The sequence below is a fragment of the Mesoplodon densirostris genome, chromosome 1 (assembly GCF_025265405.1).
Source record: "Mesoplodon densirostris isolate mMesDen1 chromosome 1, mMesDen1 primary haplotype, whole genome shotgun sequence".
Taxonomy (NCBI): domain Eukaryota; kingdom Metazoa; phylum Chordata; class Mammalia; order Artiodactyla; family Ziphiidae; genus Mesoplodon; species Mesoplodon densirostris.
In genome coordinates this window covers 215,951,428-216,194,106 of record NC_082661.1, presented here as the reverse complement: position 1 = coordinate 216,194,106, position 242,679 = coordinate 215,951,428, and the positions used below count along the sequence as shown (strand labels likewise).

Sequence of the window (242,679 nt, the reverse complement as noted above, 5' to 3'; positions counted from 1 at the left end):
TTTAATTATTTTTTTATGTTTATCTTTTGTTTTTTTAAAACTTTTTTTTAATTTTTAATTTTTAATTGAAGTATAGTTGATTTATAAGTGCATTAGTTTCTGGTGTACAGCAAAGTGATTCAGTTATACATGTGTGTGTGTATTTATATATATATTCTTTTTCAGATTATTTTCCCTTATAGGTTATTACAAAATGTGGAGTACAGTTTTCTGTGTTATGCAGTAGGTCCTTGTTGGTTATCTATTTATATGTAGCTTTATATGTGTGTATATATATATATATATATATATATATATATATATATATATATATATATAAAATGAAATTTACAGCAACATGGATGGACCTAAAGATTATCATACTAAGTAAAGTAAGCCAGACAGAGAAAGACAAATATCATATGATATCACTTATGTGTGGAATCTAAAAAAAAATGATATGATACAAAAGAACTTATATATGAAACAGATCCACAGATGTAGAAAACAAACTTATGGTTACCAAAGCGGAAAAATAGGGGGAGGGGTAAATTAGGAGTTTGGGATTAACGTATACACACTACTATCAAAAGCATTTTTTAAACATCAAGGCACAGGTTCTGAGTAAACATCTCCCTCACAGATTCCTTGCCCTTCGGGACTGGATGTAGCTGAAAAAGAGCCAAATTGAGCCCTGTAAAGCACTAGGTCCAGTATAGGAAGCATTCTCTCCCAGTTCTAAGTGTGGGGTGTTTCTGCAGCATTCATTGACCTGGGAGAATTACAATGATGATCCAAGATTGGGAGTTTGATTGATGATGGATCAAAAGATTAAGAGAGTATATAACAAAGTAACACAGACTGCCATAACGAAGTACCACAGACTGGGTGGCTTGCACAACAGAAGTTTATTTTCTTACAACTCTGAAGGCTAGAAGTCCAGTTTCAAGGTGTTGGCAGTGTTGGTTTCTTCTGAAGATCATGAGGGAAGGATCTACTCTAAGCCTCTCACTTTGGCTTATAGATGGCTGTCTTCTCCCCAACTTTACATAGTCTTCCGTCTGTACTTGTCTGTGTACAAGTTTCTTTTTTTAAGAAGGACGCATCCTATTGGATTAGGGCCCACTTAATGACCATACTTTAACTTAATTACGTTTAGATAGGTTTAAAGAGCCTATCTCCAAGTGTAGTCACATTCTGAGATACTGGGGGTTAGAATTTCAACATATGAATTTGGTGTGGGGGGAGGGGGATGGAGACACAATGTATCTTGTAACAGGCACAAGAGAGTGGAAGGACTCTCTATTTGGACCTGAAATCTTCTTCTAGAATGATAGCAGGAGTTGGGGCTGAAAACCAGTCCTCTGATTTTTCTTCTTTCTGACCCTAAATATGGTCATTCTCCAAAGTTCAGTCCTTGGTCCTCTGCTTGTCTCACTCTGCTCTTTCCCAGAGTGGTCTGATTATGGTGGTGACTAATTTGCCAAATCTTACTCAACTATAGACTTAAAAGAAGTTAATCTTCCTGTTTATAAATTATAACTCAGTAAACATAACAATTTTTAAAAAGTGACTATAAACATTTAATTATTGATATGGAAGAAAAATTTGAAAACCACCTTCCCTCCTAGAATGCGTAGGAAAAAAACAAAGAGATGAAATCAATAAGATTTAAAGAAGTGATAAATACAAGAGTCAGAAGACTGAGAAACAACCTTTGATTAATTAATATAATCAAAGAAAATGACCAGAATAAATAATGAAATATATAATAGAAAATGTTCAGGAGTTTTCATTAGTCTGCAAGTGAAAGAGTGCATTGGGTTCAAGACAGTAGCAATTAAAAGAGACTATCTACTAAAAATATCCTAAAGAATTCTTTTTTAATTTCAAGAATTAAAAACGATGTCTTACAAGCATTTTTTTTTCACCATAAAACCCCCTACAGCCTACAAAGGGACAAAAAAAATCAGTCAAAAACTTGTTCGTTAAACTAAATGCCTGAAGGTAATTATGCAGTATCTACAAAGGTTTGAGGGAAAAGATTGGGACTCAGTAATTTTCTAGATCTCATATATATTATTAATTTATGCAAGAAAAAAATTTCAAATTTTATTTCTTGGGAATACATCTTCCTTAAAATGCTCCTAAAGACATAAATCCAGCTGACAGGTTAAAAAAAATGAAGGTTTCAAGAATGGACAGTTCATGGTGTAAAAGTATTCTGTTGAGACTAAAGACAGTTAGGACTTAATAATTATAAATATGGTGTACTAGTCCACTTTTTGTTGCATAACCACTACAAAATTTTAGTTGCATAAAACAATAAGCTTGATTGGCTAATGTGGCTCAACTTCAGGCTACAATAACTGTCTGCAAGTAGTACATACTCAGTAAATACTTGTTGAGTGAGTTAAAGATATTAATAACTAGACCAAATGTCTAAGCATACAGATAACCAGAAATAAATTTTAAAATAAGCTGAGTATCTTCAAAATGATACATGCCATGGAAGAACAACATGAACCAGAGTTTACAAATCTCAGGAAAGAGGTGACATACCTCAAGAAAGGAAGAGAAGTAAAAGAAAAAAAAATATTAGAAAGGTAGATTAAACTGGTTGTAACACATAGATAAACAAACATAACAGATAATGCCTTAAGAGGAATAGAGGGTGAAAAGGATTAAAAAAACTAAAACTAAAAATATACAGGCCAATATATTTCAAGAGAAAATAATAAATATTGAAGATAAATGAAGAAGATCCAACATAATTATAATTGAAGTCACTACAGAAGGAAACCAAAGCAAAGATGTGGACGAAATAACTCAAAACTATAATTCAAAAAACATTTCCTGAAAATTACAAGGATTTGAAACTATGTATTGAAAGAGTACATCATTTACCTAAGAATATCAACCCAGATGGCCAACACCAAGACATATTCTAGTAAAATTTAGACTTTAAAGAAAAATTTTAAATATTCCTTGAACATTTAGACAGAAGCAAGCAAGTGACCTATAAGGGAGAGAAAATTATATTATAGACACACTTTTAACAGCAAGTCTTCATGCCAGAAGAAAATGGAGTATTGTATTTAGGATGCTCATGGAAATAAAATGTGACCCAAGAATTTTATATTCAGCAAAAATGCCTTTCAAATATAAAGACACAGGTAAGCTATCAACGTCATGCCAGAACTCTGTGGATATTGTTCTCTTGAGCACTCCTGAAGAATCTGTTAGAAAATGAGCTTCATAAAACCAAAATGTCAATAGAGACAATGAAGTGAGGACAGATATCAAGCACTAACTACATAGTTATTTATAGAACAAAGACAATATGAAGTTTCAAAGGCAAAGAGTATAGTATTTAATGGCTGTATGATCTGTCAATGCATACCTCTTAAAATGGGGAGAGAATGGTAGGAACATATGAAAAAAATACTTTTTTAGCTTTTTAGTAATTGTATTGCAGTAAGTGTATTAGTATTAGACTGTTATGTGTATATTATTGGGTAAAGCAAATGAATAACTCTATCATTTCCTGTTTCTTTGAGAACCAGAACCCTCAAGTAGAAGAAAGGAGCTAAATGTGTTAGAGGTTAGAGTGCAAATCCTAGAGTGCAGAGTGGTCCTTTATTTGAACTGAAAATATCTGTAGGAACTTATGAGGTTTGATACACACTATATATATATAAATGCATTGTATGTGGGTTTCCTATTTGTGTTCACTGGAAAGGCCTAGGAACTGATTAGGCTAATACATATCCCTACCTCCAAGACTGTGGTCTTGAAATATCATTTACCACTAAAGGAAACCAGGACTTTTTGGAAAAGGGACAGATTCCAGTCTGGGACAGGAAATGTACAGAATGAGCCTGGAATGTCTTCATATACCAAAAAGCAAGGAAATTATCAAAGACCACTAACATCATGTCGAAAAGATTCAAGAGTCAACTTGAAGAGTCTCCTACTACAGGCCAAAGATGGTGCAATTTGAACTTCAATAAGATATAAAAATTGCAATAATTTGAAAGCCATTAAATATGTTTAAATCTATGAGTTTTTTCTGATATTAAAAAAATACTGGTTATCTTTAGAGAATGAAAGGAGACAATTATCATGAAAACTAAAAAGTATGGGAAAAGAATCATGCTTTTATCCTGCCTTTTCTCTATAAAGGTCTCTACTAAGTAATCAAATAATGATTGAAGGAAAGTGTCTCTTTATAAAAGTATTCAAACTAGTAAATGAGAAAGAAATGATAAAATTGAATCACTGCGTAAACCTGGCCGAAGTTTCCAACCTACAAAATCATAAGATGTAATAAAATGGCTAACCACTAAATTTGGGGGTGGGTTTGTTATGCAGTAATAGATAACTGGAACATATCCAAGCATTTTCCTACATTTTTGTCTCAAATGTACTGATTCTCTCAGTTAGAACTAAAAGGTTCCTTATTTTCCCTTCTTAAAATACCAAGATTCAGAAACTGTCTAGAAATCATAGGCTCATTTCTTATTCACCTCAAGTTTGGAGTAACTGAGTCCAAAAGTCAACATTTGATAGATTTTATTTACGTGTTGTCACGTTTTCTCTCTGCCTTCTTTGCCAGAAGAATTATTTCCCACAGTAGTATATAATTCTTCTTTCTCAGTAATGTAAATGAGATTAAAGGCACCTCTTCCTTAGAAATATATACTTAGTCATAGAAAGGCATTATCATTTCTAATTTGTATTAAAATGCTTTTTATGATTCAACATGGTAGTTAAGATAAAGTTCCTAGAATACAGACCATAAAATAAAATTTTGTCAGCAGGACTATTCAAATGTGGTGACTAAGATGTTGGAAATAAATTATCACTTCACGGGTCCCTATGGGAATAGAATTTACCTTTTATATTGTTTTGTCTTTTTTTTGTTTTTGTTTACTTTACTCGTACTGTGTGGCACGCAGGATCTTAGTTCCCAACCAGGGATAGAACCTGCGCCCCCTGCAGTGGAAGCGCAGAGTCTTAACCGCTGGACCACCAGGGAAGTCCCAGAATTCGCCTTTTAAATTAAAATAAATATTTTTGTAGGGCTGCTGTGATGGTTAATTTTATGTGTCAGTTTGACTGGGCTAAAGGTGCTCAGATAACTGGTAAAACATTATTTCTGGGTGTGTCTGCGAGGGTCTTTCTGGAAGAAATTAGCATTTGAATTGGTAGACTGAGTAATGAAGATTGCCCTCAGCAATCATCCAATCCATTGAAGGTCTGCACCGAACAAAATGGTGGAAGAAAGGCCAATTCACTATCTGCTTGAACTAGGACATCTATCCTTTCTTTCTTCCGCATCTGTTCTCAGGCCTTCAGACCTGGGTCTTGGACTGGAACCACACCACCGGCTTTCCTGGACTTCCAGCTTGCAGAGGGACTTCTCAGCCTCCAAAATCGAGTGAGTCAATCTCTCATAGTAAATCTCTTCCTGTATACTTATATGTATATCCTATCGTTTCTGTTTCTCCATAGAACTCTGACTAATACAGCTGCCAAAATCCTGTTAATTACTTGTTAGTTTTGAAATGGGCTCAGTGAAAATGTTTGCTACAGTCTTCAAATTTCTTCATTAAATAGGAGGAAAGGCTTTGTCAGAATTTTTTTTTCTTTTTTCTTTATATTTACCAAAATAAAACTATGAAGCAATTTGAGGAAGGAGCAACCCTTCCAAATTTGAATTGAATTGAATAAGAAACCAAACAAAATAATAAACAGCAACAGAGATTAAAAAGGGGAGTTGCAAACCTGACATCTTAAAAACATAAACCATACCTGGTTGGTAATGGAAACTTGTGTAAATTAACCTCCCACATGCAAATATGAAACGGAAAAGACAAGATGCCAAGTCATAAAACTAAATATGTTTTTCTTCCTTGGTAACAGGAAAATAAGACAAATATTGCCACTTTGTAAGCAAATACTTCTTTTCCTAGATTAATCATTCTTAATTTGGGGAGGTGAAGGGGACGATAATGAACCTCTTTTGAGAATCTGAGTTTTAAAGAAACTATGGAATGCCTTCCAGAAAGCTACATAGGCACATGATGGATTGTACATAATTTCAGGAGGTTCATGGACACCCTAGTACTCTGTGGTCTTCACATTAGGAAATTCTGTCAAAGAGGTCCTCAATCCTAATAACTCTGGAGGAATCCATGGTGATACCATCCCTGTACCATCCCTGTATGTGCCTTTTAGAACATAAAACCTCTAGTAACTGCCATTACCAATTTAGGGGATTAAAAATATTGAGCATTTTTCACCTTTTTGATAATTACCTGCTATATTTTATTAACTATCATCATTGTTTTTCTGGAAAAAGGTAGGATTTAAATTCTAAATAAAGTACATAATGCTTGCTTTTCAGTAACTTCCCATTAAGGAGCAAAGTTCATGTTGTAACTTTTCCTTACTTGATTATTTTCATCCTAATTTCTTCCTCTTCTTTTTTCTATTTATTCATGTCTTACACTGTCAGGGTACTCTCAACTGGAAACTGAGTTCACACACACATACACACAAGACCTTACTTTTTCTGCCAGTGTCCTTGCAATTCAATTTCTTCACAATACTCTGTAATAACTGTTTTGTTGTTGTCCATACCCACAATGTCAGGATGGTGCTTGATACTTTGAATCATTCAACTCACACATCCAAGTCCAAATTTTACCATATTTGTACTTGCAGCATCTCATTTTTGTTGTAGTGATTCTTACCTTGAAATTATCCTTTTATATCTGCCACGCTGCAGATGTCATGTCTCACAATGTATTTAAGTCATACCAGATCATTGTAATCCATCCTGTACATATATTTTTTTTCTTCTTGAATTGGTCTTTACAAAGAGATTCCCCCAAAAAAGTTCTTTCCTTCAGCCATTTCAAATTCAATAAACATTAAACATAATTCAAAATTCTTCTTACTGCCACATCTACTTGGACTTAGTCAAAACATAGTTCTGGGAATAGATTACGTGTTAATGTTTTACATTTTGGGGCAGTGTATGTTGTCTGTGGACTGTTCCTACTTAGGTATTTGATAATATTATAAATGCCTTACATCATACATGTCTGTATTCTTGAAAGTAGAAACTTTACTGAACCAAAAACATGGGCTTCAATAAATAGTCCTGGATGACAGATTTATAGTCAGCTATAATGGGGAAGATGAACTCTTCATAAGAAAGTAATAAAAATTACAAAGTCATTGTGAAATTAAAGACACCTGGGTTCAAATCCCATCTCTTGTTTACTAGCAGTGTGATATTCTCTCAATTTCCTTATCTGTTATATAGAGAAAATAGTACCCACACCAGAGGATTTCTGTGGATTAAATTTGAACTAATCCATGCTTAGGGCAGGAGCTGGCCAATAGTTAATACCAAGTAAATATTTATTATTTTTAGAGTGGAATTCATCTTACCTAATGGCTTAGGCTTCCAGTAAACAAATTATGTGAAAGATAACTTTTAATTAAAATTATCCTTATAAATTCTATAAATTAGTCATAAATTATAGTGTACATAGATTTGTATATACTACATAACTCCCAGTAATTAATTAATCATTATTTTTTTTTCTTTTTTCTTTTTTGTGGTACGTGGGCCTCTCACTGTTGTGGCCTCTCCCGTTGCGGAGCACAGGCTCCAGACGTGCAGGCTCAGCGGTCATGGCTCACGAGCCCAGCCACTCCGCAGCATGTGGTATCCTCCCGGACCAGGGCATGAACCCGTGTCCCCTGCATCGGCAGGCAGACTCTCAACAACTGTGCCACCAGGGAAGCCCCTAATTAATCATTATTGTGTGCCTACTCTGTACCAAAGGACTATGAGAGGTGCTAGGAAATATAAGAATGAACAAGACTGATGTGATTCTTATATTTTTTCAGATAGCTTAAAGTCTGTCAGTGAGATAATTAACCATAAATTGCAAAGTAGTATAGTATATGCTATGATAGTGAAAGTAAAGTATACAGTGCTAGAGGGGCTCTTATGATTTGTTGGAGAAAGCTAGGGAGAAAGTGACAGCTGAGTCCTGAAGGATGAGTACAAATAAACCAGTAAAGGAGATAGAGTGGTGACAAGGAGGGAAAAGGCTGAAGTCCTTTAGAGGTCATATAAAGGAGTATGTACTTAATCCCCAGGGCAGAAGAAAGGATCAAAGGTTTTTAAGCAGTTGCAGTTAAGGAAGTTGACTCTGGTGTTTATAAACACTGAGCTGGAGTGCAGCAAGAATGAAGGCCTATCTTTACAAAAGAATGACAGCTAATAAATGTAGAGGAACGATAAAATTGTTAAACCACTACTTTGCAGGCTTAACATAATAGTGTAGGCAAGAATCATGAATGGGTGATGGCCAAATGAATGGGTGAAAGGTTGGTGAGGAATAGGATAGTCACAAGGGATTCAAGTTTTCATCCCACAGGTGATTTGCTAATTACAAAGGGAAATTTGTATCCTTACAATGCAGAGACCTGGTGAACTTGACATTATGTGCCTCTTGACGTAATGCAATAAGTTGTCATGGGCTGCTGAACTGTGTCTCCCCAAAATTCATACGTTGACATCCTAACCGTTGGTATCTCAGAATGTTACTATATTTGGAGATAGGGACTTTAAAGACGTAATTAAGATAGAATGAAGTCATATGGGTGGACCCTAGACCAAGGAAGTGATGGTTAAGAAATACATAAATGTACTTTTAACAAGTTGATATATAAACACTTTTAATATTGCACTTAGGGTTGAGTTCTGGGATTAAATTATAGGGGGAAAATAGGTATCAAAATGTAATTGGGGGCTTCCCTGGTGGCGCAGTGGTTGAGAGTCCGCCTGCCGATGCAGGGGACACGGGTTCGTGCCCCGATCCCGGAAGATCCCACATGCCGCGGAGCGGCTGGGCCCGCGAGCCATGGCCGCGGAGCCTGTGTGTCCGGAGCCTGTGCTCCGCAACGGGAGAGGCCACAGCAGTGAGAGGCCCGCGTACAGCAAAAAAAAAAAAAAAAAAATGTAATTGGTTAAATGTGAACTTTTAGAGAAAATTCTGGGAAAGGTGTGTTAACAGCATAATCCCAAATCTATTTTTGCCATATTCAGCCTACATAAGTGAAATGATATAAGTGTACTTATTTACTTGATGAAGGATTTCAAAAGTGAAGGGAAAAAAGTCATTATTCCAGCAATGATTTGTCATTACAGGTCTGAACTGCCAGAGGCACCAAGCCACCCAAAATCTATATAGCGTGAGTCACAAACCAAACAGGTCTTACTGTGTCTGAATTCCAGTTCCTAATCATGCAGTTAACTGTGAATGTGACAACATTTTGAGATAAAAGAACTGATTCTGCAAGGGACATTTCATCTCACCCATTTCTGTAACTTAGGAAAGAGAGTCATAGAATATAAAGGTACGTTAAAATAACAAAATAATTCGCAATTAATATGTATTCATATCTAAAGAAGCTCTAAGCAATAAAAAATTTAGAATCATTTTAAATTTATTTTATTTATTTATTTTTGGGTGCGTTGGGTCTTCATTGCTGCGCACGGGCTTTCTCTAGTTGTGGCGAGCAGGGACTACTCTTCGTTGCGGCATGTGGGATTCTCATTGCGGTGGCTTCTCTTGTTTTGGAGCACGGGCTCTAGGCGCACGGGCTTCAATAGTTGTGGCACGCAGGCTCAGTAGTTGCGGCTCGGGGGCTCTAGAGCGCAGGCTCAGTAGTTGTGGCGCACAGGCTTAGTTGCTCCATGGCATGTGGGATCTTCCCCGACCAGGGTTTGAACCCATGTCCCCTCCATTGGCAGGTAGATTCTTAACCGCTGCTCCACCAGGGAAGTCCCTAGGATCATTTTTAAAACAATTTTCTCCTCAAAGCATTTTATATGCCCTATAAGATAAGGAGCAACTGGGCCTATGGATGGATTCTGTTGTGGTGCATGATAGGTGCACAAATATTTGACTGGATTGATTCGCTCAAATGGATATAAGGAAATCTAGTTTCTCATCCCAGCTTGGGCTGCATGAAAGTAGATAAATCACTTAACACTAGAGTAATCAATATGTAAATTGTGTGGTATATTAGAAAGTGATCATTGCTTTTGGAAAGAAAAGGGTAAAGCAAGATTGAGAAGATCAGGAGTAGGGGTGGGTGTTTAGGTGAGTGCATATGCTTGGCATATATGAGCCTTCAGTAAAATACTGTCTACCATTATTATGACTTTGGTTCTTATCTGAAAATGAAAACATTAAGTTGAGTGATTCCTAGTGCTTGAAAAAATATTTGTGTTCCATTTCAGGATTTTGTGGCTAACGGGCTCTGTTGCAGACTTCTAAGTTTTGTAAAGTTATTGTACTTCTATTTGTTGCTTAAGAATTTTTTGTGTTTGTCTTCCTTGTGATTTCTATAAAACAGTATGGCTTTAATAATGTAGGGATTATTTTTAAAATACACTGATTTGTTTAAAACAAACTCAAAATAAAAATTTTAGTGCATTTAAGAAAAAATATGTAACAGTATGAGATAGTAGTTTTTTTGTCAGGCCAGTTTCATTTGAATCTTATCTTTTTGGTCATTGATTCATGATTGTTTTAAGTTTTTCAACAAATACTGGCGCAGAGCCTCATTCTAACAAATTCCTGTTTGAAATTGACATAGTTATCATTATTGTCTTGGAAACAAACATTTGCAGCACATATGTTAGGACCTGTCCCCAAAGTCTGTTGAATGTCATTAAAAGTATGTGTTCTGCATTGCTGTAACTCGTAAGCTAGAATCCATATGTCAGTCCCAGATGAGTTTCTACCTGAATATTAATTTTTTAAAAAATGAAATAAGGAAGAAAAAAAGAGACATCCTTAAATGTTTAAGCCTGCTTAACCATCTATAGTAGAGGCCTTGAGAAAGGGTGATATATAGCAATCTTACTTGTTTCTATAGCAATCTTACTATTCCTTTGCTTGCACAAGTATCTAGAGTCCAGCAAAGGAAAATGTACAATAGTTCAAAGTACTCTAATGTTCTAATAATCTTCCACTCTTCATCCTCTTCTATTTATTTTAGCTGAATTAAATTATACTTTTATGAGTTCCAGAAGCCTTGGTAGAAAATTTTCAATAACTTAAAATATATGTGTACTATTACCCAAATAACAAATTATCCTCCAAACATAGTAGGTTAAAACTACAATCATTTACATTGTTTCTGAGGATCAGGAATCTGGAAGTGACTTAGCTTAATGATTCTGGCTCAGTATTTCTCATGAGAAAGCAATCAGGTTTTTATCTGAGGCTGTAGTCATTTCAAGACACAAGTAGGCCTGGAGGATCCACTTCCAAACTCACTGATGTGGTTATTTGCAGGCTTCAGGCCCTTACTGATGAGCCTGGCCATGGTAGCCAGCATCCCCAAAGCAAGTGATCCAAAAAGAGGGAGATGGAAGTGTCTTTTATAACCTCATATCATTCCTGTCATGCCATCACTTCTGCTGATTTCCATTGGTCCCACAGACTAATCCTAGTACAATGAGGGTATGAGAACCAGGAGGCAGGGATCATTGGGGGTCTTCTTGAATCATCAGCTACATATATATATATGTAGTTTATTAGTTAAATATATATATATTTTAACCAATAGTTAAATCTACCCAGCTGACTGCCAGATTAGAGTCTAATGACTTTATTATACCAAACAGTTTTTTGGTGGAGTGTTTAGGCAAACAATTACTTTCAACCATTTTTACTGAGAGACCAGCTTTGAATTGGCTTTTCCCTTGCAGAAAGATTATAATACAACTTTGACACACTCATCATTAAATTATCAGAAAAAAACTTTAAAAAATAATCCTGAAGATGAGAAATAAAGGGATTTTATAATCTTCTAAAGAAATTATAAAGAAATTAAACAAACAAGAAGCTGAAATTAAAGAAATAGTAATAAAACACATTTGATAGAAAAAAAATTCCAAATCTTTTCTTTGATGAGACCATTAAAACAGAACCTGGCCACGGAAAAATGAAAGAAAGCAAAGGTATACAAGGTTAGACATGAAAAGGAGATATTGCCATAGATCAGGAGTTAGAAAAGTATTGAGACCATTATGTGAGACGTCATGGCTACAAATTTGAAAACCTAGAAAAAATGGATTATTTATGGAGACCAATGGTTCTCAGAATGTAGCCCCTCAGTCAGCAGCATTAGTATCACCAGGGAACTTGCTAGAAGTAAAATTCTCAGACCCACTAAATCAGAAACCCTGGGAGTGGGATTTAGTAATCTGTGTTTTAACAAGCATGCTGAAGTACAGGAAACACTGAAAAGAACAACTGCCATAAAGGTGATTGGAAAGGTGATTTAAACTCTTACATTAAACAAAGCACCTGGATCATATGAATTCACAGCTGTGTTTTATCTAACCTTTAAAGGATGCATCAATATTTTTATGAACAATTTCTTTTTTTAATATTTTAAAAATTTATTTATTTTATTTTTGGCTACGTTGGGTCTTCGTTGCTGCGCGCAGGCTTTCTCTAGTTGTGGCGTACGGGGGCTACTCTTCGTTGTGGTGCACTGGCTTCTCATTGTGGTGGCTTCTCTTGTTGCGGAGCACGGGCTCTAGGCGCGTGGGCGTCAGTGGTTGCAGCACGTGGGCTCAGTAGTTGTGGTGCACAGGCTTAGTTGCTCCGTGGCATGTGGGATCTTCCCAGACCAGGGCTCGAACCCATGTCTGCTGCATTGGCAGGTGGATTCTTAACCACTGCGCCACCAGGGAAGTCCCCTATGAATAATTTCTAAGCATTAAAAATATATTGGGGCAAAAAAAGAATGATGACAGAGGAGAATGTGATTGGGTGGTCACATAAGGATTTTCAGGAGTGCTGATAATGTTCTGTTTCTTGACCTGAGTGGTTAGTAGTTATTTGCTTTTTAATTATTTTTAAACTGAACATATGTATGCATGTATAGATAGGTTGACTGATAGATAATTTATGTTCTCTTCCGTATGTTTATTTATTCAACCCACATTGATTTAGTGCCTCCCATGTGGCAGACACTGTTCCAGGCACTTGGGATACTTCAATAAACAAAACAATGCTCTCTGTCCTCGTGGAGCTTACATTATAGGGGGAAAATATCAAAAAAATAAATACAACAACAAATTATATCATATTAGAAGTCTATATTATATCATATTAGAAGTCTATGGGAAAAAAATAAGGTAGAGGAGTTAAGGGGGACAAGGAGGGCTAGGATGAAGGGCTCATTTTTATTAAAGACAGGAAGGCAAGGTGGTAAAACATGAGAGCATCAGGGAGAGGCAGAGGGAACAGCTAGTAAAAAGCCTTAAATTACAAACATGACTGATATTTTTAAGGAAGAGCAAGGAGACCAGCATAACTGGGAGCAGAGTGGGTGGCAAGGAGAAAAGAAGTTAGAGAGCTAACCGGACCAGTCGTTTAAGTCCTTGTAGGCCATTGTAAAGGTTTTGCTTTTACACAGAGTATAATAGGGAGAAATTGTAGGATTTGGTTATGAGAAGGTATATGATCTGACTTATGTGTTTAGAAGTATCACTCTGCAGCACTGAGAATAAACAGAAGGGTAGAAGGCTGAAGACCATTTAGGAGGCTTCCATTGCCTTACTGACCATTGCAGTAATTTAGGCAAGAGATGTTGGATTGGACCAGGGCTGTAGCAGAGCAGGTGATGAGAAGTAGTTGGATTCCAGATGGATTATAAAAGTATAGCCAACAAAATACCTGGACAGAATGAAAGTGGGGTATGAGAGAAAGAGAGGAATCAAGGATGCCTCATTGTTTTTGATCTGAGCAACTGAAGTATGGAGTTGCCAGCAACTGAAATGAAGAAGGCTGAGGGGTTTTCGGGGAAGACAAATGTATAGCTTGCAATTAAAAAGTTTACAAAACAGAAATTGAGTCCCAGATGTAGAAAACAAACTTCTGGATACCAAGGGGAAATGGGGGGAGGGATAAATTGGGAGATTGGATTTGACATATGCACACTGCTATATGTAAAATAGATAACTAATAAGGACCTACTGTAGAGCATAGGGAACTCTACTCAGTACTCTACAATAGCCTATATGGGAAAAGAATCCAAAAACAAGTGGATATATGTATATGTACAACTGATTCACTTTGCTGTACACCTGAAACTAACACAACACTGTAAATCAACTATACTCCAATAAAAAATTAATTAAAAAATAAAAAGTTGACAGAACAGCATATATAATATTATCTATTTTGTACAATTATAAATGTACATACACACATATTTAGGGAGATGTATGAAGTGACGGGCTCAAAAAAGGCTAATGATAGAAAGGTCCTTAAGTATCATTATGAAATAAAAATGAGAAGGTACAGAATATTAAGTCCAGTAGGTTTATGTGTCAACAAAAGGGTGGGGAAAAACAATTTATATTTGTGTTTGCTTGTATGTGCGTGAAATACCTTTGTTAATTTACTGGCACCATTAGTTACTTCAAGGAAGGGAAACTGGCCTAAAAGGCCAGGACTAAAAGAGGACAGGACTAAAAGGCAGATTGTTTTACTGCATACTGTTGTATATCTGCTCAACACTGAACCATGTGCATGTGTTATCTGCTCAGAACTAATTAATTAATTAATATGTAAAAATCTAATTTCCATTGCTGGTGGAAATGAAAGGATGTATTGTTATATTATTGATAGAAATGTGAAATTATACAGCTTTTTTTTGTAATGCAGTATGACAACATCAATTATAAATAAAACTACATATACATATTTATTTATTTATTTCAACTTGGTAATTCCACTACTGGGATCTATATTACAGAAACAAAATACCAGTAAGTAAGAGCATAGTAAAAGAATGTTCATTGCAGTATTGAAAATAAGATGACTGCTTGTACGCAAGAAATACAAAATGTAGGAAAGTGTCTCTATAACCCTATTTTTTAGCAAAACCACACATTCCCACTCATATATGTATGTGTATATTAGTATTGTATGTACATGTTTATATATATTTGCTTGTGATGACATGAGCATTGGAGACAAAAACGGAAGGCCATGTTAATTTGAGAAGGGGGGCGGTTAGAATAGTGGCTAGCACATAGACTGTAGAGTCCAACTGCCTGGGTTCAAGTGTGTCCCTGCCACTTAACACCTGTGGACCTTGGACAAGTTACTTTATCATTGATTGTCTCAGTTTCCTCGTTCATTACATCTGGACAATAGTGTCTGCCATATGGGATTGTTGATATGTATAAAGCACTCTGAACGGTTCATTATAATGGTAAATGTGTAAAGTGTTAGGTCTGGAATTACTATTCTATAACGTTGATTTTTGCTGCAAGATAAGGGAAGGATGTGGGGAGAACAGCAAAAACAAAAGCAAAACAGTCAGCATTAGGGAAAAAACCTAGTGAATTTATGATTCAGTTAATGCTTTTCTGTAAAATTGCATATGTGTGTATGTATATACACATAAAAAATGGTTGGCATTTTCTCTAATAAACATGATTTATAAAAATAGTGAGAAAAATAAAAGTAATTTTTATACATTAAAGGTAATTAATATATATTAATATATGTTAAATAGCAGTTGTAGAAGGAAAGGAGTGTGCCACAAAAATCAAAATTCTGGAATGTATGGACAAACTGGAAATGCCTTAGATCCTCACTTTCAGTAATTAGGTGGCTGATTGTGAAGAAAAGAATAAGTTAATAACGTAGTAGAGTCATTTGATAATTTAAGGGTGGGCAGAATATATATATTCCCGTTCATTAAAAAATCAGGACTGATCTGAGATTCCTGGTGGGGGTTGGTTGATGGGGTTCTTTTTACTTCTTTTTTGTTTTGTGCAGTGAAATGTGTGCTTATATAAGAATATAGCAAAAGGAAATGGGAACTAAATGAGTAAGAGTGAATTTCCTCAGCTCAGATGCTGTGATAAAGGCTCATGTTACATTGTATTCAACCATATATAAGCTTGTACCTACATATATTAATATACACATACATATATATAGTGGATGTCATGGTTTATCAAAAATGGGTTTATGGAGATATTTACCTGCATTTTGCGTTTCATATTAGAATTACTCCTGGAGTCCTTTCTGTGTCAATAGCTCTAATTCATTATTTTTAGTGATTGCATAATGTTCCATGGTGCATATGTGCCATTATTTCTTTAAAGGAGAGCATTCCACAAAGTGAGGGTTTTAAAAAGGGTTGCTCTTACTCTCTGTCCTTGACCCAGTTGCACCTAGAAGCCCTGGCCAAGAGAACTCCCCATGCTTATTGATTGCTAGATAACAGATCTGATTATTGCTTTGAGATAGCTCTTTTTCAAGTGGGAAAAACGTCAAATATATGGAAATAATAGCTGAAGTCCATAGGAATCATAATTATAAGGATTTTGGAAGTTTCCTGGTTTTGAGAAGTACCTTAAGGAAAAAAAAACCCAACAAGCTACTCGATCTTTGTAAAACACAGGCCTTATCTTGTTTTAAAGTTTGAAACTCTTCAAAGACTTCCATTGCCCTTAGAGATCCAAATTCCTTAAAACAGCTAATTAGGCACTTGAAAGCCTTTTTCGTTTTCTCTAGCCATATCTCTTTTGCACTCAATTCTTAAACTATTCTGAAATGTGAGAAAGTTACCTTGGAAGCTTGATGGTGTCACTCATTTCTGAACTTTTTTATATACTTTTTTTCTTTGAACTACCCTACTTATTAATAGCTTCCCTAATTTCTGTTCATTTTTCAAGTCTCAACTTTGACATCTCCTTCTTTGAAATGCCTTAGCCTGACTCCTCTACCTGTTGAGGTTTCCCTGCTATGTGCTCCTACAATACCTACACTATTTTAATTATTCTTTAAATTATATATTTTTCCTGTACTCTTACCTTCCAGAGGTAGTACATTTTCACTGCCTGTCATGTAAGAGCTGCTCAATAAAAATTTGTTGAATGAATGAATGCATTAAAAAGTAAGACTGCTAAGAAGAATGTAAATAAGATTGGCTTGGAAACCTGATTTGGCCCTAGTATATAGCAGTAAAAAAGCCCCGAGGAGATGAGGAGATGATCTGTCCAAATGGCTGAGAGACATCTTTTTTCTTTTTTCTGCCGTATGTGGGCCTCTCACTGTTGTGGCCTCTCCTGTTGCGGAGCACAGGCTCCGGACGCACAGGCTCAACGGCCATGGCTCACGGGCCCAGCCACTCCGCACCATGTGGGATCTTCCCAGACCGGGGCATGAACCTGTGTCCCCTGCATTGGCAGGCGGACCCTCAACCACTGCGCCACCAGGGAAGCCCCTGAGGGACATCTTGAAGTTAATGGTTGGCAATCCATGCTGAAGAAAATTTTAAATCTTTGATGAAATGATTCAGCAGTATTTTGTAGTTAAGATAACCAATAGCTGCAAAATTTTGTAAGTATGGTCCAAACAGAGGTTAAAGTATTAATGTCACATTAAACTATTAATATAGAGCAAAATTCAATACAATTGGTGTTAAATCAGTTAAATTATAGAAGTACAAGTAACATGAAATAAATTGTAAGGCAGTCTCCATGATAACATGTTTCCAAGAAAAAAGATCAGACTGTATTATATCAAAATATCATAGTATTTTAAAAATAATATTGCTAAATCAATTACATATATAACTGATTTACCACCTTCTCATGGTATGATTAATAATTATTATTTTTAGTAGAAGATACAGGTTCTGTAATATTTCATTACACATTTTATTAAATTGTTAATAACTCATATTTTTGAATTGTTAGTACATTTTCATCCTCTTAAACATTGCATGAATAAAAATTTTCAAAACAACATTATTGATATGCAATTCACATTTCATATAATTTAAGCAATTAAAGTGTACAATTCAGTATTTTTTAGTATATTCACAGGGTTTTGCAGCCATCACCACAATCTACTTTTAGAACATTTTCTTCTGCCCTAAAAGAAACCCTGACCCCATTACTTGTCACTTCCCATCCCCTTCCCTCTTTCCTCCAGCCGTATGCAACAACTAATCCACTTTGTGTCTCTATAAATTTGCCTCTTCAGGACATTTCATATAAATGGAATTACACAATATGTGTCTGGCTTTTTTCACCTAGCAAACTGTTTTTTAAAAGTTTATCCATACTGTAGTATGTATGAATACTTCATTCTTTTTTATTATCAAATAACACTCTATTGCTTGGTTATACCATATTTTATTTATCCATTCATCAGTTGTTGGACTGAATAAACTTTAAAAAGCATGCTTGAGTAAATTACCCTAATTATTAGGTACTGTGAGAGCAGATCCATCTACACTATGGAATTATAACAAAAGCAATTGATTACCAAAATATCCTCTGACCTATGTTGGTTCAAAAGAGTTTGTGTAATAAAAATTGCTAGGAAGAATATTTTTCTCAACAAAATCTAGGATTCTACAGTTTCTGAAATATGCCACTTTATCTCACAGGGTTGATGTGAGGATTAAGTTATGTAATACAATGACCTGTTTGTAATGTTTTAGGTTCAGATTAGGAGCTGAAATGGTCCTATCCTTCAGCTATTTCATAGCGTCCCACTGCTTCTGCTATTAACTGCACCAAATCCACTACCCTGATTCCTCCTTAGTTTTGTGATCCTTCAGTCCAGTCCAAATCTTAGGACTTTCTGTACTCAGCCACAATCTGCCTTCTCCACCCAGCACCGTGGCTCTTTGACCCTGCTAGAGAAGGTTGTATATAGTGCTGATTGGTGCCTCCAGAAGTATTTTATCTTCAGTATTACTAGGGGAATCACTGCCAATAGAAAGTCCTTTTACAATCTTTGGACAGTTTTCTTTTTCTTTCCTGTTTTCTTTGGCAACTGTTTCAAACATACTTCAAATGCTCTAATTCCTCTATGAATCACAATGAATCACATTCAGCAGATGGCCTCACTAGTGAGAAAATTCTACTGATTAAGGAAGAATTTACCTCCTACTTTATCTACATTTAACTCCCCTCTTGTATTTCAGCGTTCTTGATCTGTGCTCTTGATTTCAGTCTCTTCAAGGATCGTGTTTCTTGTCGACAGCTTCATCACCTTCCTATCTATTCACTCCATTAGCTCTTTTAATAGAAGTCTACACAGATTCTTTCTTCTTCTCCTGTTCACTGTTCAAACCATTGAGTTTAGGGATCATTTGTCCAAGGGCCATATGTAAGCCTTCATCTGTTTCCCTTTTCTCATTCTCCTCATTCCTCCCCAAGTTGGGCACAGAAAAGCTACTCTGTGCTTCCTTGACTCTCATCTGGGTATTTTCCCCACTAAACTGTAAGACAAGGATTTCTGGAGACAGCCGTTGTGTCTTGTTATTTTTGAATCCCCAGAGACCTCATTTGTTCTTGGCATATAGTTGCTGAATGGAACGTGGGGTTGGAGAGGGGAAATGGCCAAATCAGAAAGATGCTTAGCCTTCCTTAAATTAAATTTGTATGGTAAAATGTTATTAATATAAATATTTTAGAAATTGTATGCTGTATGGGAAGTTCAAAGAGAATTGTCAATGCCTTCACTGTCCATGATATGTTTCTATTTATCAGAGTTATGGTATAGCTTTGCCTGATATTAGACAACAACAATATAGTATTATTAGTCTAATTTCAGTTATTTAATTTATTTTTATTATTTTATTTATTTATTTATTGGCCACACCACGTGGCATGCATGTGGGATCTTTGTTCCCCAACCAGGGATCGAACCTGTGCCCCCTGCACTGCAAGCACAGAGTCTTAACCACTGGATCACCAGGGAAGTCCCCTAATTTCAGTTATTTAAAAAAATATTGGCCACAACTTTACTTCTTTAATTTGAATCTGGCATTTTCTAGGCAATTGATTTTCAACTGGGGATTCACATCACTTACTGATGAGTTTTGGGAGGTCCCAATCATTATACAGATGAATAGGACCTACTCTAGACTTATAGAATCCTTTTACTTGATATTTTTGATATATTCTTGGTATATTCTGGAACTATATGCTTGGTGTATTCATGGTATCTTATGTCTCAGAATTATTGTATATTCAAAGTTTTTTTCTTTCTTATAAAGATTATGTTCAGCCATTTTCATAAATTAGATGTAATATACACTGTTCTTTGAAAATAGGTTAATCATTATGTTTATAGATATTTTGTCTAAAATATTTTTTCTGGATTGATTTTATTATCTTATTGTACATACCACAGAAACAACCAAATTTCTTTGTCAGTTGCATAATTCTTAAGAACTCTCATCTGATCTTTCACTTTGGAAAATTATTAGTAATAATTTAACCATAGTCATTTAAAATGTGTCATATACAGATAGTTCTTTGTTTTTCTCTAATGCTCCCCTGAAAGTTCTTAAAATCAGCTACAGGCCTTAATACGTCATCAGCAAAGGACTGTCTCAGTGCTCTGTGGAAAAAGATGATGCCAGGTATCATTGGATACAGGCTTCTGGTGGCATTGCTTAAACAACTTTGGCACCATACCAGACTGAGTCAGGATTTCCAGAACTCCAGTCAAGAAGCAGAGGGTATATGAGACTGCTAACCCTAGATCAAGCAGTACAAGAATTGGTTACATAGGATTAAATGGACTAATGAGAGAAGATTGTAATGTTTATATGGAATATTGTTTATGTTTTAATATTCTGTTTTTTGGATATATAAGAAACTGCTTTTTGTTTTCTCCTAAGCTATCTATAACTCATAACAGTTTAGTAGACTCTGCTTTTTTTTTTATTGCAGTATAGTTGCTTTGCAGGGTTGTATTAGTTTCTGCTTTACAGTGAAGTAAATCAGCTGTATGTATACATATATCCCCTCCCTCTTGGACCTCCCTCTCTGCCCCCCATCTCACCCATTTAGGTTGTCACAGAGCACCGAGCTGAGCTCCCTGTGCTATACAACATGTTCCCACTAGCTATCTGTTTTACATATGGTAGTGTATTTATGTCAAACCTAATCTCACAATTCATCACACCCTCCCCTTCCCCTCCACGTCCACACATCCGTTCTCTACATCTGCGTTTCTATTCCTGCCCTGCAAATAGGTTCATCTGTACCATTTTTCTAGATTCCACATATATGTGTTCATATACGATATTTGTTTTTCTCTTTCTGACTTACTTCACTCTGTATCACAGACTCTAAGTCCATCCACATCTCTACAAACGACCCAAATTCATTCCTTTTTATGGCTGCGTATATTCACCACATCTTCTTTATCCATTCATCTGTCGATGGACATTTAGGTTGTTTCCATGTCCTGGCTGTTGTAAATAGTGCTGCAATGAACATTGGGGTACATCAGACTTTTTGAATTATGGTTTTCTCTGGGTATATGCCCAGTAATGGGATTGCTGAGTCATACGGTAGTTCTATTTTTAGTTTTTAAAGGAACCTCCATACTGTCCTCCACAGTGGCTGTATCAATTTACATTCCCACCAACAGTGCAAGAGGGTTCCCTTTTCTCCACACCCTCTCCAGCATTTGTTGTTTGTAGATTTTCTGATGATGGCCATTCTGACTGGTGTGAGGTGATACCTCATTGTAGTTTTGATTTGCATTTCTCTAATAATTAGTGATGTTGACCATCTTTCATGTGCCCCGTGACCATCTGTACGTCCTCTTTGGAGAGATATCTATTTAGGTCTTCTGCCCATTTTTGGATTGGGTTGTTTGTTTTTTTGATATTGAGCTCCATGAGCTGTTTGTGTATTTTGGAGGTTACTCCTTTGTCTGTTGCTTTGTTTGCAAATATTTTCTCCCATTCTGAGGGTTGTCTTTTCATCTTGTCTATGGTTTCCTTTGTTGTGCAAAAGCTTTTAAGTTTCATTAGGTCTCATTTGTTTATTTTTGTCTTCATTACTCTAGGAGGTGGGTCAGAAAAGATCTTGCTGTGGTTTATGTCAGAGTGTTTTTCCTACATTTAGGTTTTTAACCCATTTTGAGTTTATTTTGTGTATGATTTTATTTATTTATTTATTTTATTTTTATTTTTTATTTATTTTTTTTTTTTGCGGTACGCGGGCCTCTCACTGTTGTGGCCTCTCCCGTTGCAGAGCACAGGCTCCGGACGTGCAGGCTCAGTGGCCATGGCTCACGGGCTCAGCCGCTCCGCGGCATATGGGATCCTCCCAGACCAGGGCACGAACCCGTATCCCCTGCATCGGCAGGCGGACTCTCAACCACTGCGCCACCAGGGAGGCCCCTGTGTATGATTTTAGGTAGTGTTCTAATTTCATCCTTTTATATGTAGCTGTCCAGTTTTCCCAGCACCACTTATTGGAGAGGCTGTCTTTTCTCCATTGTATAGTCTTGCCTCCTTTGCCATAGATTAGTTGACCATAGGTGTGTGGTTTATCTCTGAGCTTTCTATCCTGTACCATTGATCTATATTTCTGTTTTTGTGCCAGTACCATACTGTCTTGATTACTGTAACTTTGTAGTATAGTCTGAAGTAAGGAGCCTGATTTCTCCAGCTCCATTTTTCTTTCTCAATATTGCTTTAGCTATTTGGGTCTTTTGTGTTTCCAGACAAACTGTAGAATTTTTGTTTCTAATTCTGTGAAAAATGCCATTGGTAATTTGATAAGGATTGCATTGAACCTGTAGACTGCTTTGGGTAGTATAGTCATTTTCACAATATTGATTCTTCCAATCCAGGAACATGATATATCTCTTTGTCTGTTTGTGTCATCTTTGATTTCTTTCATTAGAGTTTTATAGTTTTCTGAGTACAGGTCTTCTGTCTCCTTTGGTAGGTTGATTCCTAGGTATTTTATTCTTTTTGTTGCAATGGTAAATGGGATTGTTTCCTTAATTTCTCTTTCTGATCTTTCATTGTTAGTGTATAGAAGTGCAAGAGATTTCTGCATTAATTTTGTATCCTGCAACCTTACAATCAAATTCATTGATTAATTCTAGGAGTTTTCTGGTGGCATCTTTAGGGTTTTCTAGGTATAGTGCAATGTCATCTGCAAACAGTGACAGTCTTACTTCTTCTTTTCCAATTTGGATTATTTTTATTTCTTTTTCTTCTCTGATTGCTGTGGCTAGGACTTCCAAATTATCTTGAATAAGAGTGGTGAGAGTGGACATCCTTGTCTTGCTCCTGATCTTAGAGGAAATGCTTTCAGTTTTTCACCATTGAGAATGATGTTTGTTGTGGGTTTGTCATATATTTTTTGACAAAGATAGCTGTTAGTTCTTCTCTAAATGTTTGATAGAATTCACCTGTGAAGCCATTTGTTCCTGCACTGTTTTTTGTTGGAAGATTTTAAATTACAGTTTCAATTTCATTGCTTGTGATTGATCTGTTTATATTTTCTAATTCTTCCTGGTTCAGTATTGGAAAGTTGTACCTTTCCAAGAATTTGTCCATTTCTTCCAGCTTGTCCATTTTATTGGCATATAGTTGCTTGTGATAGTCTCTTATGATCCTTTGTATTTCTGCAGTGTCAGTTGTAATTTCTCCTTTTTCATTTCTAATTTTATTGATTTGAGTCCTCTCCCTTTTTTTCTTGCACAAGACAGATCAATAGGAGAAAAAGAAGCAAATTCTAATCCCTGTGCATGTAGGTCTCAGAGAAGTGGCACCTACGAAGCAGCCAAAGCAGGCAGCTTTTATATTTTTTAGACAAAGAAAGAATAAATCTGTGAGAAACTGACAGGACAAAGAAACTTAGGCTTTGGATGCTTGATTAAGAATCTAAACAGAGTTTGGGCTTGGGGTAGTAAATTAAAGAAGTAACAAGGTTTGTTTATAGAGTGATCTCTACAGAATTCCCTAACTCTGGTGATAAGAGTGTTCTTCTACTTCCAGATGCAGGGAGTGTAACTTTCATATCAGAGATTTATTTCCTGCTTTCAAGGAGTCAGAGAGGAGGGTCAAAGTGTCCCTCTGGCATCAGGTCTTTCTTAGGCAACTTTAACTCAAAATAATGTCATTGAGGCACATTTTGGGGTGTCCTGCCCTGGGCCTCAACACCCTCAAGGTTCAACTCTTGGCTCTTTATACTAATATTTTTCTTTTTCCTTAAGGCATCCCTCTTTTAAAATGCTAAGTCTTTAGGACCTCCAGTGCCCTAAAAGAATTGACATTTGCTACCACCTCTCAACAAATGGTTCAACTGAGTTTACAGAAATAATACCAACAAGAATCATTGAGAGACTATTTCTCAGACCTTGCTTCATCCTACTTAGGAGGTTTATGATCAGCTCTAAGTTTTTCAGGATGAATGACATTCATTTGCCTTGAACAATTGTCATTGCCTTGAAAATATTGAGCTTCATCTGAGTCCTGAGTTACTGGACCCTTCCATCCCACTCTTTTGTGTTCCGAGAAATGGCTGAAATAAAAGACTACCTGCTGTCACATACTCCTAGATAAGACCCATCCCGCCTCCTCCCTCAGTGAATCCTTTATCTATTTTAGCTGTGTAAAACCCCATTTCCTTTTCCTTCAGGTGTTCCTTATTAATGAATGATCTATTATAGTAGCCTGAATAAAACCATCTCCTTAATTGTCAGGTATGTTTTAGCTTTCACACTAGGCTTGATTATATGGGTTTGACATCAAAATTGTGATAGAGATGAAATGTGGCTTTATAGGACAGGACAATTATAACTCAGCCTAAGCAGAAAGGCAGCTCACTAGTTTAAAGAATGCTAATTCACCTTTATTAAGTTTACTGTTATTAAACACTTTTTGGTTTAGGAGATCTGTATCAAACAAGGAGGAGTAGCAGTAAAAATGTAATGTTATAATTCCTAAAATAGAGTAGACCCTGAGCATCCAGAATGCTGCACATCTGCCCTGAGATTTTAAGAAAAGAAATCAAGCACAAAACTTATTAAGGAATAGGGCATTCCATCCAAAAACAACAGAGTACACTTTCTTCTCAAGTGCTCATGGAACATTCTCCAGGATAGGTCATATCTTGGGTCACAAATCAAGCCTTGGTAAATTTAAGAAAATTGAAGTCATATAAAGTATCTTTTCCAACACAATGCTATGAGACTAGATGTCAATTACAGGAAAAAAACTGTAAAAGATACAAGCACATGGAGGCTAAACAATACGCTGCTAAATAACCAAGAGATCACTGAAGAAATCAAAGAGGAAATCAGAAATTACCTAGAAACAAATGACAGTGAAAACACAATGACCCAAAACCTATGGGATGCAGCAAAAGCAGTTCTAAGAGGGAAGTTTATAACAATACTATCCTACTTCAAAAAACAAGAAACATCTCAAATAAACAACCTAACTTTACACCTAAAGCAATTAGAGAAAGAAGAACAAAAAAACCCAAAGTTAGCAGAAGGAAATAAATCATAAAGATCAGATCAGAAATAAATGAAAAAGAAATGAAGGAAATAATAGCAAAGATCAATAAAACTAAAAACTGGTTCTTTTTGAAGATAAACAAAATTGATAAGCCATTAGCCTGACTCATCAAGCAAAAAAGGGAGAAGACTCAAATCAACAGAATTAGAAATTAAAAAAACAGAAGTATTAATTGACACTGCAGAAATACAAAGGATCATGAGAGATTACTACAAGCAACTCTATGCCAATAAAATGGACAACCTGGAAGAAATGGACAAATTCTTAGAAAAGTATAACCTTCCAAGACTGAACTGGGAAGAAATAGAAAATATGAACAGACCAATCACAAGTAATGAAATTGAAACTGTGATTAAAAATCTTCCAGCAAACAAAAGCCCAGGACCAGATGGCTTCACAGGTGAATTCTATCAAATATTTAGAGAAGAGCTAACACCCATCCTTCTCAAACTCTTCCAAAATATAGCAGAGGGAGGAACACTCCCAAACTCATTCTACGAGGCCACCATCACCCTGATGTCAAAACCAGACAAAGATGTCACAAAGAAAAAACTACGGCCAGTATCACTGATGAACATAGCTGCAAAAATCCTCAACAACATACTAGCAAACAGAATCTAACAGCACATTAAAAGGATCATACAACATGATCAAGTAGGATTTATCCCAGGAAAGCAAGGATTCTTCAATATATGCAAATCAATCAATGTGATACACCATATTAACAAATTGAAGGATAGAAACCATATGATCATCTCAATAGATGCAGAAAAAGCTTTTGACAAAATTCAGCACCCATTTATGATAAAAACTCTCCAGAAAATGGGCATAGAGGGAACCTACCTCAACATAATAATGGCCATATATGACAAACCCACAGCCAACATCATTCTCAATGGTGAAAAACTGAAACCATTTCCTGTAAAATCAGGAACAAAACAAGGTTGCGCACTCTCACCACTATTATTCAACGTAGTTTTGGAAGTTTTAGCCACAGCAATCAGAGAAGAAAAAGAAATAAAAGGAATCCTAATTGGAAAAGCAGAAGTAAAACAGTCACTGTTTGCAGGTGACATGATACTATACATAAAGAATCCTAAAGATGCCACCAGAAAACTACTAGAGCTAATCAATGAATTTGGTAAAGTTGCAGGATACATAATTAATGCACAGAAATCTCTTGTACTTCTATACACTAACAATGAAAAATCTGAAAGAGAAACTAAGGAAACACTCCTATTTTCCATTGCAACAAAAAGAATAAAATACCTAGGAATAAACCTACCAAAGGAGACAAAAGACCTGTATGCCGAAAACTATAAGACACTGTTGAAAGAAATTAAAGACTGTACAAATAGATGGAGAGTAACACCATTTTCTTGGATTGGAAGAATCAACATTGTGAAAATGACTATACTACCCAAAGCAATGTACAGATTCAATGCAATCCCTATCAAAGTACCAGGGGCATTTTCCACAGGACTAGAGCCAAAAATTTCACAATTTATATGGAAACACAAAAGACCCCGAATAGCCAAAGCAATCTAGAGAACGAAAAACGGAGCTGGAGGAATCAGGCTCCCTGACTTCAGACTACACTACAAAGCTACAGTAATCAAGACAGTATGGTACTGGCACAAAAACAGGAATATAGATCAATGGAACAGGATAGAAAGCTCAGAGATAAACCCACAAACCTATGGTCACCTAATCTATGACAAAGGAGGCAAGAATATACAATGGAGAAAAGACAGTCTCTTCAATAAGTGGTGCTGGGAAAACTGGACAGCTACAAGTAAAAGGATGAAATTAGAACACTTCTTAACACCATACACAAAAACTCAAAATGGATTAAAGACCTAAATGTAAGGCCAGAAACTATAAAAATCTTAGAGGAAAAGATAAGCAGAACCCTCTGTGACATAAATCACAGCAAGATCTTTTTTAACCCACCTCCTAGAGAAATGGAAATAAAAACAAAAATAAGCAAATGGGACGTAATGAAACTTAATAGCTTTTGCACAACAAAGGAAACCATAAACAAGACTAAAAGACAGCCCTCAGAATGGGAGAAAATATTTGCAAATGAAGCAACTGACAAAGCATTAACCTCCAAAATATACAAGCAGCTCATGCAGCTCAATATCAAAGAAACAAATAAACCAATCCAAAATTGGGTGGAAGACCTAAGTAGACATTTCTCCAAAGAAGATATACAGATTGCCAACAAACAGATGAAAGGATGCTCAACATCACTAATCATTAGAGAAATGCAAATAAAAACTACCATGAGGTATCACCTCACACCGGTCAGAATGGCCATCACCAAAAAAATCTACAAACAATAAATGCTGTAGAGGGTGTGGAGAAAAGGGAACCTTCTTGCACAGTTGGTGGCAATGTAAATTAATACAACGACTATGGAGAACAGTATGGAGGTTCCTTAAAAAACTAAAAATAGAACTACCATACGACCCAGCAATCCCACTACTGGGCATATACCCTGAGAAAACCATAATTCAAAAAGAGACAAGTACTACAGTGTTCACTGCAGCACTATTTACAATAGCCAGGACATGGAAGCAACCTAAGTGTCCATCGATAGATGAATGGATAAAGAAGATGTGTTGCCTATATACAATGGAATATTACTCAGCCATAAAAAGAAGTGAAATTGAGTTATTTGTAGTGAGGTGGATGGACCTAGAGTCAGTCATACAGAGTGAAGTAAGTCAGAAAGAGTAAAACAAATACTGTATGCTAACACATATATATGGAATCTAAAAATAAAAGGTTCTGATGAACCTAGGGGTAGGACAAGAACAAAGATGCAGATGTAGAAAATGGACGTGAAGACACAGGGGGAGGGGGAAGCGTAAGCTGGGACAAAGTGAGAGAGTAGCATTGACATGTATACACTACCAAATGTAAAATAGATAACTAGTGGGAAGCAACCACATAGCACAGGGAGACCAGCTCAGTACTTTGTGACCACCTAGAGGGGTGGAATAGGGAGGGTAGGAAGGAGACGCAAGAGGGAGGGGATATCGGGATATATGTATACCTATAGCTGATTCAGTTTGTTATACAGCAGAAACTAACACAGCATTGTAAAGCAATTATACTCCAATAGAGATGGAACATATATAAACATATATGAACTGGGTGTTAGTATGTCCTAACCAATTCTGAACTATCTTGGTAATTGCCTGCTGTAAGGTCTCATACTAAAATTGTAATTGTAGCCAATTAATTGATTTTCAGACATTTAAATTTAATGCCACTAAAAACCTACTCTGAATTGGAGCATTATGAAGAACTACCCATAGATGGAACACACGTATGGCTAGAACCTCTCAAAATATTTGATCATTCCTGAGAGTTGCCACACAGATCTTCTTGCTTCATCATTGTTATCAGTAAAAGAATTCATACTGCCTGCTTTTATTTGGATTCCAGATCATGTGGCTATGAATAGAAAAACCTTGTATGTTTTTGGACTAGATAGTTGCCAACAGAGGTGAATCAGAGCCAGACTCTGGTGCTGAGGCTGAGGTTCTGTGGACTGTCGCTGTTCACTATCTGCTTCCTGAAAGGTAGACAGCCCTATCCAAGCTCTTTTAGACATTCTCCAAGGACAAGTAAGAAACTGAAGAGCAAAGATAGCTTACCAAACAGTAGGAAACCCAGAAATAGTGTGAGCTTGGTGTTACTCATGCATGTGTCCCAGAGGTGAGATACGAAATACTGAGATCTGGAAGGCAGCAAATGTTTGCAGGTAGTCACTGCTGCCATTGTCTTCTCAAATGAGATTGAGGAAAGATTTGAAAGCCTGAAGGTTGTAGAGCCAGTGAGGAGGTGGCCAGTATTTCAGCTCCACAGGAAGCAAGCTAGATCTTTGAATTTGAGTGAAAGCAGTAGGATTATTTGAGAGACATCTAAAGGTAAGCTAAAAATTTAAATGTACCCGTTCTTGAACAAAGACTGGGGTTAGAGTTTATGAGAAAAACATTACTATAGCTTTAACAGAGTGAAAGGAAATGTATGGTACAACATGAGAAAAAACAAACCATGATGTCAAAAGATGTAAATGAATTAGTACAAGTTCAGTGTGCTAGATGGTGTTTAAAGACTAGGTAGAGGTCCAGTGTCATTGAAGGGTTGAGGCAGAAGGAATCACACAGAAATGAAGCAGTAAGAGAGGACTCTAACACTCTCAGGGACTACAATTTTAACCTATTTCTTTTCTAGTAATAATTCGCCTTTACACTTAAGATAGTAGAATTCACCTTTTATGTTCACCCTTTGAATTTTATGTATTTGGAATGCTTCTGACCAACTTTTGCAGGGAAGACTTAAACCTCAGTTATACTTTTCACTGAATTATACTCTTCAACTTGTGGAAATGGGTGAAGCCCTTAGAAAAGAACAAGTATACTAAAGGTTTTTATTTTTTAATTAATTTATTTGTTTATTTTTTGGCTGAGCTGGGTCTTTGTTGCTGGGCACGGGCTTTCTCTAGTTGCGGCGAGCAGGGGCTACTCTTCGTTGTGGTGCATGGGCTTCTCACTGCCGTGGCATCACTTGTTGCGGAGCACGGGCTCTAGGCGTGGGCTTCAGTAGTTGTGGCACACGGGCTTAGTTGCTCCGTGGCATGTGGGATCTTCCCGGATCAGGGCTCGAACCTGTGTCCCCTGCATTGGCAGGCAGATGGATTCCCGACCACTGCACCACCAGGGAAGCCCCTAATGGTTTTTAAATTGAAATATATTCTCAAGAAACAGGAAGGTTCGCATTGAGATTTCTTTTGTATGCATTGAATGATTTCCCTTAGAACCTTATAGACTGTAGGATACATCTTTTTATATTATACAAGAGATTTTCTTAAGTAACTTGGATTTCAAATATTTCTGTCTATATCTGTTATGTGTGATAATCCCTGTAGAAGGCATTTCAAAACTGCATTGAATAGGCTAAAAATAATTTCAGACTTAGTTTCCATGGTTTAGAAGGATTTTTGTGCTTTGAATTTGCTTAAACTTATAAAACAATTCTTAAACAGTAATTGTGACCATTTAAAAAACCATTTCCCCAAACAGCATAGTGTGTTATGTTATATTTGTCCCTATGTTCAATAACAGTAACTAGTCTGCACTAATCTGAAAGACTGAAATATGGAAATGTTCATTTAAAATATCCAGTTACAAGGCATTTACTGTAATGGAACATTTTTTGTCCACATCTAACCTTTAATTCAGTGTATCTATTAGGATAGAGTTAAGTTTGATAAAGTGCATTTTTATAACATACTTTAGAGATATTTAAAATTAATTAGAAAAGTTAATATCTATATGTCTTTTGTACCTTTTTAGTCTATTCTATTGTAAGCTGTTAAGTTTGATTTAAGTTCGGCACAGGTATAGACTGTGCCTATGTTGTGCAGGGCTGTATCTTTAGTATCTAACACAGGACTCGGCACTTCGGCACCTGAAAAATATTTGGTGAATGAATATTTCCAAAACAGGAAAGAGTAAAAAGATAACATTTTAAATGCCTTTGGAAGGCAAATTTTGTCTTTTTCTCTCTTTTCCTTCCCTCCCTCCCTTCCTTCTTTCTTTTTTTTTTTTTAAGGAATATATAGTAGGTGATCAGAAATACAATTAAATTAGTTTGTGAATGAAATTCCTGTCCACCTAAACACAAATTTTGACTAAATTAGTACATTAATTGATAAAAAGCAGAGAAAATTTAGGCATTCCACTCAATGTTAGTAGAATCAGAAACACTAGTTATTCCAGAACAAATTAGTAGACAGATTTCTAAGACCAGTGCTGAGTTACTTGCTCTGTTTTTGTCTTCCCCCTACCTCTGACATATTCCTACTCCCTATCTGTAAGATAGTCAGTTGAGTTTTTTAATGTCTGAGTTTTTTAATACTCACAGCTTGTTGTATTTAAAATAATGCTAAATTTACTAAAGTCATAAATTTCAAATATAATCATGAATTTCACATTTTTATTTTCCCAAGTATTTCAGACAACTTATCAAGGAAGGCTTTTCAAACCCAACAAATCTTTGTAAACATTTAAATGCTCCTTACAAACCTGATAAGTTTAACTTAGAGGTTAATTTTTGGATTTTCTTTTAATCGTTGAAATAATGTTTATAAACAAATTATTTTACAATTTTCAAATCAAAATCACAAGTCTAATATCAGTCAAATTTATTTATACATTTCAAATTTATCTCATAAATTTAACAGCACTTAAACATTTCATATTAAATCACATGTTTAATTTGTTAGATCATCAGGGATACAGTATTGCATGCCCACCATTGTTGATGCCTGGGATGCATGGTTAGGATTTGGGAACTTTACATAGTTACAGATTCCCAAGGGACCTGGACAATAAGGATGATTTTCTCTTAAGCCCTGGGTAAAAATTATTTTTTACTGTAATATTACTTTCACACCCATGCCATTTTTTGCCAGCTGGTGCATTGTATTAGTAGTCTCCATCACACCTTTTAATTGCCATGTCTATATTCCTGAGATTCTGCACCCCTGTTAGAATTACAGCAGAATATTTTACTATTGATTTGACACAAAAACTATTATGTATTTTATTTTATTTTTTTGTTTCATTGACTGCTTTCTATAGTCATTTATTGACAAAGATCACTCACTACTTCAGATGTATATGCTTATTAATTTCTTGGTACCACCTCTAGACTGCCCTGCTGGGCCTTCCAGAGGCGAAGATCTGGAAGAATTTGTTCAGTGCTTTCTGGAGTTGCACCAGGAAGTTAGTAGGATTGCACAGTTTTGTGTTAGATTTCTAGCAGCATCTTTTTTCAACATTTTGAGACTCTTCCTTCTTGCAAGGTACAGGTTTAGGACTCTCTTGGTTAAATGATCATTTTTATCTTCCATAAAGGTATCCCTTGTAACAGAAGCATTGGTTACCTAACCAGCACTCTTTAAAACAAACAAACAAACAAACAAACAAACAAAACCAACTTCCTAATGCCAGTTCCTAAAAACCATTTAGAGAAGCTAGAGATCTGATTACCCAAAGTTAAGTCATGGTAGACAACATGTCATTGGAAGAGCAGATGGATATTTTTCAGACTATGGAAGACCTTATTTTTAAGAGGTTTCCTTCTCTCTATTTCATTCCATTTGAAGAAGACAGCATTTAAGTGATTACAATCTACTGAATAATTTGGGGCAGTAGAGATTAATGTTGATCCTTGTATTGTTCTGAAGATCAAATTGGATAATTCTTTTGTGAGTGCTTTGTAAATTATAAAGTGGTATAAAAAAAGAAAAGAGTGGTATGACATTTGTAAGGTGTTATCATTTAAAGTCTAACATTTATTGAGCATTTACCATAGGCTAGGCCTCGTCATAAGGGTTTATATAGTTTATAACATTAAATTCTGTGGTTGCCAAGTCTAGTTGCCCCGGAGATCTACATATATACAGGTTTATGAGCTACCCATTTAGAGATTATGAATCAGAAGATGTGGCATCCGATCTGGATATTTACATCTTCCCAACCTCCTGAGGGATTCCAATATACAGTCAGGTTTTAGAACTGATTTTGTTTTCAGAATAACCCTGAGAGGTAATTACTAGTTACTATTTCCATTTTGTTCTTTCACTGTAGAGCACCAGCGAACTATAAAAAAAATTATTTTCCTTTCTCTGGAAATTCCTATCATTGGTAAGTCAGAATAAACTTTTACTAGGAAATGGAATCGAATTCTGTGTCCTCAAAGAGCTTATACTCCAGTGAAATACGAATGTAAATACTAATACTAATAAGGGCCATGAAAGAGGCAAGATTCAGTTAAAGCAGTGATGCAAAGAGCCAATGATCATCTCTGCCTGGAGAGAGTGAAGATGAGGGAAGATTTCATGGTGAGACGTGAGCAGTCCAAGCACGTGCATAGGCAAGGACCTATGAACCAGCATGGCATATTGAAAAAATAGCCTTAGTTTTTAATTTGGTTGTAGGGTAGGGCATTTAATGTAAAGCCTGGACCTTGGAATCTGACAAAGCTAGGTTCAGACTCTGGTTCTGCCACTTAACTAGCTAAGTGATCTTGGGTAAATTCACTTGGTGCTATGGTCTGAATGTTTGTGTCTCCCCTGAAATTTAAAAATTGAAATCCTCACCACCAAAGGTGATGGTTGTTTGTTAGTAGGTGTGTCCTTTGGAGGTGATTAGGTCATGGGGTGGAGCCCTCATGATTGGGATTAGTGCTCTTATAAAAGAGACCCCACAGAGCTCTCTAGCTCCTTCCACCCTCTGCGGATACAACAAGAAGCCTGCAGTCCAGAAGAGAGCCCTCACCTGACCATTCTGGCACCTTGATCTCAGACTCGCAGCCTCCAGACTGTGAGAAATAAGTTTCTGTTGTTTATAAGCCACCCAGTCCGTGGTATTTTGTTATAGCAGCCCAAATGGACTAAGACACTTTGCTTTCTTGAAGCTCAGGTTTCTTAGCTAGGATAAGAAGTCTTCTCTACTTTTCAGAGTATCTGTTAATGGAAGCAGTATAAATTAACATATAGTCATTTATTTTAACTTTAGTATTGTACTACTACTCCTGTTACTGTAAGTCCTCTTCATGGAAAGCATCTGGGTTTATCACCATAGTTAGCTCTTGGAGTGCCATGAAAATAGGGAAAGTGTGTGAACAGATTTGCCTTCTACCAAGACTATTTTGTCAGCAGGAGAAGGATGGATAAGAACACACCAGAGGCAAAGAGACCACCTCCTGGACTTTTTTTTCACACTAGGTGAGACATGATAAGGATGTTAGTAATGATAGTGGGGGTGGAGAGAAAAAGATTCAGAGGTAACTAAGAGATAGCTTAACATACATAATATCATATACAGTTATGTTAAAGACAAAAATAAGCATGAGACAAAATCAGCAAAGGCTATTTATTCATAAATCTACAGCAAGGGAATCCCCTGCCATCACTTCAATTTCAGCAGGCTTTCAATGGTGTCAGAAAGGCGTGAGTTTATCATTTGAAATAAGAATTCTGAGAGTCTCTGATTGGCAAGCATTTATTAAGGTGAGAATTTTGGAAGCAGGGGAGACTTTCTAGTTGGTTTTCAGGTATATTTGGCAGTTGTTGGTTGGCGGTAAGGGGGTGAGCAGTTGGGGTCATTTCAAAATATAGGAAGGATTGATTGTTCAGTGTTAAGACTGGAGGGTCTTCCATGGCTGGTCATTTCCTGGAACAAGTTGGGGTTGATAGGGTGCTTTTTTGCAGTCAAACTGTCATCTCACAGTGGTCCTTATGGGGAGTGGCTGCCATGGGAGGCAGTTCCTCAGTTATTTAACACGAAGATCAGGTAATGTTTGTCTATTTATTTCATTATGGGGAAAAGTCCTCAAAATTTTTTAGTAGATGAAAGAATCCAGTAAACATTATTGGCATCATAGTATCACTGTATGTGCGAACTCAGCGCATATTTTTTAGGGAAGTTTTTTTTAGGATAGCCACCATTTTCATCTACATATAGGTGTGCCTGGGATTTACATATTGTTACGTAGTTAATTCTCCAACTCACCAGTAAGACCAATATCAATCTTAAGTAATTCATCATATATGTTGTGGAGTTTTACCAGAACTCCAAGAGCAAAGATATTTTCAGATTCAAGTTGGTAAGCATGCATGATGCACAAGTTTCTGGACTAATAGCTTGTTAAAAAGAAATGGAAAAGCTCAGGATAATTAAAAAATATGCTTTGAAAAAAAATTGGGACCTCTTTAATCTTACATGTACTTTAAATTCCTTTCATGTACTTTGTCTAGGTAAAGCAAAATTTTCCATAAAAGAAATCTTGGCCAGAAAATATGCCTTGTAAATCACAGTCTTTTAAAAGCTGCTAGAGATAAGGGAAAAAAATAGTAATGTAACTGCCCATCTAATTAATTCTGGGCACTATTTAAAACAATTTTTTGCTTTCTTTGGCAGAAGGTATTCTCTTTTTCACTAATCCTATCTCAACTCATTTCAAGAAGATTCTTTTAGTTGGATAGGCAAGAAAATGTTCTGTCTCCTTTATGTAACTGAGTGTCTTCACTTAAATAAAGTGCCTTAAGGAAGAAGAAATTCCAGAGGACGTAGGAAGAGAGAGACAAGAACAGGGCTAAAGAGACTTGTTTTTAACAGGCATATACATGAGAGCCTTTTAGTCTAAGAATTTCTCTGTGGGGGAGGTCATCCTGGGATTAATGATGAAGGGATCCTGTCACCTTTGAGCAAGAGCGTTTTTTTTTTTTACCTGTGGCTCTGCAACAGAGGCTACTATGCTTCTTCCTCCCCACCTCAAACAGAAGCTTCAAACAGTGGCAGGGAAGCCAAGCAAAGGAGGCCAGAGGAGTGGTGGCTGCTCAAAATTTCGGTAGCGTTTTCAAGATAATTGGCTTAATTACACACCCAAACTAAGTTGTTGTAATTTTAAGGGCACCACAATTAACAATGACATTGTAAAACACTGTAAGTAGTTCCTTGTTCTTTCCTTCCTGTAAAATAGATCTCTGAGGGATTAACCAGGGCCTGAAGTGTTATGGGTGAAGACTTTGTGAAACAAAAGGCACTCTTGATTCAAGGATGGTAAGAGATATTTGGAATCAGGAATGTAGAGGTACTCTGGGTATGATAGGGAAAAACTAAATAAAATATTTTCTAAGATTATTCATTTGTATTTTATATACTGCTGCAGATAAAGGCAGTTTAGTGAGTAGTTAAAAGCAGGGCCTCTGGAGCCAGACTGCTGGGATTTATTGCTCAATTTTGCCCCTGAGTGTGTGGTCTTAAGTACAACAAATAAAAACCACCTATAATCCCACTACTTAAGAAAATACAAAGTATTTACAATAAGGGAGGAAAACAAAGCTTTGCTCCATTAACCACTCTACATTTGATTTGTATCCATTTCAACTTTTTTCCCCAAAGTTATACACACGAGTATATAATAGACATGTGCATAATGCCAATAATATTGGTTTTCAATTTTTTTTTTTTTTTTGCGGTACGCGGGCCTCTCACTGCTGTGGCCTCTCCCGTTGCGGAGCATGGCTCACAGGCCCAGCCGCTCGGCAGCATGTGGGATCCTCCCGGACCGGGGCACGAACCCGCATCCCCTGCATCAACAGGACTCTCAACCACTGCGCTACCAGGGAAGCCCCTCATTGTGTTTTTGATTTGCATGTCTCTGATGATTACTGATGTTGAGCATCTTTTCATATACCTGTTGGCTATCTGTATGTCTTCTTCGGAAAAATGTCGCTTCCGGTCTTCTGCCCATTTTTTAAACGGAGTCGTTTGTTTTGTTGATATTGAGTTTATGCGCTGTTTATATATGTTGGGTATTAACCCCTGGTTTTGATAATAGATGTCAGAAGAACCTCTACTGGAAGACAATGTTCTGGTAATGCTGTTGTGGTGTGCATCCTGCTTACTTATCAGTGCTTTCCAGCACCCTTAAGCATCCAACTAAAGGCGGGGTAGGGTCCAGTAGCAGCCAAACCATGATCTGTGATTTAAAAAAATAAATAAACAAAACATTGTTAGAATCACAATCATCACAGGTCATACCCATCCTGAGGGAAGTAGTCCAGAGATTACCTTCCTCTTTCTACCAAGGAGGAGAGATTTGAGGACCCCAGAAATTACAAGGTTTTAATAATCTGTTTTAGTAATCTGGGGGTTAAGTATTCTTAATTTAATTAGCCTAATCCGATCTTCACACCACAAGGAGATCTTTCTGAGAGGTAAATTAGGTTTTATTTACCTGTTTGAAACCAGAGGCTTCCCATTGTCCTTAGGATAAAAACTAATATCCTCAAGGAGGCCTATAAGGCCTAATCTACATTTTCACTTTCATCTGGATGCCTTCCTCCATTTTGCTTACTCTGTTCTAACCACAGTGGGCTTTTTTCAGGTCCTCCCAAGCTTTAGGCTCTTTCCTCACTCAAAATGCTGCTCCTTTGGTCTGGGCCACCCTTCTCACACTTCACCATGATGGTTGCTCTTTTTATACTTCAGACTTCAGTTTAAATGTCACTTACCAAGAGGCCTTTCAGAAGCATCCATTTTAAATTAGATAGATCCCCGTAGCATTAGGGATTACATAATTATGTATTGCTTTTAAACTGTAAGGTTTCTGTCTTCTACTTGTTTCTCAGAACCCAGCAGATCACCTTGCTTCTAGTATGCACTTGGTACTTTTTTTTTTTTTTTTTTTTTTGCGGTACGCGGGCCTCTCACTGCTGTGGCCTCTCCCATTGCGGAGCACAGGCTCTGGATGCCCAGGCTCAGCGGCCGTGGCTCACGGGCCCAGCCGCTTTGCGGCATGTGGGATCCTCCCGGACTGGGGCATGAACCCGTGTCCCCTGCATCAGCAGGTGGACTCTCAACCACTGCGCCACCAGGGAAGCCCTACTTTTTTTGTTTTTATTTTTAAATAAGTGAATGACTAAATAAAATAACTTTTAAACTAAGACCACAAGGATGACTAAGACATAGTTGGGAAAGGGTGTGTGTAGGAGGTGGGCCTGGGACAGAGTTTTCTTTAAAGAGCTGTTAGAAACTTTCAAGGAGGGAAAGGCCATCTGGAATGAGTGTCACGAATATTGGATTAGACATTTGCTTTACTTTGTTTTGTGAAACAGAAAAATTTTTCTTCTTCTTTTTTTTTTTTGGTAAAGGAACTGTGTTTTTCTGATATATTGCCATATTTAGATATTAAGCCAGGATCATTAGAGGTGTAGAAAAATGAGCTAGATAAAAATCTTAGTGGAATTAGTATTGGGGTGCTCCTGTTACGTGCAGGTGTTGGGTAAGGTGACTCACTCCCAGCCTGTGATGTTCTGGCTCCGAGAAGTAAGAATGAAGAGAGTAGAAATCAGGATGAGTAGGCTGCTGATATGATCTGTTACTTTGTTGAATAAAGGAAAACAAATCACTTTTAAAAGTGTGTTATGTTTTGAACTTCAAATTTTTCTTCTATGCCTTTTTGTTAGTAAAAGTGTTAGCAAATTAAGGATGATAACCTGCAAATAATCATTGACTAATCAAATTTTAAAGGCAAGTATTTTGGCAAGGAAATGTGAAAAAAAGCCTTACAAGCCAATTGTTATTAGAAGGTACCTTTTGCTAAAATATTTCACTGTTCAGCTACTTCCAAATCTGAAAAGTCTATTTTTTATGGAATTAAGTCATCATAAAAGAAAACATAAAATATTTGAAGGCAAGTTAGTCCTGAGTTTAAATCCCAGGTCCATTACCTACTGTGGAAACAAGATAATTTTTTTTAACAGCTTGATTGGAGGTATAATTTACATACCACAAAAATCAATCCATTTTAAGTGCATGATTCAATGATTTTTTTTGAGTAAATTTACAGAGTTATGAAACTATTACCACAACCCAATTTTAGGACATTCCCTTTACCTCCAAAAGTTCCTTTCTGTCCATCTGCAGTCAATCCCCATTCCTCAAACCCAGGCAAGCACTAATTGATTTTTTTAAGTTTCTCTAGATATGCCTTTTCTGGGCATTTAATATAAATAGAATCCTATGATATGTGATCTTTTGTGGCTACCTTCTTTCATGTAGCAAAATATTTTGAGGTTCATATGTTTCAGTAGTTTGTTTCTTTTTATTGCAAAATAGAATTTCAGTATGTAGACATACTACATTTTATCCCTTTACCAGTTGATGATCATCTAAAAATTTTCCAACTTTGGCAATTATGTAATGCTACTATAAACATTCATGGTCAAGTCTTTGTGTGGATATATGTTTCCATTTCTCAGGGGTAGATGCTTGGAACTAGAAATACAAGTTGTAGGGTAAATTTATGTTTAATTTTCAAGAAAGTGCCAAACTGGTTTTTGAAGTGGCTGCAGTTTGAGGGTTCTAGTTTCTCTATATCCTCTCCAACATTCGTCATTGTGTCTTTTTTATAGCCATACTTACGGATGTGAAGTGATTTTAATTTGCATTTTCCTAATAACTAGTTGACTCTTTTCATATGTTTATCAGCCGTTCATATATTTTCTTTGGTGAAATGTCTGTTCAAGTCTTTTGCCTATTTTTATTTTATTTTATTTTTTTGCCCATGCCATGGCATGTGGGATCCCTCGACCAGGGATCTAATCTGTGCCCCCTGCAGTGGAAGCATGGAGTCCTTACCACTGGACCGCCAAGGATCTCCCATTTCACCTATTTTTAAATTGGCTTGTCTTCTTGTCATTGAGTTCTTACAGTTTTGTTGTGGATTCTTTGGAATTTTCTACATATTAGATCATGTTGCCTGTGAATAATTTACTTCTTCCTTTCTTCTAGAGATATTCTTCCTTCCTTCCTTTCTTCTTTCCTCCCTTCCTCTTTCCCTCCCTCTTCCCCTTTCTCCCTCTCTCTCTCTCTCTCTCTCCCCGCCCCCCCGCCCCTCTCTATTTCTTTTCCTTGCTTGATGTTTTAGTCTGTTTGGGCTGCTGTAATAAAAATACCATAAACTGGGTGGCTTACATAACAATTTATTTCTCATAGTTCTGGAGGTTGGAGCCAAGGTTAAGGCACTGGCAGATGAGGAATCTGGTGAGGACCAGTTTCCTGGTTCATAGACAGCCCTCTTCTCTCTGGGTCTTCACAGGGTGGAAGAGCAAGGGTAACTCTCTGGGGTCTCTGTTATTAGGGCACTAATCCCCCGAAAATCCACTTCCCCAAATATCCCCATCTCCAAATGCTATCACATTGGGGATCAGGTTTTAACATATGAATTTTAGGGCAAAACAAACATTTAGTTTGTAGCACCTGATTACCCTGGTTAGAATCTCCAGTACAGTGTTGAAAAGAAGTGGTGAGAGCAGATATCCTTGCCTTGTTCTTAGGGGGAGAGCATTCAGTCTTTTAGTTATTAACTATGCTGTTAGCTGTAGGTTTTTCATGGATTCCTTTTATCAGGTTAAGAAAGTTCCCTTCTATTCCTAGCTTGTTGAGAGTTTCTTTGTTTTTGTTTTAACATGAATGGATTTTTTTCTAAGTCCTTGCATCTTTTTTTTTTTTTTTTGCTGTACGCGGGCCTCTCACTGCTGTGGCCTCTCCCGTTGCGGAGCACAGGCTCCGGACACACAGGCTCCGCGGCCATGGCTCGCGGGCCCAGCCGCTCAGCGGCATGTGGGATCCTCCGGGATCGGGGCACGAACCCGTGTCCCCTGCATCGGCAGGCGGACTCCCAACCACTGCGCCACCAGGGAGGCCCAGTCCTTGCATCTTTTAAGAGGATCATGTGTGTTTTGTTCTTTATTCTATTAATAAGATATCACATTAATTTCTACTTGGATGTTAAACCAACCTTGCATTCTGGGTTTAAATCCCACTTGGTCATGGTGCATTATCCTTCTCGTATTTTCCTGGATTTTGTTTGCTAATATATTGTTGAGGGCTTTCATGTGTATATTCATGAGGGATATTGGTTTGTAGTGTTCTTGTGATATCTTCATCTGGCTTTGGTATCAGCATAATAATGGTTTCGTAGAATGAGCTGGAAAGTGCTTCCTTCTCTGTCTTTGGGAAAAGTTTGGGAAAGATTGGTATTCTTTCTTCTTTAAATGTTGGTATAATTTATCAGTGAAGCCACCTTGAGCTTTATTTTTATGGGAAGACTTCAAATTACTAATTCAATTTCTTTATTTGTTGTAGGTATATTCAGTTTTTCTCTTTTTCTTCAGTCAACTTCAGTAACAGCATTTTTGTTCTTTTTAGAAATTTTTCCATTTCATCTTCGTTGTCCAATTTGTTGGCATAGAGTTGTTCACAGTTTTTCCTTATGATAATTTAAATGTCTATAAACATGTTAGTGATGTCTCCTCTTGCATTTCTGATTTTGGTAATTTGTATTTTCCCTTTTTCTTGGTCAGCTTTTCTTTTTTTCTAATATAAAGATAATACTCATCTTTTATTTTTTTTTTTTTTTTTTCTTTTTGCGGTATGTGGGCCTCTCACTGTTGTGGCCTCTCCCGTTGTGGAGCACAGGCTCCGGACGCGCAGGCCCAGCGGCCATGGCTCACGGGCCCAGCCGCTCCGCGGCATATGGGATCCTCCCAGACCGGGGCACGAACCCGTATCCCCTGCATCGGCAGGCGGACTCTTAACCACTTGCGCCACCAGGGAGGCCCGATAATACTCATCTTTTAGAATGAGCTGTGTTACTTCCTTTTCTATTTTCTGGAAGAATTTGTGAAGGGTTGGTATTCTTTAAATCAGGAGTCCCCAACCCCCGGGGCCATGGACTGGTATCAGTCCTTGGCCTGTTAGGAACTGGGCTGCACAGCAGGAGGTGAGTGGCGGGTGAGCAAACAAAGCTTCATCTGCCGCTCCCCATCACTCGCATTACTGCCTGAACCATCCTTCACATTACCACCTGAACCATCCACCCCCACCCCCACCCCTGCCCAGTCCGTGGAGGACTTGTCTTCCACGAAACTGGTCCCTGGTGCCAAAAAATTTGGGGACCGCTGCTTTAAATGTTTGGAAGAACTTATCACTGAAGCCATCTGAGCATGGGATTTTTTTTTTTTTGTATAAAAATTTTAATTACTAGTTCCATTTCTTTACTTACTAGATCTATTTAGTTTTTCTGTTTCCTTTCTAATATACATATTTACAGCTATTTCCCTCTAAACACTGATTTAACAACATTTCATAAATATGATATATTGTGTTTTCATTTTTATTCAGCTCAAGATATTTTCTTGTTTCCCTTGTGATTTCTTCTTTGATACATGGGTTATTTAGAGGTACGGCTTAAATTTTCTAAATATTTGTAGATATCCCATATTGTTTCCTGTTTTGATATCTAATTTAATCCCCTTATAATCAGAAAACATACTTTGCATGATATTAATCTTTTTAAATTTATTGAGACTTGCTTTATGGTCTGACATATGGTGTATCTGGGAGCATGTTCCATGTACATTTAAGAATTACTCTGCTGTTGTTGTCTGGAGTGTGCTATATATGTCAGTTCAGTCAAGTTGGTTTTTAGTATTATCCAGATCTTCTATATCCATGTTGATTTTCTGTCTAGTTGCTCTAACCCTTATTATTAAGAGTGGAGTATTGAAGCCTCCATTATTACTCTTGAATTATGTATTTCTCCCTTCATTTGTGTTATTTTTGTTTCATATATTTTGGGGCTCAGGTTTTTGGATGTTTATATGTTATATCATCTTAATGAATTGACCCTCTTATCTTAAAATGCCACTCTTTGTCTCTAGTAATACATTTTGTCTTAAAGTCTATTCTGATATTAGTGTACCCACTACAGCTCTCTTATGGTTATTAATTTCATATTATATATATTTGTTCATCTTTTTTACTTTAAACCTGTTTATCTCTTTGAATCTAAAATGTTTCCTTTGTAGACAGCACACAGCTGGATCTCTTTCTCTCTTTTTGTACCGTTAGGATGTTGTTTAACCTTTGTTCATAAAACATAGAAATTATTAATTTCATAGGGTCATTGTGAGGATTAAATTGGACGGTTGGAAGGCTTACTGAAACACTGATTGCTGAACGCCACCTTCAGTGTTTCAGACTGAGTAGTTCTGATGTGGGCCTGAGAATTTGCATTTCTAACAAGTATGCTAGTGATGATTATGCTGCTGGGCTGGTAGCCAAGGTTTGAGAATCACCAAATAAGATAATAATTTAAACATCTAAAGCAGTTCTGGGTACCTAAGTTTTGTGGCTTCTATTCACTTCCTTTATTACCATAGGTCATTTACTCTTTGAATAACCTACTCTGTTGGGATATTTTTGGTGTTGGCTCTAATATATTGATATTTATGTTTTGGGGGTCTATTAAAAATAAAAAATCCCATTTGTAAAGCAATCAGAAACATATCAATTGCAAAAGAGGAAATTTCTGAAAGATCAATTTTTAACTTTTCTGGTATAAGAAGTTCATGTACTTTGAGCTCTGTAATTCTTTTTTTATTTTCCCCAAGGTCTTTCCATTTATTTACTTATTTAAAAATTTTTTTAATTAATTAATTTATTTTTAGCTGTGCTGAGTCTTTGTTGCTGTGCAAGGGCTTTCTCTAGTTGCAGTGAGCGGGGGCTACTCTTCGTTGCTACACGTGGGCTGCTCTTGTGGAGCACGGGCTCTAGGCACGTGGGCTTCATTAGTTGTGGCATGCAGGCTCCGTAGTTGTGGCACTTGGCCTCACTAGTTGTGGCTTGCGGGCTCTAGAGTGCAGGCTCAGTAGTTGTGGTGCATGGGCTTAGTTGCTCCACAGCATGTGGGATCTTTCCTGACCAGGGATCGAACCTGTGTCCCCTGCATTGGCAGATGGATTCTTAACCACTGCGCCACCAGGGAAGTCCTGAGCTCTGTAATTTTTTTTATCAGATCATATCACTAAAATTAACATTATTACAGAAGATAGAACTTAATCAATTAATCATGAAATAGGAAGATATTATTTTTGTTGTGGGGAAGATGATGGTGAATATTACAAAGATTGGTATTAAAATGTATCAATTGTGCTATTATGGAAGACTTGATATTTTTACCTTTGTAACTTCATGAAATATCTTGAAATTAGTACTATTTAATGTTTGATATAACTAATGCACTTCCAAACATCCCCTGAAGAATAAAACATTTGTATAAACCTGCACCTTTTATCACCCAGCAGTGGGGAACTTCCAAACCTTTATGCAAGCAGTTTTTAAAGAAAAAGGTAAATCTCCTTTTAATCCAATGGCTTTGAAAGGTTATAAGTAATTCATTGCTTTAAAAAGTTTTTTTTAAAGAATAAATGAGTATCTTGGATTAAATACATTTTTTTCTGGTTACAAGTTGGTACAGAGGCTTGTCATTTTTCTGTTTTCATTCTAAATATTAATCTGTAGCAATAAGCTGATTCTGCAAGAGGGCATTTTTGCTGTTTGTTTTCTCAAATGTTAAGAATAAATCTAAAGGACAGTATCAATACCTATAATGTATGGTAGTGATGTTTGTAATTTTGAAGTAGAATTTATCCCAAATTGAGGTCATAATAATTTAGTTCTAATGTGTGCACTTGATATATTTGCTTACCAGATTCTTATTGACATTACTGTTATTAGCATCAGTGTAATTTTCAAGAGATTCAAAGGTTAAGCACACAGATTTAGGAGCTAGGATTACTGGCTGCGTCTTTCCTTTACCATTTTCTAATTGTGTGGCTTTGGGCAGTTAACTTCTCTGTGCCTCGTTTTTCTCTTCTGCAAAATAAGGATAAAATAGAACCCACCTTATAGGGTTGTTGTGAGGCTCAAATGAAGTGATGTATGTGTACCAGTTAAAACTGTGTTTACCAGTTTGTAAGTAAGATTCTATAAGTCTTAGCTATTGTCTCTGCTGCTGAAGACAGCAATACTTATAAACATTACCTTGTATTTATGTAGTGCTTTAGACCATTATGGAAAACTTTCATTTTTAATATCTGTAGAAACCCTGTTATAATTGCTACTGATGCTGTTTGCAGCTATGTGTGTGGAATGCATTTTTGTTAAGTTGCTGTGCTTTGCCATGGCTATTTGTATAGTACAATGCTGAAATGCCTATACCAGGGCAATCCTTCTTTTTCCTGAGGTTGCAGAGCAACTCCATTCACTTCTCTCCTCCCCTCTCCATCTTTCTCCTCTCCTTCTCTTTCTTTTTTTTTCAAAGTTTTATTAAACTTTTATTAAGAGTTTTATTAAACACAAATATTACATTAAAAATTCACTGATTCTTTCCATTTTATTTTCTCTTTCATTCATGTATTCTAGAATAGTGTGGAAGGAATATTATATGCTAAGGAGTATATTATATGGGAAAGAAGAGCTTTCCCTTTAAGAAATGCTGTTGTACACTTGATAAGCTGCTGCATAGTCTTCAGAGTGATGTACCTTTTAGGAAATGGAAAAAAGGGGTTTCCTAAATTTACAAAGTCTCATAGAACAAAGTATGGATGATTATTTATCTACCATGGAAATAAGTAAAAAAAGTTTCCAAATAAGTGTCTCATTTAAATATTTTTCAAATCATCAAAATATTAACTCTGCAAGTATATAATTCTTCATGGATTTATAGATTCTTTAAAGGTCATTCACCCACATTTCAAACAATGGGTGGTTAGATACCAAGTTAAGTATGAACTGTAAGATTCAAAAATATCACAGGAAAATAACTACTTTAGTTCCCTCAGCTGAACCTACAGCTAATCTACATTACTTTGACCATTGGAATATTATGTAAGAATTTTAATTTACAGTATTACTTGATGTCCACTAGGGGGGAACCAAACCATGAACAGAAGTATATATGCCTCTATTCCCCCAAGTGGCAAAAAACCCAAGCCATTTCAGACTGCCTACCTGAAATTCACATATTATTCTTCAAAGTTTCCTATTGCTAAAAGGCCAACTTCATATAAGCAAACCTATGGAAACGTTGAGGTATCAATAGCAGGCAAAAAATATTTTAGAGTAGAGGAAAATGTTGGCTAGGGTTTTTGATAACTTGAGAGTTTAGTCAATTCATAGAAAAGCACTAAGCTCTTTTGAAGTTGTTTAACTTTTAATAAATACCGAGTTGTACACTTATAAGTTTTTAAAAACACTTGACTGATTTGACAAGAGGGCAAAGGTGAATTTTGAAATATGACTTCAGATTGTAGTAAGTTAATGTATTTTGGGTCACAAGGAATATTCAGAAGTAAATTTTTACTGGAACCATGTCTAACGTTTATCAGTGAGTAACTAAAATCAACAGAGATTGAAATTTGTTTCTGATTTGTCATTTAAAATACCTTATTTTGAAAATATTATTTTCTAAAATAAACTCAACATGTATTTAGAATTCTATGAATTTCAATGCAAATCTCTATTATACTTGAACTATCTGATTTGTAAAAGATTTTCATGTTATGAAGCAGTACATTCACATACTAATATTTTCGTTCTAACTTTCTTAAAGCATTTCACATTTTGTGAAACTTAATATTCAAGGAAAAACAAAAGGATTTTATTTCATGTAAATATAATTTTAAAATATCATATTGGGATATTTTTCAAAATAAAAAGTAAACACATTCCCCTAAGAATCACTTTGTAGACCTATAGATTCTAAACAATTTTTTTTCATATGGACAGCTTGATTTTATTGCCAAGTTAGCATAAAAAAAGTCACACTTAACATGGAACATGAAAACATGGCTTATTTAAAACAATAACAACAACAAGACAGTTAAACCACAAAGATCTACTCTGTATCACATCCATTTCTCTGAAAAATATAGGAAGGTATTGCAGGAACGAAATGTCCACTAGATGCCACACTTCCTTTGCAGAGTAAAGCAGTACTTTGGCTTCTGGCAAGCTTTATGCAGATGCCATTGTATCTGGTAACAGGACCCTAACTCAATTATCTTTTCCCTTACATTTGCTTTCTGATATCCCTACCCCACTGATATGCCTAAATCATCCAAAATTTGCATAGTATCAGTAGCTTGTAAAGTTCTGTTGAGATCCTTCCGTAGGAGTACAAGGAGCTTATATTTACTGACTTTCAAGGTCAAGTCATTTTGGAGTTTTCTTTTTGTCTATGGCAGCTAAAGATAGTTACATTTGGCTCTTTCATTATTTATTTTTTAAAATTACATGTTCTTTTTCATGTATATTTATTGTTTCTCTTTTTTCGTATATGTTTATTCTGTTTCCCCTCTCAAGAAGAAGCAGGAAACAACCCCAGTTTTCTAAAAATGTAATAAAGAGTTATAATTTAACTTTTTAGAGAACTATACTGAATGAAACAGTAATTGAATTATCTTTAGGGGCACTGTTTATTTGTTTTCAGAGAATATTAAAACTGAAAAAAATAAAGATCTTTCATTAACCTTTGACATTCTTGGTAAGCTGGATTCAATAATGAAATGAATAGAATCCAGTAAGTAAAGAAGTGTAAGGCATTATTTTACAAGCTCCTATGCTATGAGACAAACCTCACAGGACTACTGAGTATTCAGAATATGTATACTCAGATAGAGTCACAATATTTGATGTACCTGTGAATTGTCAATTATGGCATCTTTATGGGAGTATAATCTGAGGTTATCATTTGGAGATATAAAATACATAATGTAGCTAATCATGTGATGGTCTGTCTTACTCCAGATTACTAGTCACCTGAGCATTCTTTCCTAGAACAATTACAACTTTATAGCACCGTTTTCCCTATTCTCAGAATATTTTCAGGATATGATCACTGTATCTGATCACTAAGGAATCTGCGGTGAATTTTTAAAATCACACTTAAGCTGACTTTAGTTGCTGGTGTACCTAGTAGATTTACTAGTTGGTCTGCAATTTTTTTCTTTTCTAAATTAATATGTTTTGAGAATTAGTTTTCAGATAAATCATTTTCAAGATAACCTAGATGAAAGACTCTTGATCACTGACATAAGATTGACTAAGTTTACTGGCCACTTTACTGAAGAAAATAATAAATTCTGTAGGGGAGGAAAAAACCCAACCAAACAGATCACCATACTAAACAACAACAACAAAAGCAACAAACAAATCAAAGAATTTGCTTAGAATTGTCAATCTAGAAAATCTGTATATCTATAATAGGAGGTTAGCAAAATTAATTCCCTGTCATTTCACATTTTTCTCTAGTAATTTTTTTTCATGTGCATAAAAACAGCATCTCTGTTAAAGATTCCATTTACTGGGAAATGTACACTATTCGTGATGACTTCCCAAAGGAAACTAGGAGAAACAGATCAACAAGAACATGGCTTTGTGAGAGAGGCTCAAGTAAATAAACAAAGCAAGATAATGTTTGACACCTCCTAAATCTGCTCTAAGAACAGATTGCTGTTAATTCTAGTTGCTTTATGATTGCCTTTAAGAGTATGTACTGAAAGCCCAAAGGGCTGTTTATAGATGAAGGAAACCCAGAGGCTAAGTCCTCAAAAAGATTTTTTTCCCTCATCTGAATAATGTTATTATGGTAAAGATACTGTAATTTGTACTATAATTTATTTCCATGGAATTCTAAGAGTAAACAGACTCTGCCTTAATGACAAACTTTACCTTCGGCCCTTCCATTTTCAGGGAAATTGTACCTATATCAGAATTCACCTAGAAAAAAACTGACAGACAATAAACATAACTGAGCATTAAGAATAAGGTTTGCATCATTCTAAGCACTGTGGAGAGTAATAAATGAAGTCTTCAGAATTCCTTTTCCAAGTTAGAGCTAAGATAAACTAATGCATGTTGATGAAGATTGTAATATGTTGGTATCTGGATCCTGCTAAAATTTAGATCAAGGATGTAGGGAGGCAGCCTGGTGTGCGTCTTAGGGTGGAGCATTCTCCGCAAACAATCAATAAGATCTTTAGAAATTTAAACTCTAATAGAAGAATAAGTTCATTGTTCAAATCCTCAAACAATAGAGGAATGTTAATGGGTATCTAAACAAAAGGTCTCAACTTGGAATGTTAGTATTAATGCTTTTCTATAGATATGTGTATATTGTAGAAGGAATTTTTTTGTTTTTTTATTGCAGTATAGTTGGTTTACAATATTATATTAGTTTCAGGTGTACAACACAGTGATTTAAAATTCTTATAGGTTATTCTCCATTTCAAGTTATTATAAAATTTTGGCTATATTTCCTATGCTGTACAATATATCCTTGTAGCTTATTTATTTTATACATAGTAGTTTGTACCTCTTGGTAGAAGGAATTTCTTAATAATAATTTGATTAATTATAATTGTTAGAAGAATTATTGACTTTCTACTATATGCACATCCCATTTCAGGCCTTTGAGTATAAAGGGAAGAACTTAGAAACCCACGAAGGCCTTTGTATCTTTCTTGGAGATAAGAAAGGACTAAATCTTGAGTTCTCACGTGCCTTTTTGTGTTAACCTGGGTCAGGGGAGACTTTTCTCTACCTTCTCTCTTTCCTGCCCACACCCTCCCTCATACCCCACCAGTCAGTAGGATCAGTGAAGAGATTTTATATAATATTTGTACAAAAGTGGTGAAAAACAGAAGTTAAGTCTTTAGTAGATCATCCCTTAAGTTTAAGATTTGACTGATCCTTAAGTTTAAGCTACCCTCAAAGAAAAAATTCCTCTTCCTTCTAAGACCGTCACTAAACTCAGGTTTGACTTGGTTGTCTCCTGGAACTAGAACTTGTTTATCTCAAACAATACCTTGTTGTGAGGCAGCATTCTCACCAAATTCTCCAAGAAATATGTAGGTGAACCTAGATACTATGTGAAATACTTTCCTTTTTGGATCATCATTAGTTCTTTGGGGTTCTTTCTCTGTCTCTCTCCATCCCAGGTCTATGCTCAAGTTCTTCTGATTCCTTGCCCACTTCAGGTCCACCCTGGAGGTGAGCACTGAGCAGACTTACCTAATTTCCACAGAAGACTTCTCTGTCCTAGCCATAACAACAGGAGCCACTGGGTATAAAGGGTGGGGCCTGGTAAGAGGATCCTTGGAAGTACACTTGTGTTAAGGTGCTGCCAGCCCTTTTCATCGCCTTATTTCTTATATTATTGTTCTTTAGCCTTCATTAGTAAAGAAAATTAAATTGAAAAAATTTTCATATGACAGTATTATCTTTTGTGTATATTATATGTACTGTCTTTCCATATTTATATAGTTGTAGGGATTTAATGCTGAAAGTAAATTTTATTTAAAAAATTTATTACACATTATAAAGGTAATACATACATGTGAGCAATTTAAACAAGAGATATGTGTTATACAGAAACTGAAACTATTTCTCTTCACTATGATCTCTGTTCAAAGATAACAAATATTAACAATTTAATGCTTTATAGATATATATGTAAATTTTGTTATGTATATTTTACTACAATTTGTAATAATATTATTTATTTTCTAGAACAAGTTATGATTCTGGGCCCTAAATATACTTTTGTTGTTGTATTACTAATTTATTTATTTTTTAATTTTGAAAATTTTCTAAACTGGAGAATAGCCAAGAGAATAGTTCAGTGGACACCCATATTCCCCTTCCCTAGTTTTTTTTTTTGCGGTATGCGGGCCTCTCACCGCTGCGGCCTCTCCCGCTGCGGAGCACAGGCCCCGGACGCGCAGGCTCAGCGGCCATGGCTCACGGGCCCAGCCGCTCCGCGGCATGTGGGATCTTCCCGGACCGGGGCGCGAACCCGTGGCCCCTGCATCGGCAGGCGGGCTCTCAACCACTGCGCTACCAGGGAAGCCCCCCTTCTCTAGTTTTACCATTTAATGATTTTCCTATCGTTCCTGCTCTATTTATTACTGGTCACTCTTCCGTAAAGAAGTGTGTTCCGTCTCCACCTCCACCTCTTCCTCCATTTTGAGTAACATTATGGGCTCAATTTTTTTTCTCTGTTGCATTTGTTATAATGGTTTCTGATGCACATATCGTGTCAAATTTGGCCAGTGGGAGCCTCTTCCAGCTGGCGCTTGTGTCCTTTGGACATAAATCCATTGTTCTTTGAGCGCTTCCTTGCTTTCTGGCACAAAATATTCCAGATTCGCCTCTCTACTTACCCTGCCACAGACTGAAATAAGCTATTTCTATGAGGTGGGAGTAAATATTTTAATTCATTGGGAATGTTTCAGAATCTTAAATTTGTAATACTTCAATATTCTTCTTAAATCATTATTAGGAGGTGACTGTCTTAATTTTGGAAGGCTTGGGGTACAGTCACAGTTGAAATATTTATCTTGGTAGTCTATATAATCTTTTAATTATTAATAATTATAAATTATATTTTTAAGTTTTAAGAGGATATGAAAAAGTAAAAATAAACTTTAAAACAAAATAAATTATAGTTATTTGAACTAAGCCTTTTTTTTTCCTACAACTTTTTCCTCTGATGAGGCAGACATGTCATGTGACAAAAGAATGCAGTCTAATTCCACAACAAGAATATGGTTGTGTAAATGCAACATAGAAGTATTCTGCATGAGAAATAAGTGACTCTGTGAATTTAAAAATGGTCTACTGCATCTAGAGAAATATGATTGTAAGGAAGAATAGGACTGTACCTCCAAAACTTTGGTGGTATTACATTTATAAGGCATCAGACCCGACATGTTCAAAGAGAATAGAAATAGAGAAAAAAAGGGGATTCACTGCTGCGCATTAAATGCTAATATTAAAATAATTGATTACTATGGATTTTATCACTGACTTTTTTGCCAAAGAATTATATCAGTGTGAAAACAAAACCCTGCTAGACCATAAAGTATGTTATAATGCTGTTAAAATAATATGGTGAGATATTGGTACAATGACAGATATATACATTTATGGAATTGAATAGGTAGCTTAAAAGTGTGAAGAATATATGATCTTTATTTTATCTCTTTCTCTCATCACTATTTATTTATTCTGTCTTGATTATTTTTCTGTCCTCTGCACATCTATCTAATCTATGTATTTGTCATGTATCTCCTTTTTGATTTGAGTTAGCCACAACAAAAACATTAAATATATAAAATTAAGAATTACAACCCAACTAGAAAAATATGAATACAAATTTAAGAATGGAGAGGATTCTCCATCCACTATATACAGAGAATAATGGCCCATTTAAATCTGGCTATAAGTTCATGGCAGCCAAAAGAAAAGACAGGTAAAGTCAATTATATATTTCTAGTGTAAGAGATAATTTTTTTTTTTACTTCTTCAGGGAAGACAAAATCTCTCCTAACAAGCTTTATTTTATTATTATTTTTTAAAATTATTTATTTATTTATTTTGGCTTTGCCAGGTCTTAGTTGCATTGCGGCACGTGGGATCTTCGTTGTGGCATGCAGGATCGTTAGTTGCGGCATGAGGGCTTCTTAGTTGCGGCATGCAGACTCAGTTGTAGCACGAAAACTCTTGGTTGTGGCATGCATGTGGGATCTAGTTCCTCGACCAGGGATCGAACTCGGGACCCCTGCATTGCGAACGTGGAGTCTTACCCACTGGACCACCAGGGAAGTCCCTCCAGCAAGCTTTAAAATAAATTTCTCACATGGAGCTCCTTAAAGGGATCATAGAGTATAGTTTGGACAATAATTTCATTATTCCTACAAAACAAGAAATAGTTTTTTAAAAGACTATCTTAGGTAATTTTTCGTTTAAAGCAAATGACACAACAAAAGAACAGAAATGGTACAACTTGATAAAGATAATCCTTTGGAGAATCAGGGCACAAAACATGTTCAGTATTAATCGAGAGGATCAAAATTCTCCAAACTAGTGTTTCCTGTATTTGGTAGGCAGAAATCTAAGATGGCCTTCAAGATTTTCACTCCCTGGTGTACACATTCTGAGTCATCCCTTCCCCTTGTACATGAGTGGAATTTGGGAATATGGTGGGATGGCACTCCTGTGATTATGTTCATTATATGGCAGAAGAGATTTTACAGATATAATTAAGGTCCCTAGTCAATTTAGTTTGAGTTAATCAAAAGAGAGATTACTTGAGGTGAGTCTGACCTAATCAGGTGAGCTCTTAAAAGACGTGGAGAGATTTTCCTTCTGGACTGGAAGAAGCACACTGCCATGTTGTAGAGAGCAGCATATGTTAGGCAACTGTGGGATGCCTCTAGGAACTGAGACTGATTCCACACGACAGCCAGCAAGAAAGCAGAACTGTAATTCTACACTTGCAAGGAACTGAATTCTGCTAATAACCAGTAAGCTTAAGAAAAGAACCCTGAACCTTAGATGAAATTGTAGCCCTGGCCAATGCCTTGTTTTCAGCCTAGTGAAATGTTGAACAGAGAACCATCTGCACCAAGATGGACTTCTAAACCACAGGAATGTTGAGATAATAAATGTGTTATAATAAGATGCTAAATTTGTGGTAATATGTAACATAGAAATAGATAACAAGTACACCATGCTTGGAAAACTCACAGACCACTAAATTTCCCCCAAATATCTGTCCCAACTTCATATTTTGGCACATAAAATAATCCACAGTAACAACTATTATAGATATTGGAAACTGGTGACTTTGGCCTGAATTCAGCTCTGGATTAGCTTGCACTAATAATAAATGTCTTAAAATTCAGTTTTAAACATTTTAAAATTGAGAAATTGTGTATTTCTGTCTTCCCTTTAAAAATGAAGTGGAACTTTGGGCCCCAATTTTTTACTTGGAAATAATCAGATAGACAAGAAGTTAACAATAGTTTCTTACTTTAAAAGGGAGATCTGCTTCCATTCTGCTATATTCTTCTTCATTCTTTGTTTTTTTTTAATTGTACTAAGTTACTTCTCTAATTTCACTCATTTGCATTATTTGTGTAACTCTTGTACCGCAAATAAGATACCATGCAAATACAGTGTAAAAAGAAGATACATCTTATGTACACAATGTGCATAATTTTATACATGTATGGATATATGATGCATGTATATTTATACCCTATTTATTAAAATAATCCAGTATATTTTCTTCTATGAAAAACTACCTTTTCCTTTCCTTTTCCTCCTTCATTTCACAAAGATCTTTCTAATTTGAGAAACAATTATTGTTACCCTCAGTTTAGACCCTCTTTAGACACTCTTAGTCATGACCCTTTTGGGGCCCTTTTAACACACAAGCTAAAACTATATAGAAATGCCACTTAGTGTGCATAATCCCAGTTTTGAATAGCTTTTCATACTTAATCTGTTAACGGAAGTTAAGGAAAGAAAGATGATACGAAGATCATCATTGCATATTTAATCCTTGTCTTAAGGAGTCCCTTGACTTCAGGGGTCTAAGCAAGCTCATCAAGTGGGTTAAGCAGTCCTGGGACAAGTTAATTAACCCTATTGTTTACACAGGGCAGTATAGCCACAGAGAGACTATAATTTCTGTTGTTTAACTTCTGTTACTCTCATGGATGTTTTTAGATAGAGCATATTGATGAGCACAGAAATCCTGATTTCAGGGCAGGAAATGATCTTGCAGTAGATTGCAAAAATGATTACAAGTTCTATCCCTCTATATACCTAGTTTCTTTTACAGTGCAACTTTGTATAGCCTTCCATAGAGAGATGGAATCTACCTTTTCATTAGTTGAATCTGAGCCATGTGACTGACTTTGAACCATGGGAGAGTAGCAAGCAGGGACTTTGCTGATTGGGCCTTGCCTCTCCTGCTGCTCCTGAGAATCCTGTATCCACCACGATGTGAATGATCCTGGCAGGATGGTCACATTTGTGGCTCACTTACCTTGTGGCATCAGTCGATAGCCAGCCAGTCTCCACACATGTGAGTGAAACTTTGAATGCCAACTGACCACAGATACATGTAGGATGGCCAGCTCAACCTGGTTTGCCTGGAACTTTCTGAGTTTTAGTGCTGAAAATCCCATGTTCTAGGAACCTTCTCACTCCCAGGCCAACTGAGATGGTTGGTTACCCTGTATACATGAATTGAACCCAGCCCAGTCTAGCAGAAGAACCATCATCTGAGCTCAACCCACATTTCTCACTCACAAAATCATGCACTAATACATGGTTAGTTTTTGTTTAAGTGTGGAGTTTTGGCATAGTTTGTTATGCAGAAGAAGCTAACGATACAGACTTTTAGAGACCTATCTAGTTCATTTACCTCATTTTTGAGATGAGAGAGTTGAGATTCATAGAGAAAAATGACATGCCCAAGGTCAAATATCTGGTAAGTATTAAGTTTGTCAACAAAAACAAATCAAATCCAATACACTAAGAAATTCCAGGGGATATCCTCCAAGGGATAACATTTGAATAGTAGTATATCAAAAAATCTACAGTTGATGAATATCCAGTTGTGTACATAAATGTGGTGAGGCTGTATAATGCAGCCTTTAAGAGAGAGAGTTTTAAACTCAAGCAGTGTGAGTTCAAATAGGTCTAGATCACTGCGGACCTTAGGCAATTTATTTAGCCTGTCTAATCACCAGTTTCCTCATTTATGTAATGGGCATACTTGTTCCTACCTCATAGATTTGATAATGTGAGAATTTAATATGATAATGTAAGGTACTGTGTATGGTGCCTGGTACATAGTAAGGGCATCATAAATATTTGCTATTGTTGTTACAGGCATGCAGGTCAAAGAGTCATTAAAAACACTCAAGTTTGTGGTGTTTTAATATCAGGTTTTGGGCAATTCTGGTAGTGACCTTGTATTGAGTCTTTTGAATCATTATTCCTAGGGAAAATATAGAGTAAGAAGCAGCGAGTCTAATTTTAGTTATTTTGTGCCTCATTTTTCTTATATTTACAGATGCAATATCAGGAAATGGTAATTCAACTGAAATGGAAATTTAATTTTTAATAACCTCTTTTCTGTTGATAGCCATTTAAAAAGAAAAATCCCCTACATATAGACCTTAGTTAAACATTTTTCCATCATTTTTATTCGCAACTATTAGTCATTTTATTATATGAGAATGTTTCAGATAATTATAAAGGAATAGCTCTGATGGCATTAAATAATAAAATGTTCAACATTAGCAAAACTTGTTTTAAAACTGTTTAAAGAGTGAGAGGTAACTCAGAAACCAAAGGACACTAAAATATTCTGATTGAACCTATCATCATAAAGAATGGCAAGCTGGTACAGTTAAGAAGCGGAAATCCATTCAGGTAACCAAAAAAACAAAAAAGACACCAGCTGTAACCCCCCAGCTGCAGATAGAAGAAAGAAACATTACAGAAGAAGCATCTTAAACTTCTCTGTACTGTAGTTTTTGTGAATGACTATTGTAGTGTCTCTGGTATGGGAGCACATTAAGAAGAAAAGACAAGATCAACACCGTGACCACACCACAAGCCTCAGGAAAGGCATTGTCAGTTTATTGTTGAAGGCACATTGTTTAACATTACACCGAGGAAAATATCCCTTGGTATTTCAGGGGCAAAGTTGCATCTCCAAGGCTTCCTCTGCTTACAGTTGTCTTCTAATAAATTCCATGGTAATCAACCCAACTTTCAATAAAGTGATAATCTCTGTGGGCATCAAATTTAAATAATCAATATGTAGAATCTACACAGAATTCTTTTAATAGAAAGAAATTATGATCTCTGAATTTGACATTAACATGTTTTCATGCTGTGGAATAAGATTGTATTTAAGAAAGCTCTAGATGTAATTTCATTTCAGTAAATAAAATTTTACTAGAAGATAATGTGATTAGGTTTTACTTAAGAGTACAAGTTAAGTTCTTTGTAATACAATTAATATTCTCTAACAATATTGTTACAAAGTAGACGAAAACAAATAAAGAAGCTCATTTAAATTTTTATTTTGAAGGCAATCATAAAAGAACATTACTTTAACCCTGTGTATGCAGAATGAATTATTTGGTGTTTTATAGGTGCTTATGTGTGTTCTTGTACAGAGGAAAGCTCTCTGTTTATCTATAGGACAGGTCTAAGGCACAATAGCATCATTACTAGCTTCTCCAAGTAGCCCCACCAGGGAGTCTTCATCTTTCCCTGGTGAGACCAGAATGAGTTGGTAGTTCAAATTCCATTGCCCATTCAGTCCCTTGAGACTTCAAACGAGGGAGCCAATTATGATGGTGGGTGCTGGGTTATGGACTTGTGTCCACCATTAATCAGACCGAGTCTGCCTCCAGTTCATATTATAAACTCCAGTGAGTGACGCTCAGGTGGCATGGCTTTCAGTCAGGCCTGTATGGACTGAGTTTGAACTGATGAACTGACATTCTGCAAGTGAAAGCTTGTTACTAGTCCCCTGAGTTTATCAAAAGCCACCAATTACTTCCTTGGTGGACTACTTTATGCAACAGCTAGCATTTACTTTTACATAGCCTTTTAAAGAGCAGGGCCTGATATTAGTAAGAGAGGTCAGAAATTTAACATACGTGGCTAAATAATAGCATGTTTTCTTCTGTGAGAGGTATTATTTGATTAGGTAAGTGAAAAGTAGCTGAAATTTTAATTTTCAACTATCTTGCTTTAAAAAACATATTTATTTGACTTAACTAGGTAAAATACGTGTTTAGAAATGACTCTGCACACTTGAAAATATTTACCCAAGACAAGGAAAATTGTAAATTTAGAGACTTAATGATAAAGGATCACATATATGGTAAACATTGTTAGATTATCATAATGCTCATTTGGTGATGCTGAACAAGCAATCATTTATGAACTAGCAGGTTTTACCCAGAGATGCTACATACCATAGAGTAGCATAATTAAATATTGATTCAATAGCTTCCCTTTAAAAAGGAATAGAAATAAGAGGTCTTGTTCTAAACTCCTCCAACAACTTATATGAAAACTTCTTAACTTCAAAATGATTTTTAAATTAGAAAAGAAGAGAGAGACCTGGGCTCACAGTCCAAATTATACTAGAAAATATTTATTGATATAACTTTTAACAGATTATTCTTACAAAGCCTAATCAGTGATCGAAAGGTTGCAGTGGTTTCACTTTTGCCCCTAGAGTACGTATGTGCATTTTATATACTGATGACTCTTTTAATCTTGTAAGAACCACATCCAGCAATGAATCACATTCTTTGAGTGAATAATTCAGTCCTTGACGCCAACCTCTGAGGGGAATATTGTGGTCATGCTGTCTGAACAGTGTGGTAGCTATGGCTACCTATATAATTCTTCGCAATGAAAAAAAAAGTGACAATGACATTAAATTTAATCAGGTTCCCCTTTTCTGCGTTTCCCACTGGGATGAGCCACTAGTGTCTTGCCTTAAATATTCAAAGGCCTTCCTGAGTAGTTTGCATGTGTTCATATACTGGACAATGTCCTGCTAATACAGAACAATAGATCTGTCATGTATTTCTCCTGCAAGTAGATGTGAGTCTAAAGTTACTAAGTATAGGGTTTAAGGGCTGTCTTCCCCTCAGTGACCATCTTTACTTAAGTCTTAACAAACGGCAGTAAGGAAATGCACATAGACACTAAAATGTAATGAACTTGATTATCTGAGTTGGAAACTAAAATGGGTTAAAGAACTGTGTTTGCTAAATAATAATAAAGCTGCCCAGTGTTATTTTTAGTCATAATTCATCTGATATGAGAGACACAGTACAGAATATCATATGGTTGAAAACATTTGAAACACAAAGCTTAACAAATATGTAGGGACAGCAGCCTATATTTATGCCCTGGTACTTCTGCAGAATAGTCAAGTGGCTATCACTTTCTTTTAAATCATAGTTAAGAAGATACAAGATATACTTTAGGTCCATTATGCATTTCTGGAAGCATGTGGTAATAAGCTAACTTTTAATATTCAAAGGATGAAAATAAAGTATGTTCATCATAATCATCTGTGAATGTCTGCAACAGATCTGTGCAATTCATTTAAAATCTCTCTGCTCATAAGTTTGATATTGGAGAAACTGAAGAAAAGGAGATGCAAATTAATTTCTTTCTTTTCTTGGTCTTTTTCAGGTAGTCAAAACCAGCCAAACAAATAAAGAGTAGCCAACAAAACATTATTTCTAGGAAAGAACCGCATTTTGAGAGAGTAATTAAGAACTGTACATGGCACTTTCTACTATCTAAACAGAGTAACCCTCTTCTGGGTTACATTTAATCCCTTAGTATTTCACATTAAAAACTGACTCTGACAATCTCTGGATAGCATTAATTAATATATTTGTGTGGCATACTAGAAATCTAGTAGCAATATTCAAATGGTTTACTATAGCCATAATATAATGAAAGTGAACTTCACAAGTCTTTCAGACCTTGGAAGATGCTTGCATAATTCTACCTGCTAACTTTTTTCTATTATATATAATTAAAATAGAGGTGGAAATGGAGTCTGTGGTAAATACTGAACATTTCTTTTTCTTCTACCTTCTTGTCTCTTTCACTGAGTCTTAGATTCTATTGAAATCTTAGGGTTCTTTGTATCATAGATATGTAGATATGCATGTATAACTCCTATTAACATCAATTTCATTGCATGAAAGTTGTTAGTTCATTGCACAATTGAAAGGACGATTGATCCCTTTATAGCTTTATGTTTTCATTCACTAGGTAGGTGTTTGAAGATAGACAACTTAAAATTGTTTCTAATGTCAAGATCCTAGTCAAAGAAGTGAGCTTATCATAAATCTATAAGAAATTCCTCCTCTAATGACATATCATTGACCTCAGAGTCATGGAAGAGTTCAAGGTCAACCAGTGAGACACTCACAGTGGTCAACTATTTCTGACTGACTGACACTTGTTTTTTAACCTTTGAAAATGTGATTTCATGTTTATCAAACTTTGACATAAAGCATTGTGTGCAATATAGAAATGGGGACCTTATGCTATGGCTTTCTAATATAAATTTGACAGACAATATATTGGCATCCTCTTTAGGACAGATCAGTGTCAAGGGGGCAGGAGGTCAGGAATGAACAGTCTTATTGAATAGGTTTCAGTCAGAGAAGACAGGTTCCACAGGAAAACTGCCTTTCCAAATGGTCCCATTTGTAGACCTAAGACAACTCTCTCTACTCTTCCTATTGTTTGGCAACAGGGAGATAGAACAAATCAGTAACCTATGCACACATGCCAGAGATGACATGAGATCATTGTCCAGGGTACAATGAAAAGGAATCCAGAGAGAGAGAATTTTATATGGGTGCCAGGACTGGTCCTAGAAAAAAGAGAGTAGTAGGAAAAGTTTGTCTTTATGACTTTTTATGCTTCAGACTTAAGTTTTCCTTCCTCATGATTACTCTTCTTGAATATTTCTTGCATTTTGCTAGTAAGGCGTTAGCTGATAAATGCTTAGTGTCTGACCTATTCCAGAATATCTGAAAGTGTCTTAAAAATCTACTGTTTCAGCCTTCTTAAACTACATAGTACATACCTGGCTAGTCACTGTCTCATTTCTCTTTCCTACTAAGTCCTTGTTTTGACAACAGGGAGCAAAGTTTGAAACAATCATGTGTTTCTTTCTTTTTTTTTTTTTTTTTTTGCGGTATGCGGGCCTCTTACTGTTGTGGCCTCCCCCGTTGCGGAGCACAGGCTCCGGACGCGCAGGCTCAGCGGCCATGGCTCACGGGCCCAGCCGCTCCGCGGCATATGGGATCCTCCCAGACCAGGGCACGAACCCGTATCCCCTGCATCGGCAGGCGGACTCTCAACCACTTGCGCCACCAGGGAGGCCCTCATGTGTTTCTTTATCACATTTTTGCCAATGGATTTGTTTGCATGGAACCCTTGAATCTGAAGGAATTGATCAATAAGAAATTGGAATGCTACTTCAGAAACTTACTGGTCTTTAAAAAAACTTACTGGTCTTTGCATTAGATTTGGTGATTCTTTGGCACTTCTTATATTTCAAAGGAGTCACATTAAAAATTATGTCATTTGGAAAAAGCAGCCTTTTGGAAAAGCTCCCCTTAAATAATTCCTTGAGGGAAAACCATTTAAAAGTATAAAGGTATTTTAATATATATAACCTCATTATATAGAGATTTAAACTGTGAATATTTAGACTATAGTCGTTATTTTGTTATTATAAATTATAAATTATATTGTGATTAATGCCTTGTATTGAAATCTCTTGTTGTTTTTATTTTGAAGTAAGTTGCAGACATCATATCTTATTCTTCAGTGTCTTAGTGTGTGTTTCCCAAAAGCAAGGACACTCTCCTATAAAATCTCAATACTATTTTCCCAAGAATTTAACATTAGTATAATAATAGTTTTTAAATACAGTCCATGTTCAGATGTCCTCAGTTGTCACCCAAATGCCCTTTATGTAGATATATATAGCTTTCCTTCATCTCTTTCTGCCTCCCTCTTTACTTACCTCCCTGCTTACTGTCCTCCTCTCCTCCCTTTCAATCCAGGGACCATTCAAGGATTACGCATTGCATATAGTTATCATTAGATTAAAGAAGACTATTTAGTCTCCTATTTAAGTAGTCTCCTTCAATCTAGCATATTCCTACTCACACTAGTAGATGCATCACTCCAGTCACATGGCCATCTTCTCCCTGTGTGTCTTCACATTGTCTTCCCTCTGTGCGTACCTGTATTTACAAGTGTTCTGTCTTATAAGGACACCAGTCATATTGGATTGGGGCCCATCCTACTCAACTGTGACCTCATCTTAACTAATCTGCAATGAGCTTATTTCCAAATAAGATCACATTCTGAAGTTTTGGGGTTAGGGCTTCAACATATCATTTTGGGGGAAACAATTCAACCTGTAACAGTGGCTTTCTCATCTTTTGCTATTAAAGGTATTAACATAATGAAAGTAATTGTGTGTACATTTTTGTGTACATGTATGATAGAGTCTTCAGATAGTCTCAGAAGAGGAATTGTTGGGTCAATTATATATACCTTAAAAATTTTGTAACATTCTGCTGGGGCTTCCCTGGTGGCGTAGTGGTTGAGAGTCCGCCTGCTGATGCAGGGGACACGGGTTCGTGCCCCGGTCGGGGAAGATCCCACATGCCGTGGAGCGGCTGGGCCCGTGAGCCATGGCCGCTGAGCCTGTGCGTCCAGAGCCTGTGCTCCACAACGGGAGAGACCACAACACTGAGAGGCCTGCGTACCGTAAAAAAAAAAAAAAAAATTTGTAACATTCTGCTAACTTGTCTTTACAAAAGGATTCATTCATTAGCCATCTTCCCAACACTACACGAGAGACCCTGTTTCCCCACATCCCTATGTTATCATTTTTTAAAAATTTCCCTTTTGCTGGGATAAAACGTTATCACAATAAAGAGGTAGATAGACTATTTTCCTTTTTAGCCCTAAAGTAGCTTTGATTGTGTCCTAAATCTTTCAAAGCAAATTCTCTTAACTATTCCCCAGAACCTCAGAGGGGCAAAAAAAAACCTAGCTTTTTGGTCTCAGTGACAGATGGACTCATCCCTTCCTGTCTGTCCTTGTATGCTGTCCTGGGTTCAGCAACAATCCTGAACTCTTCATTTCTTCTCTCAACTAAAAAACAAAGAAAAATGAAAAAATCTTCTGCACGTAATGGATACAACTGGGTTTTGAGGGTGGAGGCTGAAACATGCTATTTATACTAATAGTTTCTGGGCTTCAGCTAAGGGGGTTAAAAAGTCCATTGTCCATCCAACATTCCCTAGTAAGATTTTTGTAGACTCTTGCAAAATGTCCATTGTAGTCTAATAATCTATCCTCAGAGCTTGGAGAGGGATACTGTGGCACTTTTTCAAGGGGCAGTGACTCCCATGTGTGATTTATCATCTCTTGTGAGGCTTCCTGGTATTTATACCTGTTCTTGATACCTAGAACTCCAGACTCAGTTGATGGGAGCACAAATAAGGGAAACTTTTTACATCTTAGTCACCCACATCAGTTTGCTCTCCCCCTCTTCTGGGTGAAAGTCTCCTTTAGTTTTAGAGGTAGGACATCCTTTTCCTCACTCTGGGTGGCTCAGCCTTTACAAAGGTTGTAACAGATTTCCAGAGTTCTGCAGAGGGTTGCCCTAGAGAACTCAGCTGAGCATGATCAGCACATGCATATGAAGGCACTGCCTGAAGCCAGAAAAGGAACCAGCCAAAAAGATTAGAGGGAACAGTACCAAAGTTCACATAGTGTCAGGAATAGAGCCTATTCCCATCAACCAGAATAGAAAACCTATAATTCACAGAGTATTGGGTAGGTAGTTTAGTCCTAGATTAACCACACCTTTGGTCTCACCTAACAAATCTTAGAAGCAAGACCAAAAAGGATTAAACAAAACTCAAAAATATTTATAGGAATACAAAAATATCTAGCAACCAACAAGATAATATTTACAGTTTCTAGGATCAATAAAAAATTACCAGGTATGCAAAGAAACAGGAAAATATAATTCAATATGAGGAGAAAAATCAATCAAAACAGACCCAAAATGGCACAGATGTTGTCATTAGCAGATGAGAAAATGAAAATAGTTATTACAATGTATGCCATAAATTTAAAAAGCTAAAGGAAAGACTAAATGTGTTGAGACATAAAATATTTTTAAAAAAATCAAGTTTCTAGAGATGAAAACTACAATGTTTAACGTGAAAAATACAGTAGAGGAAATAATGGTAAACTAAATATTGCAGGACAATATATTAGTTAAGTTGAAGACATATAAATAAAAACTATCCAAAGTGAAACATAAAGAAAAAATTTTTAAAAGAAAAAGAAAAAGGAATAGAGTATCAGTTTGTTATAGAACAGCTTCAAGAAAAATATATATGGATTTAAGTCCCTGAAGGAAAGTTTAGAAAACATATTTGAAGATACAGTGGCTGAAATTTTCCAAATTTGATGAAACCATAAAGCTGTATGTCCAAGAAGCTCAACAATCTCTAATCACAAGAAACGTGAAGAAAATAACACCATAGCACATGATAATCAGGTTGCTCAAAACCAGCGATTTTAAAGAAAAACCAAATTTTCAAGAGAAATCTTGAAAGCAGCCAGGAAAAAAAAAAGACATGTTATGTATAGAGGGACAAGAATAAGAACAACAGCAGATTTCTTTTCAAAAAACAATTCGATTGATGTAGTAAAGCAGCACCTTTAAGGTACTGGAAGAAAAACTAGAATTCTATACCCAGCAAAAATGTCTTTCAAAAATGAAAGTGAGATACTTTTTCAGAGATTTAAAAGCTGAAAGAATTTATTTTCAGTAGATTTGTGTACAAGAAATGCTAAAGGAAATCCTTCATGAAGAAGGAAAGTGATACCTGATAGAAATATCGATCTACACAAAGGAATAAAGGGCCCTGGAAATGCCAATTGCATAGGTAAATATATTAGTTTTTTTCTTATTAAGTTTTTAAAAAGATAATTGACTAAACAAAATTAATAATAATGTATTGTGGAAATTATTCACATGTAAAACTAAAATGTATGACAAAAATAGCTTAAAAGCTGAAAGGGGAGAAATGGAAGTATACTGTTGTAGGGTTCTGATGCTATGTGTGAAGTGGAATAATATTACTTGAAGTTAGACAGTGATAAGTTAAAGATGGATGCTATGAGCCCCTAAGCTATCACTAAAAGAATAAGACTGAGAATTATACCTAAAAAGCTGAAAAAGGAGAAATAAATGGAATCATAGCAAATAATTAATCCAAAGGAAGTTTAAGGAAGAGGAAAAGAGAATCAAGAACAGCTGCTACAAACACAAAACAAGTATCAAGATGGCAGATTGAAACCTAACCCTACCAATAATCACATTAGATGCAATTGGTTTAAGATAATATAGGACATTATAAAGGTGCAGGTATTTGCTGCAAAGATGTTTTCCCCCTTTCTTAAATAACAGAACTCCTGAATTTTAACTTTGTACAAGAGTGCACAACAGAGATGACATTTCCCAGTCACCCTTGAAGACCTTGTAGCTATATGACTAAGTCCTGGCCAAAGTTCCATGAACTCAGATGTTGTGTACCACTTCCAGGATGTGCCCTTAAAAGGAGTGGTCAGTGCACTCTTTGTTTTTTCCCCTTTTCCACAGGCTGGGAGATGGGGAGAGGTGGATCAGCCACCTTGGACTGTCCTATAATTGGATGAAGAAGCAACATGTCAAGGATGGCAGGGCTACCTATCAGACCTCAACTATATACCTCTGAACTGCTTCAAGAAAGAGTAATATATTTCTATTGTATTTAAGCTGCTTTCTTAATTTGGGTTACCCCAAATCATACTTTGAGACAAGGGCTTGGATGCAATTAATTTATTTGGGAAGTCATCCTAGGAAACAAAGGCAAAAGAGAAGAGGCAATAATGGATGCATAATGTGTGGGTAACTGCTGAGGGCACATTCCATTGGGGACCCTCTGAGAAACTCATTTCAAAATCATCCAGCAGTAAGCTAGGATTCTGGGACATTGATTGACGGATTCCCTTACCCATTGGATGAGGGTGTCTTCTTCCTAGGCTGTTTACTCTCTAGAGCTGTCAGTGTTCCAGAAACCACCTTCATGTGCTGCTGCAAATGAAGTAGTCAGCAGAATGGGTGGCATCAACAGTGTCTGAGTAACATAGCATTATTCTCATATGTTTTCTCATGTAAAAGTAGCCCAGCTATCGCACTTAAAATGAGACATTTCTGATAGGAAAGTTATAATTATATACTAATTTGCTTCTGAGATATAGGATTTGACCATTTCAAAAAGTAGTGCAGAATCAAGAATACTGCTTTATGGAATAAGAATAATCATTTGACTATATCTGATTTGATGGTGTCAACTACACTCACAAATTTAGTATGAAAACATTGACTTATGGCCTTTATAATTTTAGTAGTTACCTATTGTTCCAATATTTGATTAAATTTTTAAGGTCTAGTTGACAATTTCTTTCGGTATTTATTATGAATATTCTGGCATCATAGGTTAACTAATTATATCATAAATTCTCAGACTCTTTACTTGTTTGTTCCCTTACAAATTCCCAGACATTGTACCTTAAATATTTTTGCTAGTAAATGGAATATCTGTTTTATGTTGAGGTAATAAGTTATGTGCCCAGTACGCGGCCTTTGGCTTCTCATTTAATGCACAGTAGGTGTAAATTAATATATCACAGCACAGCTTTTCTGAAGGCTATTAACTAGACTGTGCCTACAGCTGGTTTGCAGTGGAGAAAATGCTCTTCTAAAAGAGCCACCACTTTGTGCTTGTGTCCAAATTTTAAAGATTTCTTTCTTGGAGGCACCATATGTTTCACAGCTTCTACTTTGTAGAGCTTTTAGGAGTGGTATTGGAGAAGTTTAAGAGTTTCAGGTAAGACATTGTTTATTTTTACATTGCTAATAATTAGGAAGTTAATTTTTCATTACTAAGGTTTGATAACTATGTATTTTGGGGAGATAATATAATATCTAATAAACATTTTAAAGTCATTTTGGGGAGCACGAAGCGTGCTAAGATGTTTTTAAAATTATATTTTGAAAAAAGAATGTAAGTGGAAATCAAAGAGTATGATTCAAAAATGAATGACTACTTTTTTATTTTTGAAAAACATTTCTTTAATGGCAGCATTTGGATGTATCATCCAAGTTAGTTTTAACACATTTAAGATTCTAGAAATTAGATTACACAATTATTCCCTCCATTACAATAAGGGTGTCAAAATCCAGTACTACTAGATTCCATAACTAATGCCAAAACCAGAAACTCAACAACTATGCAACTAAGTGAACACTTCCAATGGTAAGAATAACATGGAGGAATACATGATCAAAATCATCTGGTGTACTGGCTAACTGTGGATGAAATTGTATTTATATACAGTGTATATGCTTTACAATCATAGAAAAATGCTGCAAGATAAGGTTTTGGGAAAAGACTTACTCCTATATACTGTTCATGGGAGTATTAGTTAGTGTGAACTTATATATGTATATGGTAATTGGGTAATATCTCTCAACAATTAAAATGCATATGCCTTTGGCCTAGCAGTCTTATTGCTAAGAATTCATCCTACTTGAATATACATGCATGATCATTTCAGTAGATTGTAATGTAAGAACTGGAAGGAAATTAAATATATAACACTAGGAAATTGTTAAGTAAATAATAGTACAATTGTGCATGAAATAACATTTAACTGTTACAAAGAATGAAGTTTACTTTTATGTGCTAACATGGAAGATTTACCAATGTATACTTTTAAGGGAGAAAAGATAATGTAGTCAGTATATTATGTTTCTCACATGCATAAAATGAATATGTTTTTGTATTTGCTTTCTTGAGTATGTCCCCAAAATTTCTACAATGCGACCCAAGGAATTAATAATTTTACCTCCAGAGAGTAGGACTTGAGGTTGGAGATATTTATTTTTATTTTACTGCTTTAGGTCTATTTGAATTTATTTAAAAAATCATGTGTCTATGTTTTATAATAAACAATTACAGTAAAAAATAAAATTGAACTATTTAATAGACCCTCAACTTAATGATAGTGAAACTATAAACATATCACATAGGTTCATTATATACTAATGTTTTTCAAATACACTACCTCCAAAGAATGACTTAGGGTAAATTGATACTTGATCATGTTTTGTTCTCTCTGATTTTGCTTCTTTTCATTTGGTTTGATTTGATTATTTACTTAGTTTGGTATTTTAAGAGAGTAATCATTTGTCCTGATCTTTCCTTATAAAATAATACTGTTTTACCAAAGATGTCTTATTTATATAAGCTATAACCAAATTTAGAAGGAATGATTTAGTATTTTTCCACCATATTAAGTTTTTACAAAACATGAAGTGACACAAAAGCTACAGGCAAATTCCATTCTGGCAAATTCTCCATTATGAGTACAAGGAGATGAGGGTGGGAGTGGGGTCAGGGAAGAGTTGCTGAAGGACTTCCTGGCAGCTGCTTTGGTGGGGATCATGGGTTCCTGTCTTTCCTTACTGAGCTTAATCTCTGAGGATGGGGCCTAAATATGATATAGATAAGCTTTCTCAAAAGTTCTCACCAAGAGAAATCCCTGCTTTGTTGCCCAAGCTGCAAGGGTGTTTTGAGAAGCACCTCTAGTTCAGAAGGGGAAGCTTATTTGATTTATGCAATTTTTATTAGAGAAGTATTTAAAAATACATCTATTGTAATTTATAGTTTAGAAAGTGTTGAAAATTCTAAATATGCAAATATCAACCATTTTACCTATTAATCAGACATTCACAATTCTACATTCCAGGGACAATTGTTAGCATTATATTGCTATTTAGTATTTTAGTACATTTTAAAAAACATAGCTGCATTACATGTATCACCTTATAGTCTTTTTTTTTTTTTTTTTTTTGTCACTCCATGTGGCATGCGGGATCTTAGTTCCCTGACCAGGGATCGAACCCTTGCCCCCTGCAGCAGAAGTGCAGATTCTTAACCATTCTTATGAAAGCTGCAAGGGAAGTCCCAGTCATCTTATAGTCTTTTTGTTTAAATTATATGCGTTTCCTCTCATTGTTTAAAACTTTTCCTAAACATAATTTTTCATGGATGCTTAATATTTCATTCTGAACTTACTGTATTTTGCACAATCATTCATCTAAATTTGGATATTTAAGTCAAATCCATTAAAAAATTTTAGTTATTATAAAGAATGCTACTACAAACCTCTTCCTTTAATAATTCTTACTTATAATTCTGAGAATTATTTTGTGTCCTTTCCCTTTTTAAAATTTTTGTGCATATTTTGGAGTAAAGTGACCATCTAAATTTTTTTTTTTAAGTTTCACCCGTACTCAAATAGGCAAACTATCCCTGTCTGATTAATTGAAGAGTGTTCAGCAATTTCAAGGGTAGCTTGAACTACCCTTGAAATGAACTGGTAGCATTTGCAGCTATTTATCTATGTGTATCTCTGAATAGTGAACAAAACATTTAGGAAAATATTGGTGCTTAGGTCAAAATGACTGTAGTTCTTAGGTAGTCATTAATTCATCTTAATTCTTATTAATTAGCTTTATAAGCAAAATAAAAGTACAACCTTGATTTGTTGTTTCACTTCAGATTTCATTTAAAGCAGGAGTTCTATTGCTTAAAAATATGTGAAGGACCATTAAAAAGGGGATTTGACTGTCAAATGACAGCATACAGGGTCAGGAGAGAAGCATAAGTAAGTCCTGTTTGTGTTATTTATCTCGTAAGTCATATCGAAAATGTATTAAAAAGGAATGGAATCATTACTCAATTTATGCGGAAGTATATTATCACCTTTACATATAGGCAGACTGCTTTGCACAGTAGTGTGAGGCAGTAAAAATAACTGTGCAGACAATCTTAAAATCAATATTTAGTATACTGTAATATAAAACTTAGAAATATTGAGAATTATGTTCTATTTGTAAAAACTTACTTAGATAGTTTGAACAATGCTTGTCTTCTTGTGTATAATTTGCAATAAAGAGTGAGTATCCTTTCTATGTGTTGCTCAGTCGTTATACTCATTTTAAAGTTTGGATCAACTTCCAACATTTTATCCTGTGCATTTCAGCATTGGGAAATATCTCTGAGAATTCCTTCTGTGTGAAGCTTTTTGCTGGAGTCACTTTCTCTAGGACATCTTCAGTCTTTTCATTACAGCCATATCCCACTATGTTTGCCTTCACTAAGCTCCTCTTGCTGGAGTCTCTAATGGTGACAGTGTCTACATTCTCGTGATCAATTATTCCTTCTATACCTGCACTTATGTTTGATTCTAATTTCCAGCATTTCCACTTTTCTTTGTTGAACTTTGATCTTTATTGGCCAATTTCCTCTTTTGATTATCTATTTTTGCAAAATGTCCCTTGAGTTTGTCACTGGGAAACAAGAATACAGCACAACTACACACTTTACTGTCTGTGTGTGCACTGAACAACAGATGCTCAATGATCGATCACCAAGCAACAGACTTTGAAAAGAAGTGATGTGATTGCTCACTGATCATGATGCACATCTTTTATTTATGTAGTGATTTGTGGCCTGAAGAGCGAGCAGGGAAGTTTGTAATTTGTGCAGTTACTCAGGTTGCAGATACTGTGGTAACTGAAATTTGAATTGTTGTTGGAGGACAGATACTATTTAACCAATCCATAGTAACTGAAATTCATTTGTATGGGAAGCATGCAAAGTCAGGACTGCCTGTGTTCTCTGCTCAAACTGGAGTATTGCAATTCCTTCTGAGTCTCTGAGACTGGAGTTAAATGAATTAAGAATTATCACAAAACTAAAGAATCTTTAAATATCTTGTTTAATTTGCCTGTGCATATTATTTTCTGATACCATACCAGGATCAAACATTTTTGTTTGTAAGCTATTACAATTCTTATCTTCTGTGTCACTGCTATTATTACTTTGTAAATATCAAGTATCAAGCATGTAACATTCAGAAAAATTGAAACAAATCCCAAGATGTTTTTATACTTTTAATATATACATATTTAGTTAAAAACAGGTATAGTATTGTAAAAAACCTTTTTATTTTAAAATTATTATAGACTCATAAGAATTGTAAGCGATAGTACAGGGAGGTCCTGTGTACCCTTTACTGAGTTTCCCCCAATGGTTACCTCTATGTATCTATAGTACAATATCAAAACCAGAATATGTCATTGGTACAACATATGTATAAAGTTCTGTCATTTTTACCACAGTTTAGATTGATATAACCACCACTGCAAGGTACAGAATTATTCCATCTTCACAATGATCTCTCTCATGTTACGCCCTTTATAATCACATCCAACTCCTCCCCTCTACCCTCCCATACCTAGCCCCTGGCAACCAATATTTTGTAATTTTGTCTTTTCAAAAATGACTAAAAGTTTGTTTCTTTTTGTTGCTGAATAGTACTATGTATGAGTATTATAGTTTTAGTTTTTGTGTGTGTATTAAACACTTATATAATTTGTATCATAGTATTTTTCTGTAACTTTCAGAAAACTCAACATTATGTTTTTGAAATTCATCCATATCATTGCTGATGTATTTTATAAATAGCATATAGATACAGTTTTAAACATTCAATCTGAGGATCTTTTAACTAGTGATTTAAAGCCATTTATACTTATTTCTGTAACTGGAGTATTTTTGTTTATTTATACTATGTTATATTTAATTTTCCATTTACTTTTCTCTTGTTTCTCTTCTTTTGCTTTCTATTGGAATTATTTGATTTATAATTTTCTTCTTTTCATTCTTCTTTTGAAGTAATAATTTTTTTCTGTTCTTCCAATGAATGCCTCACCTATTAAAATATGCATAGTTGTTTAAAAATCTTTTCATTAATACACGTCTTTACATTTCTTAGAAACTTCTAAGATGCATTCCTTGAGTCACCTCTCAAATTTTCATGGGAGTGTTTTATTTCCATCATTGATTTTGCCTGCTCCCCCTCTAGTAGTCATTATTTTCATTGTTTCTATTGATTTACTTTCCATCTTATTTGTTCACTGTTGTTTCCACAGTTCAATTTCCTTCTTAGCAAAATTTATTTATTACAAAACCTTTTGGTGTGGTTTGTGAGTGACAAAAAATCATCTCAGTCTTTGAATATGAATATCTTTACCTCATCCTTTCTCTCTAATTTTTTATTATGAAAATTTCAAACATATAAAAAAATAGAAAAATAGAACCATATACACCCATATGCCTATCATCTAGACTAAAAAATTTGTTAACTGTTTTGCCACTTTTGTACTCTCTACACACACACACACACACACACACACTTTAGCTAAACACCTTACAAATACATTTACAGACCTGCTACTTAACCCCTAACTGCAAAGATTTCAACATGCTTCTCTAAACTAAGAATATCTCCAATATATATAAAATTTCATTACCATTTACTAAAAATTCTCTAATATCAACTAATAGTATATATTCAGATTTTGTCCATGTTTCCAATTTTTAAAAATCTCTTTTTTTAAAACCAGGATCCAACCCAAACTACACACTGCATCTATTTCTTATACCTCTTAAATCTTCTTAATCTAGCATAGAGCCTATCCCTCTCTTATTTTCATGATGTTGATATTTTTTGAAGATACCAGACCAGTTGTTTTGAGAATGTCCCACTTACTGAATTTTTTGATTACTTCTTCATGATGTCATTTAACTTATTCCTCTATTCCTTTTATTTCCTATAACCTGTTCATCCTTGCCTTTGAGTGTTATTTGAGCTGGTTATAGAATTCTAGGCTGATAGTTATTTTTCCTGAGCATTATTTTCTGGCCTCTATTTTAGCTCACTGTAAGTCTATTGACAGTCTAATTTTTATTCCTTTGCAGATGATCTATCTTTTCTTTCTGTTTGCTTTTAATATTTTCTTTCTGTTTTGATATTTTATAGTTGCAGCAAGCAGTGTTTTGAAGTAGATTTATGTTTGTTATTGTGCTTTGGGCTCTTTATGATTTTTAAATCAAATGATTCTTGTCATTCATTAATTACAGAGAATTATCAAACATCATCTTGTTGAATATGTTTCTCTCCTCCTGGAACTCCTATATGTTAGACATTTTATTTCCCATATTTCTTCTATTCTTTTTCATATTTCTTATTCATTTACTTCTCTTACTACATTACCCCTGGGTAGTTTCTTCAGAATTATCTTCCAGTTCTCTGATCTAAACCTGCAGCTCCATGTATTCTGCTATGTATGTAATTCATCCTTTACATTAAAAAAAAATATTTTTTATTTTTTTGTTTTTGGCCATGTCGGGTCTTAGTTGCAGCACATAGGATCTTCATTGAGGCATGTGGGATCTTCCGTTGCAGCAAGTGGGCTCCTCTGTAGTTGTGGCATGTGGGTTTTCTCTCTCTAGTTATGACACACAGACTCCAGGGCACATGGGCTCTGTAGTTGTGGCATACAGTTTCCAGAGAGTGTGGGCTCTGTAGTTTGTGGCACGTGGGCCCTCTAGTTGGGGTGTGCGAGCTCTGTAGTTGTGGCCTGCAGGCTTAGTTGTCCTGTGGCCTGTGGGATCTTAGGGATCGAACCCACATCCCCTGCATTATAAGGCAGATTTGTTACCACTGGACCACCAGGGAAGTCCCCTACATTTTTAATTTCCATATTTAATTCCAAAATTTCCTTTTTCTTTTTTCTGAAGTAGACTCATTTTTTCAATATCTTGATTTTTAAGATAATGTTCTATTCTCTCCTTATAGTTTTTGTTCTTTTTATTATCCCCTCAATAATTTAAAATGTACTTAGTTTATAGTTTCATATTATCTTATTACTTGAAATGGGTTCTAAACCCTCCTGTTTGTTGTATTGCTTATTGTATTCATGTTGGAGTATTTCCTCTTAGGATTTGTACTTTGGAGTTTAGATCAGTTTTATTGATGATTGTGTGTGTATTTGTCCAGGGCCAGAGAATCATGCTGAATGAAAACAACTGTCTTCTAGAATTCTGTAGTGCTAATTCAGAGTAGCTTTGCATTTTCCTCTACCAGTTGTTTAAAATTAAAGAGTTGGGAATAAATTTTTATGCTTTTTGGCTTAAGGATTCCTATGCCCCAAGATAACACAGGCTGAATGGAAAATAAATTTTTATTTTTCTAAGCCTTGAAGAGCCCTTGGAAGTGACAGTGTCCTTTTTTGTCTCTTGAATTTTTGGGTGGAGTCCTTATCTTACACTGAAGAAGCATCCCCTTTGAGAGCTTAATTTCAGGAAAGGTCTTGTTTCTGCCTCCTTACAATGTCTGAGTTCAAGGCAACATCGCTTGTTCCTTCATGGAAAATGAAACCTTAGCCTCTGGTCATGTAACTCACCCACATCTCTCTGACTGATTCCATGTGTCTTGTAAGCTTCCTGTTCTGGCTCCTCTCTTGGTAACTGGTCGTTTCCTTTTCTTTCATTTGACATCAGCTATATATTAAAGTCTTTCCACATATTTGCATTTTAATATTTTAAAATACTTTTAGGGACTTCCCTGGTGGTGCCATGGTTAGGACTCCACGCTCCCAATGCAGGGGACCTGGGTTTGGTCCCTGGTCGGGGAACTAGATCCCACACATATGCCACAATTGAGTTCGCATGCCACAACTAAGGAGCTGGAGAGCCCCAGCTAAAGACCACTCAGTGCTGCAACTAAGGAGCCCACCGGTTGCAGCTAAGTCCTGGCGCAACCAAAAAAACTCCTTTAAAAAATACTTTTATATTATATTTTACTTTTTAAAAAAGTGTTGGTATAGGCCACCATATTTAAAGTCAGCCAAATATTAGTTCTAATTATGTGGGAATATTGATATTGTCAAAAATTTATTTTTCATTGATATGCTTGGCATTTCCAAATAAAAAGTTCAAGGGATGATACAAAACTTTGTTTCATAAATACTACAAAATGGGAAAATATGGGAATATAAAATAAATTGGGAAAACAAGGCCTGTGGAATGTTAAAACTGAGATGCTGAATTCACAAAAATACAGGTCTTGCTATTCTTGCTATTTAATTCCAATAAATTAAAAAGTGATTAAATTATACATTCCAACTGTAAAGAAATCCCATTTCTCCTAATCGAGGGTTAGGCTGGGAAGTGGGAGGTAATGATGGGGAGCAGCATTGTTATAGGCAGCTTATCATAGGTTTGAGTTTCAGTTGTTTCTTCTATTGACAATTAAGGCAATGTTTCGTTTTCAGTGTCAGAGTTGCATATGCAGTGGAAAGGAAATCTTTCCACTTTTCCCTTCCTGTGGAGACATAGGTGCATGAAGAAGGAACAAGACCACAATGCCTGTGAACAACGAAGTTCAGTCTAAATAATAAAGTGGCTTCCCCGAATAGAACAATATTTCGGCCTCTGTCAGTACCTAATAGGATGGGTTTAGAGAGTTAAAAGCTGACTCAGTCTCTTAAGAATCTTGTTGAAAAAATTAGACTTTTTCCCAAGTAGTGTATAGTATGGAAAGATTTACTAGTGAGGAAAGATCTCCAAACTTTAAATTTGAGAGGTAATGTAGATAAAAATTTAACCCATCTATTTTACAGTTAGAAAGACTCAGTTTGAGTCCAAGCTCTGATCCCTATTAGTTCTGTTGCTTATGGCTAAATAACATAAATTTTCTGACTCTCAGTTTGCTTATCAATAAAATGATGATAATACCAAACTCCTGTGCTTCTAGTGAGAATTAAAATGAAGCACTCATAAAATATACTATATAAAGCACTTAGCAACAGTGCCTGCCAGTAATGATCACTAATACACAACAGCTACTATTGTGAAATCAACACAGAGATTTCAGAATCACCTGAGGTGATAAAGGGTCCAGAAGACTGGAAATGTGAGGAGCTTATCTCTTAACTAACTGGCTCAAATTCTGGGACTTCTAAGGCACAACAAATAAAGGAAATAATATTATCCTCATAGCTTGAAAACATTGTGGTGGCAATTTTTCTATAATGTGAACCCCAATTTATAGAACACTAAGCCTTGTTTTCTATACCTTGTTTGAGAAGGAAAAGAGAAATAATATTTTTGTAATTAAGCCTCTGTGAGTGCTCTATGTTAATGTGTTTGCTCTGGTAGAAATACTTTTTATTCTCTATTACCTACTTAGGAAAAAGTTTTCAGGCAACCATAATTCTCCTTTCTTTCCTTTGGTTAAAAATTTCCAAATCCAGATAATTTTTGTAATGATTAGAAAGCATATTCCCTATGAGTGAAAAATTCTATTCCTTTTAATTTGCCTATGATTTTTCTAAGCAAATTTGCATCTTCTGTCCTAGGCTTAGAAAAAACTCATAATTATCTCATTCTTTTGAAAAGGCAGTGGTGACATTGAGTCACCTGAGTTTCATCTCTGGGCAACAGTGACAAATGGTCACTTGCAGTGCAAAGATCAAGTGCTGAGAGTGTGAGGTCAGCTGCTTTACACGACACCTAATGGGGCTGTCATTTCTCAGGGTCCCCAGCCAAAGGCAGTGTGGCGACATGGTATACCCATCACTAAGGTGCCATGTCTGGCATCTAAACAGAGCTCAGTAATTCCAGTGGAGCCAAGTTATTAGAGATCTAATTGCCATTGTCTAATAAATTCTTTTGAGGTCTTTGTGTGTTGGTTCACTTAAATATTCAATGTGTCTAGCTAGAAGCAGTTATTAAAAATGTAATTGTTTTGTGAATTTTTATTTTTCAATTCCAAACACCCTCATGAATTAATAAACAGTGTTCAGATAAAATAAGAATATTCATCAATAATTTAAGATTTTCTTTGTCATGGGGGTGGGGTGTAACCTTACTACTCTGTTGATCAGAAACTCTGGGGAAATAACATATCTTCTGTAATACCCTCCCATCTTGGATATTCTAGATCATGTTTAGCTGGAGAGTTTTTACTTTGAACGGAAATGTTTTTATTCATATCTTATTTCCAATAGAGTCTATTTGAACTCATCGTCATCCTAAGTTTATTTCCAGTTTTACTTTCTGGCTCACTTTTCTAAAGCTAGCTATGAATACACAGTGGACTTTAAAATAACAAGGACATTTTTGTTTAAAGTGAGCAGTGACGGTCTTGTCCCCAACCAGGGCAATAGAACATAACCTTCCCAGGGCACTTAGATGTTTCTCAAAAGATTGATCCATAGTCAACAAATGGGGAAATATAAAAACTTCTCCAAAGGGGGTGAGTGCTTCCTTAAGTGACCTGATTGACAGCTCTAGTCTTGCCCAGTGACACTGTCATTTGAGGGACACTACACTTTTTTTCCCCAGGTTTTCTGAAGTCTCTCTGGTATCATAAGGGGGCAAACCCCTGTGGTACTGCCAGGCCCCTCTCTGTCAGAGGGCTAAGACCTGGACTAATTCATTGCAGTGCAGTTTAATTAAACTGCACCAGAGTTGTTTCCCCGGTAAAATAAGTGTGGGAAGAGAATGTGTGTCAAAAGGGACATGCCCCTTACTGTGTGTGCTTTATTGTTACACCACAGCTAATATATTGTGGGAATTCCCATGGAGTCAATGATAAACTATTATCGAGCTCCATGAAATAGGCATTCTACTCTAGGGCAGGTTACTGTAGCTCACAATTCTATTAATCCTTCTAATTTATTGTATTGTAGCTGTATGTGAGGTCTCATAAATTTATTATACCCCTTTCATCTAAAAAAGACCCCATTCTTGTTTCTCCTCTCAAATAAAACCTCTTATTATTTGTTGTGTCTGTCTGTAAAAATGTAATAATCACTTGTAAGAAAATATAATTACTGGCTGAGAAATGTAAACTGCATTTGACATGTCTTCTACTATAAAATTTTAAAATTCTATTAAATTTTGTTGTATGAGTACAAATACTGGTGCATGAAGACCCATTGGATTTTTATTTCCAGTTTTCTGGCAATAAGTTCACATGAATGACATCTTTAAAATTTTCACTGTTTTCTTCATTTTATTTATGATAGAGGAATTTACTTATAGTACTCTTTCTTCTTTATCATTTACATTGGAGGCCAGTATAAGGACAGAGATAACATCTGCTTTGTTCATTTCTATATCTTCAATGCCAAGTATGATACCTGGCACATATTAGAGGCTCAATAAATATATGTTAAATATAAGAAGGTGAATGCAAATCACAGGAAAGTCTGTTATTTCCTTATGTCAATCCTTATATATTTTACCTGTATATTTATTAATAACAGCTTATTTTTAATCAGCTGCAATTGCATAAATATTTAGTTTACTGCTTAAAGGATAACATCTAAAATATGCAGGAATAGGTTCATTAAGTTATGAAATTTTAGTTGCTGATTTTAAGTTACATTTCCACTTACTTTTAGAAATCTTGATGCCTCAAAACAAGCTATGCTTTGAACATTGAGAATAAGCTACAGATTCTGTGGGCTAGCCCATGTGATAATAAGAAATGTAAACTGAGCAACACTTCATATCCATTGATGATCAGAATCATATCTGTACTGTTTGTAAATGGGCTGAGATGAACTTAGAAATATTTGAATTACAATTAGGCACCCTCATTTTGTTATCCTGAAGTAAAAAGGCAAGTGCTGATTGACACAGAAAGACTGGACATAGAATAACACTCTATCTACTCTAAGTTACTGTCTCAGATCCCAGATGATGGTGAAAATGACCAAAAGTTTTTTTTAGCAACTCTTACTTTAAAGCACTCTGTATGAAGGGAAATGATTAGTTTCAGTACAGGTGGTCAGATATCTCAAAAGGAATGAAGACAGTTGGTACTTGAGCATGAAATAGAGATTTGAGAAACCAAATCAACCTTGGAAATGGATTTGCTATTTTATTTATTTTATTAAAAAACATTTCTGTGTAACACAATTAGGGTAAAAATAATGAGGTTAGCTAATTTTCTGGTGTTGGCTAAGTTTCCCATAGTCTAGTTTTGGATATAAAGACTAATCTTCCCTTTGATATCATTCTTCTATGCATCATAAGAAGAAAAAAATATGTCTTAAAACAGGTACGATAAATGTGCCCAGAACTGACAACATGGGCGGTCCCAGTGACACCGCTTATCTCACCTTGGTCCTGGAGGCCAGGGCAAATGAATAGGTAGTAGTAGTATCTTGTCACCAGACAAATCAAAGTTGTTCAGTGATTACTGGGAGTTATGCGGCATAGTGGAAGGGCAGGATTTTTGGAATTCATCACTCCTGGATTTGAATCCTAGTTCTACCTCTTAAGAACTGCAAATACAAGAAAACTACTTAATTTTTCTGAGCCCTTATAAAAAGATTTTAGTGGGAATTATACTAGATAGTGTATGCCATGTGCTTAGCTTAGTTCCTGTCACATAGTAACTTGTCAATAGTTATAATTACTTACCATTATTATCCTTGCTCCCAAAGAATAAAGCATAATACGGCAAAACCTCCCACAGAGATATTTGAATAAAACAAGTTTCCTACTATTGAATTATTAGTTATCTTTTACACTTGAATTTACACACTATATCTGCAAATATAAACAAATTGCATTGTAGATTGTAAGCGGAGCAATCCTGCTATTAATCTGCTCTGGGGTTTTGGCTATCTTCCTTCTGTCTTCACTTGCTACATTTTCAAAATGGACCAACTCTACTTCTCCACAAAGCAAATGAGAGGTACTTGTTTAAATGACTACTCTGCTCTTAACTTGCATTTATCTATATCTATATCTATATCTATCTATCTATATATATATATTTGGATACTGCAGTAGAGAAAATGTGCTCCACTCATTCACTAACTACGGAATTAATGTCCTCAGAGAGATAAAAGTGAGTGGCTTCTAGAACTTTACAGCCAGGAAGGGATTTTGTACTTCGTTAGTCTTTTATCTTTTGTTTGATTAACATATCCCCTACTTGGCCTAGTTATAATTTGTGCTAAGTACTATATCAAGTGTGGTGCATGGACTATCTCACTGAGTCTTCATAATAAACCTAAGAGAAAGGCACAGATGTTACCTCTGACCTATAGATTAGGACACGGAAGGTTAGAAAGCTTACATAGTTTGCTCCAGATCATACATGTAGCAAAAGGTAGAGCGGGGATTGAAGAGGTAGTAATCGCTCCTGGTCTATGCTCCTGACTGCTTTGCAATATCTGCATCCCTCAACACACCCCCATGCAGGCCCTCTCTATTTTTCTGGACAGTGTCTAGTCAATACCAGCTTTCGGTTAACTCAGTTCAAATGTAAAGCTTAGAGGAGGCTGATCGCCCTTGGGCATAGTAGGGGTGGTTCAACTTCTTTTAGAAACACTGTTCTGATGGTTACTTAATGATGAGATTCCTCACTCTTGAAAGCACATACACATTTATGTTCTTATTTTCATATAAGATACTATAAATAAAATATATAACATGAGTGATTTCTTCCACATTTTGAAGAGCTGCTTTAACTCTTTTTTTTAAAGAACAAAGTAGAGTCTAATAATACCTAAATAAGATAAATAAGTAACACTTCGATGACTTTATAGATTCATTTTTGACATTTAATCTCTTTATAATTTGAAAGCAAAAAGATTGTTTCTATATTGGCAAAACTAATATAGTCTTTATAAAATAGCTAGTGTTTTCAGTTCTGGCAGGAAGAATATGATAAAAATAAAGAACATGAAATTAAAAGTTTTTTTCTAATGCTATGTTTTATTTTGATGATAGAAAAATAAAATTGGTATAAATACTTATTTAAGGATTTTAACATATTATTAATATAATGTAAATTAACATTGGTTGTTTAGGAATATAGGTGAAAAAAATTTATTTCCTCCTGGATTGGGATAAAAGAGCAATTTTGACACTGATTGACACAGCAATTTACATACTGTGTCGCTGAGAAGTGAAGAAAGCATTTTTCCTATTTCACTAAGAATTACGTGAGATTTAGCAGATATATGTGTGGTACTATGTAGTGTAATTCAAGGGTTTTTAAAATTTATTGTATGCAACTGGACTAGGTGCTATTAGAACTATATTAAAAATAGTTTGCCAAAGTAGTTTCAAAATATGATGTTTTTATAACTTTGAAGTGAAAAGAGATTAATAAATGTCAAATTAATATTTTTACTTTAATTTAAAATTTTATTTCTATATAACATTAAGGAATAAAGTTTAATATGGAAGAGCTTTAAATCATATGGAATTGTTAGGAAGGAGAGATCATGCTATGTCACAGTAAAAGAGCACAGCATAGAAAGAACAATAATTCTTAGAAATGAAAGAAACATTCTTTTAGCACTGTTTCCTCATTAGCCAAAATAATTATTTTGCTTTCTGTAGGTAATGAATCAATTTGAAGGCACTCTGCACTTTGCCAAATCAAGGAGACCCACCTCACTTAATATTTGACATTCTGTTATTTTATATCTTAGCCTGCCTTACATTTGAAGTATATTTGATGTATATTAGGCAACGTTTCAGTTGCAGTTTAGATGCCTGCATTCTTAGGTCTTCTCCTGTGACTTATTTTTAAACCTCTGTAAATTCTCTTGCCTTCTTCTGGAACATAACTCAGATAGAGGCCCCAGCAGAAGAGTAACATGATCTTTGACCTGCTTGTGACATACTGTATAACGATTTGGGGAAATGCTGTCCAGGATAATCCATCACCCAGAAATTTGGTATAACCTTGATGACCCTGTTCTGGCAGTGCAAGTGTAATCTCGGTGCAGCTACTGTCTTCAAAAATTTGTATTTATTGCATAAAAACATATACCCTAAAGAGCAATAAAAACACAAAATGTTAGTTTGTCAAGTAAATTAAGGAGTAGAGAATGTGAAAACATTTCTTTGTGTAGAAGTTGCTCAGTAGCTGTTAAAGTCTACAGACACTGGGAACAACTTTTCCAAGCCAATCAACCAGACTCTGTAAGTGAGAGAAAATACTGTACTTCTTTTGGTTGTCAATACAAATGTGACACTCATAAACATCTCTTAATATGCCGTGTAGCCGCAAAACAGTTATATAATTTTCCACTTTGATGTGAAAAGGATATTAAAAACAAATTTAAAAAATGAATCTAGGTTAAATTAAATAAGGAAACAAAAACCAAGCCAAGGAATAGAAGCCTTTGCAATGTGATAAGTCAACAGTGAGAAGAGGTAGCTATATTTATGGCACCTGGGGAAAAGGCAAAAGATTTGTGTGACCTGAAGAGGAAACAGAATATTCCGCTTCTACTACCTTAGCTTAACCCACCTTCAAGTCTCACCTCATGGACTGAGACTGTGCTCTCTTTGGTATATTGGAGTTCAGCTCGACTCTCCTCCAATTAATTGCCCAGCTTGCAGCATAATCCATTTTAGATTCTAAAGAGCTAATCCAATCCAGCTACTTCTCTGCTTTAAAATCAAAGCAAAACAAAAACAAGCAAAACATAAACAAACAAACAAAAAATCTTAAGTGCTTCAGCGTACCACCAGCCCATCGACTGAAGTCCTAGCTCATGGTTTTCCATGATCTTACCACTACAGCCTCAATTTTCACTATTCCTTCATGTTCCAGCCTCATTAAACTTTTAATTCTTCAAAAGTGCCATATTTTCTCTTTCACTTCCAAGCCTTGCCTTATCTTAGTCTGGTCATTTTATCCCACCTCATCTTTCAGATCTCAGCCTCACAGTTTTCTTCCTTAAAAGGCACCACTTCCTATCTTGTAATAACCTATAATGGAATATAATCTGAAACAAAACAAAACAAAACAAAACTGAATCACTATGCTGTACACCTGAAACTAATGCAATATTGTAAGCCAGCTATACTTCAATTAAAAAGAAAAGGCACCACTCCCTAAGATTGGATTGGGTACCTATATTATATTGGGTTGGGTACTTCTTCACTGTCGTGTGCAGGCATTTTTTTTTAAATTGTATTTTACTTATTTATTATCCAGCACGTTCTTATTAGTTATCTATTTTATACATATTAGTGTATACATGTCAATCCCAATCTCCCAATTCATCCCACCCCCTCACCCCCCCGCATTTCCCCCTTGGTGTCCATATGTTTGTTCTCTACATCTGTGTCTCTATTTCAGTGTGCAGGCATTATCGTCTCTGCTTTACAAAAGAGGAAACAGAAACTCTGAGCACCTGACTTGCCCAGTGTTACACACCTACAGAATATCAGAGCCAGACCTTAAATTCAAAACTTCTGGCTTCCACCTAGGCCTCATCCCATTATTCCATATTAGCCTCTCATATGCTTAATTTTATGTGAACAAGTAGGTGCTTAGGTAGTTCTATGTGGTTTCATCCTCTATTCCTTTACATAGTCCCCATTCTTACGTTAACTTTGTGTTTGTGTCTACCTGGGAAATTCTTACTCATTTTTCAAGACCCAGTTGCAGAAAGTGAAGTGTTCTCGGTCCACCCTCCCTCTTCAAGCTCACAGTGTTACTTAGTTCTTAACGCTATTGTGGATCGTAATGATCTCTATTGAAATGTCCTATTATATGTTTACTTCTTCTGTTAGACAGTGAGCTTCTTGAGGGCAAAGATTTATCTCAACCACTTCTATATCCCCTGGTACCCAGCACGGCGCACAATACACAGTAGGTTCAGTATTTTAAGTTGAATCACGGAAGCACATGTTAGTAATACCTGAATGTTCATTTCTTATATTTTCTCTCCATGACAGCATGTAGGTTGTCCAGCTTGTCATCAGGATAAGGGGTGACCTCTGTTTGCTCAAAAAAGGACTCTGCAAGACTCCTCACAGCTTCCACTTCAAAGACCTTGCCCCTGGAGCTGGGTTCTTATACAAGTTCTGTTGCCTTAGAGTTTGATTTCAAATTTTTCTCTTTCTCACAATATGATATTGCGCGCACACACACACACACACACACACACACACACACACATGCACACACGCATTCACATAGCCTCTCCAAACTTTCTCTCAATCTGGGGAAGTGAGAGCTGTAGGACCAGAGGAGGGTAGTAGAGGATGAGGAAGAACGTTTTTTTGTTTTGTTTTTGTTTTCATTTTTTTGTTTTTTTTTTTGCGGGCCTCTCACTGTTATGGCCTCTCCCGTTGAGGAGCACAGGCTCCGGATGTGCAGGCTTAGTGGCCATGGCTCACGGGCCTAGCCTCTCCATGGCATGTGGGATCTTCCCGGACCGGGGCACGAACCCATGTCCCCTGCATCGGCAGGTGGACTCTCAACCACTGCCCCACCAGGGAAGCCCCAGGAAGAACGTTTTAACTTTCTCTAGAGGGTAGAGTAAGTTAACCGGAGTAACCTGGGTTTTGTGGTTGAGTGACATGATGGAAGAACTTTCCTTTCCCCTGTCTGCTCTTCCTAATTTCCCATCTCTGTTTTTTGGAGATTGCCCTCCAGTTGGGAAATGGAGTCAGAGGGAGCTGTACTGAAGGAGAAGCCACTGCAGACACTCTAGTGTCAGCTGAGGTGCATTTTCCCTGTGTGCTGATAGACACACTCTCAAGTTCATGGTTTGCAATGTGTTGTAGCAGCTTTCTTTTCTCACTAAGTGTAAAATCATGTGGTCATTTGTGTGGTGGCATGAAAATTCTAATGGCTTCAAGTCCCAAGATAATCACAAAGCTTCTGCTGAAGTATTCTTTCAAATCTCCCTTTCCTGTCTTTTTCTTTCCCCATTCACCATTGCCAGTGAAGAATAACAAAACAAATCTTTGATCATTCCTTGGGGTTGGTGGAAATAACATGAACAGAATCTTGGTTTAGAAATCTTCCCTCACGGTCTGCCTGCCGATGCAGGGGACGCGGGTTCATGCCCCGGTCCGGGAAGATCCCACATGCCGCGGAGCGGCTGGGCCCGTGAGCCATGGCCACTGAGCCTGCGCATCCGGAGCCTGTGCTCCGCAACAGGAGAGGCCACAGCAGTGAGAGGCCCGCGTACCGCAAAAAAAAAAAAAAAAAGAAAAAAAAAAAAGAAAAAAAGAAATCTTCCTTCACCATTTTTTGGTGATGTAACCTTAGATAAACTGCACAATCATTCTGAAGCAGTTTTCGCACCCATAAAATGGGTGTAATACCATACACCTCACAGTGGTTGAAAGGACTAAAGAAAACAAAGAAAATGACAATGTTGATTCCTGGTAGATCTAGCTCAGCAAGTGTTAGTTTCCTTCTCTTTCCCCCGCTTTACAAGTTCTCCTCTTTCTTCCCAGCTTCTTGATTCAATTGTTAAGGGGTTGTGAATTTTTCAGAATACAGGGAATAAAGGAGACAAGGCAGTTAGGTAATAGCTCCATTACCCGCTAGGAGTGGGAAGCATACACTTATAGAGTGGTGGGGAATATGTTTTAACATGCTATAAACTTCCTCATTAAATCTTAAAACAGGATTGGTTTTTTGTTTGTTTGTTTTTTATAGTTTGTGAAGCTTCATTGTTACAGTTTACTCTGTCCTTTGGAAATCACTAACCCAAAGAAAGGCATCTAAGTCCCTCTTTAGGCCCTAAGTCAGTGGTTCTCAACTTTAGTTGCACATTAGCGTCACCCAGAGCACTTATAACAGTTATTTTTAAGAAACATACAGAAGCTGGGGCCCCAACCTAGATGTATTAAATTAGAATCTCTGGGGAAGAGGCCCTGGCATCAGTATTGGAATAAAATTCTCTAAGTTATTTTAGCAATTGCAAAGTGGTTGCAAACCTTGGCCTAAATCATAATGTCCCTATGATGTTCACACCATGTTTGATTGGGGTCATAAAATATAATAAGAGTTGTGTAAAGTGACTTTTGAAAAAGGATATAAACCAGGAGGAAATTAAATTGACAAAATGTAGAAAAGATAAATATTATTTAAAAACATTACCTATGACTATGACAAAATAGGATTCCCAAGACCCCCCAAATCCTAAAAATGTGATAAACTGAAAAGGGAAAAAGTGAACCACTCTTTTTTTATAAACTCAGATGGAGCAACATTGGGAGGTTGCTAATTGGATTCAATGAAGGGTGAAAATATGCATTTTCTTTTTAAATTAAAGAAATCAATGATAGAATCCACATTTCTGAGAATAAGAAACTAAAAATAATAAAAATATGACATGCTAAGTTCAAGGAAGCAGCTACAGAAGTGTATTTATTGGTCTAAATTGAAATATTAACCCCTTGGAAACTCCTGACATCTATTTAGTCAGAAATGGAAAAGAGCTATCAGATAACAGAGCCTATCCTCCCGGGAGCCTCCTGGATTGTGTCTAGTGCCCAGAGAGAGGATAACATACTCCTCCCAGCCCAAAGGCCATCCTCCTAAGTACTCACTTGGCAGACATCCTGGAAAATGGTAGTGTTGTAAGGGCTAAGTTACTCTTCTCAGAGATCTCTATTGGACATGATAAAGAAAAGAAAAGAAAAAAAAAAAAAACTCAAAGCACAAACTGTATACAATCCAATGTACATTTTAAAGGATGTACTAGTGAGTATTTACATAGTGGGTCAGATTTTCGTTCTGTGAGATTCAAAAGAAGAAAAGAATTCTTTGAGTTGAGAAGCTAGCTTATTGTTTTTAGTGATGGCGTTTAGAGACAAGTGATCCCATAGCCACTACTTTTGAAGATCGTGATTTTATAAGGAATGGAAGTTTCAGGTGTCAGTAACCCATGTTGCACTGGTTTAAGGTGATTGTTGATAGTTATTTCAAAGTCCTTTAACACTGTTATTTGTAGAAAATAAACCTCACATAAACCTTTGTCGAAATCAGAGACCTTTTAAATGCAGCAAGCAAACATCTGTTGTTAATGCATTGACAATAAAAGGCAAAACATAAAGAGAACCCAGCCTTTTTTTGACACTCATCTGACTGATTTATATCTTCAGAGTAAGGTTTGCCAAATAAATATGATTATTAATTTAATAGGTTATTACATTTTCTCAAAGAAGAATTCCAAATTGTCTCAACAAAGCCCCAATAGATCATATACCTTAATCGATTTATTTTGGATTATTTTTTCTTCTTTTTTTCTTTTTTGAATAGAAACCTTATTATGAATACCAATTAGAAAAAAGACATATTTTTCCACAGGCTTATTATTTGCCAAACTGTTACTGTCAGGGAGATTTCAACAACCTTCAGATGGTATACAAAATAAATTATGTGCTTTCCAAGACTAGTTGTTTCTGAAACAAAGTTTATATATTTTTATTTTAGAAAGATGCTGATCCTCAGTTACAAAATTTTATTACTGGAGAGTAAATTTAAAAATCTCTCTATGAGACATTTTATGTGCTCAAAAGTTTTGATAACTTTCTGATATTTTCTTTCCTTCACTTTTGCTCACTATATACCTTGAATTTGATGGCAAATGCTATTATCAGCTCAACAGGGCTTGACTGCTGCTTGTTCTTGGGGGATCTCTTGTTCTCTCTAGCCATAACAGAGCAAGAGGTTATTTGGTGGAGACCCTGCTGTCCTTAAAGGGGAGAAGCATCTGCCTTGAAGAGTGGGTTCTCAGCCTGCCTGCTATGTTAGAATTCAGAAATGTAGTGGCTGTAACATATGATCTGGCTGAGGATGCCTGAACATCACATACAATTAGCATCGGGCCGAGTTTCCTTGTCACAGCTCTGGGTTTTAGTTTGGGTGAAGGTTGTCACTGCATAGCCAGAATCTGGACAATTTAGAACCCCGTGAAGGAAAATACACCAACTTTAGTAGGACATAAATTCTTACTAAAAAGGTGATTCCTTTTATAAGATATATTGTTCTATAGTTCATAAGTTATTACAAAATTACTCCACTTTAATATGTTTATTACCTTTCCATTTGAAAAGTGATTATTTATTTCAAAATGTACTTTAATTAATTTATTCATACTATCCCTCATTTCAGAAAGCATTCCAGGTGGCTTAAAGAAATGCAACAATGAAATAAATAAAATATAAACGTGAGTGGATAAGGAAAAGAAGATGTAGTGCACATAAGATAATAATCTATATATAAATTCAAGGTAACACGTTAGTCAAATCTAAATAAAATTAGAAAATTGTATTACATTTTGCTTATGAAGTAAAACGTAATTTTAAATTTATTTAATTTTATTTAATTTGAGAACTCACCTGAAATAAATCTGTAACCATGAAGTATTTTTTTGAAAATTATTATCCAGGAATCTATATTGTGCCTCCATAGTATCTACAAACTTAATATGTTGAACTATTTTTCATTTACAATATTCTTACTAATTATAAGAAGTAACACTTGTGGAGGTCTAACTCCAAGAAAGATACCGTACATGTATTAGCTCAGTTAATTCTCATAATAGCAGTAGGAAGTAGGTACTATGATTATCTTCATTTTTCAGGATGAGGAAATAGGCATAGGTAGTTTAAGTACTTTGCTCAATGTCATAAAGCCAGTTGTTGGAAGGTAGGCAGGTTTTGAACTCCAGAGCCCATGCTTCACTGCTATGTCACACATTAAATGCGTAGTTTATTCAACCTATAGAAAAACCATTGAGTCATGATTTATCATTTATATCTTCATTTAAATATATCTTCAGATATATCAAATATATCTTCAAAGGTGTTGATTTCAGTTCACTGTTTCATTATGTGACAAACTTCCTGTTGAAAACTGAGAACAATCTGTGACATTCAAAAATACTATTTTCCTGTGTAGTAAACTTGGGAAATAAGGGAAAAAAACACAGAAGTCTTAACTTTTACAAATATTTTGGACCTCTGCAGTTTCAAATGAAAGATATAACATGGTCTACTCAGCTCTCATAAGCCCATGGGAATACAAGTAGGTAAATACAAACAGAAAAAATAGCTACTAGGTGTATATATTCTCATGTTGTCTTTACCCTGCTACTAGGGCTGGTAAGAACCTCCCGGGAGGGTGTGGTGCTGGTAACAGCTCTCAAGAAAAAGCCACCTGAGAAAGGAATACATGGCAGGGATTTGTGTCTGGCACAGTCCTTAGCAGCATGGGATGGTTTGAGGGAATGGCAGAGCCAGCAAACACAGCTAGGCAAGGGCACCAGGGCAGGGCACACTAGGGCAGGCTTACCAGCAGGCAATCTTCCACTGTGAGTCTGAATAAAATGAAGTATGCCTTATGTATTTAATTATCAGGATGTGAGAGGAGTTCAGGGGCAAAGGCACTTAGTAGTAATTCAATTAAAGTGAGGTTGCCCATGAAGTTTGAGGGAAAATGAATATTTCACTTGATTCTAACATTTAATTTGTCTTTCAACTACTACACAAAGACAATCATTTCAGACAATAGAACATTCTGTTTCAGTCTCGGATTAGCCCTTGCCATTGGATTTCTTTCCCCTTAGGGTTAACAAGAATCAGTCATAGCAGTAATTTCCTGTGAAAAAGAAATCCTATCAGGCCTATATCTGCGTCTATGGAGCTGATGGATTGCTTCTTTTTTTATAGAGCCAAATCATTTTTGTAGGAATCAGCTTTCAAGTATATAAATTTCATTTTGGAAATTATTTCTCACAATATTTGCTTTCAGTAATTCTTTTCTTAACATTAATTATCTGAGTAAATCCACCAAGGGACACAAAGTGTTTCTGCAAAATAATACGATAATTTGTATTGAAAGTGTGATTGAATACTGGGAAGAAATAAAAGAGACAAAAGGATCACAAAGGGAATAACTCTGTTATAGCTATTTGAAATATGGGATAAAATATACTTTCTTCTGTTTGATCTAATATATCTAATTCTTCATCCCATTTTCCCTTTCTATCCCTCTATCCTTTCTCAATTTAGACAGTGTCTCCTCTGTTTATTTGTTACAAAGATTTCAGTTGTAATTCACAGTTCAGAATAAATGCTGACAGCTTACAGAAAAAACTCAGTTACTGAGATAAGTTTCAACATCAACAAAAAGCAAGCCTTTTCCTGCTAGTATGTTCTTGATCAAGATTAAGGGTGCAGTCAAGCCTCTTTCTTATAGACCAACAGATTTTTATTGCTGTGGTATTCATATTTTGATCATTTGTATTTTTATCATGCATTTGTAAGTACTAAAGTTCAATCAAACAGACACATGGGGCATGTTAAGATAAATGTAGATATCCTTAACTAGGTTATGAAAAATGGTCTTTGCCTTGTTGAAGGGACATTTAATAATATCTTATATCAAGAATGAAATTTAGGTCAAGTAGCAGTTGGGGTGCTCTTTGAGTTGTTTAGTTTGTTGTGGTAACAAATTTGTAATAGTGAAAACACATTGGCTATCACATTCGATGATAAGATGCATTGATAGCGCACCAAACAAGCTGTGGAAAAAATACTGGAGTTGGAATTCCATGATCTGGGTTTGGATTCAGGTTTGTTACTTACTACTAGTAAGCCGGTTTATCTGTCTTGGCTCCATTTTTCTTGTATGTTTAGTGGGGATGTATTTATACCTTATAGGGGTTTGGGGCGTGTATTAAATATCACAGTGCACATTAAAGACTCATTATGAATTTTACCATGTGGGAGTTGAATCTATGCCTTGGCACCCATATACCCAAAAGAACACTTCCCAAGTTGAATAAGAACACATTGGGATTGCGAGTGAACTCCAGTCTTAAAAGTGAATTATCAAAATGGAAATGCAAAGCTTAAAAATATAACTTTTGGAGATTTGCCTCTAAGCTTAGCTGCAATGAGATAGGTATTAATAGTAATACAGACTGAAAAATTACTGAGAAGTAATAATATCCATGATTAAAATAAATTACTGCCTCTGCTTATGCGAAGGAAGAGAGACAAGGAAAGAGGGTAACTTTGTTCTTTATAAGTCTATAAACAAAAACTGAGGAACATCTGATCTGAACTGAACACTTCTTAGTTTCCTCTTATAGGAAATTATGTTTAAAATTCTTTATAGAGGGAAAACTCTATTCTAAGTTTTACATAGAAAACATGTCAAAAACTCTATAAAACTATCACTTCCTCTTCTTTTAGCACTTATTACATTGTTTTACAATCATTTTCCCATGCCTGACACTTCTATCAGACTATGAATTGTATTCTCCAGAGATATGGTTGAATAAAGAGAGAAAGAAGGAAAGAAGAAAGAAAGAAAGAAAGAAAAGAAAGGAAGGAAGGAGGGAAGGAAAGAAGGAAGGAAAAGTAAGAGAGAGAAAAGAAAGGAAAGAAAGAGGAAGACGCCTCTGTCTCATTAATTTATTAAATATTTTTTGAGTACCTTTTAGGTGTCAGGTTTTGGATGTATAAAGTAACAACAACAATAACAAAATGACCCTGATTTCAGAGAATCTAGTTTGGCAGGACATACTGGTAAATGAAATAAGAGGCAGCTAGTTCAAGTGCTGGCAGATGAAGTTATTTACAGGATGTTTGAGGAGTGGAGCTTAAGGAGGATTTCCTTGGGAGGTAAAATCTGAGATGACTAATAAGTGAGCTAAAATGATGAAGTTGGAGAATTACAGTCCAGACAAGGCAAAAAGCAGTCTAAAAGCACAGAGGCAAGAAACACCATCGTAATGTCTATTTAGGTCAAGCTCTGGAGTCTGAATTTTATTTTTAAAGTTTCAAAGAAGCTACTATAGTAATTTGAGTTGGAGAGTGACATAACTGAATTATGGAAAAATTAGTCTGCCATCAGAGTGAATAACAGATTGATGGAGATGGGAATTGGTGTGGTGAGAGGAAGGGTAAAGAGGGTAGTTAGGGGCTATGCAATGATTAGAATAAGAAGAGTTGAAATAAAGAGATAGTAGTAAAAATCAGAATAGTATACAGATTTGAGAATGATTAAGGAGGTAGAAAATATCGGACCTGATGATTGATAAGCTGTTGAGTGATTTAAGAGTCTAGGATGACTACTAAGTTTTTTGCTTGAACTGGTGTGTCTTGCTGTGAGTAGCCAAGAAAAAAAAAGAAACATAAAGGGATTTTAGGGAAAATATGGTGAGTTAAATTGAAGCATATGGACATATTGAATCAAATGGAGTTTGAGATGCTTGTGGAACATCCAGGAGGTGTATAGCAGGCAGCTGAGTATGAGAGTCTACAGTTGCACCATCTAAAAGCAATACAGTGCAAACCTTGAATATAATTTAAAAATTTCTAGTAGTCACTAGGAATACTTATGGACAGCTTTTGTGTTTTCATTTCTCTGGGATAAATGCCCAGGAGTGCAGTTCCTGGGTCATATTACAAGTGTACATTTGGCTTTTAAGGAAACTGCCAAACTGTTTACCATAGTGGCTGTACCATTTAGCCTTGCCACCCGCAATGTATGAGTTTCAGTGGGCCAGCATTCTTGCTGACACTTGGTATGGTCAGGTTTTTTAAGCCATTCTGATAGGTGCGTAATGATATCTCATTGTAGATTTAATTTACATTTCTTTAATGTCTAATGATGTTGAGCATCTTGTTGTGTACTTATTTATCATTGTACATCCTCTTTGGTATATATGTCTGAACAAATTTTTTGCACTTTTTGTGGGTGGGGTTGTGTTTTATTCTTGAGTTTTGAGGGTTTTGAATAAATTCTGGATACAAATCCTTTGTCAGATATATGACTTGCAAATATTTTCTCCTGGTCTATAGCTTGTCTTTTTATTCTCCTAATATTGTCTTTCACAGAGCCAAAGTTTTACATTTTGATAAAGTCCATTAATTTATTCTTTTATAGATTGTACTTTTGGTGTAATATCTAACAACTCTTTCCCAATGCCAGGTCATGAAGACTTTCTCCTGTGTTTTCTTCTAAAAATTTTGAACTTTTATTTTTTTTTTAATTTTTATTTTATTGAAGTATAGTTGATTTACAATGTTGGGTTAGTTTCTGGTGTACAGTAAAATGATTCAATTATACATATATGTAATAGTTTACATCTGCTAATCCCAAACTCCCAATCCATTCCTCCCCCATCCCCTCCCCCTTGACAACCACAAATCTGTGCTCTGTGTATGTGAGTCTGTTTCTGTTTCATAGATAAGTTCACTTGTGTCATATTTTAGATTCCACATGTAAGTGATACCATATGGTATTTGTCTTTCTGCCTCAGTATGAGAATCTCCAGGTCCATCCATGTTCCTGCAAATGGCATTATTTCATTCTTTTTTATGGCTGGGTAATATTCCATTGTTTATATATACCACATTGAAGTTTTACGTTTTATATTTAGATCTATTTTTTTCTTTTAACTTCTTTATTGGAGTATAATTGCTTTACAATGGTGTGTTAGTTTCTGCTTTATAACAAAGTGAATCAGTTATACATATACATATATCCCCATATCTCTGCCCTCTTGTGTCTCCCTCCCTCCCACCCTCCCTATCCCACCCCTCTAGGTGGTCACAAAGCACTGAGCTGATCTCCCTGTGCTATGCGGCTGCTTCCCACTAGCTATTGGTTTTACATTTGGTAGTGTATATATGTCCATGGCACTCTCACTTCGTCCTAGCTTACCCTTCCCCCTCCCCGTGTCCTCAGGTCCATTCTCTAGTAGGTCTGCGTCTTTATTCCCGTCCTGCCCCTAGGTTCTTCAGAACCATTTTAAAAAAAAATTTAGATTCCATATATATGTGTTAGCATACGGTATTTGTTTTTCTCTTTCTGACTTACTTCATTCTGTATGACAGACTCTAGGTCCATCCACCTCACTATAAATAACTCAATTTTGTTTCTTTTTATGGCTAATATTCCATTGTATATATGTGTCACATCTTCTTTATTCATTCATCTGTCGATGGACACTTAGGTTGCTTCCACGTCCTGGCTATTGTAAATAGAGCTGCAGTGAACATTGTGGTACATGAATCTTTTTGAATTATGGTTTTCTCAGGGTATATGCCCAGTAGTGAGATAACTGGGTCGTATGGTAGTTCTATTTTTAGTTTTTTAAGAACCTCCATACTGTTCTCCATGGTGGCTATAACAACGTACATTCCCACCAACAGTGCAAGAGGGTTCCCTTTTCTCCACACCCTCTCCAGCATCTATTGTTTGTAGAGTTTTTGATGATGGCCCTTCTGACTGGTGTGAGATGATATCTCATTATAGTTTTGATTTGCATTTCTCTAATGATTAATGATGTTGAGCATTCTTTCATGTGTTTGTTGGCAATCTGTATATCTTCTTTGGAGAAATGTCTATTTAGGTCTTCTGCCCATTTTTGGATTAGGTTGTTTGCTTTTCTGCTATTGAGATGCATGAGCTGCTTGTAAATTTTGGAGATTAATCCTTTGTCAGTTGCTTCATTTGCAAATATTTTCTCCCATTCTGAGGATTGTCTTTTCGTCTTTTTTATGGTTTCCTTTGCTGTGCAAAAGCTTTTAAATTTCATTAGGTCCCATTTGCTTATTTTTGTTTTTATTTCCATTTCTCTAGGAAGTGAGTCAAAAAGGATCTTGCTGTGATTTATGTCATAGAGTGTTCTGCCTATGTTTTCCTTTAAGAGTTTGATAGTGTCTGGCCTTACATTTAGGTCTTTAATCCATTTTTAGTTTATTGTGTATGGTGTTAGGGAGTGTTCTAATTTCATTCTTTTACATGTAGTTGTCCAGTTTTCCCAGCACCACTTATTAAAGAGGCTGGCTTTTCTCCATTGTATATTCTTGCATCCTTTATCAAAGATAAGATGACCATATATGCATGGGTTTATCTCTGGGCTTTCTATCCTGTTCCATTGATCTATCTTTCTGTTTTTGTGCCAGTACCATACTGTCTTGATTACTGTAGCTTTGTAGTATAGTCTGAAGTCAGGGAGCCTGATTCCTCCAGCTCCGTTTTTCTTTCTCAAGATTGCTTTGGCTATTTGGGGTCTTTTGTGTTTCCATACAAATTGTAAAATTTTTTTTCTAGTTCTGTGAAAAATGCCATTGGTAATTTGATAGGGATTGCACTGAATCTGTAGATTGCTTTGGGTAGTATAGTCATTTTCACAACGTTGATTCTTCCAATCCAAGAATATGTTTGTATCATCTTTGATTTCTTCCATCAGTGTCTTATAGTTTTCAGCATACACGTCTTTTGCCTCCTTAGGTAGGAGGTTTATTCCTAGGTATTTTATTCTTTTTGTTGCAGTGGTAAATGGGAGTGTTTCCTTAATTTCTCTAACTTTGCATTTCTTTTCCAATATTGTTTTGGCTGTTTGAAGCCCCTTGCATTTCCATATGAATTTGAGGATCAGCATTTCCATTTCTGAAAAAAAAAAGCTGTTGGAATTTTGATAGAGATTGCACTGAATTATAGATCAGTTTGAGGAATACTGCTATCTCAAATATTAAGTTTTCCAATCTATGAACACAGATACCTTCAATATATTTAGGTCCTTTATAAGTACTTTGAATAATACTTTGTAGTTTTCAATGTACAAGACTTGCATTCTCTTGATTAAATTTATTCCTAAGTATTATGTTCTTTTTGATGATACTGTAAATAGAATTGTTTATTAATTTCATTTTTGGATTGTTCATGCCTATTGTATAAAAGTACAACTAATTTTTGTATCCTGCAACTTTGCTCACCTCGTTTTGCACTCTAATAGTCATTATGATCTATAATATATATATGTGCGTATATGTATATATATATATATATATATATATATATGATCATGTCATCTTTGAATAGAGATAGATGCCTTTAATTTCTTTTTATTGCCTAATTGCACTGGCTACCACCTCTAGTACAATGTTGAATAGAAGTGGCAAGAATGGACATCCTTCTATTGTTCCTGATCTTGGGGGGAAAACATCCAGTCTTTCACCATTAGGTAAAATGTTAGCTCTGTGTTTTTTTGTACATGAACTTTATAAGGTTGAGGAGGTTCCCTTCAATTTCTAGTTTGTTCAGTGTTTTTTTGTTTGTTTGTTTGTTTTTTATCATGAAAGGATGTTGGATTTTTTTTTTTTTTCGGTACACGGGCCTCTCACTGTTGTGGCCTCTCCCATTGCGGAGCACAGGCTCCGGACACGCAGGCTCAGCGGCCATGGCTCACGGGCCCAGCCACTCCGCGGCATGTGGGATCTTCCCGGACTGGGGCACGAACCCGTGTCCCCTGCATCGGCAGGCGGACTCTCAACCACTGTGCCATCAGGGAAGCCCAGGATGTTGGATTTTGCAAAATGTTTTTACTGCATATATTGAGCTGATCATCTATGTTTTATCCCTCCTTTTTATTAATGTAGTATATTACATTGATTTTCATGTGCTTAACCTTGCATTCCTGGGCAAGGTTAAGTCTAGGAGTTCATACACAAATCTACTGGGTACTATCTTGAGCTCTTTTCCCTTCTCGATCTCTCCAACACATCTGATTTCTAGAATTTCCCTTTCTTGGTCATCTTGCTAGAACACTGGGTTTTAGTTACATATTTTGCTGCACACTTTCCATGTCTATGCCTTCCCCCATGGCCAAGGGAGAGAATGGGAAGAAAAAATACCAGGGGATTTTCCCCACTCTCGTATTTATCTCCTTTTCACCTCCTTGGATCAAAAATTGAAAGCTTTTCTGGTTCATGCTTAAAGGTCAAGTTACCTTTGAGTATAGAACTATTTGATCTCTTTGTTTTGACTCTGCCGTTCTGACCTTAAAAATATTTGACTTTGCACTTAATCAAAAACAAAGGTATAAATAAACTTGAAATGTAAGTATTTTCTGAAGAAAACTCAAGTAAGCCAAATTAATCCTTTTACCATTTTTTTCAACAGAGAGGTTGTGTTCTCTATTTTACATTTCAACATTATTATACTGAAATAATTTCTCTAGTGTAAATCTTTTTCATGTAAATTTTGCAAGGAAGTTTTCTTCTTTTTAGGTTCTGGTACGGTTTGTTGTTTTTTTTTTTTTTTTTTTTACCATGTTTGTTAAAAATGAACTTGGAGGGACTTCCCTCATGGTCCAGGGGTTAAGAATCCGCCTTCCAGTGTAGGGGACGTGGGTCCGATCCCTGGTTGGGGAACTAAGATCCCACATGCCACGTGACAACTAAGCCTGTGTGCTCTACAGCCCATGTGCCACAACTAGAGAGCCCATGTGCTGCAGTTACTGAGCCTGCGCACTCTAGAGCCCACGAGCCACAGCTAGAGAGCCCCACATGCTGTAACTACTGAGCCAGCACACTCTGGAGCCCATGCGCCACAACTAGAGAGTAGCCCGCACGCCTCAATGAAGAGCCCGTGTGCTGCAATGAAAGATCCCGCATGCCGCAATGAAGATCCCGCATGCCACAACTAATACCTGATGCAGCAAATAAATAATAAATAAAAAAGTAAATATTTTAAAAAATGAACTTGGAACAGAGGACTAGTTAATCTAAGTATTTCCTTATGATTTAAAAAATTTGGTATGCTTTTATACTCTTTACTTAGTTTTACATAGTACAGTACCTTTAAAATTTGTGGTAAAATTTGCCATTTTAACTAGTATTTTAAAGTACTATTTAGGGATATTTAATACATTCATAATGTGAACTATTACTATTGATATCAGTTGTAATAACTTTAATAAACTTTATTCAATAATTTTCTATGAAGTTGAATTTTTAAAGTAAGATCTATAGATCAAATTTTTATTGTGTACAGATTAATTCATTATTAGTCTAATTTTGTGTTTATTATCATTATTGTCTGGAGTATAGGATTTAAAATGTAAAGGTAGCTTGTAGTTTTTTCTTAGCAATTCCCTTTGGAGTTTCCTCAGTTTTTTCTATTTTCAGTATTTGGATTATTACAATGTTATAGTAATTCTTCACTATACTTCTTACTGTTGAATGCAGAGAATATTAAAGTGGTCATGCCGTCAGTGGCGCATATAGCAATTACTGGGGCTAAATCAGTAAGACTAAAATATTTTTGAAGTCAACTTGACATTGGCTAAAACTCTAAAGCAAAATGATGGCTTCAAAGCATTTTGCTTTGGTTTCAGCACTATGTTGGCAGGTGTATTTTGACTCTCGGGGTTTATTTCTTGTGAAAACTCTAGCATTTTTATAACTTTAGAGTCTATCTGCAAATTGCTGTAGCTCTGGAGAATTTATAGTAGTTGGAATAAAGATAGAAAAATTATCAAGTCCTGAGGCTTATTTATTAACTTCTATTATTTGTAGATTATTTGCACACACAATTACTTTTAAACATATATATAAAATAATGGTGTTTATATTTATTTTAATGTAAAAAAATAATTTACAGTGGTGTATGTCTTTATTGCAGTGAACCTTCCTGGAAATTCTGAAGTACAAAGTCTTACGTCACAACCCAAATAGTGTATTTCAAGCATTAATTCCAAGGCTGAAAGAGCAAAATGATCTCTTAATCTTGATATTTAATATTATATATTATTTAGTAATAACAACTGAGCTTCAATATCCACTTATTCATTCAACAAATAATTCTGATCACTTTTTATTTGGTGGGATATCTGTTTTAAATAAGTTGAATAAGAGAGTGAGTGAGATAGCATTCAAGATGCATGTTGTCATAAAGTTCACATTCTAGAGGGAGGAAAACAGATTGCAAAATAAAGCTATAATATAATTTTAGTTAATAAATTGTATAAGAAAAATAAAACATTGTCATTTGATAATAGTGACTGGAGGGGAAATTCATGTTAGGTAAGTTATTTAGCAATGACATTTCTTGACAGAGAGCCTGCTAGGCAGAAAAAAAAGCCATTTCAAAGGCTTTGAGTTGGGCAGGAGTTTGGGAAACCTGAGGAATATGAGAAAGGCCAGCCTGTGTGGCTGGAGCATAGTGAGGAATAGGAGGAGTGGGATGGGCTGAGGTTGGGGATATAAACCCAGCTAGATCATAAAAATTTCAGCAAAACAAAAAAACATTTGCAATTGATTCTAAGTGGGAAGGGAAGCCGTTGGTGAGTTTTCAGGGACTTAACGTTATATTATTTACATTGTAGGAAGTTCACTTGGATTGCTGTATGGAGAATAGATTTTGGAAGCTCTAAAAAAGAAGCAGGAAGAGTGGTTAGAAGCCACTGCAGTACTATAAGCAAAAGATGGCAGTGGCATGGATATGCGTGGTAGCAGCAGACCTGAAGAGAAGTGGACAGACAAAGGGGATATTTTTGAGCTACAGCTGGCCAGACTTGATGCTTGTTTAGGAATTGCATGTGTACGTGATGTAGGAGGAGTAAGCGATAAAGAGTCAAGAATGTCTCCTAGGAATTTTGTTTGAACAAATGGTTGGAAGTTGATGCTCTTTATTAGCTGGGGAAGCAAAGGAGAGAAACAAGTTTAGAAACTCAGAGGGAGAGTTCAGAGCTGGAGATTCAAAATGGAGAGTCAACAGCACACAGATAATAAAGTCATGGGACTGGATGAGATCTCAGCAGAGTCTAGAGGAAGAAGTGAAGGAAGCACAGCAATTGAGCCAGAAATAGAGGCTGAGAAGAAAGTCCATTTTGATGGGAGGAAAACATGGACAATGTTGTAACATGGGATTAAAGAAAATAAAGTGTTACAAGAAGGAAGGAAATTGCTACAAGGTCAAGTCAGTTGAGGACAGAGAAATGACCATTAATTTTACAACATGGACATTATTTTGACCTTGACAAGTACAATTTCAGTGGTTAGAGGGGAGATAAACTTGAGTGGGTTGAGGGTACAAGGTGAGATGATAAAAGAAAGTCAGTAAATCTAGGCATTGCTTGATGTGTTTTGCTGTGAAAGGGTCAGAAAAATGAGGTAATAATTGAAAGGTAACATGAGATAAAAGGAGGATTTTTTCCTAATGGATAATTTGTTTGCTTATGTTTATTGGAATGATCCAGTAGACAGAGAGAATCTAATGATACATGAAGAGTCACAGGACAATTGCAGGCTTGAATTTCTTGAACATGGGAAGAGGAGATGAAATCCAGAAAGTAAGGGGAGGAGTTGACATTTTTAGGCACTGGGAAATTTTTTTTTCCATTGTAATAAGAGGAAGGCAGAGAATGTGAGTGTAGATGCAGATAAGTTAATAAAGTTGGTGGTGGGAAGTTGAAGGAGTTCCCATCTGATTGCTGCTCTTTTCTCAGGGAATAATGAGGTGAGTTCATGAGCTGTAGAGGGGAGGGTGTTTTGAGGGTTTGAAGAGAAAGAAGATCTGAAACTTGTTTCAAATAATGGGAAATGCAGTAGGATTCCTGAGCACTCCCAAGTGCTCTTCTAAGATAAGTGATCATAAATTTAGAGAAAGATCAATCCACAATGTTTGTTGATTTTCTCCAGGAACATTCAGCTTCTGGGGCAGAGGTACAAAGAAGGTGGGGAGTTGAGTTTAACCAGAGTTGGGATATAATTAAATGGGAAAGAGGGAGAGAGGGACAAAAGAGTTAAAAGCAAATTGTAATAATCATCCATGGAATCTAGACTGGGAGAGGTAAGAAATGAGGATGTGAGATGATGGGAATGGAAAACACTTCACTTCTCTCCACTCAATTGAGTAATTGTTGGCACTGGATTTGGGGAAGGGGAAGGAGAGGGAAGTGACGCATGTGAAAACGGTGGGAGCTTGATGTTAAGATCTTTTTGCTGTGGTATATTTATTAGGGATATCAAGATCTAGAGTTATGGCATTGGACATGGATGAATGAGGTTGGCTAGAGAAAAAGATGGGAGAAAAGATGCAAGAACTGAGAAGGCAAGGGATTAAGAAAGCCAGTGCTTTTCATAAAATGCTCCCTGGAGAAGTCATACCTTGGGCAACTCTGTCCAAAACTGAAACAGTCACTGTGGCCACACAACAGAATCATCTCCTCCCCATGATTTTCATCGCTGAACCAGCGCTCAGGCTTTAGCCGTGTCTGGGAGTGGTACTGTTTGAAGCATGTTACACACACAGTAGTACTCAGAGCATGCTACTTCCTTGCCCCTCACTCCCGCTCCAAGACAGCGTTCCCAGTGGCAAGTACACTAGTTGTAGCCCTCAAGACCTAACCCCGAAGGAGAGAATTTTAAAATGTTGTACCCTGAAGGTCATAAGATGTGCTGTATAAAAATATACTGGGTGCCAATCTTCAGCTGTTCTTTAGAGTAATTATTTAAGTTTTTAACTTAACACATCCTCATTTTGAATAAATGCTAGACTCTCCTGTAGCAAGGAGTACTTATTAGAGCAGGCCTTGAATTAGTATTAGAAAAAAGTTTTGTCAAAATGACAGTAAAGGTCAATAAAGTTATCTGACATTTTTGAAAGCTCTTGGTATTCCTTTTTCTGTTTCCCAATATAATGTAGAGAAATAAAACAATATTAGCATCTGGGGAATTAGAGTATTGTGGACTTAATAGCTGTTGTTGGAAATACGTAAATTAGGGTTAGAATGTTCCCTTGTTTACTGGTAAGAGTTAATACATTCTTTTATAGCATTTTTCCCTATAGGAAGCATCTCAGGCACAGAAAGAACTGCACTGTGTATTCATTCACTCAGTAAATGCTTGTCACAGGCCTCCTGTGGGCCAGTCATGAACAAAGCTAAAGTCCCTGCTCCTAGGGCCACACATTCTGGTGAGAGGAGGAGGCCATACACGTGCAAATAAATATGTAATATATTAAAGCTGAGACTTGCTATGGAGGAAAAGGAGGGTAAGGAGAAAAGGGTGTAAGGTGGGAGGGAGGTGCTCTCTTTCCTCCAGGGTGTTCTGGGTAGGCCTCTGGTGAGGTGACATTTGAGGAGAGACACGAAGGAGCCGAGAGAGAGCACAGGCTCTAGATGGGATCTGAGAGGTTAGCGAGTTCGCGTCCAGGTCTCCCAGCTTCTGGCTGGGCTTCTTGCCTCTCTCAAAACGTGTCCTGCTGTCCCACCTAAAACTCTTCACCTTGGCTCCTGGAGCTCTGCCTTGGCTGTCACTGAGTCCTCAGTTCAAACACCGAATGCTGTAGGGAGCCATTCCTGACTACACCAGGAGTAAATGTGAATTCTCCCCACTTTGCCCTTCTTTTGTTCTATTACAATACCTATATACCTATGTTATTACTTTTTGTGTTTAAGTACCTTTCTCCTAATGCTAGGCAGTAAGATCCTTGAGAGTAGGGGTTATGTTCTATCCATCTCTGTGTCCTCAGTAGTCACCATGGGTCCTGATATATTGTAGGTGTTACAATTTTGTGTTGAAAAAATGATATTTAGAGCAATAAAAAATGAGCTCTCAAGTCCTGAAAAGACTCCTAAGGACCCTAAGGCAGAACCTTAAATGCATATTGCTTAGTGGAAGAAACAAGTCTGAAAAGGCTACATATGGTATGATTCCAACTATATGACATGTTAGAAAAGACAAAATTATAGAGACAGTAAAAAGGTCTGTGGTTGCCAGGGGCTCAGGGGGAGGAAGGGATGAGTAAGTGAAGCACAGGGGATTTTAGGGTAGTGAAACTATTCTAGATGGTACTGTAACGATGAATGCATGTCACTATTCATTTGTTAAAACCCCTTGAGCTTACAACTCAACCACACTAAAGCAAGATGTTAATAATAGAGGAAACTGCGGTGGGGGGGAGTTGCTACATGGAGTGTTATGTATTATCTGCTCAATTATGCTCTAAATCTAAAACTGCGCTTTAAAATGTCTTTAAATTATTCAAAAATGAAATTTGGCAGTGAAAGCAAGGAGTGATACAGGGTAGTAGATTGACTACTTTTTAAGGACTGCTTTTTAAAAAAGGAATTATTATTATTTTTAAAAAATATTTATTTATTTATTTGGTCATGCCAGGTCTTAGCTGCGGCAGGCAAGCTCCTTAGTTGCAGCTCCCTGCCTCCTTAGTTGTGGCTCACCAGCTCCTTAGTTGCAGCATGCGGGCTCTTAAGTTGTGGCACGCAAACTCAGTTGCAGCATGCACGTGGGATCTAGTTCCCTGACCAGGGATCAAACCCAGGCCCCCTTCATTGGGAGCGCAGAGTCTTAACCACTGCACCACCAGGGAAATGCCCAAGAAAGGAATTTTTGAACATGTGTCAGTTATAAAGGTATGAAATACTAGATGTCATTCATAAGCAGCTACCATCCTTCCTGACTCCTTTCCTGTCCTATGTACAACGGAAGGAGCCAGACTGACAGAGTATCAGTGTCCTGCATAGAGAACATTCTATTCAGGCAGACATGTGTTTGAATCCCATCTAGCTGTGAGGTCTTGCTGAGCCTCAGTGTCCCCATCTGTATGAAGATCACACTACTGACCTCAGAGGGGTGTGGTGAAGATTAAATGAGACACATTATCTAAAATGCTAGCACAGGGCTTGGCATAAAGTGTATGGCTAAAACTTGCTCATTTTCTTTACTTTCCCTATAAAAATGAAATAAAAGTTGGAATAAGTGATGGGAGAAATTAGGAGTAAGACAAGAGAATGTTCACATGTTGCTATAGCACTGAATTTGAGTTTTAACTTTAAAGCTGAAGACTAGCTCTAATTTCCATTAGGTTCTATTTGGTTCCATTTGAACAGGCACCTACACTGCTTTTCTGACACATTATCTTTTTTTTTCTAAATAACTTCTATATGATGACAGGCGAAGTGACTTTTCTCATGTTGGGTTTTCTCACATAACAGATGATGTCATGTCAGAAGTGAGAAGGTGAGACGGTAGAGTTGTTGAGTTAATGAATATGGGAAAAGCTTGGAAGTGCCTTGATAGGGAATGCGGCATTGATTACAAGGTATATCATACCTTGTAATTATTTGGCTACATGTCTCAGTTTCCATGTATTGGTTACCTTGCATCTGTCTCTCCCATCAAGATGTAGTATAATATTGAGTAGTAGGTGCTCAATAAATATTTATGGAAGTGAGTTTATATATAGATCTTGATGAAGAATCAGTCTTTTTCATAAGAAAAAAAGGAAGCTTATTTATTAGATTATTATATATACATCAAAGGCTGGGCTATAGGATATATTTAACACACACAAGTGCACACACCATATGTGTAAAAACAAAACATTAATTTGGGAACATACTTTTCCATGTTTCTCTCTCTCAGTTTCTTCGTTTGGACAACTCTGCCAAACATCTGTAGGTTTAAAAGCAGTTCAAAGCAGGGTACAAAGAAAAGAAATCCACTTAAAATATCTCAGCTCGACTCTCATCACTCTGTCCAAGGTTCAAATGTGATTTGGACAGCAACACACCAAGCTAAGCTTTGTGTGAGGAAGTAAATGTTAGACTGAAATGGGAAACTGAAGCAGGTCATTCTCCTTTTGTTGAGCTTCTCCTTCTTGTCAAAACCACTGGGCTGCACGTTGTCGTTCTTGTTTGTCACTGATAGCCTATCACAAAGCCCCTTCTGTTAGGATGCCGGACCCGAAACTCCCACTAGCCAGCAGAGCATAAACACCAAGGTGGAGCCACCTTCCCCAAACCTCTCACACACAATAGCTACTGCTGTCACAGCGGCACAATTGAGTGGATCTTATGGTGGTATATTTTTCCCCATCATATGCATGACAGAAAGTCTAATGGACCTTGTTCGTTTCTTGAGTAGCTTTTAAGGCCCTATAAAATGGCCTGTTATCAGTTCCATCAGTGTTCCCAAGATGTCTACCTGGATGTCAGAGAGCCCAGGCAGTAACTGTATTTTCAGTCCTCCAATCAGCGAGAAGATAGTAATTAGCTGAAAAATTAGAGAGGAAAACATCCCAGAAGGAAAAGCTAAAAACCAATGGCATTTTGTGATGAATAAAATCCACAGCCTTTAAAAATGGAAGGATTAAATGGACTACATTCTTTTATATAAGACTTAACTATGTGCCTTATTATGGATCACTGCCCTTAATAATAAAAGTGTTTAAAACTTGATATGATTTTATACTCAATATTGGAATATATTATTCTCTAAGTGCAGTGCTAATTACATCCTGGTATTATCCTGGGATGGAATATAAGAAAATGGAGAAGAGTAAAATAACAATGTCACAAAGACACTGTTTTTAAAATAACCCCTCAGAATTTTAGATATGTTTCTGTCATTTTGTAAGACTTAAATATTGACATAAATGGAAAAGACTTTTTGACAAGCAGAGGAAAAACTATATCTGATGCAGATAATGCAATCCATTTAGTAGGAGTTTCTGTAAGAACCTAACCTATTTTTGTGTGTGTGTGTGTGTGTGGTACGCGGGCCTCTCACCGCTGTGGCCTCTCCCGTTGCGGAGCACAGGCTCCGGACGCACAGGCTCAGCAGCCACAGCTCACGGGCCCAGCCGCTCCGCAGCATGTGGGAGCCTCCTGGACCAGGGCACGAACCCGTGTCCCCTGCATCGGCAGGCGGACTCTCAACCACTGCACCACCAGGGAAGCCTGAATCTAAGCTATTTTTGACTCCTAGTAGTATGTTGGCTCCTAGAAATATTTCCTGGAATTCTTAAAACCTTTTTTCCCCCATGAGATAGATGGTAGATACTATTTAAGGTTTCTTACTAAGTATAAAGGATTAGGACTTTCCTGTCTACATTGTTATTGAACATAATTCTCAGATCACAAGTTCATTTGTACAAGCTAATTTCGAGGGCTGTGGGCAATTAATCTTGGTCAGTCTGTGGTTCTCTGTCATCTTGTGGGGGATGTGTGTTAAGTTGGATGGGGTCACGTAGTCCAAGGTGTTGAGTTGGGGTATAGCTGACCAAGAAATCATCTGTGGGGTTGATGGTATCTTCTCATTCCCCTGTACAGGTTGCTAACCACTTAGATGCCCCTGTTTCTCATCTTAGGCAGGCCTCTGTCAAATTGGGTGACACTCCCCATCACTTTCCACTATGCTTTGCCATGTGCAAATCATTCTGGTGCTTTTAATATGCATGAGAATATGGAAATCTATAAATGTGTCTGTGGCCTACCTTTGTAAACGCTCTGTGCAGCATTTCTTCTCTGGCTCCACAGGGACAGAGGGCAGGGCACTTCTCTCCACCCCCCAAAACCTCTGCTCCCCTATCCTTCTCTTGATGTTTCACCCTCCCATACTGGAAACTTTTTTAAGTCTTGGGAGAAAGGCCTCCCTAATCCCATCATGATTTTGCCTTGGAGGCATCTTGCATTGTCTCAAGGGGTTAGGCTTTAGAAATCAAAGCAATAAGATTGAGGTCTTCCCTGGTGGCGCAGTGGTTGAGAGTCCGCCTGCCGATGCAGGGGACATGGGTTCATGCCCCGGTCCGGGAGGATCCCACATGCCGTGGAGCGGTTGGGCCCATGGGCCGTGGCCGCTGGGCCTGTGCGTCCGGAGCCTGTGCTCTGCTACGGGACGGGGCCACAACGGTGAGAGGCCCGTGTACAGCAGGAAAAAAAAGCAATAAGATTGATAAGTGACTATTTTGCCATCATGGCACAATCTCTCTTCTGGAAGTGTAGAGAAAAGAGAGCTCAGTGAATTGAGAGTAGACCATCTGCCTGGATGAGGGAAAGGAAAAGGGAAAACAAAGTGAGGGTGGCCAACAATCATTTATAGCTTGAAAATGTTATTCTGCCTGAAGTGCCACATTGCTTTTTACTTAGAATAATGCTCATCCATATAATGTATAATCCATATAATGTTCATGGAGCATTTTATCTCTTTTCTCACACAAAATCCAAGAGTTCAGTGGACAAACTTGTATTTCCCTATCAGATTTGATTCTCCTTGATGTCAGGGAGAATTTGAATCATTCTGTCAATTTTGGTGCACACGTGGAATATGCCTCTCTGTTGTGTAGCTAGAGGTTATGCTGAAATACCATTTCTTTTTATTTTTTAAATTGAGGTAACATTGGTTTATAACCTGTAAGTTTCGTGTGCATATCATTATATTTCAACTTCTGTATACACTACAGTATGCTCACCACCTAAAATTTAGTTTCTACCTGACACCATACACTTGACCCCCTTTACCCATTTTGCCCTCCCCTCTGGTAACCGCTAATCTGCTCTCTGTATCTATGTGTTTTTGTTCTGTTTTGTTTGTCTGTTATTATTTATTGATATTCCAAATATGAGTAATATCATATGGTATTTGACTTTCTCCATCTGACTTATTTCACTTAGCATAAGGCCCTCAAGGCCCATCCATGTTGTCACAAAGGCAAGATTTCATCTTTTATATGGCTAAGTAACATTCCATTGTATATATATATATATACACCATATCTTCTTTATCCATTTAGGTTGTTCCCATATTTTGGCTATTGTAAATAATGCTGTGATCAACATAAGGGTACATATATCTTTTTTGAATTAGTTTTCTGTATTATTTAGATAAATACCCAGAAGTGGGTTAGCTGGATCATATGGTAGTTCTATTCTTAATTTTTTGAGGAATCTCCAAACTGTTTCCCATAGTGGCTGCACCAATTTACATTCCCACCAACAGTGTATGAGGATTCCTTTTTGTTCACATCCTCTCCAATATTTGTTATTTCTTGTCTTTTTGAAAATCGCCATTCTAACAGGTGTGAGGTGGCTTTGATTTGCATTTCCATAATAATTAGTGATTTTGGACATTTTTTCATGTGCCTGTTGGCTATCTCTATGTCTTCTTTGGAAAAGTGTCTATTCACACCCTCTTCTCATTTTTTAAGAAAGTTGTTTTTCCTATGGTTGTTGTTTTTGAGTTATATGAGCTCTTTATGTATTTTGGATATTAACCCCCTATCAAATATATGATTTGCAAATATCTTCTACCATTTGATAGATTGTCTTTTCATTTTGTTAATGGTTTCCTTTGCTGTGCAGAGCTTTTTATTTTAATGTAGCCCCATTTGTTTATTTTTGCTTCTGTTTCCCTTGCCTGGGGGACATATCCAGAAAGGTATTGCTAAGATCAATGTCAAGAAGTGTATTACCTATGTTTTCTTCTAAAAGTTTTATGGTTTCAGGTCTTACAGTCAAGTCTTTCCATTTTGAGTTCATTTTTGTGTATGGTGTAAGAAAGTGGTCCAGTTTCATTCTTCTCATGTACCTGTCCAGTTTTCTCAACACCGTTTATTGAAGGGAATATCTTTTGTCCATTGTATTGGGTTGGCCAAATAGTTCGTTCGGGTTTTTGCGTAACATTACGGAAAAACACAAACGAACTATTTGGCCAGCCCAATATGTTCTTGGATCCTTTGTCATGAATTAATTGTCCATGTATGAGTAACATTACGGAAAAACCCGAACGAACTATTTGGCCAACCCAATATGTTCTTGGATCCTTTGTCATGAATTAATTGTCCATGTATGAGTGGGTTTATTTCTGAGCTCTCAACTCTGTTCCATTGATCTATGTGTCTGTTTTTCCACCAATGCCATGCAGTTTTGATTACTATAGCTTTGTAGTATAATTTGAAATCAGGGAGTGTGATAACTCCATCTTCTTTTTTCTCAAGATCGCTTTGGCTATTTGAGGTCTTCTGTAGTTCCATGCAAATTTTAGGACTTTTTCTTTGGTTCTATTTCTGTGAAAAATGTCATTGGAATTTTGATAGGGATTGCATTGAAACTGTAATTGCTTTAGGTAATATGGACATTTTAACAATGTTAATTCTTTCAATCCATGAGCACAGAATATCTTTCAATTTCTTTGTGCCTTCTCTAATTTCTTTTGGAAATGTCTTTTAGTTTTCAGTGTATAGGTCTTTCACTTCCTTGGTTAAATTTATTCCTAAGTATTTAATTCTTTTTGTTGTGATTGTAAATAGGATTGTTTTCTTAGTTTTTCTTTCTGCTTTCATTGTTAGTGTATAGAAATGCAACAAATTTTTGTATATTGATTTTGTACCCTGCAACTTTACTGAATTCATTCATTAGTTCTAATATTTTTTGTGTGTGGAATATGTAGGGTTTTCTATATATAAAATGTCATCTTCAAATTGTGACAGTTTTACTTCCTCCTTTCTAATTTGGATACTTTTTTTTTTGATTAATTGCTCTGGCTAGAACATCTAATACTATGTTGAATAACAGTGGCAAGAGTGGGCATCCTTGTCTTGTTCTTCATCTTAGAGGGATAGCTTTCAGTTTTTCACCATTGACTATGATGTTAGCTGTGGCTTTGTCATACATGGCCTTTAGTATGTTGAGGTATGTTCATTCTATACTTATTTTATTGAGACTTTTTATCATAAATGGATATTGAATCTTGTCAAATGCTTTCTCTGCATCTATTGAAATGATGATATGATTTTTATCCTTCATTTTGTTAATGTGGTATATCATGTTGATTGATTTGTGGATGTCAAACCATCTTTGCAGCCAGGGAATAAAACACCTGATCATGGTGTATGTGCCTTTTAATGTATTGCTGTATTTGATTTGCTAATATTTTATTGATGATTTTTTTAATCTATATTTATCAGAGATATTGGCCCGTAATTTTCTTTTTTTGTGTTGCCCTTGTCTGGTTTTGGTGTCAGGGTAATGTTGGCCTTGTAAAATAAATTAGGACGCATTCCCTCCTCTTCAATTTTTGGAAGAGTTTGAAGGGAATAGGTATTAAATCTTCTTTGAATATTTGGTAGAATTCACCTGTGAAGCTGTCTGGTCCTGGACTTTTGTGTTTTGGGAGGTTTTTGAGTACTGTTTCAATCTCTTTACTAGTGATCAGTCTATTCAGATTTTCTATTTATTATGATTCAGACTTGGAAGGTTGTAAGTTTCTAGGAATTTATCCATTTCTTCTAGGTTGTACAACTTATTGGCATATAGATGTTCATGGTATTCTCTTATAATCCTTTGCATTTCTTTCATATCTGTTATAATTTCTCTTTGGTTTCTGGTTTTATTTATCTGAGCCTTCTCTCTTTTTTTCTTAGTTAGTCTAGTTAAAGTTTTGTCAATTGTGTTTATCTTTTCAAACAACCAGCTCTTAGATTCACTGATCTTTTCTATTGTCTTTTTAGTCTCTATTTCATTTATTTCCTCTCTGATTTTTATTATTTGTTTTTCTTTCTACTGACTTTGAGCTTTGTTCATTCTTCTCTTTCTGGTTCCTTTAGATTTAAGGTTAGATTGTTTAGTTGAGAGTTTTCTTGTTTCTTGTGTAGAACTGTATGCTATAAACTTCCCTCTTAATACCACTTTTGCTGCATCCCATAGGTTTTGGTATGTCACATTTTCATTTTTATTTGTCTTCAGGTGTTTTTTGATTTTTCATTTTTCTTTGTCTATCCAATAGTGGTTTAGTAGCATGTTAATTAGTCTCTACGTATTAGTGATTTTTCAGCTTCTTTCTTGTTGATTTCTAGTTTCATACAATTGTGGTTGGAAAAGATGCTTGATATTTCAGTCTTCTTAAGTTTATTGAGACTTGTTTTGTGTCCCAATATATGGTCTGTCATTGAGAATGCTCTATGTGTGCTTGAGAAGAATGTGTATTCTACTCATTTGGATGGAATGTTCTGTATATATCTATTAAATCTATATGATATAATGTTTCATTTAAGGCAGCTGTTTCCTTGTTGACTTTTGGTCTGAATGATCTATCCATTGATGTAAATGAGGTGTTAAAGGCCCCTACTATTATTGTTTTGCTGTCAACTTCTCCTTTAGGTCTGTTAATAATTGCTTTGTATATTTTGGTGCTACTATATTAGGTGCATATATATTAATAAATGTTAGGTCTTCTTGATGAATGATAATGTCTGTCTTTGTCCCTTTCTACTGTTTTGGCTTGAAGTCTACTTTGTTAATATGAGTATGGCTACACCCACTTTATTTTGGCTGCCATTTGCTTGGGGTATCATCTTCCATCCCATCACTTTGATCCTATGTTTGGCTTTAGAGCTGAGATGAGTCTCCTGGAGGCAGCATATAGTTGGGTCTTCTTTCCATCCAGCTACTCTCTGTTTTTTGATTGGTGGATTCAATCAATTTACACTTAGGGTGATTATTAATAAATGAGGACTTAGTACTGTCTTTTATCTTTTGTTTTCTGGTCACTCTATATCTCCTTTTTTTTCCCTTCTATTTCTGTCTGCTATTTTAGTTTGGTGGTTTTCCATGATATTTTTCTCAGTTTCCTCTTGTTTTATGTTTCATGTCTCTGCTCTAATTTACGTTTTGTGGTTACCATGAGGTTTTTATAAAAGGTCTCAGATAAAATAGTCCTTTTTCCTCTGATAGAATCGTATCTCCATTTGCCTATATGGGTTTTGTACTTTTCCTTTTCCCCTTTTATGTTTTTGTTATCTCAAGTTATCACTTTTTTATGTTGTAAGTTTATTACCCAATTGAGGTAGCTATTGTTATTTTTCTTTCCCTTTAATCTTTATGCTGTAATTAAATGTTTAACAACCTATTCTGATACAGAGTTGCAGTTTTCTGATTCTGTCTATCATCTTACTCAAAGTTTTGTGTATTTTTGCCTTTTCATTTTAAGTAGAAGATCTCCTTTCAAGATTTCTTGTAAAGCGGGTCTAGTGGTGATGAACTCCCTCAGTTTTTGTTTCTCTGGTAAGGCCTTTATTTCTCCTTCATAACTTTGCCAGATAGAGTATTCTTGGCTGACAATTTCTAAATTTTCAATATATCGAGTTTGTCATTCCGCTCTCTCCTGGCCTGTTGAGTTTCTGCTGAGAAATCTGCTTATAGCCTAATGCAGGTTACTTTGTAGGCTGCTGACTTTTTTCCTTGGCTGCCTTTAAAATTCTTTCTTTATCACTGACTTTTGACAGCTTTAACATAATGTGTCTTGGAGGAAGTCTTTTCATGTTGAGGTAATTAGACCTTCTTTTAGCTTTGTGAACATATGTATCCAGTTTCTTCTCCAGGTTTGGAAAGTTTTTGGCTATTATTTCTTTAAATAAACTTTCTGCTCCCTTATCCCTCTCTTCTCCTTCTGGGATAAATATTATCCTTGTGCTGCCTTTCCGAATTCAGTCAGATAGTTCTCCTAGGAATTTTTCATTTTTAAAATACTTAGTTTTCTTTTCTCTTCTACCTGAATCATTTCTAGATTTCTGTCTTTGAGCCTGCTCTATTTTCAATGCTTTCTAATGCATTCTTCATATCATTTATTGACTTCTTTTTCAGAATTTCTGTTTGGTTCTTTTTTAGCTTCAATATCTTTGGTAAAGTATTTACTCTCTTCATTAATTTTATTCCTGAGCTCATTGAACTGCTTTTCTGAGTTTTCTCATAGCTCATTGAGTTTCTCCATGACAGCTATTTTGAATTCTTTATCAGTTAGAACACAATATTCTGTGACTTTAAGTTTGATTTCTGGAAAATTGTCATTTTATTTTTGTGATATCATGTTACCATGGTTTCTCATGATACTTGATGAGTTGTTCTTCTGCTGGCACATTTGAAGTAGTGAACACCTTTCTTATTTAGGTAGAGCTTTTTTAACTTTGATTCTGACAATTAGCAAGTCAGTAGAGGCCTTTCTTTTTCCCAGTAGGTGGCGCTGTATCACAGTTCCCCCCCCCCCCCACCAACACACACACCCTTCCTGAGCTGCCTCTGGCTATATTTGAGAATTGGCATTTCCTACCCACCACTGTCTCTGCTGGAGGTGTTGCAGGTGCCCTTGTTGTTGCTGTTTGTGCCTCCAGGGTAGCATGTGCCTTGCTGCTGCTGATGTTGCCATCTGGGGCACTAGGATGACAGGTGCCTCTGTGACATCTGGGGTGGCCTGGGTCCTGGGCACTGCCACTATGGTGGAGGGTGGTGGAGGGTAGGGTGGGAGCCAGGGTTGGGGCACCTCTGCCATGTCTGGGGTTTGTCACATTTGTGGGCTGCAAGTGAGGGGCAAGGGGCTGGAGTTGTGGGTGCTACTGTGTCTGGAGGGATGAACCCTGCTACCACTGATGCCTGGTTCCCTGTGGCCATGGGTGCTGCTTTGGCAGGGAGGCTGGGGTCACACGCACCACCTTTCCTGCTGCTGGGTTCTTTGGGTCTGAGGGCTCAGCTACCACAGCCAGGGGATGGGATCACAGGCACCACCTCCCCTGTTCCCCCATTTCCACCTCCTCTGTGTGTTCCAGCACCCATCCCCCTTCAGATATACAGACGTGTGGATCTCTCTCGTGTCTTGGTGTTTTAGACAGAGGAAACTTTGTTGAATTATGTATGTTTTGAGAGATTCGATTTTACAAAATCTTGGGATTCGATTTTCTCATTTAAGATTAAGAAATACTCTCTACTTAATCTAAGGAGAAGAGTATTCTTTTGTCTTATTCTGCTTAGAACAAAGTACAGAATATGCCCCAGCTAGTTTCACGTGGTTTGTTGGTTATACCATTTGCCTAAGGAGATCTTATCATTTGCTTAAGAAGAATGGGAGCATGTCCGAATGTTTATATATATTGCATAGTCTCTAAGAGGCAATATGCAAGATGGATAAGCAAGCAGGCTCTCTGGAAAGACAGCTGGTATCAAATCACCAGCTTCACCTTTTACTGTGTGCCCTTCATCAAGTTTTCAACTTCTCAGTGCCTCAGTTTCCTCATCTGTAAATTAAGATCATACTGTAATCCTCCCCACCTCATAGAGGTAGAATGAGATGACATTCAAGACTGAGAGGGCTTCCCTGGTGGCGCAGTGGTTGAGGGTCCGCCTGCCGATACAGGGGACGCGGGTTCGTGCCCCGGTCTGGGAGGATCCCACATGCCGTGGAGCGGCTGGGCCCGTGAGCCATGGCCGTTGAGCCTGCGCGTCCGGAGCCTGTGCTCCACAAGGGGAGAGGCCACAACAGTGAGAGGCCCACATACTGCAAAAAAAAAAAAAAAAAAAAAAAAAGACTGAGATAACACTGGTTAGACACTTACAGCAGGGCCTAGCACTGGTTAATGCCTAATAAATGTTAACAAGTTCTGGGTGGAGTGCAGGCTGTGCTCTGTTCTAAGGTCCAGAGCCAAAACAAACATCATCTCTGCACTGAAGGAGTTTGTTATCTCAGTAGGAAGAACCAGACATGTAAACTTATAATCCCCAAAGGTATTAGAGGCTCTATAATAGCACCTGGGAAAAATAAGGACACAATGATGGGACAAGGGGTCTTGAAAGAACAGTTCAAGTGGTGTGAGCAGATCCATTACCATGACTGATGTATGGTCAACAGAATACTCTGCATATAATTGTAGTGAAAACACCAATAACTACTATTTATCAGGCCCTGTTAATTATCTCAATTAGTCTTTTCAGAAACTTAAGAGGCAAGTACTTAATGAAGCAAAGTAACTTACTCAGGGAAACTTAACTACAAAGGTGGGAGTTCTGGCTCAGAGATCTATATTCCTTAGGATTTGCTTATTATTTAAATGAAACTCATGTAAATATTGATAGTTTTAATCTCTTTCAACAATTTAATTCTTTATGTTTTGCAAGTTTTAAATAAGAGTAAACAAATCTTAAGAAACGTAATGACTTGCCCTAGGAGAAAATGCCCCACGTATTTTTAATAGAGAGGACTGCAATTTAAGACCCTAACTTTTCTTCCCTTTCACATCTGCTTCATTGAATTAACCAAACTGCCATCTTCTCACTCATTTAAAAAAAAACAGATGATACAGAAAAGAAGCCTGCTGTTTTGAACAAAGAGCTTTATAAAGTGAGAAATACTTCAAAACTGATATAGAACTGGTACAGAGGGGTACCTAAGATTGTGTGGCAGTACTGAGCCACCCAATCCAAGCAAGCCAGAGAACCCCCCTCCTCTGTCAGTATTCTTTGTCCCATTTCTGACAACTTCAACTCTCAGTTATTTAAAACTTCTCCCTGTTAATTCCACCTGAGTTTGAAGAGCTTATCAATCTTATCCAAAGAATCTCAATTTATTGAGAAAAGGACAAAGAATCAATTATTCATCACTGTATAATAAATTCTTTATTTTACAAATAACTTCAACTAAATAATTCCATTTGTACAGGAAATACACTTTAAGAAGATGAAATAAAAGAAAAACAAAAAAAGTATCTTCAGCAAGCAATAAAAAAGGCTTTATTTAGCTAATGTGTTTTTAGAGGGAATAAATCTTTCACCAGCCTTTCATAAAAGCCTGTAGTGGAGAGCATACAACGCAAAAGAATCAGTCAAGATTTATAGCTCTTGAGGATGTACTGAAATTTATTAGAAAGTAGATGCCACCTTTAAAAGTGAAGACTAATGCCAATTGGCTTCCCTGTTGTGCCTTCAAATAGAAATATGTAAACACTTTGTATATTTTCCCTTGGTTTTGAGACTGACACAATACATAGGTCAGTAAAGTCAACACATCTAAATTGTTAAAAGATTTTTTTCTGTGTCTTCTGGGAATGGTAAAACAGGATACAGTCTTTTATTCTCATTTCCCTTCATGAAATGTACTCTCTTCTTTTTGGAACACATGATAGTTTCTGTGCATACAGATAGGTCCTAACAATGCTTCTCTGACATTTAAGCATTTCACCTTCTATGCAGTACAGCCTGTTTGTCCTTTTAAACTTGGCTGCTGGGCCAAATGCAGAGGAACCACTGTGTGACTTTTTGCTTATCTTCTGTACCCAAGCCTACAAAGTTAGTGCTTGAGTGTGTCAGGTATCACCTAGGGACTTAAGAACGAGGTTTTTTACAGTTAACCCAATCCCATGGCCTGTACTACACTGCCTTTGATTTGAAGGCAGTTTAGTTAACTACCAAGACTGCCTACTACATTAATCGGAATCAAGTTCACCTGAGATGTGGGCACACAATAATTCCTAGTTTTCTGCATAATGGCTTTAGGCATACTCCATTACATGCTGGAGTAAATTTGCCAGTGGGAAACAGCAATGTTTTTCTTCTTGTGTATGCTGCTTCTGCAGAGCTGGTTTTTTATTTTTAACTTTTTATTTGGAAATAATTTCAACCTTTCCAAAAAGTTGCAAGAATAAGTATAGTTCAAGAGGGGTGGGAGGGAGACTCAAGAGGGAGGAGATATGGGGATATATGTATATGTATAGCTGATTCACTTTATTATAAAGCAGAAACTAACACACCATTGTAAAGCAATTATACTCCAATAAAGATGTTAAAAAAAGAATAAGTATAGTTCAAATAACATCCTAATACTTGTTACAAAGATTCACTTCTTATTGTCATTTTACCTCATTTGATTAATCATTGGCTCAAGTTCTCTCTCACCCTCTTTCTGCATGTGCGTACACATAAATTTTGAACCATTTCAGGATGAGTTATATATATATCATGGTCCTTTACGCCTTAATACTTCTGTGGATATTTCTTAAGAATAGGGATATTCTCTTACATAACCACAGTTCAGATAACAACTTCAGTAAATTTAAGACCGATAGAATGCCTTTATCACACTTACCATCTTATAATCCACTCTAGGGTATGGTATTGCGTCTAGTTGTCACGTCATTGTACTATTTTAAAATCCAGAACATTTCTGTAATCTTGCTTTGTTTTTTTTTTTAATTTTCATTTTATATTGGAGCATAGTTGATTAACAATGTTGTATTAGCTTCAGGTGTACAGCAATGTAATTCAGTTATACGTATACAGGTATCTATTCTTTTTCAAATTCTTTTCCCCTTTGGGTTATTACAGAATATTGAGCCGTGTTCCCTGTGCTATACAGTAGGTCCTTGTTGGTTATCTGTTTTAAATATAGCAGTGTGTACATGTCAATCCCAAACTCCCATCTATCCCTCTCCCTCACCCTTACCCCCTGGTAACCATAAGTTCCTTCTCTGAGTCTGTGAGTCTGTTTCTGTTTTGTAAATAAGTTCATTTGTATCATTTTTTTTTAGATTCCACATATAATGATATCATATAATAGTTGTCTTTCTCTAACTTACTTCACTTAGTATGATAATCTCCAGGTCCATCCATTTTGCTTCAAAAGGCCTTATTTCATTCTTTTCATTATTTAATTATTTGGCCACACCACATGGCATGTGGGATCTTAGTTCCCCAACCAGGGATCGGACCTGTGCCCCAAGCATTGGAAGCATGGAGTCTTAACAACTGGATCGCCAGGGAAGACCCTCATTCTTTTTAATGGCTGAGTAATATTCTATTGTATATATCTACACATCTTCTTTACCCACTCATCTGTTGATGGACATTTAGGTTGCTTCTATGTCTTGGCTACTGTAAACAGCACTGTAATGAACATTGAGGTGCATGTATCCTTCCAAACCATGTTTTTCTCCAGATATATGCCCAGGAGTGGGATTGCTGGATCACATGGTAGCTCTGTTTTTATTTTTTAATGGAATCTCCATACTGTTCTCCATAGTGGCTGTACCAATTTACATTCCCACCAACAGTGTAGGAGGGTTCCATTTTCTCCACACTCTCTGCAGCATTTATTGTTTGTAGATATTTTGATCATGGCCATTTTGACTGATGTGAGGTGATATATCTCATAGTTTTGATTGGCAGTCTTTGTGGTCTTTTAAAATCCAGAACATTTCCATAATCTTGCTTTGTTTTTCTTTTATACTGTTTACATTTTTGAAGACTACAATCTCCCATCTTTTAATTTTTTTATTTTTTTATTTTTTTGCAGTACACGGGCCTCCCACTGTTGTGGCCTCTCCCGTTGCGGAGCACAGGCTCCAGACACGCAGGCTCAGCGGCCATGGCTCACGGGCCCAGCCATTCTGCAGCATGTGGGATCTTCCCGGACCGGGGCACGACCTCGTGTCCCCTGCATCGGCAGGCGGACTCTCAACCACTGTGCCACCAGGGAAGCCCCCATCTTTTATTTTTTAAAGAATGTTACTCATTTGGCATTTATCTAATATTAACTTATGCTTATATTCTCTAAGTCTCTTTGCTCAGAATGCTACATAGATGATATTATGGCCTTCTCAAAGTATCTTATCTGAAGGCATATGATGCCTATATACTCCTCATTGGTGATGTTAATTTTGATCACCCAGTCAATGTATTGTCTAGTTTCTCCACTGTATAATTATCATTTTTCCCTTGGAACTATGGTGAGACCCTTTAAGACTATGCAAATAATGTGCTCTTCATCAAAATTTCTCCCCCAGTATATTCTCCATTGATCATTCTGGTCTGATCCAGTCTTTACTGTGATGATTACATAATACTGATTTTCCATATCTTGCACTCCCTCCTAATTTACCAGTTGGTATTTAACATTTTAATGTAATCTAGAGTACTCCCTGCTTCCCTATTTATTTATTTATCTATTTATTATTGATATGAACCATGATTTCCAATTTTTTGGAATTGCTTATAATTCATTAGTGTATTTAATTATCTTGTGTTCAAATTGTTCTTGATTTGATCAGTGGAAACCTTCAAGCTTCTCCCTAGTCTTTGTAACATATTCCATTATTTATTTATTTTTAGCACTTCCTTACTTCTGGCCTAACAAGATGTTCTAGGCTCATCTTGTGTATTTCCTATGCCAGCTCCGGACTCAGCCATTTTTCAAGGAGCCCTGATTCCTTTTATTGCAAAATGGTATTAGAGACCAAGATCTAGTGTGTGTGTGTGTGTGTGTGTGTATATACTTTTTCATAGTCTTTTCCATTATGGTTTATTACAGAATAGAGGGCTTTGGTTTTTTTTTTTTTTTTTTTGCCTTACACGGGGCTCTCACTGTTGTGGCCTCTCTCGTTGCGGAGCACAGGCTCCGGACGCGCAGGCTCAGCGGCCATGGCTCACGGGCCCAGCCACTCCGCGGCATGTGGGATCTTCCCGGACCAGGGCACAAACCCGTGTCCCCTGCATCGGCAGGCGGACTCTCAACCACTGCACCACCAGGGAAGCCCTAGAGGGCTATTTTTAACAGACTCATAAGATGGAAGATATCCTGAGATTTTACTTAACTGAGCTGTGATATCACTAAATCATTTCAACTTGATTATTCCAAATGTTCAGGAAAGACATAAAGCTTAGATTTAAAGATATTGAAATAGGGACTTCCCTGGTGGTCCAGTGGCTAAGACTGCACTCCCAATGCAGGGGGCCTGGGTTTGATCTCTGGTCAGGGAACTAGATCCCACATGCCACAACTAAGAGTTCAAGTGCTGCAACTAAAGATCCCTCATGCCACAACTGAAGATCCTGCATGCCACAACTAAGTCCTGCTGCAGCCAAATAAATAAATGAATAATAAATAAATAAATATTTTTAAAATATTGAAACAAATAAATGTATAGCTAATTTAGAATGCTTTTTTCTTTTTGATTATTTTGCTTAAAACTTTGTAAAGCAATATAAGAGGAAGAATTCAGCTCTCGCACCCTAGACTTATTTTATTGCTATGGTATAAGCACTACCACGAATCTTGGTTTTCAAGTAGTATTGTGAAATTATTGATTTGGTTTATGGTAATACCCATTAATGGCAGCACACAGAAACATAACCACATTTAGAAGTAAATACATCCTCGTCACCCTCATCATATGCATTGCATGGGTCATAGGAGTGGCATATTAACAAGGCAGGACTCCTGGAGCCCATCCTATAGTGTTGCAAATGCACAGAGGGTGAACAGGGTTCTTTCAGCATTATTTCACCGACTCCTTAGGTCCAAATACACACTGCCTTTTTTTCTGGCCAAATTTCTTAATTTGGTTCTCAAAAATGTCTGCTTCAGGGCTTCCCTGGTGGCGCAGTGGTTGAGAGTCCGCCTGCCGATGAAGGGGACACGGGTTCATGCCCCGGTCTGGGAGGATCCCACATGCCGCGGAGTGGCTGGGCCTGTGAGCCATGGCCGCTGAGCCTGTGCATCCAGAGCCTGTGCTCCACAATGGGAGAGGCCACAGCAGTGAGAGGCCCACGTACAGCAAAAAAAAAAAAAAAAAAAAAAAAAGTCTGCTTCAGTAGTTGATTTTCTTCTCTGTAGAGACATTTCAGTAGTTTCCTCAGGGATATTGGCTTCTTTTCAATTTGAATGTTTTATTAAGGAAAATTATAAGTAAAGGGATTTCAACCTTGAGTAATAAACCAGAGTTTCTATACCTGAATTATGGCAATGCCTTGCATTGTATTAATGCTGCTGACCATTTAAGTAAACTCATACTAATTCATATTACAACAAAATTATAAATGCCACCTTGAATTACTAAAACCACATAGAGATTGATTTTAACATAAAGTGTTATATTATAGACACTATAACATGAATAGGGTAAAAAAGAGCAATGAAAAACTTGCTGTACAATCAATGAAAAGTTGATGACTTAAACTAAAACACCACAGATATACATTCACAAAACCATAATTGAATATTCATACCCATAATTTCCCCCCCAAATACAATTTTTTAGCCTTCTACTATGTGGCCAGTTTTCTTATTTCCATAATAAATAGTTGAATTCCCCAAAGGACTATAAGCAGCTGGAAACAAATATCAGGGCACATAATATAGTATACTATGAAAGGGGTCTAGAAAATGAGGTGACACGTGCTTGGCCTTCTTATTCCTGTTGGGATTGATTTGGGGAACCTTCTCAGATTAGCCCAAGGATCAAGGATAATCTTAACTAAAAACTGTACAGTTGCGTTAAACATTAATGAGAAATACATGTCTAAGAAATAACTCAAAATTGTGTAAGTTTTAGAAGAAACACAATTGAGATATCAAATGTTTTTAATTTGAAAAACTTAGTAAATCCCCTTTAATAACTTTGAGATATGTTTTTTAAAATATTGATATTAGAACTTTTTAGAATTCTTGCTTGCTCACTGTTTTTCATCACCACCCATTTAGTATATGAGAATAAAATCTTTGAGATAGGAGTAGGTTACTTTTGCTCAGTAACAATTTAAATCTGACTTCAATGCTGATATGTCCCCTAAACACATTATGGCTGACTGGACATATTAGACATCTATCATAAATAATGGCAGAAAGTATTTTTCTACAATGACCACAAAAATATGGTCATTCCACTGCCCTCTGTACTACCTGCCACTCCACCATCAAGAGGTGGTGTCTATTTCCTTATCTCCTTAAATCTGGACAGTCTTCATGATGTTTTGACCATTAGAAAATGACGCAGGGCCAGTTCCTGGTGTAGCCCTTAACTGGCCTGGCAGTTCTGCTTTCTGCCTCTTAGAAACCATCCACCATGTAAGAAGTGTGACTATCTTAAGACCACCATGCTGTGGAAGCCCATATCTCATGGAGAGGCCCTGAAGGATAAGAACTTATGTGAAGAGAGAGGGAGGGAGGGAGGGAGAGAGACAGAGAGAGAGGAGAACTAGTTGCTGCAAGTTACCGAAAATGTGAATGAAGAAGGCATCCCGAAAGAGGATAATCCAGCCTCAGCCACCATAGCTTTAGCTGAAGCTACGTGGATCAGAGATGAGCCACCCCACTGAGCCCTTTCCAAATTTCTGACCTATAAAATTGTGAGCATTGTTTTAAGCAACTAATTTTTTAGGTTAGTTTTTTAAGCAGCAATTGGTAACGAAATTATAAATATTGAGCAAATTCAAATTTAATAGGGAGCCTCCAAACTGTAAAGTATGTTTTGCCTCTTCCCTTATGTCATGGTGCAAGGCAATGTGCTGGGTGCTGGTGATAAGAATTGAAAAGATAATTGGTATCTGGTCCTTGCTATCCAGTAAGAAAGACATATAAACAACTATCTACAATAATTGTGACAAATGCAATAATAATGTAATGTGAGAACATAGAAAGAATAGTTAATTATTCTTCCAATAGAAATTAAGCATTACAGTGTTTGCTTTGGCAGCACATAATCAAAAAGATTTCGGATGCTGAAAAAAAAATTAGGCATTACAAGGGCTAGAGTTTTATCTGTTTGGCTCAGACCAAGTTATAAAGAAGAGTGCCTGGAGCATAATAGATGCTCAAATAATATTTGTTGAATAAGCAAATGGCTGAAGGGAGGGAGGTGATGGGCATGTGAATGGTAAGGTTTGGAAATGACTCCTGAAATAATTGAGAAGAGAAATTATATTTTATCCAGATCTTGAAGGATTCCTAGAATTTTGTTAGGAAGGGTAACAGGAGAAGAGAGTGGTTAGAACATGGATGGTAAGTAGAATAATCTATCATATACCATCATATGCAGCTGTGTGGCTGGCACCTTAGGCTGTGGAAGCAGTAAGGGTAGTTGGGTATTTATTAGTTAGTCAGCACCTAATTTGAAAAATCCTGGCATCTCACCCAAAATTTTAAGAGATTAGTCTAATCTTGACGAATATTGGGGGTTTAGGTGGGTTTAATTCCCAGACTGAGGTCATCCTCTAACACATCCAGGATCCCAGATATCTCTCAGATACAAGCATAGTAAACCTAGAATTGGTTCTTTGAAGTCATTGGACACATTTCACTTGTTTTAGGTCCTTGGGCTTGTTTTTATCATCAGTACTATCATCGTCTCTAGATTGAGGATAAATGGGAACCTCACCCTGCTTATAAATTTCCATTGAGATATAAAGTAATATAATACTTACATTTTGTTTTGTATTTGAGAAGGCCACAAAGATTATTGGTCTTAATAACTAGAAATTCTTAGTTTGCACTAATTGGCTGTGATTTGTAGAAAGACCCTGGAACTCTTTTATCTGTCTTCATGCATTAATTTATTGATTTACATATTCATATTTGCTGGGCAATATGGGAAAATATACCAGAGTAGTATCAATTCTTTAAAGGTTTTGATCCCTATTAAAATTTTTAAAAATAATAATAAAGTGTGAGAATTTGAACCACTCAGGCCGTTAAAGACATCTTGATCCTTTAATGGATCCTAGACAAACCTATCCTATCCTTTGTTATGCTCTTGAGTACATACTATATGCCATATTTAAGTGCTTTTGAAGAGCACTGTACCAAGTACAGAGGAAATAGGAGAAAAAAGGTGGAAAATATAAATTCTGCCTACAGGGAATTTGAAGGAAAATAGCAGACTCAGAGTAAGGCCAAATAAATACATGTAATCACAAATAAAAGAAATGAATATATATTTAATGAACTTTGAATGTACCTACCAAGATAGTGTTAACTTCAACTATTTCTGTGCCACTCATAGAATTGTCTTAGGGAGGGAAGAAGGGTGTGTTCTAAGATAGTTATGGCAATCAACCAGGAAATAGTGAAAGGATGGTCTACTTTTGCCACTTTATAGGAAGTGGTTAAGGACAAAAAGGGGCATACCAGTCCAGCAGAAGCAATATTCCCAAATAAAACACAAGCATAAATTTGGTCAATTAATAACAAATGTTGAAAGAAAATTAATAAAACTTTAATAATACATTTATTGTAATTTTTAATGTCAAGCCTCACTGTTAAAAGAGTATGATCTATTTTTAGAAAATTTCTGTTAAGCCAACTGCTATGAATTGTCTGTTTCTGACAATAGTCATATTCTTCTCTCTACCTTAATTAAAAATATTGATGAGCTAGATGCCATTGAATTGCAGTTTGTTTTTTTTTTACAGGCCATGATTGAGTAAAAATAGATGGTGCTTCACTTCTATTACTGAAACTACCCCGAGTATCATTTCTAAAATGTTCTTTAAGCAAGTCTTGGAAAACAATATACACATGATGCTATATCATGAGATAATCACTAACATTAAATTTTATATCACTCCTCTGAACGGCTGTTATAGTCAGCAGGTGACTTGGTTCAATTCTTAAACAGATCTAGACTATAGAACCAACTGCCTTATGACTGTGATAGCTGTTTAGGGTGGTTACTCATTCATTGATACTTGGTATGAGTCCCACTACTGTTAGGCAGCAGGTGTTGGTCCTATAATCTCTGCACAAGAGTCAACATTCTTATTTTGTTTTATCACAGCCAGTAGGTTCCATAGTTGGGTAAACTTTATAATACTCATGACGCTAATTGGAAGGTGTCAGAGCATTTCTGAACATATTTTTTCAATAAGAATAGCTAACATCTCATGAGGACATACTATATGCCATAGAGCTAGGCATTTTATAAGCAAAATCTGATTTTATCCTTATAGCAACCTATAAATATTACTGTTATCTCTGTTTATAGAAGAGAAATCATGTGACTATTAAGTAGTTGAGCAGAATTTCAAAGTCAGGTTTGACTCCAGGGTATATATTCTTTTAACCACTGTGCTGACATCAGGCAGTGAACAAATATCAATGTGGTTGTTTTTATGACATTGGAACTGCATATGACGTGAAGCTTCTTGTTGGACATTGAATCTTAGTGAGAGAATTGGTTGAATGGATGGGAGAAAAATGTGAATTCTTAGTTGTTATTTCAGTGGACCAGGTCTGATGATTATAAACAAGCTAACAAGCTAAACCTGCCAACACATGTTGGGAACACATATCCTAATCACATCAATATGAAATATGAAAATTCTGTCACACTCACAACAATTGTTTCAAATAATGGAATTCCAAAAACCTCACCAAGGGTATGTAATAACCTATGAAATTAATTTTTACTGCCTGGGCACAAGTGTAACAAATATGGTTCAGAGTTTTGCCTTTAAATTCACAATATTAGTATGAAGAAGTTGGATGGACTTTTAAAAAAGAACATGCTTCAAAAAAGAAAAAGAGCAATACAACTCAGATAGCTGAAAAGATTATCTGGTAATGGGCAATTTCAAATGAAATGGTTTTGACATAAAGGTCAATTGAAAAGAAATTTAGGAAGCTGGTTATAAAATTAAAAACATTATAAACATGAATTAAATATTTTCCAACACCAGACATATAAGTATAAATCCATATACTGATTCATTACAAAATCTTACAGTATGATGCCAATAAAACCGTGCTATATCAAAAGGGACAAACCCTAGTACTTTCCCATATGCCATGTGTTACAGGCAGTTTCGTGCACCTGCTGTGGGTGTGTTTTCAGTACTAAAAAATTCATGTACTGAAAAGCCATTACAGATACAAATTATCTGGAATTTAAAGCCTTTTGCATATATATCTCTGGTATGAATCAGGATAACTTAAGCCAAAACAAAAATGCTAAACAAAAGGCAAAAAACTTTTGAAAGAATTGGAGAAGCAGTTATATTAGCATCATGTAGAAATGTATGACTTTATGTGTGCAAATATCAGACATTAACAGATGATGAGAAGTTTTGATGATACTCAGTTATTCCCTTTATCCTCATGGGAAACACAAATGCATGGATTTAAAGTTTATAACAACAAAACCCATTCTCTACATGTAGAAAAGTAACATCTCTTTATACATAGAAAAATAGTATCTTATATCAATACTTTATTAAATGAAACACACTATTATATAAATTAAAAATAGAAATGCATGTGGAAATAGTAAAATGCTGAGAAAATGCCTGAGAACTGCCAGCAATGAATAGTACTACTCCACAGTAAATTCTATTACCATTTTTGACATGACCTGGATAAGAAACTCAACCTGTCAAATGTTCATTTCACTCATAAGAATGCAGAATAAAATTGCTTACTTCTTTATTGGAGATGTTAAAGAGGATGTCTTACTATTTTTCAAATATGTTATGATGAATATTTCTATTTTTAATGGAATTTGGAATCAATTTTATAAATATAAATAGTAAACACTTACTATTATTTTTAATTACTATTATTCCTCTAGATTCATATTTAAAGAATCTTATTGAAATTGGGAAGGAAAAGATCCAATACAGCCTTTTCAGCTTGGAAAAATTATTTGAAACATTAAACCCCAAAGAATAAAATTATTGTCATTTTTTCTCTCAGTCTCTTTCTCTTTGGGGACTGTTTCTCTTTTAATTTATTGCTCTGTGTTCTAAAAAGTGGAGAAAGATTACAAAACACATTTTAAAAGTGTATTAAATATAACTTATGGTAAGTTAGTAATACCTCTTGAAAAACCATGCTATGAGCTCTCCCATGGTACTTCCTTTGGGGGAAGATAACCCAATTGTGTTGATTTAAAGGTTCTGTCTGGTTCTTTTAAACATTCCTTTGATGTTGTATTGCTTTGCTTGTAATAGACTGTTATTGCCCTATATTGAGTTTGCAGAGTGAAGGTAAATCTTTCGTGATGTGATTGTGCTGCCACAAACTCAATATTGTTCATAGGGCCTTTATAACTCTCAGCCACATTGCAGCGGAATAGCACACATTTTCATTTTTACCTTTTTAGATTTTTATTCTTTGTTTTGAGACTGAAAGTATGTATGCTTACCTACACTCTACAGTGCTTGTTCTGTGAAGCGGTAACTGTAAGCAAAGAGAACATTGTCAGGTGGTTTTTTTCTTTCTCTGAAATTGTTGATTTGATTGTTGATCTTTTTCATTATGTTCCATTAGGTACTCTGCTATCTTATTGAAAAAGCACCACTATTGGGAAAGGCCCAATTCAAATATCTATCCAAGTTTCTAGTTTGAAATGTTTTCTGAGTACATAACGACACTACTAAAAGAGATCCTCCTGAGGCGTTCTCTCCTCCTTGAAATTCAGATAAATGTGATTTCCCCTAGTGGCAGATCACACATAGAAGACTTATGTGATCAGAAGTATTAACATAGTTGATTCAGCATTAACATTGGCCTGTTTGATTGAAAGTAGAAACTTTATGTAATGGCTTACGATATTATTTGCGTCTTTTGTTAAATTTCTTACAAAACGTAGATCTGTTTTTCACTGGTACGGCATTCAACTCAGTTTAAAACTGCTTGTAAAGCAAGACAGCAGTAAGGCTACTTTTTAGGCATTTTTTTTACTTCTTGACCTATGCCCTGTTATTACTATCCTTTTTTTTTGTTATGTATGATGGTATGACCACACAGTTTGGGGGAAATAATTAGTTAATAAGCAATGTTTGAAAATAAAGAATGTCCACACATGGAAGGAAATATTTTATACATTACAGTAGACTGGATTTTAAGTATCTATATTCATTGGGTATATTAGCAGGGTATATATACCTCTGCTAACGTAATTAATAATTATTATTCCAGAAAGTCAACATTTCCTCTACTACAAACAATTTTCATTATTCTCTCCCTGGTTAGTGAAAATAAATAAAATCATCAGTCTTCAATTCTCAGAGATTGATAAATATTAGTTACACTGGTAAATGTCTGTAGAATCTGCATTTCTAATTATCTTCTTTCTGTTTTCCCTTTCTTGTCACTTCTCCACATCACTCTAGGCCCCTTGCAAATGGAAGTCTAAAGAGTTCTACAATGATTTATGAAGAAACTCAAAGACACACAATTTATAGGAAGAAAATTTCTGAGGTAATGCTTAATATGCATAATTTTAAAAGATGAACATATATTATTCAATGAAAATGAAGTTCATGATTGAAACCAGAATTCCTTGGATGGGGTTGTAGAGGGCATCTGACCCAGAAGTTGCAAATCGATGGCCCTGGGGCCATATATGGGCTATAGATGCGTTTTACTTGATTTGCATAGGCTTTAGTTGTTTTAGTTTTAGTTTTAATTAGGTGTTAACAATTTAAAATTGGAGTTTTACTTTAGAATATGAGTTTTCACTTCGGTTGAACAATGGAAGCTCTGATAACACTGGGCCAACGTTTTCACCAGGGACCTTCCTTAGGTGGCTTGTGCATTCATTTTCTGGCCGCAGTCTCCACATGGGCTGCTTCATTTCCATCACTGCTGGCCCCTGTGGGCATCTGTTCTAGTATCTGTTGCTCCTTTAATGCTAGCAAGTTCTTCAGCCTCTTCACTTTGCTCACTCTGGCTTCTTGTTCTGGCACGCCCCTCACTCCAATTCCACCTGTCAGAATCCTTCCATCTCAGAAAGCATTGCCTCCCCATGGCTTTCTCCAGTTCCTCATGAGCACTTCGTAGGAATCTCTCCTGCTCTGCTTCTTCTTTGGCCTCTTGTTAGCTGCACACAATCTGCCTTGAGTTATATTGATTGTATTTTTATTTTGCTTCCCAATAATTGTGAACACTTGAAAGGCGGGGCTATCTTTGCCTCCGGCAGAGCGACTTCAGTACATGCCTTGCACCTAGTATAGTCTCTCAATAGATATATAGTAATGTAGATACAGGTATATGGTAATTTAATTTATGGTTTTTATCTGTTAGATCATTGAAATTAGTATTTAAGAAGTATTTAGGGGATTTAAATTCCCTATCCAAGTGGTCAAGGAAATAAAAATGGGAGGATCAAAGAGGAAAATTCCCTAAATGGATAACTGAGAGTGGATTAGAACTATTATTCATCTCAGTAGTTATACAGTGAGTTGTTAAATCACAGTTTAAACGTCTTTGGACATTACCACTGGGACAGAGTTCGCCTCAGTCCTACCTCCTACTTACATATTATCTGTTACCAATTTAGCATCATTTCTCCCCCTGCTGTGTTCTCCTTCGTACGGAGATAGCAGGACACTTAAGAACTACATTCCCAGCCATGTTCTGAGATAGAGTCTGCTAGGAGATGCATTTGTATCAGATCTGCAGGGTGAAGAGAAGTTGGTGCCATGTTTTCCTTCCTCTGGCAGCAGCAGGAAGGCGTGTGGACTTCTGAGATATGAGATTTTGCAGTAGCCTCTGAGCCATTTTTCTAAGAATTACCTGTTTCCTGATAGAGGTATCTAGAGCAGTTTCTGCTTTCCTAGCTATTTTCTTGATGGGACTCTTGCTGACACACTTTGATAAGGAAATAGGCAGCAAGGTACCATTTCGTAAATTTATTTCTGACTTTGACATGGTCAAATATTTAAAATCAGAGTTTTACCAACTAGAAAATGGTGTAAATGAATATCTCCAGAATAGAAGGAGTATATCTTCCCCATAAAAGGTAAAATAAATTGGCATTTTTCCCCCTGGGAGAAAGGCAAAGATATCACAGGTTTTCTTTGGATAACTTATAAGAAGAGTATATATTTTTTATACGAGACTATTTGCAAGAGAAGTAATGTTTTGAAAAAACAACCGAGGCTATGTTTAACAGACAAAAATACTCATGATAAAAATATTTTAAAGATACAATGGAAAAGAATAAATATTCCCACCCTTCACCTAAATGCAGTAGTTGGCAGAGTGTTCTGTATATCATGGATATTTACTGATTTACATATTTACATACTGATTTACATATGAAGAGAAAAGGAAAAGTGCCTTGCTTCCTTTCGGTGAAATCTGGTGTGTGTGAACAATATTACTCATGTGAAATAATTTAAAAGATGTTTATTATTTGGCTTTTGGAAGCATAATCAATGTACTGAGCACTCTTGACAAATCTAGAATTGACATTGGTTCCGACTCAGTAGATAAGGAAAATAGCATATTACGATTTACTTTTGCTTTAGGTTAGCTAGAATTTCAGTAAAATTGCTACCACAAACTTATTTTAATTAGCCTGAAACACGATAAGTAAATTTGCCATGGCTGAGTCAGAGCCATGTAGTGTGGAAGGCTAGTCTATTGAGGTTTGCTATTGTGAGTTAGAGGATTAGTAATATTCCCGTGAGCCCACCCCTCAAAATCACCCCCAGTCTACAAGACAGAGCTGTCTTGATTGGAATTCAAAGAAATTTTTCTTTGAAAAGATGGTTAGTTACAGCTGATTGCATGCTCTTTCTCTGCTGTGTTTCTAATTGTGCTGGGTTCTTGTTGCCTGCTAGATTTCTTGCATCAGACACTTGGACTCTCTTCTCACAAGTGAAAGGATGCAGGTTGATGTCTTGCAGGTTAAAGGTTTTCTGTGAGATGTTGCTTTGTCCTGGTGAACATGATCTGCCAGCCATTTCACCTTGCTTTTTACACAGCAATTTTTTCAAGGTAAACTAAAAAAGTTGAGAAAACAGTCTCATATAGGGTAGCAAAGATGAGAGTTGTATTATTACTGATAATATGTAATAAATGTATTTGGAATTTTGGTGAAAGTCATTGGTAATTTGAGGTACTTTATGCATATTTGTGACAATTGGGCTCATTTTTAGAACAAATTAGCACTAGACATAAAGTCTCTTTCTTCTTTATCTCTATGACAACATGTTAGAAAACAAGCACATAGAACTAAAAGCAGCAGAACAAAATCTTGATTTACCTCAATGCAACTAATAAGAAATCTGGAAAATGGAATTAACTTAAAAACCTCATAAAACTTAAATGATTGCAACTAGCTTTTTCAATTTTCAGAGAACCACAAAGTATTATTTCATAATAGGATTTTACATTAAGAGAAATATTCAGGCTGTCTCTAGCGCTCATTCTTGATTCACTGTCTTGTAGCTTTTGCACCTATGCAGCTGTGATTATTTAAAAATCCAGAGAACGGAAGTCCTAAAATTCTGATTCTAATTTGTTAAAAAAAACCCTCTTCTTACCAAAACAAGAATATTTATTGATATATATTTTAATATATGAAAAGTATGTATAATCCAAGTTACAGACATGTATATACTAATACAAATATTTTGTCAAAATGAGAGAAGAAACTTTGTTTTTGACAATCTAATATATTTTAAAGACATAGAAAATAGTATTTATTAGTGGCAAATCCCAAACAATATAAAAGTGTATAAAGCACAATCCTTTCTTTTAACCCCTTACTAGGACTATAAATAATGTCAATAATTTGACATATATTCTCCCAGTTTCCTCCCATATATTTGCAAACATACATGTAATATATGTAGATTTCTAAAAATCCTGAATGGAATAATACTAATCACACTATTCTAAAACCTGCTTTTTTTGCTCAACAATATACTGTGGACATCCTTCTATGTAAATATATAGGGACTATAAATAATTTTATAAATAAAATAATCAAGAAATAATATAGTTATGGAAAGTAATTACATGAAAAGATATGTTATATTTCAAAACCTTGATTAGCTTTAGATTATTTCAATTTATTGGTAAATTAAATGCTTTATTAATAAATTATTGAAAATGTTTCCTTGAAAGTGTATCTGTGATAATGCAAGTTGTTTTAAAACTTTTCTTACTTTTGCTTACTGTAAAAGATGTATCAGTTCAGTACTTAAATTATTTATAGAGATATTCTGCACTTCAACAAATGTGTTTACTATAATCTCTAATTCTATTTAATCATAATTTTATGATTATCTATAAAAATACCTTTCATATTCAGTAGAGGAGGAATGGTCCAAAAGTTTTATCAGAGGAGTAAGGGATACCAGTCCTAATTCTGAGGCATGAGGGGTGTGAAAAGATTAAGAAGCCACAGCTAGCATTGTGGTGGCCATTAGAATGTGCCTTGCAGACCTCCAACTACAGGGAGATTAACTAATCAAGGGCCCCAGCAGCCGGTTCTGGCACCAGGACCATGCTGCCCACAGGCTGCCCCAAGCACTGACCAAGTATGGCAGGGATGATGCTAAGGCAAAAGGCATCTCTAGGGAGACACAGGACTGCTCAAGGGCCCCCGGATGGCCTTGCAGACCTGTCCTTAGACTGCAGGACTGCCTAGTCTGCTTCCCTCTCTCTCTCCTTCGTGCCCTGTCATACCTGCACCACAGTCTCAGCTCTCCCAGCCTGTTCTGGCTACTTCTCCATTTTCTCTCAACAGGGCATTACCCTTGAGAAAATCTTTGTGACTTTAATCCCATTTTAGAGCTGCTTTTCAGAAGACAGATTAACACAGGACTCCTGGAGGAAATGCTTCAGTTCACGTAAAGAACCACAGAAACTGCACAGAGGTTAAGGCTAAAGGGGTTTGCTGATTATGGCTTAACAGTTCTCAGTGGCAGAGAGGGAAGTGTTGAGGAAAACATACTTTCCAAAAATTGCACCCTTTGAATCATTTTTGAAAGGTCATTTGTTTACATACTGACAATCTTTAAGCTATAAAGAAAAGAAGTTATTAAAAAAGATAACATGAAACATGCATAAAAGGTATTTTAAAATGTGTGGCTTTTTATATTCTTCATTGCTGACAAGCAGGGAAGGTCCTTCCATTCTCCACCAGGCGTCACTCCTAAATTCATTCTTTAGGTATAGCAAGATAAATCCCACCCCCGACGCCCACCCATGCTGTTGTTTGGGGGTTTGCTATCAAATCTCAAAAGCATTAACGTGTGGGCTCAGGACCAGGACCAGGATGAGGCAACCCTGGAGGGCAAGACTTAGAGGGGCAGGTCGCACAGTGCCAACCCTGAGCCTGCAGGGCCCTAGAGCGAGTGCCTCCTCGTTTGCCTCAAGTCCTGGCCCTGTGCAGGCTGTCCAAGGACTCAGAGAGGGGCACAAACTTTATTTGTAAGAGCTTTCAGCCCAAAGAATTAAGCCAATCCAAAGCTTTCCCTTGTCTCTTCAGGCCCCAGAAGATGGACACTCAGGGTCTTTCACTGATGGGTAGAGAGAGGCAAACAGCGCTCAGAGCTATTTATTTGCTCTTCTCTTTGGCCGTCAGTAATTTCACATAAATAAATTTCAGTGACTTGCAAAAAGAAGGCTCAGGGGTATTTTTCCCAGCAGAGTAGCGAACTTGGAAATAATTCTTTATGTAGGGGCTGCAGTACTTTTTTTTTTCCCCTAATAGTTAGGAAAACCACTGTCTTATCTCATACCACCTGCTTCCCTGAGTTGTTAACTTCTGCTAGTGCTTTCAGTTCTCCAGTGCAAGAGGTTTGGAGAGAATTGTTCAGTTTTTAAGGATGGTTCTGTTGAATAAAATAAATATAAGCAGTGTGTAATGATTTGGAATCATTTGGAAAATTCCAGTGTCACTATTTGATTGAAAAGACAGCTGAGAGGTCATGTTGAAGAGTAAGGAGACAGTTGACAAAGGGAGTGAGAACAGTGAGGAAAATCCAACTAGTATGAGTAATTTTTAACAAGACTAAAATTTCCAATTCACCTTCCATTGGTAGGGATTGATATCTTCAAGTTGTCTGCATTTGGAATTGATAGCAACAGTTGTGATACATCAGAAATAGAATAGTTCAGCTACATTTGATTGGCTCTTCAGTAGAGTCAGCTTTGGCATCTTAGGGCTTACAAGAACCTTCCTAGGTGTGTACATTTCACAGATCAGTAAACAGTTTTAAATTTAAAACAAAGAAGTGAGAGAGATACTGACATGGGTTTGTCAATTACTTGCTGTTAAGTAAGGACATTAAAAAATCAGCCACCATTTATCACCATAATCATTTAACTCCCCAAGAAAAGACTGGCAAAATCCTAGAGGAAAGTTGGGTCTTCTCTCAGGAAAGAAAGCTCAGCATTTTAGAAATCTTAATCTCTCTCCTTTTCCCTTACTATTATTTTGTCTTTTCAGTATAGACTGGTTAAATCTTTGCCACAGACTGGCCCTAGTCCACAAACAAATATTTGAGAACCACAGATTTGCCAACCCACTTTATAAAAAGCAAGAACTTAAGATATTCTAGAAAGATGTAAGTCTATTTCACTCCTTAAAATCTTTACAATGGGTATTTTTAAAAATGTAATACTATTCTGATTGAGGAGATTTAAAAAAATGCATTCCAAATACCACCTGCTTTAATACACATTAATTTATTTTACTTTTATAATCTCATAGTAGGAGACTAAAACTTTTTTAAGCTTTTATTGCCAGAGGCCTAATAATTTATATTCCTATGTTCCTTGAATAACTATTTTATTGCTGAAATTTGCAAATTTTTATTTTGAGAGGAATGGAGGCAGAACACTTGGTGATCTTCTTGTCCTAAGAAGATCAATGCCATACTAGTGGAACACTAGACACAGAGGTTTCCATGACCATTTCTGTAGAGTTCAGATGTCAATACATGACCCATTAGGTGAACTGAAAGAATAAAGCATAGACAAACATCAACAGCCATTGTTCAAACTGAGGCTTTTACAGTTCCTTTCTACAACACACCTGCTACTCCAGATGAAATTCTGCTGCCATGTGAAGTGCCCTATTTTGCACAGACTTTTGGTGACCTATCTGTAAGCACACGGCAAACACACACCTGCCTGAAAGGTTGGGTCCTCTATTTGTACGTCATTGCTTACTGCAGGGAGGTATAATAAAGCAAGACAACATAGATAAAAATCGCAGACATTAAAGAGGAAATAGAATAGCAAATGATCCGATTAAGTAAAAGGAGTGTCAAAGTGAAAGGATAAGACAGAACCAAAAGTCAAATGAATTGATTTATATCTAGGAAACTCCTTGTGAGCCCTGACAATTTTTTTTCATGGAGTTAAAACACAAGGTAAAATTCTTTCATTTATAGGTCTTGCAAAATAATGGACTAGGTTTGGTGGAGAAAACGTGAGGCCAAGGGAGCTTGAGCCTTTGAATGCACAGTTGGCCAGTGGGCTTATGATAGATCCAGGGTTCACAGAGAGATGAGTACAGGCAGTTCTAAGAGCTTCTGGCAATCCACAGGGACATTGTTTCTACTCTGCATGGTATCTTCACATCTTGGCTGAGAAACATTAAGGTGACAGGTACACCTTCTCAGTGCACTTTTGTACAGGTAATTTTAGGAAGGAATTTACTATTTCCTTGAAATAAAATTGGCCCAACTATATAATAAGAATATAAATGAGAACTATACCATGGGAAGATGGGAAAACCAGATACGGAGCCAGGAAACCTGGGTTCTGATCTTAAGGCCTAAAACCCAGCGCTGTATTGCAATAGGAAAACTACAACTATGTCTATATTTTGTCCTCACTTGCAAAATAAAAGGTTTAGACTTGATCTTTAAAGTCCCTTTCAGCTATATGATGCATGATGTATTTTCTATCTCCTGAGGGATCATTTCATCTAAACACTGGCTTCATTGCAGTATTCTTCCCTATTAGAGAAGATTTGCAGACTAAAATCAATATGCAATGCTACCCAGTGTTAAAACATTCTAAGGAGTAGATGAAAGTGATTTTGAAGAAAATATGTCATGCTACCTCATACAGCTATAACAAAATAAAGACACGAACTCACATAGTTATACCAAAATAAAAATAAGAATTAGTATGGTTAACCAGAATAAAACAGATTACACCTGTCGTTTTTATGGACAAAGTTGTCCGTAAAGAAAATCTCATGCATCTTTTTTCTTTTCTTTTTTACATGTCCTTTTAAAAATATTTTTCCTGAAAAAGGATTGCATTCAACCTGTGATCCATCACAGCTAAGAGATCATTACTGAGGCTCTAGTCAGGAATATAGTCTCAGTCACAGAAAATTGACTCCTCATGCATTAAGGACTGTGATTCAGGCTCTCTTGGCTTTTGATAAAAAGTGATTTCTCTTTCAATATCTCCATTGGTCATGCATCTGCAAACCGCACTATCAATTTCCTTCCTCTCTCTGCTCTGGTCTGTGCCCTGGGCTGGTGAAAGGGGAGGTTCTGATCCTTGAAGACAGCAGCACTAAGTTCATCTGGGCTTCTGGAGGGGTTTGGCTTCTGGAGGCACAGCAGGAGATAAGTGGACAGGAGGAGAAAGAGGTCAGGGTATTTCTTCCCTCTCTCTGGCTTTGGCTCTATGGCCATGTCCCTCTCATGTGGCTGAGCTCTAACTTGGTCTAGAAACACTGCTTCTTCCACTTGCCCGGTAGCTTTCCAGTGGTGATGGGTTCCTGCTGTTGCTAGTCCCTGGCTGACTCACCATCTTTTACTGGTTCCTTTACTCCTACCCACAGCTCTGAAAATTGTACCTTCCTTTATTCAATTTTCTTCACTATCCCTGTGAGGGTGTCTCCTGCTGAGCAGTACACTATCTTTCAAGGGTTTTAAAAGTCTTCCTGTTATAGATTTAGCAAAAGTACATTTGTCCCCCAAAAGGTGTACTTTGATTTTAAAGTGAGGTTTAATTTTTAAGAGTTCCTGTGAATTTTTAAAGATAAAAATATTACAGGGCCTCCCTGGTGGCGCAGTGGTTGAGAGTCCGCCTGCCGATGCAGGGGATACGGGTTCGTGCCCCGGTCTGGGAGGATCCCATATGCCGCGGAGCGGCTGGGCCCGTGAGCCATGGCCGCTGGGCCTGCGCATCCGGAGCCTGTGCTCCGCAACGGGAGAGGCCACAACAGTGAGAGGCCCGCATACCGCAAAAAGAAAAAAAAAAAAAAAAAAATTACAGAAAACAGATTTCTTTGTCATGGCAGTAAGCTTTTTATTTAGTTTTGTCATTAATCGGGACAGCATGCCTACAGCCAATTCTAAAAAAGTTAATGATGAAACAGTCTCCATTATGCCTTTTTCTTTCTCTTAGACATTCCTTCTCACCCTACTAAAAAATAAGTCAATCCCTCTGCACACCCCACATCCCCCCAACAAAAAGGAAAAAGAAACCTACCCAAATCTTTTTGGATACATTAATTCTTATCAGTGCCACTTTATACCTGAGAGAGCAACAATTTCTATTTTGTGATTTTTTTTTCAGACTCCTTAACATTTATGTGGCAATCACTGGTATAAGATTGACTTTCCAGTGTTACCACACAACACATCATAAGGCATCCACAAAAGACTAAAGATACTAGAATAAGCCAACTGATAACTGAGCTTTGATATACTGAGCTGCCATCATCTCTCTTTTCACTTAACGAATTCTTTGAAAGGAAGTTGGAAATAAAAGGCAAGGAGCAAAACGCCCAGTTGCCCAACAGAGATTTCTTTAGACTAAAGATCACCTAACACATTTGTTTCTCCTTCCTTTTTTCTTGTTAACTGTGTCTGATCCTGCTGTACAGGTGCTGGTTGATACATTTTACCTGTGCTGCTCCTCCTTTTTCTTCCACCTTTAACTCTTCCTGGATTCAGAATATTTTTGAAAAGATTTTATCAAAGAACTACACCCTTAGATTGAGTCTCAGAATCTCCAAACATAGAACAAAACTTAAAGGCAATTAAATTTTATAAACTCTTTATTAAAATTATAGCATTGTTGCATCTGGCATGGACTATTAAATGTAGCATGAAAACTGGTTTACTTCTGATGGACAAACTTTGGTCATGTGTACACAATCCAACCTGTGGAACTTGCTACAGGGATAACAGCACATCTCAAAAATCAATGAAATCAATGCCCGTAGTATACTATCTGAGTTTTTTCCCTCCCCATATCCTACTCCTTTTTCTTTCTCCTTTTTTAAGGGTTAAACTGGGTGGTTTTCAGAGTTTTACAAGAGAACTATTAGTGAAAAACAATCTGATACATTCAACTTACTAAGGCCCTACTCTTTCCCTCTAATCTTTCAGCAGGACCCAAGGGAGGCTAAAGTTTAGATCAGTCTATTCTCCACAAGAACTTTGATTCACTATTAAATTCCGTCTAATGAAGATGACTTTGCCATCCCACGGCCATCAGCAGGCTATGTGTGGGACAATGTAAAACCCACCTTGTATAGAGGAACATTGTTCTTTCTTCTTAGTTACACCAGTTGAATAGAATCTCATGGAAATTCACATGCACAAGAGACTTGTGAAATCAGTAACAGTATTAATCTCTAGGGTGCCTTGCTGAGTCAACTTAAGGAAATAACTATTTTGCTTAAGTACACACTTGTTCATGTCTTACAGCTTGTCATGTTTATGATAAGAGCAAATAGCTGAGACAGAGAAAGAGAGGGAGGGAGGGAGAGAGAGAGAGAGAGAGGAGAGAGAAGAGAGAGAGGAGAGAGAGAGAAAGGGATTTTTTCTCAATGATAAAAGTTAAGTTTATAACAAAATATAATGCAAGTATTTGCAGAGTATGCACTAATCACATTGAATCTAATTTTCCTATACTTCTTGCCATGTAGATAAATTTAAAAAGAGAATGTACAAGTTTGAGAATTCTGGAACTTGCTTTAGTGCTTAAAGAATTTCTGATATATCAATCATATAAACTAGAAAAATGAAAAATATGAAGTAAACTCTGATTCTGAAATTAAACTATTCCATTTAATAAAATCATATATTTACAATATTTATTTACTATTTACTTCCTATTTACTTCACACAACACATTAGAAATTAGGGAAAATTAGACAAATGCAGCCTTATAAATAACAAAATTTTTGTGGTTAATAATGATCCAAGCTAGTGTCAGAGACAACAATTTGTGTTTTTAGGAGGCAGTACTGCATAATGGTTATATGCATGGGCTCTTACAATTCACCATATACTACCTGTGTTACAGGTACATGCTACTTAATCTCCTGGGCCTCAGTTTCCTCATTTCTAAAGTGAATTCTCTTCTGTAAAACTACTGCCTAACTTGTATGTTGATGTGAAGATTTACTGAAATAATACATATAAGGCATTTAGAAGAGTAATTGTAACGTTCAGTAATAAATATGTTATTATTATTAATGTTTTATTCATCGGATACCGTACATGCTTTCTGATGGGGAAAAACAACTTCAAAGTGATGTAGTAGAAATATTTAACATATTAGAGTTAAGTAATGGTTTAAAAATATAGCATAATCCATACATGTTATTTAACATGAAGCAAAATGTTAATTCTTAATTTTTTTCTATTAAACTTGTTAGAAAAACAGGTGAGTCTACTCTAGTTGTGATGGAGTAATTCTTATAAGGTCAAAAGCAGGCAAAATCTGGAGGGGACATGATTTTGGGAAGAAGGGAATAGCCCTTATGAGTTTCTTTTTGTGTGTGTGGCTTTTTGCGAGAGTGCAGGCCCACTCAGTGACATAAGGAGCACCTAAAACTTGGATAGAAATCTGTAGTCTTAATGGCTTGAAGACTTAGGGGATAGAGTTTGAGACCGCCACAGCAATTGGGAAGTAAGGGAATGTACTGGGTTGAATAGTGTTTCCCTCAAAATTCATTTCCACCCAGACTCTGTGAGTATGACCTTGCTTGGAAATAGACACTTTGCAGATAGAATAAAGGTAAGATCATATTGAATTACAATGGATCCTAATCCAATGACAGTGTCTTTATAAGAAGAGGGAAATTTTGACACAGACATACACAGAGGGAAAACTGACCTTGTAAAGATGGAGGCAGAGATTGGAATATGCAGCAACAAACCAAGCAATGCCAACTGTTGCTGGCAACCACTAGATCCTATGAGAGAGGCATAGACCAGATCCTTCCTCAGAGTCTCCAGAAGAAGCCAACCTTGCCAATACCCTGATTTTGGACTTGTAGCCTCCAGAACTGTAAGAGAATAAATTCTTGTTTTAAGCCACCCACTTTGTAATACTTTGTTATGGCAGCTCTAGGAAACTAATACAGGGAGAAAGCATAGGAAAGGAGAAAGTCAACACAGGATACCCCAAATTCTGAGTATAAAATCTGCCACTATCTCTGGCTGACCCCTGAGTTGCACATGTATGGAGTAGCTAAGGCTAAGATAATTGAATAGGCTTTCAGTTGCTTCACTCTACAGGGATACAGAGTTTGGATTTCGAGTTCAGTCAAATAAACTGCCTGCTGAGACAACAACAGCAACAACAACAAAATCCACAATACTTTTGGAAGACTATAAGAAAATCCAGAATCTTTACAATGTATCACTCACAAGATAAAGTATATATTTACAAAATATCATTCACACAGTACAATTCCAAATAACCAGACAAACGCAGAAACAGAAAATTGCAATCCTTACTCAAGAGGACAGGTCATCGATAAAGACTCTTAGATGATGCAGATGCTAGAATTATCAGACAAGTATTTTAAAGCAACTATTATAACTATGTTTAAGGACATAAAGGAAAATGTAACCTTAAAGAGCTAACAAGTAGGACATCTCAGCCAAGAAATAGAAACTATGAAAAAGAACCATTAGAAAATTATAGAACTGAAATGTGAAATGTCTGAAAAAAATCTTAATATCTTTATTGGAGTATAATTGCTTCACAATGGTATGTTAGTTTCTGCTTTATAACAATGTGAATCAGCTATACATATACATATATCCCCATATCTCCTCCCTCTTGCTTCTCCCTCCCACCCCTCTAGGTGGTCAGAAAGCACTGAGCTGATCTCCCTATGTGCTATGTGGCTGCTTCCCACTAGCTAGCTACTTTACATTTGGCAGTGTATATATGTCCATGCCACTCTGTCACTTCGTCCCAGCTTACCCTTCCCCCTCCCCATGTCCTCAAGTCCATTCTCTACATCTACGTCTTTATCCCTGTCCGGCCCCTAGGTTCTTCAGAACCTTTTTTTTTTAGATTCCATATAGATGTGTTAGAATACAGTATTTGTTTTTCTCTTTCTGACTTACTTCACTCTGTATGACAGACTCTAGGTCCATCCACCTCATTACAAATAACTCAACTTCATTTCTTTTTATGGCTGAGTAATATTCCATTGTATATATGTGCCACATCTTCTTTATCCATTCATCTGTCGGTGGACACTTAGGTTGCTTCCATGTCCTGGCTATTGTAAATAGAGCTGCAGTGAACATTGTGGTACATGACTCTTTTTGAGTTATAGTTTTCTCAGGGTATATGCCCAGTAGTGGGATTGCTGGGTCATATGGTAGATCTATTTTTAACTTTTTAAGGAACCTCCATACTGTTCTCCCTAGTGGCTGTATCAATTTACATTCCCACCAATAGTGCAAGAGGGTTCCCTTTTCTCCACACCCTCTCCAGCATTTATTGTTTATAGATTTTTTGATGATGGCCATTCTGGAAATGTCTGAAATTTAAAAATACTGGAAGCTTAACAGAAGACTGAAGATGACAAAGAAATCATCAGTAAACTTGAAGATAGATCAACAGAAATTATTCAATCTGAAGAACAGAAGAAATAAAGATTTTTAAGAAAATGAACAGAGCCTCAATTTCTGTGGGGCAATAGCAAAAACTTTAACATATGGTTAGACTGGAAAATATGTGACAGATAATAGCTCAAAAGATCTTAATTTTTGATTTAAGAATCTTACTGCAGAAAAACACAGAAAACCACCCTAGGCACATCTTGATGAAAAATAAAGGTAAAGAGAAAATATTACCAGAGAAAAAAAGACACATTACATACAGGAGAACAAGAATACAAATGACTTAATATCAAAAGCAATAATGTCCAGAAAACAGTGGAACAATATCTTTAAGACACTGAAAGAAAACTGTCTGACCAGATTTCTATATGTGAAAATATCAGATATTTAGAGAATCCCTCAACATTCGGAAGTAAATAACCTACTTCTATTTTTTTTTAACACAACAGAGAGAAACATCAAGATCGACAATTTATCTAAAGGTTGAGATTATTTTTATAGCTAGTTTGTCATTACTTTTGCTTATGGACACCAGGCATTATTTGAGGTCCTAATCAGCACTTAGGAATAAAGTAATCATGCATCTTATTTTTACTCAAATGACAAATTTCTAAAAGAGACTAAGAGGTTTTCCTTAAGTCAACCATCTCTGGGAAATTCCATTCTACTTTGTTACACTCTTAAAAATCTCTCAGGTATTTTCTGGACAGTCTCAAAGGACTTACTAAATTCTCACCTTTCTTAAATTGGTACTACCCACTTTGACACTGGGTAAGCCTTACATTTGTTCAGAAATTTGCACAAAGCCATTGATGCTCATCAAGGAGACAGCTATCTTAACAGCATGACTAGGATTGCACAGCCACATATGACTCACAGGGGTTACTTAGCGGTGTCTACTGGTGGGAGTTGTAAACACCCTGGATTTCAAAAGGAAATTATTTTGGTTATGGCAAACCATATATTTTCACTAGGAAAAGTCTGGTATCACAGAAAGATTTTTATTACCTTTTATTGTTGAATGAGAAGGAAAAAAATTTGAATGGTTCAAGTTTAAATGGATGATTCTTAAGTAATCATTTGAAAGATCAATATATCAATTTACACTGTGAACTATGTGCCCACATGTGTGAACTGGGAACCACAAAAGCAAGACAATGACTTACCCTTTTTACGCTATTCTTTGTCTTTGACATATATACACTATTGATACTATGTATAAAATAGATAACTAATGAGAACCTACCGTAGAGCACAGGGAACTCTACTCCATGCTCTGTAGTGACCTAAATGGGAAGGAAATCCAAAAAAGAGGGGATATATGTATACGTATTGCTGATTCACTTTCATGTACAGTAGAAACTAACACAGTACTGTAAAGCACCTATACTCCAGTAAAAAAAAAAAAAAGTTAAAATAACAGAGGAAAAAATAAAAAATAAAAGAAATGCTGAACATATTTTTTTTCCTGTTGGAAAACAGTTAAGCTGTATTTGCATCTACTAGTCAAGAAGAGCAAAACATCTGTCTTCTAAAGCAGAGTTAAAAAATAACAAACACTTTTTTACCTTACCAAAAGCAATATCTTTTAAGCTTTTATTTTTATTTTATCAAGAATGCCTATATATGTTTCATAAGCTCCTTTTATCCATTACATCAATTCCAAGCTTTCTTTATTGGAAAGACAAGCTTTTAGCAACTTTTCATAGCATGAAAGAAGTGTATTTTTCTTGCTTGATGACAAAATTTTTAATATCCTTTATTTTTATAATGTTGTTTAAATGAAAAAAACCCAGTTGACTAATTTTCCACACCCCTAACCCCCTGCCCTGCCTCTAGCAACCACCAATCTGTTCTCTGTATCTAGATAGGTAGATAGATAGATAGATAGATAGATAGATAGATAGATCTATATGGCAGGATTTCCTTTTTTTTAAATGGCTGAATAATATCCTATTGTATACATATGACACAACTTTTAAATTCATTCATCCATTGATGGGCATTTAGATTGCTTCCATGTCTTGACTATTACAAATAATGCTGCAGTGAAGATGGGGGTGCACATATCTTTTTAAGTTAGTATTTTCTTTTTCCTTGGATAAGAACCCAGAAGTAGAATTGCTGGATCATATGGTAGTTCAATTTTAATTTTTTTGAGGTGCCTCCATACTGTTTTCCATAGGGGCTTCATGAATTTACATTCCCACCAACAAGTGCACATGTGTTCCTGTTTCTCCACATACTCACCAACACTTGTTATTTCTAGTTTTTCTGATAGATAGCTATGGGTAAAAGAAGAACTCACTAGTCAATTTAGAAAACATTTTAAACTAATAATGAAAGCACAAAATTATAAAAATTGTACAGTGAAGCTAAAGCAGTGCTTAGAGAGAAATGTATAGCTTTTAAATGTTTTAATGAGAAAAGAAGAAAAGTATAACGTCAGTGGAAAGTAGGGAGACAATTGAAAAATTTAACAAAGTTAAGTTAGTTGTTTTGAAATGTCAGCACAATTGATAAGCTCCTAGCTAGAGGGATCAAGAAATAGAGAGAGGGGACATAAATTATATGTATATCAGGAATAAAGAGGGACTTTCACTATAGATCTTAATAGACATTAAAAGGATAATAAGAGAATATATGAACAACTTTCTGCCACTATTTCTACCAACTTAGATGAAATTGATAAATTCTTTGAAAAATACAACTTACCAAAAGTGACACAAGATAAAACAGAAACTCTGAAGGGCCCTATATTGTTGTAAATTTATCAACTGATTAGAAAAAGAATGTTTTTTCTTCTTTTTGTTTCATACCTGATTTTTTACAAAGTGTCTTAATGTATTTTGTATGTGCCATGGATCTCTTTTATTTTAGTCTGTTTGGGCTACTGTAACAAAATACTGTTCTCTGTCAGCTGTTTTACACCTTCATCATGTGATCAAAGTTAATATCACCTATGATGGGACAAATTGATACCATGTGCCTCTTGATATGATGCATTGAGAAGGACACAACATCACTACTGTGGTATTCTTACCAACAATGAATAATCTGAATTTAATCGTGAGGAAACATCAGATGAATTCCAATTGAGCAACATTCTAAGAAATAACTGGCTAGCATTCTTAAAAGTGTCAAGTTCACGAAAGACAAAGAAAGGCTGAGTAACTGCTTCAGATTACAGGAGAGTAAAGTGACATGACAACTAAATGCATCATGTCATGGTAGATTAGATCCTGAACCAGAAAAAGGACATAATAGGTAAATTGGCTAAATTTGAATAAGGTCTGTAAATTAGATAATAGTATTACCTAATGTTAAGGTTGATTCTAATGTTAATTTCTTGATTTTGCTGATAGTGCTGTGGTTATATAAGATAATATTTATGGGATATAGGTGGAAGGTATATGGGAATTCTCTGTAGTATTTTTGCAACATTTTGCAAGTATAATATATCAAAATGAAATTTTAAAAAATTCTAGGCTTAAAAGTTAAAAGAAATTTAACAAAAAAGTAGCTTTTGCACTTGGCTTGCTCTCTTCAACCAGTCCACAATTATTTATGGAAGGTTTACTGCCTGCCAGTGATTATGCTAAGTTAGATGTAGACAGTCTCTGTGCTCTTGGAGCTTGCCTTCTGGTGGAGGAAGACATTTATTAAAAAAATACTTACAAGAATGCAAGTAGATTTATTTATTTTGCCACTAGAGACTCTTTACCATGAACTAGGCTTCTGGGGCAGAATTTAAAAGCACCAAAACTTTGATTCTAATGTTGTAAGTTTAAGTCCTAATGCTCTAACTTTAAATCCTAAATCTATCGACCAATTCACTCTATACTCTGCACTTCCGTATTCATCCTTCCTTATTCACCTCCTTATGTTTGTGTTACAAGGGCATCTCCCCAGGTAGACAGTAAAAGATGAGATTAGCTTTCTTTTTTGTCTTTGCATCTTCCCCAAGTCTTTGTGCCGAGTACACAATAAATGTTAAATAAATATTTGTTTATTATAGGCTTTATTTAAACTCTTTAAAATTTGTCTATGTATTTTGAAATTCACAAAATAATAATACAGAGTCCTAAAGTCTCTACAAAGTGAATATAAATCTTTCACTTTATTATGTATATTGCTGTGGACATCAGACAATATTAGATGTTGATTGCATATATATTCATGTTACATTTATTCAAATTATTAGTAAATTTTTAAAATTGAATATCCAGTGACCAGCCTATGTCTATTGCTCTTTACAGAAAGTACTCTGTCCTTATCTCTGAAGAGGATATATTGACCAAACAATCACAACCTGAGCCACATCCCCTAATAAAATAAAACTAAATACAAATGGGTAATATGTATTGTACTTATTTATATTTAATTATTATGATGGCTTCAGTAAACAGTTTTGAAGATGAAGTTTTTAGTCTTGCTGGCTGACCCAGTCTTTCGTGTGACTAGTGAAAATTTTGGTGCTGTCTGTGACCATAAAACTTAATATACACAGGAATTAATTCTCTGGCCTTAACCTTATGAGAAGACTCTATGACCTATTGAGTTCAGCAAAATCAACACAGAGTGTTTTAGAGCACAGAGATGTGGAAAGCCAGTGAACCAAGAACAAAAATGCTGGGCTGACAATTCTGTGTCCTACTAGGGCACCTCTGCCTTTATTGCTTTGGAGAAAATGCTCTGACATTCAAAGTTCAAAGAACATAATGAAGTATTTGCACTCATATTTAATTTTCTGACCCAGGTAATAAATGACACTATAATATTAGGATTTCTTCAACCTTAATGGATAAAATTTTTTTTCTCTTCATGGGCCTCTAAGTACAGACTCTTAAGGATGAACATTTTAGTCTCCCAATGACGATCTAAATCTTCACATTTTAAACTTTGGATCAATTGTTCACTGTGCAAAAAAGTTTAAAGACTGCAGTCCTATCATGCTTTCTTCTACCTTTCATTATGCTTTCAAAATCCTTGTTATGGATAGTCTTTTTCTCTCTCTCGGGGCCTTTTAATTTTTAATTGCTGTTGTCTCAAGTGCTGATCATATTTCTGAGAAATTACTTTATGTAAAAGATGGAGCAAGATAGAGTTGCCACATACCTTTTTATCTTTTCTGTGAAATTATTTGGGCCTAAAGTTGTGGTGACAAGGTTGCTTCTAATAGATTCTGTTGCCATGGAAGCAGGCTGTTGAAAAGAGCAAGACTCAAGGCCTCCAAGTCTTTGCATGTTTATATCCACACTCACAAATATACAAATTTTAGATTGAATGGCCAACTGTATACAATGAAACTTGTTGATCATGTGATATTCTTTGAAAACAAAAGTTATAGATGCTAATATAGCAGAGTTGAGCTAATCATATATAATCAGGATTCTTTTATACAATAAATTGGTGGGCTGAAATAAACTTTTAAAAATACTTCTAGGAGCCAGAGAGAAGTTATCATTCAAGGTCTGAAATGCAAAAAAAAAAAAAAAAAAAAAAAAAAAAAAGGAAGGAAGAGGAAGGAAAGAAGGGAGGAAGGAAGAAAAAATAGCCAACAATTTAGTCACTAAGTACACACACCAAGTATGTGTATGTGTTCCATAAGGATAAAATCAATGTCCAGCGTGTTTCTTTCCCTATTCTCAGTGCTTAGCCCAGTGCATTACACATAATAGATGCTCCATAAATACTTAATGAGTGAATGAAGACATAGGGCTAGCAAGTACCAATGTTGGTGACAAAAAGATTTGACTCACAATGGTGTGGAGAATCTAAGGGAGAAAGCAGTAGCCCTTAGAGTATCATATATATGAAACCAGCCGGACTCAGCTAGATCCTCCTGTTAGGGTAAGAGAAGTGCTTGGGCAACTGACCCACTGCAAGACTTCAGTAGAACACAGAATACGTAGTGTTCAAGAGCCAGTGACTATCCCTGGACCTGGTCCAGACAAAGTTAATAATAAAAGACTAAAACGGAGTAATATAACCATTCAACATGTGGTAAGGCTATAGGGCTACTTGGAAATCCAGGCAGTCAAGCCATGGGTAATCTAACAACTGTTAGCAAAGTGTGTATATAATATAGCCATGAGAATGTATATGCAGTCACAGAAGGTTTTCTACACATGTACAGGTTTCTTTTTCTAAATATTGCAGTGCTGTTTAGAGCTTAGTATTTGACATATTCACTCTTTTTGAGACCATAGATATATATTTTTAACAGATGCATCAAAAGAAAAATATAAAATCTTTTTTAAATTGATAAAACATTTACTTTGAAATAATTTGAGACAAAGTCACAAAAATAGAACAGAGTTCCTATATAACTTTTGCCCAGCTTCCCCTAATGGTAACATCTTATGTAACCACAGTACAATGATCCAAACCAGGAAAGTAACATCAGTACAACAATGTTAACTAAACTAAAAGTCTTATTCAAATTTCCTCATTTTTTTCATCAGTATCCTTTCTCTATTCCAATATCTATTCAGGGATCTCATATTCTGTTTATTTCTCATGTCTCCTTAGCTTCCTCCAATCTGAAGTCAAAACCTCTTAAAAAAGAGGAAATTTTTACTTTTCATCAGAATAATATGTTAAAAGTTAAATTTTCAACTAGCAGTATTGGTGTTTCTCAGGTCCTCCCCCATTTTCAGAGCACAGCCAAGAAAAGGAAGTAAGAGTCTGTATTTAATAGGGGGGGAAGACTTACAGCTCCCTTTCCTACAACCTGGACTTCTCTAATAACTGCTTTGTGTTGTCTGGCTTTAGTTTCTGCAGGATTTTGGGGGGAACATTCAAAATCCCTGGACCACTTTTTAGTTAACAAGTTGCAACAATTGTGAACAAGAGTAGAAGAGAGTAGAGGAGTAGAGTGGAGAAGAAATCAGGTGGGCTTCGTTCAGCAGGACATTCTGCTGATGAGATACTAAGGAATTAAGGTTACAACTACCATCCAAAAGACAGAGTCTAGGACAGAGCTCGTGAACTCCAGTGCCAGATAAGTATTGTGAATAAATAAGGTGGGTACAAAATCCAGGACTTGTGTCATGATAAAAATCACAGCGTGTGAAGAAGATGGCAAGTATCACTCTGGCTCAGTCAGTAATGATATGGGGGTGTGGTGAACTAGAGGGTACATATCACGTCTAAAGCAGGCAGTTGGTATTCAGCTCCACCTGAAATTTACAATCAGAATTTGAGCCCAGGGTTGCAAGATCCCCAGATGGTTTTTTTTTTTTTTTTTTTTCTGGAGAACTTTCTTTTTTCCCCAAGAGAATTTTATGTGAAAATTCTTATTTTTATTTATTTTTTAAAAATTTTAGGAGATTTTATACTCACAAAACAGCTATAACATTAAATTTTCTCCATAAAATATGTATGAGTCTCTGTTAAATACATCTAGATGCTGGATGGCCTGCTAAGTGTGCTCAACACCTAAGTGACTAATTTCTACTCGCTGCTCTTGCAATGGGTACAAGTCAAATGCCGTAGCAAAAGTATAAATTATGTCATGTCATAGACTTTTAAATTACTATTAGTAAATTCAAACAAATCAGAAAAAACCAAGAGTCCATTATACTAAAAATTTCTAGGAAGGTGATCTGTAGACAACAGTGCTGGTAGAAAATTTTTATATTTAAATGTTAGTAACTAACATTGGCCTGTGAATTTCTCTTGAAAAATCCCTCAACTCTTGAATTATCTAAGAATTCCAAGGCCTTTCTCAGTCAATCAGAGTCGGTCTTCTTCCAAACACTGTGAAAAGAAAAAAAGAGGACAGATCAGTTTTCTCTTGCTTTTACTTCTCCTGGCCATGGAGTGGTCATTGTTAAAGATGGGTTTGAACAGATGTTGGTCCACTGCTGTTGGATGGTCCTTGCAGATCCAGATCTTATTCAGGCCACAGTTGTCACACTGAGCTCCAGCATTACAGCTCTTTCACATTCCCACAGTCAGCCGTTGCTCCCCAGTGCCCAGAAACATGCTAGACTGACTGTGCCCAGTGGAGCTTCCGGTATCATCCAGAAGGTGTTTTCCTTGACAGTTTTCCTTGAAAAAAATCTTTGGACATTTTGTGGAACTCTAGTCTTTGGCCCAGAATCCTGCTCTTCTCAGGGAAATTTTATTTTCCTTGATTATTTCATCTGTCCTACACCTGGGCCTTATTCTGTGCCACTCTGGTCTACTCTATACCAACAAGACTTGTCAACTCTGAACTTTGAGAAGTAGGAACAGTGGAGGTTGGAACTTCCTTTTTTTTTTTTTTTTTTTCCTTTCCCAGGAGGCTGAAGCCTCTTCACACAAATTCATCTACCTCTCCCTAGTAATCAGCTCTACTGAGGTGACTTTTGCTAAACCACTAAGTAAACAAACAAATAAATAGTCTAGTTACAACTTCCTGGAGGCCAAAGATACAGGTAACATTACATTTACATAACTCAATGAGGCCATTCAAGTGACTCAACCCAAAACAAAGAAGGTCTGGTCCAAATCAGTCTCATCTTTAGACATAGGAAAGGCTTCCCTAAATTTAAAAATTTTCCCTCAACTAGCATTTGATATAAATCTTTACCTTAATATGCAACCTGTTATCCAGATTTAAAGAGTTTGATAAACTTGAAGCCATTCCTTATAGGGAGTCAATATAGGAAGTAAAAGCAAAGAAATACAAGATTATTACTGATATGTAATTAATTGACATAGAAATCTTACTTCCCCATTATGAAATTGCAATTGGAATTGGAACTGAAAATGAGCAAATTTATAACAAATCTATAGTAGGTAGAAAGTGCAATTCATATACCTGTTATAACATATATATTCAAACATCTGCAAGAAAACTTCAGCAAACACTTACATATTCTGTGCTTAGATACAACTTTATTGCTGGTTAGATCTTACTTTTAACCTCTGCACAAAGCGAAGAGCCGAAGAATGCTTCAGTCCTCAGTGAATCTGTAACAATTTTCCCTCTGTGGGTTGTTAGCAATAATTAGCCTGGATGCCATTTATGGCAAGGGTACAAACAGTTCGGTTTGTGAGAGTCTGTTTCAAAGGCTCTTCAGTGCTGAATGTCTTCCTTGATTGGGAATGTGAAACTGAATAAAGGAAACCTCATTTAAAATGGAGTTGTGGGGGACTTCCCTGGTGGCGCAGCAGTTAAGAATCCGCCTGCCAGTGCAGGGGACAGGGGTTCGAGCCCTGGTCCGGGAAGATCCCACATGCCGCGGAGCAACTAAGCCCCCGTGCTGTGCCACAACTAGTGGCGCACGGGCACCCAGAACCTGTGCTCCGCAACAAGAAAAGCCATTCCAATAAGAAACCCGTGCACCACAACGAAGAGTAGCCCCCGCTCTCTGCAACTAGAGAAAGCCCGTGTGCAGCAACGAAGACCCAACACAGCCAAAAAAAAAAAAAGTTTATATAAAAAAAGAAATAATTAAAAAATAAATAAATAAAATAAAATGGAGTTGGGAATCCAGAAGGGGAAACTCTCACGCACTACCACTCATTGCCATCTGCAGAACTCAAGAAGGAAGAGACATACCTTGCATCTCCAACAGGAAAAAGATTCCTACTTTACTACCCCAGCAGAGGAAGGACGATTTTCTGCTTGCCCAGCAACAAGTGCAACCAGTGGTAACATTGCAACTCAGCCACTGGGAAACCATCATTAGCCTGAACTCTCACTTTCCTCTGATGGACTTTCATTCAAAACACCTCCTCCCAACCTTTCCCTCTCCTCTATATAGTAACGTTACTCTCCTTTGTTTGCTGGACTTGGCTATAGTTTTTGCTACAGAGAATTGCAATTCTCTTCTATCCCTGAATAAACTTATTTTGCTTGTAAAATAACTTACTGTTTTTAACAGAAAAAATACTTTATTATGCTTTTCTTCTCTTCTACTTTTTCCCAAGAAACCTAAGAATTGTTTCCAACTTGTACTATGTGTGAACTTTCTAAATAGATTGTAGTGAGCTTGTGAGCTTTAGGAGAGACAACGCTTGGGGAAAAGCTCCCAGGCTGATGAGACTTAGGGACTTGGATTTCATCAGCTGAGCACCGAGAAACTTCATTTGCTCACTGGTAAATGGAGAAAATAATATTGGCTCTGTCTGCCTTACAAGGCCGTGTAAGAAATAAATGAGATAAAAAATAATTATTTGAAAATTCCCAAAGCACAAATACAAAATATTAGTCCAGGGTAGAAAACTTTGTAAGTTTCAAGGTGAAAAATTTAGTGCTAATCTAATTTAAAAGTCAGTATGTGATAACTTTTTATTACTGTGCTTATAATTTTATGAATAACAGGAAAAAACCATATATGATATGGTTAAATGGTTCATACTGATGACCTAGCAATTTCATGCATACTCCAAGAAGAGCATAAATACTACTCTTTACATGGTAAACATGGGTCAAAATGTTAATACGAAACAAATTTTTTATTTCTTTCCTCAGAATAAGAACTTCTTGGAAAAATAATTGCAGCATCAAAGAATGCTCTGGATGAAACAGGTCCTGGACACAAATTCCAGTTTGCAGCCTACATTCCCTCAGTCGTATGTCTCATTTTGGGTATGCAATTCTGTAGTTGTTGTCTTTTTTCTTTGAGGTTACAAATTTGCATGTGTATGCAGATGTTTTGAGAACTTGTTTTTGAAAAGTTGATTGGTGGAATGGATTTGAAAAGACCATGAAGGATCAGTGATCCGTTAAGTAAAAACAAATTTAACCACTTACATGATGTTGTCCCAACCTTGTTAATGAAAAAGAAATAAATGTTTGAAGCAAATTAACTCGGAGACTCTCCAAGATTTCTTAATGTAGCTAAACTCCTTTAAGAAATGCTTGGAATTTTTGTTTTAATTGATATTTCACATTAACAAGCTGACATCCCTTAATGGCCTGAAATCAGAGCCATTTAACTGAGCTCAGTCACCCGTGAAAATTAATTTTCAAGATTTAATAAAGGATATTATGAAGGGTGGGCCAAGATGATTCCCATGATGAAAATCAGTGTAATGATACTGAGGGCAAACTGTGCAAGCCCACCATGGGTTCAGGTATTAGCAGGTGGAAATCATTAGCAGGTGGAAATCATAAAAGCATCTGTTCCATTTTGACCAGAAACATTTATATGATGAAGCATGAGTTAGTAACCTTAGATGAAGATAGCCAGCAAAATTCTTCATGTTTTTCCAGCTCTTTCACTGTTATAAACAATTCTTAAATATTCTTAAATATAAGAATATTTGAGGTCTTTTGTGATTTTTTCCCATTGCTCTAAATTCCTAGGATTAATATTACCGGCTCAAATGACATGATTATTTGAGCATCACCAAGTTGCTTTTCAGGAAGATTACACCAGAAAATCTTCCACCATGAACATATGAATGTGCTCATTTCAGCTCATGTTTGCTAACAATGAATACTATTATTTTGAGATATTTGTCTATTGCATTCCTGAAAAGTAGTATCTCATTGTGTCAGAGGCAGCCAGTTGCCACCAAAATCCCTTCTTCCATTCTTCTGCAGCATGAATCCGTAGTTCCCCTCTTTTCCATGTGTCTGCTCAGCTACAGGCTTCATTCCCCAGCCCCCCTTGCAGCTAGGTTTCACTTTGTGGCTAGATTATCAGCAGTGTAAACAGAAGGACATGTGCCACTTATGGCTCTTGACCTTAAAACACTGACTGCCTACTTCCCTGTGGGTTTTTTTCCACTGTCTTTCCCCTAGAACATGGGTGAGCCTATGACAATGTGTTTGGGAATTGCAGAACTACCAGATGGGAGAAAACGGTGTTCCTGAATGATAGTGTGAAACAAAACCACTCAGCTGACTTGGACTTTGTCACCCATGACTGTTATAAGAGAGAGAAATTAATTACTATGTTCTTTAAGCCACTGTATTTTGGGCCTGTTTATTACATCAGCCTAGCTTTTACCCTGATTTATGTACTCATTTTATTTTATTTTGAATTATTTGCTGACTTTATATTACAAATTTCTTTTGGGGGCTAAATGGGTTTGAAATAACGCTTTGTACATTAAAGTTAATAGTCCTTTGTTGTTTGTAATTTCATTTTCCTTCAAACTCTTTTTAGCCAATTACACTTCTCAATTATCTTGGTATCATGTCCAATGCATTTCTTCGTTTTACTTAGGGAAATATTCTATGCTAATATACATAATGCTATTAATGAGAGTCCTGAAACTAATATTCCCTTTCTGCTTCTGCCATTAATTCATACTCGAGAACTAATAAGGACACAAAAATCTAAGAGCTACAACTTCAAACCACAAGAAGAACGAGATAAGTATTATAGATTATCTAACTATTTTTTGCCATTTCCTTCTTTCTGCTGTATTTCTTAAAGAATTGGAGATGGGACAATAACATAAGGGAGATTTCAATAAATTTTTTGAAGCTGGACATTAGATAGAGGAATGAGAACTGAATTAGTTGGGTTACCATCTCAGTGATTATAGTGGGGGCCTACTGATGTAATTAATCACCATGCAGAACCTATAAGAGATTCATCAACTGAAGGTGTCAAGTACTGTGAAGGATAAATATAGACCCTTTCTCATATCTCAGGAGAGGAGAGTTTTAATCAGGACCAGGGTGTACCTGGCATTTAAGAGTACAGGGGTGAGAGGTAGGGATGAAAACATGGTATGTAGTGAAAATCTTCATACTGAACTGTGGAATCGTCAGTCACTTCCTTTATTCCTAGCATTTCTGAAGTAATGTGTATAGAAAACTCTGAATGACCCTAGAGAAAATATCTTAAAGTGCTGAAATTTGAATTTCTTCCCATGAAAAGTGCCTAATATAATGAAAATCCATATAATGGCATATCATCATAAACTTTCAGAATAGGAATAAAGAAAAAAAAAATCCTGAAGTCTTCCTGAAGGTAAAACAAACAGGTCATGAATAAAAGATCAGAAATAAGAAAGACATTAGATACCTCAAGAACAAAACTGAAGTATGAAGAAAATAGAGCCATACCCTTACAATTGAAAGAAAAAATAATTCTCACTCAATTAAGTGTGAGGATAAAGGTATTTTCAAATTCTCAGTGTTTCAAAAAGTGACCTCCTATTCACCTTGTTTCCCCTAGGAATTGACTGGAGGATATGTTCAGCTAAAATGAGGGAGTAGATCAAGAAGAAGGAAGAGAAAAAAAATTTTTTTTAAAAAAGAAAAGAAAAAAAAGGGGCTTCCCTGGTGGCGCAGTAGTTGAGAGTCCGCCTGCTGATGCAGGGCACACGGGTTCATGCCCTGGTTCGGGAAGATCCCACATGCCGCGGAGTGGCTGGGCCCGTGAGCCATGGCCGCTGGGCCTGCGTGTCCGGAGCCTGTGCTCCGCAACGGGAGAGGCCACAACGGTGAGAGGCCCGCGTACCGCAAAAAAAAAAAAAAAAAAAAAAAGAGGAAGAGGTGGAGCCCTGAAAAGAGGGGAAGACATTGTGAAGGGAATTATTAGGATGATGGCTGTGTATAGATGGAGAGAGCAGACAGTCTACAGTGGAGCAGGAGAATGGAGGAGCTGAACTGACATCTCCTGGATAGACAATTTGAAGTAGTAGAAAACTTGGAAAAAATTTTGCTAGGTCTGTTTGAATCTTTGGGGGAAATTAGAGATAGGCACATAACAGGCCAATCAAAAAAAAGTTAGGTATTAACTAGGGAAAATAATCTTATGAAACACCAACATAATTGTAGTATACTTGGCGGTATACAGTGTTTACATAATCACAATGCTGTAAACTCTGACTACTGATCTCACCAAACAATTACAAGTATATTAGAAAGGAGGGTGGAGGTGAGATACGTGTTTATGAGATTACTAAATCTTCACCTGTCTCCAGTGCTATTTTATCTTTAAACTATGAATGTGAATTTCTATAGTAAAATAAAAAATTATTATAGACAAGAATATATCCATACTTTGCATTAGATTTCCAGAAATTTTCTTGGAATAATCTTTTAAAACTGCTGTCTGTGCTTTTAGAACTGATCATTGCAATGCTCCAACTGTAAGAGCAAGAGCAGTGCAGTGCAGTTGTATTTTTAAGATATTGTAGACACACTTTTTAAAGTGTTCTTCTTAGGTCAAACTTTTCTCTTGTTTTTTTAAAAACTTTACCAGTGTTTCAATATTCTTTAGCCACTGGTTTACAGTGAAGGTTGAAACCCTAAAGTTCCACAGAATCCTTGATAACAGGTCTCCTTATCCTACATGAAATGGAAAAATATATGATTTGATGATTAAGGGTTCATTCTAAACAGAATCAAAGGGAATTATATATCACATTTTTGTATTTGGGCACAAATTTTATATCTTTTAACAATCATATTAAGTGACTTGCTCTTTCTGCTAACCCTTTGTTCTCCAGAGGTCTTGCCATGCTTTCTGAATAGAATATCCTTTCCACTATTTGTCTCTTGACCCATATTTGTGCCTTTATCAAACATCAATTTAAAATAAATTTTCTTCATCAAGACCACTTGAATGGTTCTACTCTACACTGATCATTCCATTATTCCATTTCTCTTAGCATTGATTTTTTGTTACATTAATTTGTACCTGTTTCCATGTCATCTTTGCATGTGTTGTTATATCTTTTCATCTGCATTTTGTTCCCCTATTATATTGCAAATTCTCTGAGAATGAGGACAATGTCTTTAACTTCATTTGCATATCTCCATGACATCCAGTAGAGAATGCCATTTGAAGGCAGCACTCAATTAAATCACACTTTCACTGACAAAATCATGTCTAGCTTTGGAAAATATAGTTTATGAGGCACTAAGTATATATACTTTTGTTATATATACTTTTTTCTTAAGAATTCTTTAGGAAACTTACATATACAGTATTATGTAGAAGATACATGCCGAGTGGCTTCAAAAAAACTTACCACCCAATGTACTGACTTATAATTTTAAAATTTTCAGATGGCAGATAACAAAATATCATATATATATGCAGGTTGGACAAATAATATTAATTCATTCCAATAATATCAAAAATAAACAAACAACAAAATTTTATCGTATGTTCTTTCTCTCCATAGTTTAAAAAGTAGTCAGCCTGAATTTATATATTTACATTAAAAATGTATGTTGAGAATGGTAAAATTTCTAACAGACTTTGGCTTTCTATAGTATCCAGAATGTATATAACCTCTTTAGCTTGGTTTTTTACAAACTTGCCTCAAACTCCTTTTTCAATCTCATCAAAATTGTATCAAATGCGCAGTTCCAGAATTCTGCTTTTGGCTCCCTAAACACAGAATCTTAAAATATTAAAGCTGGAAGAGTTCATTAAGTTCCAAGAATTCCCAAATATTCCAGAGCAACAGAATCAGGAAAGAATTCATAAAACTGAAGATCCCAGGCCCTATTCCCAGCAGTTATCACTTAGGAGGTAGGGCCTAGAAATCTGTTATTTTAACAGGCACCCTACTTATTCCTAATGTATTGACAAATCAATGACTTAGTCTAGTTTCTTCATTATAGATATAAATAAATGAAGACATTATACATATATAAGTATGTGTGTATGTATATGGATGTATTGTAAATGTCATGCTGCTCCTCAGATGTAAGTAAATTCTAATTTTTCTTTTATTTTTTATTGAAGTATAGTTGAATTACAATGTCATGTTAATTACTTCTGTACAGCAAAGTGACTCAGTTATACATATATATACATTCTTCTTCATATTCTTTTCCATTATGTTTTATCACAGGATATTGAATATATTTCGCTGTGCTATATAGTAGGACCTTGTTGTTTACCCATTCTATATATACCAGTTTACATCTGCTAATCGCAAACTCCTAATCCAGCCCTCTCCCACCCTCCTACCCCTTGGCAACCAGCAGTCTATTCTCTATGTCCCTGGTGAATTCTAGTTCTTAATCCCTCCCTGCTTCCATCCCCTGTCCCATGGCACACTTCCACCTTCCTGCCCTTGGGCAGTTCCAACTTCAAGGCTTTACCCACACTCTTTCCCACCTGCTGTGGCCTCTCTTTTCCTTTCGGCCAAATCAGTCTTTATGGTACATATCTATCAAGATGCCTTCACCATCTCACATTCATACAGTTATCTTTCTTCACTAAATGCTTGTGGAACCATTTATCTGACACTGAATCAGATACTGCTGGCATGAAGATTATTTATGGATAATAGTGAATTCTACTCTGGCTTGTGTTCCCATCAAGCCTATTAGAAATTCTATCTTGGGAAAAATTTTACCACCGTGGGGCAGGGGGGGAACCTTATTAATGGCAACAAATCCATATGCATTTTGGGAAAGTGTTTTAACTATCAGCAAACCACATCAATGATCTGACATAGTCTGAAAGTATCATGATATCTCAGCTTCTCAGAAAAGAGATTCTCAAATTTTAATACACAGGTGAATCACTTGCAGTTGGAATCTCTTAGTATGGTCCAGTGGTATTTTAATCTACACATATTATTCTATTACTTAGCTTTTGATTTGATTTTACCTCTCATTAAATTGGAAATCTCACAAAGTATTCTGTCTTCGCCATATCCTCCATAGCATCTGTGTATCATATACATAATAAATGATTAATAAATAATTGAATTGAATAATTAAATTTGTTAAGACTGCTACCTAACTTTCTGATTTTAAAATCTCTTGTTAAGACACTTAAAGCAGAAGTTTAACTGGAAGAAGTCTGAGCTGCACCGTAGAAAATCCTTTCTCCTTTGTTTAAGCCAAAAGTAAAAGGTGGGCTTCCCTGGTGGCGCAGTGGTTGGGAGTCCGCCTGCCGATGCAGGGGATACGGGTTCGTGCCCCGGTCTGGGAAGATCCCACATGCCGCGGAGCGGCTGGGCCCGTGAGCCACGGCCGCTGAGCCTGCGCCTCCGGAGCCTGTGCTCCACAACAGGAGAGGCCACAACAGTGAGAGGCCCAAATAAAAGGTAAGAAAAAGGTAAGAGATGTCCTACTCAAAAGAAAACCCCAGAATATGTAAAGAGTGGGTCTTCTTTTGCCAGCATCAACTTTAGTTCACATAATTATTTATAATTAGTTCACATAATTATTTATATGAAACTTGCAAATTAAATTATTTATTTATTTACAAAATCAGCTATGCTAGATTTTAGAATTTAGAAATAATTCTCACCCATGAAGGATTAATAACTGTTAGACTAAATGTTCTTGTCCCAACTGGCTTTATTGTTTGTTTGTTTGTTTGTTTGTTTGTTTGGCTGAACCGGGTCTTAGTTGCGGCATGCAGGCTCTTAGTTGCGGCATGCAGGATCCAGTTCCCTGACCAGGGATCAAACCTGGGACCCCTGCATTGGGAGCGTGGAGTCTTAACCACTGGACCACCAGGGAAGTCCCACCAACTAGCTTTAGAATTTAACTAAAAAATCAGACAGTCCTGTCTCTCAAGGAAGAGCTTCTATAAAATCAGTTGCAAAGGACACTTTCCCTATTGTCATGTTGCTAATCAGTTTGTTTTATACAAGCATCTGAATGCCATGTGTGACTCTCTAAGGTTTAATGGATCACCAAAGTAGTAAATTGTGGGTTCTATCTGACAAGGATGCAGGGTTTTAAACCTATTGTAGTAGGTAGTAGAGGACACTTAGTGGACTTCAGACCCTCATTCCTATGCCTCTCTTTGCAGTAAATATTTCTGGAGATGCACAGACTTTTTCAGGTCTCTAGGACTCATTTAGGCTAGTAACTGTCATAAGTTTTACCATAAATTCCTTCTTTTGAATTAAGGCTCAAAGATTCATTTGCTATAATCAAAAAACCTTAGTCTTCCCAGTTCATGAATATATGGCTGTATTAGTGTAACTTTAGTCCATTTATGAATATTCTTCATATCATTTGAAATGCATATAGAGAAAAAACAGCCAGTAAAGTGACAGCTGTATATTAAAAAAAATTTTTTTTTGCTGTGGCTCCTCCTTAAATGGGAAGGCATTAATTTTGTTTTTTTATTATCAGGAGACATCTATTTTTTCAATTTAGAACTTCTTTCCCTTGATTATAGTCATTTTATTAATTACTATGACAATATCTCTGAGATATAGGTTGGTATTGTTATCTCAATTTTATGGTTACTGCATTTAATGTATTTTATGCTTATCTCTGGTCTCTAGTTTATGGCAATGTGCATCCTGGCAAAAGAGTCTGAAACTTTCTCACATTTCTGTGATATAACCCACGCACTTTGTCCCATATTTGAGAATAGCTCCATCCTATGAACCACACCCATCTTTGTAGGTATGCTGATTTCTTCACTTCTAGGTGTGAAGTTATATCACATATTTATTACCTCCAGTAAACATTAGCATGAGGCTGTGATTGAAAGTGTCCCAAGTGGGATTTCATTTTCAGTATTCAACAATGAGGAGAGAGTCCTTGCATGCATGCCTTGTTCTATTAGACTTTCAATCTTGTGCCCCCCCCATTTTCTTTCATTCTCTGACAAAGAAATTCTCACTTGTTCATAAATGAATCTGATGTGCTCAGATGCAGGGAGGAGCAGAAGAGGAAAGGTAGAAAACCTGAGAGGACACATGGAGGAGGTTCAGAGCACCGACTCTGAAGTCAGCTGGCCTGAATAGTATCGGGCTCTGCCCTTAATAGCTGGGTATTTTGAGAAAGTTACTTTACCTTGGTGTGCCTCAGTTTCTCTATCTTTAAAATGGGAATAAAGCCAGAATTTGCCTTACAGAATTTTTCTAAGGATTAAGTAGATAAGTATTTGTAAAGCACTTAGAAGGATGCCTAGCACAGAGAGTGATATATAAATAGATAAACAACAGGTGTTCTGGGTGATTGAAATTGACAATAACTGATTACAGTTTTAGGACTTTGCACTACCTTAAGAATTTGAATCATCTTAATATACAAATTTGTATAGAAAAATCAAAGTTTCTATATTATATATATTTCTTTCCTTTGTTGCTACAGGCCATTAATTAGACAATGGAAAAGAGATCATAACAGTAGATGGTTACATTGGAATGGTTACTACAAGAGACAAATACTCTTCTTGGCCTGAGTTCACTAAGTCCATCTTGTAAGTAGACATGGAAATAATACTTATTACTTCCTCTAGGAGTCTCCTGGGCAATTCTACAAGATCCTTTGCCTGGAAATTTCTGTGAATAAATTGCTAACAATTTGCTAATGAGTGAGTCATAATGTATATTAGTCGTTTTTACCTACACAAGGAGAACACCCTTTTCCAAAAACTCCCTCTTCCTTAAGGTGTGGCAAGGCCTGAAACATTCACACAAATATTTGAATAGCACTCTCTGTCTTCCAGACATTTTACAACCATTTGAAGTAAGTTTCCAAACCAGCAAATCTCTAGGAATTTATTTTGTGAATAAAAATACAATGCCTGGGGCTTCCCTGGTGGCACAGTGGATGAGAGTCCGCCTGCCGATGCAGGGGACACGGGTTCGTGGCCCAGTCCGGGAAGATCCCACATGCCATGGAGTGGCTGGGCCCGTGAGCCATGGCCGCTGAGCCTGCGCGTCTGGAGCCTGTGCTCCGCAACGGGAGAGGCCACAACAGTGAGAGGCCCGCATACCACAAAAAAAAAAAAAAAAAAAAAAAAAAATACCATGCCTGACATTATATCAGAGAGTGTGCACTACGTATTTCAAATTCTGATTATAGCACTGTGTATTCTTTGCCCTAAAATGTCTATTTGTGTGGGGAAAAAACCTATGGTTAAATTTAAATCTCCAATGAAAAAGGCATGGCAATGAAGCAAGCAAAGTTAGAAATAAAATTTTTTAATAGTCAAAGGCATGTCAATGAAGCAAACAAAGTTAGAAATAAAATTTTTTAATAGTCGAAGGCAAAAATATTGTATTCTGATTCATAAAACGTGTATTTTGGAAGTGTAAATTTCAGTTCCTCTCTTGGCAAAGTCTATTTTATCCCTACTACTTCATTTTCTATAAGCATGGTCCTCAAAATACTACAAATGGTAAAGGCATCTGACTGGGTACTGTTTTTGGACTTTTAAAACAGGCATTTAAATATTTTTCTGCAATGTGACTTTGTGGAACTGTTGTAATAAAATCCTTTTCAATTATAGGCTTACACATTTATGCTCAATGAAGAGAAAGACAACTAATATCATCAAATTTATGTTTTACATTTCTTTGTAGTGCTTTGAAAGACAGAATATATGTCTTGTATAAATGTATGATATATGAATATCTTCATTAATTTAGTATAGATCTCATAAGCTGGGGCATAATATCACTTAGCCAGTCCATTAAAGATATCAGTTACACTATAACAGTAAATAATCTTGATTCTACATGCCGCAGTTTAGCCCGCAGAGATCAAAAGCTTAGTGATCCATCCGTTAAAAACATACACATTAAAGGAGATTAATTGAAGGATTGGGCAACTGTCATGAAGCAGGTCAGAGAAATTCCATATTGGCCGAGCATTAGACTGAACTACCAGGGTTACCAACCCCCTGCTGCTTTTCGACCCTAGTTCATGGGCAACTAAACCAAAGTTAGGTATCTCAAGACCATCAGGTAAAGACCTAGGAACTTACTGGGAACAAGTCCAATTTCGGATAGCTGGAAAATCAACACACTCTCAGAGAAGCCCAACAAGACCAACGATTTTTTTTTTTTTTTTTTTTTTTGCGGTACACGGGCCTCTCACCGCTGCGGCCTCTCCCGTTGCGGAGCACAGGCTCCGGACGCGCAGACTCAGCGGCCATGGCTCACAGGCCCAGCCACTCCGCGGCATGGGGGATCCTCCCGGACCGGGGCACGAACCCATGTCCCCTGCATCAGCAGGAGGACTCTCAACCACTGCGCCACCAGGGAAGCCCTAGACCTACGATTTTTGTGAAAGAATCTAGGAGAAGTCTAATTTCCTAGTGGCAATTTTTAAAAATGCCTACATGTATCCCAAGTTTATATTTGAGGCTCAAACCTGCATTCAAACACTCAAAGTGCATAGAGGCTGCAGTGAAACCTCGTAAATTATAAGCAAATGGTATTTTATGAAAACACAACTTTTTATTTGGGTGATAGAAAATATAGGTAATACAAAATATAAATAAAGGTCTTCATAAGCCTCAGGAGGTTAGTTGCCTGCTGGAATACACTATGCAAAGGTAATTGATACATAACAGTAAGAGTGTTCAGTGTAGATTTTTGTTAAATTTTATGACATATGGGACAATTTTTATAATTTTTCTATGACAACCACAAAATTTACTGGAACTAAGCAACTAAGTTGCTCTGTGACATGTGGGATCTTCCCGGACCAGGGCTCAAACCCGTGTCCCCTGCACTGGCAGGTGGATTCTTAACCACTGCGCCACCAGGGAAGTCCCCCAACAAGGTCTTATTTATTTAAAATATTTATCTATATGGCTACGCTGGGTCTTAGTTGCAGCATGCATGTGGGATCTAGTTCCCTGACCGGGGATCAAATCCGGGCCCCCTGCACTGGGAGCTCGGAGTCTTAACGGCTGAACCACTGGGGAAGTCCCAACAAGGTCTTATTTTATTTTATTTATTTATTTATTTTTTTTTTGCGGTATGCGGGCCTCTCACTGCTGTGGCCTCCCCCGCTGCGGAGCACAGGCTCCGGACGCGCAGGCTCCGGACGCGCAGGCTCAGCGGCCATGGCTCACGGGCCCAGCCGCTCCGCGGCATATGGGATCCTCCCAGACCGGGGCACGAACCCGTATCCCCTGCATCGGCAGGCGGACTCTCAACCACTTGCGCCACCAGCGAGGCCCCCAAGGTCTTATTTTAAATGGGCGGTTAGCTTATGGAAAGAAAACAGTGGCTCTTTGACCAAGATTGAGTTAAGATGAATAATTGTTTAGTTCGACACAAAACATGTAGCCTGGTTAATTCTATGTCCATCATTCCCTAATTTTATTCCATCCTTTCTCCCCCAAATCTTATGATAGTCTACAAGTGAAAAATTACAAACTAATTTAAAGTTTAGCATTTGCACAATGAATTGCCTTGTTGAAAAAGTGCTGTGGCTACCAAGTTTCCTGATGGGTGGGGTTGGGTTCCCTCCCTGTTGGTTGTTTGGCTTGAGGCGACCCAACACTGGAGCCTACCTCGGCTCTTTGTTGGGGCTAATGGTGCACTCTGGGAGGGCTCATGTCAAGGAGTACTTCCCAGAACTTCTGGTGCCAGTGCCTTGTCCTCACGGTGAGTCACCGCCACCCCCCGCCTCTGCAGGAGACCCTCCAACACTAGCAGGTAGGTCTGGTTCAGTCTCCTATGGGGTCACTGCTCCTTTACCTGGGTCCCGATGTGCACACTACTTTGTGTGTGCCCTCCAAGAGTGGAGTCTCTGTTTCCCCCAGTCATGTCGAAGTCCTGCAGTCAATTCCCACTGGGGTTCAAAGTCTGATTCTCTAGGAATTCCTCCTCCTGTTGCCGGACCCCCAGGTTGGGAAACCTCACATGGGGCTCAGAACCTTCACTCCAGTGGTGGACTTCTGTGGTCTAAGTGTTCTCCCGTCTGTGAGTCACCCACCCAGCAGTTATGGGATTTGATTTTACTGTGATTGAGCCCCTCCTACCATCTCATTGTGGCTTCTTCTTTGTCTTTGGATGTGAGGTATCTTTTTTGGTGAGTTCCAGTGTCTTCCTGTTAATGATTGTTCAGCAGTTAGTTGTGATCCCGGTGCTTTTGCACGAGGGAGTGAGAGCATGTCCTTCTACTCCGCCATCTTGAACCAATCTCTACTGTGCTGATTTTGAGAAGTCCCTACACTTAACTATTCCTTGGATCTCCTTTTCCTTAGTCCCCCAATGTCATCCTTTCCAAGTCCCTGATCATCTGATGAAACCATCCGCCACTGTCCATGAACTAATGTGGATGTATAACTCTAGCCAACTCTCCTAGGTAGGGTGGACAGCCAAATGTAACCCTGAAAATTTCTTCTCATCAGAAATATTTCTTTCCCTATGTACTTCAGGGCCTCCTGCTTCTAGTATGTATCTTCAAATCATATAAAACCATTCATAACCCATAGTTTAACCTATTTCTTCCTTATCAGCTGGTCATGATGAAGTCTCGTAAGACCATAGGTGTGGATTAAAGGAGAAATAACAGTGCACCAGGAATGGAAGTTCTGGTAGTGTGAGCATCTGCTTATGAAGCCTAATTGTGTCTCCAGGATCTGTGCAAGTCCCTTCTTTCATGTATCACTACCACTCAAGAGGATATATTACTGTGCATGCCTACCTTTATGGCTTTGTGGATTAGATATCCCCACATTTATGATGGCTGTATCTGATTGCAAGGTCACTTTGTTGTCTCATGGCAGTTCACCAGATATAAGATATTTCTATGAATTTCTATTTTGGTACAAATATGTAGATACAGAGGCTTCCAATTGGACTTTCTATTATAACACTTCACATTCCATAGGTCTGGTAGCTAGTGTAGATTCTGTGAATTGCCCAGTAACTTAGAAAGTGTTCCCTAGACTACAGAGCCTGAAGGAAGCAGGAGAAAGGGAAAAGGGAGTGAGTCAGGAAGGAAGGGAGAGCAAATGCAGAGGGGAGTGTTAGCCCAGCCACAGATTATGCTGCTTCTGCTATTCTGCCTCTTCTTAATTTGGAACCAATTTCAAAGTAACAGAAAATTTTCAAGACTGGAATAAGAGCCCCCCCCCGATTAGTTGAGAGTAAATTGCCAACATAATGCCCATTACCCTTAGGTGCTTTAGTGTGTATTTCCAACAATCTCCTTCATAACCATAACATAAACGTCAAAGTCAAGAAAATCATTCCAGATGCATTGCTGTCATCTAATCCCAAGACTCCAATTCAGTTATGCCAGTTGTGCCAGTTGGTATATCTTTTATAGCAAAAGGATCCAGTCTGTCATCTCATGTTGCTGTTAGTTGCCATGTCTCTTTATCCTCTTTCAGTTTGGAGTCGAATTCCCCAGTCTTTCCTTGATTTTCAAGACCATAACATTTTTGAAGATTACAGGCCAGTCATCTTGTAGAAGTTCCCTTAATCTGTGTCTGATGTTTCCTCATGATTACATTCAGGTTCTACATCTTTGGTAGGAATATCACAGAACTGATTCTGTGTTCTTCTCATTGCATCCTATCAAGTGGTGCATGATTCTGATTTTTTCCATTATTGGTGAGGTTAACTTTGATCACGTGATCAGGTGGTGACTATCAGCCCTCTCCACTATTTACTCTGTAATTAATAAGTATTTTGTTGTGAGTTACTTAGAGATAATGTTCCTCATCAAATTGAAAATGTTTCATTGATATATCATTATGGACTCATGAATGTGTTTTATTCAATGGGTTATAATTCATTACTCTTATTTATTTTGTTGCTAAAATTGTGCTAGATTTGGCCTGTGTTATGTATATGCCTTCAAGCTGGCTTCTGTGTCTTGGTGAAACGTCATCACTTTTAAGAACTTTCTCACTTTTTGGCAGAATAAGGTGTTCTAGGTTCATCTCGTTTTTTCTCAGCCCCAGCCTTGAAACCAGCCATTCTTCCGAAGAGGGCTGATTCCTTATAGTGAAGAGTGATATTTAAAAAGCAGTGTGTGGGCCCTAATTGTCTGTATTGCTATTTGAGGGTTTCAACTCCTAGACTCTCTCAGTGGCCAGAGCTAGAGAACACACACACACACACACACACACACACACACACACATGTTCACATCTATATTTATTTCTGTATCTATCTATATAGCTTCAAAGTCATGATTTCACCCCTATATTTCTAATTTCAGTCGAACACCATGGGGCTTAATCTAGTTTTCTCCCTTTCTATATTTGTGACTTCCCTCTCTGACAGTGAGAAACATGGCTCCCATCATCTTTATTTGATCAGTCTACTCATATGGAAACAATCTTACTTGCTGATGCTTTCCCCCACCTCCTGATGGGTGGTCTCACTTTGCTTGGCTCCAGGGCTCCACTTGCAGGTACCACACTCCACTCTGGGCCATTGTGGATTTCCTTCTCTCTCCTCAATCTATCCCCACACCTCCTAGTGTGGACACATATCTTGCTTAGCCCCAAATAATGAGTTTTGGATCGAATTGTTTTGGAAGGGAAGAAAAAGAGGGGAAAGGGGAGGGAATGGGAGAGGAAGAAATGAGAAAGAAAGGGAGAAGGTTGAGAGGTGGGAAAGGACAAATAAAAAAGAGAAGGAGAAAATAGAAGAGAAAGCTGAACGCTACAGCTTCTTTACAGCCCAGTAATTGCTTGTCCCACTGGACACTGTCAGAGAGGCCATGCAAAACTAATGCTAGACTGAGCACTGTTCTGGAAGAGGAAGAACTCCTTTCTATCCCCTGTCTCCTATTGGGCAAAGTGTCCCCAATGGGGCATTAACTACCATGTGCTTCTGGTTGCATCACCTGACTTTTGCAGGCACTTGCTAGGGGAACCAGAGACCCCACGGTCTGGGCAGGCCTGTGCACAGAACACGTGGTGTTCTCTCTCCATTAGGTGGCCCTGTGTCTCAGTCTGAAGCAGTGGCAATAGCAATAGCAGCAGATGGGCTCAACGACACACAAGAAGCTGCTTCAGCCATTCTGACTGGAAAAGGCATATGTGTGAATCTAGAGTAGTCATTAAATGGAACTGGTACAGTCCATCCCTTTCCTGAGAGGAAAAGCATGCAAAGCCAATTCTTCAAGCTAGTGGCCAGATGCAATTTCCCAGAATATTAACAAACCAAGCTACAGTTCATCTCTTGCAGTTTGTCCCAGGGTTGTAATTATAAGCAAATATCTTCTTCCTGCACCACCTATTCTAGATTTCTCTCTTTTCAGATAGCACTTTAGCAGCCTGGATTGCTTGCAGTGGAGTGACCTCCAACTTCAAGTGTTTTGAGCCCTTCGTTACTTTTTCTTAAGGACCAGAGTTTTTGCTGTTGTCCACTCACAGCTATCTGGTCATGGAAGGATGAAGAGAGCCCACAGCGCCTCCTGTAATTTCCTCATGGCAATCAATGTTGGTTATGCTGTTCTCTGCTTGCTGGTATTCTGGCACGAGGAGTCTGCTATTGCCCACTTGGGGCAGCCATTGAGTATGGAAGTGTCAAGAGAAACCCTGGTAAATCGTAATTCTACATCTTGGTTTTCCAGATTTGTATATTGCAGCTCTTGGGGACACAACATCGTTTATCAGCCATTGGTTCAATGCATATATGCACCCTGGAGGGCAGAGTCCAAATCTTTCAACATATGTCCCTTAAGCTGGCACCTTATCTGAGTCTTCAACTGCCATCCCTTCATTTTATACAGCTGGCCCATAAAAACCAACCTGTGCGACTTTCCATGTTCTTTCCTCTTCCACTTGTTTGCTGTGAAACAACAGAGTGCCTTTAGAAGGCATATGTTAAATATGGCAAAGCCACATGATGGAAGGAGCTGAAACATCACATGAAGGAGATCAATTACCAATTAGGAATATCTATTTGGGGGTTTATATGAGCAATAAATAAACTTGTGTTTTAGTCCTTGTACATTTGGGGCATTATTTATTAAATTTGCTAGCGTTACTAGTAATGCAATGCTTCACTGAGGCCAAAGCTCTGAGCTAAACTCAAACCTTTTTAAAACTCAAAATAACAAGTACATGAAAATTAAGCCACAGTGCACCTTAGCTGATATTTACCTACTCTCAGACTATACACAACTGATTTCAAAGTTGTAATGTCAAAATATAAAATGGTAGGCCCAGTAATGGGCATAATATTATTGATAGTTGTAATCATGTAGACTATTCTATCCTGAATTTGCTAAAATTATCGTAACCATCGTAATCCACAGTAGCAGTCATAGTCACATGCCCTTCTCAGACTGCTTTGCTGGGACCTGTGCAAAGTGCCTCCTGTCTTTGGAGGCGGGTGTTATTCAAGTGGTCAACACTGACATAGAGAGAAAAGTTGAGTTTCACTTATAATGATGATGTAATACATGCAAAATAAAATAACCTAAATATTGTACATACTGAATTACTCTCCTAAATAGTTTTCGATAGCAACTTTGATTTTGAAGGAACCTGGGGGGAAGTGATTATTCTTCAATACTATTGATTTCTTTATGACTTCGATGAGTGGTCCTCAACTGATGCAATTTTGCCCCAAGGGGACGTTTGGCAATTCAGTCCAAAATGTCAATAGTGTTGAAGAACTCTAATTTAGGTTATGGCGTTTCAAGCTTCCTTCTTTCATGTGGCTTAATCTGAGGTTAAAATCCAAACCAAAACAAGCCAAAGTAAAATAACTGAAACCACTACAAGGTGGGAGAAATAGAATAAAACTAATAGTCAATTTGCAGTTATACTGTTCCTGATATCAAAGTGCCACTAAAAAAATGTATCACTCTCCTATGTCTATTACATTATCTGTTAAAGCAGTAAAGCCAACATCATTTTTATAGTTGTTCTGTGCTCCTATATATTCCTAGTCTTGGTTTGCAGAATGGAACATCAAATACCAGATGTCTCCCAGGTTTGCCCATCTTCATTAGCTCCATCATAAAAGTGAGGTGAATGCAGAAATCTGCTCCTAGCAAAGGAAAATCTCCAAACATACACATGAATAGAGGCAGTGATCTAAAGGGCAGTGATCAGGGTGATCAGAACCACACATGACTACAGGGGCTGGTAGGAAGAAAGCAGAAATCTCTTGGTGTCCCCCGCAGCCTTGCCAAGCATTCCCAGCTGTTTTAGAGGGTGTTAGATAATACCTAGAGGTCCCATGTGTCTATGGTTTTGCTTAGAGCTACTCTGGGATTAGAGAAGAGAATTATGTGAGTGTAAACTCACAGTGGAAGGAGGCACAACATGTACCTTCTTGCTGCCTTAACATAGAGTCTGTTGACTTAAGAGAACCTCACCCTATCCACACAAACCTCACCCTATCCACACAAACACAGGAAACAAAACAGCCTGGCTCACCTGGTGTTTTCCCTTTTTTTTTTTTTTTTCCTTCTCCAAGTATATTCAAGTTTGGGGAAGTGGCTTAGACTTGTCAGTCAGGAAAGAAGTTGGCTATAGCCCTCCTGTTCAGGGCAGTGTACCTGACACAAAAAATTCACACACATTTGGGCAATACAAGTAAGATGGCTCCTGTGAAGGATGTCACTATTTTTCACCATGTAGGCTAGAGAAGAAACATAAAACAAAGTTATTCCTACTTGGAATAATTGTTTAAATACCAAGTGGTTCTGTTTAAAAGCTTGACATTTATAAATGCGGGTAAACATCATTGACATGGACTAATTACAGGCAAGGCCCATAATAAATTAAAGAAATACTTAGAAGAAAAGTAGTGTTCTAACTTTCAAGGACTTACAATAGTTTGTATTAATGCTAATAAAATCCTTCTAAAGAAAGATCCTTCCAGAAAATTGTTTTGGTGTTCTGAGGCATTATCGGCAGCACTCATCTTAATTTAAAAAGTTGTGTGTTAAGGGCTTCCCTGGTGGTGCAGCGGTTGAGAGTCCGCCTGCCGATGCAGGGGACACGGGTTCGTGCCCCGGTCCGGGAGGATCCCACATGCCGCGGAGCGGCTAGGCCCGTGAGCCATGGCTGCTGGGCCTGCGCGTCCTGTGCTCCACAATGGGAGAGGCCACAACAGTGAGAGGCCCGCGTACCAAAAAAAAAAAAAAAAAAAAAAAAAAGTTGTGTGTTAAAGTCATACAAATAGTTTGTGGTAATTAAGTAGGTTTGAAATGTCCTCAGATGTGGTATCTTTACTGCTAATTTGCTAACCAAACCCTTTGTAGATTGGGTGAAGGATATTTTTAGCTCAGATTAAGACAATTGATAAAAATTAGAAATTAGAAGAGTTGTAAATTAACAAGATATATTGCATTATGCAAAAGAGAGGTTCCTCTGAAAATAGGATGTTGAACTTGACAAGTCAGAAGTCCCAGATGACTTTAGGAGAAAGGGAAACGAGCCTACAGTGGACCGAATGGGACTTAAGGGGGAGGACGCCCAGGAGGTGAGTAAGAGTGAAGTTTTGACATGGAGGAGGCTGAAAATGGAGGCCAGTGTTGGCCATTGTTTTCTCTGGGGAGGTGCAGCTACACAGTCAATTTAAAGTTGATGGAAATTGTAAATTTGGAACAGTCATTCACTGTGGAGAACACAGAAGAATGCTGACCGGAGAAATTTAAGTACTGCCAGTTTAGGTTGAAAACCATAAAACCACAACAATAAGAAAGGACCAATGATAGGACATCAAAAGCAGAAAATAAAATCACGTTAGCACAGCTGGGACAATTTTGGCAAACGTCTGACTCAAATCTTGTTCTGGTCTGTCCCATTTTAGCGATCTTCCACGTGCGCCTGTGGCTTCCCTCCACGTCAGCATGTTAGGTGAGGTGGGCAGCAGACCCGGGTCTTGTCTTTTAAGAACGAGGTTGTTATGTGCACATCAAACTTGGTAGCCACAGCACTTTTTCAACAAGGCAATTCATTGTGCAAACGCTAAACTTTAAATTAGCTTGTAATATTAATTTTTCACTTGTAGACCATCATAAGATTTGGGGGAGAAAGGATGGAATAACATTAGGGAATGATGGACATAGAATTAACCAGGCCACATGTTTTGTGTCGAACTAAACAATTATTCATCTTAACTCAATCTTGGTCAAAGAGCCACTGTTTTCTTTCCATAATTTAACTGCCCATTTAAAATAAGACCTTGTTGGGGCTTCCCCAGTGGTTCAGCCGTTAAGACTCCGAGCTCCCAGTGCAGGGGGCCCGGATTTGATCCCCGGTCAGGGAACTAGATCCCACATGCATGCTGCAACTAAGACCCAGCGCAACCATATAGATAAATATTTTAAATAAATAAGACCTTGTTGGGGACTTCCCTGGTGGCGCAGTGGTTAAGAATCCACCTGCCAATGCAGGGGACACGGGTTCGAGCCCTGGTCTGGAAGATTCCACATGTTACAGAGCAACTAAGCCCGTGCACCACAACTATTGAGCTCATGCGCTTAGAGCCTGTGCTCCGCAACAAGAGAAGTCAGTGAGAAGCCCGCGCACCGCAACGAAGAGAAGCCTTCACTCACCACAACTAGAGAAAGCCGGCGTGCGGCAACAAAGACCCAATGCAGCCAAAAATAACTAAATAAATTAATAAATAAAAAGACCTTGTTGATTCAAAATCTACTAATTAAGAAAGGTTATGTTAAGTGGTAACAGTATAAATAATGTTAAAGAATGAATATTAAGCTACTTGTGAAAATAAAATATTTTAACACCTCTTCAAGAGGTTAATAGGTCTTTATAGCATGCAAAACTAATGCTAATGGAAAATAATCAAAAGTCCTGTATTCAACTAGAGATAATAACAATACATCTTGTCAGTTTCATCTACTCCAATGTGTTTCACATTAAATATATTGGATTCAATAGTGCAGAAATTCTCAACCATGGCAGCTTCTTGGTATCGCCTGTATAGCTTTTAAAACTCTATTCAGCAGAGATTCTAATTTAATTCATTGGAGTGGGGCTCACACATTCCTTAGTTTTTTTTTTGTTTTTTGGGGTTGTTTTTTTTTTTGCGGTACGCAGGCCTCTCACCGCTGTGGCCTCTCCCGTTGCGGAGCACAGGTTCCGGACATGCAGGCTCAGCAGCCATGGCTCACGGGCCCAGCCGCTCCGCTGCATGTGGGATCCTCCCGGACCGGGGCACGAATCCGCATTCCCTGCATCAGCAGGCGGACGCTCATCCACTTGCGCCACCAGGGAAGCCCCATTCCTTAGTTTTAAAGTCTCCACAGACAACTTTAATGGGTAACTAGGTATTAGAACCACTATATTAGCACATTGTGAAAGCAAATTACTTGGTCTATAAGCAGCATTTTAAAAATGAAATACAATATGTATGTAGTAAGGTAATCTTAATTTGTGAAACTTTCACATTGGTTATGTTTGTGTCAGTGTGTGGACATGAATATTTACTTGGTTGCTATGCAAAATATATTTTTGGGGCTTCCCTGGTGGCACAGTGGTTGAGAGTCCGCCTGCTGATGGAGGGGACATGGGTTCGTGACCCGGTCCAGGAAGATCCCACATGCCGCGGAGCGGCTGGGCCCATGAGCCATGGCCGCTGAGCCTGCGCGTCCGGAGCCTGTGCTCCTCAACGGGAGAGGCCACAACGGTGAGAGGCCCGCGTACCGCAAAAAAAAAAAAAAAAAAAAAAAATATATATATATATATATATATATATATACACATATATGTATTTGACCCTGGATTATGCTAATCCAGTCATTGGAACTGGTCTTCATACTCACAAACTGAATTAATGAAGTTTATGTGAGATTCTTTTTCTATTCATAAGGACCTCCCTGGGAAATTAAATTGGCTTGTAGTATGTAGAAGTTAAGAACACAGATTCTGGGGCTAAACTATCTGAGTTTGAGTCTGTGATCTGCCACTCACTGGCCTCAGTGACTAGGCAAATTCTTCGATCTCTTTGTGTTTCCGTTTCTTCAGCTGTAAAGTAGAGAAAGTAACAGTTGCTACCTGATAGAATTGTTTTAGGATTAACTGAGTTAATGTTTGTGTACATTACAGCCGTGCACTATAGTAAGTAAGATGTAAATATAAATACATTTTTATTAAGTAAATAAGATGAAAAGAGACTGCAAAACAATCTTTATATCTTTAATAAAGACAGCAAAAAAGTCTTTATTCTAGATGACAACATATTTCACAATCAAAAGAACGTAGCCAAAGCATGGGATTTATAACCAATAATTCACTGGAGAAGGAGTGCTAAAATCAAACCTAATTTCATATTCAACTGATGGGAAGAATAAATCATAGAAATATTGACTGAATATGTTCTTAGTTGGTACCTATTTACAAAAACCTTTAAATTTGCTTTATCTTTTATTTTAGCACATTGAATGTTTTCATATTTAATAATGAAATGATTTCTGTCTTTATTTCAATCACAATGTGATATGATACGCTGCCTGTTGAATGTTGTGTGAACATATTGTAATCTTGTACTGCACTGGGTCTCCTCACTGAATGAAGCTTCCCTCAAAGATACTTTGTTTAGAGCTTTTGAGGTTGCAAGTTAAGCACAGAAGTAGGAGCAGTGAGTAAAATTGCAGTTCCTGTAGTCACTTGGGTAGATTTCAGTTTTGGATTTGGGAAATTATAGGCTCCATGATAAATATTTCAGGCTGCTGACTACAATGAAAAGTAATTAAAGCAGCTATGACAACAGGTGCTGTATGGGGGAAATGGTGCCTTTTATCCTGAGGTTATGGGTGCATGTGCTAAACGTCCTCATCATTTTCTCTTTTCTATTATTCACCGAATACCCCGGGGAGATTATTCTATTGCCAGCATTTATAGGATATAATGAAACCACATTAAATATGTATCTGATTGCTACCAACTGTGTAGAAAGCTTATGCTAACTATGGTTATGTACGGCGAGTTAGACTCAGACCAGTGAAGTTCAACTTCACTGGGACTTCTTTGTGCTTGACCCATGGGCCTTCACTGTTTCATTGACCTTTAATTCAAGCATCAGATACATTTTTATTTGTTTGCTTGTTAAATGAAAAGTTTAAGAGAGTTGTAATAAGATATGTACTTCTTTAAGACTATGTGTTCCCATATAGGGAACTCCTTAACATATGGCATATGAACAGCTACAATGGAAAATGATTTTAATCTTATCAGCTTTAAGTATATATTTCTTTGGAATATTGAGCACTGTATTTCACAACTCATCTGATTTTAACTTTGTCCAACTCATAGGCTTCTCCTTAAAAACAAAAAGGAAAGGGGCTTTAAATAATATAGTGGTTCAATTTTAGTTAATAAGGAATTATGTCCATATTAAATGTCTAAAATGAGGCCATGAGTAAGAGAATGTTTTGTAAAATAAAATGTTTGACAAATGAGTTATGATAATGCTTCTTTTATTTTTTAATATTTATTTTATTTATTTCTTTGGTTGTGCCGGGTCTTAGTTGCGGCAGGCAGGCTCCTTAGTTGTGGCATGCAAACTCTTAATTGCGGCATGCATGTGGGATCTAGTTCGCTGAGCAGGGTTTGAACCCAGGCCCCCTGCACTGGAAGCGCAGAGTCTTAAAACCACTGCGCCACCAGGGAAGTCCCAATAATGCTTCTTTAAAATTTTCTTTTCTTAAAGGTTAACGAAAAGTTTTTAATCTTTTACTTTCTACTTGTATAGAAGATGATTATAATTGAATGGTAATCACACTGCTGCTTTAAATGTAGAAGTAACTTTTATGTATATATTATCCCTTTTTATTATAACATTTCCTTTCTACAAGGATACACATTCTTGCAAGGCTATATGGATTCAGGAGTCATTTCTGAGTATATATAGATCGGTACTTGTTCGTAGGTGGCAACTTTATGGTCTACAATTAGGTTTACTGACCTCAGAAGAAAAAAAAAACTGATAAGGCATAGTAATATTCAATTATTTAACTACAAGTCTAATGCAATAAATTTAAAGGTTAAATGTGTTGAATTTCCATACACTATTGACATCCTTATAATGTTTCAAATAAATTTGCTGGCAAAGTACTTGAGAGCTTTGGAAATGTCATATTGAATTTCATGAGAAGCTATTTCTTCTGTGCATTGTAGCTTTATGAATATAGGAAAATAAATCTCTCTAAAACTTTATGAAAAAGAGAATTTGAATATATTCTGAGTTTTAAATAATTTATTTAAACAAATGTTTACGGTACCTACTCCATGCCTGGCACTGGGTCAAGCATTTAAGACAACCAGGCTGAATAAGGCACTGTTATAGATCCAAACACTTAGAAACATGTTTTTCTTTCAGAGTGAGGATTCAGGAACCATCTCCCCAACTCTCTCTAGTGTTTAGAATTATTGATCTAAAAAGCAGAGATTCTCTATGGGCATAGCTCTGCTTCCTAGAGAAGTCCCTGGGCATATGCATTCAACTCCGTGCGTCCCACAATCAAGTAGGAATGGAGCCACTGAAAAGGAGATTTTTGATTGAAATTGATCTACAACTTTCTGACGCTATAGGCATCATAGAAGAATTCTGCAATCTGTATAATCAATAGCACTCCTGCCTTCTGGTTGATTAGAGGCTATTTAACTAGGTTTTGTTCAGTTATTTATTGGAAACTTTTTAATTTATTTATGTGGGCAGTGAGGTTACAAGTGAATGAGAGAGATGCCATTCCTGCACCTATGAAGCTTGTGCGCATCTAGTTGGGAAATCAGATAAGGGAGCAGCAATTAGAAAACAGCATGGCATAAAAAGAAATGGAATTGAGTTATTTGTAGTGAGGTAGGTGGACCTAGAGTCTGTCATACAGAGTAAAGTAAGTCAGAAAGAGAAAAACAAATACCGTATGCTAACACATATATATGGCATGTAAAAAAAAAAAAAGGTTCTGAAGAACCTAGGGGCAGGACAGGAACAAAGACTCACATGTATAGAAAGGACTTGAGGACACGGGGAGGGAGAATGGTAAGCTGGGACGAAGTGAGAGAGTGGCATGGACATATATACACTACCAAATGTAAAATAGATAGCTAGTGAGATGCAGCTGCATAGCACAGGGAGATCAGCTCGGTGCTTTGTGACCACCTAGAGGGGTGGGACAGGGTGGGTGGGAGGGAGAGGCAAGGGGGAGAGGATATGGGGATATATGTATACGTATAGCTGATTCACTTTGTTATACAGCAGAAACTAACACCATGATGTAAAGCAATTATACTCCAATAAAGATGTTAAGAAAAAAAAGAAAATGCAGCATGGCAACTGCAGTGATCAGTATTGCTGAGTATTTATAAATGTTCATTAGACTTAGACACAGGATATTTCATTGCTTTGCCAAGGGCAGATATAATTTCTGTATTATATGCAGCAACTTTCTTGCCATTCTAGTGCTATGATGTTTTAAGTCCTGTGGTAGGCATTTTGGATATATTACCTTATGATCTTCACAATATCCCTCAGATCTGAAACTGCTGTGTTAATCTGACACAAGGAAGTCAAACTTATAAAACTTGTTTTGAACCACAGAGACTTACAGTTGGAAGTAGGTTTACTTTTTTCCTCTATACCACACTGCCTCATAGGAGTTGTAGCCTAAACCCTGAGGATGTTGTATCAAGTCATAACTGTTTCAAGGCTGGTCCTGATCTCTTTTTAGTCAGTTTACACCAGCACCTGGTTCACCAATTTATAACCCAATTTGGACTTCAGCGTTATTGTTCCATGTCCAAGTTTTGTCTCACAAATCTGCCTAGAGTAGTAGACAGCGCAACCATTGACATTTTGGGCCAGATGGACATGTGTGGTGACGGCTGTCCAACGCATTGTAGGAGGTTTAGCGGCACCCCTGGCCTCTACCCACTAGATGCCAGTTGTACCCACCCACCCCCAACAGTGACAATGTAAAATGTCTCCACACATTGCCAAATGAGTTCTCAGCCTTTGTCTCTTCCTCTTCTATACCATGAAGAACCTGGGATCCAGTCCCTGACCACTGGGCACGCTGTTATGGTGCCCCTATCTCATCACCACTGTCCCCTGACTTGGATTCTAGTAGCCTTCTCCTCAATATACCACCACTGGGCTCCACCTGCCTACAGGGAAAAGTATGTTACACCACTTGAAATAGCCCACCTGGTGGCCTTTTCCACATCTGTGTCAACTCCAGTTGCTGAACTGCATTTCTTCTTCATTCCTGCAGCCAAGTGGCTACCTCTCTAAAGTCTACTTTAGGGTCTAAATACCTGCTTTCTGTCTCTTCTGTTATAGTTAACCAGGAAGTTTCTGTCCGTATTCCAAGATAGGAGTCTAATAGTGACACAAAAACATGTTTAAGGGGGAGGGTATAGCAGCCTTCTAGACAATTTCCAAAGCATCTCTACTTTCCTTTAAAAAAATCCTATTATAGCTTAAGCATCCATCAATTAGTTTAAACCCCCTTTCAAACTTTATTTGCTGTATTATCCCTGGCTCAATGTATCCAATTAAGTGGTGCCTCATTTAATATTTAATATGCATTAAAGTGCCTTTTTCAAATTCTAGAGTTGTGTACGAGTTTTAGAATCAAGGACTTTAGTAAGTAAGGTGATGTCCTTAGTCATACTCAAACCTGCACCTCCAATATTTAATTATCACCTTCACAGGTTTTATGTTCCCACACTTGGGTTTTTCTTATTATATAGTTAGCCAGAAGCACTTTTCTCTTCTTGATTATTTCAGTTGCTGTGAGCTTAATACTCTCTTATGCTTGTTTCAGGCTTGGCAAACAATATAGCGTGCAATGTTCCAAATGCAGATCTGCCGTCATTTTGCTTTGTTTTGTTTTTATAAGAGTAAAATAATATTTTCTGTTATAAACATTCTGTTGATTCTGATTTTGAATACTGGGCTATTTCAGACAATTCCATTAAAAAACAAATCAAGACAGTTTATTCAATGAAATATCAATATTTAGTCACTGTAGTTGATGACATTTTATGTCAAGTTCCCTCTTCAACATAAGATGATTTTTATATGTATAACTGATTCACTTTGCTGTACACCTAAAACTAACACAACACTGTGAATCAACTATATTCCAATAAAAATTATAAAAACAGATGATTTATTTTACTAATTTATATAATGAACCAACTATATATGTCCTATATCTATATGTACATATTTCTAATATGAACGTTGATCACCCAGCTATGGCCTATAAGATTACATCTCCATTATTAGGCCTGGTCTCTTTTGAAAAGGTGTCATTCTGGGTGTCAGCCATCCAAGAAACCTAAGGTATAATTTATTTAGGCGGGTGAGGGGATACTACTGAGTGTTCTTAAAGTTTTACTCTCTGGATTCATCTAGATATGATGAATCTAAGAATGCTGAGGAGAATCCCTGGATAGTAGGAATTAAGAGTATAAATAACACTAGTCATAACTAAATGATTCTTTATGTGAGGCAAATAAGAAATGTATAGTTTCGTGTAATCATCACAGTAACCATATAATGCAAGTGGACACAATGTTATTATCCCTATTTTGTAGCTGAAGCAATTGAAGCAGAGAGTTTTAAGTAATATGTCCAAAGTCACTCAGGTAGTAAGCGGAGAACTGAGATATAAACCCAGGTCTTCTTACATTCAAAATCCCCAGTCTAAGCCAATATATTCCTAAAAGTTTCTACAAAGGTGGCATGCTGGGAGCGACGCAAAAACATTGCTAGAGCATTTCTCTAAAGCACTGTCCAAAAGAAATATACTATAAATCATGTGTAATTTGAAATTTTCTAGTAGCCACTTTACAGTAAAAGAAACAGATGAAAATAATTTTAATAGTGTATTTTATTTAACCTACCTAATGTGTCCAGATATTATCATTTTAATATGTAATCAATATAAAAATTATTAATTTTACATTCTTTTTTTGTATTGTCTTTGAAATCCAGTGTGCATTTTATACCTTCAGCACATCTCAATTTGGACTGTGTTTAATTTAAGTACTTAATTGACACTTGTGGCTAACAGCTACTGTATTACACAGCACAGCTCAAGAAACCTCAAAACTGGATTTAGGTAACTTATATTTTATTTTATTTTATTATTATTATTTTTTTTGCTGTACGTGGGCCTCTCACTGTTGTGGCCTCTCCCATTGCGGAGCACAGGCTCCGGCTGCACAGGCTCAGCGGCCATGGCTCACGGACCCAGCCGCTCCGCGGCATGTGGGATCTTCCCAGACTGGGGCACGAACCCATGTTCCCTGCATCGGCAGGCGGACTCTCAACCACTGTGCCACCAGGGAAGCCCTAAGTAACTTATATTTTAAAGACTGCTTTGTACTGTGCCATTTTATCTCACTTTTAAGATTCTTCTAGCCTCGAGTAATTGCATGTTAGAATGATCCAGCATGGCCTCAATCATGTTGTGAGGAATTAAAAGATTGATGGGAATCAATAATCACCCCCTACCACTTCTACTAATGGCCATCATAATGGTGGCAGGTGAAATTAGTCAGGAATTCCCAGGGGAAAGGTGAAATCAAGGGACAAAAGTCAGGATTTTAGATCTAGCTGCTCCTGCTTCATCACAAATCCTGGAATCTTCTTTTCTGAGGAGGTTAGTGATTGCCTTAAATTTGTTACAGCAGTTTGGAATTTGGGCACTAGTGATTTTCAGTGTATTAGTCTTTGACCTTTCCTTTCTTGCCTAATGTCCTTTTATTTGGTGAATTTACAAACAGGTTGCTTCCTGGAAAGTGTAGACACAGCCTTCTTCTTTTTCCTAAGAAGATTAATCCAGTGAGTGATCTGGGAGGGGGCGATTAAATCTTACCCACCCCACCCCACCCCCGGTAATCTCCATCAGCTCACCAAACTGATGCCAGAAATGCAACAGCTTAGGTAGCAACAAACTTCCAACCCCATGGCTGTGCAATAGTCGCTTCTATTTAGAGCAGCGGTCCCCAACCTTTTTGGCACCAGAGACCGGTTTCGTGGAAGACAATTTCTCCACGGATCGGGGTGGGGGGGGAGAGAGTGGTGGTTCAGGTGGTAATGCAAGCGATGGGGAGCGGTGGGGAGCAGTGGGGAGCGGCAGATGAAGCTTCACTCACCGCCTGCCGCTCACCTCCTGCTGTGACGCCCTGTTCCTAACAGGCCACAGACAAATACTGGTTCACGGCCCGGGGGTTGGAGACCCCTGATTTAGAGTTTCTAGCATCACTGTAGTTTAATCCTAGAAGCAAAATGAAGAGTTAATAACAGACAACTGAGCAAGAAAACCAGCCTTCCATAGCAGCTAAAAAGACTTAAGAGCAAGAACTGGTTCACAAAGTGGGCAACGGAGTGTGTTACCAAAGCACAAAGAAACTAGATATTTACGATGAGGAGCTTAGGCGAGGAATACTTTTACCAGTAAGATATTTCAGGATAGTTGTGCTGTAATCATGAGTTTTGGGGAAAAGAAGTAGAGGATGATAATTGTAAATGATGTAATTCAAAAAAATGTTTTAAATCTTGTACTTGCTGACATTCCATTACAAATGGAATTGTGTGGAAAATGTTAGATTTGAACTACCAATTGCACTGAGACAATTTGCAGGAATCTAATATATGTGGAAATGTGTACAGCAGAATACCCTCAGCGTTCAGTCTTACCCCTGGATGAAACTTTTTAAGGTTTTCCCTTTTCTTTATTCGGCCTTGTTCACCTACATTTATAACTCAAAGGTGGATGTGAGTTTCACGGAGATAAACAGAGTGTGGAAACTAGGTTATGTTTGATAGCCCCTAAGGTAATTGAGGCTGGTATGATTTGGAGACCAATGGAAAAGCACAGCAGAGAGCTGTGAGGACATAATAAGATAAAACACGTATGATTCAATGATTAGGCACACATTTGATTTTGTGCTTTGTACCAAGCAAGCTGACAACTAGAATACAGAGTCCCATCTATTTCTTGAACAGACCTAAAAATGGAAAGGAGTTGGCTATAAAGTGACTTATTCTCTTTACTCTGCCTGCAAACTTACCTTCTAAGAGCAAAGCAGATGTTAATCTGGGGAGCATTTCACCTTAATTTCTAAGCATGTGAAGTGTCCTGTTCTCACAAATTTCTCTAATTTGTCACAATCAGTATCACAGAGACTAGGTCCTGAACAAAACAACAGCAACAACCAAAAGGACAATGGGAACTGCAAGTGGAGATCAGAGACATGTGTCCATTTTCAGGTTGAACAGCACTGCTCTCCCTGCTTCCTCCCTCCTCCCTGTGAAAAGACTGGGAAACCCAAGGAAATAGAAATAGGCCAATCATTTTAATCTAGCCCAGTTCCTGATTACTGAATTTTTAAAATAATTGTTTGGGAAATTTAAGCATAACTGGCATGGAACTAGAAGACTTTATAGAAAAGTAAAAAAAAAAAAAAAAAAAAAAAAAAAAAGTAAGCTCTGAATGGTGATCCTTCCCTCTCTTTACTGCCTTTTTTTCTTCCAGTAAAGAAGACTATAATGGGAGATTTTTACTAACACTCATGATAATGTTTCTAAGAAAATCTTAAGTTAACCTACCCCTGTTTTTTTTAAGCTACCATGAAAACTTACTTTAAAAATTGTATATAACAACATCAGGCCAGTTTCTTAATTCTTTGCTCAATGGCTTTTTGCCTAAACTATTAGACATCTCATGGGGAAAATATTTTGCATCTATTGAAGAAGGAACTTGATTTTACCTGGATAATTCATCCCTTGCCCTGGGCTGACAGCAAAAGGGCCAAGCTCTGCATATGTTGAACAACATTCCACAATGGCATAAGCACACAGACAGGTTTGTGGCTGTTACTACTTGTTTCTATGTCAGAGAGGGGCATTTTCACTTCTCAAAACTTTCCTGGATTTTTTCTTTCCTTTTCTATATAGATTTTGCTGATCTATGGCAACATACCAACATAAATTTTGTGAGACTTAACTACTACTTATAAAGACATGAAATGTTTTTCCATCTACTGTGCATGGTTCTTTCTTTAAAAAGAAAAAAAATATAAGGAGTTCCTTAAAATGGTCCTGCATCTGAGGTCCTGTGAGATCCTTATTTTAATCAGTCAACCTGGGTTCAACACATACCACAAACACATCATTAAATAAGCCTCTATTTGTAAAAGTTATAAATTCTCCCATATAGGATGTGAATTGCCAGATGTTCCAAACTCTAGTATACTCCAAAATCTGTTTCATTAATCTGCTTCCTAGACTGAAGTTCTCATTATTAAATGCTTTATTTCACTTAGACTAAAAAGGTAGGAACATGGTCTACATGAGGCTACTGTTTAAAGGAAACATAGCCTGTATATAAGATACATAGAATAGGTAACATTTTGATCAAATCATGTCAATTTGTCTTTGATCTAACAGTAAGTGTTGTGAGGTGTGGAACCTATACTTACTTACGTGCCAAACTAATCATCTTCTTCACCACACATTGTAAGGTAAGGCTAGTTTTCTAAATAGAGGCTAACGGCAGAAAGATCTCCAAACCCAGCTCTCTACTGAATATTCGATCTTGCTGAAATCAAAGAATCAGAGGACTGGGAAATGATTGGTCCACCTTCAAACCAATCCACCTTTCAAGTTTTTTGAGGAGTTGTCCTGTTTGTGTGTAAAGTCTCTCAGAGGAAGACTTCTGACAGCAACTCATGTATACTAAATCTTCCTGGTGGGAAAATCTTTCCTTTTCCCTAATTGAGTTTAGAGCCACTGTAAAAAAAGAAAACAAAAAAACCCCCAAAAAGAATTATAGAGAAGTTAAGATCCATGGGAAAAAATTCCCCACAAGAAAGCCCAAGTGCAATATTTCTTTGATGGCAAAATTATAACCCAGAATTTCTTCAAACTGAGTAATGAAAAGTTCACAAATTTTCAGATTAGCGTATGACTGAATATAATCTGTAACAGTGACATCTGGTGGCTTTTATTATAATGCTGTGACATCTTCTGTACAAAGCCATACCATAGTTAAATAGAATTATGACATGCCTTGTGCTTTGTGCATGACAAAATAAACACATGCATATTAGCTTTTTACCAAAGTATTCCTTCTAAACTGGGTACAACAAAATGTCACATATTTTATTTTACATTCACAAGTTTGAAACTTTCAGATAAGAGTATGCACATTTGTATTTTAACTTTAAACTTTTTGTCACCCTGCGATGAACTTGCTGGCTTTAAATGTATGTGTGTTTAACTTTCATTCACTTTCCTCATGTTGATGAACAGTAGGCTCAGATTGTCATACTCTTTCAGAGCTGCTTCCAACACCAGTCCGTCACTCACAGTAGCTAAAACCCCAGGCTGTCTGGAAGAAATTTAATTCATTGCCCTCTTGAGCTCCACCAGGGCTAAATAGAGAGGGAAGGGTGAATAGGTGAATCCCAGTCTTTCTTCTGGCGTGTTGAATGTTTATGATGACCTTGATTTGTCCATGTGCACCTCTCCCCTCACCCCATCCTGAGGTCTAGCAACTCATACTCTGAAAAACTTTCCAAACACAATGAGAAAACTATGAGAACATATATATAAGCAACAAAGATTCTTTTTAAAATTATGTTTTAACTCCACAGAGTTTGTTTGGGTTTTTAAAATTAATTTATTTATTCATTTATTTTTGGCTGTGTTGGGTCTTCGTTGGTGTGCACGGGCTTTCTCTAGTTGCAGTGAGCGGGTGCCGCTCTTTGTTGCGGTGCGCAGGCTTCTCATTGCGGTGGCTTCTCTTGTTGTGGAGCACAGGCTCTAGGTGCGAGGGCTTCTGCAATTGTGGAGCGCGGGCTCAGTAGCTCCGCGGCATGTGGGATCTTGCCAGATCGGGGCTTGAACCCGTGTCCCCTGCATTGGCAGGCGGATTCTCAACCACTGCGCCACCAGGGAGGTCCTTCCATAGAGTTTTATAACACTGTCCTTCAATTTGCAGTTTTTTCACTGATTGGAAAGCCGTCAGGAGACTGATCTCTTTGGCAATTCTCATCTCTTACACTTCTTTGACAGTTGCTCTCTTTGTAAATGTTGGCTGATACAGAACTCCTATGACAATGTTCTGTCATTAAGGGGACTTTAAACCTTGTGTTTTCTATAGATTTTGCACACAGATAATTTACATTAGATCATCTGGTTTAATTTTCACTGTTGAGCCTAGAAAAGAAATGTGGCTCAGATAGCAACAACTGCACTTATGTGTGCAAGTTGAAGATGATCTAAGCATCAGACCAAATGTGATATTTCTGATTATAATGTGTTATATTTAACTATATTCAAATAAGCACATTCATTGGCTTTCTTCAAGAACCTGCAATTTCTGCTTTCTTTCTGTCTGTCAGGGCATGTTATTTGTGGTAGACAACAGCACTTATCAAGAGAAACACTTTATTTGAGAGTTACGGAAACAAACTCTATTCCAGCAACTGAACTGCATTAACAGCAATGCACTGTTTCCACAACACTACATTGCGAATATATTCAGGCAAAGAAAATACTACATACAAATGCCATTTTGTAAATAGGCCATGCCATGGAGTTCAAATTCAAAGAATAAATCTACTAATAAGTCAGTTTTATTATCACTTAATCCTTCATGAGGATAAAGAATTCTTTTTCCAGGTATATCTAATCTGTGAAATAGTGGATCAGGATTAGTATCCGTCTGCCCTTTATGACTATTTACATCAGTCCCCATAAAAAGCAGAAGACTCCTTGATGAAATTTTCCAGCCTGAAGACCCATCTAAACACTGAAAACTCCCAAATTGATAATTCCATGTTTCTACTAACCTCCAGATTGTGATAACTGTTCTCTAACTGGATGTCTAGTAGACATCTCAAATTTAACACGTCCAAAGAATTCCTGATCTGCTCACCAAAGCATCTTCTCCTACAGGACCTACCATCTGAATAAGTGGCATCTTCATTCTTCTAGTAGCTCACTCTAGAAAAATCTTGAGTCATCTCTGACTTCTCTCATACGCATATCCAATTCAATCCATCAGTAAATCTATTGGTTTTCCACCATCAAAGTAGATCCTGATTTAATCACCCTTTACCACTCCACCATTATTATCTTTGTCCAAACCACTATTTTCATTTGCCTGATTATTCCACTCTTTAACCTACTGTGTAATCTCATTCCAGCCACCAGAAGACTCCTTTTAGATCCAATATCATGTCATTGTTTTGCTCAAACCTTCCAAAAGATTAATTTCTCACATAGAGTGAATTCTTACAGTCTCTTAGAAGGCTCTAGATAGTCTGGTTCCTTCTCTCCTTCCTTTATCTCCCACTATGGTCTTCTTTGGTTAGATTCCAACATCCTGGCCTTCTTGCTTCTACCAGACTGTATCACTGCTATTGCTTTGGGGCCTCTACTCTTTCTATTCCCTCTGCCTGAAACATCCTTTTCCCAGAAAACTTTTTTGCTGCCTCTCTCATTTCCTTCAGGTTTTTGTTGAAATCTCATCATCTCAGTGAGGCTTTCCCTGCCCATCCCTATATGTGATTATCTCCCTCCATCTATCCTTGGGCTTGCTATCTTCCTTCTCTGAATTTTCCTCCATTTACCCCTAACTGACATTATATATATAATGTATTTGTTCATGTCCATGCATTTCTCATAATATAAACCCTGTGAGGAGACTGACAACTGTTTTGTTCACTGCTGTATTTCCAGCACATAGAACAGTGCCCAGAACACAATAACAACTTAATAAATGATTATCTGTAGCTGCATCACACATACACAATTCCTCAAAGGAAAGAACTTTCTCTCTGATTAACTGGGTCTGTAGCATCATGTTTCTGATTAATCTGCTCTAAAAAAAAACCTGTTGTTGGTGTCATAGAGCTTGAAAACTACCAAATTCACCACACTAGGGTTCTTCAGTAGTTGAAGACTAGCCTGGGGGTCTATGAATTGATAACCATTCCATTCTGCCTTTATTTCTATTGACTCCTAGAAATACATGAAATGCATTTTCTACCTTATTCTTGAGAGCAAACAAAGATTGATTTGCAAATTGGATATTTCTTTTATTTCAAATGAAATGCCGCCTCTCAGGGTAGAGGTAAATCACTCATCCTGGTTATCTATCATTGTATAACAAATCACTCCAACACATTAATTTGCTCATGAATCTCAATTGGGGAAAGGCTTGACAGAAATAGCTTATCTCTGTTGCACTCAGCATCATCTAGAGTGGCTCAAAGGTGGGGCTGGAGCCACCTGAAGGCTCGCAGTTGACTCTGAGACCTTAGCTGAAGCTCTTGGCTGGAACACCTTGACCTGCCTCCACGGATGGTTTGGGCTTCCTCACCATATGGTGACTGGGTTCCAAGGGTGAGCATTCCCAAGAGAGAAGCTCAGGTAGAAACTGAGTCACCTTTTGTGAACCAGTCTTAGAAATCATGCAGTTTCACTTTTGCAGCATTCTATTTGTCAAGGCCGTCACAAAGGCCTATCTGATTTCAAAGCAAGGAGAAGGAGATTCTACCTCCTGATGGGGAGGTGGCAGGAATCTGAAAGAGCAGGTAGGACTAGAAATATAGTTATGGTCATTTTTGGAAAATGCAAACTGTCACAGCTACTACAAAGTATTTGAGGTGATTTCAGCTCTACATGGATTAAAATGAGATTCTTTTGATAGAGCTCATGGTGAAGAGGTAGGATTTCCATGTGTCTTTCAAATGATCTGTAGTATAAAGTGGGTAGTATCCATAAAGAGGGTAATGTGGTAGCTTTAAAATATGTCCACAAATCTTTTACAATCTTCTTATTAAGAAGTGGCCACTCTATCCCCTCCCCTTGAATCTTGTCTGGCCTTAGAGACTCAATCATAACCAATACAAGTCAGCAGAAGTGCTGTTTTGTGAATTCCAAGGCAGCTTTTACCTTTGTCACTGGAACACTTGTGTTGGGAATTGTGAGCTGCCATGTAAGAAACCCAGCTATGCTTAGGCCTCTGGGCTGTGAGGAAGCCAAGGCCATGCTCAAGAGACCTTGCATAGGTGTTCTGGTTGCCAGTGCAACTGAGATCCCAGTTGACAGCCAGCATCAGGTGCCAGCCCCGAGAGGGAGCCATCTTGGATGTCCAACACAGGTGAACCTTGATAGCTTCAGCCCCACCTACCTCTGATGCTACCACATGGGAGACCCCAGTGAGAACTGACCAGCCAAACCCTTCCAGAATTTTTGACCCACAGAATCATGAGCAAAGTAAAATGGCTGTTTTGAGCCACTACGTTTGGCAGTAATTTTTTATTTAGCAAAAATAACAAAACAGGTAGGGATAATGGCCAAGGGAGTCTAATTTTTGTTCAAGAGCTAAAATTATAATCTTCAGTTCTCCATTTGCTATACAAAACATAGGTTGGTTTCAGTGATTAAACCCTTTATTATTCCTTTGCAGTAAAATAATTTTTTAAAAAGTGAAAAACTCTTCAAATTATTGAATCATCAATCCTAATCCTTTACAATAATTGTGAACATTCTGTACTGTGCACAAATAAACATGAGGACACTTTTATGTAGGTTTCAACAAAGTCACTGTATAGTTGGAGAATATCATCAAAGTGTATTGAGTTCATAATGGTAAAGTTAATTGCTTAATATTTTAACTGTTTTGTTGTAATAAATCATACAACTTTTTGGTTACTAACACAACTATAAATGTACACCTTGTTATACTATCTTAATATAATGTTAATATTGAAAGTCAGCCTTCTATTAGATCTTTGAAAAGGCTAGAATGCTAGTAAATGTTAATGAGCTTTTAAAAATAACACCCTTTCAGACACAAAAAAGCAACAGTGAGATGCATCTATAAGTTAGAGAAATATTGGAGTGGCAGACTGAAAATAGTGAAACATAATTTAAGAAGAAGATAAAAATAAAAATTAGTTCAAAAAGTTGACCTGGTTCCTTCTGTTGATGAAAAATTACCAAAAAAATTATAGTAGCAACATATATATTTACTTTTTCATTGTTTCTCATTCAAGGCTGGAGTATTATTAGGTCTACAATTTTTTTTCCACGTACAAACTAAGCATTATTTATTTAACTTCTTTCTTGATAGAACAGAAGTAAAGGGTGTGACCAGAGAATACTGCAATTAAGAGAACTGGCTTCCTCCTGGTGTGCTGATAAATACTCCTGCATTCTAAGAATTGCAGTTTGGGTGTGTCCAGAGCAAATCTGAATTGTTACAGTTATTAAAAATAAAATCAAGTATGTAGGGATCCAACTTCCTACAAATAAGTGGGCAACTATATATTTCAGTAAATATGATAGAACCACCATAAGACTCAAGAAACGTAAATGCTCAAATTTTGTCTTAAAAAATTTTTGTTTTACTATTTTTGACTTTTCACATATGATTACATTTGAGCCTCCCATCCCTTTCAAACAACTTTCTGTTTTTCACCTTCAGACATAAAATACAGCTTTTGTGAGAACTTTGAGATCATTTTGTTACTTTTGGGACAGAGCTAAAATGGTTTACAATTTCAAACAGCTCCGAATCGTGATCATGTGCGTCTGTGTGTGTGCCTGCACGTGTACGCCTGCCTATGTGGGTAAATAAGAAGCATGCCAGACAGCATCAAACATTCACTGCAGAGAGGTCCTGAATCTGGTTTGGCAAATCAGGATGCCACTGCGTATGAGGGTATTACTTACACGAGCGGCAGCTGTTCTTGTGACTCTAACGTTAAACACATTGGCTAAGTAGATTCTGAAGCCAGTGATAAACAAGTGTCTCAAAGATACATCCATACAACAGCACATGTTTAGCCTTTGATGCACTACAATGGGTGTCCCACATCAGCTTTCTTCTTCTTCAGGTTTCCTGCAGCCCCCCTGACTGTCCCTGTCACCCAGTGCCAGATGGGAAGTGAGAGCTCAGCTGATCTACCTCTTTGTGGTGGAAACCCCCAGAGCTTCAGCTCCAGGCTACAGGTTACCGAAGCCGTCATGAAAAATTCAGAGCTGATATTAACAAGTCTGCTGAAAGTAAAGCGCGTGTCACATTATCTACCCTGCCTTTCAGTTAATACTAAAGCTACTGTCGCCAAAGAAGAAATGCAGACTTGCTGTGCTTGTGTTCAGAGCTATTTGCGTTGTACTATGTAGATTCAGAAATAAGAAGAAAGATGTTGTAAAAAAGTAGAAGACAGAAAGATCAGACAGCTGAATTACTGAGAATCCTTGAGAATGTGGATAGAAGAGAGAATTGGGAGGAAGTGGCCTCTGAATACTTGGAGTGAAATATGGAAATATGTTACTGAAGTTTCCGTTCTGCAGCTTCGTTAAATAATTAAACATGTTTATAATTGTTTTATATGCACGTTGCTGCTATTTATCCAGTAATAAATCTATTTCATAAAGGTTCTTTTAATTAAAAAAGACAATCCTGTAGAAAACATTTTGAGATTTAAAAAACTACTAATTAATTTATTGAATACTTACTGTGTTCTAAGAACCATTCTAAACACTTTTCCTGTATTACCTCATTTACTTCTCACAACAAGCCAATAAGGTAGGAACTATTTATTGTTAAACACCATTTTACTCATTAGGAAACTGATGCACTAGAAGGTTCAGTGACTTTCCCCTGGTCATGTAGTAAGTGGCAGGTTCAAACAGGCAGTCTCTCTCCAGACCCAGTATACTTAACCACTACTCTATCACTGCCTCACTCCCTTTCCAAATCAAGAGATTTCATGCCTTAAAAACAATGACAACATTTTACAGATGAAGTTGAAATCCTCTTTGACAACCAACCTCAGTCCTACTACCATTGAATCTTTCCAGAGGCAACTATGATCATGAGTTTGGTGTGTATTTTAAAATACAATTTTATGTAAAAAATATATATATATACATAGTATGATATCACCCTGTAAATATATTTCTACAGCTTTCTTTTTTTCTCAACATGTTTTTTGAGATCTAACCATAGTAAATATAAAACTTGAAAAGGAAAGCCTAGAGGAATGTGAGTTTGTGAGAATTTAACAGGGGAGAAAAAAAAAAAAAAAAACCAGCGATAACCCAGCCATAGGCTACAGTACATATATTACCTCATGAGCTGAATGGGATTTAATGGGAGCACATAGGAGGTCTTAGCATGAATGCAATGATTTAGTAGCTAGGCATCCACATCAACCAACTGTCAAGCTCCTTTGATTCCCACTCCCCTTTCTAATGAAATGAAGGAGCCAGACCTCATCAGAATCATTAAAGAAAATACATGGAATCTCTTTACCATTAAGAGATTTTTCTTTATTTTCAAAACATACCCATTTATGTTACTGTCAGGTCATGAAGTCATCCCGGAAATTTCATCAGGGTTAAAAAGGTTTCTCAACTCTAATGCTATCAAATATACAATTTAAAGAAATAATACCAGGTTATTGTGAAACTTTCGTAGTGAAGTTTCCAAAGAGCTGAGAATATAGGTAAGTTTTCACATGCTTCCAACAGATAGAAGCTAACATATCAAGGAAGAAAAATATTAGGTGAATTGACTATACATGATTTGACCACAACCCAACCCTCTTGGTAATCTATGCAATAGCTGTTTAGTTGTAAAAGACCAGAACATTATCTGGGACTCATCATTCTTAGTCTAACCCTTACACTGCTCTAAAACACAGTCTTTAAAGATAGGGAGGAGAAGAGGGGATGGAAAGATAAGCAGAGTGATTAAAATATCCATAGATAATATCCTTCTCTAGCACATGTGAGTTTTATTAGTGTAAACAAGTGGTATAACACAGGTGAAGTATGTAATGAAATATTTTACCAGAAAACCATTTTAAGATTTAGTTTGTGCTATTTCCTGCCGTTTTCTCAAAATACACAATTTGAAGGCCAAGAATAGGATTTCCTTGTATCAACACTAGAGTTTCACATGCATTTACCCATTGTCCAACTTCAATCTCAAAATCAAAATAGTTGTAATATGTTTGATTTTAAGAGAATAATCAAAATAGAGAGGAATGTAGAATTTCAGGTTAATTGCAAAAGCCATGTGGACTGTTTGGTAGTCATAAATCTGGCCCTAGTTTTCCAAGAATCAAATAAGCAATGGTGCTAAAATTACAATCGAATGAAAAAGGAAATTCTAATATTGTTTTACTGTCCTTGTGTACATTTTTACCCTCATTTATTTGTCAACATTTTACTTCATGACAGTGTTCCAGTGTGCGATGATTATTCGAGTACAATCTTACACTCTAATAAGTAAATGGAAAAGGAGAGCTTTCTTCTTTTTTCCTTCATCTATGAACAGTTTTCAGTTACCCTAACACTGAGCAAAGTTGGCAGGATAGTCATTTTAAATGTCATTTGAAAATATGTTAAGTAGAAGGTAACCTCTTATCTGAATCTATCAGCTGAATGGTTCTGCACTGTGTTTAACTTCTGGGAGATTAACTTCAAAAAACATAGCTTCTGCTTCCACGATTTAACACTTGAAGATAATTCTAATCCATGTTCAGTACCAGTTGTGATAGGCATTGTTTTATCTCTTTTCATGACAGCCAACACTAGAGATTTTTGTTTTATTTATGAATTTAATTGCTCAGAAGACTTCCACTCCCTTGAAGCATTCAATATTCTCATTTATCCTAGTAGACTATAAATTACATGAAGACAGCAAGGAACAATGCTTCTTGTGCCCATATTATGTGCTTAGTAAATTTTTAGATCTCAGGATATTTTATTTGATCCAGAATTTATATTTTTAGTTTAAATCAAGCTTATTTAATTTAAAATTAAAGTGTATATTATCTTTACATTCTAAATCGATACTAATGCTACGTAATCTTCAAATCAAAATTTCTATGATTGGTTTGCAGACTTTGGAGTTTTTCTAGCTTTCACATAACCAACTTAGAATAAGTAGGCAATATGGACAATTTTAGGTGATAAATCACAAACCTTGAACTTATGAGTTCTTTCTCAGAACTTGCATTTGCAAGTATTAGTTCTTTTAACCCAAATTGCACCTCTGTGAAGACACAACTTTCTACTTTTTAGATGGAAAAGCAAGTCACAGAGAAGTTCAGCAACCTGTTTCATATCAATGTTCACTCCCCGCTGGGACCTATATCTTCTGTTTCCTATATAGATTTAATTTTTAAATGTTTAACCCATATTCATATACTAGAGCTGGATTACATCTCCAATACACATAAAAATGGTAACTTAAGAGAAAAATGGTCTTATTAGGGTGTCATTTTATTATCAATAAAACAGCCAGGTTTCTACCACTAAAATAAATTATTGAAATAATTGTCTGGATAATCAATATGCTTATTAACTCTTTTTTTTCTGTGAAGGCAGATGTTTACTGTAATTCTTAAGCTTCAGAAGTGACCTTTAGAGGTAAGGACCTGAGTATGGTTGTACCAACATATTTGCAACATGTAGTGCAATTTGGTGGAGGAAAAGGTAGATTAGGACCCATACTGTGAAGCAAAGTTAAATGAAACAGTTTGGCACGGGGAGACTAGGCTCAAGCCAGGTTGAAAACAAACAAGTTATTTTACAGATCTAGTCCCACATTCTAAAACATGTCATCAGTCAAAAATTACAGGTAAACAAGATTGTTTCATCCTGTAGTTGGTTGTCAGAGCCCTGGTAGAAGAAGGCTAAAACTACTGAGAATTCATAGAAATTTTCCTGTCCAACATTGTGAAAAATGAGCTAGTAATGAGCCATAAAAAGTGAGCCATAAAAAGAATCTACTTATACACGTACTACATACAACCTGACATTGAAGTCACCCTGGAAATCATTAAAGTGAAGAACTTGACAAAAAATGTTGATGCTGTCTTTACAATTTTTGTAGAACTACATTCACAGAAAAATTTCTAAATGCATTTTAGTGACATAGGAATTATAGCAGAAATCTTTTTTTTTTAGAGTTATGTTAACTTTGTTTTTTGTATGGTCTTTCTTTTTTTTCTTTTAGTGAAAATCAGCTTCTCTAAAAGAACAGGAAAGTGACATCACAGTGCATTTAAGTCTCTGGACTCACCATTGGCCTTTAAAACAAAACAATTTTCAGAACAGTTTTAGAGCTACAGTAATATTGAGCAGAAGACACAGAGGTTTCCACACACCAGCGGCTTCCCACATGTGTAGCCTCCCCTATTATCATACCCTCCCATTATTTGCTATAATGGTGAACCTCTATTTACACATCATAATCACCCAAAGTCCATAGTTTATATTATGATTCATTCTTGGTGTTGTCAATTCTGTGGGCTTGGACAAGTGCATGATGACTTATACCTGTCATTATAGTATCATCCAAAGCATTTTCACTGCCCTAACAATTCTCTCTGGTTCACCTATTAACGTCAGAGATCGTGGTTTGTATCCTAATGAAAACATGAGCTGAAAGAAAGCTTCCTATTGAAGTTTTTCACTTTTAAATAAAATAGTCATACATTTTTTTCTTTTAGACTACGTGTCTAGTTTTTAAAAGAGCACTTAAAATATTACTTTAGTATAATCTCTTTGATGAGACTGTTGAGTCCAAATGCAATGGATGAACCACAAAAAGTTATTAAGCTTTTGTTTTTCCAAAAATTTCCATGACACATCTCACATTCTGCTGTCAAATGCTGGCACAATTAATCTAATGACATCAATTAATAATTCACTGACTTTTTAAAGTTCAGCCTGGGATGATTATGAATGACACCTATTTTTTGTTTTTTTAATTTTCCGAGTCTTTATTTCCTTACCTACCTAATATTTTACTAACATAGTCCTGGGAGCTTTTATATTCTCTTATTGTTTATTGAATACATAATTAGTTGGTGAACTATAGAACACCCTTTCCTAGTTTTAGTACCTTTCCACTAGAAATGCCATTTCCAACTCCTTTCACTGCCTTGAGTTTATATTACTGGGGATAAAGTACAAGTTTGGCAACAAAAAAAATAAATGAAAATAAAGTAAGGTTAATATTCTAGTTGATGCTTTTATCTTCTTAAAAAATCCCAAAACATCAGTGTGACTAGTGGAACAATACTTTTCACGATCAAACAGAAGTTTCCAACCATGCAGGGATGGGTAAGAGGCTCGAAAGAGACTGAAAGACTAGAAGAAATCATAAGAACAAAGGACTTTCATTGTAAAGGGCTTTCATTGTATGAGAGCAGGTAGTGAGTATAAAAGGTAAAAAGTTGAGTACTTGGAGTCTCAAATTTTTTTTTTTTTTTTTTTGCAGTACGCGGGTCTCTCACTGTTGTGGCCTCTCCCATTGCAGAGTACAGGCTCCGGACGCGCAGGCTCAGCGGCCATGGCTCAGGGGCCCAGCCGCTCTTCGGCATGTGGGATCTTCCCGGACCGGGGCCCGAACCTGCGTCCCCTGCATTGGCAGGCAGACTCCCAACCACTGCGCCACCAGGGAAGCCCTGGAGTCTCAAATTTTTGAGGAGGATCAGAGCTGACAAGATTCAGAATTAGTACTGGGAATGAGTGGAGATTAAGGTCATTGAAATTGCAGAGATCCAGGCACAGTCTGGGTGTTCAAATGAGTCATTAACATAGATGTATAAATCTTGATTATCACTTGCTTGAAGTTAGACAGCTGGTACCTGCCAGAGTTAGGATTGCAACTCAGGCAGTCTGGCTCGAAAGCCTTCGATTTTAACCCCTATGTACCTTTACATAAGGATGATGCAGTAATCCTATGATAATGGTGATGGGGAATCTGGAGAAGGGTAAACACCTCTTGTCCTGTTGCTCACGTAGGATGAGAAAACGAGCTTCCCCCACTGGAGGAAGATGCAATGTGAGAGGTGTCCTCGATGCTGAGTTACATTCCAGAGAAGTCATCCTGCAAAAATATTGAAGAAATAGGGGAATTTATTTACAATGGAAGGAGGATTCAGAAGGTTTTAAAAAGAGTTGGAAAGAAGGCTATAACAATTATAATAAAATCAAGGGTAGACTCTATTTTTTCCTTTCCCATGAAACTGAAAATAGGGAAAAGAAGAAGAAAAACAGTAAAAAGGAATGGAGAGAACAGAAGGACAAGTGCGAGGCAAACGGGGGAACAAGTCCCATGAGCTGTGTGCTGTTCACAGGAGAATAGATTTTAAACAAACCCAAACACAAATATATTTTATTTATCTGAATACCATGAACATCTATTTTGCCACCTCAGAGCTGCCAAAGCACATCTCAGAATTATTTTTTTCCTGGCCCCTGACAAGCTGGTACATCACCTGGACAACAGTCATACACAATTCATACTTTTGAGATTTGGCATGTGGTACATGATAGGTCCTCAATAACATTTGCTGAATCTGAATTCAATACTATTTGATTGAACTATTTGCTTACTTTTTTTGTTTGGGGAACTGGAATAAGGAGGTTATAGTAAGGAAGAGAGTAGAAAGTTGGAAAAGAGTAGGGAAAGTAAAAGGGAAGACCGGAGCTGACTGTGACTGATTCCCACCTAACTCTGAAGTGTGCTCCATTTCCACATAAAATGTGGAACAATTAGACTGAAAGAAAACATAGGGCTTCCCTGGTGGCGCAGTGGTTGGGAGTCCGCCTGCCAATGCAGGGGACACAGGTTCATGCCCCGGTCTGGGAGGATCCCATATGCCGCCGTGGAGTGGCTGGGCCCGTGAGCAGAGCTTGCGCGTCCGGAGCCTGTGCTCCAAAACGGGAGAGGCCACAACAGTGAGAGGCCCGCGTACCGCAAAAAAAAAAAAAAAAAAAAAAGAAAGAAAACAAAAAAATAAAGACAGAATTACGCAATATAGTCCCCTTCGCCACACTATGTCTTAGGTGGAAATGGTGATTTTTCAGAAAGAAAATGATTTATTAAGACGGGAGTTCACTTCCTATCCCTAGCTGAATGCTTATTTACTTGAGTTGAAGAGGGAAATGGAGGTGCTGTGCTAAGAAATCATCCTGTGCTTCCAGAAAGTACATGATGTGGCCTCCCCATCCTCTTCCTTTTTCTCGTAGCAGTTCCTTGGTAGCCATTTTCTTCCCGTGATTCTGGAAACAGAGCTGCTCATAATGAGGGAGCTATTCCATGAAACTTAGGTGGAGCAGACTTCTCCCCACAAAGGTGGACACGCGAGCCAACCTGACTCATCAGAGCCCTGAAATCCCTTGGCCACACGGATTGGTTCACCAGTCAAATGACTCAAGCAGAGCCACTCAGAACTTCCCCAGGACTTTACTGAGAAAGTATGAAAGAGGGATTTTCTTTTCTCTGAGATTTCTAGCTTATGGATGATATAGATCTAGAGCTGCCAGTGGTCATTCAGAAAACAAAGGAAAGAGGTGAAAGAATAGGGTGAAAATACAGAGAGATGGAAAATGAGGCTGGAAGAACAGGCAGATTTCTGATTAATTGTAAAGCATTTATGTGATAAACAGAAATACTGGCTGGCCCCCTGCAGGCAAAAGAATGCCAAAATGGTATAAACAGGTTGGTAGCAGGGGAGCCTGGAACTGTGGTGGGCCCACCTTTTGTTTTTCTGGAAAAATAACAGTGTCATTAATGTGGAGACAGATAGGAGTATGAAGAGGTGAAGAAAACTGGCCAGTTCAGCCACTGTGGCAATCTTCCTTGCAATATTTATTATAAGTAATGGTATGCCCTGTGGTATTGACAATGGGGCTAGACAAAGTCAAGACTATAATTATGATATAATTAGTAGGGTTTTAGTGATCTAGTAAATAATAATTTGAGAGAGAAGAAAGAATCAAGGATCACTCAAAATCTTCTGGCTTAGAACATTGCAAAGATGTGAACTATTAACAGAGATTAGGGATAGAAACCAAAAAGGCTTTGAAGGGAGCTGAGGACAAACAATGAATTTGGGTGAGTTCAGCTAGACATGGTTCTGTCATCCACATGAAGACGTCCTGAAATCATTATGAAAGCAGTTTAGGTCTGAAGCCTAGGAGTAAGATGAGGGTGGGATTACAAAGGTGGGAGTCATTAGCATATGAATGATAAATAAAGTTGCTGATATAAATGAGCTTGCCCAATGAGAATAGATTGTGTAAGAAGAGAAAATTGACAGAGGAATGAGAAGAAATCTCTGCAGATGAAGAAAATCAAGGAGAGAGTGTTGGGGACATGAAAACCTAGCGTTTCAATAGCTGTCTGGAGGCCAAGGAATTTAAGGATTAACAGTATCCACTAACTTTGTCACTTTGGAGGTTACCTTAACATCAGAGTGAACTTTCAGTGCAGTGATAGTGTCGAAGTCAGGTTGCATTGGGTTGAGAAGTGAAGTACAAGTGGAGGAAAGTTAAAGGGTATTAAGACTTAGATATGAAAATACTTACCTGGCAGGGGAGATACCATGATCACGAAGACTTAGATGTGAGTGAAAACCAGGATAGTATATAGAGAAGAACAAGAGTGTGGAATGCTGGTTTTCATCTATTTGTTTAGTTTTTAGATGTGAAATTTGAGGGAAGAGAGGATAACTGATGGAACAGGATTTCTGAAAAATTGAGATGGGAGCTAGAATATAGGTCAGAAGATTCTTAGGTTAATTTATTCTTTAGTTATTTCCCAAACCACATTTAATTTTCATCTCCTAATGCCTCTGTTAGTGCAACCAGGCTATCTAATTTTAACTTCTAAAAATAGGTAATTTTGGAAAGATCTTTTCCTAAGAATACAATTTTCTGATGACAGTTTTCTAGCTTTCAGACATGGCTGTAGTAGATAAAAAAGAATTATATGCAGTTCCAAATACCCTATTTCAGATTCACCTACACATAATATAATTTCAACAAAACTGTAAGCAATTATGGCAGCAAATAAATTTAAACACTAAATTGTTGGTTCTTTATTACACAGGGGACACTTCATTTACATTTTCATTTATGTTTCCCTTACATTTTAGATATCTTTTAAAATCAGATCTTCTGCCTAGGAATATTGTAGCCTCCACCTTTAATCTTAAGATTAGAGTTTTATTTTACATTTATTGCACTCTGGTCGCTTTTGTCTCTGTAATTAAACCTAGAAATAACCAAAGTGCTTCACTCCTGAAATCTGTGGTAGACATTTAGTTCTATTAATAGGTAATATTTTTTGTTGGGCTTCATTGACCAGCTGAGATCTCAAGCAAAACCTGTTTTTGTGACTACTCCTTTGTTTAAATTTTTTCTTTTGGTTTCATTTTTATAAATATTTATTTGAATGACATGCATACTTTCTGCTTCAGGTATAATATATTTGATGGATAATATATATGATGGAATGAGTAGTATATGAAGTAATCTTGGCCTATATAACATAAAAATATTCCTGACCTTTCCTTTAAATTGAAATGGAATTTATCTCTGTAGCCACTTAAATATTGAGTCAGGATAATGACATATAATGACAGTCCAGTATATTGTTTAAAATTGACATATAAATTTAGAGAAAAGTGGAAATGAATATGAAATGAACACATATGTATGTCTTTAAAGACAGTTTGCACACATCACATGTGTTCAGTTAGGATTTTATTAACTAACCCAAAGAATATTGCTGTACTTTGTTGATGTTCAAAAAAGTCAACAGACACACCTTTAAAGTTCACCTATTGATATAAACACAAATAATGTTTTGCTCCTGGCATAAGCCCACGAGATATAATTCAGATATGGTAAATTTATGTCAAATGACAGTCACATAGATCATTGGTCCAAAAGAACACCAGTCCAAGAAAGAAAGAAAATCCAATACTCAAACTGACATCTCTTGAAATAATCTTATCTAAATTGCAGAAACAAAGATTAGTTTACAGTGTGCACTTGACATAGGAAGTTGAAGTCATTCCTAATCTAACCAACAATGAAAGAGCTCTTGACAGAGGGTGTGCTTTGTTCCTTCTCAGCTCCCTGGGTGCCTGAACACACAAGAAATCATTAGCAGAAAGAAAGATAAAGCTTAGAACATGTAATTTCTAGGAGATTTAAATGATGGTTAAGCACTGGAGAGCTATCCTTAAAGTTTTCCCGATACCGGTTGTTGTTTAATCTCAGAATAGTTCCTATGGAGATAGGATTAAACAGAAGCACACAGGGTTACAAAATACAAGAAAAAACTAAATGTTTTATAACTGTGCTCTTAAAAGCACAAAACGCACCACATCATTACATTTTTTTGGAATAAAGAAGAAATATAAGGAGATTGAATTGGAAATACACATGAGAATTCTGGAACAACTTGGACTGGTGATCTTAAAACCCAAGAGTTGTCTTTGTTCTTTAATTGACTCCTTCACGGATGAGGGAAAGCTCAGCCTCTCATCCCTGCTGTTTGACACCTCCATGAGCTTTTGTGCCTTTTAGCAGTGTTCTTGCAACGCTGGCAGAAAAACTGAGCAACACTCAGTTAAAGAAGAAGAAACTAAATTCTGCACCCGCTCTGTCCCACGGATCAGCAATAGATGCACACAAAATGCACGCGGCTTGGGGTCTAAATCAATGACGCTGTTGCCAATGGCCACCCCTCACTCTCAATATTGATCTTTGCCAAACAACAGAGGAAGCTTCCTTTTTAAAACTTCAGTCCTTATATTTTAGGGTGGGCTCAGGGTAGAGATTTTGAACAAACAAGCAGGAGAAAAGACAGTGAGTTGTCAAGTCAGTGAGGTGGCTTTGCCTTCCAGTAAAGACCTGGCAGCCTAGAGCTCCAGCTTTTCATTTGCGTATAGTCTTGCTGTCCTTTACAGCCCTCAGTGACTTGCTTGCCTTTTCCTCTCCATAATCTTCTACTTGCCTCCAGTGTAAAATGGAACTACCACTCATGGTTCTGACCAGGATTTAATTTAAGCTCTTTAAAGATGAGTAGGATTATGTTATTTTTTAAGCAGTATAAACTTCTGGTGAAAAATAAAAAGATTTCTTCCTAAAGAAATCACCTTGTGTATAAGAGAAAATTCCAGTTTGATTGTGAGACAATGTAACTAAAAATCGATATAGTGCTTTACAGTTTACAAAGTATTTTTACACACATAGCTCCATCTAATTTTTACAATACTGTTTTAACCTAGTTAAGGCTAATATTAAGAGCCCTATTTTACAGAAGAGAAAACTGAGGTCCAGAGAGACTAAGTAATCTGCTAGAGACCATTCAGCTGGGAAACGTGTAGGCTGAATTTAGGGACTCAAACCCAGGAGTCTGTCTCCAAATCAATGTGCTTCCACCGTATTATGGAGGTCTCCTAAAATGACCTACTCATCCCATTTTAATGAATATGATTTCTTTTAATTCATATGTTTCTTTTTTTTCCGTAAGCTGAAAACATAACAGTTCATTTAAGAGAAGCAAAGCTCTGGTCTACATTTTGGAAAAAATTCTCCGGTGGAGTTTTATATGGGGGCACCAAGGGATACACAGTATCTTCAGCAACGTCAGTGTTGTGAATGATTTATTTGTAAGTTGCTTTAAACCCTTGATTAAATCTAAGGACTTACCACTGGGGTGCAACTCAGTAAAAGTGAATCTGAAGAGGAGTCAAGACTGTGATATCCAAGTAGGCAGCTTTCTACTGACCTTACTTAGCCCTAGGATAAGGCCCTAAATACGCCTGAGAGTATGGCTATTTTGGCCAAGTGATATTTGCAGTAAGACTCATTTGATTGTAAGAGACAGAAATCAAACTCAAACTGGTTAGGCAAAAAGGGAATTTATTGGTTTACCTAGGCAAATTGTGTAAAGGTCAGGAACATGTAGACCTGAGGATTTGAATGTCATAATGACTCTTTCTCTCTCTCCCTTTTTCCATATTTTCCTCTGCATCTCTCTACGTGTTTGCTTTACCCTCTAAGAATGATTACCTTCTCATATGGGGGACAGAGCTACGAACAGCTCTGAAGCTCCTTCTGAAATGCTCCTTTGTGGAGAAGAGAGAACTCCAAGCAAGACTCACTACTCTATTTTTAAAAGGCAGGGAAGAATACCAGTTTGGCCTAGCTTTTGTCACGTGCTCATCTCCAAGACAAATCACTAGGAGAGGGCATTTAAGTACTGAGATTGGTCCAGTCTGAGTCAGATGCTCACCTCTGGACCAATAATTAAAGTCAGGAGATGAGGTGAAATACAATGATGGCAATTCCTATTTGAATCATGGAGCTTCTGACGGGTAGAGTAGAGTAAAGGTTTTCCTCCTCTTCCAAATGGAAGGAGAAATTATGGTTAAAAGAAACAATGGGGCTTCCCTGGTGGTGCAGTGGTTAAGAGTCTGCCTGCCGATGCAGGGGACACGGGTTCGTGCCCCGGTCTGGGACGATCCCACATGCCGCAGAGCGGCTGGGCCTGTGAGCCATGGCCGCTGAACCTGTGCGTCTGGAGCCTGTGCTCCACAACGGGAGAGGCCACAACAGTGAGAGGCCCACGTACCGCAAAAAAAAAAAAAAAAAAGCCCTGATCATTTTATCTGACTGAAAGTTCAATTTAAGTCAACGATGTGACTAAGATCTTAAGAAAGCCGATGTAGATGTTGGCTCCTTCAAAGGCGTATTACTGAGGTCAATAACATCAACAGAAGTAAAAGTCCATTGTGCCAGGCAGAATTATGGCTAACTCGGGGTGCTCCAGTTTAAAGACACTATAGACTTAAGGTGTATACAAAGAGTACGGTAGGGGTCACGCAACAATGTCGAATGAGAAATTATTCAGCAGTTGGATTTGTTGGTCTAGGGAAAAAAGAGCAGGGGAGAAAGTATGCAGAGGAGAGGTTTGACAGGTGTAAAGCCCTTGGAAGTGTAGACTTTATATTATTTTATCAAACAGAAAAAAAAAGTCTGGTAGGCCCGAATTCTAGTAAAGTAAATTTAAGCCCATTATGAATACCAGCCTACGTAGCTACTCAACAGGGGAAGGGGATGCCACACAAAATAATGAGGTTTTTTGTTTTTCCACAGTAGGTGTTCAAGGGAAACTGGATGACTATTTTAAAGGATTCTATCCCAAGAGATTATGGAAAACTACCCAGCTGATTGCCTTACATAAGAAAATTGAACAAATGATTTCTTAGTAGCCTTCCCAACTTTAAGACAGTATAAAATCTTCTCTTTCTCACCCAATTATATTTTACCATGATAAATTCTATTAAGAATGTTATACTCATTTCTCATCCTTATATAACATTTTTTTCTTCAGCAAAGTTCTGTGCAACAGTAGTATTTCTGTAAAATTGCTCTAAGCTCTCTCCCTCTGGATTCATCCAACCAGTCACTCCTCAATTCCCATCAATGTCACTAAGTACTTCTTTTATAATTTCAACCCCAGGATGTACCTCTTATTCAAAATGGAATTTGTTGCACATGTTTCTCTAGCTTGTGTTGAAAAATAGTTGAGAATGAGCATTAACTTGTAAACTTTAAAGTCTTAGCAAACAACTCATTGCTAGTGTTTTTATGGATTTGCCTTGATAATCCCTCAACTATTAGATGTTAAGTTTGTGGGAAGTAGTGAATTCATTTTAAAATGAGTCCAACAATTTAGAAACAGTTTATTCATCTTAAACAATTTTATAAATAAAAGCTATTAATGTATAAGTCATGGAAACACCCAAAGAAAACCCCAAGTTTTTAGAAAATATTTTACTCTTGGAAATACTCCTATCAGATTTGTTTTGCCAGTTTAACAGAAAATATATACCCCCGAAAAGTTCTTCCACAAATTTTTCTTACAAATTCTTGCATATTTTGAAGTTGGGATTTGTAATGGATGAAAATGTTTGCATGGTGAGAGGGGTCAGTGCTAATGAACCACATCTTGTTCGTGGAAAACATAGAGTTGAATCATTTTAAGTACTTCTGAGAGCTGGAAGGTTAATGTTTAAAATCACTGAAGGGAAGGTGGAGCTTTTTTTCAAAGTCATAAAAAGGAATAATTACGATGACACACCACAGTATGCATTTTATACTGTTCAATGATGGCAGCTTCACTTTTGGCTCTATGCCCCAGAGGCCTAGCACACCCGGGGAGCATTGTAAAAGCTGCCTAACGCACACCCTGGCGTGTGTGTGCCCACTTTTACAGCCAGCAATAATTTTAAAGGAACATACAATACCTGCTAAGAAGCTTTTCCAGAGAAAAAAGGTAAATCAATAAGGATATAAACCCTTTGTATAATATTACTAATAAGTGAATAAATCACAATCTTGTTTTGAAATGCTTAACCAAATAGCAATTACAAACCATTTAAATACTTTATTGAAATATTTAGGCTCTAAACATTTTCTGATGATGGGACGATTATAAAGATTTGAGGATATGATGAATAATCATATAATCTTCTTGAAAATAGTTTTCTACTACTTTTCAGTTTAGAGTTATTCAGTTGTCACATGTAGTACCACATTTTTCAAATAAGAAGGACTCGGTTACTCTCTTTTGGAGATACAATGTTATGCTAACTTCAGTAGACATGCTAATACTTTTCATAATTAATATATTAAGATTTTTCCCAATCAGAGTGCTAAAAGACATGTTAAAATCCTCAAATTATGACAAAATAAATAGTCCATTAAATATCAGTGGTAATTTTGGCATTTGATTTGACTTCATAAATGAAAGACAAAAAATCTGGTTATCTCAGACAATTTTTTATTCTGTAGCAACTGGGTGAACCATCTACAACATTCATAAGAAACAGCCATTCACTGGGATAGATCCAGGCTTTGTGCAGTAGTATTGAATTTGCACATAGAAATGCTTCCTGATTGTGACCTGGCTTTGCTTCCCCACCTGGAACTCTCCGCAACCCCCAGCAACTCCACAGCTGCCCATGCCAGTGAGGGTCCCTGAAGCTTAAGCTTTATTAGTTGCACGGTCACCCTGCCTCTGCTATCCAGATATAATATTGGTAGAAACTAGCGGTAAGAAGTACTGTTTCTGACCCTGCACCTTCAGAGTTAATATTTTTAGGTTCAACTTAAGACTGTGGGCAAGAGTTGAATCAAGGTTAAGAGGTCACACTTAAAGGGAAATTATTAAAATTTTTTATTTTCCAATCTTGACGATATTTCGCTCCATTTCATGCTATCGAGTGGGAGAAATTAATGTACAGACATGTGAACAATCCACCTTTTCAAGGGCTCTGACTCTGACTCCGAAGCAAAATGTGAACTAGGCATCTTGGCAGCATTTTTAGTCTCAACCATCCACAGTGAAGCCATTCATGTATAACTTCATAATTATAATAACAGCACAATAATACACAATAAGAAGTTTGTAATTCCTGTCCATAAATTCTCTGAGACCAGATGCCATTTTCCTGCTACAGACACATTTAGAAGGTATGAAACCTCTATGAGGATTTGGATACGACAGACCCCCAGGACAGAGCCTGCCTTAAGGAGTCGATCGTTTAGCCCTTCACTGCTGGACAGCGTTAGAGGGCTCCAAGATCAGACCACGGAAGTAACAGGAAGTTAGAATGTGTAGGGCCTGGTTCCTTTGTAGTAACTTTAGGTTTACTCTGAGTAAAAAATAAAACCAAAACCAAAAAACCATTAGAGGGTTTTGAGCAGAGAGGTGGCATGATAATGACTTATGTTTCCAAAAGGATCACTTGGCTGCTGTGTTGAGAATGGAATATCTGAGGGAAGAGTGAAGCCAGGGAGAGGTAATCACTATAATTTAGACACGGGATGATGGCAGTGGTTGTATTCCAGATATATTATGGAAGGAGAGCAACAGGATTTGGTTGATGACCGTGTGTGAAATGGGAAAGAAAAAGAAGAGTCACAGATGACTGCAAGAATTTTAATCTGAACAACTGGAAAGGTTGCCTGAAAGGGGGGGACTGCATATACAGCACGTGTAGGCAGACAATCAGGAGGTTGGTTTTTGACATGTTACGTTGAGATGCCCATTGGTCGTCCAAATGGAAATGTCAAGTGGACATTGGGTGAGGCTGGGGATTCGGGAGGAGGTGCAGACTGGAGGCACCACTTATGAATAGTATTGAAAGTCATGTGGTTGGAGGAGCTCATAGTGAGTGAACTTAGGTAGAGAAGTCCAAAAGTTAAGAAGCTGGAGTCCTGGGCCACTGTGGTATTTAGCAATCGGGTGGATAATTAGGAACTAGCAAAGAAGATTGAAATAGTGTTGCCAGTAAGGTAGGAGGAAAAGCAGGAGAGTGAGCGCCAAGCAAGTAAAGGTAGAATGATACGATTCCACACACATTAACCTTGCAAGAGCATTTATTGAGGGGAATCTAAAGGAAGATGCAACAGCAGGTCCCCATCACACTCTGGGAAAGTGCAACCCTAGGGACATAGGAGAGCTGAGGATGGTACTCCAGGCAAGGAATCCCAGCCCTTAGGTTTTGGGGCTGAAAAGCTGTAGGACTAGAGAAGTCCCAGCTGCTCCCCTGATGTGAGCAGGGGCTATGACCCCAGCCTGTCATTCTACCTTAAAATGTGGCAAAGGCCCCCTGCATCTTTTCTGTGTGTGATTAACCAGGAAGAGTTATCAGGGAGAAAAGGAGTCGGAGGCCAAATAGAGATGGAAGGAGGGAGCAACTATGAGGCACTTCATACAAATAAAAAGCAAGACGTGTGTGTGTGTGTGTGTGTTAAAACAAGGGCAAAGAGGTACAAGAGGAGAATTATAAACTGATAAAAAGAGTAATATAGGGCTTCCCTGGTGGCGCAGTGGTTGAGAGTCCGCCTGCCGATTCAGGGGACACGGGTTCGTGCCCCGGTCCGGGAAGATCCCACATGCCACGGAGCGGCTGGGCCCGTGAACGATGGCTGCTGAGCCTGCGTGTCCAGAGCCTGTGCTCTGCAACGGGAGAGGCCACAACAGTGAGAGTCCCATGTACCGCAAAAAAAAAAAAAAAAAAAGTAATATAAAGAGAGTATAACCATCATGAACATATATGTTCTCTCTCCTCTAAAGATCCCATTCCGTTCCATGGCTTTTACTCCCAAAATATGTTCAGATGACTTCCTTACCCTTCCTGCATCACTGTTTGAAATTCCATCAGCACCTTATATTCAATATGCTCAGAATTGAGCTCACTGCCATCCCATCCCATCATACTCTACACCCCTCCTCCACTCCAAAAAGTATGTATTTCTCCTACTGTTATTCCCTACCTTAGTGTATGTTTCTGTTTTAGCTTTGTTCTGTGTAAAAATAATCACAAATTTGCAGTGGCATACAATACACACATTTACTTCTCACTTACGGTCTATGGTTTAGTAGGCAGTTTCTGCTTCAAACTGTGGGTTACGTTTAGGTCTGTTCCATGAGTTTCATTCTGGGGCCCTAACTGAAGAGGCAGTGGCTACCTGGGGCATGTTTTCCTCTTGGAGGTAAGAAGCCTGGAAATAAGTGGTTGACTATACAGTCCAAATTCACCAAATGGCTACACAAACTTCTGTTTCCTTTAATATGATTCAGAAACTGCGAGTGTAATCACCCTTCTCTTTATGACAGTTTAGATCACACTTTATACTAAATATTCCATGTCAAAACTTTTCTGTTTATAAATGTTTCCTGTAAATCAAATTTAGCTGAGGACGATCAATATTTCTTTCAAAGCAAATGACAATATTGTTTGTATATATACATATATATACACATACACAATACTTTAAAATCTTTTATATCAAAGGTAGAAAAGAATGTGTAGGAATTAGATTAATATTGGATATTTGCAGTTATTTATCACTAAAATTTTGTTTGAGTGCTTTATTTCTCCAACAAAAGAGCGCCAGGAAAGTGTTGATCAGTAAGTTTTAAAACAGGCTTTTTAAAAAAGAGAGAAAACGTTATTCTGGTTTGCCTTATATTTTAAATGAATACAAAGTAACTCTTTGTGAGGAGAATAACCATTTTATGAATTTTTTCCTAAGAAAACGTGGAATGTTATTAAAGACTTTTCTGTTTCCTCTCAGACCAAGAATGCCAATTAAATTAGAGAATTTGATAGTTAAGCAACATAATTTTAGGAAGCAACCTAAGTGTCCATCGACAGATGAATAGATAAAGAAGATGTGGCACATATATACAATGGAATATTACTCAGCCATAAAAAGAAACAAAATTGAGCTATTTGTAGTGAGGTGGATGGACTTAGAGTATGTCATACAGAGTGAAGTAAGTCAGAAAGAGAAAAACGAATACGTTATGCTAACACATATATATGGAACCTAAAAAAAAAAAAGGTTCTGAAGAACCTAGGGGCAGGACAGGAATAAAGACATAGAGAATAGACTTGAGGACACAAGGAGGGGGAAGGGTAAGCTGGGACGAAGTGAGAGAGTGGCATGGACATATAGACACTACTAAATGTAAAATAGCTAGTGGGAAGCAGCCGCATAGCACAGGGAAATCAGCTCCATGCTTTGTGTCCACCTAGAGGGGTGGGATAGGGAGGGTGGGAGGAAAAGAGATGCAAGAGGGAGGAGAGATGGGGATATAGGTATATGTATAGTTGATTCACTTTGTTATAAAGCAGAAACTAACACACCATTGTAAAGCAACTATACTCCAATAAAGATGTTAAAAAAACAAACAAAAAAAATAATTTTAGCTCTGTAACTGTACACTCAATTTTGTTTTGAACCTAAAACTGATCTAAAAAATAAAATCTATTAATTTGTTAAAACTACACAATTTTGGAATATTGTTTAGAATAATTTTTAACTTACAGTTCAGTTGATTGTTAGGTTGTCTCAAAGGCTAACAATCTGTTTTAGCTCAGTGGTTCTCAACCCTATCTATCTGAATATTAGACCTCTTGGGGGGGCATTAAAAATGTTGGTAATGCCAACTCTGTGGATGTAATAGGTATTACTTTAAATGGGTAAATTTTATAATATGTGAAATATATCTCAATAAGGGTGTTTTTAAAAAATGTTGGTGCCCAGTTCTCACTCTGGACTAATTAAATCTGAGATGTCTGAGGAAAGATCAAGGCACCCAGGTGTTTCTAATGTAGAACTAGGGGATAAAACCACAGTTGAGCTTGTCCTGTTTAACTAAAAAGAGTTATTAGCACTCATCATTTTGAGGATTTATTCTGGCAAATGAAGTGTTTAAAAGCAAAATGGTTTCAACCTCCAACTTTGTTCAGGCTGATTATAAGTCTTTAGGATTGATGATGTAAGGGTAAAATTCTTTGGAAGTAAGAGAAAGCAACCTAGTTGCTTTTAACGAACTTCAATGTGATATAGAAATATGCTCACTTCAGATGAGAAGGAAAGGCAGAATTCGGACAGAATTATATCAGAACCAAAGAGACATCTTGTGGAGAAGGGATGTGGAGGGGTAGCCATGGTGGGCGTGATGATTTCCACCACGGTGGAGAGGATCAGCAAAGCCTTCCAGAAGGATCTGGACTGGACTGGCAGGTGAAACTTCACTGTAGATGTAGATGACACAGGTTTTCAATGACCCAGCACCATCACCCTGGTCATTATGCTCAAAATGTGGCAGGTTGTGTCCATGATGTGAGTTTACTGCTGGAAAAGATAGAGTCCCACAGTGGAACATGCTGTTTACAGACCTCTTCTCCTTCTCTCCTTTCATGGCATCACCTACCCTGACAGATGCCTGCTGTCCTCAGGAGATACCCAGTAAATAAGACCTGACTCTAAAAGACCTTTTTCAGGCCTACCCTTAGTGAGTGTCCCAGCTCTGGACCTCTTTCTCCATCTATTAAAGGCTATCATGAGGTCTACCTAGTGCACTTGTCTCCCCTCTTCTCATTGTAGCACAGATGGGCTCTAAGATTTAAGTCTTTCAAGGTATTATCATTTCCCTTGACTAAATGATTGGCCCAAGGGTAAGTGTGTGTCCTAATCTAGTCCAATCAGTGTGGAGCTCAAGGCTTCTATTTTATTATTGGGGAAAACACACTCTCTCCCTCTGGCTGTGAATGAGGAAGGAGGCAGGGCTGTGAATTGCTGAGAGCTATATTGTTTGCATTAGGGAAGGCAAGCTGAGAACAAAGTCAACCTATCTTGGTGGAGAGAGCTGAGAAAATTGCAGAGGATGAGATGAAGATTCATGATAAAATTTTGAAAAATTTGATCAAACCCTCATGACCAAATGCTAACTGATCACAGAGCTTCTCTGTTAGGTGAGCCCATAAGACCTTTTTTGTGTATTATTCGTTTTGAGGGAGACTCCCTGTTCCTTGCATACAAAAGCATCTTAATTAATTTGGCTATTATATGTGGAATTCCTTTTAACTGGTTAATTCAAAAAGTGAAATTAAGGATCAATATAATATTTTGGCATAATAAACAACATTCTCAGGATATTTAAATTTAAATAGGGAAATGTCTAAAATCAAAGAAGTTCATTTAAAAATAATAACACAGTGAATGGCCCTAAGATTATTAGGGTTGGGATTTTGGATAGAGGGGATTTCTCAAATCAAAACACTCCTAAGGAGAACCATCTGGCCTCTATTTTGTGAGCAGCAGAATCTGCCTTCCTTTTGATAATTGTTTCTGTTACTTCTATAATGATGCTACTCCTCCAACTACTGCCATTACCCTAATCATCACCAACTAAGACTCTCTCTCTCAATCTATCTTCACTTCTCTCTCTCCCCTTATTATGCTTCTCCTTTTTTTTTTTTTTTTTTTTTGCGGTACACGGGCTTCTCACTGTTGTGGCCTCTTCCGCTGTGGAGCACAGGCTCCGGACGCGCAGGCTCAGCAGCCATGGCTCAGGGACCCAGCCGCTCCGCGGCATGTGGGATCTTCCCGGACCGGGGCAGGAACCCGCATCCCCTGCATCGGCAGGCGGACTCCCAACCACTGCGCCACCAGGGAAGCCCATGCTTCTTTTAATCCTGAGCCTCACTGTTGATCCGAGAACCAGATTAGTTCAAGCCTCTCCTTTTAGCTTCTGTGTGTCATGGCTTCAAGACATTAAATAGCTACTAAATTAATCCAAGTCAATATTCTAATGGCTAGATAGGCTCTCCCAGATTACACATTAATTCCTAACCATGCCCAGAATCTTCCTTGTTTAATCTAAAGATTGTTCATAATGGTGGTAATCTGGTGGGAGGAAGCACCAAGAGAAGAATGGGGGCAGTTTTGAGGAGAGCCTCAGACCACCCTGAAGAAGCCGATGTGACAAGAAGACTGGACTGGGGAATTCTGAAAGAATGGAAGTGGAACACAGTTTGAAGGGAACTTGGTACTCAAGTGTGTGAAATGAAATAATGAAAGGAGAGAGAACGTACTGCTAAACTGAGTAGGGAAGCAGAAATAATTTTGCTCATTGGTGAAGAGAGTAGGAAAATGGATTATTGTCGTGATCTCAGAAAATCAGTAATCAGACTCAAACTCTGCAGAAATTCAACCAAAAGTTTAATCACAATTTTTAACATCTAAACATAACATGAAAAGGTAGAACAAAAGCCATGTAAAAATTAGGGTGCTAGCAGAGGCCATCACTACGTGTGATGGATCAAACACAACTATTAAAAGGAAGGGCAACAGGGCTTCCCTGGTGGCGCAGTGGTTGAGGGTCTGCCTGCCGATGCAGGGGACACGGGTTCGTGCCCTGGTCCGGGAGGATCCCCCATGCCGCGGAGCGGCTGGGCCCGTGAGCCATGGCCGCTGAGCCTGCACGTCCGGAGCCTGTGCTCCACAGCGGGAGAGGCCACAACAGTGAGAGGCCCACGTACCGCAAAAAAAAAAAAAAAATTAAAGAAAACAAATTAAAAAAAATAAAAAGAAGGGCAACAAATAAATTTAGAATGGGTAGGTTACTATTAACTTTGACTTTTCAAGTTCTCCATCCTTGACTCTTTCTTTGCACAGATAGACCTTATTCCCTGCCAGACACTAGAATGAGAGTTTTATCTTTATGCTTTTCATGATGATTTTAAAAAAAATGTTTAGAACCACTCTATGGAAGGGCCACATCCTTGAGAACACCTGCCCTTGCTGTTAACTGATTATTATTAAGCAAGAGCGAATGGCATGAAGTCAGTTACAATAAAGTGTAAATAAAAAAGTTTATGGCAGGGTGTGTAAAGCAAAAAAAAAAAAAAAAAAAAAATTGAAATTAATCATCCAGGCAAAGCAAGGACGGATCCAAAGGTCATTTTTTTCTTCACTTAAATACTTCAGTAAATGCCTTGATTAAAAATTGTGTTCATGTTTAACTTGGGATTCATAATTGATTAACATTTTGTGACTTCTAGTGAAACAATAGCATTCACCCTCAAAATAAAATGTCTTTATTAATATAATAAGCTTTTTTTTTCCCTGAGGAGTCTGAGCAGTAAATATCAGTCTAGAACATTTTAAGATACTGTGCTTTTTTTGCAGTTGAAATTTCTTTCAAGGACATGGAAAATTCAGTTTTCTGCGCTCACCCTAAACAGTATCTTTGTTTAATTGAGAACCAGACTTATTTAAACACTTGGCACAAGGGATAGAATTATTCTTTGATTGACTCTTAACATCTTTTGTACCCTATCTCATATGACCTGATTTTCTTTGAGAATTTAGGAGACAAATTAGAATTGGAGGAAGGTTTCTACTCAATTTCAATTGAACAATGTAAATTAAGCACTTATTACGTACCAGTCAGTATGCTCAGTGTTACAGGGGGTACAAACATAAACAGTATATTTCTTATAATTGACAGTGTCAGTGGGTGGTTAGGATGTGGTTAGCTCCACCACAATATCTGTTATTCACCATCGCTTACCCCAAATAAGCATGCAATCTAAGGAAAGGCACTATATTTAACATTTTAAAGTACCTTCTACACACATACCCTATTAGGACCACTCCACTTCCACTTTATACTCCTAACAAGATCGCCACCTCTAAGGCTCTTCTATCTTGGCTCTTGTACTCAAGAAATTTAGAGTCTGGTAAGAAAGAAAAAGCAAGTACACACACACACACACACACACACACACACACACACACTCAAACCCTTTGATATAAAAGAATAAAATATACAATGTGCTTTTCTACCTTTCTTGTTTTCTAACTACCATATGTATGTGTTCTTCTGAACCTCTTCTTTGTTCTCTATATCTTTTTAAAAAAATCATAGGATTCTTGGTAATATCTATTTTCTTAGAGCTTATGTGTTAAATTAGACTGGTGTATGTTTTGGCTAATTTATTATTAAAACCTGGACTCTTCCAACCAATGTCACCCTCAAGATCAGTAAGCATAATGTTCTAGACTTTGACTCCAATCTTTGTCCTCTCTCACGGGGTCTGAGGTATGACAATAAAGCCACAGTATATGACTTATAATTTCTCTTTAGTACCCATAGTATATACACTTTGAACCACCAAGGTGAGTTGACCTTCATCTCTCTTCATTTGCTTTCTCTGGTAGTAGTTTTATTTTTCTAGAATTACAATTAGTATTTTTTAAGTACTTCTTTTCTTACTTTATTTTTTAAATGAACAAACAATGATTGACTTTTTGATGTGCATTTCTGTGAGTTTTATCACATGTATGAATTCATATAACCATCCCCACAATCAGGATACAGAATAATTCCATAACACTCATTACTTCTTTTCTTATTGTTGGGTTTTGAGACAGCTTCTTATGTATTCTGCACAAATATACTTTATTGGATATACGATTTGCAAGTATTTTCTTCCAGTTTTTACTTTGTCTTTTAATTCTCTTAATAGTACCTTTTGCAGGGCAAAATGTTAATTTTGATGAATTCCAATTTATCAGTGTTCTTCTTTTATAGATCATATTTTTAGTGTTGATTCTGAGAATTCTTTGCCTAAAACTAGGTCACGATGATTTTCTCCTAAAAATTTTATAGTTTTATGTGTTACACTTATACTTCCAATCCAATTTGAGTTCATTTTGACATAAGATGTAATGTTTTAAGTCGAGGGTTTTTTTTTTTTTTTAACACATGAATGTCCAAGTGCTCTGACAAGATTTGTTGAAAACATCATCTTTCTCAATTGAATTAACTTTGCACCTTTGTGAAAGTCAATTGACGTTAACTGTGTGGGCCTATATCTGGATGCTGTATTCTGTTCCCTGGATCTATGTGGTTAGCCTTTTGCCAAAACCACAATTTATGGATTAAAATAGTGTTATAACAATTCTTAAAATCAGGTAGTTTAAGTCTTGAAATTTTGTTCTTCTTTTTAAAAATTGTTTTGGCTATCCAAATTCCTTTGTTATTCCATGTAAATTTAGAATCAGTTTGTGTAAATCTACAAAAATTCCTGCTTGGATTTTGATTGGTATTATGTTAAATCTGTACATCAATTTGAAGACATGTGACATATTAACTACATTTTTTATTCCAATCCACAGTTTATGTCCCTCAGTTTATTTAGATTTTCTTTTATTTCTTTAATTAGTGTTTTGAAGTTGTTAGATTTATTCTGAAATATTTCATTTTGTGAAAGTATTATGAGCTCTATCTTTTTTTTTCTTTTTTTTTTCTTTTACAAATTTAATCAGTTATACATATACATATGTTCCCATATCCCCTCCCTTTTGCGTCTCCCTCCCACCCTCCCTATCCCACCCCTCCAGGCAGTCACAAAGAACCGAGCTGATCTCCCTGTGCTATGCGGCTGCTTCCCACTAGCTATCTACCTTACGTTTGGTAGTGTATATATGTCCATGCCGCTCTTTCACTTTGTCACAGCTTACCCTTCCCCCTCCCCATATCCTCAAGTCCATGCTCTAGTAGGTCTGTGTCTTTATTCCTGTCTTACTCCTAGGTTCTTGATGACATTTTTTTTTCTTAAATTCCATATATATGTGTCAGCATATAGTATTTGTCTTTCTCTTTCTGACTTACTTCACTATGAGCTCTATCTTTAAAAAACTTGAGCTTCCAATTTTTCATTGATAGTATAAACAAAAATGATTGATTTTTGTTTGTTGAACTTGTAACCTGCAACCTTGTTAAGCTCACGTAATAGTTCAAAGAACTTCTTTGTTGATTCCATGAGATTTTTTACATATACAGTATGTCATCTATAAATAATGACAGATTAATTCTTATTTTCTGATCTGTTGTCAGGCTTTACTGCATGGGTTGGGCTTTACTTGCTGTGTCTGTGGTTAATATAGCCACTGAAGCTTTCTTTTGATTAGTGTTTGCATGTTATATCTTTTTCCATTATTTTATATTTTACCTTCCAATATCATAATATTTAAAATAAACTTCTTATAGACATTATACAGCTAAGCCTTTTAAAAATCACTCTGACAACCTCTATCTTTTAGTTTGTCTTCTTGAACTATTTATATTTAATAAAATTATTGATATGTTTGGAATTAGGTTTATCATTTTTTATCTGTTTTCTTTTTATTCCCTTTGTATTTTGTTTCTATTTCCCCTTTACTGCTTTCTTTGGCTTATTTGAATATGTTTTATTATTCCAATATATCTATTGAGTTTTTGACTGTCTCTTTATATAATTTTGTTTCTTAAAGGTTGCTGTAAAGATTACAACATACATATTTAACTTTTCACTGTATATGTTGAATTAATATTTTATCAATTAAAGGAAAAAGTAGAAAATTCCTCTAGGTTCCTTTACCTCCCCCATCTATGTTGTAATTGTCAAATGTATTACTTCTACATACATTGAAAATCCAATCAAGACAATGTTTTTTGAAAGCAATATTTTTTTGCTTTTTACTGGTATATTTATTTGAAAGAACTCAGAGGAAAGAATAATTTATTATGTTTATCTAGCTTCTACCATTTCTGTTACTCTTCCTTCATTTCTAATGGTCCAAATTTTCATCTTGTATTATCTCCCTTCTGTCTGAGAAACTTCCTTTGGCATTTTTTAGAGCAGGCCTGTGGTGATAAATTCTCTTATTTTCCCTTCATCTTAGAATTTCTTTATTTTTCCTTTATTTCTGAAGGATATTTGCACTGGATATAGAATTCTTGGTTAACAGTTCTTTTCTTTAAGCACTTTGAATATCCCACTTCCTTCTTACTTACATGGTTTCTGATGACAAACCCAGTCATTCAAATCATTGTTACCCTAAAGGTAAGGTACTGCTTCTCTCTGGTTGCTTTCAGGCATTCTTCTTCTTTTTTTTTCCTTCTGTCTTATAGTTCAGCAATTTGATTATGATATGTAGGCAATGATTTCTTTATAATTATCATGTTTGGAATTTACTGAGCCTCTAGAATCTGTCCTTTGTCAAATTTGGAAAGTTTCCAGCCATGAAATTTTCCACTATTTTTTCTGCTCCATGTTCTTTCTCCTCCCCTGTTGGTACTCAGGTGACACAAAATTCAGACCTTTTGGTATTGTTCTATAGGGACCCAAGACTTTGTTCACTTTTTTTTACAGTTTTGTTTTTGTTTTTTGGTCTCTGTTATTTAGGGTAATTTCTCCTGATCTACTTTTCAAATTTGCTGACTTTTTATTCTGTCATCTCCATTTTGCTGTTAAGCTTGTCCAGTAAGTATTTTTTAAGTTATTGAATATTTTAATTCTACAATTGTATTTTGTTCTTCTTTGTGTCTTCTATTTCTTTGCTGAGGTTTCTCATTTATTTCAAGAGTATTCTCCCTTACTTCATGAAGCATGGTTATAATAGGTTCTTTGCAGTCTTCATTGGATAATTCCAACATCTGTATCATCAGATCATCTGTTGATTTTCTTTTACCTTGTGAGTTCAAATTTTCCTGATTCTTCATATGGCAAGTAATTTTTAATTGTATCCAGAATTGAATAGTAGTTTGACTGTGGATTTTGCTTAAGTCTTAAGAGGAAAGTTGATTATTGTGTTTGTTTCAACAGACAATCAAGCAGATTAGGTGGAGGCTTCAAGTTCTGATTTGTCCCCTTTGGTTTGTGGTCCAAATGTCGTTTCAATTTTCAAAATGTTTGTAGTGTTGTTGAGATCAGTACCAGATGAATGTCAGCTGGTGGCCAGTCTGGGACCTAGGCAATGGTCTACTTTGTAACTCAGTTGTCAAAGCCAGTGGTATGCTGATTAAAGTCAGATACATGACTACACAGCTCTTAGGTCATCCCTGGAGTACATGCACAACTTTATGAGTTTGATTTCTTGATTTTCCTCTTCACCATGATCTGCCCAACACCTTCTGGCTCCCACAGGCCTCCCTTTCTGGTCCTCTGTACAGAAAACTAAGACTTTAGTGTCCTTTGTCTCCATGTTCTTCTTGCAACTGTGTCAGCATTTACCGCCAAGCAGCAAATGGACAGAGGAAGAAAAAAAGCAATGAGGATTCACTCCATACTCTTGGGACCATAACTCTCTCATTATAGAGAGGATTCCCCTCCCTCAGAGTTTTATGTGCATCCCTGGCCATGACCACCATCTGGAGACTAAGGCAGGAGAAAGGAAAAAATAATAATTTAAACAGTTTTAAAAGCAGGGGATTTCCTCCCCTTTCTGTGACCCATGGGATTCCTCTTTTCCACAATCTTTTTTGCAGAAAGAGAGGGCTTTTCTTAGAGCTTTTTTGCTCTTCACCCATGCACACTTCTGGATTTAGAGCTTCCCTTGAGTTTATGCCAGGTGATACTGGAGGAAAAAAAGATAAGGAATTCACCACTGGTTTGGTGTAACTTCAAATCCTGGCCATTTCCCCCAATCATCCTGCTAAAATTTTCTCTTCAGCATCTTCAGATAGCTGCTTCTGCATTTATATGTGCATGTAGTGGGAGAGACAGGGTAGAGTGTGCTTACTCCATCTTCCTTACTACTTACAACCTTTCTCAAGTACTGGTTTCTTTTTTGGTCATGCCACACAGCATGTGGGATCTTAGTCCCCTACCAGGGATTGAACGTGTGCCCCCTGCAGTGGAAGCACAGAGTCTAAACCACTGGACCGCAGGGAGTACTCTTAATTCAAGTACTCTTAATTCACAATTTATTGCTCAAATTTGGTATTTCCATTGTACTTTAATAGTTCTTTGCAGTTTACAAATTGATTTGTAAATTTATTAGTAAATTTCACATGAATAATTTCATTTGATCCTCACAACAAGCCTATAAATTTGAGTAGATATAGGAACTAAGATTCAAGGAGTCCATGCTTACCAGAGAAATGACGAGAGGTCTGATCCCAATTCCAAGATGAGTTCTTTATACCACAACAGCCTTTTAGGTTACTCTAATTCATTCTTTCGTATTTCCATCTTGATAGTACTAGTCTCGTGTGAAAATATACATGAGTAATGTATTTAGGCCAAAACATATTTAATTAAGTGCTGAGAAATCTGAGCAGAGAGAGTATCATACATCTTTCCATTTCTTTGCTTTTCTTTGGGCTCTTCCTTTTACCTGACAAAACTTTCCTCACAACTCTACAGTCAAAGATCTATTCAATCTTTATTACCTATATAAAACTGTTTCCATGATTACTACCTGGGTTTAGCTAGAATAATGACTAATGGCCAGTGCTAGGGAAGGGGTTTATGTTCCAGCCTTTCTCAGCTCCACTCAGCTGCAGGTTCTCATTAATTTAACAGTTATTATATTCCAAATTCTTTGCTAGGGGTAGCAAATAAAGGGAGAATGAGAGATACCGCAGTATCTCTCAATCTAGCAAAAGAGAAAAATCATGTTATTGCTTTGGCAAATACTGGCAAATAATTATTGTTTGCGCCTCATGTGCAATGCACTGTGTTAAGCCCACAATACTGGTAAATCTATGAAGTAGTACAATTATTATACCCACTTGACAAATGAAGAAACAAAACTTTCTGGAGAGGTTAAGTAACTTATTCAAGGTCACAACATATGGTAAGTGGTGATGTCAGGATTTGAACCCAGATGCCTAAATATTAAGTGATTAGAATCCAGGTTTCCTAATGATACACTGGATTCTCTCAACTACTGCTTCTTTAAAGTTAATTAAACTTCATTCTATTTTTGTTCAAACGGATTAATCCTTCTTGATACTCAACAGAGAAGTCACTAAGAGCTCCTTAAAGAAGATTTAGTGCATCCAAACCAAGCCTACTGCCCATCACACCCAAGCTGTTTCATCTGTTCTTTTTCACCTCAGCTAATGGCAACTCCATTCCTCCAATTGCTAAGACCACAAATTCTGATGTGGTGTTAGTCCCCTTTCTTTCTCTCACATCTCACTTTTGGTATATCAGCCAATTCTGTTGCCTATACATTTAAACTAGGTCCAAAATTTGACAAGTCCTCGCCATTCACAGTGATTACCTGATCCAGGTCATCATCATCTCTCATGGATTTGCAACACCAGCTCTAAAGTCTTAGGCAAAACGAGTCCACCTGAAATGACACATAATTTCACAATGAAAAATATTCCCAAGGAGAGGTTATTGGCACTTTAATATATTTGTTCCACTTTGTAATATTAACTAAAATTGGCTCTTTCTTACTCCCTTATATCTGACTGCTATTTCATCTTGGAGATGACTGAGTTATCCATAAATGATATATATAGCAATTATTAATAATTATTTTTGCTCTTCAAGAGCAAAACAAAAATTCTATTGTTGCATCAAGACCTATTTTTTTTTTCTTAATTAGGTGTCTCAGTGAATGTCTAAGGACCTATACGTTAGGAAAACTGTGATCTGGCTTGGAGCCAAGTAAAATGTCAAGCTTCATATCAGGATGATCTGGGTCAGTGTTTTCTGTAACTCCAAGGAAATATATCCATACCACTTAATTTAATGACCTCCAAGTAAGTTCACTTTAGAGAGTTAAATCACAAAAGTGTACTGATTTTAGATGAATTCACGTTGGCTCTAATTCCTAGAAATCCCCAGTATACTTTTATAAATAACACTTTTCAGCAGTAAAGCACTTTGCCATTTATAATTTTCCCCACAAAGTGTGGTGGTAGCTAACGCTGTACGTGGAATAGTCCCGGTTCTCTTCCATAATAGGCTTGTGCTTCCTGACCTCTCTGTGGTTGGATGGGGCCTTGTCTAGTTCCAGGCAATGAATTAGGAACAGAAGTGATATATGCCAGTTTCAAGCAGATGATATAATTGCCTGCAGACCCTTCTTTCCCTCTACATCTGGCAATTTTTCAGATGATGGCTACTGTATCATTCTGGATTCCTAAATGATCACAAGCTAAGCCCCAACTGACTTGTTATGGTTTTTTATCATGAACAAGAAATAAAATTTTGTTGCTTAGGTCACTGAGATTTTGGTTTTGTTACCACAGCATAACTTGGCTTAACCTGACTGACACATATATGTTATCTTATATGATTCTTATATGTTATCATAAAAATATATAATATATAATGCATATACACATACATATGTAAATATACATATACACATACATATATACTTTTTTTAAAGATGTTGGGGGTAGGAGTTTATTAATTAATTAATTAATTTTTGCTGTGTTGGGTCTTCGTTTCTGTGTGAGGTCTTTCTCTAGTTGTGGCAAGCGGGGGCCACTCTTCATTGCGGTGCATGGGCCTCTCATTATTGCGGCCTCTCTTGTTGCAGAGCACAGGCTCCAGATGCGCAGGCTCAGTAGTTGTGGCTCACGGGCCCAGTTGCTCCGCGGCATGTGGGATCCTCCCAGACCAGGGCTCGAACCCGTGTCCCCTTGCATTAGCAGGCAGATTCTCAACCACTGTGCCACCAGGGAAGCCCTACATCTTATATATGATCTTATATGATTCTCGCAACAACCTCTGAGGTAGGGAGCTCAGGTTTAACTGTCCTTTCCTCTTGTATAGATAAGGATACTGAGGCTCACAGAGGTAAATACTTTGCCCTAAGTATACAGAATTAATAAGTGAGAAAACTAGGAATGAAAATTAGATTGACAGACTTCACATCTCTGCTCTTTTTTAAAAGATATAGCTCTAAACACAGAATCTTCTACTTCTAACTCTTGACACAAACATTTTCAACTTGAAAATTTTCAAAGTGGAATATTATGTGTCATAATTTATATTAAAAATATCATGATGCACCACAATATTTCATGTTATCCCATATCTGTGATAATTTACCTCGGTCTTTTAATTGATCAGAGTAGCCATGAGATAAAGAATACAGGAAGGTTATGAATGTCACCTTTTAAAGTACGTACTTTGAACTAAAGGTTACTCTTTAAAAAGTGTTTTTTTATACAAAGTAGAGCCTTGACAACACTAACCTTGTATTCATAATGTACCCCTATAACAATATTACGTTGTGGAGCTCCATTCTCCTGAATGGGGAAAACACACACCAGTTCACTCTTTCAGGAAAATGTACCTTAAGAGATTTCTCAAAGCAAGGAAAGCAAAATGGTTTACGCTGAGGTAAGCTGGTTAAAACAACAACATCAACAATAACAAAAACCTTACCGACTACTTAGGATTTGGTGTACGAACAGAATTGAAAAAGTTTTCAGGCCTGGATCCTTCAGTAACCCTTGTTTCTGGAAGCCTACATCCTGTAAAACTATTCTGGAGCAATTATTAACCACACAATGAGCCTGCGAGACAGCAGATGCTAAGTTCTCCTTTCCCTCCCTTTTTACGTCCTCAGTCAAACGTATTTGTAGAGTACATATTTATCTACTTTAAAATAGAAGAAAAAACCCTGTTACCGCCCTTCTAACAGGAAATAAGCAGGACTTCTCCTCATAGCTTATAAAAATATTGACAGTAGATAATGGGCCTGTATAAGATACTGGTGGGAAGTGAGTTAATAATCCCAGGATCGAACTGCAGGGGGCTTCAGATGCTGCCTAACGCCGGAATGGCAATGAATACCATTTCTGTTGATAACTTGCTGGTGACAGAATGCTCTTTCAACCTTGCTTTACTGGAACTGGAAAACACAATACCAGAGAGATATATAGTAATAAGATATACCTATCTTATTTATATCCATGAATTAATTTTCCACAAATATAAGAAAGAAATAAGCGTTGTCTCTATGAGAAGAAAACATTTGCTAAATTTATCTAAATTAAAATGTGATTAGGAGTAATTAGGACTATTGGAGGATAAAGCTGTCCTTGTTAAACACTGCAAGAAAGTAAACTATTTTAGCCAAACAATATTACCTAATTTAATGAACTACCTAGAGAATTTTCTCTTTTCAAAACGTTACTGTAGTTCAATACTCTCATAAGCCTTAGATGTTAGAACTTTTCAGAAATCGAAGAAGTTTTCACGTAGCCTAAGAAGATCAGGGTAATCTTCCACCAGAATCAGAGTTCTTTTAGGGACAGCTAGGGATGTTCTATAACATAGATGATCTACAGCTACGTTTCCTTAGAAATTAAACTTTCAAAGGAGGCAACCACACGATGAAAATACCAGTGTTATCCTTCTCCTGCAGCATAAATCTTTACTGCCTTTCTGTATAAAGCAAACTGAAAAGATATGATGCATGATTTTCTGTAATGATTAACCCCCTATTTGCCAGCTGTCCTGGTGAATACCTCTAGACTTGAGCAGACGTTAAGCAACCTCAAGTCGTACAGGTGCAAATCCCTTCTGTAAGTTTTGCTTTTGCAGTAGCACTCTTCTCTCTCTCTCTCTCTCTCTCTCTCTCTCTCTCCTTCCCTCTCTCCTTCCCTCCCTCCTTCTCTCTTCTGATTTCTTCAAGTATTATTTTAACCAAATGTCTTATGCATTCATTCTTTTCTTCCTTATGGGGTAAAATTTGAAATTATTTAAATCTTCTGCTGTCTGTGAAACATATAATGGTGAAACCATCAGTTCGAGATGAAACTAGTTTACTGTTGAAAAATTCAGGAGCACCCAGTGAAAGGATCAATTACCTTGGTAAACTTCAGGACACAGTTCTGAATGGTTCATTGCATTTCCTCTATTGTTCTTTGTAAATGTCCTGCAAACCAGTTTACAAGCATGATGGACCGAAATTATTCCCATTGATTGAAGACAGAGTCTTTGGGAGAATTTCATTTATTGCCTAGATGAAAATAAACTGAAAAGAGTACACGACGGAAAGAAACAGAAAGAACTGAGGATGGTTTTTAGAGAGAAATCATCCTGAAAAGGGTATTGCCTAGTGGCTATTCGGTATTGAAAGCAGCAGCAAGTTTTCTGGGTGGCAGTCAAGGTGAACTTGAAAAAGGCGTTCCTTGAAGCCGTGTGAATATTGCAGGCCGGCGGGGGCATCCTTCCGAGCAAAGACGTGTTGGTGAGCTCTGATGCTAACGATAACGGGAGTATTAAATGAAGGTTACTATAGCAAGGTGCCTGCCCGGGGGAAGAATTCTGACCGCAAAAGAAATAGAGATCTCTGACTCTTGATCAAACAGATGGGCTGATGCTGACCTGCATCAGTGATCCCGAGTTGATTAACCGAGATTAGGAGGCGAAAGTCGACAGCGCGGCCAACGAAACACTGCTGGGGATTTTCGTCTGGAGAGAGAGGGGAGGGAAAAAAGAATAGGGGAGAAGAAAACCCAGGGAGAGAAAACCTGCAGCTCACACTGACAGGAGATCCGGTTTCCCCAGCTCTTCGCCCAGCCGCGCTTCCCGCCGCCTCTGCTCCCTTCCCGGGCCAGGGCTCAGGGCCGATGCCCGTAGCCGCTCCTACAGGAGGCGCTGCAGAGTTTTCGGTCTCTGCAAGGTGTGAACTTGCATCACCCCTGCCCCGCCGCTGGGAGGAAGCCGTGCAGTCATGCTCGCCACGCCGCGCAGGGGCCGCTCGGGTCCAGCCCTGAGCGCGGGAGGCGAGAGGCGAAGAGGGAAAACCCGAGGAATGGAGAGCCATGAGGTTAGAGAGGCTTTGGTAAAGGAGCGGAGACGCGAAATAAAATCACTAGCCACAAGGATCAGTACTGGGCACCAAAGATCCAGGACGTGGGGGAAGAAAAACGTGGGGAAGGGCCCACGAGGTGACTTCTAAGGACTGGGGGGAGTGATAGAGACGTGACCCCTGAAAGCAGAGAACGAATGAGAAGCCCTTGAGAGCTCCTAAGAAGGAAGGGAAGACGGTCCGCGGAAGGGACTAATGCTCTAGAAAACGCAAGTAGCGAGGGAAAGTGAGGGAGACAAGAGGCTGGCAGGGCGCGTCGGCCTCCCGGGGATCGCGCGGTGTGGCCCGAGCGGCGGCCGCGCGTCCTCAGGTCCCCAGCGCACGGGGTCAGCGCGGGAAGCAGCTTTCCGAGATCGGCCTCGGGGCATCGATCGTTTCAGATAAATCCCCGGAAGGCCTACTGGGGGGTGGGGGTCTCTGAGCTCGGATACAAAGGTGACGAAGACCTTGCCCTGATTCGAGGGGCTCACGGAAAAGCGCTTCCCAAATAGTTAACAACGGCACGTATTAAAAGGGCCATCGGAACACAGAGATGGGAGCACTTACCCCAGCCTGGGGGAGCTCAGGGGTTAGGAAAAAAGTCAAAGAAGGGCGGGAAGAACCCTTAGAAAGGCCTTGTAGGAGTTTTCAAGACAGAGGGACTTTCTGGTGTTGGCTGCAGTCAAGTTAATGAGTCTAATTTAATGAGAAAGTAAGACAAGGGATTCTGTGGCCCAGCAGAGCACGCAGAGGCCTGGGTGACCTTGATTCTCACTTCTCTCTTCCATGGGTACTATCTGTCTACCATCGGGACAGTGACAAAGTCAAAGTAGATATGGCTTCCTACCCTCAAGGGGCTGGCCCTTTAAAACTAAATTAGCAACTTCAGTGGAGTATGTAGAGCCTGGCTTGAGATTCCAGGAGAAAAGAAAAAGGATGAATCTTCATGACATCTTGGAGGACTGGAGAGGCACCCAGAAGAGGTGAGCTCAGAGGTGAAAGCAGGATTTTGAGGACAAGCCCTAGTTAACAAGATGAATTACTTTCTTCTTTATTTCCCAGGAGCATGAGGGTGGAGAGGGGGCTACACCCAAAGGGACCCACATGTAAAATGCCTGGCACCTGGGAAAGCGCTCCAGAGACTCTCCCAAAAGGACCCGACTAAATTACTCCCACCCCCCTTCTATAGCCCTGAGAAGCCCTGGGCTTCCTCATTAATATAGTCTCTGGCTGAGCAAATATGCCTCCCTGCTCCACCCTCCAGTCCTTGGACATATGAGAAAACATTGAAACAAAGCCATGTCCTTGGTTTGAGTAGGTTACACCTCTCTTTGTTGATAGCAAAATGGACACAGCGGAAGGATGAGGAGAGAGACACATACAACAAAGTATTGGGAAAGTAGCCTCCTAGCCTATAGTGAACTCCTTGGGGTCGTTTTCAGAGTAAGGCTAAGTAGAAAAGATGCTTTGTCACAGCTTTGAGCTCCCTTTCTGGAAATAGGAGTCATATACACAGTCCAAAATAGTGTGTGTGCATGGAGGGGAGTTTGGCTAGGTGGGTCACATGATACCATAATGCAGGACAGGTTAGGAGGCAGTCTGGGTTTAGGACTTGGCAAAAAAGGCTCTGAACTAAGTCCTTAGGAGCTGTCCTGGGATGCAGGTGGGAAGGAGCATTGAGTGATACATAGCCTGTGGGAAACTATTTAGGCATGACAGCAAGTACAAAGTTTATTTCTTGGCCCTAAAATGTGGCCTATGTAACCGCTTGCAAATTTTCCTCTTTTTGATTAGAAATATTTTCTGCTTCTCAAACACCCCTAGGCCTCACTTCACTCCTTGTGGTGGGGGGCAGGTTGTGAAAGAATCTAAGTCACAAGCAATACACAAGAGATTGCTTTAAACCAATGAATGGAAGTGTTAGAAAATGGAGTACTGATTTGTGATAGGTAGAGAACACAACTTTTCAAAACAAAGAGATATTTTTTCAGATATTGAACCCATCAGGGAGTGGTAAATGTTTCTTGGAAGAGGTTTAAGGGAAAAAAGCCGATAGCTCAGATGACCAGGGGAATAAAAAATGCATGTTATCATTGAATGAATCCACAGCTACAAATGTAGCAGGTTAATTTACTTCACCCTCCAAGAGAAACAATAAAAATTATAGCCCCATTTTCTTACCAACCTTACAAGCATAGATAGAGTGACAGCTTGGGGAAATGACGAGCTTTAGGACCATTACTCTTCAGGACACACCTTCATATAACATTCTCTTGTCTCATTCCCTAACCTTCATGTGTGTTTAGTATTTGGATGAATTTGTCCAGGTGAGAGCAGAAATGAATTTCTATACAGGATAAGAGCACTCAGGTCCAGTACCAGTTGGATCAGAGGAACAGAGCTGGCATTCTAAATGAAAATTATGCTAACCAGTTATCTCTTAAATCTATCACCTTGAATTGGAGCCCGATTCATGGCCATCTCCAGAGAATTCTCTCTCTCTGGAGCAAGTGTAAAATGGAAGAGTTTAGGAATCTCTAACACCATTACCGGCAAGTCTGACCAAGAATAGGAGGGGCAGGTGTAAGGTGACTGGCTGAAAATGTGCACCCGAGGCAGGTGAAATTTGGCAGAAAGAACTCTGACCCTAGACTCAGGGAGACCTGTGACTCTGGTCTCTGTGGTGCTGAGGCTACGTTACCTTCAGCAGGCCATTTGATGTCTCTCAGAGCCCCAGTTTCTTCTGGTATGAATTTATGATTACACTCTCACTAACAACTTTATAAAAAACAAAATAAAGGTATCCTCTGAGTTCAAAAGGAAGGGACTAGAATTGTGGTTGTTTTGAAGATTAGCACCGAGGGTTTCACACCACTCAGAATCTCTATTATTTTTGAAGGAAACAATGAAGGCTATGAACAGGGTACCCTTGGAACTGTGGATGAAACAATTTGATGGCCAACATAAGACTACAAAGCTGGTTGGCCCATTTGTAGCAAGAATGCCACTCTCACCTAGGGGACAAAGCTTCTTTTCCATGTTTCACTCTGAGATTCCACCAAGTTCTACGTTCTATAAGGGCAGAGGCTCTATATTATTTTTGTGTTTCTCTCATGGTGGTTAACCCCAGTCCTGCTCTGCCATCAGCACCCAGGAAGTGCCCATTCATTGATGAAGAAGAGAAGATGGCGGAACATGAATAAGAGACAGTGGAGAAAGAGTTTGGAAGGAGTAAAAGAATCATTCACCAAAGGAAATCCTGATGTTTCATGAGATCATTGCCTTCTAAATCATAAAATTTTTCTCTGTATTCTCGGATTACCATTATCAACACAAGGGAACAATTACTTTTTCAGTCAGGTGGCTGACTCTTCCTCAAAGTCAATGGCCCTCTAAACTCATGCTGAGTTATTATGGACTTTGTTTACCAAACTTAAACTAAGGGCCTCATGACACCCCGACTCTGTCCCCCTATTTCTCTTAGAGTTTGTGTAGCCTGAGAAAATTCATGCTCCCTGCTTTTCACAAGCATTCACTGGTTATGATTTTGGCTTCTCTCACGAGCCAGGAGGCAAAGGTCTTGTACCTCCTGGTCTGATGCCCTTATGCCTCCAAAGGCAGCTGGTGTCACTTTAGAGTTAAAATACCTCAGGCCTGGAGCATATTGTCCCAGGGCCCATAGGGTGAAAGCAGCAAAGTCAGGTTCATGGGCTCCAAGAAGCTAAATTGCCTGCTTCTTTTCTTGGAAGAATGACTGAGTGTCATAAAAGAAGGCAAAAGGGGATTACTATAGCCAGTGTTAATTTCCATAGGCAATCTCAAAAAGCGGTCTATCAGAGACTCCTGTAGGTCAGTGTTTTTCATAATGTCCTTGGCTCCACTTGCATCAGATTCAGCTGGGAATGCTGTAGAAAGCTTCCTGGCATGATTCTTTGACCTACCAAATCAACATCTGTTGGGTTATAAGAAATTTTAGGAAAAAAAAATCCTGTATATTTTTGCTGGGTTGTTTCCAGGAGCAGATACATGTTATTAAATATGAAAAGAACTGACCTACCTTCCTGATCCACTAGTGGCCCTATGTTTTCAGATGTCCCTTAGTTTTGTGGCCTTTAAGATAGAAAGGCCACAAATGATGCCTACTCCTTCTTCAAATGCTACCTCGGGCTTCCCTGGTGGCGCAGTGGTTGAGAGTCCGCCTGCCGATGCAGGGGACACGGGTTCGTGCCCCAGTCCAGCAGGATCCCACGTGCCGCAGAGCGGCTGGGCCCGTGAGCCATGGCCGCTGAGCCTGCGCGTCCGGAGCCTGGGCTCCGCAATGGGAGAGGCCACAACAGTGAGAGGCCCACGTACTGCAAAAAAAAAAAAAAAAAAAAAAAAAATAGCTACCTCACCCCCCCCAGGTTGAGGACCCCCCCAATCCTAGTCCTTCCCCGACCAGCACCACAGAGACAAGAGTTTGTAGGGGCAGAAAGCAACAAGGATTGTGAGCAACTGTCTCTGGAAGAGAAAAATAAGTGGCTAGTGGCCTCAAAGAACAACTACCTCCCTTGGATTGGGCAATCCCAAGACAGCCACCTGAGATCCTAGCTCACACCTTCCCTCCTCATCCTGAGAATAGCTGGGCCTGGTGAACCTGCTGGCCATCCAAACACCATTTCCTTTATGAGATCACTTAACTCTTTAATCAGAATTGTTAAAACTAAAACCCAAACCAGAAAACTTATATTGGAGAGGATCTAGTTTTTCATGCCTTTGGGGGAAATTTCCCGTTTCCCTGAAGAAAAGTATGAACTTGCAGCGTAGGCCTAGGCTCCCTGAAGATTAGGCAGCAAGACCCACTTTTATTTGCCTCTTGTTTTTGGAAGCAGGGCTGAGATAGCAAAAGGCACTCTGGAATGGAGAGAGGCCCAAAATCTTTGCTCCAAAATGCTTAGTTCTGCTTTTCTGAAGGAGCGGCAGGAAAGAAAGTCGTATACTTGTGTCTGAGCCCTGGATTGTGAGAGGCAGTGCCCGTGCACTCTTTTCCAATTAAACTCTCAGCTTCCACAGACAGAGAGACTATAGAATATTTTAGCATAAGCGGGGGTCTGAAGAACTGAATCTTTGACGAGAAGAGGCGATCGCATCTTCCAGGGCAAGTCCCAGGTCGGAGAGTCGCGCGGCGCGTCCGCGAGGCCCTTGGCGCCGCGGGGAGGGTGCGCCGGCTCCCCGGTCCCGCTCCACGGCTTCAGGTGCCTCCGCACGTCCCGGACGACCCCGTGGCTCGCCCGCCGCCGCCGCCAGCTTCCCCTCCCCGTGGCATCGCCTGGCTTTAGCTCTGCGCGCCTTCTCTCCTCGCCGGGCCGGTTGCCGGGAGGGGCGGTGGGCGGTGGCGGCTCCCGCTGCGAAGCTGGGGGAGGAGAGGGGCCGGGGCTGGGCGCGGGAGGCGGCGAGAGACGCTCGCTGCTGCGAGTTGTGCCGGTGGGGGGCCCAGGAAGGCCGCGGACAGGGAGGAGGCCGAGGTTGAGGAGGCCGGGGAGGGGTGATGATGGTGTTAAATGTGGCTGCGCAGCTCCCCGGGGAGCTGCCTGAAAGGAGAGTGCGCTCACCAGCTGACAGCGCGTGCTCCGCTCCAGACGCTCGGCACCGCGGCCAGGAGTCTCTGCCAGCCCCTCTATTGTCAGCCGTCCTCTAATTAAGAAACGCTCCCATTACGGCAAAGCACCTCCACGCTTCTCGGTTCCTGTCCTTTTCTTTATCTTCCCCCGACTTCCCTCCTCCCCGGCCTCTCCGCTGCATCCCAGGATTTAACCCGTTCTGCGCTCCGTTCGCCTCTTCTTGCTAGTGGCCTAGCAGAAGGGGAGGGACCTCCGTGGGCCGCGTCCAGGACTCTGCCCGACCTAGGGGGGAGGATGGCTGGTGAGAGCAGGGGTCAAAAGCAGCGAGGGAAACTTCACCTTGATTCCAACTACCTCCCAGCCCCCATCTCCCACCCCATCTCGCAACACCGACGGCAAGCGATCCAACGACGAGAGGTCGCGTTTAACTCTCACTAAGACTTGCTGGGGTTTCCAGAGTGCGGTAGACAAGTCTAGATTGCAGTTGCCAAATGGGTCTGCTACTTTTCGTTTCCAACCTTAACTGGCCTCTGGAACTGCCAAGAGGAAGTTGATCATCTCTTTCTTGAACTTTCAAATGAGCAGAGGGGAGAAGTAATTACAAGATATCCTTTTAATGAAAGACTGCTTACTTGGCTCAGATTTAAATCTCTAAAATCAATAGAGACGCCTAATGAAAGCCTTGGTCTTGCCTTGGTTAAGATTAAGGAAATTAACCACTCCTCCTTTTTTTTCTGGTCAAGCTAGACCCCCAGTGAACAAGGTACCACGGAGAAGTGTTTAAACTTGACAGTTGCCAAAAAGAAACTTCCTTCAGTTTTCTGTGAAATCAACTACGTTTCAAAAAGTGTGGTGAGCCTAAATCCTCCACAAATAAAAGTGGTGGTGGGGTGGAAGACAGAATATAAAGCAAGCTGTTTAACGTATATAAAACTCTAGAAAGCACCAGCAGCCTGGCAAAAGACTAACCCGATTTATCTATCTTCATTACTTTAAGAAATGCTGCCTCTTTGTTTGTTTGGGTGATATTAAGCATGCTTAACTTGCACACATAGTTGATTCCTTTGCTAGTATCTTGGATACTTGGATCTGACTTTGGAAGGTAGAAGCTAATTGCTAATAATGGAGAGAAAGGAACCAGTCAGCATGGCAGGAGTGGTCTGGCATATGGGGAATGAGCGCTCAGAAATACTCAATATTCAAGTTTCCAAAATATTAATGAGATTATAGCAACCTGCAGCTATATGTTACAGCTTGTTAATGGAGTGTAAGAGAGCAGAGCTGCCAAACGTTTGTTATGCAAACTCCATAGCACAACCTTAAAATGGAAATGTGATTGGACATCTCTTTCAAAGAAATGCCAGTGTTAAAAGAAAGAAAGTTATAGAATGAAGGAAAGAAAAGAAAAGAGGTGAAAGTCCTCATTTGAACTTTGAGCACTTAATTTATCAGAAAGTGATTTGGCTTTTTTCTGCCTATCTTGATGGGTCAGAAGAATTCATCCTCACTTTTCAATCAGTGTGATATAGAATTTCCAATCTGATATTCTGTATGGCTGTTCTTCTCTTCAGAAGAAATGGGAAGTGATTCCGTTGAATGAAGCTGGCATTTTCTCCAATTCATATATAATGCCACTAACATTTAAAAGTATAAATATCTATCATTGTGGTACAAGGGGGAAAGAAGATCCCTGAACATTTACATAGCTGTAGCTCCTAACTATCGATTTTCATAGAGGAAATTTTGTGGGCACATTGACCTAGTGCGTGGGAGTAGTAAGCTCCAGTTCTGGATATTGACATTTTCTAGCTGTGTAATTTTGGGGCAAGTCAAAGTTTCTTCATTTATAAAAGATGAAAAGGAAGAGTTTTGAAATGTCTACGAGTCCATGAAAAGAAAAGTAGTAACTTGTAAGAGGCTTTTAACTCTGGTTAACACAAAAGGAGCATAAACTGTTTTGGGAAATGAAATATAGATTGTTTTCCTTGAGAAAAAAATATCGCAGCTTTATTTTTCTGAGTCCTGTCCTTCCCCTACTCATTCGTAACAGGTAAAGGCATTCCAGGTCCTCTTCTCTCTCCCTATCCACACATGCACGCAGACAAACCACGCCAAATAACTATAAAAAAAATATGTGTGTGCACATTCTGCAAGGTTGCTGTATGTCCATGCCTGTTGAGTCTGCTTATTAAGAGCGAAATGGAAATGTGTTAGAAGCAATCGCTTGATTTATTCAGCAGCCCGAAGATTCCTGATGTTTATCGGGGGCACGGCAAACTCATTGGGTGCAAAAGGTTATCTAAGGGACAGGTGCATTGTTTCTGCCCCTGGAAAGCGTCACGAGCCGCCGCTCACCTCTCGCAGAGTGCTGGCGGAGGCTCTGGCTTCCCTTGGACCTCGGCTTCAGGTGAAAGCCATGGATCCCTAGGTGGTCAGCTATGAGCTTCTTCCTCGGTTCCCTGCTCAAGACCAGAACTGTACTCCCTCACTCATTACTTTTTCCGCAAACCCAGTTTGTGGCGCTCTCCTTTTTTTCAAGGTGCTGACGCGGAGAAGAAGCAGCAGGAGCAATTGAACTAACCTTCTCTCACTGCGCCCTCCCCCCGAGCCCGCTTCCCTGTTCTCGCAATTTGTTATCTCAGTGTAGACACAAAATACCAAGGATTTAGCTTAAAATCAACTTCTCCAATCCAGCGAAGTTTAGCCAGTGGAAATTAGGCCAATCTTTAGTTTAACAAATAGTTTTACTCTCACGTTTGCCAGAAACATTTTTAAAGGTCTGCTTTCTGATCTCTCCCATACACGCACTGTATTGGCTTTTTCAAAATCTATGATCCTGAGAACCAGAATATACTTTTCCTGAGGACCCTGAGGTGAGAGTGAGCGCACTGTTAGTTTCTGTGACCGACTCAAAAATGTAGTTAAATGTTTTCTACATAAGCATTCAGTCAGAAGGACAAAATTAAAGCAAACATCATCTTCATTGGAAGAAGCAGAATTGTTTGGAAAGAAAAAAAATGAGGGTAGCTCAATGATTTCCTAGGACAACTGCAGGAAATTGATTTCCTAGGACAATTGCTCATTGAATCAATGAGCCCCGATACCCCTTTCCCCTCAAGTTCTTTTGCATTGTTCTCTTTTCCTCTCCCTGCCTCTCTCACTCCCCCCAGAAAGAGGAGAGAAAGTGAGAGACAGAGGGAGGAAAGGAGAGAAAGCTTGTGTTGTGTATTTGAACTACAAGAAAAGCTTTCAGCCTGGCTAAAGTTTTTATGAAGTGAAATAGCTACTCCTGGTAAAGTTCACTACCCCTGGCTAGATCCTAAGAGATCTCAATTTCTTGCAGAAATTGTTGGGAATGGAATAAGGAAGCATGGAAAGATCCTGGAGAGATTCTAGAGGCACAATTGTACTGCAAGTTTGGGAAAGGTTTTACCTCACAATTTAATTATTGACTTAAACACTTTTCTATATAGGATTTCTGGTACTATGTGAAGGCACAAGGTCTGTAACGGAATTTTTCTTCAAAACCCTTGGGTCACACAAATGTGCATTTAATAGAAGACAATCCAAATCTTCAAGGTCATTTTAAACTGTTTTTAATGCTTATATTAGAATGAAATAAGTAAGTGACAAATAGAAGTTATTTTCACGTTTATTTTTATCATTTGCAAAAGGAATACATAAAACAATGGCAGTTGGCTTTGCTAAATTAAAATAAAATGATCTCGAGTAGAAAACGTAAAAAAAAACCGAATCAAGGTAAGTAGAAATGGTAGCAAACACTCAATAATAAATAAGTTTTCTAATATTAACAAAGCAGAATAAAATTGACCAAATGCTTTTGACACTACCAGATGTGGTTTTTTTATTTAATTTTTAAAAAGAAACATTTGCAGAGAGCTTAAGGATAAGTGGCCGTGTTTAAAAAACAGAAACAAAACTGGTCTGCAATTGGCAGTTGAGTTTGTCCCAGAGCCGCAGCAGTAGCGGCTGATAAAGTGCGTGCACCAAGTTTCCTAAAAGACGCCAAGGTTCTCGCGGTCCGATATACATACTGGGTATGTTTATACGATATAGAAACCTCAAAGTTCCTTGCTTTCTGACAATTCCATAGTCCAAAGTTATCCACTTTGGAAGCATTAACTTTGCGTTTCATAATGCATTGTGGGAGACAACCTCGGAATACTCACTCTCCACACGTGAGTGCGCGCAACACACAGGGATGGGTGCCCAGGGTATAAAATAAATCAAACACAAACCAGCGACAGAGAAGAAGATGCGACGTTTTAGGAGCGTATTGGCAGCAGGGAACTAGAATAATGATGCTATGTATGAGTACATATAATTATACCTTATCTCTCTACAGGGGGAGCAGACTGTGGGAGGAAGAACCCAACTTTAACAGCAAGCTTTCACCGAACAATATGGACGATAGGGAGTTTGGAACAGCGGCGGCTTTTGCAAACCATCAAATGTAGCTGCCATCTGAAGCCAAGCCGTTGCTAAACAACGACCATCGCTTAGCAAAATTTAAAAGGGTGCGGGGATCTTTACCCGCGGGGCTTTCCGCGCCCTGGGAAAGGGTGATTTTGTTTCTGTCTCAGTTTTCCGGGTTTCTGTCACCTTCCTAACTTGCCTCATCCGAGTCACTGTAATGGGAATGGGGGGAAAACTCTCCGTCGCTTCTGTGGGACCGCGGCGAAGTTTTGCTACTTTCTTCCTGCACTGGCTGCAGGATGCCCCCAGGCAGCGAAGGCGACAAGTTCTTTTGCGCCATCATCGCCGTCAGGGCGCTGTCCTCGAAAGTCGAGAAGTGCAGAGCTTCCAGCTGCATCGAGTATCCTCCGGCGGAGGCCGGGGCCGAAAAGCGAGTCCGGCAGCTTCCGGGCGGGGTCGGCCGCTGCCCCACTCCCGAGGCTGGCGGCGTCCCCGCCGCGGTCGCGGTGCCCGCGCCTGCTTCGTAGGGGACGGCGGCGCGAAGTTGGTGGTGTCCGCTCTTGCATGATGCTGGCGGCGGCGGCGGCTGGTCCCCGCCGCTGGGCGTTTGAAGCAGCTCGGACAAGGCGTTAATGTAGATCTGGGCCATCTGCAGGGTCTCGTACTTGGACAGCTTCTTGTCGTTGTTGAAGGACGGGATAACGTTGCGAAGCTGGTCGAAGGCGTGGTTCAACCCGTGCATCCTGCGTCGCTCCCTGGCGTTGGCCGCCAGCCTCCTTTGCTTCTGCACCCCGTTCACCTGTTTGCTGGAAGGGGCGCGCTGGCGGCTGCAGCCCAGCTCGTCTACCACCACCCCGCCTTTCAGCTTGCACAGCTGTTCCCGCACTTTCACCGGCCCCGGGCTCTTGCTGCTGCCACTGCCGCCGCTCCTTCTCACCAGCTCTCCCCGGCCGTCCGCCTCGTCCCGGGGCGCCGCGGCCTCGGAGGCACCCAGCTCTGGGGAATGGAGCAAGTACTGGGCGGCGCGTGCCGTGCAGATGCCCTGCAAAGTGGGAGCCAGCCAGGCGCGTGGGTCGGTGCTGTCCAGGAGGGACAGCTCGGCCGGATAGACCGGATGCTCTCTCGTCTGCAGGGTCGCAGGTGGCTGTGATGGCGGCGGCTGCGGGAGGTGGTGCGGCTGGGGATGGCGGTGGTGGTCCCCCAGCTCCTTCACTTCAGCCCACTCTTGTGCATGCAGCAGGCGGGACATTGCACTGCAGAAGCTCGGAGGCGCAGGGTCGGAGGAGCCGCTGGCAAACAAGCTCAACAAAAAAAAACCCTTCCCGGGTCTCTACTGCAATGTCTTATTTTTTTTTTCCTCCTCAACCCTCCCCCACCCACTCGGAGATCACACACCAGGTCGCGTGCAACGAAGCTTCTCCGGTTGCTGAAGGCGCTGCGCCCCTTTAAAAAGCGGCACGCGCCAGTGTGTCTCCCCCCGCTCCTCTCCCAGCCCCCTCCTCGCGCCGGTCGCGTGTCTGCTCAGCCAATGGAGGGCGCGGGCAGGCGCGTGCGAGCAGCCAATCAAAGAGTTTTTACACCCGGCGAAAAGTTCCTGCTAATGCAGCGCTCGGGCGCCCGCTCTAGGGTTTTTTTTTTTTTTTTTTTTTTTTTCCTTCCCTGCTCCTTTCTTTTTCCTTCGTAAATTCATATGTTAATTGCGGGTTGTAATTTGACTCCGGTGTTGTATCACTCCCGCCAGTGGCCGGAGTGCGGGAGCGGATGCGGAGCGGACTCTTGGCTGGAGGCCGAGTCGATTCGGGTCACAAGTGCGCGGCCGCGGGCGGGCGAGCGGCTCCAGGCGAGGCTGGACGCACCTGGCCCGAGGAGGGCCCTTGGGGAGAGGATTGAAGCGCGCCTGCCCTTTGCTGTCTTCATGCTGGGATCGCAGCTCCCACCGTTTGTGCCCACACATTTAAAATCTCTCACATATAATATAACATTACGTATACTTGTATATGCATGCATATAATACATGTATGTATATAAAAATCTTTCATAATCTACGTGTTCATAGATATATAATTGCTAAATGACGTCCACCATTTAAAATCAATGTTAGAATTTTTTTTTAAATGCTGTCTCCGAATACGTTTCTCATTTTTCATCTCTCGCTCTAGATCGACTTTATGTAGTCCTTTTCTTGATGGAAAGTAAAGCTCTGGTACAGTTATAGAATATACCAGATTCCAGACCCCCTCGCCCCCAAATCCCCTCCGTCCCCTTTTCCCAGCACCCTGCGGCCACCTTAGGATGGTAATCTGCCGAAAACTCTCCGCTGAGTAGTGTTAGGGCAGGGATATTTTACAGTTTCAGCAACCACGGTAAGACTCCTTACTAAATGAGGAGCAAGGGGAGGGTGCCCAAAGAAAAATGAAAGGCACCTGCGTTCTGGGCAATTCTGACTGAACACTCTCAAGGTACAGAAGTCCGGAGTTACCTACCCTTCTGACTCAGGAGCCCCAGGTTTAATACGGCGCGAGGCTTCTCCGGAAAACGCTGAGAAACCACAGCCTAACTCCCTCCACCCCAGATCTGTTCAGTTAGGGTGTGCTCTCCCCGCCGTCACCCCCCACCCCCGCCATGGCCACGGGCCGGAGCGCTGAAACCCGGGAGGTCCTGGGCGAAGCTGGGACGCGGTCTCCGGAGGGAGCACCACCCTCCTCCCGCGCCTGCAGGGGAGGCGGGGGTTAGCTGGGGGAGTCACAGCAAAAAGCCAATCAGAAACGCCCTGGCCCGGGGCACGCACCTGCTGGCTCCCAACCCCGCTCCGCCTCGGGGCGCTCTCCTGCACCTAACCTGCGGCGCGGCAGTGGGACGCTACCCGCTGGTGCTAGTGCTGCTTTCTGCTTTAGCGGTGGCTGCCGTCCCTAAAGGAGTTTCGTCCCCTGGAAAAGATAAAGAAACGCCAGCAGAGAGAGCTCCGTGGAACCTGGTTTTGCAGGGCCCAGAAACGACTGAAAGTTGTCCTTGCTAGTATTCTCAGGGACTTGATCTAACCTGCCATTTAGAGCTCCTTGGGCAAAAGAATCTCTGGGACTAGACTGGATTTAGTTTTAGATAGACTGTATATATATCTTCTATAGCTTTATGGAGATGGACTCTGTGTGTGTTGTTCATGGTGAAATACATTTCTTTTGGCCTGAGAATAAACAGGAAGCTCTTTTTCTTCACCCTCCCTTTTCTTTCCTTCTTTTCCATCAGGTCGGCAGAGGAAGCTAGGCATCTGAGCTGGGGGTGGAACACGCGGCCCAGTGCATGGGATTGGAGCTTGGGTAGGATGAAGAGGGTGTCTCTGCAGAGGCTCCTGTCACGGGATGTCAAACACTACGTAATGTGTTTGTAGGGGCTGGATGGTGGCAGAAGCCCCTGAGTATAGGGTATGTCAGTTTAAGCAGAAGGAGGAGGGCTTCTCTGTGTGTGGAGAGCTGGATTCCTTACGTACAGAAGGACTAATGAAAAAAATAAGCATTTGAGGGGGCTTCCCTGGTGGCGCAGTGGTTGAGAGTCCGCCTGCCGATGCAGGGGACACGGGTTCGTGCCCCGGTCGGGGAAGATCCCACATGCTGCGGAGCGGTTGGGCCCGTGAGCCATGGCCGCTGAGCCTGCGTGTCCGGAGCCTGTGCTCCGCAACGCGAGAGGCCACAACAGTGAGAGGCCCGCGTACCGAAAAAAAAAAAAAAAAAAAAAAAAATTTGAGAAAAATAGGAGTAAGGTTTCTCACTGTCAAAGAAGGGAGTTACAAATATGGAAATGGACAAAACTGTAGTGTTGAATTTGAATGGGAGATTTTGATATGAATTTATGGTTTTCAATATGTAAAATAGATGATAGAGGAATAAACATAGATTATAAATGTGGAGTGGGTGTGCATTCCTACATATATTCCCTACCTCTTTTCCTTCTCGGGGCTTGGGCTCAGCAATGAGCATATCTAGCTCTCAGATTTTAGTTTCCAAAAAAATTGACCACTGAAAAGATGCAGGGTTCCTGAAAAAATGGGCTAATTCTAGGGATGATAGCATTGCTACCATCCAATCAGGGATCATCTATGTGCATACTAATCACTTGGGACATTCATTAAATAGATAGATTCCTGGGCCCCTGCTAAATCTACCAAATCAATTTTGTGAAAGGGACCCAGGACTTGTATTTCAAAAAAGCACCCCAAGAGATGTCTCACTTTGAGAACTATTTTTCTAGAAGTTTTCCTGTGCTTTATTCAGCTATTTTATAGTTCTCAGAACTTGTAATTTCTGTCACCACAAATATGCTAATCCAGACACCTGTTATCCAGTCCTACTTACTAAACTGTAACCTACGTTTCAAAGTCTAGACTAAATGCTTCCTTCTCTAAGAATTCTTCTCTTGTCACCTCTGGAACCACCATTTATCCTTCAGCAAGGAGGTGAAAGCAGGGTGTCTTTGGGTCTACTACTACACTAATGAAATGGCTTGTTAGAAAAGTTCAAATTTGCATTCGTTATAGTTCCTAAATTTGCCTAAGGTTCATTGACCATAGTATCTATATCAGTTATCTATTGCTGCATAATAAATCCCTCCCCCCCAAGCTTAGTGGTTTAAACAACAAACATTTATTACATCACAATTTCTGTGGGTAGATGATTCTGGGGCTGCTTACTTGGGTGGTTCTAGCTCAAGGTTTCTCAAGAGGTTTTAGTTGAGAGGTCAGCTCAGGTTTTAGCATCTGAAAGCTTGACTGGGGCTGGAGGAACCACTTCCCAGATGGTTTATTCACATGGCTGGAGAGTTAGCGCTGGCTGTTGGCAGGAGGCCTAAGTTTTTTGCCCTGTGGATCTTTCCATACGGCTGTTCATGTATCCTATGGCATATAGGCACCTTGCTTATCGAGAGGGAATGATTCAAGAGAGAAAGACGAAAGCTGTACTATCTTTTAGACCTACATTCAGAAGACACATTCTGTCATTTCTACCGTATTCTAGTTATTAGAGGTGAGTTACTAAGTCAAGACCACACCTAATGACAGCGCAATTAGGCCTGGAAGTATGAATTGTGGACAGTACGTTAAAACTACCGCCAAATTCCTTTGTTTCATGTTAATTTCCCTGTTTCCTTTGCAAACTTTAATTCCTCTTTATTTAACTAAGAAGGGAAGAGGCATTTTCAGTAATATGAGATAAATATAGCAGAGGCTCTAAAAGTTGTATGTGAAGATTAAAGTAGCTGAACCAATTTAGCAAATCATGAGTGAAAAGTCAGACTTTCTGTTTCTGAAGCTATTTCTAATGGCATTTATTCCAAAATTTGTAAGTCAACTATCTAGACTCTCCACAGAAACCACATTATGGCAGCTAATTTGCATTGACTTTCCTTTCTTCTCATTTTTTGTGATATCTCTTTATTTCAAAGTCACGTTTGTGAATTTGTTTTAATTTATATAACTATGTTCTGAGCATTTCTCTAATGCTTATTGGTGATGGTTAGGGATAGTGGTATGCTGGTAAATGTATGACGATTGGCTCTCTGAAAAAGGAACATGCATGTATACTTATATAAGTTTATTAAAAATTTTATTGACATGAAGCATGTGTGACACACGATTTATAAATAGTAATATTTGATACTTTTATTGTAAATTCCCTATAGCCATTGATTCTCACAGAATACTTTCATTGATTCTTGTCATTCTTGTATCTATAACTAACTAATGGTTTCACTGATGAAAAAATATAGTTCCTACATAGATGCTGACTGATATTTTCATTTACTGTTAATGAATAAGATGAAAGTGAAATGATAATGAGGATGTGTATTGGAATTCACTTGAGAGTTAATGACGTGAGCAACTTTTTTGCTGACTAAGATAATGATTTTCAAATACAGGAAGAATATGTGCTCAATTTTTTTGATTCCTAATTATTTGTTATTCACAGTGCAATGGCTACAGACATTGACAAAGTTTTAAGTTTAAGCTGCATTATTAACATTTTCTCTATCACTTTAAGTCTAGACAATCAAGAAAACAATAAATTAAGCCTTGATTTTGGCATTTGCCAATTTCTGTTGGTGTAGATTCTCCTGTTGCTGAACCAAATGGATATATTTGTCCATTGACCATATCTTAATTGATCTCATTTTCGAATTTTAACATAGTTAAAATATTCTTTGCAAAATTTTCTTTTCCCTTGAGTTGAGGACATTATATCCTTCTCCCTACTTCTCAGGTTGTTCCTTCTTAATTTCTCTTAAGGAAAATTTTCCCTCTAGTTGGTTTGGGATCATGCTTTCATTTCCTTACTCTACATATATCATCTATATGCCAGTCGTTACCAAATTCTTGTCTATCACCAGGTCCTTTTTCATGGTTTCCATTGCTCTTAAAATAAACACAAACTTTAACAACCAGCACTAATCTGGGGGATCAGGGAATGTTTCCTAAAGAAGTAAGACCTGAAAGTCGAATAGGGGGCAGCTAAAGAAAGAGAGAAGGATGAAGAGCTATTATAACAACAATATCAAGAACAGCAATAGCAACAAAGGATCTTTGACCATGGACTGAAGAGCCCTGCTTTACTGGGCCCTCAATATCTCTTCTGCCTCACCTCTCCTCCTGTTCTACTCTCCTATGGTGTTTTAGCCAATCGGTCTTCTTTTCTTTGCTCATATGTATCCAACATCTTCCCATCTCAGGGCCTTCACACAGCTGTCTATTATACTCTTCCTTTCTTGCCTGGCTCCTCTTTGTCTAGCTACCTTCTGTTCGACTTTTAGATCTTACTTTCTAGGGAAATATTTTCTGATCCCCGAGATTAAGGTTGGTTCCCTCTTTTACACTTTCATGGTACCTTATATTTGTTTCCTTTAGTATTGAAAATCCTTATCAAGCAACACTTTGTGTAACTATTTATTTAATGCTGATCTTCCCTCTGTCACCCCCTGTCCCTGCCAGTGAGGCTATTCTGTTCAGCATTGGGGCAGTTGAAAAAGGAAGCTGGATGACTTCCAGTGGATGAGTCATTTATATCACCTGGTTGTCCCATGCTTCCCCTGTGGTAGTTGGACTCTGGTGGCACTGGTACAGGGCATAAAGATCTGCACATTTTGTGTTCACCCCCGAAGGTCCATCTACATGATTCCTCCTCCTATCTCCTTGTTTCCACTCTTCCAGTCTTAGTCGCTACAAGTCCCTGATTCACAAGCCACTGTCAGGGAATCTGGGTGTATGCTTACCTTAGGCCATTCCTTTCTTCACTGACACCTGATGGTAAAGTGAGCCATGAAGGACTTCCCCTCAACACTGACTTTCAGGGATTCTCTGAGATGAGCTGTAGTGCAACCGCAGCCTATTTTCAGCTTGCAGAAATATCAAGTCACCCTATCCATGAACCAGGCTTCAGTTCTTCCTTCTTTGTTACCTGTTCCTTTTCTGTTAGCTCAGTAAAGATGAGACATTGATGTAACTGAGTAATGTAAGGGTCTGGGACACCTGTTCATATAACTTACTTATGCTCTCCTGAACTTACTTGGGTCTGATCCAGAATGTACTATTTCCACAATATGATGGATGGCTACTATGCCCTCTCCATTCCCCTTCCCCCACCAAACTTGTGATTAATGTAATATCCAGATCAAGGTGAGCAGCCCCAGCTGCACAGTCACTTAATACCCCTTGGTTAGTAGTTCAGTCCAGTAGCATCCAGGATCTGTTTGGAATGGTGACTAGTTCTCTGCTTCAGATGGCACAGCCTTGTTCCAAGCCCTTAGAGGTCTGTGCTGTGACTTTTCTATTGGGGTTTGCAAAAGACTCTAAATGGCAACCTTATATTCCACAAATACCTCTAGCACCAAGGGATCTGCTGAATCACATGATCTTAGGGACAAGGGTGCTTGTTCCACAGCTTAACTCTGTTGCAAAGCCCCACTCAAAACTACATGCTTCTACCCTGAGAAAACCATAATTCAAAAAGAGTCATGTACCAAAATGTTCATTGCAGCTTTATTTACAATAGCCAGGAGATGGAAACAACCTAAGTGTCCATCATCGGATGAATGGATAAAGAAGATGTGGCACATATATACAATGGAATATTACTCAGCCATAAAAAGAAACAAAATTGAGTTATTTGTAGTGAGGTGGATGGACCTAGAGTCTGTCATGCAGAGTAAAGTAAGTCAGAAAGAGAAAGACAAATACCGTATGCTAACACATATATATGGAATATAAGAAAAAAAATGTCATGAAGAACTTAGGGGTAAGATGGGAATAAAGACACAGACCTACTTGAGAATGGACTTGAGGATATGGGGAGGGGGAAGGGTAAGCTGGGACGAAGTGAGAGAATGGCATGGACATATATACACTACCAAACATAAAATAGATAGCTAGTGGGAAGCAGCCGCATAGCATAGGGAGATCAGCTCAGTGCTTTGTGACCACCTAGAGGGGTGGGATAGGGAGGGTGGGAGGGAGATGCAAGAGGAAAGAGATATGGGGATATATGTATAAGTACAGCTGATTCACTTTGTTATAAAGCAGAAACTATAACACACCACTGTAAAGCAGTTATACTCCAATAAAGATCAAAAAAACAAAAAAACGACATGCTTCTGAGTCAACTGCCAACTGTTAAATAAGTCAGAACTGTATTTCTAAATGTGGCATGTTCTTTCTCCGAAATCCAAAAAGGACTACAAGGCATTATGCTTTTCTTAGTGATAAAAGGTATGAGGAGTAATAACTTGCTGGTTTCTCTGGGCATGTCTTAGCATGTCACAAACTTCTGAAATTCTAAAAACATCATCAATTTGGCAGGATCCTGCATCTTTATAATATGCCTCACAAGGGCATTTCTTACAAAGCTACCTTCTGCTTCCCAGCTCCAATTAACGTGATGTCATCAGTAGAATGGACCACTGTGAGGTTCCGCAGAAGTTCCAGGTAAACAAGGTCCGTTTATCACAAGAATGTTAACATGACACTGGGTCAAGATTATGAATGTAGTGTGATTCATGCCAAGTGAATGTGAATCGCTTCTTATCACCCTTCCTGGTGAATCCTCCAGATCAATAGCTGCATAATAAGTGCAACAGTTGCCTGGCAGCTGAGATTGGGGCTCCCACTTGGTTAGGTTCACAGTAGTCTACTGTCGTCCGCTGTGATCCATCTGATTTTTGCAGGTGTTGGAGTGGCAAATTAAATAGGGACATGATGGAGACCACTCCTCTACCATCTGGTGGTGCACACTTTTCTTTTTTTTGTGGTACGCGGGCCTCTCACTGTTGTGGCCTCTCCCGCTGTGGAGCACAGGCTCCAGACGCGCAGGCTCAGTGGCCATGGCTCACGGGCCAAGCCGCTCCGCAGCACATGGGATCTTCCCGGACTGGGGCACGAACCCGGGTCCCCTGCATTGGCAGGCGGACTCTCAACCACTGCGCCACCAGGGAAGCCCGGTGGTGCACACTTTTGAGAGTGATACTAAATCTCCATAGTTCCACCCAGTGTGCGGCGTTTTTCTGATTTACTATCTTGGAGGGAAAGTACTTTCAGAAGCTTTCACTTGGCCTCTTCTGCCACTGTGGGCTTTAATCCAAGGTATAGGGAGCAAATGTAACAGGTTATAACAGTTGCTAAAAATATCCGTCTAACCTGCACTTAGGAAGTGGAGAAATGACCATAGTCTTTGTACCCATTGGACCCCTTTCAGGTTAACTTGGGCAGTTTCTATTTACCCACCTGACTTTGAAATGTTCCCACTGTAAGGAAGATCTGTGATAGCATTTTGGTTCTTCTGGTATCAGTGTCAACATGTTTTATTCAACAAAACCTTTAATGTTCTGTGCATTTTTCTTTCTTCGGTATATTACATTGTATTTCCCAGGTTTAGGTCCATTTTAAAAGGACCTATTTCCTAGTTTAGGTCCATTTTCAAAAGAATTGGAGGGTACTTCAGGGAAGAACTGGTATTCCTTTCCATTGATTGGCTCAAACTTGCCCAAGTATAGAAACTAGGAAAAGATTAGTGATTTTTTAACTTTCATGTCTGGCATCAATCTTTTTTTTTTTTTTTTTTTTTTTTTTTCTTTTTGCAGTATGTGGGCCTCTCACTGTTGTGGCCTCTCCCGTTGTGGAGCACAGGCTCCGGATGCGCAGGCCCAGCGGCCATGGCTCACGGGCCCAGCCGCTCCGCGGCATATGGGATCCTCCCAGACCGGGGCACGAACCCGTATCCCCTGCATCGGCAGGCGGACTCTTAACCACTGCACCACCAGGGAGGCCCGTCTGGCATCAATCTTTGACCTACCTACCTCTGGTCTTTTCTGTTATATAGATCAAGCAATACCATTGTTAGCTACCTACATTCATTTCCTATTGTTAATACAACAAATGTTGTGGTCAGAGTTATCCAGGGAAACAGAATCAACAGGAGATTCTATATAAATTTATGAATTTTAAGGAATTTGGCTTATGAATTTGTGGAGGATGACACGTCTGAAATCTGTAGAGCAAGCCAGCAGGCTGGAAACTCAGGCAGGAATTCATGCTGTGGGCTTGAGGCAGAATTTCTTCTTCTCTGGAAAACCTCCATTTTTGTTCTTCAGGCCTCCAACAAATTGGATGAAGCCCACCTGCTTTACTGAGGGCAAAATCCTTCACTTAAAGAATTATAAATTGACTAGATATTAACAAAATACCTTCACAACAGCACCTAGATTAGTGTTTGATTGAATAACTGGGTATGATAGCCTAGCCAAATCAATAAATACAACTAACCCTCACAACAAATTACTACAAACATGGTGGTTTGAGACCATACAAACGTATTACTTTAGAGTTCTGGAAGTTAAATGTTTGAAATCAGTTCTACTGGGCCCAAGTCAAGGTGTCAGTAGAACCATACTCTTTCTCAAATCTCTCGGGGAGAACCCATTTCTTTGCCTTTTCAGTTTCTAGAAGCTGCCTGCCCATCTTAGCTCATGGCCTTTTTCGCCATCTTCAAAGCCAGCATCATAGCATCTTTAAATCTCTCTCTCTCTGACCTCTGCTTCTGTTGTCACTTCCCCTTATTTGATTCTGCCTCCTGCCTCCTTTACCTTACAAAGAACCTTGTTATTATTCTGGGCACACCCAGATAATCCAGCATAATCTCCCCATCCCAAGATTCTTAATTTAATCATATTGCAAGTCCCTTTTGCCATGTAAGGTAATATATTCACAGGTTCCAGGAAATTAGGATGTGGACCTCTTTGGAAGGATCATTATTCATCTACAGAACTATCCACCTATTGTGTCCCTGGA

At 37.7% G+C, this 242,679-nt stretch overlaps 1 protein-coding gene and 1 long non-coding RNA gene across 2 annotated transcripts; one reads left to right on the top strand and one right to left on the bottom strand.

The window, feature by feature from the left end:
- Nucleotides 1–5,341: 5,341 nt before the first annotated feature.
- On the top strand, nt 5,342–150,453 carry LOC132500232 (uncharacterized). Its single transcript, XR_009533994.1, has 3 exons — nt 5,342–5,422; nt 126,433–126,520; nt 150,395–150,453. It is a non-coding gene; the product is annotated as an uncharacterized LOC132500232 (long non-coding RNA).
- An 81,099-nt stretch (nt 150,454–231,552) lies between these two features.
- ATOH1 (atonal bHLH transcription factor 1) lies at nt 231,553–232,611 on the bottom strand. Its single transcript, XM_060094766.1, has one exon. The coding sequence runs from the start codon at nt 232,609–232,611 to the stop codon at nt 231,553–231,555; it is 1,059 nt and encodes a 352-aa protein (XP_059950749.1).
- Nucleotides 232,612–242,679: the final 10,068 nt, after the last annotated feature.

Bases quoted from the DNA above. Each gene is read 5' to 3' on its own strand.
- ATOH1 (XM_060094766.1), bottom strand. From the start codon at position 232,611: ATGTCCCGCCTGCTGCATGCACAAGAGTGGGCTGAAGTGAAGGAGCTG.